General features: G+C 41.1%; 2 protein-coding genes and 2 pseudogenes across 7 annotated transcripts; 3 read left to right on the forward strand and 1 right to left on the reverse strand.

Moving 5' to 3' along the window:
- Nucleotides 1-24,327: 24,327 nt before the first annotated feature.
- Nucleotides 24,328-24,440, forward strand: LOC112437857 (U6 spliceosomal RNA; annotated as a pseudogene).
- A 2,787-nt stretch (nucleotides 24,441-27,227) lies between these two features.
- Nucleotides 27,228-98,422, forward strand: PPP4R1 (protein phosphatase 4 regulatory subunit 1). Of its 4 annotated transcripts, none has more exons than XM_034944093.2 (20): nucleotides 27,228-27,390; nucleotides 28,130-28,174; nucleotides 50,321-50,456; nucleotides 51,597-51,703; nucleotides 56,615-56,757; nucleotides 57,233-57,379; nucleotides 60,627-60,734; nucleotides 60,875-60,940; nucleotides 62,180-62,338; nucleotides 68,229-68,356; nucleotides 74,733-75,259; nucleotides 81,811-81,983; nucleotides 83,282-83,377; nucleotides 85,727-85,912; nucleotides 87,857-88,018; nucleotides 91,845-91,945; nucleotides 94,869-94,989; nucleotides 95,081-95,215; nucleotides 95,929-96,070; nucleotides 97,309-98,422. In XM_034944093.2, exons 1-20 carry the CDS (start codon nucleotides 27,228-27,230, stop codon nucleotides 97,470-97,472), a joined length of 3,009 nt encoding a protein of 1,002 aa, XP_034799984.1. In that variant the 3' UTR covers nucleotides 97,473-98,422. The 4 variants fall into 4 exon arrangements, with proteins under 4 accessions (XP_034799984.1, XP_034799985.1, XP_034799986.1 ...); XM_034944094.2 differs by having other exon boundaries at nucleotides 50,372-50,456; XM_034944095.3 differs by lacking the exon at nucleotides 27,228-27,390 and adding an exon at nucleotides 27,767-27,926.
- Nucleotides 98,423-104,175: 5,753 nt separating this feature from the next.
- On the reverse strand, nucleotides 104,176-169,854 carry RALBP1 (ralA binding protein 1). 3 transcript variants are annotated; one of them, XM_003809328.5, is made up of 10 exons: nucleotides 166,674-169,854; nucleotides 128,561-128,859; nucleotides 124,542-125,000; nucleotides 119,318-119,667; nucleotides 117,065-117,226; nucleotides 115,945-116,076; nucleotides 110,836-110,943; nucleotides 108,328-108,449; nucleotides 107,958-108,081; nucleotides 104,176-106,111 (listed from the first exon to the last, which is right to left on the reverse strand). In XM_003809328.5, the coding sequence occupies exons 2-10, from the start codon at nucleotides 128,802-128,804 to the stop codon at nucleotides 105,845-105,847; spliced, it is 1,968 nt and encodes a 655-aa protein (XP_003809376.1). In that variant the 5' UTR covers nucleotides 128,805-128,859; nucleotides 166,674-169,854; the 3' UTR covers nucleotides 104,176-105,844. The 3 variants fall into 3 exon arrangements, with proteins under 3 accessions (XP_003809376.1, XP_014197766.1, XP_034799803.1); XM_014342280.5 differs by lacking the exon at nucleotides 166,674-169,854 and adding an exon at nucleotides 166,159-166,363; XM_034943912.3 differs by lacking the exon at nucleotides 166,674-169,854 and adding an exon at nucleotides 165,564-166,166.
- Nucleotides 123,580-123,721, forward strand: LOC112437828 (U2 spliceosomal RNA; annotated as a pseudogene).
- Nucleotides 169,855-239,452: the final 69,598 nt, after the last annotated feature.

Consider the following 239,452-nt stretch of genomic DNA (forward strand, 5'->3'; position numbering starts at 1 on the left):
AACATTTAGTTGGGTTTTTTTGTTTGTTCGTTTCTTTGTTTGTTTTCGGTTTTGGATTTTTAGAGACAGGGTCTTGCTCTGTCACCCGGCTGGAGTGCAGTGGTACCATTGTAGCCCACTGCAGCTTTGAACTCCTGGGCTTAAGTGGTCCTCCCACCTCAGCCTCCCAAACAACTAGGACTACAGGCACATGCTACGCACTGGCAAAATTTTTGAAAATTTGTTTTGTACAGCCAGGGTCTTGTACATAGTTGTCCAGGCTGGTCTGCAACTCCTGGCCTCAAGGGATCCACCTAGGCCTCCCAAAGTGTTGGAATTACAAGTGTGAGCCACCATGCCTAGTCCTTTTTTTTGAACCCCCTAAATATTTCTTGCTGTTTGGAAAACTGTTACATCAAATGTTTCAGAGTAGAATCAACAGCAGGTCACTTTTGTGCAACTGCACAGGATTCTACAGAGTAAAACGCTAGATATCTCTTCAATCAATGATTATTTATGAAGCACTGTGATGGTTAATTTCATATGTCAACCTTGCTCAGCCACAGTATTTGGATCTATTTGTTCAGACATTACTCTAGCTGTTTCTGTGAAAGTATTTTTTAGATGAGATTAACATTTAAATCAGTAGACTTTGAGTAAAGCAGATCATCCTCTATAAAGTGGGTGGGCCTTATCCAACCAGTTCAAGGCCTTAATAGAAAAAGGCTGACCTGCCCTAGAGGGGAGGGAATTCTGCCAGCAGACAGCCTTCAGATTTGAGGTACAGCATCATCTCTTCCCTGGGTCTCCAGCCTGCAACCTACTCTGCTGATTTTGGACTTACCAGACTCCACACTCGCATAAACCAATTCCTTAAAATCAGTTCCTATCTATCTATCTATCTGTCTATCTATCTATCTATCTATCTTTCTTTCTTTCTATCTATCATCTATCTATCTTTCTTTCTATCTTTCTATCTATCTATCATCTATCTATCTATCTATCATCTATCTATCTATCCATCTATCTTTCTATCTATCTATCTATCTATCTATCTATCTATCTATCTATCTATTATCTCCTATAAGTTCTGTTTCCCTGAACAACCCTGAGTAATCCATGCATCATTTTGAGAGATGATGTGTGTCTTTGGAATCTAGAGTTTCTTTCAAGACTTTTTTTTTTAATGGGGTCTTACTCTGTTGCCCAGGCTAGAGTGCAGTGGTACCATCATAGCCCACTGTAGCCTCAAATTCCTGGGCTCAAGCTATCCTCCACCTCACCGTCCCAAGTAGCTTGGACTACAGAGGTACACCACCACACCTGGGTAATTCTCATATTTTTTTGTAGAGACAGAGTCTCACTATGTTGCCCATGCTGGCCAGGAAAGGCTACTAATCAAGGCAAGACAAGCAACCTCAGGGACCTTCCAGGGAATTCTTCTCCCCTTTTTGACTCAAGAGCCTACCCCACAAATTATTGATTCCATTCAGATAATGTTTCCCATTGAACCTTACCAAAAAGATCACTATCATTGTTCTTAAATTTAAAAAAAAACAACACAGATTTCTTTACTCTTTCCTGCAAGAAAAAAGAGAAGATGAGAAAAGCCATATCCTAATTGTAGCCATCCATGTCATCTATTTTGCATTCTCATTGTACTGCTATACAAGGTGTTGCTGGTTAGGGGAGGGGAAGGTCTTGGCCACAATGCCCTGGTCAAATCCTGAGGGCCTCTTTCCAGGCTAGTCTCATCCCAGCTGCCTGTTTAGCAAGGTCTGAAGGGATTCAGAACACAGACCTCCTGGTCTATTGCTTGCTTTTCTTCAATACGAAGGTGTCTTTTGGGGAAACGATCAGAGATTCTTACTATATGAAATTTTGAAAATCTCCCCAAAGGTGCCACCACTTCTATTTTTAAAACATGTTCATTGAAATTTAAAAAGAAGCAGTTATTCTTTAACGCAAATTTGTGAGATTTGTACAGGCTTTCACCACAAGCTTTATGTATGTCAGTGGTGCTCACAGTATGGTCTCCAGACCAGCAGCATCTGCAACACCTGAGAATTTGTCAGAAATGCACATTATCAGGCCCCACCTCCGACCTATGGAATTGGAAACTCTGCCAGTGAAGCCCAGCAATCTGTGCTTTCAAAAGTCCTCCAGGGAGTGGAATGATAGTTGTCAGAGGCTAGGAAAGGGAGTGGGATGGAGAGAGGCTGGTTAATGGGTAGAAGCATACGGTTAGATAGAATAAGTTCGAATGTTCTACAGTACAGCAGGGAAGCCATAGTTAACAATAATTTGGCTAGCGCGGCGGCTCACGCCTGTAATCCCAGCATTTTGGGAGGCCAAGGCAGGTGGATCAACTGAGGTCAGGAGTTCTAGACCAGCCTGGCCAACATGGTGAAACCCTGTCTGTACTAAAAATACAAAAATTAGCCAGGCTTGGTGGCACGTGCCTGTAATCCTAGCTACTTGGGGTGCTGAGGCAGGAGAATCGCTTGAATCCAGGAGGCGGAGGTTACAGTGAGCCGAGATCGTGCCATCTCACTCCAGCCTGGGGGACAAGAGGGAGATTTTGTCCCCCCCCAAAAAATAATAATAATAATAATAATAATAATTTACTGTATATTTCAAAATAGCCAGAAGAGAAGATTTGAATTGTTCCTAGCACAAAGAAACAATGTTAGAGGGACTGTATATCTTAAATACTTTGATTTGATCGCTATACCTTGTATGCATATATCAAGATATCACATGTACCCCATATAATTATTATTATTATTATTTCGAGATGGAGTCTTGCTCTTTTGCCCAGGCTGGAGTACAGTGGTGCCATCTTGGTTTACTGCAACCTCCACCTCCCAGCTTCAAGCAATTCTCCTGCCTCAGCCTCCTAAGTAGCTGGGACTACATGTGCCCACCACCAAGCTCAGCTAAACCCCATGCAATTATTATGTATCAATTTTTAAAATTTCAAGCCCTCCAGGGGATTCTAAAGCATGCTACGGTTTGAGAACCCCTTATACATGTATTATGCAACTCACTCAGCAGGCAGCTAAGCTCCCTAACCCAAGGGGGTTGATTGAATTTATGGTAAACTAAAGCATGTCAATTATATAATTTTCTCAATATGATACTTGTTCAAATATGATACTTGTCCTTGAATAAACATCATCTCTTTAGTCATCAAATACAATTTAAATAAATATGCGACAGGAAATTGTTTGCACATTCTTGTGCTAGTCCTCTAGACAAAAGCAGGCAGAATAGAGTATTAGTGACATGGTGGCCACAGGTGGAGAGCTGAACACAGGGAAAAACACACCGACGAGCTCCAATCCATGCTCATTAGTTGCAAGAACAGACCTGCAGACAAACACCAGGTGTGCCGTTTCAGCAGACTTCACAATGAGGTGTGACTGTGTGTCCATGCCCATGGATTAACTGAAATGTACTCAGAGGAAATCTGTTCATCTTGCTAGACCAGGACTCCCTACAAGCGAATCTACAGACAGGCTCTCAGTGAATTCCATGAAATAAAACCCCTTTAAATTATCTGCATGGAAATGGTTATCTAGAATAAAAGTGGGGAAAAAGACACACTAAATAGACAACTATACAAATTAGTTCATGTACATTTCACAGATTGAAAGTAAATTGGAAATGATAATTATTCACAATTCAAGGTTTATTAGGCTCACCTGTCTCCAGAAACGGTGTCTGAGCTGACCTGGGGCTTGGGCGCAGAGGGTGGGGAGCTACAGGCAAGGCCACCTGGGTGCCCACAAATGGATGGTAGTGGGGGAGGTCACTTTATCCTCGAAGCACTATGCTCACAACTCTACCCCCTGCACATGGCTAAGGTGAGCGCTGAGCCTCCCCCCAGGTCCATTTCCCTCACGAAGGAGGACACAGAAAACTGACGCCTGCTACTAGGCATGTTCAGCATTTACAAAAGACGACATGCTTCTCTTAGGATCCCTGACCAAGTATTTCTGCCCAGTCTTCTCGATCCACCCTGTGTGTTCCCAGAGCACCTTCTGCTTCCTTCTGTCAGAGCCCTTAGTGCATTTTGTTACAATTCTTTTACTTTGTTGTCTCTAGACTGTGAGCTCCTTTTTTATATTTTTAGAGACAAGGTCTCTCTGTGTTGCCCAGGCTGGCGAGCAACGACACAATCAAGGCTCACTGCAGCCTCAAATTTGTTGCCTCAAGTGATCCTCCTGCCTTAGCCTCCTAAGTAGCTGGAACTACAGGTATGCCACCAGGCCTGGCTTATTTTATTTTATTTTATTTTATTTGAGACGGAGTCTTGCACTATCACCTGGGCTGAAGTACAATGGCGTGATCTTGGCTCACTGCAACCTCCGCCTCCTAGGTTCAACCAATTCTCCTGCCTCAGCCTGCAGAGTAGATGGGATTACAGGTGCCCACCACCATGCCTGGCTAATTTTTTGTATTTTAAGTAGAGATGGGGTTTCACTATGTTGGCCAGGCTGGTCTCAAACTCCTGACCTTGTGATCCACCTGCCTTGGCCTCCCAAAGTGCTGGGATTACAGGTGTAAGCCACCACGCCCGGCCTAATTTTTTAATTTTTGTAGAGACAGAGTCTCGCTATGTTGCCCAGGCTGGTCCCAGACTCCTAGCCTCAAGTCATCCTCCTGCCTTGGCCTCCTGAACCCAAAGTGATAAGATTACAGCAGCAAACCACTACTTTCGCAAGCCGCTTCTTCTGGCCTAGACTGTGAACTCCTTGAACGCTTTTTACCCTTACAGAACACTAATACTGGAGCAAAGGCACTCCGTAAATCGTTTTCTGCGTGAATAACACTTGTGTCATAAGCCTGGTTTCTTGGGCATTTGCCTGCTTTGAGACCAGGACTTCCTGAGAGTTGAGATAAAAGTGAAAACTTATTTGCCCTTTTTTTCAAATAATATATGTTTCCCACGTGAACCTTCAGTGTCTCTAGTGAGCATTGATACTGTTTAACAAGAATGATGCTAAACCCATCCTAAAAGAATGAGTGGGGCCAGGGCTTGCTGGACAGGATTGGTTTACAGCGTTTCAGAGCTTGAGTCCAGAGGCCTGCATAGACCCCAAGGCACAGCATTCTTGAGAGCTGATCTGCAGTCATGGAGATTGACCAATGGGTCAGACACCCAGGGCTACGTCAGAGAGAAACACCCCAGGCACAGGCTACGGGGTGAAGACTAGGGTGGTCAGGTGGCAAAGAAGCTTCAAGCAGAGGATGGGAGCCTGCTCCAGGAGGAACTCAGGTATCTGGGGGTGCTGCGGCCTTAAGCTTTCATGTAACTCAGTTTTTGACCTTGGGATCCCCCTTGAAGTCTCTGGTGTGGATACATCCTTCATCCTTTTAGACGTCCTAGCCCTGGACCTAAAGGAGTGTACTTGTCTTGGATGGAACTTTTTCATCTTCCCCAACTGAAGCTCTGTACCCGTCAAACTCCCATTACTTGCTCCGCCTGACCCCCTACCCCGGGCATCCACTATTCTTTCTTTCTTTCTTTCTTTCTTTCTTTCTTTCTTTCTTTCTTTCTTTCTTTCTTTCTTTCTTTCTTTCCTTTCTTTCTTTCTTTCTTTCTTTTCTTTCTTTCTTTCTTTTCTTTTCTTTCTGTCTTTCTTTTTCTTTCTTTCTCTCTCTCTCTTCCTTCCTTCCTTCCTTCTTTCCTTCCTTCCCTTCCTTCCTTCTTTCCTTCCTTCCCTTCCTTCCTTCCTTCCTCTCTCTCTCTTTCTTCTTTCTTTCTTTATTTTTTTTTTTGAGATGGAGTCTTGCTCTGTCACCCAGGCTGGAGTGCAGTGGCATGATCTTGGCTCACTACAACCTCTGCTTCCCGTTTCAAGCAATTCTCCTGTCTCAGCCTCCTGAGTAGCTGGGATTACAGGTGTACAACACCAGTCCTGGCTAATTTTTGTATTTTTAGTAGAGATGGGGTTTCACCATGTTAGCCAGACTGATCTTGAACTCCTGACTTCATGTGATCCACCCACCTCGGCCTCCCCAAAGTGCTGGGATTATAGGTGTGAGTCACTGTGCTCGGCCCCATTCTTCCTTTCTCCATCAATTTGACTACTATAGGCACCTCATCTGAGTGGCATCATACAGTATCTGTCCTTTTGTAACTGGTTTATTTCACTTACCATTATGTCCTCAAGTTTCATCCATGATGTAGCCTGTGTGAGAATTTCCTTCCTCTTAAAAGCTGAGTCTCATTCCATTGTATAGATATGCCACATTTTGTTTATTCATTCGTCTATCAATGAACACTTGGCTGTTTCCACCTCTTGGCTGTTGTGAATAATACTGCTATGAGCATATAGGTGACATAGTCTGAATATTTGTCCCCACCCAAATCTCATGTTAAATTGTATTCCCCAGTCCTGGAGGTGGGGCCTGGTAGGAGATGTTTGGCTCGTGGGGGTGGATTCCTCATGGCTTGGTACTGTCTTGTTGACAGTGAGTGAGTTCTCAGAAGATCTGGTCATTTTATAGTGTGTGGCACCTCCCCCACAACTCTCTGTCTCTCTCTCTCGCTCACTTGCTCCTGTTTTCACCATGTGAAGTGCCTGCTCCCACTTCACCTTTCACCATGAGTAAAAGCTCCCTGAGGCCTCCCCAGAAACCAAGTAGATGCTGGCACCATACTTCCTGTACAGTCTGCAGAACCTTGAGACAATTTAACCTCTTTTCTTTTTACATCATCCAGCCTCAGGTATTTCTTTATAGCAATGCAAGAATGGCCTAATACAATGGATGTACACATATTTTTTAGGGTCCCGGCTTTTAGTTATTTTGAGTAGATACCTAGAAGTGGAATTGCTGGATCATATGGTTATTTCTATGTTGAATCTTTTGAGGAGCCACCATCCTGTCTTCCACAGCAGCTGTGCCATCTTATATTTCTACCAGCAATGCAAAAAGGTTCCAATTTTTCCACATCTTCACCAGCACTTTTTATTTTCTGTTCATTTGTTATTTATAATAGCCATTTGATATGGTTTGGCTGTGTCCCCACCCAAATCTCATCTTGTAGTTCCCATAATCCCCACATGTCATGGGAGGGACATGGTAGAAGATAATTGAATCATGGGGGTCATTTCCCCTATCCTGTCCTCGTGATAGTGAGTGAGTTCTCACAAGATGTGATGGTTTTATAAGGGGCTTTTCTCTAATTTGCTCAGCAATTATCTTTGCCACTGCCATGTGAAGAAGGACGTGTTTGCTTCCCCTTCCACCATGATTGTAAGTTTTCTGAGGCCTTCCCAGCCATGCTGAACCAAGTCAATCAAATTTCCTTCCTTTATAAATTACCCAGTCTTGGGTAATTAGCAGCATAAAAACGGACTAATACAGCATCCTAACGGGTATGAAGTGATAGCTCCTTGTGCTTTTGATTTGCATTTCCCTTATCGCAGTATTGAGCATCTTCTCATGTGCTTATTGGCCATTCATATATCCTCTTTGAAGAAATGTCTATTTGAGCCTGTTGTCCATTAAAAATATAAAATAATTTTTAGTCATTCAAGGAAACGCACTTCTTATAGTTCTTAATATAATCATAAAATATTCTAGGGTTTTCTTGTTTTTTGTTTTTTTTTTTGAGACGGAATCTCGCTCTGTCGCCCAGGCTAGAGTGCCGTGGTGTGATCTCAGCTCACTACAACCTCTGCCTCCCGGGTTCAAGTGATTCTTCTGCCTCAGCCCCCAGAGTAGCTGGGACTACAGGCGTGCTCCACAATGCCCGGCTAATTTTTATATTTTTAGTAGAGACGGGGTTTCGCCATGTTGGCCAGGCTGGTCTGGAACTACTGGCCTCAGGTGATCTGCCCACCTCAGCCTCCCAAAGTGCTGGGATTACAGGCATGAGCCACCGCACCCAGCCAATATTTCTGTCTTAATACAGACTAGATCTTTATCAACCCACATTGATTTTGCAGATGTTGAGGAAAAATGTAAAGAAACTGTAGCTAAGTTATTTAAGAAATATATAAATGCACATAAAGTACTATACATAAATATAAATCATATATTATATATTATACATATTTATATATCCAATATATTCATTTATATTGTACATAGATTGAATATATAAATGAATATATTTAATATATTGAATATATATAAATCATATATATATGATTTGAACAGTACACTGAATATATATCATGGCCAAATGCCAAATGACCAAATTTTTTTTTTCCAGACGGAGTTTTGCTCTTGTCATCCAGGCTGGAGTGCAGTGGCACAATCTCGGCTCACTGCAACCTCCACCTCCCAGGTTCAAGCGATTCTCCTGCCTCAGCCTCCTGAGAAGCTGGGATTACAGGTGTCTGCCACCACGTCCGGCTAAGTTTTTGTATTTTTAATAGAGACAGGGTTTCATCATGTTGGCTAGGCTGGTCTCGAACTCCTGACCTCAGGTGATCCGCCAGCTTCGGCCTCCCAAAGTGCACGGATTACAGGCATGAGCCACCGTGCCTGGCCCAAATTACCAAATCTTAAAAACAATATTCAGCCAAAGCTAAGAGAGATCCAGGTTCTGTCAAAGCAGAAGCAGAAGTTGAATACCACCGTCACAGATTAAGCTTCTCAAGTACAAAGATAAATGGCATGTTATCAAAAAATTTAATTAAGATTATAATTTTACCCTTACATATTTTAATAACCAATGTTTTAAAGTTTGACATTATTGTGTAGGAACAAAATTTGTCAAAGCTGTCAGCTGTGAATTCGCTTCTGTAGTCACTCAAGTGCACCTTTATGAGACAAGATTGTCACCAGCACATTGGACGATGGCACTAATCCTTCATCCACAATTGAATATAACTCAAGAAAGGGACTTCAGTGCTGTATTTTCTCAAAGGAGCTATGTACCAAGACTGGGAAAATCTCAAAAGTACTTTTTAACTTCAACTACCAAAAAATAGTTGGGAGAACACAGCAAACACTTAGGCAAGCCTTTTAATGTTTAGTTTTTATGTTTAATGTTTAGTTTGATGAACTCAAATCTATGAGAAAACATTCTTATGACATCTGTTTTTTTAAGTTTATTAGAAGGAACAAAATGTGGGCTACCTAATTTTTCTCTAACACTTCCTTTTTTCCCTATTGTTCAAGCTTTTTAGTGTATGTATCTAGAATAAAAAATGTTCATTATGGATTTAATGTATGTTGTTTTGTACTTTTTTTCTCCCTGTAAAACTGAGATGGCAAAATTGACATTATGCTTTTAATATCTCATTCTCATGATATGTAAAGAATTTTTCAAATAGAACTTAAGAAAAAAGACTTTTGGTCTAAAAGACATTTTTAAAAATTTAAAATACAGTTCTTACAGATTATTTTGTTTAATGACAAAATTGCAAGTATAGGGCCAGGCGCGGTGGCTCATGTCTGTAATCCCAGCACTTTGGGAGGCCAAGGCAGGCAGATTGCTTGAGCCCAGGAGTTAAAGACCAGCCTGGGCAACATTGGGAGAGCCTGTCTCTACAAAAGTACAAAAAATTAGCCAGGCATGGTGGTACACACCTGTAGTCCCAGCTACTCAAGAGGCTGAGGTGAGAGGATCACCTGGGCCTGGGAGGTCAAGGCCACAGTGAGCTGTAATCGTGCCACTGCACTCCAGCCTGGGCAACAGAACAAGACGTTGTCTCAAAAAAAAAAAAAAAATGCAAGTATAACAATTCTGAGAAGATTGGAATCATGATATAATCATGATTATGTTACCTTATGTGATTAATTAAATTTTTATAAATATGTATTGGCTTCACTACTATATAGCATTGATTCTAAAACTGACTACCTAAGACACTCTTTTAAATAACAGCTTTCTAAATATGTATTAATATTGCAGCAGTTTCCCACGCAATTATAAACTTATGTTGAACTTTAATTGACAGAATTTCAACATAGGAAGCACATAAGGAGATTTCACTCTGCGTTATATTTAGAATGCTTAATTATATTTTAAAGGTTATATTCAAATACTAATAACAAATCCACGCCATGGTTATTCCTATGAGATTTCACTGCGACTAAATATGATGATAACCTGCGTACTTACCTGATCACCAAGCAGCAGAATCCCACATGCTAGAAATGATGTTGAAGCAGCACAGGGCTGCTTAGCCTTCCCAAGGCTGTGAAATTAAAGCTGAGATTAAACCACTGAAGTCAGATGCCATCACTTTCCTAATATATGCATTATTTTATTTTTTAAATGGTGGAAAGATAGGAATGAGAGCTTTGTGAACCTGTGAATCCCAGCCCATCTTAAGTGCCATTAAATGTGGGGGATGGCATTTCCATTTCATAAAAGCAGTGACGGCTAAAAATAGAAAGCCATCGGTGACAAAGTTAATAGGAATTCAGCTTGATCTACTAACATTGCTGCCTACGTCACTAACTTTGGTTGCTCAGAATGAGTGATTGTTTAATAAGTTCTCTATTGGTTTACTTACTGAGTTTATACCATGTACCAGCCACTGTCTCAGCACTTTACAGGTATTACTCCCTTCAATCCTCACAATGGCCCAATGAGAAAGGCACTTTTATTATATTCATTTTACAAATGCAGAAACCAAATCAGAAAGAGGTGAAGCAATTCACCCAACTGCAGATCAAAAGTATTTGGGAAAAAAACGAAAAACCTAACTATATAATTTTAAAAACAGTTTGGGCATGGTGGCTCATGTCAGTAATCCCAGCACTTTGGGAGGCCAAGGCAGGCAGATCACTTGAGGCCAGGAGCTCAAGACCAGCCTGGCCAACACAGTGAAAACTCACCTCTGCTAAAAATACAAAAATTAGCTGGGCGTAGTGGCGCACGCCTGTAGTCCCAGCTACTCGGGGGGCTGAGACAGGAGAATCTGGGGAGCAAAGGTTGCAGTGAGCCGAGATCGCTCCAATGCACTCCAGCCCAGGCAACAGAGCGAGACTCTGTTTCAAAATAATAATAATAACGATAATTTTAAAAACAAATTTTAACTGTTTGCCTAGCATTTATATTGTATTAGTTATTATAAGTAATCTCGAGACGATTTAAAGTGTACAAGAGGATGTGCGTAGTTTACATGCAAATACGGTAACATTTCATATAACAAACGTGAGCATTGCAGGATTTTGGTATTTGATGGGGGTCCTGGCACCAATCCCCTCCAGATACCAAGGAACAACTGTACGTGTTTATCCTATTCAAAATAAATATTGTATTTTAATTACCAAGCAAAAGTTACAACTGCTAAAATGGCACAGGGAAAAAAGAGATCATGAGTTCTGTCTAGATAAGAAGTCAAAAGCCATGGCTCCCACCCCCAACCCTGCTCCTGACTCCTGTTGCTACCTTGAACAAATGGCTCTCTGCACCTTGGTTTCCTTGTCATGTAAATTAAGAGAAAGGTTGAACTAGAATTTTAAATTTCTGAGTGCAGGAATTATGTGTGGTTTGTTCATCACTTTATCCCCCAAAAGTGTTGAATGAAGGACTAATAAAAGAGTAAATGGTGGAAATAAAGAAAAGAAAGACGTGAAGTAGTTGCTCAAAGACCACACATCTGAAAGTGGCAAAGCCAGTGTCCGTGGCAGTTGCCTGGCTGCAGAGACCCCACTTACCTCCCCACACTGCCCAGGTGCGGGTCACACGGAGATGAGTGGTTGTCACACAGCTAGCATTAAGGATTTCCTTTTCTCTCAACTTTCAGGTTAGAGGACTAAGTATCTTTGATTTAATCAGGACGCTACTGTAGTCCCAGTTCACTAGTGGTATCTACCCAAGGGGCTGGAGGTGCAGGGAGAGACAGAGAATTCTAAACTCGCAGCTGAGGGAAGGTAGGTTGAAGACTTAAAGGGGATGGAAAAAGTGAAGGGCGAGAGAGAAACGGTGGATAGGAAAAAAAAGATAAGGTGCACACTTATTTCTCCCATTTGCCTGGGGAAAGGCAAAGTTTTGCAAGACTTTACTGCAAAAAGCAAAATAATTAGTATTAAATAATCATAGTAAATCAGGTAAACATTTTCTTTTTCTATTCCTCCCCTCTTCATCCTCTTATTCTTTCTCCTCTTCTTCTTCATTTTTTTTCCTAAAGATGATACAGAGAAAAACTCAGTGTTTGAAATTCTTAGGTGTTGGTGCCGGGCTATATATTGTCACACAAGTCTTTCTGGATGAGGCAATTTTTTTTGTTTCTTAACACACTTTTATAAATCAAAAGTAAAATATGCATACAGAATATCACTCTAAAAAAAGACATTACAGAAAAATGTCTCCAAATATGTTGAGTTTATCTGGGAATGAGAAAAGAGGATTATAATCTGGATGCACAAAACAGCAAGCCACAAATGCAGCCAGCTGGGGAAGGGCAAAGGGAAGTTCTATTGGCTGAAAGGGAGAAGTTTACATAAGCTGCTTAGAAACTGAGCTAATTGGTTCCAGAGGCTCAAAGTGAGTTGTCGTCAGTTCATTGGTGAAGATGGTGTTATTGAACAACTGTTCTTTTGAGAGCATCTTATCTCAATTACTGCAGTCCTAAAGAATGTCTAGTGATAAACTTTGTCATAAAAATACATGTTTAGGCTAGGCGTGGTGGTTCACGGTTGTAATCTCAGCACTTTGGGAGGCCGAGGCAGGAGGATCGCTTGAGGCCATGAGTTTGAGATCAGGCTGGGCAATACAGCCAGACCCTGTCTCTACAAAAATTTTTAAAAATTGGCAGCGTGTGGTGGTACGCGCCTGTAGTCCCAGCTACTCAGAAAGCTCAGGTGGGAGGATCCCTTGAGCCCAGAAGTTTGAGGCTGCAGTGAGCTATCATTGTGCCACTGCATTCCAGCCTGGGTGACACAGCGAGACCCTATCTCAAAAAAAAAAAGAGAAAGAAATAACATGTATATGCGCCAAATATGCAAGCCATGCAAAGCAGGAGATGCATGTAGGATGTGGAGGGATTTCTTGTGTGTTTTTAGAAAGTGCTGGGAAACAGTTCTTATTTGAGATGCAAGCCTGAGCCCCTTTGTCTTCTCAGCCCTATTTTGTCTGGGTCTGACTAAAGCAATTTCATCTTGGTATCTGCAACTTTTATAAGAAAAAGTAATCCCCAAATCATATGATACAGCATGAAAAATTATCACAGCGGTTCACACATATGCAGATTAAGAACTGGAACTTTCCTAGCTGGGCACAGTGGCTCACTCCTGTAAACCAGCACTTTGGGAGGCCGAGGCGTGCGGATCACTGAGGTCAGGAGTTGGAGACCAGCCTGGAAAATACGACCAAACCCTATCTCTATGAAAAATACAAAAATTAGCCAGGTGTGGTGGCACATGCCTGTAGTCTCAGCTACTCAGGTGGCTGAGGTGGGAGAATTGCTTGAACCCAGGAGGCGGAGGCTACAGTGAGCAAAGATTGTGCCACTGCACTCCAGCCTGGGTGACAAAATGAGACTCCGTCTAAAAAAGCAAAAAACAAACAAAAAAACAACTGGAACATCCCCAAGACCCAGAAGCCCTGCTCCAGGCCTGGAGTCATTTTCCATCCCATCGGCAAGGTCACCTCTAAACTGACTAATAACACCAAGGTTAGTTTTGCCAGTTTTAAAAATTTGAACAAATGGAATCACACAGAATGTATTCTTCAGTGTCCGGCTTCAGTTAACATTATGTTGGTGATATTTGTTCATTTCATGAAGTGTGGCAGTTGTTTATTCACTTTCATTTTTATATAGTTTCCACAATATGAATATACCACAATTTTATTCATCCATTCTAAATGTTGATGGACACTAGGATTTCTTCTAGTCTGGGTGTTTTTTTAACAAATAATGGTGATGTGCACACATTTTTTGGAGTGGAATTGTTAGATCATAGGTTCTGCATGTGTTCAGCTTTGGTAGATATTGCCAAATATTTTCTAAAACGGTTGTACCAATTTACATTCCAAAGAGGACTGTATGATAGCTGTGTTAGGCCGGGCGTGGTGGCTCACACCTGTAATCCCAGCACTCTGGGAGGCCAAGGTGGGTGGATCATCTGAAGTCAGGAGTTCGAGACCAGCCTGGCCCATATGGTGAAACCCCATCTCTACTATAAATACAAAAATTAGCTGAGCATAGTGGTGCATGCCTGTAGTCCCAGCTACTTGGGAGGCTGAGGCAGGAGAATTGCTTGAACCTGGGTGGCTGAGGTTGCAGTGAGCCAAGATTGCGCCACTGCACTCCAGCCTGGGTGACAGAGTGAGATTCTGTCTCAAAAAAAAAAAGAAAAAAGAAAAGAAAGAAAAAAAGAAAGCTGTGTTGTTCCATGTGGTAGGCAGAATAACGTCCATATTCTCAACCCAAGAACCTGTGAATATGTTACCTCCCCTGGCAAACGGGTCTTTGCAGCTGTGATTAAATTAAAGCTATTGACAAGGGGAGATGATCCTTGTTTAGACAGGTGAACCTAATGCCATCATAAATTTCTTAAGGTAAAAGAGAGAGGAAGAGAGTTAGAGGGTGACATAACTGTGGAGAAAGGGACAGAGAGATGCAACAATGCTGAAGATGAAGAAAGGAGGCCATGAGTCACAGAAAGTGGAGGTATCTAGAAGCTGGAAAAGGAAAGGAAATGCGTTCTCCCCTAGGGCTTCCAGAAAAGAATGCAGCCCTGCTGACACTCTGACTTTAACTCAGTGAGATCCGTGTCAGACTTCTGACCTACAGAACTGTAAGATAACATATTTGAGTTGTTTTAAGCCCCTAAGTTTGTGGTAGTTTGTTACAGCATCAACAGAAAACTAAAAGACTCCACATTCTCAACACATTGCCTGTGTTTTGAGTTTTTTGCTATTCTGGTGGATGTGTTATGGTATCTCATTACGGTGTTTATGTTTCCCTGATGAGAAATGAGCTTGAGCACCTTTTCATATGGTTTTTAGCCACGTAGATATTCTCTTTTATAAAGTACCTGTTCATACATACTACCAATTTGCCTACCAGGTTGTCCGTCTTTTTCTCATTGGTTTATAGGTCTTTGTATATTCTGAATATAAACCTTTTTTCAGTTATGTGTATTGTAGATATATTCCACTTTATAGCTTGTGTTTTCATTCTGTTAATAGTGTCTTTGTCTAACATAACTTCTTAATTTTAACATCATTCAACTTATCTTTTCCTTCATGGTCAGTGTTATGTGTCTGTTTAAGGAATCATTCTCTGCTGGGTGTGGTGGCTAATGCCTGTAATCCCAGCACTGTGGGAGGCTGAGGCAGGAGGATTGCTTGAGCCCAGGAGTTCGAGACCAATCTGAGAAACATAGTGAGACCCTGCCTCTAGTAATTAAAAAAAAAAAAAGAGAAAAGAAAGAAAGAAATCATTCCATACCCCAAGACCAAGAAGATATTCCCCTATGTTATCTTTTTCTTTTGTCATTTTTCTTTCTTTCTTTTCTTTTCTTTTTTTTTTTTTTTTGAGACAGAGCATCGCTTTGTTGCCCAGGCTGGAGTGCAGTGGCACGATCTCGGCTCACTGCAACCTCCGCCTCCCAGGTTCAAGTGATTCTCATGCCTCAGCTTCCCAAGTAGCTGAGATTACAGATGCCCACCACCATGCCCAGCTAATTTTTTTTGTATTTTTAGTAGAGACAGGGTTCCACCATGTTGGCCAAGCTGGTTTTGAACTCCTGACCTCAAGTGATCTGCCCACCTCGGCCTCCCAAAGTGCTGGGATTACAGGCATGAGCCACCATGCCCAGCCTATGTTATCTTGCAAACCTTTTTTTTTTACCTTATTTGTAACTAAATTCATCTGGAAATGGTTTTTGTGTATGAAGCAAGGTAGCGACCAGTTTGCTTTTTTTTTTTTTTGTCTCATATGGCACTCCAACCCTCCCAGCCTCAGCTTTCTCCCACAGCTTTATGGTGCTACTTTTGTCTTTTAGTTCTCTACATACCTACTATTGTCAAAAATCAGGTATTGATATATGTGTGAGCCTGTTTCTGTACTCTTCATTTTGCTTTATTGGTCTATTTGTTTATGTTCACTCCAACACTGCACTGTCTTAGTTATTGCAGCTTTAATGTAAGTCTAGATGTCCAGCAGGGTAAGTTTCTCCCATTGGTGGCTGTTCTTTGAAATTGGTTATTCTTGGCTTGACCCTTTGCATTTCTGCATATACCTTTAGAATCAGGTAGTCAATATCCACTATCAACTTTATGTCATCATAAAGTCCTTAAAAGTGCCAGGCGCAGTGGCTCACGCCTGTAATCCCAACACTCTGGGAGGCCAAGGCAGATGGATCACTTGAGGTCAGGAGTTTGAGACCAGCCTGGCCAACATGGTGAAATCCCATCTCTGCTGAAAATACAAAAATAAAAATTAGCCGGGTGTGGTGGCATGCGCCTGTAATTCCAGCTACTTGAGAGGCTGAGGCAGGAGAATCACTTGAACCCAGAAGGCAGAGGTTACAGTGATTGTGCCACTGCACTCCAGCCTGGGTGACAGAGTGAGACACTGTCTCATAAATAAATAAATAAATAAATAAAGTCCTTAAAAGTGGAAGAAAGAAAAAGAGACAGAGGGTGACGTGACTTTGGAGAAAGGGTCAGAGAGATGCAACGTTGCTGAAGATGAAGAAAGGAGGCCATGAGTCACTGAAAGTTGAGGTATCTAGAAGCTGGAAAAGGAAAGGAAATGCATTCTACCCTAGGGCTTCCAGAAAGGAATGCAGCCCTGCTGACACCCTGACTTTAACTCAGTGAGATCCGTGTCAGACTTCCGGCCACCCATAAAAAAAATCTAGGCCGGGCACAGTGGCTCACACCTGTAATCCCAGCACTTTGGGAGGCCAAGGTGGTGGATCACCTGAGATCAGGAGTTCAAGACCAGCCTGGCCAACATTGTGAAACCCCGTCTCTACTAAAAATACAAATATTAGATGGGTATGGTGGCACAAGCCTATAATCCCAGCTACTCGGGAGGCTGAGGTAGGAGAATTGCTTGAAGCTGGGAGGCGGGGGTTGCAGTGAGCCAAGATCGCACCACTGCATTCCAGCCTAGGAGACAGAGCAAGACTCCATCTCAAAACAACAACAACAATAACAACAACAAAATTGGCTCAGATTTTAATCAGGAATGAATTGAATCTATAAATCAGTTTGAAAGACAATTGACCTTTCATAAAATTGAGCTTTCTAATCTGTGGTCTTGACGTAGCCTATCATTTTCTTTTTTTGTTTTTTAGATGGAGTCTCGCTCTGTCGCTCAGGCTGGAGTGCAGTGGTGCAATCTCGGCTCACTGCAACCTCCGCCTCCTGGGTTCAAGAGATTCTCCTGTCTCAGCCTCCAGAGTAGCTGGGATTACAGGCACCCACCACCACGCCCAGCTAATTTTTGTATTTTTAGTAGAGACAGGGGTTTCACCATGTTGGCCAGGCTGGTCTCGAACTCCTGACCTCAGGTGATCTGCCCACCTCGGCCTCCCAAAGTGCTGGGATTACATGTGTGAGCCACCACGACCAGCCAGGCTATCATTTTCTTAAGAATTCATCAAGTTAAATTCTTTGATGATGTTTTATAGTTTTCTATGTAATGGTCCTGCACATCTTTCATTAGGATTCATTTTAAGGATTCAACCTTCTTAATGCTATTGCAAGTAACATTAAAATTTTTAATTCTATTTATAATTATTGAGTAGTTATATAATAGATATAGAACTGATCTTGTGTCTAATGACTGCTAAATTTACTTTTAAACTTTAAGTTTATTATTATTATTTTGAGATAAAGTCTTGCTCTGTCACTCAGGCTGGAGTGCAGTGGCATGATCATAGCTCACTGCAGCGTCGAACTCCTGGGCTTCAAGTAATCCTCCCACCTCAGTTTCCTGAGTAGCTAGTACTACAGGCATGTGCTGCCACACATGGCTATTTTTTACATTTTTTTAGAAATGGGTCTTGCTATATTGTTTAGGCTGGTCTTGAACTCCTGACCTCAAGTGGTTCTACTGCCTTGGCCTCCCAAAGTGCTGGGATTATAGGCGTGAGCCACCACACTCAGCCTATTTTCACTTTTTTTTTTTTTTTTTTTGGGAGACGGAGTCTCACTCTGTCGCCCAGGCTGGAGTGCAGTGGCGCGATCTCGACTCACTGCAAGCTCCGCCTCCCGGGTTCACGCCATTCTCCTGCCTCAGCCTCCTGAATAGCTGGAACCACAGGCGCCCGCCACCATGCCCGGCTAATTTTTTGTATTTTTAGTAGAGATGAGGTTTCACTGTGTTAGCCAGGATGGTCTCAATCTCCTGACCACGTGATCCGCCCGCCTCCTCATCCCAAAGTGCTAGGATACCTATTTTCACTTCTTATAGTTTATTTGTAGATTCTTGTATCTTCCACATATATAATCATGTCATTTGTGAATACTGACAGCTTAACTTTGGATGAGACACATTTTACGTAGGAAGATGTGGAGAAATTAGAACCCTCATACATTGCTAATGAAAATGCAAAATAGCGTGGATGCATTGGACAACAATTGCCAGTTCCTCAAAGTAGTAAAGACGGAGTTAACAGCCGGGCGCGGTGGCTCACACCTGTAATCCTAGCACTTTGGGAGGCCGAGGCGGGCGGATCACGAGGTCAGGAGATCGAGACCATCCTGGCTAACACGGTGAAACCGTGTATCTACTAAAACTACAAAAAATTAGCTGGGCGTGGTGGCGGGCGCCTGTAGTCCCAGCTACTTGGGAGGCTGAGGCAGGAGAATGACGTGAACCTGGGAGGTGGAGGTTGCAGTGAGCCAAGATCACGCCACTGCACTCCAGCCTGGGCGACAGTGCAAGACTCCATCTCAAAAAAAAAAAAAAAAAAGATGGAGTTAACAGATAACCCAGCCAAGGCTGCAGTGAGCCTTGATTGTGCCACTGCACTTCAACTTAGGCAACAGAGTGAGACCCTGTTTCAAACAAAACACAACAAACAAATGAAAAAAAAACACACAACCCAGCAATTCCACTTCTCGGGATATACCCAAGAGAATTGAAAGCATATATCCACACAAAAACTTGTAGATGAATGTTTATAGCAGCCTTATTCATAATAACTAAAACAAGGAAACAATCCAAATGTCCATCAGCTGGTGAAGGGATAAATAAAATGTGATATATCCATACAATGGACAATAGACATTAATAAAAAGAATTTTTTAAAAAAGAATGAAATACCGATACATGCTAAAACATAGATGAATATTAAACACATTCAGCTAAGTGAAAGAAGCCAGTCACAAAAGACCACGTATTATACAAATCCATTTATGTGAAATGTCCAGAATAGAGAAATCCATAGGGACAGAAAATACATTACTGGTTACGCAGAACCAGGGTTGTTGTAGTGGCAATCAGGAGTGACTGTTAATGACACATGTTTCTTTCTGGGGTTATGAAAATGTTCTCAAATTAGATGTGATGGTCACATAACTGAATATTCTAAAAACTAAAGAATTGTACATTTTAAATAGGTACATTTTATTTTATTTATTATTATTATTTTTTGAGGCAGGATCTTATTCTGCCACCCAGGCTGGAGTGCAGTGGCACGAGCACAACTCACTACAGCCTCCACCTCCTGGGTTCAATCCATCCTCCCACCTCAGCCTCCTGAGCAGCTGGGACTACAGGCGTGCATCACCACACCCAGCTAATTTTTGTATTTTTTGTAGAGATGGGTCCTCACCATGTTGCCTAGGCTGGTCTTGAACTCTTGGGCTCAAGCAATCCGCCTGCCTTGGTCTCCCAAAGTGTTGGGATTACAGGTATTGGCCACCTCGCCCAGCTAAATGGGTAAATTTTATAGTCTATAATTTATATCTCAATAAAGCTATTTAAAGTTTTGGGGTTTTTTGTTTTTTGTTGTTGTTGTTGTTTTAAATGGAGTTTTGCTCTTTTTGCCCAGGCTGGAGTGCAATGGCACAATCTCGGCTCACTGCAACCTCTGACTCCCAGGTTCAAGAGATTCTCCTGCCTCAGCCTCCCAAGTAGCTGAGATTACAGGCATGTGCCACCACACCTGGCTAATTTTTTATTATTATTTAGTAGAGACAGGGTTTCACCATGTTGGTCAGGATGGTCTCAAGCTCCTGACCTTAGGTGATCCACCCTCCTCAGCCTCCCAAAGCGCTGGGATTACAGGCATGAGCCACCACACCCGGCTAAACTTTTTTTTCTTTTTTCCCCCCAAGATGGAGTCTCCCACTGTCGCCCAGGCTGGAGTGCAGTGGCGCGATCTTGGCTCACTGCAAGCTTCGCCTCCCAGATTAATGCCATTCTCATGCCTCAGCCTCCCGAGTAGCTGGGACTACAGGCGCCTGCCACCACGCCCGGCTAATTTTTTGCATTTTTAGTAGAGACGGGGTTTCACCGTGTTAGCCAGGGTGGTTTCAATCTCCTGACCTCGTGATCCGCCCACCTCGGCCTCCCAAAGTGCTGGGATTACAGGAGTGAGCCACCGCGCCCGGCCTAGGCTAAACTTTTTTAAATATAGGACTTTGAAAGCTTTAAAAAATAGGTAAACATACACTGTTTGGGGGTATTATCTCTACATTTTTGGAGATTTTAATTTTTTCTTTATACTTTTCTGGGCACTCCAAGAACATGTATTTTTGTAATTGGAAAATTCAGAAAAGAATAAATGTTACAAAGATGTAGAATTCCGGCCGGCCATGGTGGTTCACACCTGTAATCCCAGCTCTTTGGGAGGCCAAAGTGGGAGGATTGCTTGAACCCAGCAGTTCAAGACTAGCCTGGGCAACAAAGTGAGACCCCATCTCAAAAAAAAAAAAAAAAGTAGAATTCCACCCCTCCCAACACCTGCCACATACCTACAAGCAGCAGCAACAACAAAACCTCCTAAAAAACCAAGAACATCGTTTGAGGGAGAAGTGAGTTGGCACCTGAGTTCAAGATTGTCTACCTGGATGACTTGTCCGAATAATGAAATGGTGGTAAACTGCAGCCATTCAAGCCAAGGGCAGCTGGTGAGAGGACACTGTTAAGGCACTTGCTTGGGAATTTCACAAAATTGTGATGAACAAAATATTATATGAGAAAGATAATTTTTGTTATCCTTGGCCAGAATAATTGAAACAGGCTAGTTAAAAAGTTATTAGTATGGTTTTGAAGTGGTTAATATCTTGGTCAGGATATTGAGTGAGAAACGGAGTGAAGAGGTGACTCCTAAAATGTTTCAGTGACAAAATCCTCAGGGAACAGTGATAACTTAGATGGAATTAGAGATTATACCAAGACCATACATGTTGAAAGACTAGAAGTTCTCTTAACGCGAAAGAAGTTGACGAAGGACCATTTTGACAGAAAAGCAATGAATGTGAGGATATGCAAACGCTATTGCCATTATTTAGAATCAGGATTCCAGTGTTTGAATCCTAATGCCCCTATTTGCTTGCTTGCTTGCTTGCTTTTTTTTTTTTTTTTTTTTTTGAGACAGTCTCACTCTGTCACCCAGGCCAGAGTGCAGCGGCGTGATCTCGGCTCACTGCAAACTCCACCTCCTGGGTTCAAGAGATTCTAGTGCCTCAGCCTCCCGAGTAGCTGGGATTACAGGCATGTGCCACCACACCCAGCTAACTTTTGTATTTTTAGTAGAGACAGGGTTTCACCATGTTGGCCAGGCTGGTCTCGAACTCCTGGCCTCAAATGATCCACCCACCTCGGCCTCCCAAAGTGCTGGGATTACAGGTGTGAGCCATTGTGCCAGGCCCCCATTTGCTTTTTGATCTTTGTCAAAATACCCAACCTTTCTGAGCTTCGATTTCCTTTATTTTTAAAATGGTAATATCAATTTCTACTTCACAGGGCTGTTTTAAATAAATCAGAAAGCACATAAAAGCGCTTAACAGGCTGGGCGCGGTGGCTCACACCTGTAATCCCACCACTTTGGGGGGCCGAGGCAGGTGGACCACTTGAGGTCAGGAGTTTGAGACCAGCCTGGCCAACATGGTGAAACCCCGTCTGTACAAAAAAATACATATATATATATATACAAAAATTAGCTGAGTATGGTGGTGGGCACCTGTAGTCCCAGCTACTCAGGAGGCTGAGACAGGAGAATCGCTTGTACCCAGGAGGCGGAGGTTGCAGCAAGCTGAGATTGCAGCAAGCTGAGATTGTGCAACTGCACTCCAGCCTGGGTGATGGAGCGAGATTCCATCTCAGAAAAAAAAAAAAAAAAGAAAGAAAAGAAAAGAAAAGAAAAAGCGCTTAACATAATGCCTGGCACACGCTCTGAAAAATGTTTCATATATACAGTAATATTACCATTGGGGGAACTGATGTGAAAGGGACATAGGACATCCTGGCACATCATTTGAAACTTCATGTAAATCTATAATTGTTTCTAAATAAAAAGTTAGAAAATGTAATAGCTATCTAGTCTGGGAATTGTATTGTGTCATTGTGCTAATATTTTTCCCACCAAAGGAAGGAACCAAGGACCAGAGACACAAGCAATTTGTTACAAACAGTTACAGAGAAGTGAAATGAGAATGGAAGTAATTTCTTCTGAATCATATTACCATAGAGCAGCCTTAGTGTGAAGGGAGCTTAGAGTCAGGGCAGTTAACCACTGAACTTATCTGGGTTTGAATATGTGGTTTGCTATGGTTTATTTCCTGGTTCAACTTGACTCATCCATTCAGATTCAGAATAATAAACATTTAAACATTTAAAATAATAAGCATCTAAAATGATAAGCATTTCCTCCACACGTACTCTGTGCCAGGCATTGTGGAAGCCTCTCCCATATTGCTTTGAATGGGATTGCAACTAAAGCTTTCTAAATTCTAAGAGAAAGGCACAAAGGAAATTTACTACTGCCACTCTAATCCATTTAGTGCTCACTGTTTAAATATCTTTGTTTTCTCTTAATGAAATTAAAATGTGTGGAACAAATTGTGTAGGACGTAGTACCTCATCAGTGGGAATTCTTTTGCCTCTACTAACCTGGAGCACTGGGAAAAGCACGGGAGTAGGGAATATAGGGCATAAGAAAAAGAGGGTTTATTTTCCTTTATACTCAGTTTACAGTAGTGATTCCAGCAGGATGCACTATTTTGTTCAGAAAAAGCTGATGCTAAGAAACTTGGAGCTGTGGCTGACGACCTTGGGACAGAGCTGAAGTTCTGTTGCATTCTCGGGGCAGTGTTCAGCTCCTGTAAATGTAGAAAGAACAGCCTGAATCAGGGTAACTCTGTATAGAGCTCAGTTCTGTAGGTATTTTTCTTCTCTTTTTTCTTTTCTTTTCTTCTCTTTTCTTTTCTTTTCCTTTCTTTCCCTCCCTCCTTCCCTCCCTCCCTCCCCTTCTTTCTTTCTCTCTTCTTTCTTAAGCACAGTGTGAGAAAATGTCTCTTTAGCTGATGTGAGTAAAGAGATCAAATATCTTTGAAAAACTATGAAAGCTCTAGGAAAGGCTAAGGCTTCACATTCAGAATGTCACCTTGACAGGGAGCTTTAAAGGGAGATAGAAGAAGCATAGAGAGGAGGACAAGTAAAATTTCACAAATATACAACTTTTTTTTTTTTGAGACAGTCTCGCTCTGTCACCCAGGCTGGAGTGCAGTGGCGCGATCTCAGCTCACTGCAAGCTCTGCCTCCTGGGTTCACGCCATTCTCCTGGCTCAGCCTCCCGAGTAGCTGGGACTACAGGTGCCCGCCACCATGCCTGGCTAATTTTTTTGTATTTTTAGTGAGACTGGGTTTCACTGTTAGCCAGGATAGTCTCGATCCCCTGACCTTGTGATCTGCCCGCCTCAGCCTCCCAAAGTGGTGGGATTACAGGCATGAGCCACTGCGTCTGTCCTTACCTTTATACAATGTATAGAAATGTATAGGAGGCTTTAGGTAAGAGACTGGCAATTAGTTTTTTTAAATTGTTCCTTTTTTTTTTTTTTTTTTTTTTGAGATAGAGTCTCACTCTGTGTCCCAGACTGGAGTGCAGTGGCATGATCTCGGCTCACTGCAACCTCTGCCTCCCAGGTTCAAGTGATTCTCCTGCCTCAGCCTCCCTAGTAGCTGGTATTACAGGCATGTGCCACCATGCCCAGCTAATTTTTTGTATTTTTAGTAGAGACAGGGTTTCGTCATGTTAGCCAGGCTGGTCTCGAACTCCCAACCCCAGGTGATCTGCCCACCTCAGCCACCCAAAGTGCTGGGATTACAGGCGTGAGCCACCACACATGGCCTAAAAATTGTTCTTCTTATTTGAAAATGAGTCTATGAGGGACATTTTGTCAATCTGGCTTCAAAAAAGATGAATGAAATGAATGGTAAAAATTTGTTTAACGTGCTCGTTTCAGCAGCACATACACTAAAATTAGACTGATACAGAGAAGATTAGCATGGCCCCTGCGCAAAGATGACACGCAAATTTCATTTTAAAAAAGCAAATAAATATTTGTTTAAAAATCATTTTTAATCATGTAAGTATTTCTCCATTTTTCAGACTGTTTCTCTTTTCATCATTTAAAACAATAAATAATAGGGCTGTCTTTATATACTTTCAGTTTCAGGAATGATAATTCTGAAGAAAAAAGTGAATGGTTCAATCACCGATACAAAAATTAACAAACATGATAGTGGCAAGCAACATCAGGTGGGTTTTGTTTATTAGCAATGTTTTCGCCATGTTTTTTTTTATGTTTGTTTGTGGTTGAAAAGCCAGACACATTAATTTCCAAGGCTCATTGGCTGCTAAGAAAAATTGTCACTGTGGCCAGGCACAGTGGCTCATGCCTATAACCCCAGCACTTTGGGAGGCCAAGGCGGGCAGATCACCTGAGCCCAGGAGTTTGAGATCAGCCTGGGCAACATGGCAAAACCCCGTCTCTACGAAAAAATACCAAAATTAGCTGGGTGTGGTGGCGCCCACCTGTAGTCCCAACTACTTAGGGGGCTAAGGTGGGAGGACTGCCAGAGCCTAGGAGGTGGAGGTTGCAGTGAGCTGAGACTGCACCACTGCACTCCAGCCTGGGTGACAGAGCAAGAGCCTGTCTCAAAAACAAACAAACAAAAACCCTTTCATTATCATTTGGAAGAGGACTTATTCTTAAAAATGCAGGCCTTAGTACTTACATAGTTGGATGATGCTTTTAGAAAAATGACTTGGGACACTCCCCCTATATTTTACACATTTCCGTGGCAGAGCAGGATAACAATTCAGACTTCCTGTGTGTCTGACCACGGACAACACACAGCTCTGCCATCCACGAGCTGCATTGTAAGTGAAGCTGGGTTAAAGGTATGTAGAATAATGATTGCTATTATTTGTTTAAATATTATTTCTTAGAAGAAGGGGACAGAGTGCAGTTTGTAAACACTGGTTTAAAAACTCCTTTCTTTCAGAAAGGAGAGTGAGAGAAAGTGAAATGTAAAAAACACATACTTGTGCTGAACCATGAATGATACCGTCACTGAAATATCTAAAAACCATATTGCTTAAAGGCACTTCTTGCAATGTGTAATTCAGCTAAGATGATAATCAAATGCATAGCTCTTGAATACAGAAAAATGATACAGATCCTCCTCCTTTGCTGCCCTTCCCACAGAATACTGAGATAAAACTTACTGAGGCCTAGCTACCAAAGGCAGAATTAGTTGTTCCATATCCTAGGCTAGCATTTGGTACATAGTCCCTATTTTATCATGATTACTGAGAACTGTTAAGTCTAACTCAACTGTGTAGATCAAGACAGTTTTGTCTTAGTGCATCCAGCGGCTGAAGCACAGTTGGCACGCTGTAGATTTTGTGTTGTTGCGGTGAGACCACCAGTTAGAATAAAGAGCTGATTTGGGCCGGGTTTGGTGGCTCACACCTGTAATCCTGGCGCTTTGGGAGACCAAGGCCAGAGGATTGCTTGAGGGCAGGAGTTCAAGACCCACCTGGGCAACACAGTAGAACCACGTCCCTAAAAAATTTTAAAAATAAATTGGCCAGGTGGAGTGGCCTGTGCCTTTAGTTCCAGTTACTTGGGAGGCTGAGATGGGAGGATCTCTTGAGGCCAGGAGTTCGAGGTTACAGTGAGTCATGATTGTGCCACTGCACTCCAGCCTGGGCTACGTAAGGCAAGACTCTGGCTCTAAAAAAAATTTGCTTTTTAATGAAAAAAAAAAAAAGAGCTGATTTGGCTCTTTCTTCCCCCATTTACCCAGAATTGCTAAAGTGGTAGATACTGACAAGGTATCTTAGCAGGGCAGAAGTCTCATGGTTTGAGTCAGTTGGGACCAATTGCTGTTGATGTGAATTTCTAACTCCTTTGTCATTCTGAGTGTGTCAGCTGAATTCACATAAGGGCATTCACCAAGGGAGGAAGAGAAAGGCCTTTAGTTTTAATTATTTTATAGTTGAGAAAATTAGACACATACTCGGGGTTACGGGGTCTATTCTGATTTTTATTACTCCTAGAAATTTCATACAGATTATAATCTGTCTATCTTGTTAGTAATATCTGACTGATTTTTTTGGAATAGCTATGTGTAGAACCCATTTTATTACACAGATTTAGGAATCTCAGAGGATCTGATTCCTTAGTCTCTTAAATCTTCAGTGGCATTAAATGCCAACACATTGTCCTTGGTCAAGACTACAACGTAGAAAGGAACAAGCTAATTAACTACTTAGAATTCCCTCTCCTAAGAGACCACATCGCCAAAGTGGCACCATGACACAGCTTGGTGTTTTGTTGGTCACTTTAGGAGACCACCATTTTGGAGGCCTTGGGTGGAGCTGGAGATAGAGCCATGGAGGTAGAACCGTGTCGGAAAACCTGGGTTTAGCCCCATTTTGTACTTGGGCGTTTGAGCTAATCGCTTAAGTCACGTAAAACAACAAGACTAATAAAGTCTGGGATACAGACTTTAACACCTCAAGTGCTGCCAAAAGTATTTAGAAGACAAAGCGAATCATAGGCACCCTTCACCGAGCACCTCCTAGACATCAAGAACCATGCTAGGTTCCCTACATTCTTCATTTAATGCCAATAACCCCACGAGGCAGTTATCACCTTCATTCTACAAATGGGCCCCACTCCTACCAATTAACTGGCTGAATCAGGATCTGACCCCGGGCCTGCCAACGCTCCCGCTGGTGGATTGCCCGCCTTGTCAGCTCGAGTTGGCAGGACGTGGGAGTAAAAACCCGGCGCCCCAGCCTTCACCGTGCTGCACGAGGAAGCTGGCTAGGCAGGCATGACTTTGTCAGTCAACCATCCCGCAGCCGGGCCCTGGGCTTTGTTAGCAGCCACTTGGCGAGGGCCCCGGGCGGGTGGGGAGGCGGCGCTTCCTCCAAGAGGAGGTGGGACCCCGGCCCCGACGACCTCGGAGCCGCCCCCGGCCCCGGATCGCCGACGACGTACGTGCAGGCCTGGGGATGGGGCGCTGGCTGCGAGCGGCGCGCCCGCTGAGATGGCTGCGGCTGGCAGGGCGGTGGGCGAGGCCGGTGACCCAATAAAGCGGCCGGGCCGCGGGAGGCCCCGCCCGGCCGGGTTCCGGCACTCGCCGCAGGGTCCCGGCCGGCGGCAGGTTGCGCGTCCCCGTCCGCAGCGCTCGGCGTGAGGGCGGCTCGGGAGGAGGGTGTGAGCGCGCGTCGCCGGGCCGGGGCCCGGCAAGGAGCGGGAAAGGCGGGAGGCGGGAGCGCCGGTCGCCCGGGAGCCGCGCGGAGGGGCAGGCGGGGCGGGGCGCGGCCGGGGGCCCGGGCGGCCGGGAGCCGCGCCGCCCGCGGCAGGCCCGGGCCCTCGGCCCGCCCCGCGCGCGCGCCCCCGCCAGCCCGGCCCTCCTCCTCCCCGCCGCCCCTCCCGCGCGCGTCCACCGGCTCCCCGGCTCGCGCCGCTCCATGTAGCCCCGGATCCCCGGGCGGCCGCGGAGGAGGGGGCGACCACAAGATGGCGGGTACGTGGCCCCCTGTTCTCCGGGCGGCGGCGGCTCCTCGAGCCCACCCGCCCTCCGCCGCAGCCCTGAGTGGCTGCCGGGCCGGGGCCGGCGTGGGGTCCCGGCGCGGGAAGGCGCCCCCGGGGCGGGGGGGGCGGGCGGGGGGGGCGTCGCGCCGGGCCCCGGGGCGCTGACCGGGCCTTTCTTCTCTCCCCTCGGCGCAGACCTCTCGCTGCTTCAGGAGGACCTGCAGGAGGACGCAGACGGATGTGAGTGGCCCGGCCTCGCGGTGGCCTGGCACTCCGCGGGGAGCGGCCGGGGAGGGCGGGCGGCGGCGAGGCCTGGGCCGGGCCCTGGCTGGCTGAGGGGACGGTGGGCGAGGGCGGCCCCAGGCGGGCTGGGGTGGCGATCTGGAGGGAAAATCTCGCGTCCGTGAGGAAACGGCGAGCCCAGGTTCCGCTGGGGGAGGGAGACGCCCGGAGTAACGCCCAAGTTCGCTTTCCGCCCTTCGCTCTCTTCTCCCGGCGCCCCCGAATCGCCTGCGGGCTCAGCAGTGGCGCGGCTGTTTTGGAAGAAGCGGTGGGGCAGGATTTGAAGTGGGGTTTGGGTGTGTTTCTGCCCCTGGTGTCCCCTTCCCCCGTCACTCTAGGAAGGAAGAGGCTCGCGCGGGAGGTGTGTTTCCTTAAGAGTCGCCCTTCCAGGAGCGCCCGGGGGGCAGCCTGGGCCCCGGCTAGCCGTCTGGGCTCCCCGACCCGGTTTTGGATTGTTTGAGGATGACATACCTGTCATTTTACTTTGGCTGGTAGCAGTTTTTAGATTGCTCCCGATTTGATTAGTGGATTACGAGAAGGTTAGAAGGTGTGGCCTCCTCAGGAATTACTAGGTTTGGAGAGCATATTTCTTTAATGCGGATGTTCAGAAATCACCCAGCCCTCCTTCAGTGTTAACAGTGCAGCTTTCCTTTGAGGTACTGAAGTTTTTAAAGAGTTGACGCTTTTATTTTTAAAAAGACAAAGTTTCTGACGTTTCCTGATGGCGACGGAATTGATATTTAGAAAGGAATTTTTCGTCTTATGTGTACTTTTCTAAGCCTCAGAAAATAATTTGGGTCACGATAGAAAAGACAAAAGAGTTAAGCAGGTTTGTATTGAAAGAAGTGACAAATTGCAGTTAACTTAAAATAGTTTCTATTCACGCTAATCTTCCAAAATAGTGACCCATCAAAAAATCAATAGGTTTTGAGATGCATTTTAAAAATGAAGAGTGTGCCAAATATATAAGCGAAGATCATGGGATACATAAGGGACCAAGAAATTGTTCTGAGTTGAGATGATAACCATAGTAGGATTGTGGTCTGTTTAGTGGAAAGCCTACTGGATGCTGAGATTGACTGTCTAATACCTGTATAAGTAATTTCAGAGATGGCTGCAGTTTGAAATTACTCTTTTAAATACTCTGTAGTTAATCCTTAGCATTGTCTAATGTGGTTCCCTTACTCAGAGTAAACTTAATTTTTAGATTCCTGGTTGTTTTGAGTAAAGTAAGGGGGATTTACTATTTAGATGGATTATCTGAAACGAGTAATTTATCTTTAAAGTAAATGAACCACATCCAAACTTTTGCTAAGTCTGTGTTTTTAGTGAGGTGGCTCAAAACAGCTCTCTTAAAGGGAGCAGTACTCATGTAGTGAAGGGCAGCTTTAACATTTTATTTAATGTTTACTTTAAGCCACTTATCTGCCTAATAGTAAGTTTGAGATATTATTTAAGGCAGCTGTTGATTTCAGATCTCTTGCCAGGTTAGGATTGGAGAAATGGCCCTGATTATGTTACCTCGAGGAGGGCTTTTTATATTTATGTTCGGCTTCGTAAATAGAAGATTCATTTATTCAGCAAGTATTTATGACTGGAGCAAAAACTTCTCACTCCTGAAGGATGAAATGCAGTGTCAGTTTCTTCCTTAGCCCCCAAGAAGCACAGTGTACAGGGGAAGGCATACCTGTGAAAAATTCAACCATGAGTTTCAACACTCTGCCAGGTACTGGGGATGGAGCTTTGAGAAAGATGGGCACAACCCATGCCCTCTAGTGGTTTACAAGCAGTTTTGAATCTAGGTGTACAGTACAGTATTACAGTTACCACTGGAGCCAGGCTGCTCTGTTCGTCTTAGCAGTGTCTTTTTGGGCAGACTTGGGCAACTCACTTAACCTCCCTATGCCTCAGTTTTGTCATTTGTAAGTAGGCATAAGAAATATTACCTACTTCATAGAGTTGTTCAAGGCTGTACCTAAGTTAGTGCCTCTGAAGCACTTGGAACAATTCCTGGTAAACAGCGATGATTATGATTATGTTTGCTGTTATGAGAAAAGAGCAAGGGAAGCTTAAAAGAAGAGCAGAGAAGGAAACACTGATGTTGAACCTTACAGAATGAAGGTACTTAAAGATGCTGCCAATGCTCGCAACTAAATTTTTTTTTTTTTTTTGAGATGGAGTTTCACTCTTGTTGCCCAGGCTGGAGTGCAATGGCGCGATCTCGGCTCACCGCAACCTCTGCCTCCCGGGTTCAAGTGATTCTCCTGCCTCAGCCTCCCGAGTAACTGGGATTACAGGCATGTGCCACCACGCCTGGCTAATTTTGTACTTTTAGTAGAGATGGGGTTTCTCCATGTTGATCAGGCTGGTCTCGAACTCCCGACCTCAGGTGATCCACCTGCCTTGGCCTCCCAAAGTGCTGGGATTACAGGCGTGAGCCACTGCGCCCGGCTGCAACTAACTTTTTAAAGATTCTGTTTCCTGTGCATTTTAATTTAGGATAAAACAGACATTGAAGGCACAATAGTTATTTGCATATTCATAATTTGGTTGAAGGCTTTGTTAGAGTAATTGCTTATTTTTCTCAGTTACTAAAGTTTTTACAGGTGATACCTTTACCCAGAATATTCAGGAACAAAGGACTTTTGGACATATGGCCAGTTGAAGGACCACTTCCCATCTTTTGTGAAGGGAGAAAGAATGAGGGGGAACACTGGGCCATGGTGCCTCCTTAGAGAGCAAGATGGTTGGTAAAGGACTGAGAAAGCTGTCACCTCCTGGAGAAGCTGGAGAAGGTAGAGGACCCAAAGGTAGAGGAACGGAGCTTGGGCTGCCCTTATAACACGGTTGTTATCTCGTGAGCCTGAGTTTCTCTGTCTATGGCAAAACTCCAGAGTATGGAGCCCAACCTCCAGAGTAGTTGTAAACAAGTCCTACTACTTCAGCCAAGCTAGGTGTAAGTTGGCCCTTGGGATGGGAAGAAATTATTTTCTGGTCAAGCTCTAGAATCTTGGTTGACCTTCCTAAATGCAGAAGCTGGACTATGAGGGAAGAGACAGTAAGTTCTGTTGTGCAGATGATCTAGGAAAGGACCTAGCTGGAGTCTAGGACTTGAAAGAGGGGCATTGCCAGACATTGCTAAGAGTCTCAGGTCTTTCGATTTGATTTGTTTTAATCCCGTCTCTGTACAGAGGCACAGAGTCGGGGAAAAGGTTGGTCAAAGACTGACTTGACTGATAACCTTTGGAGGAAAAAAAATCCTAATGAGGGAAAAATGGATGGTATTTGTGTGTGTGTGTGTGTGTGTGTGTGTGTGTGTGTGTGTGTATACACATAATTTCATTGAAGGAGTTTCATTAGAACTTACACTTTTATCAAGTAACTTATAAAGGTAAGTAAATGAAATCATTATCAGGTACTCTTAAATTTAGGAGAATAGGCTGGGTGCAGTGGCTCATGCCTGTAATCCCAGCACTTTGGGAGGCCGAGGTGGGCGGATCACGAGGTCAGGAGATCGAGACCATCCTGGCCAACATGGTGAAATGTCTACTAAAATACAAAAAAAAATTAACTGGGCCTGGTGGCGTGCACCTGTAGTCGCAGCTGCTCAGGAGGCTGAGGCAGGGGAGTTGCTTGAACCCAGGAGGTAGAGGTTGCAGTGAGCCAAGATTGTGCTACTGCACTCCAGCCTGGCGACAGAGCAAGACTCCGTCTCAAAAAAAAAAATGTTTAGGAGAATAATGCAATAAAAACCATATGTATTTAAGTTTAAAAGTGAAACTTTCAGTACTGTATCATGAAATACTTTGAATTTCAAATTGAAAGCAAACCAGTGACTCCATTTGAACATAGGTTATCTCAGCAGATTTCAGAGTTGGGTAAACCCTTTTTAACTTTTTATATTTAATTATGTTCCTTAAATAATGGGAGACAATACAAAATTGTAGATGTTTAGAAAAAATTATTTCAGATTTCTGTTTTAGTTTCCAAAGATGCAGTTTTGATTCACATTTAAGTTGGTAGATTCCTAAAATGAAATGAGACTAAGATACGGTTAAGATTTGATGAGCCAATGCTTGTAAAAATAATTTCATTGAAGGAGTTTCATTAGAACTTAAGCTTTTATCAAAGTAATATGTTGAAGAATGTTATTTTTAAAGAATGGCTATGTAACGCTTAGTTTACAGTGCCTTTCATACACAGGTTATTCTTCACAGCAGTCCTGTGATGTGTAGGCTATGGTATTCTAATACTAATAAGTAAGTTGACTAATGCCCAAAGGGACTAAAGAAACAAAACTCCTAAGTTTAGACGGAATTTTAAGCTAGGCCTTCTGATTCTAAATATCATATTTTGAATATTTTCTTAAATGGCCCAGTTTAAAATATTGATCAACCCAAACTTGTACAGGCAATTTCTTTGAATTCGTTCTTAAAGTACCCTTGAAAATTAATCTGGGATGCTGCATGTGGTTTAGTTTACACCTGGAGAGTGATAGAGAGGATGGAGCTTGGGTATAAGACAGCTTATTTAGTCGTTAACTTTTATCTCAGCTGTAACTAAGTATGACGTTGAAAAGTTTTTGAAGCTATGTTATTGAGTATGCCATACAACAAACTTTTTTCATATTGAAGTTTTGGAATCCTTTTACATTATGCTGTTTTTCGGGTTTAAGGGCTGTGTTGAAGTAGAGTGAAGGATGGGTCCAGAACTAACTGAGGGTAACCGCCTAGACCGCACTCTGCAGAATCTCCAGGCCTTCCTACCATGTTTCAAAACCAGTTCTGATAAGCTTAGAGTCCTTGCTGCTGGGGGAGGTGAGGAGCAAAATATTGGGGCTGTATCTGGTAGTGGCCAGGGAATCATTCAGAAACCTTTGGAAGGTGCCCTTGAACATGAATCATATTTAGGAGTATTGTTAAATAGGGATTTGGGAGGGTGAGTCGTGAGACCTGGTAGCCTGTTTTGACTGCTGCCAACAAGCCTGGATGGAGAAATCTTTATTTAGAGATAATATCATTGATATCTTAGAAAAGAGTGCTTTTAAAATGGTTTCAGTGGTACCCACATGTGTGTAGGATCAATTAATGATACCTCTGCTAACAACTTCCCACATAAAATTGAAAGAGAGAGAGAGACAGAGAGAAAAACCCCTTTGTAAATATGCTTGGGCCTGTAGCTACACGATCCACTGCCCTCCCCCCTCCAAAAAAATAAAAAACCAAGACACCTAAATGCATACTTTTTGTTTGTTCCTGCCTGTGAAAGATAAATAGACCTCAGGAGGTAAAGTTCAGAAGTCTGCTGCCACATTTGTTTGATCTCTGGTTTATTATTTCTGGTCCTTTTCCCTCAGTCTCCTCAAAACAATGAATGTATGTTTATTAAACTATTGTTACCTTGCTCCTATGTTTGTATTACATCTTTTTTTTATATTTTGGAGTAAAAGAATTTGAAAGTTCCTAAATTTGAATTAGAGTTTTGTTGTTGTTTTTAAATTGGAGCTGAGAATAAACCTAACTTAGTGTTTTGGGCAGAAGTCTGGATGGCACACCTATGGAATTTTGGCTGAGGAGGTATTCCCTCTAATTTCTATAAGAGGGTCTGGAACTTGCTCTGCTTTTAGCACAGATCTTTGAGCTGGTGACATCACCAATGCTTCTTCCTCCACATTCATTTCTTAACTCTCCTAACTTTTAAGTCATCTTAGCTTCTTACCTCCCTAGACTAAGGAGCAAACTTAACTTACTTTCTGGCCTTATTGATATGAATGTGGTTGGTATTTGAGCATCTATCATGCAGTCATTCTGGAAGATACCTCAGTATAGTTTTGTGTAGGGGAAAGAACACTGGGCTTGGTAAGCCTTTAGACCTGAGTTAATATTCTGGCCCTGCCATTTATTCTCTTTATAATCTGAGCAAGTTAACTTTTTCTCAGCTTTCTACCTTTAAAATGTTGATGGATTTTTGGATCATCTGCAGTTTTTTGCTGTTACAAATAAAGCTGCTATGAACATTCACACACAAGTCTGTGTGAATATATACGTTCTTTCTCTTGGGTATACATCTAGAAGTAGAATGGCTGTTTAACTTTTTAAGAAACTGCCAGCCCGGCACGGTGGCTTATGCCTGTAATCCCAGCACTTTGGGAGAACGAGGCGGGTGGATCACCCGAGATCAGGAGTTCAAGACCAGCCTGGCCAACATGGTGAAACCCCGTCTCTATTAAAAATACAAAGAATTAGCGGGGCGTGGTGGTGCACGCCTGTAATCCCAGCTACTCAGGAGGCTGAGGCAGGAGAATCACTTGAACCTGGGAGGCAGAGGTTGCAGTGAGCCGAGATTGCATCATTGCACTCCAGCCTGGGCAATGAGCGAAACTCCATCCAAAAAAAAAAAAAAAAAAAGAAAGAAAAACTGCCAAACTGTTTTCCAAAGTGGTTATATCATTTTCCATTCCCACCAAAAGTGTATGAGAGTTCCAGGTCCTCGTCATCATTGTCAACACTTAGTGTGAGCAGTCTTAATTTTAGCCACTCTATTCAATGTATAATAGTATTAATTTGTGGCTTGAATTTGCATTAATGGCTAATTATGTTACTCTTTTTATGCGCTCATTTGCCATCTAACTTATCTCCTTTGGTGAAGTGCCTTTTCACATCTTTTGCTCATCTTTTCATTGGGACATTTTCTTATTAAATTTTGAATGTTTGTTATATATTACAGATACTTAGGACATATACAAAGGCAGATGGACCATCATGTCTCTACTACTCGGTTTTGACTTTCATTTATCCATGTTTCTGTTTTTGTTTTTTTTTTTTGAGACAGGGTCTGGCTCTGTTGCCCAGGCTGGAGTGTAATGGCACTATCTTGGCTCACTGCAACGTCTGCTTCCCGGACTCAAGTAATCCTCCCACCTCAGCTTACCAAGTAGCTGGGACCACAGGCCTGCACCACCACGCCTGGCTAATTTTTTTGTATTTTTGGTAGAGATGGGGTTTTGCCATGTTGTCTAGGCTGGCCTTGAGCTCCTGAGCTCAAGCAATCCACCTGTCTTGGCCTCCCAAAGTGCTGGAATTACAGGTGTGAGCCACTGCACCCAGCCTGATGTAGATCACTTTTATATTTAAATCTATGAAATTCATTTTTGATAGAAATAACTCATTTATTAAATACTTCATTTGTTTAAGATTGGTGGCAATTTGGACCTGAGTTAGTTCAAATTTTGTATTTGGATTACCTGTGGGAAAAAAGGTTACTACCAAAGTAATTGCGTTAAGAGTGCAAAGAAAATTTTTACTCACTGAAGGGAATAAATATCTATAATATTTGGGAGATCCACAAGTGTATGTCAGAGCAAGTGCTTTGTTACACTACCTTTCTGTTAAATACTGTTTGTATACATAATCTTGGTAACTAACTTGAAACTAGATAAACATGCCACTACTGTATTATATAAATAGAAATACATTATACATATGGTGTATATATATAAATATAAATACATATATGAATATACATATAGTATACTTCAGCAAATTATTCTTGCCTTAAATTCAGTTGTGCTATAGGACAATTTTGCATTTCTAAGGATTTAGTAAGCTTTTAGTATTGATATTTGAAGGAAGGGTTTCTGATAAACATTATTTATATTATTGCAAAGTACAAAATTAAAGCTTGACATACCTGTTGCTGGAGACTATAAAGATTATGTTGTATGGTCCCTGTAAAAGGCCAAATATTAAATAGTTTAGGTTTTGTGGACCATATGATCTTTGTTGCAGCTACTCAGATCTGCTGTTGTAAGGTAAAAGCAGCCATGACAATACAGAAATGAATGAAAGTAAGTGTCATCCAATAAAATTTTATTTACGAAAACAGAAGGTGGGCCAGTTTGGCTCGCTGGCTGTAGTTGGCCAACCCCTTCACTGTGCTATAAAATCCAAGATCTGTAACATTTTTATTCTTGACTCATCACAGAGTGTTCAGCAATACATCTCATCAATGCTTAATGTAGAATAAGTATTGAATGAATCTTGATGTTTCACACCAAGCTAAATAAGACCGTAAACCTAATTTGGGGTCAAATAATGAAATATTTTTAATTAAACTTGTTATTTTGAAAACTTTCAGACCTATACAAAAGCTGCACAGATATTGTAATGAATTCCCAACTCTTCACCTGAATTAAGCTGTTAACATTTTGCCAGTTTGCTCGTTACTTCTCTATACAGTTATGTACACACACACAATGTAATGTAATTTTTTGGTGTACCTTTGAAAATAGGTTGTGGTCATTGGGACCTTTAGCCTGTGTCTCCTAAGAACAAGGGCACTTTTACAATCATAGTAATGAAATTTGGGAAATTTAACATTGCTACAATTCTGTTATATAGTATGTAGTACATATTGAAATATCCCCAGTAATGTCCTTATGGCAACTGTCTTTTGCTGTAAGGACATTACTTACAAACTTACTAGTTTGGAACAATTTCTCAGCCTTTACCATTCATGAAATTGACATTTTTGAAGAGTCCATTTGGTTTTATCTGTTTCCTCATGATTTGATTCAGGTTATTCTTTCCTTTTTTTTTTTTTTTTTTTTTTTGACAGGACTGCTACATAAGTGATAGTGTAGTTTTCTCAGTGCTTCAGATTAAGGAGCACCTGATAGCAGTGTCCATTACTGGTAGTGTGGAGGTGATGTCTATCAAATTGCTCCACTGTAAAGATTCTGTTTTTCCTATTGTAATTAGTAAGGAAATAATTTGACAATAGGGAAATACCCTGTTTCCAAACATTTACCCATTTAGTGTTAGAATGTGTTGATGATTCTTGCCTGAATTAATTGCATTTACTAGCTGACATTCTGCTTTATAGAAGAGCCTAATCTTCCTCCCTATTCATTTGTTGGTATATTTATTTGTTAAAATATAATTTTAAAGCCCCAAATCTTTATAAGGTAACTCATTCTGTGGTGTATCTCATTGTCTTTCGTTTTCTAAAATGTAAAGATGGGAAACAAAATTTGGCCGATTTATTGTGGCCTGAGCAGTATCTAGGGAAAAACTGAAGGGAAGGATAGACTATGAGCTTTTTTATGTTTTACGTAGGATTATTAGAGATTATGTAGAGAATAGAAGGGTGTTTTGATCAAATTTGATAAAAGTTTGTACGAATTAAAAAGTTCTCTTTGGTGTGATACTTCTCAAGGTATTAATATGCTAATGTGCTTGTGAATATCTTGGAGAAGGATAAAGTATAGTAAACTCTTGACTTATCAATTATCCCTATGGACTACATTTTCATTAACAAATATTAATGTGCCTCCATGAGAAGCATTGGACTCTGTTTTTTAGATAATGAAAAGTTTAGCAAGACAATCTTTAGGGAATTTATATATGTTGGGGAGGGAGAGGAGAAGGGAAGGTAGGAGAATATGAAAAAAAGGAAAAAAACTTTGCAATTATTGGTGGAGTAAAAGCAAGGGCACCCAAGACGGCAGGGAATTAAAAGGAAGAACTCTTAATTAGAAAATAGAAAATGCCTCCTGGATGGTGTTAGTAATAGGTAAATTTAAGCTGAGATGAGGTTAGAGAGGACAGAAATGGAACAGATGAAACCACATAAGACAGAAAAGTAGTGGGGCATGTTGCAGCAAATTGACTCCACATGGGCTGTGTACAGAGGAGGAAACTAGGTTGGGGCCAGATCCTGGACACCCTTGAATTACAGCATGAGAAAGAAAGTTGTACCTTAATTCAGACTGCCTGGGAGGCTTATCAGGGGGTGGAATGGTAGGGATTGGGAGGGAGGGCGTGCAAGGGCATCTATTGAACAGAGTGGGAAGATTGAAGTGGTGCTGATATATAAACTGGATTCGAATGAGGGGAGGCTGGGAGTAGATGGATCCAGGCAATTATGTTAATAACAGTCTAGGACCGTGGTCTTTAAACTTTATTACTGCATACCTACTAAAATAATTTTGAAAACTCTGTATCATGTATTTTAAAGTTGACATTCAAAATTTTCCCCATAAAATTTCCATATTTGCAAAGGATATATTTCTAATGTATTATAAATATCAGTGTTTTAAACACAGAGTTGTATCACTTTTTAAAATGGACTAAATACTATAGCACTTGGATACCCACTATTCATTTTTTAAAACTCACAAATATTCAGGCAAGACCGTGAGAGACAAATAAAACAAAAAAATTGTGAATAAATTCTTTAAATTGAGACTCTTGCATTTTTTTCTTTATCTCTTTTCATTTTCCACACAGAAATTTACCTTGATGTATTTTCATATTTTCATGCTTGAGAGTTGATTGCCCAGTCACATTTCTTTGCACCAAAAATAGGTAAAGAGAAATTTAAATTTTATGTCAGGCAAGGTGGCTCACACCTGTAATCCCAGCACTTTGGGAGGTTGAGGCAGGAGGATCACTTGAGCCTAGGAGTTTGAGACCAGCCCTGGCAACATAGACCACCAGCTCTACAAAAAATAAAGAAAATTACCTGGGCATGCTGGGTGGCACATGCACTTGTAGTCCCAACTAGGGAGGCTGAGTTGGGAGGACTGTGTGATCCTGGGAGGTCAAGGCTGCAGTGATCCATAATCACATGAGACTCTCTCTCAAAAATTAAAAAATAAAAAGAAATTAAAAATTTGAATTTCCCATTAATATAAAACTTAAAGTTTTATTGAGTTTCCATTATTAATACTTGGTTGATCAACCAGAATATATTACAGATTGAAAAAACCTAGTAAATAACATTTTATCAAAAAGGCATCTCTTAATGAAATGGATGGGAATTTTACAAAATAATTATGTATTCATGGATAAATAGAATTTATTGCTTAGAATGAGATAATACTTAACATCATTTCTACTTTTCATTTTAAGAGCTATAAGCGCTGAGAAATTTTGTTGCATAAATAAGTCAACGGGAATGGAAATGGTTTTGTTGGCAGTGCCACTCATTTTCTTGAACTGCTTCCAACTCGTGCAAAAAAATTACAAAAATTATTTTTAATGCGCTTTCAGTCTTTCAATATTTTTGAAATTTTGTTGAAATTTGTTGAAATATTTCGACAAAGGGTTGAAAACCATCTGACTTGTAAAAGTATTCATTACAGAATTTAGAGAATTGATCACTTAACATTTTCATCAATATTTCAAAAGGTTCCATTGTTTAGTGTGGAAGGTTTTTTTCTATCTTGGAGCAGTGCATCCTAGTAGCTTTGAGATAGTTAGCTTAGAGATAATGCCTTTCTCAGATTCAAGAACGTGAAGGGAAAAGGCTTGGATCCAAAACCCTCAGGCACATTTTTGGGATAGAAACCCCTGGAAGCTGGGGTCTGGAAAATCCCTTAGAGTTATCCAGTCTGATAAAGTTGTAATTATTAAGTTATAAATGTTCATGTACCTTCATGGGGTTTGAATACCCCAGTTTGCTCTAGGCAAAATATATCAGAGCCTCTGAGTTAGAGTGTTGGGAACTTAAAAGGAGGGAATAGATACAGAATACTTTATAAAAGTAGAATTTATGGCTCTTAGGAACTGATTAGATATGGGGGCAAGAAAGATAGTGTTTTAAACAATAAATGAAGACCTCATGTTTGGTATCTGAAGTTGAGTGGGGAAAATGATGGTGATTGGAAAGTCATGAGGATGAGCTGATTTTATAAGAGTAGTTTGGACAGTTTAGTTTTCAGAATAAATATGACATGGAGGTGGAGATTTTACAGTGTGCTTGCAAATATGGCTCTGGGGATCAGGACAAGATGACTTCATGGGTCATCTGCACAATATGTGATAGCTGCAAATGACTGGGTTTACCAAGGAGGGGAAGAGGGTATATGTGTAACGTATATGTATGAGGACAAAAGTATAGGGAAAACTGCTACGTAAAAGAGAAGTAAGCAAGAATAGGCCAGAAGAGTAGAAAAATACTCAGGATTGTGCACTTCCAGAGACGTAAGAGAATTTTAAGAAGACGGCGTTGGGATGGCAGGTGTCAGCATTATGAAAAGCTGTAGAGAAGTAAAACCAATTGGTCTGAGAAGGATTGCTGATCTTTGAGAAGAGTCACAGAGTGAAAGAGAAGACATTTTGTTTGTCTTGGTGAAGGCTGCCAAGGGGGGACTGTACCTTTAAGAAGTTTGATGAGAAAAAGCCATTTTAGGGAATAGCAAGCTTAGGTTCTAGATTCACCGTGAAAGGAAAAACCCCACATAGTGAGACTGATCCTTAAATACCTTTCTATGGATCATAAAGTACAGTTTCCATGGCGACATTCACTTTCACCATTGTAACATTATTGTTTCTATGGCTGAGTCCTGGGTGAGGTGGTTGGAGTTTAAGAGCCATGTTGTTGGAAAAATATGTGTCTTCAGACCATAGCAGCATGACTTTTTGAGAATCCTGTAGGGAGTGAGACAAGCTGAGGGAATAGCACTTCTCCATCTCTCTCTCACACTCTGAAGTGTGTGTATGCTCACTGAATTGGATGTATGGTGGTCAAGTGCACTATTCAGACTATTTCTTGCTTTTGTTCTCTTGGTTGCTGGCACTTCTCCCCCCTCCCCCCCCGCCCCCGCCCCAACTTGGCAGAATAGAGTAAATGCATGTGTGATGATAATAAGGTAGGAATGGAAGTTGGGTTTTTTGAAGATGGTTTCAGGGACTTTTAATAAATAGAGATTTGGGGCATCTTCCAGGGATTGTAAGATTTGATAAGAATTGTAGATTCAAAATTCTTATTGAATGACCGTGAAATTAGCTTGAATTTGTAGTATATCTGAGCATGTTTAACAAGGAATAGAAAAGAGGCGTACTTACAGTATTGATGCAGGTGGAGAATACCGTTGGTCTTCCACACTCAAGATTCCACATCTGGGGATTCAACCAACTATGAATTGAAATATTTTTAAAAATAGAAAACAGAACAATTTAAAAAATACAAATAAAATACTGTATAACCAACTATTTACATAGCATTTACATTGTTAAGTAATCTAGAGATGGTTTAAGGTACAGAGGAACCTGTGTATAGATTATAAGCAAATACTACACCATCTTATATCAGGGCTTGAGCATCCCTGGATTTTGGTATTCACTGGGGGTTGGTCCTGGAACCAATTCCCTGCAAATACCGAGAGATGACTGTATTGTACCCTTGAGAAAGTTAGGGCTTCTGTGTATTCCTTCCTTCCCCCTCTTGCTCTTTGACAACTAAGAGTGGTAGGATCATTGGAAGAGGAGTGCTAGGAAATGAAGTCTGAAGTTCCGTTAGAATGCTGTGTAAAAACAGAGGTCATCTTGCTTGGAAGTGATAACATGATCTTTGCTTCTTAATTAAAAAAAAATCTTAATAATTGATAATTTTAGTCAGATTTTATTGTAGCATAGTTGAGTAAGTATACACGTTGCCTGGAGTTGTCTGTTGTTCCGAGATAACTGTTGAAATGAGTCAAGTTGTTGCTTGGAAAAATCTCAAATGTCATTCTGAATTACAGAGTAGTAATATGATTTCTCTAGCCAGGTAAGATGATTTTGCAAAATGTATTAATGTTACTCTTTAAAAATTAGAAGGCACAGTCGATTTTGGTTGGTCGTATTTCCCTACTCCTTTTGCCTTGCTTCTGTATCAACCTTATGCCCCAGCTATACCAAATTACTTGTAATTTTGGAGACATGAAATAGTTTTCTTTGACTCCCTACCTTTGGAATTTTCTGCTTAGAATGCCTTCCTCCTCTGTCCTGCTTGGCAAATTCCAGTGTGTTTTCCAAGAATTGGCTTGACTTCGAAGCCTTCTCTTACGTATCAGGGTAGACTTAGAAGTATAATAGTTAACAGCATATTTTGTTTGTATACACTCGTATACCATGTATCTTTTCTTAGTAGAGTATGTATGTCTGTGCACACACATACATACAATGTATACCCATATACGTACATACATGCACATTTTTTTTCTAGTTTTTATAGTATATTCCTTGTTCGGTGCCTGACATTAGATAGTGTATGTGCTGTCCTATTTATATTAAGACTACTAATTGGTTGAATGAAAACTATTAAAAACACATGGTTTCCCTACTTACTGGTTGAATGAAATGAATGAAAACAAAAACAGTTGGAAACCACACACAGATATTCTGTATCTAGAAACAAACTGAAATGCAAAGTGGGAGGGAACATTTGCTTATTTGCCTAACACTGTTGCAGACATTTGCAGACATTATCACTGTGTCTTAAAAGTCTTAACCATTATTTTATAGATGAATATAATAAGTGACAAAATGGGATTTGAATCCAGATCTCTCTTACCTTAAAAATCTTCTGTTCTTTTCACGCGGTTTTGCTATGACTATGTACAATTTTATGGTGGGCCCAACTTTTTGTTTTTTTTTGTTTTTTTTTGTTTTTTGAGAGAGTGTCTCAGTACGTCGCCCAGGTTGGAGTGCAGTGGCGCGATTTCAGCTCGCTGCAACTTCCTTCTCCTGGTTTGAAGCGATTCTCCTGTTTTAGCCCAGCTAATTTTTGTATTTTTAGTAGAGATGGGATTTCACCATGTTGGCCAGGATGGTGTCAAACTTCTGACCTCAGATGATCAGCCCACCTTGGCCTCCCAAAGTGCTGGGATTAAAGGTGTGAGTCACCGCGCATGGCTAAAGGAAAGGTGCAACTTTTTTTTTTTTTGAGACAGAGTCTTGCTCTGTCGCCCAGGCTGGAGTGCAGTGGCGCAATCTCGGCTCACTGCAAGCTCCGCCTCCTGGGTTCATGCCATTCTCCTGCCTCAGCCTCCCAAGTAGCTGGGACTACAGGCACCCGCCACCACACCCGGCTAATTTTTTTTTTTTTTTTTTTTTTTTTTTTAGTAGAGATGGGGTTTCACCATGTTAACCAGGATGGTCTCAATCTCCTGACCTCATGATTCGCCCGCCTTGGCCTCCCAAAGTGTTGGGATTACAGGCGTGAGCCACCGCGCCTGGCCACAACTTTTAAACTATTACATTTTAGGCACTTTTTCTTAAATTTAAAAAAGGAAAAATTGGAATTTCTCTTCTGCTACTTTGGATTTCTATGTTAGATTCAGGGAACTGCAAGTAGTATAGAGAGAGGATACTTCTGGAGCTATGACAGTTGTTTTGTGCTGTTACATAATCTCATGTCTATACAAAAAGTCATTCAGTTCTATAGGTAACAAGGATTAATGTCATTGTTTTGTTGTTTCTTTCCCTTGTCATCTTCCTTCCTGATGTTCTCTTTATTTGTATTGTAACATATTTGATTCCTTTCATAATTTGGAACTAGAAGGTTATATTGAGCCTAGTTTATGTTTAGCAGCAGTTTTCAAAGGGTCTTAGAGATAAGATGAACTAAAGCTTTAAGTATAGGGCCTTAGTTTATATCCTAGGTTTTCTCTTCCTATTAAGAATTCTATTCTTTTGGCCAGGCACGGTGGCTCACGCCGGTAATCCCAGCACTTTGGGAGGCCAAGGCAGGCGGATCACTTGAGGTCAGGAGTTCAAGACCAACCTGGGCAACATGGTGAAACCCCGTCTCTTCTAAAAATACAAAAATTAGCCAGGTGTTGTGGCGCCTGCCTGTAATTCCAGCTGCTCAAGAGGCTGAGGCATGAGAATTGCTTGAACCTGGGAGGCGGAGGTTGCAGTGAGCTGAGATCACTTTTTTAAAAAATTATTTATTTATTTTGGAGACAGAGTCTCACTCTGTCACCCAGGCTGGAGTGCAGCAGCGCCATCTTGGCTCACTGCAACCTCTACTTCCCAGGTTCAAGTGATTCTTGTGATTCAGCCTCCCAAGTAGCTGGAATTTCAGGCACGTACCACCATGCCTGACTAATTTCTTTGTATTTTTAGTAGAGAAGGGGTTTTACCATGTTGGCCAGGCTGGTCTCGAACTCCTAACCTTTAAGTGATCTACCTGCCTCAGCCTCCCACAGTGCTGGGATTACAGGCATGAGCCACCGTGCCCGGCCAGTATACGCTTCCCCCCCCCCCCCAAAAAAAAAACCAACAGTAACAGTAACAACCTGGTTTGAACACTGTATTGCATGCTTTTTGGTCATTTAAAAAATTCAGATAACATTAAAAGATGATGTATGGTTTTTTTACTTCATCAGTGAAAGAGGCTGGATTTTAAAAGCCATGAAACAGTATAGGGCTATTGCTGCTATTACAGTGTTCAAGAATCTGTAAACTTTAGTTATGCAGAGCTACATAAGAATTCAAGAGTCTTGAAGTACTAATGTCTCCATTTCTAGTAATACTCCTCGTCTTTGATCTATTTTGTCTCATAATAATATAGCCACTCCAGCTTTTTTTCTTTTTTCTTTTTTTGAGACATTCTCACTCTGTCACCCAGGCTGGAGTGCAGTGGAGCTATATCAGCTTACTGAAACGTCTGCCTCCCTTACTCAAGTGATCCCCCCACCTCAGGCTCCCAAGTAGCAGGGATCACAGGTGTGCACCACCACCCCCAGCTAATATTTTTGTGTCTTTTATAGAGATGGGGTTTCACCATGTTGCCCAGGCTGGTCTCGTCTCAAACTTCTGAGCTCCAGCAATCCACCTACCTCAGCCTCCCAAAGTGCTGGGATTATTGGCGTGAGCCACCACACCCGGCCTCCAGCTTTCTTATGCTTACTATTTTGTGTTATATCTTTTTAAAAAACTATTTTCAACCTAATGGTTGAAATTTTGTCTTTAAAAATGTATCTCTGGTAGTCAGACTATATTTCTGATAGTCTGATAATCTTTGCCTTTTAAATGAAATATTTTAGTCCATTTATATTTAATGTAATTATTGATCTAGTTGCATTTAAGTCTGTGATTCTGCTATTTATTTTCTGTTTGACTTACGGTTTTTTCCTCTGTTACTCCTTTCCAGACTTTATTTTGGGTTAGCTGAATATTTTTAGTACTCAATTTTAGTTTCTCCATTATCTTTCTAGCTATACCTTCTAGTGTGTTTCAGAGATTACTCCTAGGATTGTAATTTTTTTTTTTTTTTTTTTTTGGGAAATAGAAGTGAACGTTTGTCACCAGTGTGGAACACTGTGTACCAGAGTGGAACACTCCCTTTGTATGGAAGTGATTATCAATCATGATAGAGTGATAGCAAAACATGTGAAGCAGAATATGATTTTGTTACCTTCTAGGAGTAGGCTTCTTAAGTATGGTTGTTTAACAGTCTGCATTTAAATTAGTGGGGTTATTCATTTAAAAATAAATGCTCCTGAGCCTTACTCCAGACTAACATAATCAGTATCTGAGTGTGGGATCTAGGTATCTGCATTTTAGGTAAGTGCCGCAAGCTTGTCTTGAACATAATTATGTTTGACAGGCACAGCTGTAGGAGTTTTTTCCCACTGCCCTTTGCTTTTTATGGGCCAGAATCAATTTTATTGTTTATCTTTAAGATTAACAAGTATGAGACTGATGAAACAGTTTGGTCATAGTCATAGAATTCTAGAGCCTTTATAAAGGTGCTTCAAGGTTATGCTAGCTTAACAGTCTTATAAAGGAGAAAACTGAGGCCAGATGAGAGTGGCTGAGTGGCTTTTACAGCTCTGATTTATAATTAATAAGGTATTTTGCTATGAATTGTAGACAGAATAAGCTGCAGTGTATAATTATGTTCATGGTTAGGTGTTGTTTGTAATCCAATTTGACAGTCTCTGCCTTTAGTTGGGCTATTTAGACCATTTGCAGTTAATGTAATTACTGATATGGTTGTGTTTAAATCTCTTTATCTTGTTTCTCATTTGTTGTCCCATCTCTTCCTTGTTCCCTTTATTCTCTTTTTCTGCCTTCTTTTAGATTACTTAGGTGGTGTACTGGCTTAGTAGTTATATGTCTTTGGTGTATGTGTGTTTCTTTTTAAATAATGATTGCTTTAGAGTTTATAATTAATATGCATTTTTACCTTTCCACAGTCTAACTTCAAGTAATATGTATCTCTTCACACACAGCGTAAGAGCTTTATAACAGTATACTTTACCCTTTTCCTGCCTTTGTGCTATTATAGTCATACATTATACTTCTACATATGTTGTGAACCCCACAATATATATTTATCCATTTATTTCTTAGTACATATTTTTATTTAAGCAGTTATCTTAAAGATTTGAAAAATAAGAAATTTTTTATTTATCCCATATTAACCTTTTTTTTTTTCTTTCTTTTTTTTTCTGGAGACAGGGTCTGGCTTTGTCCTCCAGACTGGGGTGCAGTGGTGCCATCTCAGGTCACTGCAGCTTTGGCCTCCCAGGTTCAAGCAGTCTTCCTGCCTCAGCCCCTTAAGTAGCTGGGACTGCAGGTGCACGCCACCATGCCCAGCTAATTTTTGTATTTTTTTTAGAGGCAAGGTTTTACCATATTGCCCAGGCTGATCTTGAACTCCTGAGCTCAAGTGATCCATCCGCCTCGGCCTCTCAAAGTGATAAGATTACAGGCGTGAGCCACTGTGCCCGGCCCCATATTAATTGTTTCTGATGTCCTTTATTCTTTTGTATAGATCCAGATTCTCATCTGGTGTAATTTTCCTTTTGCTTGAATGGTTTGCTTTATTATTTCCTATAGTGCATGTCTGCTGTTGATGATGTCAGTTTTTGTGTGGCTGAAAAAATCTTTATTTCAGCTTCATATTTGAAAGATTTCTTGTTTCTTAGGTATGGAGTTGTAGGTATTTTTCTTTATGTACTTGAAAGATGTTAATGTCTTCTGGCTTGTATTTTAGATGGAAAAGTCTCCTATCATTCTTTTGTTTTTCTGTATGTTACATGAGTTTTTCTCCGCCTGCCTGAAAGTTTTTATCACTAGCTTTAAGCAATTTGATTATATTGTGCCTTGGTATACTTTTCTTCATGTTTCTTGCTCATGGGTTTCATTGAACCCCTTGAATCTGTCTGTAGACTGATAGTTTTTACCAAATTTGGGGAAATTTTGTCCATTATTTCTTCAAATATATTTTATACCTCCCATTCTTCTTTGGGGACTCCATTTGCACATATATTTGGATGCTTGGAGTTTTCCTACAATTGATTGATGCTTAATTCTCTTCCCCCCCATATTTTTTCTGTTTCATTTAGGATATTTTTCTTACCCTTTTTCTTCAAGGTAACACATTTTTTCCTCTATAATGTTTAATCTGCTCTTGATCCCATCCCATGTATTTTTCATATCTTTTTTTCATCTCTAAAAGATCAATTTAGGTCTTTCGTATCATCTTCTATCTCTCTTCTTAACATGCTCTTTTTTTCTGCCTTCTTAAATGTATGGAATATAGTTAAAATAACTTTCAATGTTCTTATCTGCTAATTCTATATTTTTTGTCCTGGGTCTGTTTCTGTTGTAGAATTTTTTGCCTCATGGTTTGTATTTTCCTGCCTTTTGTGTGCCTAGTAATTTTTTATTGGATGCTAGACATTGTAGAGTTTACCTTGTTGAGTGCTAGCTATTTTTATATTCATTTACATACTCGAGTTTTGTTCTGTGACACAGTTTCTTGGAGATAGTTTGTTTCTTTTGAAGCCTGTTAAGCTTTGTTAGGCAAAACCAGGAGAATTATTTGCCACTTCTTAGGCGTTTTGCCTCATTTATTTTAGAATTTTTAAAATTTTTGTTGTTGGAGACATAAACTAGTCCTTGTCCTTTGTGATAATCGAGGATTCGTTCACTTGATCGTTTCAGGTAGTTATTTTTCCCAGAATACTGACTAGTTTCCTCACACACATAAACTGTTTCAATACTCACCTAAAGACTCAAAGGGACTTTCTGTAGCTTTCTAAAGTTCTTTCTCTGTGAAGGTCCCTCCTCTCTGATACTCTCCCTCTGCCAATTCTAGCTGCCTTGGCCTCCCTGAATTCTCAACTCTGTCTCCTAAACTCGAGGAGTCTGCTGGGATTATATTTGGACCCTCCTAGTGCTCTGGAAATTATTTCCAGGAAGTTAGCTGGAGGAATATAGGGCTCATTTCATTTGTCCTCTCTTTCTCAGAGATCACTGTCCAGTACTGTCTTTTGTCCAGTGTCTGAAACCATGGCTTCATATGTTTTACCTTTTTTGTAAGAGATGGGGGTCTCACTGTGTTTCTCAGGGGCTAGAGTGCAGTGGCTATTCACAAATGCAGTTATAGAAGAGTACAGCCTCGACCTCCCGTGCTCAAGCAGTCCTCCTGCTTCAGCCTCCTAAGTAGCTGGGACTACAGACACTATCAGCATGCCTGGCTCTGTCATTTTATTTATTTATTTACCATTTAAGGTGTGAGGGTTAAGTTGGTTCCTGTTAATCCATCCTTTGTCAAAAGTGGAAGATCATGTTTAAGTATTCTTTAAGTACAGAAGTTATTTTTATTTTAACAAAAGGAACTGTTGTGTTCTCTTTTTGATAATGTTCTGTTGGGAGTAAAAATGTTATCTGTTTAAAGTAGTCAGTTCTGTAAGATGGGCCCATGGTATATACACATTTACTTTAAAAACAAGCATTTTAAAATGCCCTAATAGCAATAACAGTTCATCAGGAAATGATGAATCTTTTCTGTGTCTCATATAGCAACATTTGGGAGGAGTTTCTTAGGTGGTTTTCTTTTTCTCTCCTAAGAAAAGAGCTAAAGGAACAACGACAAAATCTCATTGTGAGTGATGAACAGATTTATTTGTTTCAGAAATACTTAAATGCTTACTTTGTGCCTGGAAATATCCTGGAGATGAAGCAGTGTATGGGATAAAAATTTCTGTCCTCATGGAGCCAATAACTTACTCTAGAGAGACAGACTATAAGTAAAACAACTAATACGTACCAGATGTTGACAGGCACTATTGAGAAAGTAAATCAAGTAATGCAGGGGATAGAATAGGAAGTGCCAGGAAATAATAATAAAAATTTCTTGGAAAGCTCTTAGGGCTTTGGGAAAGGCCCTGATTTAGCTCTGGATCGCATCCTTTCCAACCCCATGGTGTTTCCATCAGTAATATTTTCTTATTGCTAAAACTTCAATTTATATTTATTTGTTGACTGTTTACTTTCATTATATAACCATGTGCAAATCTGTCTTCTTTTAAACATTAGGAACAGAACAAAATAAATAATCTTTATTTTGCTTGAATGCCCTGGCTAGTAATCTAATCCAGTTTACTATATCACAGCCACAGTTCTGGAAAGTATATTTTGTATTCATTGTCTTCACTTTATTATATTTTCCTTTACCTCTTCAGTCAGGTTTGGCTTCTCGGCTTTCATGCAATGGAAAATCGCCCTTGTCACACAGCATGGCACAAAAGTACCAAATTCAGTGGGCACCTTTCAGTTCTTCCTTGACTCCTTTGGTAGTAGATGCTGTTTAATCATACCTTCACTCATTGCTTGGTTCCTTTGAAATAATTACCTTTTGGTTAGTTTTTAGCCATTCTTTCTTGGTCTTCTCTTCCTTCTCCTGCAGCTTGAATGGGTGTCTGGCCTTTTAGTTTGTATTAATACATACTTTTATTACAATGATCATTTTAAAGTAGATTGTTTTCTGTAGAATATTAGCTCTTTGAAGTCAGAAACAGTATTTTCATTGTTGTTTCTCCAGCATCTACTCTAGTACTTGGCACAAGTGTATTTAATAAATATTTGTTTAATGAATATAAATATATTAATGTTTTTAGCTTTCTTCTATTAAGTGAAGTTAGATACCAGTTTCATTAGCTTTATCTTCCACATTGCAGGACTAACTATATTGGTGCTTGACTTTTTGTGTGCCTTTTCACAAGTTGTTAGTGTCTTGATTGAACATGTTCTCAAGACTGATCACTGTTTCCTGCATACTGAGTTTCTGTAGCCTCTGACCTTTGTGCTTTTAGAGCCAAGTAGAACTTTGTGCTTATAGAGCCAAGTAGAACATATCTGTAGAAAAAGGAGAGGAGGTATCTTTTAGTTATTTGTGGCTTCTGGATTGATTCTGAGAGTCTCTTGTGATTTTTTTTGGTACCATTCCAGAAACAGATTTTTACTGCTTCAGACAGGCAAGGGGTACATTTTAGTTTCAAAGTGTTATAAGGAGTATTTCTGATGTCTCTGATAGTTGGTGTGGATGACTACAGCTCAGAGTCTGATGTGATTATTATACCTTCAGCCCTGGACTTTGTCTCACAAGATGAAATGTTGACGCCCCTGGGGAGATTGGACAAGTATGCTGCAAGTGAGAACATATTTAACAGGTATGTGCATATTCTTTTTGTTAAAGTGGAAGTGGAAGGGTGGTTTTATTAACTTCAGTAGGGAAAATGAAAGTATCCACTTTAAAGGAGGTATTATTAACAGGCACAATCTGAGTCACCAAGTTTTATTCATAATCATAGCATGAGCAGTTTTGTACTTGTTTATTCTTTGATCCTAGTAAGCATACAACATGCTTTCTTTGCAAAAAAAAATTACCATTAATTACCATTGCTTTTCTGCCACTGGACATAATTTTGGTATTCATATAAATTGCTTATTGGGAAGTACATTATTCCTTCAACACATGATGTTGTATACCTGCTGTATGACGGGTGATGCTCAAGATCATTGGGTCACACAGCAGTGACCAAGAGCCAGCACTCTTCCTACTGCATTGTGTTTGTCCAGCCATGATCCCAGACCACCTATATCACACTTTTCTGGGAAATCAAAAAGTCTTGGTTCAGATTTTTTGGGTATAGCTATGCAAAACTCATACTACTAAAAATATGTAAGGGTAACATTTTGTATAATGAATGAGTGTGTTTTTTCATTGTAATAATTGAAGGACAACTGAAATGAATTTTTGGTGACTTTTTACCAAATCAGTTAGATAAAGATTAAAAAAAAATGTTGTAAATATTCAGTCTCATCTTGTTAAAATAAAATCAATATTGCCATTTGCCACTTAGGAAATTATAGACCTAATATATGTTTTAATAATGTAATAAGAAAAAATTTTCTTAAAAAATATACAGATTTTGTCTTTTAAAATTCTAGATATCGGCCAGGTGCAGTGACTCATGCCTGTAATCCCAGCACTTTGGGAGGCCAAGGCAGGTGGATTGCTTGAGCCCGGGAGTTTGAGACCAGCCTGGGCAACATGGTGAAACAGCATCTCTACTAAAGATATTTAAAAATTAGCCAGGTGTGGTGGTGCATGCCTGTAGTCTCAGCTACTCAGGAGGCTGAGGTGGGAGGATTACCTGAGCCAGGGAAGTCAATGCTGCAGTTAGCCGTGATCACACCATTACACTCCGGCCTGGGCAACAGGAATGAGGCCCTGTCTCAAAAAATTAAAATTCTGGATATTAGCTATTGATGCCATTGAACATACATAATTTTGTTTTTCTGTGTAGACAAATGGTGGCCCGGAGTTTGCTCGATACCTTGAGGGAAGTCTGCGATGATGAAAGAGATTGTATTGCTGTTTTGGAAAGAATTAGCAGATTGGCCGATGATTCAGGTATATGTGGAGAAAGTGAATTTACTCTGTTCTAGAAAGGTTTCTTTGACCAAATTTGTGTTTCTAAAAACTAATGAAGAAGTTAATGTGATATGAGATAGCTTTAAAATATTTCCTAAGTAATTATCAAACCCATCAGTGACAACAAAAGTAAAATTTGTTACTGAGACCTGGACATTTTACAGTGGGCTCATTTAGTTTAATTTTAGAAATTTCTCATCAAAACAAATCTAAAAACATTGTTTTGCATCATGTATATTAATATTTTAGGATTAATAAAAATATATAGAATAATTTTGAATACATTAAAAGAGATGGAGGAGGCTGTAAATTATTTTAGGCAACTATAGAAAGCTTGCTTTCTGTGTGGTTTCTCACTTGCAAAAAAATGTTGATTAACCATTTGTAAAACTAAAGCTGGTTTATCTCCAAAGTGAAGATAAGAAAGTCTGCTTAAGAAAGAGGTAAACTTGATTTAAGGCTTAGAAAATGGTGATGTTAAAGTTTTTATAAATATATCTTTTGTTGTAGTAAAATATACTGAATACTTAACACATAAAACTATTTTAAGGTAATATTAAACATATTTTTATACTTGATTTTAGAAACCATCCAAAAATCTTAAAACTTTTTTCCTTAAATCTATTACCTTTATTAAAGTATATTTTCTACCTCTGACAGACTTTTTGGCATCTCAGCAAGCCCTATTTTTTAATTTTTAGACAAGCTCATCTTTTGATGAACAGTTCATTTTAATGGGAATGTGTTAAATGTTTACATAAGCCTTAAATGTTTCTAATATTCTTACAGGGTGGGCAGAACATTTGTAGGCTTAACTGAGCAATAATCTACCTTTGTGTACATAATTGCTTATGTATATGCTTGTTCTAGAATGGTTTTAGGAGGGGTCTCATCAAGCATAATTTTTACTTATTTTTTTAATTTGATTTAAGTTAAATAACAATTTAACATAAATTCATGGCACTGTTATAGCCTATTATGGTTATGTTCTTTAGTAGAGACAGATACTCTTTAAGGATAGATTTGTGTTTTCCTTTACCTGTTTACCAACTCCAGAGTTTTTTTTTTTTTGTAAGTGTGTGTGTGCGTATTTTAAAATATGTTCTCACGTTGGTAAATTCATAGTAAATGTCTCTATTGACATAATTCCATTCATTCAGTATATATCAAACAGTACATACTCTATACCAGGTTCTAGATTAAATGCTAGAGCAGTTATTAAGGTGAACAAGGATTTGTGTCATCAAGTTAACAGTTTAGTGAATGCAGCCAACATATAAACAATAAATTATAATGGGAAGGATCGGGGCAGGCTTCAGAAAGTTAGTGACATTTAAGTTGGATTTGATAGATGAGGTATAGAGAGGGAAAAGGGCATACCCAGGAGGGGAAAAGATAGAGAGAGGAGTTCAAGATGGTGGCCCCTTTGGTCAACAATGAGGCCAACCTGACAATGAGACTAACCTGCTGAGTTTCCAGGTTAGAAAAATTAGGCTGTTAAGTAAGTTAGGTGAGGGCTAGATTGTAAAGGTTTATAATAAACCATGCTGATGACTTTACCTTTTTGTGATTTAGAACAGTGTAGTGTAGCAGTATGAACTGATATGGTGAAAAAGATGGGTGACAAGAAGACTTGATTGGAAGACTATACCAATTAATTGGGTGTTTTTGTTTTTGAGACAGAGTCTCGCTCTGTTGCCCAAGCTAGAGCAGAGTGGCGTGATATCCACTCATTGCAACCACCCCTGCCTCCCAGGTTCAAGCAATTCTCCTGCCTCAGCCTCTCGAATAACTGGGATTACAGGCATGCGCCACTACACCCAGTTAATTTTTGTATTTTTAGTAGAGAAGGGGTTTCACCATGTTGGCCAGGCTGGTCTGGAACTTCTGACCTCAAGTGATCCACCTGCCTCAACCTCCCAAAGTGCTGAGATTACAGGCATGAGCCACCGTGACCAGCCAGTTAATTGTTATAAGGATGAATTGTTGGATAGAAATTGAAGTACTAGGAGGGATTCCAAGGCTAACCTCTGGATAGAGTGAGGAAGAGAGAGGATTTGACCCTGAGGTTTCTAATTTTTAGGACTGGGCTTATTGTGATAGCTGGGTAAGATAAAGACTATTGAATAATAACATAGCTCTGAAGTGAATGAAATATGTATCCTTAGTTTAGACAAATAAGCAGCTGAGAACCTTTCAGTCTTCTGCCTTACCTTTCATTAGCTTTTATCTTGATTTTTTTATTCCCCAAAATTTACCATCTGCTTTTATTTTCCCCCGGAATGGGATGGATGTATAGTGGTATCTCATTGTGGTTGTAATTTGCATTTCCTCAGTAACCAGTGAAGTTCATACCTGGTTATACACTTACTGGCTATTTGGGTATCTTTTTTTTTTTTTGAGATGGAGTCTCACTCTGTCACCCAGGCTGGAGTGTGGTGGCATGACCTTGGCTCACTACAACCTTCTTCTCCTGGGTTCAAGTGATTCTTCTGCCTCAGCCTCTCGAGTGGCTGGGATTACAGGCATGCGCCACCATGCCTGCCTAATTTTTGTATTTTTAGTAGAGATGGGATTTCTCCGTGTTGGCCAGGCTGGTCTTGAACTTCTGACCTCAAGTGATCCACCTGACTCAGCCTCCCAAAGTGCTGGTATTACAGACATGAGCCACCATGCCGGGCTTCTTCTTTTTTGAAATGTCTAAGTCTCTTCCCCCTTTAAAAAATTGGTAGTCATTTTCTTACAGATTTACAGGAATTCATTCTGCATATGAGCCGTATGTCATTTATGTGTATTAAAGATATCTTTTTCACTCTGTGGCTTCTCTTTGCACTCCGTGATGCTTCTTAAAGAAGAGAAGTGTTTTTCCTTTATGGGTCATGCCGTTTGTGTCTTCTTTGAGATTTTTTCCAATCTCAAAGTCATAAATATCTTTTCCTGTATTCTCTAACACAGAGAAGCCTTATTGTTTTTTGCCTTGACATTCAGATCTGTATTCCACCTGGAATTTATTCATGTGCGTGATACAAAGTGGAGGACAAGTTTCATTTTTTTTTTTTAATGTGAGTAGCCAGTTGACACAACTGGGAAGACCATCTTTCCCAGTTCACCTTTTAATAAATCGGTTGTCTGTACATGCATGCGTCTGTTTCTGGGCTTTATTCCCCCGCCCCGCCCCATTAGTCTATTTGCCTAAGCGGGGCTTTGAAGAAAGAAAAGTTGCTGATTTCATTTTTAACTGAAACCATAACTTGTGTCCTCCTTTTGCTTCAAAAATATAAGCAATTGTCAGTGTTAACTTAGAAAATTCAGGATCCGTGAGAAAAGCAGAGGCCTGTATGTTTACTTTTTTAAAAATTAGGTTTTTCTTCAAAACAGAAACACTCTATTTTGTTCATATCTGGCCAACTTCACATGGTACAGCAGTATAATAGAAATTCCAGATATTGGTTTGTTGATAAGATTCTGAGCTTTGTAAAATACAGTATTATCTACTTAAAGGTATGTTAATTTCTCTGTTGATATCTGAAATCCTAGTAGACACATTCATACATATTTACTTTAATGTAGCTTTATTAATGCATAATAATAATGGGTACCAGAGTTCTAGTTAGGTCCGATACAATGACTTGTTACTGATAATCCATCATGTCTGTCTGTATTTCAGTCACTTGCATGTCTTCTATGAATTGCCTACTTGTATCCTTATTTTCTTTCTTATTATTTATTGAACAGTGTGTTCACTTCCTAATACTGTGTTATACATGAATTTGCTCCCAGGCTGTTTTCCCTTTTAACTGAGTATTGGTATCTGTTATCTATAATAAAGTTTTTTTGTTTGTTTGTTTTTGAGACAGAGTCTTGCTCTGTTGCCCAGGGTGGAGTGCAGTGGCGCGATCTTGGCTCACTGCAACCTCCACCTCCCGTGTTCAAGTGATTCTACTGTCTCAGCCTCTGGAGTAGCTGGGATTACAGGCATGCACCACCACACCTGGCTCATTTTTGTATTTTTAGTAGAGACAGGGTTCACCATGTTGGCCAGGCTGGTCTGGAACTCCTGACCTCAAGTGATCTGCCCGCCTTGGCCTCTCAAAGTGCTGGGATTACAGGCACACCCAGCCTATAATAAAGTTTTTATAAAGTGTAATTAGTTGGTCTTACGGTTGATTTTTGGATTTTGTCTTCCCACCTCAAGATTGAACATTTAATATTATCTTTTAGTACTTTTGATCTTTATGATGTGCAGTAGGAACTTTTGTTCCATGCTAACTAGCTGATTTTCCTACTGTTGCTTCTTAGACATTTCATCTTTTTGAAGCCCAGAAATTTGAAATGCCATATTTCTCACATTTAAATTTGCCATATGCACTTGGGTCTTTTCAGGTGTTTAAAAAATAATTGTCATCTTTAATTTTCATTTACCCATTTTTAGTCTTAGTTAAGTCTAATTATCTTTCATTTATTGACTAAGTTGAGATTAGGAACTAGTTTTTATGACTTGTCCTAGTAGGTTCTTAAATAGTGGAATTTATGGATAATACTGTGTATGTGTCAGAGTATTGATGTAAATATCACATAGGATATTTAACCCCTAGCACAGTGTGGCACAGTGTAGGTGATGAATAAATTTATTTATTGTTAAGAAATGGTTAGATACTCAGTGCATACTGTGAACAACAGAAGCTTGGATTGAAGATAAGGTCTTCCTTTCACTCATGGGATTGATCTGTGTATGATTCTGAAAAGGAATGCAGAATTAAAGGATGTTGTCTCAACTCCTTTATATTTTGAAGATGAAAGTCCATAGCCTTCCTAAGTACCCTCAAGAACAGATAAAGGTTTTGTTGCTGCAGGAGAACATGTTTGCTCACATTGCCGTTATTTCAATAGAACCAACTGTGAGAGCGGAGCTGATGGAACAGGTGCCTCACATCGCACTGTTTTGTCAAGAAAACCGGCCTTCAATACCATATGCTTTTTCAAAATTCTTACTACCTATTGTGGTTAGATACCTTGCAGATCAGAATAATCAGGTAAGAGTGCCATTTATATGTTCTTAAAAGAAATTTACGTAGTGTAATATATGGAGAATAGCCTAGCCTAAGTGTTCTCTTTGGAATGTTTTACTGTTTTTCAAAAATGAATATTTATCTTAGACAAGATGTGTTTAGAGTCTGACAAATCTAGTAGATCCCTTTAATGCCATTATGGACAATGCCTAGTAACTGCACTCTCACTTGGTAACCTCCTAGCGGTCCCTTAAAAGGTTTGTTACTTTGTGAGGCATCTTTTACCAGGATGGCTCTGTCCACTTCCTCTGTTACAACACAATCTACGAAGTTCTGTAGTCTTTGTAATAGTTGAAGAAAATAAACACAAATATTTATTTGCGGAGTTTTGCCAGTTATGGGTCCCTTTGAGATGAGAAATCTTTGTTTATAAAAATCAAGTGATAGAATTTTGTCATGTTGCATATGTACTTTCTTTGTGTTGTTATTTTTCTCCTAGGTGAGGAAAACAAGTCAGGCAGCTTTGCTGGCTCTGTTGGAGCAGGAGCTCATTGAACGATTTGATGTGGAGACCAAAGTGTGCCCTGTCCTCATAGAGCTGACAGCCCCAGATAGCAATGATGATGTGAAAACAGAAGCTGTGGCTGTAAGTCAAATGCCATTTTTCCACTTATGCAAAATGTGGCTGATAAGAGGTGCTTATTAAAAGTCAGGCCGGGGTTAGGCACGGTGGCTCATGCCTGTAATTCCAGCACTTTGGGAGGCCGAGGTGGGTGGATCACTTGAGGTCAGGAGTTGGAGACCAGCCTGGGCAATATGGTGACACCTGGCTCTGCCAAAAAAATACAAAAATTAGCCAGGCATGGTGGTGTGCGCCTGTAGTCCCTGTTACTTGGGAGGCTGAGGCAGGAGAATCACTTGAACCTGGGAGGAGGTGGAGGTTGTAGTGAGCCAAGATCAGGCCACTGCACTCCAGCCTGGGCGACAGAGCAAGACTCCGCCTCAAGGAAAAAAAAAAAAATTAGGCTGGGCTGGGTGCAGTGGCTCATGCCTGTAATCCCAGCACTTTGGGAGGCCAAGGTGGGAGGATCACTTGAGACCAGGGGTTTGAGATCAGCCTGGCCAACATGGCAAAACCCCATCTCTACTAAAAATACAAAAAAAACTAGCCAGGTGTGGTGGCACATGCCTGTAATCCCAGCTACTCTGGAGGCTGAGGCACGAGAATCATTTGAACCTGGGAGACAGAGGTTACAGTGAGCCGAGGTCATTCCACTGCATTCCAGCCTGGTTGACAGAACAAGACTCTGTCTTAAAAAAACAAAAAAAGAAAGAAAGAAAGAAAAGGCTGCTTTCTGTTAAAGTTGTCACAAATCATTAAATTTGAAATACAATCAGGGCTAGAAAGGGACATAAAGGCTTACAAAGGAAAGTGTACCTTCTGCACACAATACGAAAAAATACATAATTGTAAATTATTATGTCAAAATGGAAAACTGAAATGGTTATTTTAACAGTGCAGTTAAAATTTTAAAAACCCTGTACTGAACGAAGAAACACTTGAACCCCTTCAGTAGGTATTGAACACTTTTCTAGGCACTGTGTAAGCACAGTGGAAATAAAATAATACTTTGCTCCTGCTCTGACAGGTATGGTCTTTGTGGGAAGGATGGTCAGGCAAGTACATTTCCCAGGATATATGACATCAGTGATGGTTATCAGAAGAATATACAGATTGTTAAGTCATTACGCACATCATAAAGTCAAATGTAATAGGAAGTTTCTGGGTTTTTTTTTGACATGGTTTGCAAATATTCTGATTACTTGAAGGCCCATGATAGGGCATGAATTAGAATAGAGTAGTATCTGTTGTGATTCACATCTGGTTCCTGAGTTTGGATAGTAGTAATTCTCATGGTAAATTAGAAAAGTGATAAATTCGTCTGGAAATTTATTCATATCTATTTGGATAGTAAGAGTTCACTCCTTAAGCCTAAAATAATATGGTTCCGTCTTTGTTGATATTTTTTAATAATCACACTATATATAGTGCTTCTGGATCATCAGTAATGGGATGAATTAGATGATCTCTCTAGTCTCTTTCCCTTGAAAAATTTCTTGAATCTATTATTTTTAGATACTCAGTTACCAGTTAATAATAAATTTACTTTTTCAGTAATGTTTTTACTGAAGTGAACCTTACATGACATAAAATCATTTTAGTGTTAGTGGCATTTAATATGTTCACAAAGTTGTATAACCACCACTTCTTCCTAGTTCCAAAACATCATTATTTCTTTTTTCACTTTAGGATTTTTGCAATGAAGGAAATCAGTTTTGGTCTTGGCCTAATTTTTGGTTTATATTGAGCCGTTTAACTTGCTGTATTATAATTCTCGATGCAATGTAAAATTAGTAAAACATTACAATAAAAAATTTAAAAACTATATCCAGTGCTAGTAGGAGTCTTATGATTCTCTTACAGTTGTGTTTGTTTTTTGGTCATGTTTTATATTCCATGGCTCCCATATTTTCTCTATCTTAATAGATAGAGAAATAATAATTATTTCTTAATAAAAATTAATTTCTTAATAAAAATAATTCATTTTTAAATAAATTTAGTTATGCTACATCAGTGATATACAGCATAACTTTGGATTGTTAACTAGAGCATGGAGATGCTTATTCAAAAAACAAAACTGGTTTTGGGATTTAGGAGATGTAGGCGTTATCTCTAGTTCTGATGATGGTGGGATTTTCATGGGGATAGTGTTGAATCTGTAGATCAATTTGGAGACAATTGCCAGTTTCACAGTCTATGAACATGGTAGATCTATTTATTTAGGTCTTTGATTTATATCTTTAATCTTTTGTAGTTTTCAGCAGAAAGTTCTTGTGTGTATTTTGTTCGATTTCATATTTTTTAAAAGTACTTCTGTGAGTGATACTGTTTTTAAATGTTTCCAGTTCATTGTTCATTGCTAATTTGTAGAAATACAATAGATTTTTATATTCTAATTTATAGCCTACAACCTTCCTAAACATACTTATTCTGGTGGCTTCTTTGTAGATTCCTTCTGATTTTCTGTGTAGACAACCATGTCATATTTGAATAGAGAGAATTTTCTTTCTTTGCAATCTGTATCTCTTTTACTTCTTTATTTTGTCCTGTTTGTACAGTCTAGCAATTGATACAATTGATAAATGACGACAGGCTATCCCATTTCTTTCTGTATTAACTGTGGGAACAATGTATCTAAATAGAGGGCCAGTTTTCAAATAAAGTTAATCCTCACTTTGCCTGCTATTGTGTTAACTGAAACATGCCTGTATCAGAACTGTGTTCATGCTTTCCCTGGAACTGAAGCTTTGCAAAACCAGGACATGGTTCTGATATGTATGAGCTTTAGTTCACAGGGTGCTTTGCAAGGCGAGGACTGAATTTTTTCTTAGCAATACAGATATGCTAAATCTAGATCTTTCCTGGGGATAATTTTCCCTTTGAACAGTCACCAATTTTTTAAATTGGGAAAATGTAGGTTTTTGTTTGTTTGTTTTGCTTTTAAAATTACCAGGCAAAATGATGAAGTAGTAGTAAGATGGAAACTGTGGACAAAAATGAAATTGTTAGGATTTTCTGTGGGTTTACTGGGCATGCAGTATTTATTGGTTGTTTTTATTGATTGTGGTTAATATCTGTCTTTGTTTCCTACTTAGATAAATAAGATGAAATTAATAATTGGCTATGAATGTTTTCTGTCATGTATATAGTGTAATGATGCCATATCATATTTTATGTTTCCTCAAATTATATACTTTTATTAAGTTATTTAATTTAACTGAAAGAGGCTTACTTGATATTTTCAGTGTGTGTTTGTTCTTACTTATTTTAGATAATGTGCAAAATGGCTCCCATGGTTGGGAAGGATATTACAGAGCGTCTTATCCTCCCTAGGTTTTGTGAGATGTGCTGCGATTGCAGAATGTTTCACGTTCGAAAGGTATTTTTTTGTCGTTTTTTTTCTTCTGTTTAAGAACATAGTTCTAGTGGTTAATGTACTGATACATGATATTTAAAAGATTATCTTAGAAGAACCTTATGTGTAATATTTTGAAATGTCAATGATGCTTTTGTTGTCAGGTCTGTGCTGCCAATTTTGGAGATATTTGCAGTGTAGTTGGCCAGCAAGCTACTGAAGAAATGTTGGTAAGTATTGCAGATATAAAGGAGTAAACAGTGTGTGTTACAAAGTAGTACATAAAGTTTGAAATGCACACGTTTACTCCAAAGTTTTATTAACACAATTCCATGAATATAAACCAGAAAGATAATTTTGAATTTAGGAGTTTAAATATCTGTAATCTGGGCGTTTGAATTATCTTTTTGATATTTATTAAAAATATAGATATGTTTCAGAACCATTGATCTGTTTTTACCTCTTCCATTTCTGTTAAGCAAATCAATTCTTACTTATTCAATTGAACCTTTAATTTTATTGCAACCCTCAAGAATGTTGATGACATATTAAATCTATAGCAAGTTAGTTTTAAATAGTACACAAGATGCCTATACTTGATGTATAAGTCACCATACCTAAAGAGTTTCTGAAGCCATCTCTTATGCAAAATAATTAAGTTCAGGGGCAAGCTCTTGTATAACATTTAAGCTATGATTGTTGGGAGTGCTTTTGCATAGCCAGAAATATTGCATAAGACAATCCAGTATGCTTTTGCATAGCCAGAAATCCGACGGACCAAATTATCAGCACTTTTTATTAATTTATCAGTGATCTTTCATGTTGGGTAGGGTTTTGATTATCACTTTTGTAAAATAATACATTTGTGTCCGTTTTAAAGCAAACATAATTTTGACTCATAAGAAATAACTTAAAATTTAAGATATATTATTATATGTTATATATTTATAATTTAAGATACATTATTTTTTATACTTTTAGGAATAGACAGTAAATTAGATGTGATTTATTGAAAATTGTTGAGTATAAATACTAATAGATCCTACTTTTTAAGACAATCCAACATTTAAAACACTGAGGCTGGGCGTGGTAGCTCACACCTGTAATCCTAGCACTTTGGGAGGCCAAGGCAGGTGGATCACCTGAGGTCAGGAGTTCGAGACCAGCCTGGCCAACATGGTGAACCCTCATTTCTACTAAAAATACAAAAATTAGCTGGGCGTGGTGGCACACGTCTGTAATCCCAGCTACTTGGGAGGCTGAGGCAGGAGAATTGCTGGAACCCAGGAGGTGGAGTTTGCAGTGAGCCAAGATTGCACCACCTCACTCCAGCCTGGGCAAAAGAGTGAGACTCTGTCTCAAAACAAACAAACAAACAAAAGAAGCGTGAAAGCAGAAAATGAAAGCGAAGTAACTGATGAAATCTGCTATCTTTATCCAACTAACAAGACTCTTTCCTTTTCACATAGCTGCCCAGATTTTTCCAGCTTTGTTCTGATAATGTATGGGGAGTCCGAAAGGCTTGTGCTGAATGCTTCATGGCGGTTTCATGTGCAACATGTCAAGAAATCCGACGGACCAAATTATCAGCACTTTTTATTAATTTGATCAGTGATCCTTCACGTTGGGTAGGGTTTTGATTATCACTTTTGTAAAATAATACATTTGTGTCCGTTTTAAAGCAAACATAATTTTGACCTCATAAGAAATAACTTATAATTTAAGATATATTATTTTTTATACTTTTAGGAATAGACAGTAGAAAGACTACTATATTAATAGTTTGTGTGTTTTTTTGTAACAGGACAAAAATTTCTTTACACATTTAAGTCCTGTTGATTTTTATTTAATTGGCATGATGTATTATGTTAATTTTTAGATGTGAAACCACTTGCATCTTTGGAATAAGTCCCACTTGGTCATAGTTGTATAATTCTTTTTATGTGTCGCTGGATTCAGTTTGTCAGTATTTTGTTGAGGGTTTTTGTGTCCATATCATGAGAGATAATAGTCTGTAGTTTTCTTATGGTGCCTTTGTCTGGTTTGTTGTCAGAGTAATAATGGCCTCATAAAATGAGTTAGGAAATGTTCCCTCCTCTACTATTTTTGGGGAGAGTTTTTGAAGAATTGTTATTGATTATCTCTTAAATGTTTGGTTGAGTTCAGTGGTGAAGCCGTCTGGGCCTGGGCTTTTCTTTGTAGATAGTTGTAAAATTCCTAATTCAGTCTCTTCACTTGTTATAGGTCTGTTGTGTGTTTTTTTCTTGAGTCAGTTTTCATAGTTTGTATCTTTCTAGGAATTTGTACATTTCATCTAAGTTACTTAATTTGTTGGTATATGATTATACATAGGATTCCTTTATAATCTTTTAATTTCTGTAATGTCAGTAGTAATGCCTCTTCTTTCATTTCCTATTTGAGTAATTTGAGTCTTGTCTCTGTTTCTTGGCCAGTCTGCTAAAGGCTTGTCAGCTTCGTTGATCTTTTTACAGAACCAACTTTTGGTTTCATTGGTTTTCTCTATTTTTCTATTATTCATTAATTTCCATTTTAATCTTTATTCTCCCTTCTGCTTGCGTTTAGTTTATTTTGCTTCTTTTTCCAGTGTCTTTAGGCAGAAGGTTAGGTTGTGGATTAGAGGTCTTCCTTCCTTCTTTGAATTATCATCTGGGGTAAATGGCTTTCAACCCGAAAAACTTTATTTAGTATTTCTTGTTAATGTGGTTCTGCGAACAACAAATTCTGTTTTCATTTATCTGTGAATGTCTTTATTTCACCTTCAGTTTTGAAAGACAGCTTTACTTAATGTGAGATTGAGTGTGTTATGCCACTGCCTCGGACCTCTTCTGTTTCTGCTGCGAAGTCAGCTGTTAATCATATTGGGGTTCCCTTGTAAGTGATGTGTCATTTTTCTCTTGTTGCTTTCTAGATTTTTCTCCTTGCCTTTGACTTTCAGAATTTTTACTGTGATGTATCCGTATGTGCACCTCTTTTAGTTTATACTACTTGGAGTTGAGTTGATTGAACTTCCTAGTTATGTAAGTTACGTTTTTCAATACGTTTGAAAAGTTTTGAGCCAATGTTTCTTCAAATATTTTTCCTTCTCTCTTCTCTCCCTCTAATATTCCCATTATGTATATGTTAAATGTGCTTAATGATGGCCCACATTTCTTTGAGGCCCTTTTCATTTTTCCTCATTTTTTCCCCCTCTCTATTCTTTGGCTTGCATAATCTCTATTGATCTATCTTCAATAGAACAATTATTTGTTCTGCCAGTTCAGATCTACTGTTGAGCTCATGTACTGACTTTATTTTAGTCATTGCACTTTTCAGCTGTAGAATTTCCATCTGGTTCTTTTTTATAATTTCTCTTTATTGATGTTACACTCTAGTTGATGCAGCACCGTCCCCATAACTCCCATTACTTCTGTAATCATCATTTCCTTTGGTTCTGTGAACATGTTTATAATAGCTACTTTGAAGTCTTTTTTTAAGTCTGAAATCTGATTGCTCTCACAATCAGTTTCTGTTGCCTGTCTCTTTTATCCCCCTAATGTATGGATTTTTTTTTTTTTTTTTGCCTGCCTTGTAGTGTTTTGTTGAGAGTTGAACATTTTAGATAATATGTGTAGTTTGATACTGGTTGTCCTCGCTCCCCCATGGGGGCTTGTTACTGTTATTTGCTTGTTTAGTGACTGGCTGGAATGCTTGAGTGAAGACTATTTCCCCACTCCAGGAGGTACAGCTTTGGGTCTGCCCACAGCCACCCTGGTATGACAGGGGCTTAGTGGGTATGGAAGGGCAGCAGCCTGAGGTTCCCTTGGCTTCTTTCTCCTGGTGAGGAATCACCACCCTGTGAGGTAGACCAGTGGCTTTTGGGGCCCCAGCCTTTTCAGTGTGCCACACCCAAAGGAGGGTGGAAGAAAGGAGCCTCACCCCTCAGCTGCTCTCACTCAGGACTGGACCTCAGCATCAGGTAGCTGGAGCGATGCAGCCTGTGCCCGGGAGCTGCGGGAGAGCAGACCCCAGTGTGCTTGGCTACAGCACACTGCTGTCTCCACCTCACCTCACTGGAGGCGTTACAAGGAGGGAATGGTCAGGTGGGCGCGGTGGCTCACACCTGTAATCCTAGCACTTTGGGAGGCCGAGACGGGTGGATCACGAGGTCAGGAGATCAAGACCATCCTGGCTAACATGGTGAAACCCCGTCTCTACTAACAAATACAAAAAATTAGCCGGGTGTGGTGGCGGGCACCTGTAGTCCCAGCTACTCAGGAGGCTGAGGCAGGAGAATGGCGTGAACCTGGGAGGCGGAGCTTGCAGTGAGCCGAGATCGCGCCATTGCACTCCAGCCTGGGCAACAGAGCGAGACTCTGTCTCAAAAAAAAAAAAAAAAAAAAAAAATTAGACTCTCAGCTTTTTTATGATGTATACTACATTTTGTCAGTTTTCTTGAATTGTTATCCCTTCAATTGCTGCTTGCTCCTAGGGCCATTTCCAGGGGCTTTGAATTATTGTTTTATAATTTTCACTTACTTCACTGAGAAGTGGGTCAGCTGAGCTCCTCACACCGTCATGGCAGAGATCAATCTCAGGACTTTTGCATATTCATTCCCAAAACAAAATTGACATAGAGGGCAAGACTCTTAAGCCTTGATATTATATTAATGTTTTTGTTATATCCTGTATCAGCTTGTTAGAAAAGATTAACATAGCTTACTCAATTTTCTTTGTGAAGCTATGTATTTGGTCGTTGTTTTGGATTGGTAACATGCATTAGTTCCTGTTAATTTGAGAATATGGATATGTCAGTCATTTTAGAGATATACAGCTGTTCCTTGGTATCCATGGAGGATTGGTTCCAGGACCCCTTGTGGATACCAAAATCTGAGGATACTCAGAAGTCTCTGATACAAAATGGCATAGTATTTGCATATAACCTATGCACATCCTCCTGTACACTGTAAATCATCTCTAGATTACTTACATCTAATACAGCATAAATGCTATGTAAGTAATTGTTACTCTATTATTTAGGGAATAATGACAAGGAAAAAAGTCTGTACTTGTTCAATACAGACACAACCATCGTGGGTCTAACAATGTTTTCAATGTGTAGTTGGTTGAATCCACAGAACCTGTGGATACAGAGGGCAGGCTATATATGCTGCACCTGTCTGAGAAAAATGTGTATCTTATGCCTATTTTACATACACACACACACACACGTAAATCCTATGCCTATTTAGGTGCAAAAAAAAGACAAGATAGTCTTTTGTCTGAACAATATTAAGCCATTTGGGGAAGGTTATAATCTACTCTATTGTCCCTTCTCAAAAGTTAAAATTGAATTAAAAGTTAATTTTATTTCTGAAATTCTTTAATATTTATTCTTTGAGTGACTTGTGGGTTTTTTAGTGGTTTCCAGAACCTTTGTTTAAAATCATTAGTTGTTTATTTCTTAAAGTCATTGAAACTAGTAAAAATAATAGCTTAAAATCACTTTATTTTGAGGAATAGCTCAAAGTAGAAATATTTTTATAGTGTTGGAAAATTACTCAATTACAGGCAGTGGGATGTGTTGGAGAGTTAAAATTGGACTTCAGTCCTGATTTCATTGTAACTATAGGGTAACACTGAAGAAGTCATTTTATTTGGATTTCAGTTTCTGTTTTTGTGAAATCAAGGAGGTAGATTAATAGTAGGATTTAATTAACTTATTAGACACTGTGATCTCTCTCCTCCACATTAAACTTTTTTCATTCTAATCTAACAAGAAGCTAAACTAATGATTTAGATAAATTAAGTTTTCTATGTCCTTTATTGGGAACAAGCTCAGAGATTTAACATTATTCAGAGAAGATTAAATTCGTGCATACAGCGTTAAAAGTGACCTTTTATCCTTTTATGGAAGTAATGTTTCCATAATGTTTCGTAAGTAAGTGACTTACGAAGGGGAGAAAAACCCTTAGTTTACACACATACAAGCTATTCTTTTCCCTCTCATGCATATAATTCTAGCCTTTTTAAAAAATCAATTGAGTCATTTTTTATATATGCTTCTCCAAGAGTAGGTAAATACTAATAATAGATATCTCTACATTTATTTGCTTTTGTAAAAATCATGCTTACTGTATAATTATTATCTTAAACTTGAAAAAGGTATTATTATGCTTTTTTTTTTTTTTTTTAAAGAAAAGAAATGCTAGCCAGGAGCAGTGACTCACGCCTATAATCCTAACACTTTGGGAGGAGGAGGTGGGAGGATTGCTTGAGGCTAGGAGTTCAAGACCAGTCTGGGCAACATAGCAAGGACTTGTCTCTGCAAAAAAAATAGAAAAATTAACTGGATGTGGTGGCACATGCCTATAGACCCCAACTATTCATGAGGCTGAGGTTGGAAGATCACTTAAGCCAAGGATTTCAGCCTCCACAGCAGAGCAAGAGCTGTCTCAAAAGGAAAAGGAATGCTAAACTTCAGGGAAATTGGTGTGTGGCAAAGTCAAGGTTTTAGTAACATACCAGTTTTCCCATTGTTGTTGCCTTTGTCCAATTGTGTCCATCCTTCCATAAAACCTCTCATTTTCAAATGTTTTAAAAATTCCTGATTTTAAAAATAATACAGAAATACGACATGAAGTGGAATTCTATAACTTCTTTATCACCCCTCCTACATGAGACAGTCATCAAGAACAATAGTATATGCTTCAAGATCTTTGTGACATATTTTAAGTTAATATTATGTTTCTGGTACGTCTGTCTTGCTTCCTTCTAGTGAACAAATTAAAGTCTTTCCTACCTGAAAACATTAAATGTATTTATCACATTTTGTTGGCTTTATTGATTTTTATGTTCTTTGTGGCACTCTTGGTTTTCCTTATTCTTTTTGTTCTTGAGAACACAGCAGGACTTTCTTTAGTTTTGTTCTATGCAAATGTTTCATAGTATCTCATACTTAGATTATCATGGTTCAAACATTCAAGAGAGGATAAAAACAATTGAAAGTAAAAAAGAACAAATAGGGGTTTGTTTGGGGTTTTTTTTTTAGACAGTCTTGCTCTGTCACCCAGGCTGGAGTACAGTGGTGTGATCACGGCTCACTACAGACTTAGCCTCACGGGTTCACGCGCTTCTTCCACCTCAGGCCCTGCCGAGTAGCTGGGACCACAGGCATGCGCCACCACGCCCTGCTAACTTTGGTATTTTTTGTAGAGACTGGATTTCGCCATGTTGCCCAGGCTGGTCTCAAACTGCTGGACTCAAGCGATCTGCGCAGCTCAGCCTCCCAGAGTGCTGGGATTACAGGCATGAGCCACTGCGCCCAGCCAGAGAAAATAGCTTGTAAGAATTTTTCAATCCTAGCTAAAGTTCTGAATCTGGGCTTCCTTTAGAAAAGCTTCATTATTATCCTAAACATACTTCGGCATTTGAAAGTAGATTATTAAATATACATAATGTGTGCGTATATAATTCTTTTTCAAAATGATTCCTTTATTATTGTCCTTTTTATCTTCCTAGGTTCGCCAAGCAGCTTTTCAGTCTCTGGGACCTTTCATATCTACTTTTGCTAATCCATCTAGCTCAGGCCAGTATTTTAAAGAAGAAAGCAAAAGTTCAGAAGAGATGTCAGTAGAAAACAAAAATAGGTATAATTTTGAAACCATTTTCTAATTTTAAAACCTTGTTTTCTAATTTTACTGCTTTTAAACATTATTTCCAGTATTCTGCAACAAATGTTATTTTTTGATAGTTTGCTATTTCTCTTGAATATAAAAATTGCTGAATATTTTTATAGAGCTTTACTTTAAGTGCATTTGTTTGTTAAGTATCTCTTTGGTTGGTTACATATTGAATGAGTAGATGCATGTAACACAATTAGCTAGATGCCTCGCACATAGGAAACTCTAAATGGTAGATTATGACTTTTAAAAAATGTTTATTTAGTACATTATTTATCTAGTCAATCATTCATTGATATCTACAATATACAGGGTAATTGTTACACACTGTGTAGTATTTGGGTTTTTTTTAATTTGTTCTTAAGGAGTAAAACTTAATTTAGGAATATGTTTTATTATCCTTTTCTGTCAAATAATTTAGTTGCGCATCTTGGATTCTTTGTCAATGGTGATTGTAATCTGTCAGTTAAAGGAGAAAGCCAGTATATTAGCCAGTATATCAGTTTTAAGTATATCAGTCTGATAAGGAAACCAAAGTTTTAAATAAAGAGTCGGCTGTGATTTTTATTTTTAAATGTTTTTGCATTGAAAATTTTCTATTAAATTTAAATTTTAAAAATTTATTATAATATATATTTAGGGGAAAAACTAATTCAAGCCTAACTTACTAGTATGCGGGAAATGTACACAAACTTTTACAGTTATGCACTTCAAGTAATTTTAGTACAAATTTTTGAAACAGTCCCTGCTATAATGCTTGAGTTACCTTAGTGTCTTTTCCCTCCCTTGTCATGATGCTAATGGACATTTTCTTCTATAGGTCTTGATACTGTGCTATTTGCTTTCTTGGTGTTTTGATTTGGCAGTTCTTCTTTCTTCTCTGCTGCCTTGTTTTACCTTTTTGCCCGTTCTCCTACTGTCCTGCTGAATAGCCAAACAAACCTGAGGTACTGTTTTTTGTAAAGGAAGAAAATCACTCAAACCTGTCTTCCTAGCAAGCAAAGTCTGTCAGTTTTTTTGAAAACAGGTGCTGCAAGGACTTTGACAAAAGTGATGATGGCGGGTGGGGAATGTTATCTATTTTTCATTTTTGAAATCAGCATACTTAAAAAATTACCTGTTTATGCTGAAGACTTACATAACTTCTGTTTTAAAATCTGAAATGGGTCTAGTAAGAAACTGTAAATTTACAGAGAACTGTATAGGACGAGCTGGTAAACTTTCTTCTGTTTCACAACTACTCACTCGGCCTTTGCAGTGTATAAGCAGCCATAGACATTACATAAATGGACAAGCTTGGCTGTGTTCCAGTAAAACTTCACTGACCTCAACAGTGTGCCTATCAAGGCCATGTTTGCCGCCTACCGGTGTGTAGCATTGCTGCAGTAGCTATTTAAAGGTAGTTCAATTCCTTGATTCTTCTTCCATTGTAATGAGGTATGTCTTAATGTCCAGGCAATACTACTTGTATTGCTGATCTTCAGTAATATTAGAGCTTATTAAATTATGTTAATGATATGGTAGGGGAAAGAGAGCATTCCTGGCTAAGGAAGGAGTTATGTTAAATATTGTAAAAGCTTTTGCATAGTTTGACAAACTATAAAGAAGTAGTCCTATATATTATTAAATCTCAGAACCATTAGTTTGTTTGCCCTCCCTTAAATAGCACAGTGGCATTTGTTTTAAGCTGTCTTAAACTGTTGTGGTATTAAGATTGATTGATTGATTATGCAAAAGTTAACTGAGCACCTCCTGTGAACCAGAAACTGTAAATGGAAAGATAGAACTTAGTTCCTGTTCTCAAAGTTCTCTCAGTTTCTTAGATTCAGGTTTTTCAAACAAATGTCTTACAAAGTAAGCAAGTTTTTGGCAACATATTTCCACCACTGTTTATTGTATAGTGTTTCATCTGACCCTAGAAACATTTACTATCACTTTATTACTCTTTGAAGCATTTATTGATTCCAAACATCTGACTTACACATCAGATCTTTCACTCACCCTGGATCAGGCTGTTAATGCTTCTTTGAAAGTGCTGATAAAGCCTAGTTCTCAGAAGCAGAGTTGAAATACTCAAATCTGCATTTTAAAAGTATGTAAAATAAGCATTCGTTATCACATTGTTCTCTGAATGCACCATGTTCTCTTAATTCTCCCTGTTTTTGTACTTGCTGCTCTCTGGGAAGCTTCTTGTTCCATCCATACCCTCGTTTAACAAAGTGCTGTCTTAGATGCACTGAGTTGTCCAGGAAGTACAGAGCTTTTGTCTTCATCATCAGTAGTGCTGTAATGAGAGCACTATTTTAATCCTATCCTTTTGGCTACATATTGGCATCTATCATCCAGTAGCCTCCCGGCCATGTAGTGTGGCGTCCAGCTCCTCCCTTTGTCTCCGCTGGGCCTGGCCCGTTGGTGTACATATTAATCCTGAATGAATTATTCTAGGGAAATATGGATTTGACCTCAAAAATCTGAAGTAACTAAACCACTTTTGCTGGATTTTTCCAGTTTAGCTTAATGCTAACTATATGAAAAAAAATTATTAGCACAAATTTGGAAATATTTCATGAATGCTAAAACTTCGTTGAGTTCATTCACAGTACTTGGAAGGTATCCTGGAGCGTGTTTGCTTTTATCTCAGGATACAATGCCTCTTTAGCCAGATGTTCTACAAGTCATTTTCTCCTTGAAATACCTGTAATTAATTTTCTAGGCCCATAGTCTCTACTAAGGAACTCTGAAGATATTAATTATAAACTTATGTAGGCACAAAAAGACACTTAAGATTCCTCCTTAAGTAGGTAGTTTCTGGACTGTCCTCTGGTGCTCTTGATACCTACGTCTCTTAGGAGACAGGATAATTCCCATTATACAGAGTCACAAAGGGCCTCAATTTTCAAAAAAAAAATTTGTCTTGTACAATAGCATTTCAAAGTCTGACAATTAGGAATATCAGAATTTTAGCATTGAACAGCTTGATTTTGTATTGACTATTATATTTTACCAGGAAAAATTAGAATTTAGAGAATTTATACTTTCGACATTTTTGAAGCCGTGCATGCTGTAGTTCTATCCACAATTTAATACTGTACTAGGGAAACTTTGTCTTCTAGTTTCCTTTTAAAAAAATCATTCTAAGAGTTTTAAGTTTGGACAAACTAACAAGTTTACATTTATCAGACAAACAGTTATTTGACCAGTCATTCTCCGTTCATTTTTGCAGCTGAGAATATTAAAATTTAATTTTAACACCAAGGTGAGATAGTGATCAAGGAACTTCAAGGCCCTGTAATTCCATCACTTTAGGAGGCTGAGGCAGGAGGATCACTTCAGCCCAGGAGTTTGAGGCTGCAGTGAGCTATGATCATACCACTTTACACCAGCCTGGGCTACAGAGCGAGACCCTGTCTCTTAAAAAAACAATAAACAAAACAGAAGTTCATTATATTTATTAGATAGTACATACGAGGTCTTACAAGTTTTACCCATTTGCTCTTCTCTTCCCCCTTTCTGAACAATATCTTATTATACTTTTAAAATTTTAGTTTGAATGATTTCAGAAATTTTGCAAGGATATCACAAAGAATTTCATATGTCCATGTAGATTTTCCAAATACTGTTTTACCATATTTGCTTTATTCTTTTTTTCTGAACTCTTTGAGAATAAGTTTTAGACATGGTATTCTTTTTACCTTTTTAAAATACTATATATTTCTTTAAAACACAGATGTTAATATATAACTGTAGTCCAGTTACCAAAATTAGGAAATTAACATTGATACAATACTGTTAGCTAATCTAGCCTTTATTGAATTTTACCAGTTGGCCCACTAATGTTCTTTATAACAAGGGAAAAATATATATTTTTTAATATGGACAAAATGGGAAATACATAATTCATAAACATGTAGAAGACACATTTATTTTGCATAACAGCACTAGCTTCAGGAGCTCCTTTGGAGTGGGAAAACATCTTACAGGTTATCTAGGTCAACTCCTCATTTTTATGAATAAGGCATAAGTGAGGAATCCTAGAAGTCCTTAAAAGGTTCAGAATTTTATATTAACGTAGTGCCAGTGCAAGAGTAAGAACGTTAAAGTCTGATTTCTTCACACTTGTAAACAATTGTATTATATATGCATACTGTATATTTTGTAGTTATAAGAAGAAAAATACCAGAATTTAAAATGCAGTCACAATGCGTTATGTTTTCAGATGACTTACATATGTTTTTGTTCATCAGTATTTTAGAAAATAATCACCTGTTTGTGAAAATAATGGTTTTGAAAACAGCATTATGATGAGAGGGAACTTCGTAATTTCATGAGAATGTAGATGGTGACTGTTTAAGTGGGAGCTCACATAGGCATTAACATCACCCTTCTTTTGCACAGTCCTTTTAAGTCTCCTGTTAAACATCTTTTATTGTGTGTATTTAAAGGCACACAGATGCTTTTTCCTGTATTCATCTTACAAATTTACCTACATATTCAGCCATCCTTATTTCCCTTTCATGTTTCTTGGGAAGCAAGTCTCTTCACTGTTTAATCTGTTTTGCTGTGTTTTTGAAGCCCATATTCTTTCCTCTTCTCAGAAAGACATTGCTTTATCAGTTATTTCATCAATCTCTGTGTCTCCAGTTCTTTCATCTCTTCTAACCTATTTTCCTCAGCCTAAAAATATGCTCATTATTCTTTTATACGGGAAAAATGCCTTCACTCTTTGTTATTCTATGCAATTGTGTTATTCTTTATTAATATTTGTTGCCTCCGCATATGTCAGCCCCACACATCTTTCTGAGTTGATGACCTCCACCTCTGTCTCAGTCTTTACCTCTTTCTCATAGATAATCACCACGTAGAACCCAACGTGGATAGCTAACTCAACCTCTCTCAACCTGAACCTGTTAGCTTTCTTGTGAAACTATTTTTGTTAGCTGCAGCATGCAATAAGTGGAAAAGTCCTGTTGATTTTTGCTGCTGTTTGAATGTGTTCTTCTGTAGTCCTGGAGACACTGCCTCCATCAGAACATCATCACTTCTTACCTGCATGTCTGTAATTCCTGCCTCCTATCTTACCTCTCAACTCATTTTCTACACTTCCTCCAGAATGGTCTTTCTAAACCAACAGATCTATTAACAATTTCCTTACTACATGATTTCCTGTAGTCCAGGATGAACTCCGGAGGTCTGCTGGTCTGGAATACGGTGGTTCCTGTGATATCTTTCATCCTTGTCATCCATCATTTCCTCATTGCTGATTCCTGAATGCGTCACACCTTTTCTGCCACTCCGGCCTTTGCATGTCCTGTTTCTCCTTTAGATGCTTTTTTCTTCCCCTTAGCCCCATAAACATGTATTGGTTCTTCTAAGCACAACTCATGTCATTTCCTTGAAGGCCTTTTAATCTTCACTCCCATCTCCTCCTGTGTTCAGTGTGCTTGCATCTGTGCTTACCACCCTGTCTAGCAGCAATTTGCTGATATATCTTCACTTTTTCTGTTTGCCTGTAATTGTAATCTCAAGATCAAGAGCTGCATCTCATTCACATTTGAATCCTCAATACTGATTTCATTTCCTGGCTCTTAGTAGGTGCTCAATAAATGCCTGTTAAATTTAATTGAATCAAATAATAACACTTACAGTCATACTTCAGATAATAGATGGCAGTTATCAGTGGACTTTAATGAATTTGTACCATCTGTCCTTATCAATTAAATTATGTCCTCATTTTAGGAAAACCTTGGGGAGTAGAGATGAATATTTTAGAAGAAACAGAAGTAATATTTACACTCAAGCAGATTTTAATATATTTTGTGAGATAGCAAATAAGTATCTTTCCTACTACTATCTTAAAATTGTTTTTATTTTATTTTCCTTGTGTAATGTAAGCAAATAGGCTTTAGGTCTCAGCTTTGCAATATGTCGTATTGCAGTAGAGAGGTAATACAAATAACCCTAAAAATAAAATAATTTAAATGTTGTTATGTATCTTAAAATGATTGTAGGAATTTCTGTTTCCACTACTTTTCTTTAGTTATTTATTATTGAAATTAGCATGGTGTTATAGAATCCCAGGATTCTTAAATGTTACCTTCTCTAACTAATATATATTGCTTGACTATCTAGACTTATACTTAACAGGTATTTACATCTTTGAAGACAGAACAGCTGATGGAGAAAGAAGCATTATAAATAATATACATAAACCCAGTTTGTACAGATAATCCATAATTTTTAATGTTTAACTTGTCTAAATGCTATATGTAATATCTTTCATCAGTTTTTTTAAAGTAATTATCCTTTCATATTGTTTTTTTCCCACCAAATAAAACAATAAAAGGACCAGAGATCAAGAAGCCCCAGAGGATGTACAAGTCAGGCCAGAGGATACTCCTTCAGATCTCAGTGTTAGTAATTCCAGTGTCATACTGGAAAACACGATGGAAGACCATGCTGCTGAGGCATCCGGGAAGCCTCTAGGTGAAATTAGTGTTCCACTGGACAGCTCTTTACTTTGTACTTTGTCCTCAGAATCTCACCAGGAAGCAGCTAGTAATGAGAATGATAAAAAACCTGGTAACTACAAATCTATGTTACGACCAGAGGTTGGCACCACTTCACAAGAGTCAGCTCTCTTAGATCAGGAATTGTATAACTCCTTCCATTTCTGGAGGACTCCTCTTCCTGAAATAGATCTAGACATAGAGCTTGAACAGAACTCTGGGGGAAAACCCAGCCCAGAGGGACCAGAGGAAGAATCTGAGGGCCCTGTGCCCAGTTCTCCAAACATCACCATGGCCACCAGAAAGGAACTGGAAGAAATGATAGAAAATCTAGAGCCCCACATTGATGATCCAGATGTTAAAGGTATGGAAGTCAATCAAGTTATTTATTCTGAAATTGATTAAAAATACTAGTGTCTATCTTAAAAAAATTTCATTTCAGAAAAAATTGTCATTTAATAATGTATTATGGACTGGGCACAGTGACTCATACCTATAATACCAGCACTTTGAGAGGTTGAGACAGGAGGATCACTTGAGACCAGGAGGTTGAGACCAGTCTGGGCAACATAGTAAGACCCCATCTCTACAAAAAATAAAAAATTAGCCAGGCATGGTGGCACATGCCTGTAGTCCTAGCAACTTGGGAAACTGAGGTGGGAGATCGTTTGAGCTTAGGAGGTTGAGGCTGCACTGAGCTGTAATTGTGCCTAAGTTCAAATGGTGTCAAAGGATCATGCAGCAGCTTGCTCTGATAGTTCTCCAGCCTGGGCAACAGAGTAAGACCCTGTCTATTAAAAAAAGAAAAAGGTAGTATAACCATCATTATCATGTATTTCTAAATTCTCTTGATAAATACAATTAATCTGATTTTCAGGAAATTTTTTATTTAAAATAGGCTCATTGTTGCATTCCTTACTGTAATTTATACAGATTTGTTGATTGACAAATCACTGTCTTTGAAAGTTTCAGTCATTCAAACAATGCTTTACAGTTTTAAAGTTTGGGCTCTGCCTTAACTATTTTGCACAGAGACTCATTACCTTTTTATAAGATAGCAGTACACGCAGTCATTCTTTTATGGAAAGACTATAGAATGTTCGTCGCACTACTGCACTGCAGCCTGGGCGACAGCAAGACTCTGTCTCGGGGGTGGGGGAGGAAAAGACTATAGAATGTTCACAGCAAGCATAGTCAACTTTTGATAAATGTTTAATGTCTTTACAGCTTCCAGCTTTCTGTTTAAATTTTATTATTTACCAACTTAAGTTTATTAAGTTTATCCAACTTCAATGACTCCGATTTTCTTTTTTTTTTTTTTTTTGAGACGGAGTCTCGCTTTGTTGCCCAGGCTGGAGTTCAGTGGTGCTCAATCTTGGCTCACAACAACCTCTGGTTCAAGCAATTCTCCTGCCTCAGCTTCCTGAGTAGCTGGGATTACAGGCATGTGCCACTGCACCCAGCTACTTTTTTTTTTTTTTTTTGAGACAGTCTCACTCTGTCACCAGGCTGGAGTGTAGTAGTGCCATCTCAGCTCACTGCAACCACTGCCTCCTGGGTTCAAGCGATTCTTTGGCCTCAACCTCTCAAGTAGCTGGGACTACAGGCGTGCGCCACCATGCCCAGCTAATTTTTGTATTTTTAGTAGAGACAGGTTTCACCATATTGGCCAGGCTGATCTTGAACTCCTGACCTCAGGTGATCTGCCTGCCTTGGCCTCCCACCATGCTGGGATTACAGGTGTGAACCACTGCGCTCAGCTTATTTTATTTTTCTTAAACTATATTTTTATGAAAAAAAGATTACCAGTTGTACTTAAGCCGGTTCTGGGAGCTCTCATTGTATTATAGTACCTGCTAGTTCTCTGACATAGACTAGTCACTTAAATATTAATTGAAATATTGAAAGAACTGCTCTAAGTTTTTCTTTCAGCAAATAAATGCAAAGAAATATGCATAGATTGCTTTCTAAAAAGACTTACATGTACATACATACAAGTTTCTTGATGTGACTTTGTGTTTCAGAAGATATCTAATACTCTTTGTACTGTAAATTTACTAGCTGCAATTGAGAGACTTCAATACAAATAACAGGCATACCTTGGAGATACTGCTGGTTCAGTTCCAAACCACTGCAAAAGAGCAAATATTGCAATAGAGTCACACAAATTTGTGGTTTTCCAGTGCATAAAACCACAGGTGCAGTGGCTTGCACCTGTAATCCCAGCTACCTGGGAGGCTGAGGCAGAAGGATAGCTTAAGGCCAAGAGTTTGAGACCAGTTTGGGCAACATAGCAAGACCCCCATCTCTAAAAAGATTTTGAATAGTAGCTGGGCATGATTGCACACTCCTGTAGTCCCAGCCACTCTAAAGGCTGAGGTGGGAGAATTGAGCCTAGGAGTTTAAGGTTTCAGTAGCTATGATTGCACTACTACACTCCAGCCTGGGTGAGAGAGTAAGACCCAGTCTCAGAATTTTATAAAAGTTGTGTTTATACTATACTGTAGTAAGCATGTGATCGCATTTTGTCTAAAAAAAAATGCACATACCTTCATTGAAAAAATACTAAAAAATGCTGATGATCATCTGAGCTTTACACAAGTTGTAGTCTCATTGCTGGTGGAGGGTCTTGCTTCAATGTTGGTGGCTGCTGACTGGTCAGGGCAGTGGTTGCTGAAGGCTGGGGTGGCTGTGGCAATTTCTGAAAATAAAACAGCGTGGAAGCTTGCTGTGTCAGTTGACTCTTCCTTTCATGAAAGATGTATCCATAGCTAGCAATGGTGTTTGTTGGCATATTACCTGCAGGAGACATCTTTAAAAATTAGAGTCAGTCTTCTCAAACACCACCACTGCTTTATCAATAGGTTTATGTAATATTCTAGATCTTTTGTTGTCATTTCAACAGTGTTCACAGCATCATCACTAGGAGGAGATTCCATCTTGAGAAACCACTTTCTTTGCTCATCCTAAGAGGCATTTGTTCAAGTTTGGTCAGGAGAGCCGGATATAGTGACCATGTGCCTGTAATCCCAGCTGAGGACAGGAGGATTGCTTGAGACCAGGAGTTCAAGGCTGTAGTGGTTATGATTGTGCCTACAAATAACCACTATACTCCAGCCTGGACAACATAACAAGACCCCATCTCTAAAATTAAAACAACAGAAAACGTTTGATTATGAGATTGTAGCATTTCACTCACGTTTTCAAGCTCCACTCCTAATTTTAGTTCTCCTGCTATTTTTACCCTACCTACAGTTACTTCCTCCACTGAAGTCTTGAATCCTTCAGTCATTTATGAGGGTTGAAATTACCTTCTTCCATACTCCCTTTAATGTGGATATTTTGACCTCCTCCCATGAATCGTGAATGCTCCTAATGGCATCTAGAGTGGTGAATCCTTTCCAGAAGGTTTTCAGTTTACTTTGTCCAGATCCATCAGAGAAATCACTATTTATGGCAGCTATAACTTTACAGAATGTATTCCTGAAATAATAACACTTGAAAGTTGAAATTACCCCTTGATCCTTGGGCTGCAGAATGGGTATTGTGTTAGCAGGCATGAAAACAACATTGTCTCCTCATAACGCCTCTATCAGAGCTCTTGGGTGACCAGGTGTATTGTCAGTGAGCAGTAATAATTTGAAAGGAATATTTTTCTAAGCCATAGGTCTCAACAGTGGGCTTAAAGTACTCGGCAAACCTTGCTATAAATAGATCTGCTCTCATCCAGGCTTTACTTTTCCAGTGACAGAGCACAGGCAGAGTAGATTTAGCCTAATTCTTAAGGGCCCCAGGATTTTTGAGTAAATGAGCATTGGTTTTAACTTTTGTGTGTGTGTGTGTGTGTGTGTGTGACAGCGCCTCACTCCGTCACCCAGGCTGGAGTGCAGTGGTGCAATCTCAACTCGCTGCAACCTCTGTCTCCCAAGTTCAAGCGATTCTCCTGCCTCAGCCTCCCGAGTAGCTGGGACTACAGGCATGCACCACCATGCCTGGCTAATTTTTTTTTGTTGTTTAATGGGATTTCACCATGCTGGCCAGGCTGGTCTCGCACTCTTCACCTCAGGTAATCCACCCACCTCAGCCTCCCAAAGTGCTGGGATTACAGGCGTGAGCCACCACTCCTGGCCTGGTTTTAACTTAAAGTCACCAGCCACATTAGTCCCTAACAAGAGTCACCTTGGCCTTCGGAGCTTTGAAGCCAGGCATTGACTTCTCTTTAGCTAGGAAAGTTCTAGATGGCATCTTCTTCCAATAGAAGACTGTTTTATCTATGTTGAAAATCTGGGCCGGGCGAGGTGGCTCACGCCTGTAATCCCAGAACTTTGGGAGGCCGAGGTGGGTGGATCATCTGAGGTCAGGAGTTTGAGACCAGCCTGGCCAACATGGTGAAACCCTGTCTCTACTAATAATACAAAAATTAGCTGGGCATGGTGGTCCATGCCTGTAATTCTAGCTGCTAGGGAGGCTGAGGCAGGAGAATTGCTAGAACCCGGGAGGCAGGGGTTGCAGTGAGCCAAGATTGCACCACTGTATTCCAGCCTGGGTGACAGAGCAAGACTCCATCTCAAAAAAAAAAAAATCTGTTGTTTGGTGTAGCTACCTTAGTGGCTTAAGTAATCTTAGCTAGATCTTCTGAATAACTTGCTGCAGCTTTACCTAAGCACTGGCTGCTGCACCTTGCACTTCTATGTTATGGAGATGGCTCCATTCCTTAAACCTCATGAACCAACCTCTGCTAGCTTTCAGCTTTTCTTCTCAGATTCCTAACCTCTCTCAGCCTTTACAGAATTGAAGCCAGTTAGGGCCTTGCTCTGAGTTAGACTTCGGCTTAAGAGAACGTTGTGGCTGGTTTGATTTCTGTCCAGACCACTCAAACTTTCTGCATATCAGCAATAATGTTGTTGTTCCTTCTTCTTCTTTGTGTGTTCACTGGAGTAGCACTTTGAATGTCCTTCAAGAACTTTTCCATCTGCATTTATAACTTGGCTAACTGGCACAAGTGTCCTAGCTTTTGGGCTTTCTTGGCTTTTGACATGCCTTCCCCACTAAGCTTAATCATTTCTAGCTTTGGATTTAAAGTGAGAGACATGTTATTCTTCCTTTCACTTGAACTCTTAGGGGCTACTGTTGGGTTATTGATTGGCCCAATTTTAATATTGTTGAGTCTCAGGGAATAGGGAGACAGGAGAGAGATGGGTAAAGAAAGTCAGTAGAGCTGTAGGAACACACACATTTATCATTTAAGTTTGCCGTCTTGTATGGCTAGTTAGCAGCTCCCAAAACAATTACAATAGTAATATCAAAGATCACTGATCACAGATCACCATAGCGGATATAGCAATAATGAAAAAGATTGAACTAGTACAAGAATTACCAACATGCAATACAGAGGCACAGCGTAAACACATGCTGTTGGAAAAATAGCGCCAATAGACTTGCTAAATGTAAGCTTGCCACAGACCTTTAGTTTAGAAAAAGTACAGTTATCACAGGACTACAGTGCCTGTAGTCCCAGCCACTCAGGAGGCTGAGGCAGAAGGATTGCTTGAGCCCAGGGGTTCAGTGCTTCAGTGAGCTATGATCATGCCTTGTGAATAGCTTTCTGCAAGTAACTCCAACTTGGGCAAAATAGTGGGACCTCACCTCTTTAAAGAAAAAAAAAAAAGCCAAAGTGTAGTATCTACAAAGTGCAATAAAACAAAGTATGCCTGCACTTTCCAGGGAACAGAATGGATGGGGGATGATACACACACACACACACACACCATGCACTTTATATGGGACAAAACATTTTAACCTTTCTTTCTTGTACAGTCTATTTTGAGTACTGTTTTGGTTTGGCTTGGGAGTGATCCCAAAAGGGAGTGGCTGAAGTGATTAAAAGGGTTGGTGAAAATTGCAGCCGAAATTCTGAAGATAATGAAAATATTCCACTACAACTTTTTGTGAGTGAATATGTTCAATTTTCTTAAGTTAACAAGTAATGACCTAATAGACTAGAACCTCATCCTGTATGTTGCTTGTGTGTCTGTTGTCAGGCACTTAATATACTTAGATGAGAAATTTTATAAATGCTGCAGCATAATAGATTATCTTAAAATAGTTACTGATTGTTTTGTTTAAAATGTTTGAATTTAAAATGTTCACATTTTGAACATCCAAGTGGATTGTTACTTGGAATAAATGCTAAGCAATATTTTTTGCTAAATTTCTGATTTATTTGGGGAGCAGGAAGAATGCCTTATCTTAATTTTGAATCACCTTTGTAAGTAAGGTGCAACCCAAAACATAGGCAATGCTAGTTGCCAGATTTTTGAACCACTGCCTGGTAAGTTGTCCTTTTGGTTTGCTGCAAGCAAGACAGTGCTCATTTGGGATTGTTGTGTTTGGGAGAAGATGCAATTCTCATTTTCAAAAAGAATTAGAGAAAAATAAGCAGTAATAAGATATGAGATGTTTAAATGTAACTGTGACAAGAATCTTTGTAATTGCCATTGTTTTATGTTGGCAGGGTTTGTGTGACTGCTCTTCTGCTAAAATAGCTTAGTAAGTAAGACTTGCCAGTTTGATTCATGCACTACCAAAACATAGTTAACGTTTACTGAAATTGACTCCTTTTAATAAGCCGGAGGCAGCTCCAGCAACTAGATAGCATTTCTCTTTTCATACTAACGCAGAATAATGTACAGTAGCAGATAAACATTTTTAATCTCATGAAAGCATATTAGTTTTCTACTTTTTCTCTTGAAGGACTAATGATTCACCACAGTAGAAATTTTTTTCCAGCTTTTTGATTGCAGTGTCAGAAAAGTATATATTTCATTGATAACGTACAGTGCAAATGGAGAACAGCCTTGTAAGAATATTGCAATTGTGTTTCTCACTTTGTCCATTTCCTTATTTTGCCTGTAGCACAAGTGGAAGTGCTGTCCGCTGCACTACGTGCTTCCAGCCTGGATGCACATGAAGAGACCATCAGTATAGAAAAGAGAAGTGATTTGCAAGATGAACTGGATATAAATGAGCTACCAAATTGTAAAATAAATAAAGAAGATTCTGTGCCTTTAATCAGCGATGCTGTTGAGGTAACAAACTCAGTAAAGTGTTTACCAAATGAGAGTAGTTTGAATCAGAAGTCTTTCATTGGGGAATAGTTGTAGCTAATCACTTTTAGTTTGTATGTTCTGTTTGTTGCTGATTTTTTAGCTCTTCGTTTTGCATAAAGTAATTGTTTTCATCACATCCTGTCCTCGTGACATTAGTGTCATATGAAATGCCTGGAAAAGTAAATCCCACTTCTGTCTATATGACCATTTAGTAGACTCAATGTTAATGTAGCTCACTGCAGTGAAATAGTCTTACTGGAAACAAAGCCCTTTATCAAGAATAATTAACTCTTCCCTTTTCTTTTTGGAGAGGTGCTTTGTTTCTGATCGGACCATTTCACTGCAGCAAGCAACACAGTATTCTGAGCAGAAGATCGGGACTTGAGGCCATGTTGCGGAGGGCCAGTGACATTATCTGGACTCTGGAGTGTGAGGGTGGGTACTGATCCTAGCATCATCTTCACTGTGTACTTGTAGCTGTTCTCTATGATCCTTCCCTAATTTCCTGCTGCATCTCCATCAAGCCAGCATTATTTGGTATCCGTGCTGCTTAGCCATTGTTTATACAAATGGGGAGAAGGAATGCACCACCGATTGCCAGAATCGCATGGTCACAGATCATAGTGGCTTGAATGAGAAGCTCAGGAAAGAGTACCTGCACACACTGGGGATGGCAAGAGGGTTCTTAGAGCTTTAATGCATTTCTATTTTGATTTCTGTTAGATGGCATGTGGTATAGTTAGAAATCTGTATAATACCACTGCTTTGGATTGAAGCCCTATTTATTGGAGATTTGAATAGTATTAATATATCTGCATTTTAGAAGGTGTTTATGTTGTTGTTGTTGTTACTGTTTTTGGCTGTTAACATATATATAATTTGTGAAATTAGATATTAACAGCCAAGAATAGAAATAGAAGAAAAACTGCATATGACACTCCATGGTCTCTAAAACAATGGACCAAAAGAATCCTCTCAGTACTATTTCATAAATAAGCTAATTTGAGCTGTTTGGACCATTTCAAAATTACTTTCAAATATTGTTTTTAATTACTCTAATTTCTCTGGAATTGGTTTTCGTACACTTGACAACCTATTCAGCAAGTTAGATTTAAAGTAGGGAAGGTTCTTAGTTATGTTTATAAGCTTTTAAAAACATGAGGAATTTATATGTTTATTACTTTTGGCAGTCTTGAAAGGTAAGTAACTTAGTAAGATAGCTTAAATGAAGACGTACAGACAGGACAGCTCTTTAAGTAGTTATTTTTTCCTAACAGAATATGGACTCCAGTCTTCACTATATTCACAACGATTCAGACTTGAGCAACAATAGCAGTTTTAGCCCTGATGAGGAAAGGAGAACTAAAGTACAAGTAAGTGACCAAAAAATGTGTTCTTTTGTGGGTGTGTTCCTAATTCCTCTTTTAGAGCCCATTTCTGACCTAATTTGCCCCTTCTTTATAATGAGTGTTCTAAAAATTGACTAGTGTGTCATATTTTCCATAAGGAAATCGAAGTAGTAGAGAGAGGAACATGGAAGCACAAATCTTCCCTTTTCTACCTCTGTGATCCCATTCTTCATTCAGAGTGACCACGATCACACACCTTGTTATCTTCCTTCATGTATTTTCATGGGCACATAAACATACACATGTGCCTCTTTTTATCATTGAAGACAGCTGTGGTCATCCCATCCTACCTAGGTATTTCCTCTTGTTCACATTGCCAATAATTATAAAATACAGCTCGATTTCAGAGATGAAAATATGAAAAAATACGAAAATTTGAAAGTGCCATCAGTAACAAGCTGCAGGGAAACTGTGCTCACGGAATCATTGAAATGTGGTAGCTGTGCCTTGCCTTGCTCTTTTCTTTTCTCTTCTAACAATCTGACCTGGTGACCTCTCCTGTGAGCACACCAGGACTCCTTCACCTTCACAGCAGCACAGCACAGTGTCCATGCCACACCCGTGGTCTCCATCGTAAGAAGGCACTGTGGGAGATGCTACTCGTTGTAGTTTCACTTTGATGCTATAAGCAGTGCTGCATTCACCGTGACTGTCTGTACGTGTTGTTTGCTTCTATGACTTTATTATTATTATTATTATTATTAGAGATGGAGTCTCACTCTGTCACCCAGGCTAGAGTGCAGTGGCACCATCTCAGCTTACTGCAGCCTCCGCCTCCTGGGTTCAAGCAGTTCTCCTGCCTCAGCCTCCCAAGTAGCTGGGACTACAGTTGAGAGCCACCATGCCCAGCTAATTTTTTGTGTTTTTAGTAGAGACAGTGTTTCGCCGTGTTGTCCAGGCTGATCATGAACTCCTGACCTCAAGTGATCCGCCCACCTCGGCCTCCCAAAATGCTGTAATTACAGGCATGAGCCACCGTGCCCAGACTTAGGATTATATTATTATTGTTAGAAGTAGATTTCCCAGATCAAATGGTATATTTATTTTGTTGTTGTTGTTAGAGATGGGGTCTCCGCTCTGTCACCCAGGCTGGAGTGCAGTGGCGAGATCACAGCTCACTGCAGCCTCGAACTCCTGGGCTCAAGCAATCGATCCTTCTGCCTCAGCCCCCCCAAGTAGCTGGGACTACAGATGCGCACCGCCACATCTAGCCAATTTTTATTTTATTTATTAAAAATGAAATCAGTATTCAAAACAATAGTGTTTTGAAACATGCTTTTCCCCACTTACAGACATTTTCAGTATTTCAAATCTCATTTTAATGAGTTTATTTCCATTTTCATTTTGTGTATATGGATAATTCGTTTATGTAGCTCAAAATTCAAGATACTCAAAAGGCATTCAGTGACGTTCCCTTCTCAGTTTTTCTTCTCCACTCATCCATTTTGCTTCCTGAGATACAACCAGTTTTACCTTTCTTTTATATCCTTCCACAGCTATATTATACACACCTAAGCAAGATTGCAAATATGTTCTTCTTTTCCTCACATATATACTAATAGACATGTGCACTTCAATTTTGTAGAAATAATTGCTTAAATTTTCATCTAAAGAAGACAAGTTTTTATTTTTGTTTTGAGACAGAGTCTCACTCTATCGCCCAGGCTGGAGTACAGTGGTGCTATCCCGGCTCACTGCAGCTTCCACCTCCCTGGGCTCAAGTGATCATCCCACCTCAGCCTCCCGAGTATCTGGAACTACACGTGTGAGCCACCATACCTGGCTGATTTTTTAATTTTTTGTAGAGACGGGGTTTCACCATGTTGCCCAGGCTGGGCTCAAGTGATCCACCCTCCTTGGCTTCTCAAAGTGCTGGGACTACAGGTGTGAGCCACTGTGCCTGGCTGGTTTTTGTTTTTTTAATGAACATGTTGCAAATCACGCAGAGCACCTGTTATTCTGCATTTGCTGGGTTATAACAAACATTGTCATCTCTGCCTACATTTAAAAGGTGCTGGTGTTATTTTAATATATCTTTTCAATTTAGTAATTAATTCTAATTTTCCTTTGAGCTGAGATGTTATTCATTGTTCTCCTAGAGTTGCTTTTATTTGTTCATATATGTTTCCCTTAGCATGTTTTTCGTATCTCTTAGTTATTAGATACCTGAAAATTTGACATTGGTTTTTCTCAACTATTTGAGATGCTATGTTAAAATCTATATATTTAAAAATAATTTTGCCCAATTTATGTCTAAACTGCTCAAAATGCATCTCAGCTGCTCAGTCACTGTGGTTTCTCTTTCTCCATTAGGATGTTGTACCTCAGGCGTTGTTAGATCAGTATTTATCTATGACTGACCCTTCTCGTGCACAGACGGTTGACACTGAAATTGCTAAGCACTGTGCATATAGCCTCCCTGGTGTGGCCTTGACACTCGGAAGACAGAATTGGCACTGCCTGAGAGAGACGTATGAGACTCTGGCCTCAGACATGCAGGTGAGTAAAGCAGTTAAAGAATTAGCAGAACGTGCATGTGGAAGGCACAGTGCTTTGCTTTTTGTAACCTAAAGAATTTCTGTTCATGTTCTAGCATGTTCTTAGTGTTATAGGAAATTATGTATGGAAGAGCTTAAGAGTAATAACAGAGCATGTTCTTTTTGCAGTGTCAGAGTCCCACAATTTGGCTTCTTCATTTTTATCTAAAGCATTAGAAATTGTTATCACATTCAACATGCCTACATTCCTAACTTAAAATGTATTATTATCTAGAGTTTATATGTAAATTAATTGTTCCGAATATAGGATTTAATTTTTCACCTAGAAATAGTATTATAAATGCTTATTTGATTTGCACAGTAGATCTGAAAATATTTGTTTAAACCGTAGTAGAACTCCAGTATTACTAGCACATGTGAAGTTCTGGGCCCTGCATGCCTTGAGCATTGCAGTACAGACAGGAGAAGTTCCGTGGTTCTTGCTCTCTCCTCATCCCCACACACCACCCCCAACCCCTTTCAACAGAACACACAAGGTAAACCCTTGCTTCACGTCATTTTGTCTGGACATCTGTGACTTTTGTGTGACCTCTTCCCAGGCTTGATGACCTGACCTCCCCTGCCAGGGCTGATTTCTGTATAAACAAAGTTTGCCCCTCTTTGAACACACCTGTTCTTTCAGTGAAGTTGATCTCTCAGTTATTTAAAAAAAAAAAAAAGCAGTCTGATTAGGCTAATTTGTACTGAAATGTGATGACTTTTCCTTAAACTTCTTAGTAATTGTATTTTTCAAGGAATCAGTGCTGTTGACTCAGCAAGTTATAAGTTGGAAGTAATCTTGATAGGTCAAGTTCCTCCTTTGACCTATGAGGTTAGGAAAGCCGGGCCCAGGAGAAGTGAATTTATCCTTAACCAGGACCCAGAAGAAATGAATTTATCTGTGTTCATATACTTCTTAAGTGCTGCATCTGGTCATGGAACCACAAAGTCCCAATTTCCATAGAGTGCTTTGTCCTGTGTATTCGTGTTTTCAGTCTTTATTCTACAGAACTGTAGGGTTCCCGTGGGATGTATCTTTCGGGGCACCTGGGTGACTCTGATGGCTCAGAATCTGGATGGGCAGTTTCTTCTCTCTGCTGCCCCCCTCTTCCATCAGAACATCTCTGCCTTCATCTGTTTTATGTGTTGAACTTGGGCGTAAAATTTTATTTCAAGAGTGGATTCTGGGGGGAAGGGAAAGGAAATACAATGTTTGCTCTAAACTGTTTCTCTTTAGGTAAAATTTTAAGTTACTATGTAAAAATTTTATGATTAAGGCAACATGGAGAAAAGGATGTTTTTAACTTAAAATTATTATAAATGCAACACATTTCTGTTGAAGGTTTCTTTTCCAAGGCTGTATGCAGATTTCCCTAGTCTTATATTTCTTAAATTGCCAATTCCTTAAAAACAAATTTTATTGTTCTGTTTTGTTTTTCTTAATCCAAGGTTTGGCTGTACAGGAATCTGAAGGGGAACAGTAAACCAGGGAGGGTGCTAGAGAGCCTTTGGTCCATGTGCAGCCTCAGTACATCAGCATGTTCTAGCATGTACTTAGTGTTATAGGAAATTATGTATGGAAGAGCTTAAGAGTAATAACAGAGCATGTTCTTTTTCACTGTCAGAGTCAGGGTCCGATGTTCAGAGAGCTACGAAAACTTAATGATTTCTAAGCATTTTTTCTTCATAAATGAAAGGAAGATAATACGTACTAGGCAGGGATTTAAAATTTTTCTGTCATACTTTTCGATGCATAATTTAGGCATTTAAAGTTAGTATCTGTTATTCTGATTTAATTTTTTGAGGTTGGTAACATTCATATATAAATTAGCCTTTGTATATTGCCTAATGGTTAAAGTACTGCGTACTTTGTGGTTAGCTTACTAATGTGTTTTCATTTCTGCAGTGGAAAGTTCGACGAACTCTAGCATTCTCCATCCACGAGCTTGCAGTTATTCTTGGAGATCAGTTGACAGCTGCAGATCTGGTTCCAATTTTTAATGGATTTTTAAAAGACCTCGATGAAGTCAGGATAGGTGTTCTTAAACACTTGCATGATTTTCTGAAGGTAACTTTTAAATTCTTTTGCATAAAAACACAACAAAATTCTGCTGTAATCTAAATCTTTATCTTCTGCTATCACCAAGAGAGGTTTCTTTGTGTTTCTATGTAAGAAAACACAGCCATAAGTTGATGTTAAGATGCAACTTAAAAAAGAAATGGTCCCATAATTATACTCTCACTTTTAAAACAGTATTAGATGATAGTTTACAGACATTTGTATCTTTTTCTTTTTCAAAATTATTGAATGAAATGTATGTTAAAAAAAATCATTAGCTGCAGTCATCCCTCAGTACATGCAGGAGGATTGGTTCCAGGTCCCCCATGCACACCCAAATCCATGGAGTACTCCAGTCCTGTGGAACCTGCGTATAGGAAAAGTCTGCCCTCCGTGTACTCCGGTTTCACATCCAGGAATACTGTATTTTCAATCCTCATTTGGTTGGGACAAACAATTCAAGTATAAGTGGACCCATGCAGTTCAAACCCCTGTTGTTGAAAGTCAACTGTGTATTAAGTTTGGAGGCTTTGTGTGGTATTTCAGGTGTCTTGAGAATTTACGTTTAGCCCTCACTACTTTGATAGAGGAGCTGTGGTCTCCAAAGTGAATAGCCCTGATTTTTTACAAATTGTTTACTCCTGGAGTACTGTTGTTGTTTTTAGACTTTAGCCTTGAAATTGACTCTGATAATTCTAAGGCTTGAGTGATAGAAGTAATTGTAGTCCTCCCTTTTAAAAAACATTGAGGCTGGGCACAGTGGCTCACGCCTGTAATCCCAGCACTTTGGGAGGCTGAGGCGGGCAGATCACTTGAGGTCAGGAGGTCGAGACCAGCCTGGCCAACATGGTGAAACCTTGTCTTTACTAAAATACAAAAAATTAGCTGGGCGTGGTGGTAGGCACCTGTAGTCTCAGCCACTCAGGAGGCTGAGGCAGGAGAATCGCTTGAGCCCAGGAGGTGGAGGTTGCAGTGAGCCAAGATCATGCCAGTGCACTCCAGCTGGGGGACAGAGCAAGACTCCATCTCAAAAAAGTAAAAAACAAAAACATTGAGACCATTTTATATTTTATGTAGATCATATTCGGAGTCTCGCTCTGTCACAAGGCTGGAGTGCAGTGGCAGGATCTTGGCTCACTGCAACCTCCGCCTCCCAGGTTCAAGCAATTCTCCTGCCTCAGCCTCCTGAGTAGCTGGGACTACAGGTGCGTGCCACTACGCCCGGCTGATTTTTTTTGTGTTTTTTTTGTTTGTTTGTTTGTTTGTTTGTTTGTTTTAGTAGAGATGGGGTTTCACCGTGTTAGCCAGGATGGTCTTGATCTCCTGATCTTGTGATCCGCCCACCTCGGCCTCCCAAAGTGCTGGGATTACAGGCGTGAGCCACCACGCCTGGCCTAAAATTTTTCTGATTGTCCCAGTATTGTCCTTTATAGTTTTTCTCCGCTCAATTTTGAATCCCTTAAAGTGCATATTAAATTTAAATGTTATCTTTCTTTAGTCCTCTTAAAATCTAGGTGTCACTGGCATTTTTGAGGAGTCTTAAACCAGTTGTTTTACAGAATTACCCTCAATTTGAATTTACACAATTTGATTCTGGGTAAGCGGGGTTTTTTTGCAGACATGTTAACCTGTGTAGGTTGTCATGTATTTTTCTGAATGTGCCGCATCAGGGCTAATGTGTTGTTGGCTCTTCCCATCATTGGTGACGAGAAGGCTGACAACTCCATTGTAAAATGACCTTTTACCTTTTGTAGTTAATAGAGAATTGGTGAGGTGATACTTTAGAATTCTGAATATCTTTTTCTCTAGAGTCCTTCACCAGTGCTCTCATATCCAGGCATCTATACATGGTTCTTACCTGAATCAGTTAACTGTGTTGGTTGTGAAAGAGTGATTTTCTATTTTCATAATTCTTTCTGTTTTTTTTTAATTAATTAACTTACTTATTTTGAGACAGGGTCTCACTCTGTTGTCCAGGCTGGAGTGTAATGATGCAATCATGGCTCACTGCAGCCTCCACCTCTCCCAGCTCAGATGATCCTCCCACCTCTGCCTCCTGAGTAGCTGGGGCCACAGGCGCACCACCACGCCCAACTGAGTTTTGTATTCTTTGTAGGGATAGGGTTTCACTATGTTGCCCACGGTGGTCTTGAACTCCTGGGCTCAAGTGATCTGCCCCGCCTTAGCCTCCCAAAGTTCTGGGATTACAGATGTGAGCCACTACGCTGGGCCATTCCTTCTGTTTTTATTAAGTAACATTCCCATGTAAAAATAACCTGTGCCTTCTCTCCTTCCCCGGTTTCGAAAGTTATTTTAGTATTAGTGTGGACTCTAGGATTTTAAAAATTCAACATAATGGAATCCATTTCTGTCATTTGTTTTGAGCATCAAATTTGACTAGTGGAGACCCCTTAAAGCTGCCTCTTGTGTTCTTTGATTTGTCCTTTGATTTTTAAGTGCATCAATACTTTCAGTTTCAACTTTCCCTTTCCCTGTCCCAGCCTGGAGTCAGCTATTTCTCCAAGGAACTGTGGTCCTTTTTAGTGGAGAATGGTCCTTAGAAACTGAGATCCAGGCACTGGAAGTGCTCATTGCTCCTGGCCTGTCATTTCTTTTAGGTCTTTTCAGGAGATAGTAGCTAGGAGGTGTAGATAGTAGCTAGGAGGTGTGATGCTTTTTTTTTTAAATTAAATTACTAACTTCATATTGTTATGAACTGCTTCCAATTCAATACCGTTTTCTCTCTTCACTTTATATATTTTTTTCTTTTTACTCCTGGTAAAAAGTCTGTTCTTAGTAACATTAATGTGTAATATTTAGTTGTGGCTGCGCACAGTGGCTCACACGTGTAATCCCAGCACTTTGGGAGGCCAAGGCGAGCGGATCACCTGAGGTCAGGAGATCGAGACCATCCTGGCTAACACGGTGAATCCCCGTCTCTACTAAAGATACAAAAAATTAGCCGGGCGTGGTGGCGGGCGCCTGTAGTCCCAGCTACTCGGGAGGCTGAGGCAGGAGAATCGCTTGAACCTGGGAGGCGGAGGTTGCAGTGAGCCGAGATCCCGCCACTGCACTCCCGCCTGGACCACAGAGTGAGACACTGTCTCAAAAAAAAAAAAAAAAAAAAAATTAGTTGTTTGCTGAGTTCCACAACATAAATGAAATAGTTTCAGAATTACTCCACCAATAATAATTCCCACATCAAATCAACTACATAATATTCAGGACTTCCTAGCACATTCTGTCCTTAGAACGTCCCTTGAAGATGTATGGTCAAAGTAGTCAGTTCACACTTTGGCTTTTTTCCCTGTGTGATTGTTTTCCATCTGATGCACAGTTAGGTTGGTTTGCTTCCGTTTATAAACTTACCTTTAAATATTTATAGAGCAGCTATTGGGATACTTTTATTTTTTTTTCTCTCAACAAATACTGAATGCCTACTCTGTGCTGTCACAGCGCCACATGCAGGGCTTACACGCGTGGTTAAGAGCATAATTACTGCCTTAAGCGGGGCCATGGCAACAAGGATGTCATATGAATAAAGGGGGCAAGCCCTGTAATCAGGCTGCGCCCGGGGTACTGTGGGGTTTAGTGTGGCTCATTGATAGGCACAAGGAACAAAGATTTCCAGACAAGATGGTGATTCCTGAATGCAAATGGAATTATTCAGGGAAAAATAAACTTAATACCAAATTTTAAAACACTTAAATACAGCTACTACATTTCCTCTTCAGAAGAATTAACCATATTGCTTACAGTCTGTTTTTAAGCACTCTAGTAAAAGAAATACTGTCTGTACCTTGTCCTGGTAAATATTTTTATTTTGTTACTTTAGCTTCTTCATATTGACAAAAGAAGAGAATATCTTTATCAACTTCAGGAGTTTTTGGTGACAGATAATAGTAGAAATTGGCGGTTTCGAGCTGAACTGGCTGAGTAAGTTCTAACAGTTTATTAGATTATGTTTTGGAGGGGTATATATTTACTTCATTTTTACATTTTCTCAGTTTCTTCATTACTTTGTGTAGATCCAAGTTTCTATGTGGTATTCTAGCCCTTTAACGCTTCCTGTAATATGTGTCTTACTGTCAGTGAATTTCCTCAGCTTTTTTATTTTTTCTTGAAAATGTCTTTAGTTCATCTTTATATTATTTTTATCATGGTTAAATACACATAGCCAAATTTGCTGTTGATGACATTTAGTACATTCACAGTGTTGTGGAACCATTCTCTCTATCTAGTTCTGAAATGTTAACCTCCCGAAAAGAAAAACCCATGCCCAATAAGCATCTACTATCTATGGATTTGCCTGTTGTGGACATTTCATGCAAGTGGAGTCATATAACACATGGCCTTTTGTGCTTGGTTTCTTCATTTAACAATGTTTTCAGTTGTCCTCCATATTGTATCCTCTAGCTGAACCTGCCTTCCTTTTTGTGGTTGAGTAATATTCCGTTGTATGGATATACCACATTCGTTTAGTGCATTCATCTGTTGAGGAACATTTGGGTTGGGGATGTGGTCTTTTGTGAATAGTGCTGCTAGGAACGTTTATGTACAAGATTTAATATTTGAAATCTGTTTTCAGTTCTTTTGAGGTGAATTTGCAAGGCCGTATGGTAATTCTGTGTTTAATTTCTTGAGGAACTGCCAAAACTTTTCCACAACAGCTATACCATTTTACATTCCCATCAGCAATGTATGGGAGTTCCAGTTTCTCTGTGTCCTCACTAACACCTATTTTTCTACTAAATTTTAAAAATATTTCTAAATTGGCCAAATAATAATTGTGCATATTTACGAGGTATGTAATGATGTTGCAATACATATCGGATAGTGGTCAGATAAGGGCAGTTAACATATCCATCACTCGCTTATCATTTACAGCTGTTCTGATGGGCTTGGAACAGCACTTCATTGTGGTATGATTTGCATTTCCCTAATGACTAATGATGTTGAACACTTTTCCATAAGCCTGTCAACCATTTATATATATTTTGTGGAGAAATGTCTATCCAAGTCTGTTGCACATTTTTAAATTGGGTTGTTTATCTTAAGTTGTGTTGTTGAGTTGTAAGAGTTCTTTATATATTCTGGATTATAGACCTCACCTGCATTTTCAAATGATGTCTTTGCTGAGTATGGAATGTGGGGCTGACAGTTTGTCTTTCAGTATATTAAAGATGCCACTCCAATGAGTTCTGGCTTGCCCACTTCTGACTCAAAACACACACCTCCTCTTCTGCCATGTAGTGCCGGGGTGTGAGTCCATCTAGTCAGGGTCAAGCTGGGTTTGCGTTTTGTCATTGCTGTGGTTACCTTCAGTGTACTTGGGGCTTCAGTTTTTCTCGCTGTGGGCTGCCACTACCATTGCCGTTTGCTGAGGGAGCTGGGGTACCAGTGGTCTTCTAGTGTGAGTATTCCACCCGGCGTTTAGCGGTACCTGCGCCCCTGTGTAATGGGTGGGACCTCCTATCTGTGCTTGGTCTCGGGCAGGACTTCCTACATCTCCTCCTGGAATAAGGAGCATTAGTTCTCCTCTCCCACAGTTGCAGTCTTTTTGCTGGGCCCACAGGGTGGACAGGCTTTGGGGCCCCTCCACCAGCAGGTTAAGCCTTTTGCTTTGCACGAGAAAAGGGCCCAGCAGAGTGCTTGATGATTCATGGCTGTCCGTCAGTTGCTTCTGCCTGCTATGAGACATCTCTCCTGTTTTTCCTGACCATCTTTCTTGAAGCACCCATGGGAGGCAGGTACCTTGTGGAAGTCAGAAGGTTGTCTGGGAATGTGAGCTCCCTGTGTCGGGCACATCTGGCTTTGTTTGAGCCACCCCATGCTCGTGCCAGCCACCATCTGGCCCTGGGCAGCTGACTGCAATTCGAGCTGATTTCTCCCTGCCCTGTTATGTGCTAGCAGGTGTCCTGTCCATCCGGGCTCTCCTGAGGGGCAGTTCTCTTTCCCATCTTGGGAAGTTAGGTTATTTGTGTGCTTTGCAACCCCAGCTCTCTGATGGGCTCAAGAAAAGATCTTGAAGTTTATGTAGCTTTTTCTACTGTAGGGTCAGTGACGTTCTTTGCAGTTTTCTGTATTCTAAGCAGAAACTGGTCCTATTTGGAATTTTTATTTTGAATTTTGTCAGAAAATAAGTGTGTCTCTTTGAGGATGCATATTTGTATACACAGGTGCATTTATCATTGCTGCATAATCTATATTCATGTTACAGTTGACTTCCTGCTTATTAGAAATGTAAATCCTCTTGAACATAAAATCTGAAAGGCAAAAGTCTCACATCCAAGGTATTTCTTCAAGGCCATCATTGAAGCTTTCAGGTTAGCTTGGTAGATGTCATGAAAGTCTCAGGGCCCCTCAGATGTGATGGGAAGGTTACTGGAGGACACCCTCCCTCTGTTATCCCTAGCAAATCCCTTCCAGGAAGGCTCCTCAGAGCCTCGACAGGTACACAGTGGACTCCCTCCGTCTGCGGGGACTTCTTACTGAGAAACTTGATTGTAGATGGAAGCTTCTCAGCACATTCCAAACTGTGACCATGGATCAGTGTGGGCCATGTTCCAGTTGAACATACTAGGAAGTGCTTTGCTCTGTCTCAGTCCCCATGGATGCAGAACTCTACAGCTTTTGTTTTCATTACACTCTAAGGAACTTGAATAGCATGTAAGTGCATTTCCAGATACACAGAGACTGGAGGTAACTGTACAGGAGAGGTCTGCTTAATCGCTCCTCTTTGCATATGTTTGAGACGGGTGCTCAGTAATCCAGTATTACGGATGATTTAAATGGGTAACCTGTTTTCATTTGTCTCGCTGATTTTTAAACATTGTCTTTTTGTAATTCCTTTTTGTAGACAGCTGATTTTACTTCTAGAGTTATATAGTCCCAGAGATGTTTATGACTATTTACGTCCCATTGCTCTGAATCTGTGTGCAGACAAAGTTTCTTCTGTTCGTTGGATTTCCTACAAGTTGGTATGTATTGAACTTTTAAAATTTTAGATCAGCAAACTCTAAGATCCTAGAATGGAAGCTGTTCCTCACTTCTCCATGCTCACCCTCCCAGGTCAGCGAGATGGTGAAGAAGCTGCACGCGGCAACACCACCAACGTTCGGAGTGGACCTCATCAATGAGCTTGTGGAGAACTTTGGCAGATGTCCCAAGTGGTCTGGTCGGCAAGCCTTTGTCTTTGTCTGCCAGGTAAGCGAGGCCCTGGGCTTACCTGTTTGTGAGTTTTTCTCCTAGAAGAATGTCTTCTTTAACTTCCTACCTCTCTCTCACCCACTTCCTTATTCTTAAGGAACAGAACCTTATAGTAGCCTGGCTGTTTATAGGATCATCTGCCCCCGTTGTTGGGCATCTGGTGGCCCCTCTCTCCCAGCTAGCCAAGCCCCTCCTTACACTGGCATGCACCACACACACCCCACGTGCCTGCTGTATGTGCTTGTTCCACACCACATGCCTGGTATGTGCGTGTTCTGCTCTGCACACATTCAGACGTGTGTATATGTACATTTCACAGTGCACATACATGCATGTTCCTCACTGTTCCTCACTGCGTATTATACAGGCATACATACATGTACCACACCACACACATACTGTGCACACATATACCATACCATGGTTCCCACTAGAGGGTGCTCATGTCTGGGACCCAGAGTGCAGGTGTGAAAATGAAACACCTGTGAATGAACACTCTGGGTCTCCGTAGAGCAGTTTAAAAACTGTGTCTGTCCATGTGGGCAGTTAATTATGTAATTTTTGATTTGAGTTCCCAAGTACGTGGAATTTTGGTTAAAAAGCAATAACTAAAATTTGTACCTGTGGTCACTCAGAGATTTTGTTAGCCAGTAGTTGAGTTTTTGGCTACATTGACAGAGAAGCCTAGAGCAGCTGTTTCTCTTCCCCAGACTGTCATCGAGGACGACTGCCTTCCCATGGACCAGTTTGCTGTGCATCTCATGCCGCATCTGCTAACCTTAGCAAACGACAGGGTTCCTAACGTGCGAGTGCTGCTTGCAAAGACATTAAGACAAACTCTACTAGAAAAAGGTAGGTAGTGACTCTACTAGAAGAAGCGTGTGAGTAGAGAAGGAGGTCTGTGGACTGCGCTGGATCAACAGATATCAAAGCAGAAGTATTGTCTGCTCAGAGAAAATAATCTGGTGGAAGGAAATACTTTAGTTGTTCCGGTGATTCTCCCAAGAGGGCATGGAAGATGAAAGGGATTTTTTAATTAGCCCTCTACTGTTCTAGTTGGAGTTTATTTATCGTAAGCATGTATCATTTTTATCATTTAAAACTTAGGTTTTTTGTTTGCTTGATATTTTGAGACGGAGTCTCGCCCTGTCACCCAGGCTGGAGTGCAATGGTGCGATCTCAGCTCACTGTAACCTCTGCCTCCCGGGTTCAAGCAACTCTTCTGCCTCAGCCTCCCCAGTAGCTGGGATTATAGGTGCCTGCCACCATGCCCGGCTAATTTTTTGTATTTTTAGTAGAGACAGGGTTTCACCATGTTGGCCAGGCCGGTCTCGAACTCCTGACCTCATGTGATCTGCCTGCCTCAGCCTCCCAAAGTGCTGGGATTACAGGCATGACCCACCGTGCCTGACCTAAAACTTAGTTTTTAAACTTGGGTGTTGTTTTTATGTGCAAACCATTGCCTGGCAGCGTGCCACTTGCAATCTGCAGTATGGGGGCTGGTACCTATGTTTGCTCTCCCTCCTGCTTTCTCTTCATTAGGCAAGAGACAGATGCCCCATAGTATTTGTTTTGTTGGAAATTATAATCTCTTCAAGATTAAAGTTGGTTTATTTATTTTAATCGACCCCCCCGCCGCCTGCCGCCCAAAACGCCTCATAAATATAGCTGCACGGATGAATGAAGCACAGAAAGAAGTTTGTAGTAGATGTCAAAGAATAAGGATAAATGAATTTTTTTTTCTCCTTTTTTTTTTTTTTGTAGTTGGTGTTTGGAAGTGTTTTTCTTTCACTGCTACTTAATAGCTAAGAAGTGTGATGTTTTCATCTATTTATTAATTTAATATTCCTTAGCTGTCATTGAATATCATGAGATTTAGTCTTATAAAAACAAGATAAATCTCATAACTCTTTTTATTCTGGCACTTTTTCTTCCTATAACAAATCAGTTTGGATTGCTGTTTATGTTTCAGTGTGGCTTGTTTGTACTTGTAGAAATACCCAGTTTAACTGTTTACACTCGTACTTGACGGAACTCTGAAATGTTCCGTTGGACTGGTTTCATCTGTCCTATGCACGTGTCATTTCCAGACTATTTCTTGGCCTCTGCCAGCTGCCACCAGGAGGCTGTGGAGCAGACCATCATGGCTCTTCAGATGGACCGTGACAGCGATGTCAAGTATTTTGCAAGCATCCACCCTGCCAGTACCAAAATCTCTGAAGATGCCATGAGCACAGCGTCCTCAACCTACTAGAAGGCTTGAATCTCGGTGTCTTTCCTGCTTCCATGAGAGCTGAGGTTCAGTGGGCATTCCCCACGCATGTGACCTGGGATAGCTTTCGGGGGAGGAGAGACCTTCCTCTCCTGCGGACATCATTGCAGGTGCAAGTTGCCTACACCCAATACCAGGGATTTTAAGAGTCAAGAGAAAGTACAGTAAACACTATTATCTTATCTTGACTTTAAGGGGAAATAATTTCTCAGAGGATTATAATTGTCACCGAAGCCTTAAATCCTTCTGTCTTCCTGACTGAATGAAACTTGAATTGGCAGAGCATTTTCCTTATGGAAGGGATGAGATTCCCAGAGACCTGCATTGCTTTCTCCTGGTTTTATTTAACAATCGACAAATGAAATTCTTACAGCCTGAAGGCAGACGTGTGCCCAGATGTGAAAGAGACCTTCATTCAGTATCAGCCCTAACTCTTCTCTCCCAGGAAGGACTTGCTGGGCTCTGTGGCCAGCTATCCAGCCCAGCCCTGTGTGTGAATCGTTTGTGACGTGTGCAAATGGGAAAGGAGGGGTTTTTTACATCTCCTAAAGGGCCTGATGCTAACACAAGTAGGATTGACTTTAACTCTTAAGCGCAGCATATTGCTGTACACATTTACAGAATGGTTGCTGAGTGTCTTTGTCTGATTTTTTCATGCTGGTCATGACCTGAAGGAAATTTATTAGACGTATAATGTATGTCTGGTGTTTTTAACTTGATCATGATCAGCTCTGAGGTGCAACTTCTTCACATACTGTACATACCTGTGACCACTCTTGGGAGTGCTGCAGTCTTTAATCATGCTGTTTAAACTGTTGTGGCACAAGTTCTCTTGTCCAAATAAAATTTATTAATAAGATCTATAGAGAGAGATATATACACTTTTGATTGTTTTCTAGATGTCTACCAATAAATGCAATTTGTGACCTGTATTAATGATTTAGTTTAAAGTGGGGAAACTAGATTAAAATATTTGTCTTTTAACTAGTTAATTAGTTTCTCTGGAATCTGCCTGTGTCCCCGGGTTTGGGTTTTGCTCTTGGCAGCAGCAGGTGCCTCTTGGGTGCTCCTCCTGCTCCTGCCTGCAGCCCTAAGAGCAGGTGGGTGCCGAGTGTCTGGCACAGCTTGGATGCCCCCCACTGAAGACAGCAGAGGGGGGTTGTCTTGAAGCTCCTGAGACACAGTCAAGCATCTCTGAGCCTCGATTTCTTCGTCAGTAAAATGGGAATTAGTAAAACCTGCGCTGTTTCTCACAGGGTTGTTTTGCAGGCAAATGAGTTCCTGTATGAAGGTGCTTTTGTAAAGTGCTGCGTGTATAAATGTTTGATGTTCCTGTAAGCCTGGTTTGAAAACCTTGGCCTATCGGAGTCCCTTGGTGCTTCTGTGAGTTTTGGTTTTATTTAGTTAGCCAGCAGGGACTCCTCAGTAAGTCAAAATAAGTTCCTTTGAACTTCAGTGTGGGATTTGAGAATATGTGGGCTGCTTCCTGTCTACACTATTACAAATAATCCTTTGGCTGCTGCTTCTCGTATTATAACCCAGATATTTACACACTGCAAATATAAGTGTAAACGGATTCCACTGGGAAGGATGTTCAAATGAATAGATAAATGCATAGGTAATATGTGAAGTGGGTAATGGGAGTAGGGCTGGGGAGTAGCCGTGGAGGGTGTGGGGTGGTCTCCGAAGGCCTCTGAAAGCAGCATCAGAGCAGAGATCGGAGGAGGACCTGGCCGCTTGATTTAGCCTCGTGTGTGAGCTGCAGATTGTCTGCTATTATCATATATTTTTGGCCCCCAGTATTTCAGTTCTGAAAATTGCATTAGAATCATACACTAGTAGCATTTTTTTAAAGCAGTGGCTATGCTAACATGGTATATTTGGGGGTAAAGAACTTGAATTTGGCTGGGCGCAGTGGCTCACGCCTGTAATCCCAGCACTTTGGGAGGCCGAGGCGGGTGGATCACGAGGTCAGGAGATTGAGATCATCCTGGCTAACACGGTGAAACCCCGTCTCTACTAAAAAATACAAAAACAATTAGCCGGGCGTGGTGGCAGGCACCTGTAGTCCCAGCTACGCAGGAGGCTGTGGCAGGAGAATGGCATGAACACGGGAGGCGGAGCTTGCAGTGAGCTGAGATCGCGCCACTGCACTCCAGCCTGGGCGACAGAGTGAGACTCCGTCTCAAAAAAATAATTCTTTAGTTCTTTTCCTAGAAAACTTGACAAATGATCAATAATCCACTTTCAGTCCATGTGATGTTTTGCAGCATGGCTATGAGTTTAATTTCTACCATGTCTTTCTTTTAGGGCAAATTTTGCTGATTTAGAGTTGACAAGATTACTTGCAGTTTTTAGTAATTTTACCATGATTATTTCACCCCATCTGCTTTTTAGTGTTAATATTACCAATAATTGTTGCTAGTTGGATACAAGACAGCTACTGAGTAGTATATTCAGTAGTTCCATGGGAAGAGCCACCACCTCGCCAGAGGCTCCTGAGCCGCGTTTGGGTGCGGGCCCACATTGTCCTGCTGTTCCCAATCCCCAGGAGATGCCCGGCCGTGGACAGGAGAGCGCAAGCTGGTCCTCCAGCACCGAGGAATTCAGCGTGGACAAGAGGAAGTTCCGCAGGGAACATCCCACAGGCAGATGCTGAGGGGAGGGAGAGGGAGCCAGGAGGGCATCCACAAGGAAAGGGGAGCCCTAGCAAGCTCATGCTAGAATAGGGGCTTGTCCCACTGGCTGGGCAAAAGGCCAAGGGATAACGGGTGGACACTGTAAGACTGCTGGCCGACTTTCCTGGATGGTCATTTACTGAGATTTTCCTGGTTTTTCTGTTGTAGCTTTTAAGTATCTAGTGAAATGTTGGACATTTAGAAAGTTTCCTTTTTTTTTTTTTTTTTTTGAGATGGAGTCTCACTCTGTTGCCCAGGTGGGAGTGCAGAGGCACAATCTCGGCTCACTGCAACCTCTGCCTCCCGGGTTCAAGCAATTCTCCTGCCTCAGCCTCCTGAGTAGCTAGGATTAGAGGTGCACAGTGCCACGCCTGGCTAATTTTTGTACTTTCAGTAGAGACAGGGTTTCACCATGTTGGCCAGGTTGGTCTCAATCTCTGGACCTCGTGATCCACCCGCCTCAGCCTCCCATAAGTGCTGGGATTACAGGCATGAGCCACCGCACCCGGCCTGGTGCCTGTTTTCCAAAAGTTAACATGCGGCTAAGTCACCTGGGGACTTTGTTCAAATGCAGATTCAGATTCCATAGGTCTGGGGTGGGGCCAAGAGACCTGGCCTTCCTGAGACTGAAGCCATAATGCAATCTGTTGGTGTAGGATTTTATCTTTGCCACGTTAAACTCTTTGCATAATTTGGTATCTTAACCCACAATGATCAGAGATTTTAAACATTTAATATTTATATTTTACTTCCTTGGCTGCAAATCAGCACTTTCAAACTCTACATGTCAAAGCCCACATGACCACTAGTGGTCGTCATGGCTTGTGGTCACGGCTTGTGGTGGTCACGGCTTGTGGGGGTCACAGCTTGTGGCTGTAGTGGCTGCTGCGGCATCACTGCCACCCTGGGGGCAGCCAGGGTCAGTCATGGACAGGGCACAGCTGCCCCAGACCCATCCGCTTGGCTCAGTCTTTTACTAGCAAGCTGTGTCCCTTTGCGAGTGGTAGGCGGCCTGCAGGGGTCAGTATCAGGCTGTACACTTGCTTGGTGAATCTCCCCACAATTTTAATTTGAGGCAAAGAGCCAAACTTTGTCAATGCTGAGTCCTTCCTTCCCCTCCCCAGCTGGACCTACTCGATCCCTTCAGTTTCTTGGATTCTGCCCGACATTCACCTGCTTTGGGTGTTCTGTTTCCCTCAAATAACAAGGACTCCTTATCTGTGCAGCACTCAAGATCACAGTCACCTTTCACAGCGTGGACAGAGTTCGCGAGTCAAAATACAGGACACTCAATTCAACTGCAGCTGCGTGGGACATACTTAACAGTTACACTAAGAAAACATCCATCGTTGATCTGAAATTCTGATGTAAGGGAGAGTCCTGTACCTTCCGTGGCCTCCCTACAGCAAGGTCAGCCTAAGTGGGCAGGTGTGAGCCTGCCGAGCTCTCCACCATGGCTCCCTCTTCAGGGAGTTCCTTCCTGGCCTCGCCAGCCTGTGGTGCAGTATGTGTGAGGCAGAACTCAACCCTCCTCGAGAGAACTTCCCATTCCTTCTCTCCGACTGCTCTCTGTCATTGGAACAGTCTTAACAGTAGTAATGAGATATGAGGGTTTTTATCCCCACATGAGAAACTCAAGAACTGCTGGTGTGACCCTTTTCAGAAGGCTAGAGCTGCCCTTCCAAAGGGGAGCTTCTTGCTCTAATTGTAGCTGCAGCGTTCAGCATCGCCTTCTGGTACCCAGGCTCTGGCCCCACAGGCAGGGGCCCCGCTGGTACCTCCATATCACACACAGATCACACCTGCTTTCCCTCCCAGATGCAGCAATTTTGATCCTGCAGGAACCTCTGAGCCCAGGGTACCCCCACAAACGCTTCATTCCCTCAGGCTCAGGGATGTGCGCGACAGTGGGGGCAATAGTGACCCATGCAGGCCATGTCACTGCTCTGAGCCTCAGTCTCCCGTCTGTAAAATGGTAGGCAGGCAGTCGAGCCACAGCTTATTCTGTAGCTGAGCCTTGAGGCTGAGAAATGAAACCTGCAGCTTAAAGAACGCTATGTTCTTTCTTCCCCGACTCATCTCTGCACTATAAAGTTTAATGTTAATAACATGATGACTAAGTCACAGATCATGTCCTGTAGGGAAAATGAATTGGAGTATGACGCCAAAAGCCCTATGCCAGGTACTTACTAGCCATTATTTATCTAAGCAGCCTTTGGAAATCAAGATTATCTCCACCATTTTGCCAATGAAAAAACTGAAGTTTAACAAGACTGCTTTTGAAGGTTATGAAGAAAACCCAGACTTAAGACTTTCCTGCCTACACTGGGTGCAGTGGCTCACGCCTATAATCCCAGCACTTTGGGAGGCCGAGGTGGGTGGATTGCCTGAGCTCAGGAGTTCAAGACCAGCCTGAGCAATATGGTAAAACCCCGTCTCTACTAAAATACAAAAAATTAGCCAGGCATGGTTGGTAGTGGTGTGCACCTGTAGTCCCAGCTACTTGGGAGGCTGAGGCAGGAGAACTGCTTGAACTGGGAGGCAGAGGTTGCAGTGAGCCGAGATCAAACCACTGCACTCCAACCTGGGCAACAGAGTGAGACTCTGTCTCCAAAAACAAACAAATAAAAAAAGCCTTTCCTGCCTAAAGTCCACGTTGCTTCCAGTACCCGCACTGTTTGTCTAGAAGCCAGTTTCTAGCATGAGACCTGGGAACAGCTCAGCACGATGTCCGGTCACAGCACTCCAGACACTTGAGCTAGGCGGTGGGAGCAGAGGTCGGATGTCCGAGATCTGCTGGGGCTGAACTGAACACCTGTTGAATCATGCTTGTCTAGTAACAGCAAAGTCACCAGAATGCAGAGAATGAGCATCCATCACTTTGCAGATTCGGAGGACCCGGCATGTGACAGGCAGCAGTACTCTTCCTGCTCTGCAAAAGAGCCCCTACATGTGGCATTTAAGGGCTTTCTGCCCCCTCCTCTGCCCAGGCTTGCTATCACGTCTTCTGGGTCTCCTGGGATCTAGTCTAGAACATTCCAGGGGCACTGCCCACCTTCCCTAAAAGCTGTGGGATCTTACGCTGAAGCCTCTGCCTGCTAATTGACTCCGGCTTTTCCTTCTATCCCTCGTGAGAACCATGGGCCAGGGCTGAGGCTGAAAACATGGAATTGGGCACGCGTCCCCGTGGAGAGCTCCAGAAAGCCCAGGCTGCATCTTGCTCAGCCTGGCTGGACCCAGAAGGTGTGTTTGTTCTTAAGATATCCTAATACATAACAAGCAATGTGCTCTTCACAGAAACAGCTGCAGTGAAAAAAAAAAAGATCACACAGCACTAGAGCCCATCTTGGGAGGTGACCTCAGGTCTCACACCTCAATATCTCCAGATCCCCAATGCTAAATGTACCCCATCAGGGCGTTTGAGACTTTCCATCAAGGAGAATTTAGCTATATAAATTTAACATTATAGATTTAACTACACAAAACAGAGAAGTCAGCTGTTTGTCTAAGCTTTCAATGACAGATATTTTAATTGTGGAATTTTTAAAGCAAAAAAAGCAATGGAAACTTCATTTTTATTCTAGACCAGTCTATCCCAGACATGCTAATTATGGTTGGCTGTGCTGAGTCCTCATTTACCGTATGAAATGCAAATGTCTGTAAATTGCAATGCCTGGGGCCAAGCCAGGCCAGTGGACTTGTGTGCAGTTCCCACCGGAGCCAGGAGCTGCTCAGACAGCAGACCCCAGCCCAGTCCACTGGGTTTTGCAAACACAGGCTCCCTCTGCAGCAGCATGGGCTTGTGGAAGGGAGGCATGCCACTGCCAGCATGCATGCCAGGGGTCCGGGGTTCTCCCCGTGTCTGCAGAGGTGAGGGATACAAAGTGAGCTGGAAACAAAACACTGTGTTCCCCCTTGGCCTTGAAGAAGTGCCTCAACCAACTCCTCGCCAGCTGCAGAGTACTCAATCTCCTCACAGAAAGAATGTGTACAAAAAAACTAGAAGCTTTTCTTTTTCCCAAATGGCTGTTGAATTTATTTGCTTGATCAATAATGGTCCTGGCAAAAATTAGTTAACCAATGCTGAGACATTTGTAATGAAATACTAATTTTAAAAATCCATGACACCTTGATAGAAATTAGAGTTTACACAAACAAAAAAGGAACCTTCGATATTGCCAGCAGCTATAAAGTGAATGTACTGAGACCGACAGGACAGCAAGAAGGCATTTGCACATTTATATCTGACACCCGACCATACTTTCAGTCACCAGAATATCTTCTCTCCAGATTTAAAAAAATAGTATGCTGATTTCTATAACAAAGCTTTTTTTCGTACAAAAATCAAATAATGGCCAACGAGTCACAACAGTGCAATAGGTAGAGGATTAAAAACTGCATCAAACAGGTGCTGAAAATAAATACTACCTAGGAGAAGGAGGTGAGAGCCCTCGTGTGGGGTTTGTTTTCGACCCCTTGAGTGTGTGTGGGGTTTGTCTTCCGAGCCACGAGCCTGGCCTGTCTTGCGGTGCTGTTCACTCTGACAGAGTGCGCCTGCAGCACGTTGCCTCCAGGGCCCAGCCTCCCAGAAGCCTCAGAGCATCAGAGCATCCGTCTCATTGGATGGACCAGAAACAAGAAAATGGGGTGGGGTGAATCACAGCTATCATTCAAAGGAAAGGAATTTTTTTCTATTGCTCAATCTTGTCAATTGGGAGTCCACCAGTAGGTTCACTGAGATGATATGGATAATTTCAAACTTTTGTTTAAGAGCATATATATGGCTTATTCAGGCAAGGAGACGTGTACATTCTAGCCCAAGCAAGCAACCGGAGTCATTCTGTTTTTAAGGAAGGTCAGTCGTTTAAAAGATTTCTGGTTTGAACAACATCCTCTGTGGATGCACCAGGCCAAGGTGACTACCTTTGACCAACCCAGTGAGAAGGCCTTTGCTGGTCCCCGCAGTGAGGAACTGGCAGGAACGGGCAGCCTCCTCCCCGCTGGCCTGCACTGCCGGGGGCCGGTGGGCAGGCTCCACAGGCAGCCCGTCTGTGGCCAGATAGGCCGTCCTGGTGACTCGGGCTTATGGACTGTGGTTTAGAACTGCAGAAGGAGAGAGGAGAGTGGGCCAGGGAACACCCACCAGGCGCTGCTCTGACCAGTCAGAGAACGTGAGGCAGCTCCCCCATAGGGATCTGCACCGAGAAGGTGTGGAAGGCACAAGCAAGAGTGACGGTACCAGAGATCCCAGAGGGCGTGGCTCGCGGCGGCCACAGCAGGCGCAGCGCTGACCTGGTGTGGTTCCCCCCTTGAATGAGAAAGAGATCCTGATTCTGCTGTGATAAAAAAGCAAAGAAAGACGATTTTTGGTTTAAAAAGAAGCCACTCAAGGGTTAAAATAGTTATTTTAAGTTAACAAAGAAAATTAATCTTCAAATAAGCTGACACTATCTGGAAAACTCATCTGTCCCTAAAGCCCACAATGCATCCACTGCTTCGTTCTCTTATGGAACCTGAGCCTGACGCGAAAGAGTCAGACGTGTGACAGAGGAAGAGTCTGAGAAGAGAAGACACCTTTACAGAATGTACAGCGAGAGAGCCGGCCTGGCCCCCGGGTTACAGTAAGATGCACGGGTCCTTTCAGTCTCACGGACTCCAGACGGCCACGCAGGCTGCTCAGATGGACGTCTCCTTCCTATCCCTGCTGGGCGATGGCTTTGCCGGCTCCTTGCCTGCCTTTGGCTGCTCTTTAGCTGCTTTTGGCTCAAGGACGCCATCTCTGGGCGGCTGGACGGCACCCCCGCGCCACTCAGGCTCCTCGTCCTCCTGCGCCTGCTGCTCGGCCTTGGCTCGCTGCATCTGGAGCAGCCGCAGCTGCACGCGCAGCTCGATGATGGCCTCGCGCTCCTCATGAATTGCTTGATTCAAATGATTGTTCTTTATCTTGGGGAATGACAGAAAGGGCAGTTATCACTTAAGGAAGTCAGAGGACGATTTCTCAGGAGCAGAGCGCGGTTAGCAAGGGCATCCTACAGAGGAATCTGGTTTTGTTTAAGTCAATGGGTTGTGAAACAGAAGACAAACCCAGCAGGAATGCACAGTGCACAGTGAGCCACGTGACTCCTGAGAATGTGAGGCTGGAAACCCTGCTCCTGGTTACTAGAGAGAAACACATCCATGTGCCAACAGAAAACCGTTATTTTAATAATTCAGTATCCTAGTGTTTAAAATAGACAACTTATAACTTTGAACTGGCTTCTCAACAGCCCTTAAACAAGGAGAAAATAAAAGTAATTTTAGCAGCAATTAGAAAGGGGAGTTAGAGATCAGATAAAAAACTAGATTTGTTTCAAAGGTGAATATCCTTTGTCTTTTGTGAATAGTATTACGGTAATTCTGAAATGTCCTACTCAATCAAACTTCAGAAAATTACTATCAATTCTAAATCATCTGGACGTACTCGGCAAAGTTTAGGTCCTGAGGAATAGCAGCGGCCCTGCTGCCGTGGCCTCCGCTCTGTGGCAGGTGCCAGCCTCCCCTGCATGGGTGTGGCATGGACTAGGCTCTGCGAAGGGGGCATAGGTGTAAGCGCAAGCGCCGAGTGCCACGCATGCACCCTGCCCTTGGCGACTGGGCATGCCTTGATCCCTTCCCTGCTGACTTAGTCCTGCTAAGAGTGGCAAGACAGAGCAGCCACATTGGACCCTACATGGAAAAAAGTGGTGTGGAGGATGATGGGCTGGACCGCCTGCCACACAAGAGACACCATCTTGTTTAAACCACTATGTTATTCTCTTTATTACAGCAATTCAGCCTACACCCCAAGTACAATACTTCTGGATTCTGTTTTCCTACTCCGAGTTTTAATACGATCTTAAAATGTTAAGAAAAGAACATCAGGTGCCAATGTGAGGCCTTTCTGAACAGGAGCTCCAGCAACCCTGGTCCCAGCACCTGCAGGGCTTCCTCCCACAGCACATTCCTGCTGCAGCAAGGGTCTCTGCCTTGAACCTTTGTGGTTGCCTCTGAGCTCTGCCCGCAGGCTCGGCAGAGAGGACTCCTGAGCAGGGTGGCTGTGTGTGGCATTCTGCTTTTCTATGCAGGGTGTAGTTCTGGTTCGCACCAGCCACTGAGCGAACCCAAATGAGGGATGCAGAGCTGTCCCTCTATCCTTAGATTCCTTTCTGTGAAGAGGGTATGTTCTCTCACTCAATCCTTAGGCAAAATATCTGGACACAGTATTTTATTTGGGGTAAGAAGGGAAACTGTGATCTAGACCTTTATCTCTGCCGCCTTCTCTTCACTGTGCAGCCTCTCCTAGTTTCTTAGCGCCGATTCCCTCTCACCTGCTGCTTCTCGGGCTGAGGCCAAGAGAAACTCTGTCTCTTGCTTCACCCACAGGGAGACTCGGGAGACTGTTCTTCCATCACTAGCGCTGATTTTTCTGTTCACCTTCTCTGGGAACAGAGACTAGGTCATTCAAAGCTGCTCAAGCTGACACAGTCAGGTGAGGCTTGCCTTTACATCGGGTGGAGAAAGGTCTACGTGTCACACTAAAGTCACAGAACGCCAGTTCACAGCCTGAGGAAGACACACAGGTGCCATCTGCTTGGCCCGCACTTAGCTCAAGTCCCACAGACTCTCGGTGAGATGTCCCCCTAAATTCCTCTCTACTCAGCCTCCCAGCTGGTGACCAAGAAAAAGAAGGACAATTCTGAGGGGAAATATGTGGTCTCTACAACTTTCTAAAAGTTAGTATGCGTTTTGGCTATTTCCCCCCAAAACTCACTTCCAGCTCTTCGTTCTGTCTCTGTAAGTCTTCCAGAATGATCTGCAGCTCCTCCTCATCCTCACTCTCGCTCTCGCTCTCAGAGGAGTACTCCTCAGTCTCACTTCGGCCGTGCTGCTGGCGACTGCAAGATGAGAGACAAAGGAAGATGGTACTGGATGTGCTTGTCTGTGACCTCCTTTTATATTTACCATGTTTTCAGGACTCTACTCAATATAACACCATTCTTAGGACCTGATAAATAAGAAACTTAAAGATGATGAATTTCACATGCCTAATTCTTTTGTAGGAAAGTCTGAGAGCTAAAACAATTATGGTTATATTTAAAGAAACATTCTCAGAAGCTTCAAAACCCTCGGCTTTCCTTTACCTCTGAATTTCAGCAATCTCAGCTCTGAGGCGTTCAATCTCTTCTTTTTCTGAGGCAATCTGCCGGCGCAGAAACTGCTCCATGGCCAGGAGCTCCTCCTGTTCAGTCAGGATCTCATTCTCCTGAAATAATGATCACTGGTGAACAGCTCTGAGAGTTTTAGTCCAGGAAATGTCACTTGTTTGGGGTCTCCCATGTTGCCCTGAATTCTTGAGCCCCATTGAGTGCTGAACACGAGTTATGTACTGCACAACCAAAAACATCCTATTTCATTAGGGTCAAGAAAAGGCTTCTTTGAGAAAAGGTAAAGTTATTTTGGGGGAATGACTAGATTTTTCTCAATAACAAAATGCCACACAGGAACCCCATATCCTCCTACTGCAAAGGCCCCTGTGAGGCCCCCACAGGGAAAAGCCAGGACTTGAGGGATGAAACTGGCTTCGGCTTCCCACTCTTAATGCCTCCCCATCTCTCAGGAAAGTAGGCATATACAGGGCCATGGTGACCTTTGATGGGGTCACTAGGAAAAGAAGGATCCAAGAGATGTCTGGCTGGTGTCAGCGTCACCTTTAAGGCAGATCAGTGGGAAGGAAAGATATTACAGAAATTTTTTCACCTTTCCATAAGCCACCATCCTCTTTAAAGTCCTCAGGGTTGTTTTTTTTTTTTTTTGAGACAGAGTCTCACTCTGTCACCCAGGCTGGAGTGCAGTGGCACAATCTCGCTCACTCCAACTTCCGCCTCCCGGGTGCAAGTGATTCTCCTGCCTCAGCCGCTGAGTAGCTGGGAGTACAGGCGCCTGCCATCATGCCTGGCTAATTTTTGTATTTTTAGTAGAGACAGGGTTTCACTATGTTGGCCAGGCTGGTCTCAAACTCTTGACCTCAGGTGATCCGCCCGCCTCAGCCTCCCAAAGTGCTGGGATTACAGACGTGAGCCACCATGCCTGGCCCAAAGGTATTTAAATAGTCAATATTCTGCTTTACCACAATATGCATTTCTAAGATTGATAAGATCATCAGTCTTATTAAAAGAATGGGGAAAAAATCCCTATCTGCCCAAGATCTAGAGAGCCCCTCTGACTTAGAGAAAAGAAGCAAGGCAGACAAAGCTTAAGAGAGTAATAGAAGGTGGCTGTGGGGATGAGGAGCTGGGTGCAGACGTTCTTTCCAAATGAGCAGGTACTGAGAAGGTAATTATTTACCATGGTCACATGCCAAAATGAACTACCCACAAACACCAACAGCGCTGAGAACGTCTCTCCAGGAGATGAAGGACACAGTACTGCCCAAATGTTTTTGAACACAGATGTCTTTCCTGTACCTCTGCATACCTACTAAAGCTGACATTCCAACAAACACCAGACTGAAAAACCCTGAAACAAAGATATAATCTGGGACTCATCCTCTCAAGGAAAACTATGTGCTCCTGAGAGGCAAAACAACGCATGTTTCAGAGGCGACACAGAAGGACTGAAACCTATTGGGCTTCAGGGAAACCACACGAGTTTCTGGAACCCTAGACACACTGTGGTCAGAGCCTAGAACTTCATTCCTTTCTGGTTAAACTCTGGCAATTTCCAGAACAAAGTGAGGCTGACTTGAGAACTTCAGAAAGAAATGAGCTCATCTTCAGCTCTATGCCTGGAATACAGTAGGCACGAAAGGGATATCTGTTAAATCAATGAAGGACTAATAAGACAATTTGCCTCCAACAATTGACTTTCACCTGTAAAGAATAAAATCAAAATATCTAAAAGGTGTTATTAGCAACAACTATTAGATAAAATCTGTATCTTACATTTCAAGGATTCCAGACTTTGTAATGCCAGGTACAACGGTTTTTAAAATATTTTTAAAAGTCTGATCTCATTAATATGGAACAAGTACCACTAATCTGTAAATTAGGGAAAAGACCTATAATTCGGACCTGTGTGCACACTAAATGAGATTAAACGTCTAGAACAATGCCCAGTAAAGAGTCATTACTGAATATAAGGTAGTTTCTTTCGCCATAACTGAACATTTTAACAAACACAACATAAAGGAAGGGACAAATAAAACAGACACAGGCCCTCAAAATCACTTTATAATTTTGGTTAAAATATTCACATCTGTAGTAGAGCTTCTCAAGTTACTATTTTTAAATGACCATTAAGAGCCTTGCAGGCCGGGTGCAGTGGCTCACGCCTGTTAATCCCAGCACTTTGGGAGGCTGAGGCAGGCGGATCACCTGAGGTCAGGAGTTCTAGACCAGCCTGGCCAACATGGTGAAACCCCGTCTCTATTAAAAACACAAAAATTAGCTGGGCGTGGTGGCAGGTGCCTGTAATCCCAGCTACTCGGGGGGCCGAGGCAGGAGAATTGCTTGAGCCTGGGAGGCGGAGGTTGCAGGTTGCAGTGAGCTGAGATCGCTTCGACGCACTCCAGCCTGGGGGACAAGAGCGAGACTTTGTCTCAAAAACAAAAAAAAGAGTCTTGCAAAAGAGAGAAAAAGATTTTAGGTTACCTGAGCAAGGAGAATATTTATAACTTCTTCATTTTCATTCATCTCTTCTTTGGAAACATCCTCTTTTGAAAGACTGGCTATCTCTTGTGCAATCTTGGTTTCACACTCCTGTCAAATAAGACAAATAAAAAAGAACTAGTCAGCCTATATGTAACACATATTCAACATATCACACCACCACCAATCTACACGTTTCCTTCTCATTTCCTAGAATTGAAACAATAACAGTCAGATGAACCATCTAGCTGGATGGGCATTTGGTAACTGGGCTTGGAATATAACATGGAGATCTGAGTCTGTGCCTGCACTGTGAAAAATACTCAATTCTGGTGAATGTACTTGCCATTTCTGGTACCCTTCCACAGAAATTACCTATTGTAATACTTAGGGAGGGTGTGGTCAGGAGTGTAAATCTTGAGCACAGAATTTAGTGTTCACAAACATAAAGTCAAGTAACCGGCACCACCATCATGCTCTAGAATGTTTCCATTGCCACACAAAGTGCCCTTGGGGTCCTCCACCATCTGCCGGCATCTAGCAACCCCTGTCCTGGTCTCCATCGCTGCAGTTTTTCCTTTCCTTGAGTTTCATAACTAAATCAATCAGTAAGTAGTGTGATTATCTGGCTTCTTCCACTTAGCACAATGCTTTTAAGATTCATCTACTTGGTTGTCTGTATCAGTAGTTGCTGAGCAACATGCCATGGAATAAATGTACCCCAATTTGTTTATCCATTCACCAACTGATGGACATTGGGGTTCCTTCTAGTTGTAAGCTATTATAACTAGAGCTGTTAGGAACATTTCGCACATGCTTTGTGAGGGCAAATGCTTTCTTCTCTTAGATAAATACCTAGGAGTGGGAAGGCTGGGTGCTATGGTAAGTAACCGCATGTTTAGCTTTATAAGAAACTGCCAAGCTGTTTTTCAAAATGGCTACACCATTTTGCATTACCAAGAGCAACCTATTCTAGTTGATGTATACTGTTATCTCAGAGTACTTTTAATCTGTATTTCCTTAATGACTAATGATGGTGAGAGTCTTTGCATGTGCTTGTCATCTATATATGATCTTTGGTAAAGTATTTGTTCAAATTTTTGCCTTTTAAAAATTGGTTGTTTTCTTATTAAACTGTAAACTTTAAAAAAAAAAATCAAGTCCTTTATCAGATACAAGCTTTTGCAAATATTTTGTCGCAGCTTCTGGTTTGGATATTTATTTTCTTAATATCTGTTGAAGAGCATATTTTTAAATTTTTGATGAAATTCAATTTATCAAATTTTTCTTTTATAGTTTATAAAAGGTTTTGTATCCTATTTAGGAAATTACTGCCTAAGCCAAGGTCAGTAAGATATTTTCCTGTTTTTTTTTTCTTCTGGAAGCTTTTTTAGTCTTAGCTTATGATTCATTTCAAGCTATTTTTTGCATATGTTGTACAGATAGAGTCAAGTTTTTTTTCTTTGCATCTGTTCCAGCGCTATTTGTTGAAAAGAATATCCCTTCCCCACTGAATTATTTTAGTATCTTCATTAAAAAGTAATTGCCCCCTGGGCGCAGTGGCTCACGCCTGTAATCCCAGCACTTTGGGAGGCCGAGGCGGGTGGATCATGAGGTCAGGAGATCGAGACCATCCTGGCTAACACGGTGAAACCCCGTCTCTACTAAATATACAAAAAATTACCCAGGCGTAGTGGCAGACACCTGTATTCCCAGCTACTCGGGAGGCTGAGGCAGGAGAATGGTGTGAACCCAGCGGGCGGAGCTTGCAGTGAGCTGAGATTGCGCCACTGCACTCCAGCCTAGGCAACAGGGTGAGACTCCATCTCAAAAAAAAAAAAAAAGTAATTGCCCAGATATGTGTAGGTCAACTTCTGAACTTTCTATTCTGTATGTTATCCCTATCCAATACATACTGTCTTGATGAACTGCAGCTTTGTAGTAAGTCTTGAAATCGGGTAGTAAGAGTCCTCCAATCTTCCGGCTATGTTCTTTTTCAAAACTGTTTACCTATTCTAGGTCATTTGTATTTCCACATAAATTTTAGAAGAGCTTATTCATTTTCACAAATACCATCTGTCTGGATTTTGATTGGGGTTGGACCCACAGATCAATCTGGGAAAATCTAACATCTTAACAATATTGAGTCTTCTGTTCCACATGCATGATTTCTCTCTCCATTTATTTAGGTCTCTATTTTTTTTTTTTAGGTTCAATATCCAATTGTGCATTGCTAATATAAAGAAATACACTAGACATTTGTATATCTGGTCTTGTATCCTACAACCTTGCTAAACTCACTGATTAGCTCTTTTTTTGTAGATTCCTTAGGATTTTATATGTAGATAACTGTTGGGAATAGGCCCCCCAGAATCTGGCCATAAACTGGCCCCAGAACTGGCCATAAACAAAATCTCTGCAGCACTGTGACATGTTCGTGATGGCCATGATGCCCACGCTGGAAGGTTGTGGGTTTACCGAATGAGAGCAAGGAACATGTGGCCCACCCAGGGTGGAAAACTGCTTAAAGGCGTTCCTAAGCCACAAACAATAGCAAGAGCGATCTGTGCCTTAAGGACATGCTCCTGCTGCAGATAACTAGCCAGAACACATCCCTTTACTTCGGCTCATCCCTTTATTTCCCATAAGGAATACTTTTAGTTAATCTATAATCTATGGGAACAATGCTTATCACTGGCTTGCTATCAATAAGCGGCTCTCAGCTCTGAAGGCTGAGACTCCACACCTCTATATTTCTGTGTGTGGCTCTCAGCTCTGAAGGCTGTGAGAACCCTGATTTCCCACTCCACACCTCTATATTTCTGTATGTGTGTCTTTTAATTCCTCTAGTGCCACTGGGCTAGGGTCTCCCCGAGCAAGCTGGTCTCAGCAGATAATCATGTTATCCAAGAATAAAAACTTATTTCTCTCCAATATGCGTGTCTTTTTTCTTGCTTTATTGCACTGGCTAGAACGTCCAGTACAATGCTGAATAGAGGTGGTAACAGCAGAAATCCCTGCAGTGTACACCAATCTTAGGGTAAGCATTTAGTCTTTCACTATTAAGTATGATAATTGTAGATTCTTTGTAGATGTCCTTTATCAGGCTGAGAAAGTTATCTGCTGGGAGTTTTATCATGAATAAGTATTGAATTCTACTAAATCTTTTTCTGCATCTACTGATATGATGTTGTGGGTTTTTCTTATTTTTAGTCTGTTAATATGATAAGTTACATTACTTCTGTCTTTAAAAGTCATTTATTCCTCAAAGTTGAAATTTGTGACAATCTAACATCTTAACAATATTGAATCTTCTGTACCACATGCATGATTTATCTCTCCATTTACTTAGGTCTCTTTTTTTTTTTAGGTTCAATATCCAATTGTGCATTGCTAATACATAAAAATACATTAGACTTTTGTAGAATCTTCTGTGCATTTTGTGAATTAATGAGCTGGCGTGAAAACATAGCATCGGGAAAATCGGTAAAGCAAAGTTAATCCATCCCTTCTTATATTGGTTCTGGCTGCTATACCATGATTCCTTTATTTAGGCAAGATGTAGAAGCAAGAGAAACAAAAGCCAAACCTCCATCAGCCCTGTCCTAGGTCAGTCAGGGGACTCTTCATTTAAAGGCTGACTGGCAATGCCATATGATTAACAATTACAATTTGCCCCTGAAGCCTGAGTGGTCCATCTGTAATACCTGATTCTAGGCTGAGACATGAAGGGAAAATTTTAACAGCAACACCAACACCAACAACAAAAAACACATAAAGGAAGCAAGACATAGATAACCTAGTGAGCTAGGAAAAAGAAGGAAGAAAAATACGCAGAGGGCTTCTGCTAGATTACGTATCCTGGAGCGCACATGTAAAAGTCCCATGAATGTGCCCCGTGTGACAAAGCTATCCTCCACATTAATACAAATCTCTAACCTCAAAGAAACAGAAGTATTCAGGTTGTCTTTGTCTCTTTAACACAACCACAACAGAGACCTACTATCATGTTCCCCAATTCAGGCAAGGGCTAACTAATGTTCCTTGGATGTGCTGTTTAGATGCTGCAGTTGATCTGCAATGTGGATTTTAAGGTGATCCAGAGATCTGGGATTTTACCGTTGCTGTGGCTGGTACACTCACAGTCCCAGAACCAAGCAACACACACTAAACAAGAGGGAACTCAAAAGTCTGACTGGCATACCCTAAACTCATCAGGTATTGCAGGCCACTCTTATTATTATTACATAAATAGAATCTCTCCTGATCTTCAGGGCCTTCCAGGTGACCCTCATCACTACATTTCCAAAGAGCTGACTAATTCTAAATGCCTTAAATTCCCCAGCAGTCCCCAAAGGTGTGTCACCATCCAGCCTGCTTTTCATCCGTAGAAAGCCCTGTTTACAGGTATAACCAAGCAGGAAATGACAAATTTTTTAGTAAAATCATTTTTAATTAAAACAAAACTTTCTAGGCCAGGCATGGTGGCTTATGCCTATAATCCTAGCACTTTGGGAGGTGGGAGGACTGCTTGAGCCCAGAAGTTTGAGACCAGTCTGGGCAGCATAACAAGACCCTATTTCTACAAACAATAAAAAATGAGCCGAGCATGGTGGCGCACACCTGTAGTCCCAGCTACTCAGGAGGCTGAGGTAGGAGGATCCCTTGAGCCCAGGAGGTCGAGGCTACAGTGAGCCATTATCGTGCCACTGCACTCCAGCCTGGGTGACAGAGCAAGATCCTGTCTCAAAAAAAAAAAAAAACAACTTTCTAGATTGCACTGAAACATGTGACTGACACCAGGCTGCAATATCAATAATATAGGACTAGAAACATTTTAGTGAATAAATGTCCCACCAGAGAAGTTCACTTCAAGTGACATTATAATATTCTTAACAGAAAGAACTTGGGCTGGGGGTGGTGGCTCATGTCTGTAATCCCAGCACTCTGGGGGAGGCCGAGGTGGGAGGATTACTTGAGGCCAAGAGTTTGAGACCACCCTGGTCAACATCAAAAGAAAAAAGAAAGAAAGAAAAAAAAAGAGTACATAAAGTACATAAAAGACTCAAACACATTCTATTATAAACATTAGGTATCAAAATAATAACTCACCTGTCTTTTAGCTTCTCTCAGTTTTCTTTTGAGGGCTGTCAAAATTCTTTGTACTTCCCATAATCTTTCTTCTTTAGACAAATCCTTTATCCCACCCTGCAGATCTCGATGTAAACAATTCAAAAGAAACTCCTAGAAAGCAAATGCCACACACCTAGTTGCATTTCATATCCTCTTATCTTAAACTAACAACACGTGCAATTTCTAAAGATGAAGAATCAACTATTTTTCAATTATCCTTTATTTCATTAGAGTAGAATAATGGCACTAATTATTTTTTTGAAGATATGATTGAAAAATCATTCTTATTGTTTTGCCTATTAATTATTCACTAATTTGTATTGGTTCAATAATACTTAATCCACATCCCCATCTCCAACGTCATCATCATTAACTAGTAAGCATTGGGAGCTCAGGGCAGATACAAGGGAAGAAAAGCAAGCAGGGGTTTGATAAATTGCATGCAAATAAATAATCAAATGTAATTAACTTTCTTATTTAGTCTTGAATTTATTACATACACACACACACACACACACACACACACACACACACACACACACGGCATTGTTACTTCCATCAAAATAGCATAGTAAAAAATCCCAGGATTTGGGCTCAAATCTTGGGTCTGTAATTAGTAATCATGTCACACAGGGTAAGTTACTTAACTTCCCTGAATTTTAATATTCTTATCTATAAAATATGGCTGATGACAGCAACCTTGTCCAGAAAAAGCAAACATCTTTAGACTATTTACAACGTGCCTGGCATGTTTCATGTATTATCTCATTTGGGGTAATCTTCACATCAATCCTATAAGAGGGTCCATTTTAAAGCAAGAACACCAGTGCTTAAGGTGGTTAAGAATTCGCCTAAAATCAGTTAATTAGATCAGAGCAAGAATTTAAAGCCAGGTGTTTTGATTCCAAAAACTATGCTCTTTCCACCATGGTATTCCGACTTATTTGGCATGAAACAGTACCAGATGGGAATTTCTGACTTCAGTGTGCCTAACATAGCTCCAGACACACAGAAAGTGTTCAGGAAACAAGAGCCCATCACCACTGGACTCCACAACGGCCAATGCGGAGGCAGGCTGTGGCTGGCAGGGTGCACACACCTGTCTCCTGATCTCCTCCTTGATGCCTGCCTGGGTCTCTGGCAGCGTGGGCATCGTGGCCATGTTAGACCATCGCAGAGGTTTCATCACTTGCTTTAGTACCACATTTCCAAAGAGTTCTTGCACATGTGTGAAAAACACATACAGGACTCGATTGCTGATCTAAGAAAAAAAGATTTACAAGAAAACCATTAAAACTATCATTCTATTTCACTTATTTGTGTCTATTACATAATACATCCTTTAATCCTGGACACATAAAGAAAATTCTACCCAGTAATGACAACACAGTCTTTGCTAGTTAATAGCCAATTTAAGAAGAAAATGGTAAAATATGAGTTAAATCATGTATTCAAGCACCAGAAAGATCTGAAGGGAAAAAAAGTCAAGAAAAGGATAGAGAAGTTGATGCCATCCATTTGTTTATTTTTTCTATCACTACAATATTAACTGATTAAAACATCTTATTTTTTGTGTGTTTTTTGTTGTTGGTGGTGGTGGTTGTGGTTTTTTGAGATGGAGCCTCGCTCTGTAGCCCAGGCTAGAGTGCAGTGGCACAATCTCAGCTCACTGCAACCTCCACCTCACGGGTTCAAGCAATTTTCCTGCCTCAGCCTCCCTGGTAAGCTGGGATTACAGGCGTGTGCCACCACGCCTGGCTGATTTTTTTGTATTTTCAGTAGAGACAGAGTTTCACCATGTTGGCCAGGCTGGTCTCGAACTGCTGACCTCAAATGATCTACCCACCTCAGCCTCCCAAAGTACTGCGATTACAGGCGTGAGCCACCATGCCTGGCTAAAACATCTCATATTCTTTATTTTCAACTTACTTTGACATATTTTAACAGACGCAATGGACTGAATGAGGACCATGAGGGAAGTGGGAGCGCCACAGTAGTAAAGCTGGGTTGAGGTTGAAAGCCCTCACTCCAGAAACAAATACCTGGACACAGCCAGCATTTAAGTATGGATGTTCATATGCTAGGAGGCCAGGGCATTAGGTTGGCTGAAAAGCTACTACAAGAAATTATTTCCTACCTAAAACTTGCTCTTACAACACACTTGACTCTTCTATGATACAACCATCTCTATTATATTATAGTAATATTAAGTATCAATGTAATATTTACCAGATCCTGAAATCCTAATGATCAAACTAAAATCTGAGAAACATTTTGCTTTCAAAGTGTAATCAATGAGTAACAGAAGAATCTTTATTTTTTAGAGATAAAATCTTGCTCTGTCACCCAGAGAGGAGTACAGTGGCATGATCATAGCTCACTGCTGGGCTCAAGCAATCCTCCTACCTCAGCCTCCCAAGTAACTGGGACTACACATACATGCTACCACACCCAGCTAATTTTTAATTTTTTTGTAGAGACAGGGTCTTGCTATGTTGCCTAGGCTGAACTCCTGGCCTCTAGCTATCCTCCTGCCACAGCCTCCTAAAGTGCTCGCATTAAAGGTGTGAGCCACTGCGCCTGACTGAAACGCTCTTTAGTAAATGAAAACGCTCTCTAATAACAGTGACAGTGATTTATGGTGACTCAGAATACTGGCCAAAAAGAGGGCTTAAGATAATAAATATAACCTATCATCTCCCTTTTTATTGGCCTGAGTAAAATATCATTAACTGTAATTAAAAGAAAACATATACTCTATGACAGCACCAACTGAGCAGCAATAAAGGAAAGCCAAGTATGTATGTTGTAAAAAGATACCAATTAACACACTACCCAATTCCCTGAAGTTCCTTCTCAGATTCAGAGCCTATAACATGTCTCTCTAGGATCCATCCTTATGAATGAAATCCTCAGGCTAAATTTTTGACCAAACAATTAATGACAGGTCCCTTTGTGCCTGAGTTTGATGTGTGTCTGTGATCTAATGAAGCAATAATGCTATTGATTAAATAACTGGCATCTCTAAAATTCTACACACGAACTCTGTAACTGTAGATGCCATGGGCTCCTCCTCCCCTAATGAAGGATGCTTGTCATCAGGTCTTGTTTATAAACCCACATCAAAGACTGTACCGCATTCAAATTACATCACTACAAGCTAAAGGGCAAGTATGTTCATTATCTTATACATCGACACTGTCCAAATTATGAAAGGAAAAGACCCGTATTCAAGCAAATCCATTACCTATCTTCTCAAGTTCACTGCTTTACATGTGACTCAGCAATAGAAAATTACATCAGTTCCCCAATGTCAGTACCAGAGAGTATATGTGTAGAGAAGACCATGTACCTGCACAGTTGGGCTGAGCACTATAGAAATGTTCTGTATATTCATTTTTGTTTCCAGTTCCTTTGCAATGACATGGTCCATGTGCACAATGAGCCAAGAAATCAGAAGATAGTTACATTCTGGCAGTTCTTTGAGTAAACGCTGGAATTCCTGCACTTTCTCAATCTCCGTGGTCCTCCCACAAGCCTCTTCAAATCTGGGCATAAGCTCTTTGGTAAGCAAATTCTCTGGAAGGTCTCGCAAATACTGCTTCAGCAAACTGGCTACAGTGTTAGGCTCATAGTCTTCCAAGTTTGTAGACTCCTCCCGGTCATAGGCTGCTTTTAGCTCATCCACCTTTGATTTAATTCCTTAAAACATTCAAATTCAGAAGAGAGAAGATACTGAGAAAAAATCAAACACACAAGTTTTCTTTACCATTATCCCCACCCTTGCTAAGGAGATGAGAACAACAACCTGACCAACAACAAACCTCTTGTTATGAAATATTTATCTGCACAAAGGTCGTACAGTTCCTCTGTAAACACTAACATGTAAGACTACACTTGGCTGGGCGCAGTGGCTCACACCCGTAATCCCAGCACTTTGGAAGGCTGAGGCAGGCAGATAGCTTGAGCCCAGGAATTCGAGACTAGCTGGACAACATGGTCAAAACCTATCTCTACAAAAAATACAAAAATTAGCTGGGCATGGTGGCGTGCGCCTGTCATCCAAGTTCTTTGGGAGGCTGAGTTGGGAGGATCACTTGATCCTGGGAGGTTGAGTCTGCAGTGAGCCATAATTGCACTACTGTACTCCAGCCTGGGCAACAGAGTAAGACACTGTCTCAAAAAATAAAAAAAAAATAATTAAAAACAGGCCAGGCACCATGGATCACACCTGTAATCCCAGCACTTTGGGAGGCCAAGGCAGGAGGATTATTTGAAGTCAGGAGTCCAACACCAGCCTGGCTAACATGGCGAAAACCTGTCTCTACTAAAAATACAAAAATTAGCCAGGCGTGGTGGTGTGTGCCTGTAATCCCAGCTACTTGGGAGGCTGAGGCAAGAGAATCACTTGAACCTGGGAGGCAGAGGTTGCAGTGAGCCGAGATCACACCACTGCACTCCAGCTGGGGTGACAGAGCAAGACTCCATCTAAAAACAAAAAACAAAAAAAACCCCAAAAAACTAACTTCAAAAGTGAATTTAACCAAAAGTTAAATGATACTTGAAAAGCTCAACAGTCAGAACAGAAGTCAAAGCAACCATGGATATATTAAGCAAATATGCCCATTAATTCAGGAATTTGTTTTTAATGTAAAAACATTAAACGGTGGCGCACACCTGTAATCCCAGTACTTTGGGAGGCCGAGGTAGGTGGATCACCTGAGGTAGGGAGTTCAAGACCAGCCTGGCCAACATGGTGAAACCCTGTCTCTACTAAAAATACAAAAATTAGCCGGGCATTGTGGCGGGTGCCTGTACTCCCAGCTACTCAGGAGGCTGAGGCAGGAGAATCACTTGAACCCAGGAGGTGGAGGTTGCAGTGAGCCGAGGTCACACTACTGTATTCCAGCCTGGGTGAAAAGTGAGACTCTATCTCAAAAAAATTTTAAAAAAGGTAAAAAGACAAAAATTAAACTACAATCCAAGTGTAAGTCTGGCTCTACACAGGCAGCCAGCTGCTTTTTCTAACAAGTCACAAGACTGACCACAAAAAAATGTGGCTTGGTGTACCTAAGTATGTTCCAAAAAGTTGTGGGTAAATTACTTTTTTATGTGTAAATATTATACTGTAATTGCAAACGGTGAATTAGCTACCCAAACACTTTGAAAATTATTCTCCATTAAATCATCCCCATCTAATTTCTATTTTAAAGTTTGGATTCTTTTAAGTATAACCTTAATCTGAACAGAGCTGGAACAAAAAAAATAAAGTCTGGGTTTCTAAAATCAAATTGTTTTGCTTATTGAACAAAAGGAAACTAAAGCAAATGATTTTCAAACATTACATAAGATTTTAAGTCTTTAGTACAATCTGCATTAAGTGACGTAATTTAGTGATGATTGCTCAGAAGAACACAAAGTAGTTTTTTGCTGTTTTTAATACTTAACACTTTCAGCCAATTATGTGAAACAAGCTACAAATTAACGCTGATAGTTTCTGCGGGTAAATGCAGTCTAAGCTGAACAGCACTTGACAGTGGTTCCTTACATCTGGACTTTGGCATTCCTTATCCTTTGTGAAAATCTTTTAATGGCATTATGATAAATCTGTAACTTATCCAGTATTGACAAAATAAAATCAATAACAAAACACAAAAATAACACTATTATTTTTATATAATCTTTATTTTGTGACAGAAAATTAGAAAATAATTCCCATTTTCTTACTTCTATGACAATATGGGTAAACCATAAGTGATAATAACTGAAATTCTTGGCAAAGATTTTTCTCTTCCTCATGTATATTTAATTCTTCCCCCTACAGTACCTACCCAACAAATTGTACAAGTAGACAATTAGAATGTGTGTTTGGTTTGTCATTACTCTGAAACTGTTATCAAAATGTTTTCTTTTTAAAAATTGGACACTACAAATGAAGTGTTCCACAGAAAGAGAGAAAGAGCATACAGGTACACTTTAATCCAAAAAATACAAGAAAATGTAGATGAGTAAATTAAAATGTACAAAATCACTTAAATTGTCTTTCATGTTCGTTTAAAATTAGATAAGCAAGAACTAACACTTCCAGCAAAAGGTCTTAAAATGAATAAGTCAGAACTAACATCTCCAGCAAAAGGCAGTATTATTATTAGCACTGTCCATGACAGTAGCATAAGTCGGGCTGACTACAGCACACTGCCACAGGTTAGAGAATAAACCCAAAACTCAGCAGAGCAGGAGCTCAGCCCCTAGCTGTTGCAAGGATGGGCAGCAGCTCTGTCTGAATGTTTTTACACACAGAGAAGAGTTCTATGACTCTGAATTTCCAAAAAAAATGCAGACATTAAAAGTAGGTCAGAGACAAAAAGAATCCTTTGAACAAAGCTGTGGAAATTTTTCAGAAAAACTTTTACCTAAAACAAAACTAATTCATGGCTATTAAGACCATGTGAGAGAAGCAACTTATGTTATTAATGTTTAAATGTTTAAAAATCAATTCAGTATATTATTATTATTCTTATTATTTATTTATTTATTTATTTTTGAGACAGAATCTTGCTCTGTTGCCAGGCTGGAGTGCAGTGGTGCGATCTTTGCTCACTGCAACCCCCGCCTCCCGGGTTCAAGCTGTTCTCCTGCCTCAGCCTCCTAAGCAGCTGGAACTACAGGCGTGCGCCACCACTCCTGGCTAATTTTTTGTATTTTAGTACAGACAGGGTTTCCCCATGTTGGCCAGGATGGTCTCAGTCTCCTGACCTCGTGATCTGCCCACCTCAGCTTCCCAAAGTGCTGGGATTACAGGCGTGAGCTACTATGCCTAGCCAATTATTCATAAAAATCAAATATTTGTTTAAATATATTTATATAATACTAAGGAGTTATAAACTCAAATTCAATGCCTAATTTAATTTTCTATAAAAAAGTAACATTTTAGCAAAAATACTCTTAAATAATGGCATGTAATCTAGTGGATTATGTAACGGTTTTCCCAATTATCAAAAATATCTGCCCTTTCTCAGCAAAACTTAAGTATCAAATCTACCTTCTAGAATTGCGTATGAACCAATTAAATGAAAAAACTAAGTCTATCTCTCTGTATATTCCACATGTGTATGACTTAACAACTCGTCATGAAAATACTTGTGACCAACAAGTATTATTATTATTATTTTTGAGACAAGGTCTCAATCTTGCCCTGGCTGGAGTGCAGTGGTACGATCATGGCTCACTGCAGCCTCAAACTCCTGGGTTCAAGTGATCCTCCTGCCTCAGCCAACAATTAACTTTATAAAACAAATCTCTAAACAGAAACTGATGAGGTACCAAGACACTGAATAATGGGAATGTAATAATTTGGAACACAGATGCTGCTACAGGTCAGGGCTTTCATCCTATCCTGGTATAAAAGTCATACCACTTTCTAAGAAATCTTTTTACTTTTAAATAATATACATATTGCTTGATTTAGATACCCAATCAGAACACATTCTTGCCAAGTATGAAATTTAATTTGTATACATATGGGATAAAGATAAATAGAAAATCCATTTTGCTAATATATGTAATAGTTGCATGTAGCTGACCAAAGCATTCACATGTGGGGCCTAAACATTTACTGCTTCTTGGTCTTTTGGCTAAAGTCGGGTATAGTATCTGTTCTAGGATTTCTGGAGCAGGGAGATGGAACAGAAGCTTGCTTGGACCACTCCATGTACTGAGCGGGTATTGCACTAACTCTAAGAACCGTGCACCAAGAAAACAAAAACCAAAAGCATGTCATGCCTCTTAGCTGAGCTAAGGAAATGCATTATATGACTGTGTCCATAAACGTGTCTCTTGGCCAAGAAGCTTCCTTCACACAGTTAACCTTTCTTTTCTTGCTGATGGCCCTCATACCACTGAGCCTCTGCTTAGAGGGGAAAGGAAAAAAAAAAAAAAAAAAAAAAGCAGGCGCCTGGGAGTGGTGGCTCACTCCTGTAATCCCAGCACTTTGGGAGGCCGAGGAGGGCAGATCATCTGAGGTCAGGGGTTCGAGACCAGCCTGACCAACATGGTGAAACCCTGCCTCTACTAAAAATACAAAAGTTAGCTGGGTGTGGCGGCAGGCGCCTGTAATCCCAGCTACTCAGGAGCCTGAGGCAGGAGAATCGCTTGAACCCAGGAGGCAGAGGTTGCAGTAAGCCGAGATCACGCCACTGCACTCCAGCCTGGGCAACAGAGCGAGACTCTGTCTCAAAAAAACAAACAAACAAAAGAAAAAAAAAAGCAGGGTCTGAATGCAGCCCTGTTAAGCAATGCTGCCAGTATACTTCACTTTGTTTTAGTCCTGGCTGCTGCAAGCTATGAACAACTAACGTGAAATCCTCCTAATGGAAGGAAATATAAAAAAAACAAATGCCAGAACACCAAAGAAAGGCTGGGGAGAGAGGTGGATTTTTGTGCAACTGGGAGGATCAAGGAAATGAATAAGGCTTAGGATCCAGGCCAAATTTTCCTCACAATATTTTTTCTTCCTTCGAAAAATGAAAGTGAAGTTATTATTAAAAACCATCAAGTGAAGTGCACATTCCCAGTACCTGATACTCTGTAGATGCCTTCACACTTCATGCCATACTTCTCTACGTAATCTATACATTCACGGAAAACGGCTGGCAGCCGAATGCCATCATACATCATGGTCCTCTCTACTGCATCAGCCAAAGGAATTCCAAAAATGGGTTTGAGATTTGGAACATCAATCTGAGGCACCTCTGGCTCCTGAATTGGCTTTTTCTTTTTCTTCTTTTCCTTCCACTGTTTAACAACATCAGCTGCTGTCAAGTCTTTCGACTTCTTCTCTTTATGTTTTTCTTCTTTGTGCTTTTCTTCTTTATGCTTTTCTTCTTTGGGTTTCTCTTTTATTTTAAAATCCTTTTCCTTCTTTTTAGAAAAGCTGGGCTTCTTGAAAACATGGATTCCCTTGGACCTCTTCATTTTAGAAGGACTTTCTGCCTCATCTCCAGAGCTATCTTCCTGAAAGGCTGCATAGCCTTCAGCTGCCAAAGAAACAGAGACAGTATAAGTTATATGTTTGTTTAATGTCAAACTGTCCATATGCTTTCTAAAAACAGAACCAAAAAACCGTGCCCCCTGGCACCAGCTAATCTAGCTTTTCACTTCTTGGCCAATTCCTCCTGGGCACTCCCAGCAAAGAAATGGGTTTCTTCTCAAAAAGAGATGTTGCAGTGACATCTCTTGACCACAAGAGGGGGACAAATAGATAGCAGTTACCATCCTTACAGTATTAGGAGGGGAAACAGGGTTTATATTACATATGTGTGTAAGTGGAATTCAGGCAAACCAAACATTATACACACACCTGAAAGGCTCTACATAGAGGGCTAATGGAATGAATCCTTTTCTAAAGTAGACCGAGCATCCTTTCATCATGTGAGTCATGTCCTCTAACATACTACGGGTTGAGTATCCCTTATCTGAAATACTTGAGACCAGAAGTGTTTCAAATTTCAGATTTTTCTGGATATTTGCATTATACCAGTTCAACATCTCTACCCCAAAAAATCTGAAATCCAAAATGCTCCAATGAGCATTTCCTCCGAGTGTCATGCCAGTGCTCAAAAAGATTCAGATTTTGTAGCATTTTGGATTTTCGGAATAGGGATACTCAACCTGTGTTCACTTTACCTACCCTAGCTTCTCCAGCTAAGTGCTGCCTAGCCTATAACTTTAGGCAATCTCAGAGCATGACGAACTGCACTACTGTTTATGTGTTTCAGTTATTCTCCTATGACAGTTCACTCTCCTGTCACCAGCTGCTAAGTTCTTTATGGAGACTGCAGCAGGAACTGCAGACTCTTTTAAGTAGAGGATTGAACTGGGAAATTCCCTCATCTTTAGATGGTGGCCAAATCCACTGGGCCCACTTCCCTGCATCAGAAACCTCTGGTTTTTCACACACTGACAAATGTGCCCAATTGCTTTACCAACCATGTCAGAGTTGTCATCGTTTGATTTTGTTGTTGTTGTTTTTAATATCTGTAACTCTCCTAATTCTTTTCCTTAGCTAGCTACCTTGCAAGCTATTATATAAAAGATAACAGTTATTTCCTAAGTTACCCTCTAACTAAAATACCATGTACCCCACACCAACCAGAATGGCAAGAATCTTAAGGACAAAATACCATGATGCTTTAGCAAGTGGAATATTCATACATTGCTGGTGAGAAGGTAAACTGGTACAAGCATTCTGGAAGACTGTTTTGCAGGGATCTACTGAAGCCAAAATACACATGGCCTACAAATGAGCAATTCCACTCCCAGGCATAAACATAACAGAAATACAAAAACATGTACACCACAGAAGCACTATTCATAACAGTCAAAAACTGAAAACCACCCAAACAAGCAACAAAAGTAGAACAGATTAATAAACTCTAACATATAATGCAATGAAACAATATCTAGTGCAAAGATGAACAAATTACTGCCACATGGAATAACATGAATGAATCTAACAAACATGTTAAGTTAAAGCTGCCTCCTCATGTATTTTAAGTTTGGCCTAAAGGTTTCTCCGAACATAGGGAACTGTAACCTAACTGGATGTGTACACAGACTGTAATCTACTCTTGTACCAATTACAGAGTTTCGGCCAATCACAGGGGGGCAACTGTTCAAACTGCTCAAATAAGGCTAATGCCATGCTATAACCAATCCAGCTGTTTATGTACCTCACTTCTGTTTTCTGTGTGTCACTTTACATTTTCCGTCCATAAATATTATGTGACCATGTGACAGCCCCAGAGTCACTCTAAATCTATTCCGGTTTAGGGGCTTCTGGATTCCCTAATCGTTCTTTGCTCAATTAAACTCTGTTAAACTGGCAAGGCAGGGTGGCTCACGCCGCCTGTAATCCCAGCACTTTGGGAGGCTGAGGTGGGCGGATCACTTGAGGTCAAGAGTTTGAGACCAGCCTCACCAACATGGTGAAACCCTGTCTCTACTAAAAATACAAAAATTAGCCAGGCATGGTGGCGGGTGCCTGTAATCCCATCTACTTGGGAGGCTGAGGCAGGAGAATCACTTGAACCTGGGAGGCAGAGGTTGCAGTGACCCGTGATCGCACTATTGCACTACAGCCTGAGCAACAGAGCAAGCCTCTGTCTCAAAATAAAAACACAAAAGAAAAAAAATCCCATTAAATTTAGTTTGTCTAAAAGTTTTACTTTTAACATATAATATTGGGTAAAAGAAACTAGACACAAATAGAAGTATGCATAAGTTTAAAATCAGGCAGCATCAATCAACAATAAAAGAAGTTTACTTATGGGAGGGGTAAGTGATTCCCTTTAAAGAGGCACCAAAAGAAAACTGATAATGCTCTATTTCCAGATCCTTGTAGTGGTTACACAGGCATATCCACTCATCAAGTTGTATACAATTTGTGTACTCTGCGTAATTCTTCAAAAACAAATCAATTTAAAATATCATGAAGTTCAAAATAAGCAATACTTAACATAACTCACTTTATTTGCTTTTAACATACTAAAAAGCCACGCTCAAATGATTCATCTTCCCTACTGAATAGGACCTCAAATGGAATGTATCATGGTATTTGCTTAAGATAAATAACTACTTTATTGAAGGTTCCAAAAAAGTGTACCCCAAATAGCGAACACGACCTACCCAAGAAAAGTAAGACGCTTTAAGGGGAAAATTCCAGTATCCACCTTTTTTTGGGTGGGGCGTCAGCGGAGGAGAGGACAGAGTCTCACTCTGTCACCCAGGCTGGACTACAGTGGAGCAAGCATAGCTCACTGCAGCCTCAATCTCCTAGCCTCCTAAGCAGCTGTGACTACAGGCACACATCACCATGCTCAGCTAATGGTTTAAATTTTTGTTTCTCAGGCTCTTGAACTTCTGACTTCAAGCAATCCTCCCATCTCAGCTTCCCAAAGTGCTGGGATTATAGGCGTAAGCCACTGTGGCCAGCTTAATATCTTTCTAGACATTATTTTGAATTATTACTTCAGGAAATATCCATTAGAAAACTTTTCCATTTCTGGAAACTCAGTATTTTTATTTGTGAGATTAAGATCCCAAAATACAACTCTAATATACAAAAACTGAGACCCTGAAAAATAAAGAACAGAAAAACCAAACAAGAGTCTCTGCCTTGACATGTTTCCAGAAGACAGCTGGTACATGTAATTAGAGTGGAAGTTTATTTAAAATATATCTAGGACAGGCATAGTGGCTCACGCCTGTAATCCCAGCACTGTGGGAGGCTGAGGTGGGTAGATCACTTAAGGTCAGGAGTTCAAGACCAGCCTGGCCAACATGGCAAAACCCTGTCTCTACTAAAAACACAAAAATTAGCTGGGCATGGTGGCGCACGCCTGTAGTCCCAGCTATTCGGGAGACTAAGACATGAGAATTGCTTGAACCTTGAGGTGGAGGTTGCAGTGAGCTGAGATTGTGCTACTGCACTCCAACCTGGGCAACAGAGCAAGACTCTGTCCCAAAAAATAATAATAAAATAAAGTAAAACAAAATAAAATAAAAATATCTAGGCATAGGAAAAAATGGCACTTACTCCTCTTTTCCTTTTTCTTAAATTTCCCTTTTTTCTTCCCATGATCTTTCTCATCATCAGACACTATATCAGGAGGCTCATGGAGGATGTCATGGGGAGGTGAGGGCTCGCCAGTGCGGTACAATCCAGGAAACTTTGTAGGGCTGATCTCTTCAGAGCTGGGGGTCCGGGTAAGCCCACTGCCATGCTCCACCCTGCGGTGTTCACTGGGGCTGCTGGTGGGGGGCAGGAAGCACTCAGTCATGCTGATGCCCTGACTAGGAAGGGACGAGGTCTTCTCTGTTACCTATCCATTACACCTGCACCAAGAGAAAAAACATTAGCAGTCACCTAACACCAAGGAACAAAAACACCACAGCATTTACAAATCAAAAATATTTTCTCCACAATCCCCTTGTAAAAAACTCTTTCATTTTATTGTCTCAACATACATTCCATGCATCTCACATTTCGATTCTCAAGGTTGAAAGCACTGGGATCTTTGAGTACTCAAAAAATAAATCAAATGAAAATCAGAGGTAGAGTTCTCAAAGTAGAATATGGAATTCCTTAAAAAAAAAAAAACCACTCATCATTCTAAAGTGCTTCATTTTGACTGCTCCCCAACATAAAATCTTACTATTTTGCTTTATGACTAAACAACTATAAATAAGTTACAAAGACGACTTTATAACTACACATGAACAGTTCACATCGTAATTAAATTTTATAATTAAAATGATATATTTAATGATTCATATAATTACAGACCACTGATTCTACGATGCATGCAATTTTATATACAGCTCATGTATTGATAATAACTATATTTTTGTACTGCAGTTATGCTAAAAGAAATGAAGGAACCCTCATTTAATCAATCCTAAAATACACGCAAAATAGTTTTACTACAACAGATGCTACAAAGGACAAATGTAAGAGGAGTTCAAAATTTGTTTGCATTTTTTCCCTTCTTTAGGATGGTAGGTACACAGTCAAAGTACTGCGTTTGAAAGTTACTTGGATTAATTCTTATTCCTCTTTAATGTCATTATGATATTCATTGGAAATACTATCAGAATCACTTTTTCTCTTTGCGCTCATTTATTTTTTTTATTTTTTTTGAGATGGAATTTCGCTCTTGTTGCCCAGGCTGGAATGCAATGGCGCAATCTCGGCTCACTGCAACCTCCACCTCCCAGGTTCAAGTGATTCTCCCGCCTCAGCCTCCTGAGTAGCTGGGATTACAGGTGCCTGCCACCACACCCGGCTAATTTTTTGTATTTTCAGTAGAGACAGGGTTTCACCATATTGGTTAGGCTGGTCTCGAACTCCTGGCCTCGGGTGAGTCACCTGCCTCGGCCTCCCAAAGTGCTGGGATTACAGGTGTGAGCCATCGTGCCCGGCCTCTCTTTGCACTCACTTTAAATGTTAACTTTACAATTTAAAAAATCCACAAGCCATAAGTGACAATTCTGAGACCATAAACAAAGTCAAAAGACAAGCAAATGTGGGGGAAAAAAAAGTTGCAAATTGGGAGAGGTAATTTCTTTAAAAAGCAAAGGGTTATTAACAAATTAATGAAAACAGCAACAAATTAAGAGAACCAGACAAAGGATGTGAACAGGCAGTTCACAGAAAAGTGAACTAAAAAATGAGTGGAAACAATGTTCAACTTCAATTATAATTTTTTAAACAATGAGCTATCACTTTTCTAATATAAGAGTGGCAAAGTACAAAATGGCACATATAAGATCCATTATGATGGTAAGGATAGAGGAAACAAGACTCACGAGAACACCTACTAATGGTAGAAGTATAACATGATCCTTTGTGAAAAGCAATCTTATCGTAGCTATTAAAATTTTAAATCTATTCTCTTTGATCCAGGAATTCTGCTTTTAGGAAATTATTCTTCAGATATACTTTCACAAAAATGCAAAGATATATGCAAGAAAATATTCACTGCAGTACTGTAAAAACAAAAAACAAGATAATCTAAAATTCTATCAATAGAATACTGATTAAATTATGGTTTATCCAAATAATAGGCTATAAAGTCACACACACACACACAGTTTCTGAAAACATGTAAGAAACGGTTAATTACTGTTAACTCTTGGAAGCGTCAGAAGGGTAGACTTTATTCTAACACTTAAAAAAATGAAAAGGGGCCTGGCACGGTGGCTCATGCCTTTAATCCCAGCGCTCTGGAAGGCCAAGGTGGGTGGATCACTCAAGCCTAGGAGTTTGAGACCAGCCTGGGCAACACGGCGAAACTTTGTCTCTAAAAAAACAATACAAAAAATTAGCTGGGCGCATGCATGTTCTCACTCATAGGTGGGAACTGAACAATGAGAACACTTGGACACAGGATGGGGAACACCACACACTGGGACCTGTGGTGGGGTGGGGTAGGAGGTAGGGATAGCATTAGGAGATATACCTAATGTAAATGATGAGTTAATGGATGCAGCACACCAACATGGCACATGTATACATATGTAACAAACCTGCACGTTATGCACATGTACCCTAGAACTTAAAGTATAATAAAAAAAAATTAGCTGGGTGTAGTGATACATGCCTATAGTCCTAGCCACTTGGGAGGCTGAGGTGGGAGGATCACTTGAGTTCAGGAGACGGAGGTTACAGTGAGCTGAGATCGCACCACTGCACTCCAGCCTGGGTGGCAGAGTGAGAGCCTGTCTCAAATTAAAAAAAAAAAAAAAAAGAACAAGCTATTTTTTGATCCTGTAAAAATTATGCAACATTAAAAATCATGTTGACAATATTTAATGATGTGAGGAAAAAGCAATTTTATTTACAGCATATCAATTTAAATATATAAATATAGGCATAAAATAACAGGATATTAATAACAATTATCTCTGAATTTAAGATTATGACTGATCTAAACTTTCTTTTTGTTTTTCTGCATTTTATAAATTTTCTACCCAATATGCACTATTGCTTACATAACCAGAAAAAAAATATTAAAAACAAAAAAGTTTTCACTGAAGGATCAATAAGCATCAGTATAATTCTGTTTTGCTTAATGGGCCCTGACTTTCAGCTATCATTTGGTTTTTTGTTTTTGTTTTTTTGAGATGGAGTCTCGTTCTTGTTGCCCAGGCAGGAGTGCAGTGGCGTGCTCTTGGTTACTAAACCTCTGCCTCCTGGGTTCATGTGATTCTCCTGCCTCAGCCTCCCGAGTAGCTGGGATTACAGGTGCACACCACCACACCTGGCTAATTTTTGTATTTTTAGTAGAGATGGTGTTTCACCATGTTGGCCAGACTGGTCTCAAACTCCTGACCTCGGGTGATCCACCAGTCTTGGTCTCCCAAAGTGCTGGGCTTACAGGTGTGAGCCACCATGCCCGGCCTTGGCTATCGTTGTTTTTTTTTTTTTTTTTGAGACTCACTCTGTCGCCCAGGCTAGAGTGCAGCGGCGCGATCTCGGCTCACTGCAAGCTCCGTCTCCTGGGTTCAAGCCATTCTCCTGCCTCACCTCCCGACTAGCTGGGACTATAGGCATCCGCCACCACACCAGGCTAATTTTTTTTTTTTTTTTTTTTTGTATTTTTAGTAGAGACAGGATTTCACCATGTTAGCCAGGATGGTCTGGATCTCCTGACCTTGTGATCTGCCCACCCGGCCTCCCAAAGTGCTAGGATTACAGGCGTGAGCCACCAGGCCCGGCCTTGGCTATAGTTTTTTAAAGTGCATTCTCTTTTCCTATTAATTGAAGTTTTGACAATCTAAGAGTTGAGAGTTTAAAAGGACCTAGAGTTCAACAAGGTAACAGGAATTATACATTAGAGATGAGGAAACTGAGCTCAAGTCCATGGAAGCTAAAACACAACTTGTGGGGCAGGCGCACAGGTTTACACTCCAGAAAAAAAAAAATTGCTTATAGACATATCACCCACACGGATACCATGTTATTGTATGCTTCTCTGTCTTTGTTCATTCTCTCCCAGGAATCCAGCCTTCCTCTCAACATTTTTGCGTGGCTAATTCGTACTCATCCTTTAACAGTAGGCCTACAATTGGGCATGATTTTGTAGATGATGGAAACATTCTAAATTTGGATTATGGTGATGGTTGCAGAAACCCATAAACTGGCTAAAAATCATTAAATTATACACTTCAAGTGAGTGGATCTTATATGAGTTCTACCTCAATAAACCTGTTTAAAAAAATCAAGCACTAGCAACACTTCTCCAAGAATCCTCCCTGGTGACCCACCCCATCCGGTATAAGCCACAAATACTCCTTTTCTGTGTCCTAGAACATCCTGAACATACCTCTTCACAGCACTTACCATACTGTATTTCAATTACATATGCATGTGTTCACCTTGCTAATGGTGAGCTCCAAAATTTAACACTACCTATGGCACACAGTAAGTAGTCAAATGTTTATTTAATAAACTAATTGGTATCTTTTCTGTTCTCAACATATTTACTGTTGATGAGACAAATATTAGAAGAAATGAATCTTGCCCTAAGCCTTAAGTTCTAATTCAGGAAATAAAGGGAATCAACAATTTATTTGAGTTCCTGTGGCTTCTGGAACTTTCACATACATTAATTTAGCTAACCCTGTGAGAAAAGCAGTATTTTTCTATGTTTATAAACAGAGAAAGTAAGGCTCAGAGAGCTTAAATAACTTTCCCTAAATCACATAGCAAGTAAGAGATAAAACTGGGATCTGTTTGACTCAAAACACTTTTTTTTCACTGAACCACCCTTCAAGTATACACACAAAGAAAGGGAATAAATACATTTATGCCAGGAGGAACAGTGTGGTTAAAATCACACAGGAACATTTGGGACTTATTATGAGAATGGGGTGAAGACCAGCCTGACCTGGGCAGTTCTTGCTAAGAAGTAATGGAAAAGACATTAAAAGATAAGGTGGGCTCAGACAACTAAATGCCACGTTGAGTTCAGACCTGGTGTGGGAGTCATTATCAATTCCAAAGCCAGAAAGTGACAAAACTGGGGCTAAGAGAGGAGTAAGGGCAGGAATACCAGCAGCAAAATGCCAGGTGGCTTTTGATCATTCACCCCTACAACATTTGTAAGTTATACTATACTACGTTTCCATGTTCTCCTGGTACACAATTATTTTTGTTTCCATACTAGACTGATAAAGACAATTAGATAGTTTTGTCCATAAAGTATTTAATAGATTATCTCACAAAAGCTACTCTAAAGAAATATTTATTGACTTGTGCTACGGAGTGAATGTGTCCCCTCAAAATTCATATATTGAAACTTAATCCCCAAGGTGATGGTATTAGGAGGGGGGGCCTTTGGGAGGTGACTAGGTCGTGAGGGTGGAGTTCTCATTAATGGGATTAGTGTCCTTTTATGAGGACACTCCCTCCTCCTCTTATGAATTCACCACCTCCACCCACCACGTGAGAACACAGCAAGAAGGCCAGGTCTATGAACCAGAAAGTGGGCCCTCAGCAGACACCAAATCTGTCAGCATCTTGATCTTGGACATTCCAGTCTGCAATGAAAAGCAATAAATTTCTGTTGTTTATAAGCTACCCATGTTATGGTATTTTGTTATAGAAGTCTAAACAGACTAAGACAAGTTAATTCATCTAGAGCTGAAGACAAGTGGAGCCACTAAAGGCAGACATGAAGGAGTGGGAGTCTGAGTGCATGACGGTTTAGTAAGAAAGGAAGAACATGTTTGCATTAGGACACATTGTTTGACCACTGGGGAGCTATAGCAAGCCTAAACTTCACTGAAGAAAAGGGCAGAAGAGAGAGGCTTCAAATGGTCCATAATAAAATTTAAGTATAAATATTCAAAGGCAAGAAAACAAACAACAAAAATCAGAAATTCTTATTTCTGAGGCAAGAGGATACCTGGTGTAAATTATTGAAAATTTGAATAAAGATTATTTATCCCTATTCTTCCTGGTACGTACAACTAAAATTCCCAGATCAGATTAAAAAAAGAAGAAGAAGAAGAAGAAACAAAAAAAGACTCTGAACGGTAGACAGAAGGAGGCAGACCGGTTCAGTACCTCAGGATAGGAGGAATATGGTGGTGAGTTCTCAGAGTTTTCTTCTATCTCACACCATAGACTTGGAATGATAGAAGCTGGGAAACCCAGAAACACCAACAAGCATAGACAAAAACAGAAGGAAAACAGCTACAGTAATCAGGACAGTAAGGTGTTGCAGTAAGAACAGATAATAGATTGGAGGAACAAACAGAAATTCCAAAAAGAAATGCACATGTGTATAGTTAATTGATTTTCAACAAAGGTTCCAGAGGAATACAATGAGGGGACAATCTTTTTCAACAAATAGTGCTAGATAAGCATATGAAAAAAAAAATGAAGCTCAACTCTCCATGTCATATCATGTACAAAATATAATTCATGATAAATTACAGACCTAAAACTTAATAGCTAAAAACTATACAACTTCTAAAAACATATTTTTGAGGGCTTTGAGAGGGTAAAAACTTCCCAGACATTACCAGAAAGCACTAACTATAAAATTAAAAACTGACAAATTGGACTTCTGCTCATCAAAAGACACTATTAAGAAAATAAACAGGCCAACCACAGTCACTCATGCCAGCACTTTGGGAGGCCAAGGCAAAAGGATCACTTGAGCCTGGGAGGTAAGCTGCAGTGAGCCATGACCACAGGGCACTTCAGCCTGGGTGACAGTGGGAGGCCTTGTCTTGTAGGGAAAGAGAAAGAAAAAAAGAGAAAATGAACAGTCAAGCCAAAGACTTGAAGACTACATTTGTGTGTGTGTGTGTGTGTGTGTTGTGTGTGTGTGTATCTGACAAAGGATTTTATTTAGAATAATAAAAAGATAAAAAACCCATAAAAAAATGGGCAGAGTTGAACAAACAGTTTACAAAGGAAAATATAATATGAAAATTGATCATATGAATTGGGTCACTTGTCATACCCAAATAAAACGGAGTCAAGAAGCCAAGAGGAAAAAGCACTCTGGGCACACACCATTGCTCCAAGAATGTAATTTTCTGCCAGCCTGGCCGCTGAAACTGCCTGCTGTAACCCGAAACTAGTTTTATCTAATCACTGCCGAAACAACCTGCTGCCACTCTAAGACTGGCTTTACCCATCCGGTCACTCACCACTCACAGACTGTCAGTCCCCCAAACCTTACTAGTGCGATGAACTTTCTCACAGAGCAATATATAACATCTCTCTTTTTAAAAATAAAACCCCTAACCTTCTCTTTGTTCTTGGGACACAGCAAAGACCATCAGGTCTGTGTGAATATGCCCTGAATTGCAATTCTTGCTTCCCAAATAAAATGTTTTAAACTTAGATATTTATCTCTATATTTTATTTCATTTTCACATACTGATGGTTAGTAAGCCCAAGGAAAAAAATCAAATAAATGCAAATTAAAATTAAAATGAGCTATCAATAGACATCATCTAGAATGGCTAAAATTTAAAAAGAACAACAATCCCTAACACTGGCAAGGATATGGAGCACCCAGAAGTCTCACACATTGAAACTTGGAAAACTGGCAGTATCTTCACTTAAGCATATCCTTCTATATGACCTAGCAATTCCACTCCTTATTTACCCAAGAGAAATGAAAACAAATATTCACAAAAAAAAAAAACCCCACTTACCATCAGAGTAACTTTATTTGTAATAGCTAAAACTAGAAACTAGAAGCACCCACATTGCCAACAAACAGAAGATTGGATTCATATAAGGGAGTACTATTCAGCATTTTAATAAGAAACAAATAACCCATATATACAACAAAACATAATTTCATAAAACAGCATAAGAACACAAGAGAGTACATAATATATGACTGTATTTATAGTAAGTTCTAGAACAGGTAGTCACCTAGGTGTCAAAAGAATTTAGAACTGTGGTTACTAGGGTGTGGAGAAGAGGCAGGGGTTGAATATGAAGTAGTAAGAGAGTACATTCTGTGTTGATGGCCATGTTCCTATCTACATCGTAACAGGCATGCGGGCTATAAGTATGTATACATTTGTTAAGACTTATCAAAGTGTACATTTCACTAAATATAAATTATATTTCAATAAAAACTCTGAGAAGGAAAATAAAGGGCCATGAATGCCTTACAGAGATGGGATCATAAGCCATTAAAAAATATGGATGTTGGCCAGACACAGTGGCTCACACCTGTAATCCTAGTGCTTTGGAAAGCAAAGGCAGGCGGACTGCTTGAGGCCAGGAGTTCAAGACCAGCCTGGACAACATGGTGAAACTGCTTCTCTACTAAAAACACAAAAATTAGCCAGGCGTGGTGATGCATGCCTGTAATCCCAGCTTCTTGGAAGGCCGAGGCACAAGAATCACTTGAACCCGGGAGGCGGAGGTTGCAGCGAGCCAAGATGGTGCCATTGCACTCCAGGCTGGGTGACAGACAGAGAGAGACCGTGTCTCAAAAAACAAACAAAAAAGAAAAAGGACTTTCCTTTTCAAATATGGACCTGACCTCATGAAATTTCAGAGCACAGGGGATAAAAAGATGACACCAAAAGTGTCCCATGGGTGAGGGAGCTGGGGAATCAGCTTACATTCACACCCAATATCACTATTTCCAATCATTCCAAAATGAAAGCATGTGGCTGGTTCCTGTGTAAAAGAACAATATCTCTCTAGAGAGAACTGAAGATTAAAAAAATTACTTCTGCAATAGCAAAAAGTATTAAAAGTATAAAGCAAAAACCACATATCCAGAATTTTACTTTAGAACCCAAAACAATCGTACATTTGAAAATGAATATTTCAAGTAAGAAGTACAGTTATGACAGTTACAACTGAGATGAAACAGACAAAAAGTTCACAAAACTAGACTCAAACTTAACTAAACAATAGTTTAAAAACATTCACTTCTCTGAAGGACTAGGTTATACATTGTTCTTAAAGTAGTATTTTCTGCTCCTATGCCAATATTAATCAGCACACACAGTAAGAATCAGTCACGCATGCAAGAGGACAAAGCAATATAAATAGAGAAGAAAGAAATTAAGTAAATTAATGTCTCCTGAAATTAGCTTTCAAGAATAAACCTACTAGTTTATTAAACTTGATACTATCTAAACATAAAAAGGCCTATTCCAGAAAAACAATAACTTGCTTAACTAGTTTACGAGTTAAACAGATTCAATATTTTGTAAATGTTCTTTATCAATATCAGGCTTAAGTTCACTAAAAGCAACCTTTCCTCACTTTTATAGTTTTAAAAAATAATCTGTAAATTAAAATTCTCTAATCTAGAATTGTATAAGGGAATCCAAATATTGACTTATCAATACCTTATACACTGAACACTAACCAGTATTAACAGATTATTTGGAAATGTTATATTTTGTAAGCATTGTTTGCAGGCACAATACATTCTTGTTCTTCCCACAATAAGGAAATAAATTTGTCCCAGAATTTAAGGACAAGAGTGTCCTTTGAGAGGACCACTGAGCACCCCTCATGATAAATGAAGAGAACTGCGACAATGCATCTCATGAAATTTCAGAGCACTGGGGGTAAAAAGTTGATACCAAAAAGTGTCCTGTGGGTGAGGGAGCTGGGGAAGCAGCTTATATTCACAGGATCAGGACCAATATGCCAACAGAAACACTGGAAGCTTAAAGACATTAAAGTATCTTCAAACACTGAAAGAAAATTAGTTCCAACAATCATTCAAGTGTATAGTTAACTTAAGTATCGGGGGAACCCGCCCCCAATATTTCAACGTAGGTTCTATTTTCCATAAGTGTTGGCTGGCCACAAAATAAAGAGAAAGAGTACAAAGAGAGGAATTTTACAGCTGGGCCGCCAGGGGTGACATCACACATCAGTAGGACCGTGATGCCCACCTGAGCCTCCAAAACAGCAAGTTTTTATTAAGGATTTCAAAAGGGGAGGGAGTGTACAAACAGGGAGTAGGTCACAAAGATCACATGCTTCAAAGGGCATAAGGCAGAACAAAGATCACATGCTTCTGAGGAAACAGGACAAGGGCAAAATCAGAACTCCTGATAAGGGTCTGTGTTCAGTGGTGCACATATTGTCTTGATAAACATCTTAACAGAAAACAGGGTTCGAGAGCAGAGAACTGGTCTGACCAAAAATTTACCAGGATGGAGTTTCCCAATCCTAGTAAGCCTGCGTGTACTGCAGGAGACCAGGGCGTATGTCAGTCCCTATCTCAACCACATAGGACAGACATTCCCAGAGCAGCTGTTTATAGACCTCCCCCCAGGAATGAATTCCTTTCCCAGAGTATTAATGTCAATATTCCTTGCTAGGAAATGAATTTAGTGATATCTTCCCTACTTGCACGTCCGTTTATAGGCTCTCTGCAAGAAGAAAAATATGGCTCTTTTTGCCCAACCCCACAGGCAGTCAGACCTTATGGTTGTCTTCCCTTGTTCCCTAAAAAGCACTGTTACTGTTTTTTTTGGTTTGTTTGGTTGTTTTCTGAGACAGAGTCTCGCTCTGTCACCCAGGCTGGAGTGCAGTGGCGCGATCTCAGCTCACTGCAAGCTCCGTCCCCCGGGGTTCATGCCATTCTCCTGCCTCAGCCTCCTGAGTAGTTGGGACTACAGGCGCCCGCCACCACGCCCTGCTAGTTTTTTGTATTTTTTTTAGTAGAGGTGGGGTTTCACCATGTTGGCCACGATGGTCTCGATCTCCTGACCTCGTGATCCGCCCGCCTCGGCCTTCCAAAGTGCTGGGATTACAGGCGTGAGCCACCGTGTCTGGCCTATTCTGTTCTTTTTCAAGGTGCACTGATTTCATATTGTTCAAATACACATTTTACAATCAATTTGTACAGTTAACACAATTATCACAGTGGTCCTGAGGTGACATACATCCTCAGCTTACAAAGATAACAGGATTAAGAGAGTAAAGTAAGACAGGCATAAGAAATTATAAAAGTATTATTGGGGAACTAACAAATGTCCATGAAATCTTCACAATTTATGTTCCTCTGTCATGGCTCCAGGTGGTCCCTCTGTTCAGGGTCCCTGACTTCCCGCAACAAATAAGGCCATTTTCAGACTAATAGTCTCAAGAAATTTACTTTCCCAATAATTTACAATCCCAATAATATACTTTCTCAATAATTCCTACAAAAACAAGGCAGTAAACAAACAGGAAGACTTGATTGAGATTCAACCCTAGAGTGCAGCAAAGGGAAGTCCCCATAAAAGCAAATCTGTGACCAACTAATCCACAGTGAAGCATGAGGAAGAAGAGCTCCAAGGAATGATGGAAATTAGATACATCTGACCACGTGGAAAACAACAATAAGACATGTTAAAGAGCCACTGGAGCTTTGGGGATAAATTTTTCATATAGGCTGGGACGGTGGCTCACACTGCTAATCCCAGCACTTTGGGAGGCTGAAGAGAACGGATTGCTTGAGCCCAGGAGTTTGAGACCAGCCTGAGCAACATAGCAAGACCCCTATCTCTACAAAAAATTTAATTAGCTGGGCATGGTGGCACCTGCCTGTGGTCCCAGCAACTTGGGAGGCTGAGGTGGGAGGACTGCTTGAATCCAGGAGATCGAGGCTGCAGTGAGCCATGACCTCACCACTATGCTCCATCCTGGGCAACAGAGCAAGACCCTATCTGAAAACAAACAAACAAAACAGTAAAAATAAGAAACAACTATCAACTCTAGGACAAAGAAAAGTTAGATGGGAAAAAGAATCTGTAGTCCCCTGTTCAGTATTATACAATATTTATCTAGTTATCATAATGATAACACGAATACTGACTTAAACACTGTGAAATGGTCATATTGGAGGACTGAACACAGGGAACTAGGGCAAGGGTATAAGAAACTTAAACCCTCATCTATCGTAATACCTAGTTAATAGATAATGTCAAAAACTGGTATCTCAAGAAATAGCAGTTTATTATTAGAAAAAAGGAAACAAATAGCAAAAGAAACACCTAAAAGAAAAAAAAAACCTAAGACTGAGAGAGGTGCAAGGATGAGGCAGGGAATAGTGTTTTCCTTTTTAAGTCATTTATTACTGTGTTGGGGGCTGTACCCCCCAGGACTGGTGATTTGCTAGAAGGATTCACATAACTCAGCATATAGTTTGTACTCACAGCTAAGATCTACCATAGAGAAAGAATACAAAACAAAAAAAGCAAAGGAAGAGGCACATAGGGTGAAGTCCAGAGGAAATCAGACACCAGCTTCCTAGGTCCTCTCCAGCTTCCTAGGGTCCTCTCCCAGTGTGTAACACTGGACAGGTTCAATCTCTCCATCAACAGTTAACATGTGTGAGGTGTGGTCTACCAGCAGCTCATTAGATATGAGGAGCACATTCTCTTTTTTTATATTTATAAGCTGAAATGGGACAGAAATAATCCTTCAGACTGAGCAGATAAAGTTTAAAAGATTTCATATCAACAGTGAAATTCTTCTCATGATAATATGTTTAAGGTTTATGACCAGGACCCATTAAATGCAAACTACTCACATATACAGGCTCAAAAATAATTTCTCATATACATTCCACAGAGCAATTATTATCCAATTTAGTAGCTGTATAATTAATCCTTTCATATCTGTTAACTTTGTTTAGGCTTGTACTCTAATCAAGATTTTACCCTTTATTTGGGTTATTTTCTGTACCCTTCTTCTATACCGTGAGACTTAATCTTTATTTTAGCTTCTGCCCTACTCACATGCTTCAGACAAGATATGCCGGTATAATCAGTTTAGAAAATGTGAAATTCTCAAATTCATTATAATGAATATGAATGTATGAATGCCCTTTTCATGCTGACGACAACTATTAAAGGATTAATCGACCGGGTGGAGTGGCTAGTGCCTATAATCCTAACACTTTGGGAGGCCAAGGTGGAAGAACTGCTTGAGCCCAGGAATTCAAGATCAGCCTTGGCAACATCATAAGACCCTGTCTCTACAGAAAATAAAAAATTAGCCAAACGTGGGCCAGGCATGGTGGTAATCCCATCACTTTGGAAGGCCGAGACGGGCAGATCACAAGGTCAAGAGATCGAGACCATCTTGGCCAACATGGTGAAACCCCATCTCTACTAAAAATACAAAAATTAGCCAGGCGTGGTGGTGGGCTCCCGCAGTCCCAGACACCCGGGAGGCTGAGGCAGGAGAATCACTTGAACCTGGGAGGCAGAGGTTGCGGTGAGATGAGATCACGCCACTGCAATCCAGCCTGGTGACAGAGCGAGACTCCATTTCAAAAAAAAAAAATTAGCTGAGTGTGGTGGCATGTGTCTATAGTCCCAGCTACTCGGGAGGCTGAGGCAGAAGAATTACTTGAGCCCAGGAGGTCGAGGCCATAGTGAGTTATGATGGCACCAGCCTGGGCAACAGCACAAGACCCTGTCTAAAAAAAAAAAAAAAAAAAAAAAAAAAATTTAAAAAGGATTAATGACAAGAAAGTAGGAAAATTAATAAATTATTTTCACCTGGATGGTAGAGCCTACTATACACCTAGGCTATATGGTATGGCCTATTGCTCCTAGGCTACAAACCTGTACAGCATGTTACTGTACTGAATACTGTCAGCAACTGTAACACATTGGTATCTAAACATACCTCCACATAGAAAAAAGTACAGTTATGGTATTATAATCTTATGCAACCACCTCTGTATATGCAGTCTATCCCTGACTGAAACATTATGTGACACATAACTATACATATATTAAGTATCAGAAGGAAAAATCCACTTTGGACTCTTGCCTTTATTATTATTATTTTTTGAGACGGAGTCTCACTATGTCAGCCAGGCTGGAGAGCAGTGGCGTGGTATCAGCTCAGGGCAATCTCCGCCTCCCGGGTTCAAGCGATTCTCCTGCCTCAGCCTCCCGAGTAGCTGGGATTACAGGTGCCCACCACCATACCTGGCTAATGGTTGTATTTTTAGTAGAGATGGGGTTTCACCATGTTGGCCAGGCTGGTCTCAAACTCCTGACCTCAGGTGATCCGCCCACCTCAGCCTCCCAAATTGCTGGGATTATAGGCATGAGCCACCATGCCTGGCCTCAAGTAAATCTTAAATTAGAACTTAACTGAGGTGATGGGGGGACCAACACATTTATTTAATAAAAATAAAATTCACACATTGGTTATAATAAGACCTGGATAATAGTATTTAGTCAAGATTCCCAAAGAGTGCACTGAAACACCCAGGGGCACCGCAAGCAAACTCAGAGGGGAGTTTTGGGACATCTTAAATTTGAGGCAAACAGCAATACTGGACATCTTTCAGAAACAGCACAAAATACTAGCTAAAAGTAGTTCAGTTTCAACATTAGATAGCACTGCATTCCTCTTGACAATATATCTTGTGAAGCTGAGTTTTCTGGGGTCATGTGACAAAAAAAGAAAAGTGCCATGTAAAAATCAACATGGAACAAGAAATGAGGGTAGTGATGTCCAATCTGACTGCAAGGTATTACAAGCTGTACACTGTCCTACAGGCACACACAAACCATTAGTAATTTTAGTTATGTAGGAGTGAAATAAAAATATTATTTCCTCTTTCAACTTACGTGTATTATTTTTTCAAATAGCTATTAACTTCTTGTGATACTGTGATATAATAAGAAATACGGGCACGCTAGCTCACGCCTGTTATCCCGTATGGGCGGATTGCTTGAGGCCAGGAGTTTTGAGGCCAGCCTGGGCAACACAGCAAAACCGTGTCTCTATTTATTTAAAAAAATCTTAAAAATTAAAAAATTAAAAAATGCTTTGTAATAAACCAGTAATAGTAAGTAAAGTGTTTACATGGTTCTGTGAGCCATTTATGCAAGTTCTCAAACCTGAAGAGGGGGTCTTGGGAATGTCCAATTTGGAGCCAAATGGGATAGGGTTGTGGGTAACCTGGGGACCCCACTACTTGTGATTGATATCTAAAGTGGGGGACAGTCTTGTAAGACTGAGCCCTTAACCTGTGGGGTCTGCATTAACTTCAGGTTAGTGCACTGCCAGCATTAGGTTAAGTTGTAGAACACCTAGTACCTGCCAAGAATTGGATCATTGTTTGATATGGGAAATCCCTACACACTTCTGGTGTCAAAAGTGCTGTGAGAGAGTACAGAAAAACTGTTTTTCCCTTTTTAGTTGTTGAGATGTAAATACATATTAAGCTGTGTGAACCTAACAACATAATAAAGGGAACTTTTAAGTGTTCCTGTTAAGTAGATTTCAGGTCTAAGAGCAGAATATGTACAAGATAAGGCAGAAACATCAGTCACAAAAGAAAGTAGTAAGTCATGAATGATGCTTGGAATTAAAAGGACTCAGAAGTCAAGTTGAATAAACTCCCACTGGCCAAAGATGGGACAATATGAGTATCGATAAAATTAAACAACTGCAATAAGCTAAAATGCATCAATTATATTTAAATCCATGAGTGCATAATTATACTAAAAAATAAAAATTCATTGGTCACCTTTGGAGGATCTAGAGGAACACCTCAGTTTTTGAATAGCTGATTAATAAAGTTGGGGAGAAATCGAGCATTTATCCTAAATTTCCTAAGTGATGTATTAATGCTGCCAAGTTTATCTTTATCAAAATCTTACGGCAAGTAAGTAAAGAAGAAATGAAAGAATATCGGAGGCCAAGCGCAGTGGCTCACGCCTATAATCCCAACACTTTGGGAGGTCAAAGCAGGCGGACTGCTTGAGCCCAGGAGTTCGGGACCAGTCTGGGCAACATGGCAAAGCCCTGTCTCGATCAAAAATGCAAAAAATTAACCGGACATGGTGGTGTGAACCTGTGATCCCAGCTACTCGGGAGGCTGAGGTGGGCAGATCACTTGAGCCCAGAAGGTCAAGACTGCAGTGAACTGAGATCATACCACTGTATTCCAGCCTGCGCGACAGACCCTGTCTCAAAAAAAAAAAAAAAAAGAATATTATGAATATCAACAAGGAATTAAACTCTATAAAATACTTTAAGAGATTTATTCTGAGCCAGATGTGAGGACCACTGCTACTCGAAAGGGGTCCCAAACCAGATCCCAAGAGAAGTTTCTTGGATCTCGCACAAAAATGAATTCAGGGTGAGTCCATAGTGCAAAATGAAAGCAAGTTTATTAAGAAAGAAAAGGAATAGGCCGGGTGCAGCGGCTCACGCCTGTAATCCCAGCACTTTGGGAGGCTGAGGCGGGCAGATCACCTGAGGTCGGGAGTTCGAGACCAGCCTGACCAACATGGAGAAACCCCGTCTCTACTAAAAATACAAAATTAGCCAGGCGTGGTGGCGCATGCCTGTGGTCTCAGCTACTTGGGAGGCTGAGGCAGGAGAATCGCTTGAACCCGGGAGACTGAGGTTGCAGTGAGCCGAGATCGCGCCATTGCACTCCAGCCTGGGCAACAAGAGCGAAACTCAGTCTCAAAAAAAAAGAAAGTAAAGCAATAAAGAATGGCTACTCCACAGGCAGAGCAGCAGCCTGGACTGCTATACTAAGGATACTTATTTCTTGATTATATGCTAAATAAGGGTGGATTATTTATGAGTTTTCCAGGAAAGAGGTGGGCATTTCCCAGAACTGAGGATTCCTCCCCCTTTTAGACCATATGGGGTAACTTCCTGACATTGGCATGGCATTTGTAAACTGTCATAGCACTGGTGGGAGTGTCTTTTAGCATGCTAATGTATCATAATTAGCATATAATGAGTAGCCAGGACGACCAGGGGTTACTTCCGTTGCCATCTTGGTTTTGGTGTGATACGGCCGACTTCTTTACCACGACCAGTTTTTATAACCTGTATCTTGTGCCGACCTCCTATCTCATCCCGTGACTTAGAATGCCTAACCTCCTGGGAATGTAACCCAGTAGGTCTCAGCCTCATTTTACCTAGCCCCTATTCAAGACAGAGATGTTCTGGTTCAAACACCTCTGACACTGACTCATGACATAGCCCCAGGAGGTCCTGAGAAATGTGTCCAAGGTGGTTGTTTTACAGCTTGATTTTATGTATTTCAGGGGGACAGAAGTTAAAGGCAGACATCAATCAATACATGTAAAGTGTATCCTGGTTCGGCTGGAAATAAAGCACAACTTGAAGCCAGGGCTTCCAGGTCACAGGTGGATTCAGAGATTATCTGATTGGCAACTGGTTGAAAGAGTTGTTATTATCTAAAGATCTGGACTCAATAGAAAGGAGCATCTGGGTTCAGATAAGGGGTTGTGGAGACCAAGATTTTTATCATGCAGATGAAACCTCCAGGTAGCCGATTTCAGAGCTCTTATCAGACATAAAAAGATGCCAGACTCTAGTTAATTTGCTCCTGGATCAGGAAAAAGATCTGGAAAGGGAAGTGGATTCTCTAGAGAATGCAGATTTTCCCCACAAGAGACAGGTTTGCAGGGCTATTTCAAAATATGTCCAATAAATATATTTTGAGGTGAAATACCTTGATTTATTTCAGGGCCTGCCATCTGTCATGTGATTTTATACTAGAGTCAGATTGGAATTTGCTATCTTATTGCTACAAAGTCTGTTTTGTCAGTCTTAAGATCTCTGTTTTAATGTTAATGCTGGTCAGTTATGTCTGAATTCCAAGGGGAGGAAGGTATAATGATGCATGCCCAACCTCCCATTCCCTTCATGGCCTGAGCTAGTTTTTCAGGTTTAGTTTGGAACTCCCTTAACCTAGAGGGGGGTCCATCAGTCAGTTGGGGGACTTAGAATTTTATTTTTTGTTTACACCACTTTATAGATAAATAAAAATGGATACTGGCAATGATCATCAACGGCTGCTATAACACCAAAAGAAGAGAGCAAGAGATAGAAAGAGAAGAGCTCCTTGATGGATGCACACACTATCCCTGAAAAATAAACAAATAAAACAATCTGATTATGTAGAAAATCAGTTTTTTCTCTGCTCTTATACCACGATATATAGGGGTTTACTCCACCAGGCAAGCAATCAACTTTGCAGTGGACACCAGCTGGGTGTTCTCCAATTTAATTCTGACACCATCCGTAGCATCAGATTCCACAGGTTGACGGCTCAGTACCCAAGGCTGCCCGCCTCCAACTTCTGACGCCAATTGCAAGCCCTAGGCTGTTTTACCTGTGCTTCCGTCAGAGGTATTTGAACCACAGCAACTCCATCTTGAATAGGGGCTGGGTAAAATAAGGCTGAGATTGACTGGGCTGCATTCTCAGGAGGTTAGGCATCCTTAATCACAGGATGAGATTGGAGGTCAACACAAGATATGGGTCACAAAGACCTTGCTGATAAAACAGGATGTGATTAAGAAGCCGGCCAGATCCCACCGAAACTAAGATGGTTATGAAAGTGACCTCTGCTCATCCTCACTGCTCACTATAGGCTAACTGTAATGCATTAGCATGCTAAAAGACACTCCCACCAGCACCATGACAGTTTACAAATGCCATGGCAACATCAGGAAGTTACCCTATATGGTCGAAAAAGGGGATGAACCCTCAGTTCCAGGAATTACCCATCCCTTTTCTGGAAAATTCATGAATAATCTAACCCTTCTTTAGCACATAATCAGGAAATAACTATAAGTATATTCAGTCGAGCAGCCCATGCTGCTGCTCTGCCTATGGAGTAGCGATTCATTTCTTTCTTTACTTTCTCAATAAACTAATGCTTTCACTTTAAGGACTCTCCTCAAATTCCTTCTTGTGTGAGGTCTAAGAACCCTATCCTGGGTTCTGATCAGGACATCTTTCCAGTAACACTTCTGATGGGACCAGCTATAAATCACGGTTCCCATGACCCCTGCCTTGGGTTTGATTAATTTCCTAGAGCAGCTCACAGAACCTAGGGAAACACTTAGGTTTACACTTATGTTCAGTTTATTATAAAGGACACACAAAGGGTATAGATGAAGAGATGCACAGGGCAAGGCATGTAGGAAGGAGTGTAGAGCTTCCGTGCCCTCTCTGGCTACACTAACCTCCAGGAACTTCTACCTGTTCTGCAATCAAAAAGCTCTCGGAACCCCATCTTCTTAAATTTTTGATGGAGACTTCATTGGATAGGCATGTTGAAGTATGGACAAACATGCGGAAATGCGACTGAACAAAAAGGGTATAATCTAATACTAATAGATTGAGTGGGGAAACCCAGTAAGGCCTGTCTTGTTCAGATTCTTCTTGGCCTCTCTGTGCAGCATTGCTTCCTCCATGGTATGGGACAAGATCCATTCTGAAATGGGGGTCTTATGACCTAAAATCAGACAATGTAAGTCAGAGAATTTCTTTATGGCCAGCTTGTGGACAGAAAGCCGGGGGAAGATTAGAGCATGTTTTTAGTTTCTATGGCCTGCCTTGGGGAGAAAAATGAGCAAGTGAGCAAAGACCAGGAGAAGGCCAGAGAGACAGAGATCTGTCTTCTGAGGCCTACTTCTGAGATCTAAAGTACTACAACATTATAACAAAAGACTGTCTTTCACCTTTATTGCTCAGAAGCTGTTTCAAAGCTTCTTCAGGAACCAAAGACAAAAGGCAAAATACTTTAACAAAAGATATGCTTATTGTTTAAGTCACTTAAGAAATAACGTGGGCTATGGGAGTTATGAGCCAGGAATTCTGGATGAAAACATATATGGACAGATAGATAAATAGATAGACCTATATATCTCATATCACACAGATCAAGCTGCAAAATCTATAGGATATACAATTTAGTTTCTTTAGTTAATGCTCTGGAAAAAAAAAGAGAGGGAGGGTGAACATAAAAATTAAGAGTCTTAAGACTGAAAGAATGAAAAGACAAGCCACATTGAAATAAAATACTTAAAGAAAATATATCCAATAAAGTACTATTACCCAAAAATATACACAGAACTCTTTAGGCCAGGTGCGGTGGCTCATGCCTGTAATCCCAGCACTTTGGGAGGCCAAGGCAGGCGGATCACCTGAAGTCAGGAGTTCGAGACCAGCCTGGCCAACATGAAAATCCCGTCTCTACTAAAAATACAAAAATTAGCCGAGAATGGTGGCAGGCGCCTGTAATCCCAGCTACTCGGGAGGCTGAGGCAGGAGAATCGCTTGAACCTGGGAGGCAGAGGTTGCAGTGAGCCAAGATAGTGCCATTGCACTCCAGCCTGGGGGACTTTTGTCTCAAAAAAAAAAAAAAAAAAAAAAAAAAAAACTCTTTAAACTAAACAGTAAGAAAACAATTAATTTTTTTTAAATGGGCAAAAGACCTGAACAGACACCTCACCAAAGATATGTAAATGGAAAATAAGCACATGAGAAGATGCTCAGCATGCTATATCATTGGAGAACTACAAATTAAAACAATGTGATACTACCACATACCATTATTATGGCAAAATCCAAAATGCTACCACTACCAAATGCTGGCAAGGATATACAGCAACAGGAACTCTTATCCATGGCTGATAGGAATGCAATATGGCACAGCCACTATGTAAGAAAGCTTGGCAGTTTCTTATAAAACTAAACATACTCTTCCTATATGATCCATCAATCGCACTCCTTGGTATTTACCCAAATGAATTGAGAACTTATGTACATGCAAAAACCTGCACATAGATGTTTATAGCAGGTATATTTATAAATCCCCCCAAAAAAGGCAGCAATGGATAAACTGTGGTACATCCAGATAATGGAATATTATTTAGTGCTAAAAAGAGATGAGCTATCAAGTCATGAAAAGATACAGAGGAAATGTAAACGCATATTACTAAGTAAAAGAAGTTGAGCACAGTGGCTGACAACTGCGATCCCAGCACTTTTGGAGACCAAGGTGGGTGGACTGCTTAAGCACAGCAGTCAGAGAACAGCCTGGGCAACATGGCAAAACCTCATCTCTACCCAAAAAAAAAAAGAAAAAATTAGCTGGGTGTGGTGGTGCACACCTGTAGTCCCAGCTACTTGGGAGGCTGAGATGGGAGGATCACCTGAGCCTAGCAGGTAGAGGCTCAGCAGTGAGCTGAGATCCCAGTGCTTCACCCCAACCTGCACGACAAAGCAAGACCTTGTCTCAAAAAAAAAGATGTTAATTAAAAAGGCCATATGACATTCTGCAAAAAGCAAAACTACAGAGACAGTAGAAGGATTAGTAGTAGCCAGGGTTTAGGGAGGAGGAAGAAATGAATAGGTGGAACACAGAGGATTGCTGGGGCAGTGAAGCTATTCTGTATTGGTACTTTAGTGGTGGACACATGTTCATTATTCATTTATCTAAACACACGGAATGTACAGCATACCAGGAGTGAACTCTAACACAAATGCAACTCTAAAAAAATAAAGTCTATTTTTGTAAAAGGTTAAGAAACACAAAAATACTACAAAAAAATGACACATTACCTAGAAAAAAAAGAAAGACTTAAAAGACATCAACCAATTGCCATGTATAGAGCTTATTTGGATTTTGATTTGAAAAAATTGTTAGGGGCCGGTCATGGTGGCTCACACCTGTAATCCCACCACTTTGGAAGGCCAAAGCAGGCAGATTACCTGAGGTCAGGAGTTTGAGACCAGCCTGGCCAACATAGCAAAACCTCATCTCTACTAAAAATACAAAAACTAGCTGGGCATGATGGCGTGCACCTGTAATCCCAGCTACTCAGGAGGCTGAGGCAGGAGAATCGCCTGAGCCCAGGAGGCAGAGGCTGCAGTGAGCCAAGATCGTACCACTGCACTCCAGCCTGGGTGACAGAGACAAACTCTGTCTCAAAAAAGAAAAGAAGTGAAAAAATTGTTAGGAAAAAAGTTATGAAAATCAGAGAAATCTGAATATTAATTCAATATTTTATATTAAGAAACAATTGTTAATTTTTTTTAGTGTGATCACTGTGTTGTGGTTAGAGATACACACTAAAATATACCTGGATGAAATGATATGACATCTGGGTTAATGTATGGGATGTGGTATCAGAGGACTTGGGGGGACAAAGGGCTCCATTTGGGTCCTACTTAAATTTTTGAAAACAAATATATATATTAATTTTTATAATTTTCTTCAAAAAAATTTCCTAAAAATGAGATTGAGGGAAAAATTACCTTCAATTATTAACTACTGATATAGAATAACAAGTAGGTCTAATATCACCCACGATAGTTAGAGAAAATCCTCAGCTGACAATTCTAAGTAGAAGTTTCCTTAATAGGTGATCTCTAAACATTTAAATGTAGAGAGCTGCTCAAAAGTTATAAAGTGGTCAATTATCTTGGTTGGGTAAGTAAGAACCACCACCCCATGAAGATTTCAGTTAAGGTGTATTGGTTCGTTTTTATGCTGCTGATAAAGACATACCAGAAGTTGGGAACAAAAAAAGGTTTAATTGAACTTATGGCTCCACATGGCTGGGGAAGCCTCAGAGTTATGGCGAGAGGCTAAAGGCTCTTTTTACATGGTAGTGGCAAGAGAAAATGAGGAAGAAGCCAAAGTGGAAATCCCTGATAAACCCATCAGATCTCATGAGACTTATTCACTATCACGAGAATAGCATGGGAAAGACCGGCTCCCATGATTCAGTTACCTCCCTCTGGGTCACTCCCAAAACATGGAATTCTGGGAGACACAATTCAAGTTGAGATTTGGGTGGGGACACAGCCAAGCCATATCACAAGGTAACATTTTAGAGGAAAGAAATGGAAAATTGGAATAAAATTACTGTCTAGGATATAAAGGTACTGCGTAAGAATTAACAGCAGCTCACATCTGTAATCCCAGCACTTTGGGAGGCCGGGGTGGGAGGATCACTTGAGGCCAGAAGTTGGAGACCAGCCTAGCCAACACGGTGAAACCCCATCTCTACTAAAAATAGAAAAAATTTGCTGGGCATGATGGTGCACACCTGTAATTGCAGCGACTCAAGAGGCTGGGGCATGAGAATCACTTGAACCCAGGAGGCTGAGGTTGCAGTAAGCCAAGATCATGCCGATGCATTCCAGCCTGGGTGACAGAGTGAGACTCTGCCTAAAAAAATAAATAAATAAATAAATAACAACAGCTGCTGCATTACTTCCTGGAATTAAATAAAATCTGGAGACAGAAGTAAAAATACTAATCTTACACAGGCAAAATAGGCCAAAAGTCAAGATTTGGAATTAAAATGTTACATAGTAACTAAACTCTTTACCTACATAGTGAATTATTTTGATTAAAGAAAAGCAGAAAGTAAAAGCACTATTTACTAAACTATGATAATAAAAGTTCAAATTAAGTTGTTAAAAGTAACAATCATTATTTGTTTAAAAAAACTTGTTACACACACATACACACAGACACCACACACACACATTAGCAGATTGTTCCTGTCTTGTAACTTATATTCTATAACTCGTTATCATCATGTAAAACTATTCCATCATTTAGACCTAAAGGAAGGAAATGATGCTTTTATGGCTTCAGTTGACTACAAAAAAATTTTATACAATCATAACGCTTTTAAGACATTAATTTGAAAAGTAACCTGAGGAATATCTGAAGAAGCAAACTCTAATGTTGTAATACGGTTTTTTTTTCCTTAAAATGCTAAGCTTTGTTGAAAAACTTAGAATTTTACCCACTGCTTTTCAATTGTTTGTTACCTCAGTAGTGGTAAGAAAATGGACTTAAGTAAGCTTTTCTTCAGCTTTATATCTGCAATTTCTTTTCTCATAATTTTCTCAAGCAGAAAGTCTAAGTTCTTGATTCATATTCCTATTTTGAAGCCAGGCACAGTGGCTCACGCCTGTAATCCCAGCACTTTGGGAGGCCAAGGCAGGCAGATTGCCTGAGGTCGGGAGTTCAAGACCAGCCTGGCTAACATGGTGAAACCCTGTCTCTGCTAAAAATACAAAAATTAGCCAGGTGTGGTGGTGCATGCCTGTAGTCCCAGCTACTCGGGAGGCTGAGGCAGGAGAATTGCTTCAATCCGGGAGGCAGAGGTTGCAGTGAGCCACGATCACACCACTGCATTCCAGCCTGCACGACAGAGCAAGACTCCAGCTCAAACAAAACAAAACAAAAAAACAAAAACAAAACAAATCATATTTCTACTTTGGAAGGAAACATTGAAAATTGCCAATGTCCTACTTCAATTTTTGCATTTTCCTTAAAAATCTTTCTTCTCTCATCTCCCCCTCAATCCTCCTTATTTCTCAATAATAGTTCCTTATTATGTATTTATCTGATGGCACCTATCAATGGCAGATTGTGAAAAGTCAATACATATAAAAAAGCTTACAAAGAAAGTTCTAGTCACACAATAACAGTTTTATAAATGACAAGTATACCTCATTTTTAAACATCAGCAATGGTATAAAGTTTTATTTTCAACCTATCACAATACCTGGTTCTCAATTTTTAGTGCTTCTGAACTAACTTAACCTTCACTTGTTGAGGGACTGCCATGCTTCAATACATGGTGCCAGCTCTAGAAGCAATTCCAAATGACTTCTGCCAGTATTTTTGTTTTCAATAACATTTTATATAAAAGCTTCATAAAATAATTGTATAAACGTTCAAGGCGATCAGTTTGAAACACTTCCCTCAAATATAAAGAAACAGGCTCAGTGCCTGTTACACAGTAGGTGTCAACAAATACTGATTCCCTTCCTGTACATATTACTTCCTCATGACTGTTTAGAATAGAGTATTTACATGTTCACACATACTACTTGCATGTATATAAAACATCTCTGGAAGAATATACAAGGAAATATTAAGTTTTTATCCCTTCAAAGAGATCTCGGCTGAGAAAAGGGTAAAGGGGGAAAGACAGTTTAACCTTTATGTGCCATGGGTATTATCTTTTTCAAAATAAACTAAATTTTACATGTTTTTAACTAAAAAGACAATCATATTATTTATATCTCATCCAGCCACCTATCCATCTGTAAAGAAACTAGGAAATATAGCGATGGAGTCAAAACGTCCAATGTCATCAAAAAGTTACACATATGCAAAGAAACAAGAAGGAATGATCCATTAAAAAAAAAAAAAGCAATCACAGAAACTGTTCCAGGCCAGGCACGGTGGCTCACGCCTGTAATCCCAGTACTTTGGGAGGCCAAGATGGGAAAGAAAATTGCTTGAACCCGGGAGGCGGAGGTTGCAGTGAGCCAAGACTGCGCCACTGGATTCAAGCCTGGGCTACAGAGCGAGACTCTGCCTCACAAAAAAAGAAAAAAGAAACTGTCCCTAAGGATGCCCAGACACTGACTGGACTGACTACATAAGAACTTTAAATCAGCTATTTTAAGTATGTTCTAAAGCTAAAGGAAACCATGTCTTAAAAACTGAAGGAAAGCAAGAGAACTCTGTTTCACCAAAAATAGAGTATTGATAAAGAGAATTTTTTTTTAAATCTAATAGAAATTATAGAATTGAAAAGTATAATAACTTAGATGAAAAGTTCACTAGAAGGGCTCAACAGCTTATTTGGGCAGGCAGAACAAAGAAACAGTGAACATGAAGATAGGTTAATTGAAATAGGTCAGTCTGAGGATCAGGAAAAAAAAAAAAAGAAAGAATACAGAATCCCTTAAAACAGAACGTAAGAGATATACGGTAGGCTGAGGCAGGCAGATCACTTGAGCCCAGAAGTTCGAGACCAGCCTCAGCAACATGGCAAAATCCCATCTCTACAAAAAAAGAAAAAAAAAAATTAGCTGGGTGTGGTGGTGCACACCTGTGGTCCCAGCTACTCAGAAGGATGAAGTGGGAAGATCACTTAAGCCCATGAAGTGGAGGTTGCAGTGAACTGAGATCACGCCACTGCACTCCAGCCTGGGCAACAGAGCGATGAGACTCTGTCTAAAAAAAAGAAAAAGAAAAAGAAAAATTAAGATATTCCTAGATTAAGAAAAACTAAGAGAACTCACTGCTAGTAGACCTATCCTGTTAAAAAAAATATGCTAAAGGGAGTCAGTCCATCATGCTGATATGAAAAAACACTAACTAGACAATACTCAAATCCACATGAATAAAGAACACTGGTAAAGGTAATTACAGTCGGGCATGATGGCTCATGCCTATAATCCCAACAGTTTCGGGGGCCAAGGTGGATCACTTGAGCCCAGAAGGTCAAGGCTGCAGTGAGCCATGATCATTCCACTGCACTCCGGTGTGGGCAACAGAGCAAGACCTTGTCTCAGAGAAAAAAAAAAGTATGTAGGTAAATATTAAAAAGAGTATAAATGTATTTTTGTTTGTATTTCTTCTTTCTCCTATCTGAGTTAAATAACTGCATAAAGCAATCATTGTAAATCAGTGTTGATGAGCATACAATGTATAAAGATGTAATTGTGACAATAACAGCATAAAGGGGGTAGGACTACATAGGAGTAAAGTTTTCTACACTATTAAAATTAAGTTGATATTAATCTGAACTAGATTGTTACAAATTAAGATGTTAATTGTAATCCCAGGTCAACTACTACGACAATATATAACAAATGAAACATAAAGGAATTAAAATGGTACAATGAAAAGTATGTATTTAACACAAAAGGAGGCAGCAATGGAAGAACTGAGGAACAAAAAAGATGTATCAAAAACAAATAGCAATATGGCAGAAGTTCTTTCTTATCAGTAATATGTAAATAAATCAAACTCCTCAATTAAAAGATAGTTATTGGCGGACAGATTTAAAAAACAACAAGATGCAATTGTAGCCTGTCTATAGAGACTCACTTTAGATTCAAAGACAGAAATAAGCTGAAAGTAAAAAGATAGAAAAAGATATTCCAGGCTGGGCACAGTAGCTCACACCTGTAATCCCAGCACTTTGGGAGGCCGAGGTGGGTGGATTACAAGGTCAAGGGATGGAGACCATCCTGGCCAACATGGTGAAACCCTGTCTCTACTAAAAATCCAAAAATTAGCCAGGTGTGGTGGCGTGAGCCTGTAGTCCCAGCTATTCAGGAGACTGAGGCAGGAAAATTGCTTGCACCCGGGAGGTGGAGATTGCAGTGAGCCAAGATCGTGCTACTACTGCACTCCAGCCTGGCGACAGAGCAAGACGAGGAAGGGAGGAAGGGAGAGAGAGAGAGAGAGAGAGAGAGAGGGAGGGAGGGAGGGAAAGAAAGAAAAAGAGATTTCATGCAAACAGTAACCAAAAGGGAACTAGAAAGTCTATGTTAGGCCGGGTGCGGTGGCTCATGTCTGTAATCCCAGCACTTTGGGAGACTGAGGCAGGTGGATCACCTGAGTTCAGGAGTTGGAGACCAGCCTGGCCAACACGGCAAAACTCTGTCTCTACTAAAAATACAAAAATCAGCCGGGCATGGTGGTGCATGCCTGTAGTCCCAGCTACTACGGGGGCTGAAGCTGGAGGATCGCTTGAACCTGGGAGACAGAGGTTGCAGTGAGCCGAGATCGTGTCACTGCACTCCAGCCTGGGCAACAGAGCAAGACTCTGTCTCAAAAAAAATAAAAATAAAAGAAACTCTATGCTAATACCAAACAATGTAGACTATCTCTTAAATATTATACAATGATAAATGGGTAAATCCATCAACAAGATATAACAATTGTAAACATACACTGCACATAACAACAGAGCCTCCAAAAGATACAAAACAAAAACTGACAGAAGTGAGAGGCGAAGAGGCAGTTCAATGATAAACGGAGACTCCCAATACTTCCCTTTCAATAATGGATAGACTAGAGAAAAGATCAACAATGAGAAAGAAGACTTGAACAACGCTATAAAGCAACTAGATCTATCAGACATCTATAGAACACCCCACCCAAAGACAATGTAATACGAATCCATCTCAAGTGCACATGGAACAGTCTCAGGACAGATCATATGTTAGGCAATAAAACATGCTTCAATAAACTTTAAAAGACTAAAATCATACAAAGTATGTTCTCTGATCACAATGAAATGAAACTGAAAATCAATAACAGACAAAATGTTGAAAACTTCAAAAATATGTAGATAATTAAGCAACACACTTGACAAACACTCAACAAAGTACTCAACAAACTGGGAACATATGGAACATCCTTAAACTGATACAGTGTATCAATGAAAAACCCACAGTTGCCAGGCATGGTGGCTCATGCCTATAATCCCAGCATTTTGAGAGGCTGAAGCAGAAGCTTGAGCCCAGGAGCTCCAGACCAGCCTGGGCAACATAGGGAGACCCTGTCTCTACAAAGTATACAAAAATTAGCCAGGCATAGTGGCTCATGCCTGTAGACCCAGCTACTCAGGAGGCTGAAGTGGGAGTATCACATGAGCCTGGGAGGTCAAGGCTGCAGTGAGCCATGATTGCACCACTGTACTCCAGCCTGGGTGACAGAACGAGACTGTGTCTCAAAAAAAAAAAAAAGAAAAGAAAGAAAAACCCACAGTTAACATTATACTAAATGGTAAAAGACTGGAAGCTTTCCTCCTAAGATAAGGAACAAGACAGGGAAGTCTGTTACTGCCACTTTCATTTAGCATTGTATGGGAAGTTCTAGCCTGGGCAATTAGGAATGAAAAATAAATAAATAAAAGATACCCATACAGGAAAAGAAGAGGTAAAACTATCTCTGTTTACAGACAGCATGATCTTATATACAAAACTCAAAAGAATACACTAGAAAACTATGGGAACTAATAAGGAGTTCAGCAAAGTCACACAATATAAGGCGACAGAAAATAAGTTGTATATCTAAACACTAGGCAATGAACATTGTGAAAAACAAATTTAAAAAACAATTTCATTTGCAACAGCACCTAAAAAAATAAATAGAAATAAATTTAACCAGGGAAGTGAAAGACTTGACACTGATAACTACAAATATTGTGCAAGAAATTAAAGACAAACTAAATAAGTGAAAAGACATCCTATTGTTAATGGATTGGAAGACTTAATATTTTTAAAACAGAAATACTACCCAAAATGTTTTACAAATTCAATGCAATCTCTATTAAAATTCCAATGGCCTTTTTTACAGAAATGGATCCTCAGTTTCATATGGAATTGCAAGGGACCCTGAAGAGACAACAAATACTGGAAACAGCAAAGCTGAAGAATTCACACATCTCAATTTCAAAATGTACTACAAAGCTACAGTAATCAAAACAGCACATGGTACCTGGCATAAGGATAGCTATATCAACCATGAGAATCAAACAAAGAGTCCAGGGGAAAAAACCCAGACATTTGCGGTCAACTGATTTTTCAACAAGGATATCAGGACCACTCAATCAGGAAATAATGGTCTCTTCAACACATGAGGATGGGACAACTAGATTACCACATGCAAAAAAGTGGACCCCCTCTGGCAGGGCGCAGTGGCTCATGCCTGTAATCCCAGCACTTTGGGAGGCCAAGGTGGGTGGATCACTTGAGGCCAGGAGTTCGAGACCAGCCTGGCCAATGTGGTGAAACCCCATCTCTAGTAAAAATGCAAAAATTGCCTGGGTGTGGTAGTGCTCGCCTGTAATCCCAGCTACTCGGGAGGCCAAAGCATGAGAATCGCTTGAACCTGGGAGGCAGAGATTGCAGTAACCTGAGATTGTGCCACTGCATTCCAGCCTGAGCGACAGAGTGAGACTCTGTCTCAAAAACAAAACAAAACAAAACAAAACAAAACAAAACAAAAAAACGTGGACCCCTATCTCACACCATATAAAAATGTGGACCAACAACTGAATATAAGAACTAAAACCACAGAACTCTTAGAAGAAAGTATGGAATAAATCTTCATTCCTTGGATTTGGCAATGTAGACATGACACCAAAAGCCTGTGTAACAAACAAACAAACAAAAAAACGGATAAATTATACTGTAAAATTTAAACTTTTAATGCATCAAAAGTATATTATCAAGAAAGTGAAAAGACAACCCAGAAAATAGAAGTATTTGTAGATCATATATCTGATAAACATTTAGTAACCAAACATACAAAGAACTCTTTCAATAACCAACAATACAATTCAAAAATGGACAAAGGATTTCAGTAGATATTTCCACAAAGAGAATATACAAATGGTCAATGAGCACATGAAAAGATGTTCAACATCTTAGCCACCAGGGAAATGAAAATCTAACCCTCAACATGATACCACTTCACACCAAGATAGCTAAAATTTAAAAAAGCAAATGGCAAGTATTGGCAAAAGATGTAGAGAAATTGAAGAATTGGATTATAAAATGGTGCAGTTGCTTTGGGAAACAATTTGGCAGTTCCTCAAACTGTTCAACAAGAGTTACCACATGAGCTGTTTTCTAACAACACTTCTGACACCACATGTGGAAGTGTTTTTCCATACCAATACAGTTCTCCAACTTTCCAGACACCAACTGAGTGCCCTATAATTCAATTCTGACACTAACTGTCCAGAGTTTATGTCAGACTCCACAGGCTTAGTTCCACAAGACTACCCTCACTTCAGTTACCAGCCACAAGCTGCACATTGCCACCTGTACTTCTGACCAAATAGCTGTAAATAGGGGTTCCCACAACCCCCTCCTCATGTTCAATAATTTGCAAGAATGGCTCACCGAAACTCAGGGAAACACTTTACTTATGCCTATCAGTTTATTATAAAGGATATAAATAAGCCACCAAATCAAAAGGCACAAGGGTGAGGCCGAGATGGGTTCCAAGTATAGGAGTTTCTGTCCCATGAAGTTGAAGCAACACCTTCCCAGCATAAGGATGCATTCACTAACCCAGAATCTCTCTGAAAACCACTGTTTAGAAGATTTTATGGAGGTCCCATTTCACAGGCATGATTGATTACATCACTGGCCACTGATAACTGATCTCAATATCCAGTCCTCACCACCACCACCTCACCCATCCAGGGGTGGGGCTGCAAGTTCCAACTCTCTAATCAACACAGTTGGTTCTTCTGGCAACCAGCTTCCATCCTGAAGTTGTCTAGGGGCCTACCAATAATCACTTTATTAGCATAAATTCAGATGTGACTGAAAGAGACTTATTATGAATACCAAAATATGCTGTATTACCTCTATTACTCAGGGAGTTCCAAGGATCTTTGAAGTTCTAGGCTAGGAACCAGAGACAAAGACCAAATATATATTTCTTATTGTATAACATCACACCCAGCAATTCTACTCCTAGGTATATACACGAGAAATGAAAACATATGCCCACACAAAAACTTGTGCTTGAATATTCACACCAGCATTATTCACAATAGTCAAGAAGGAGAAACGACTTAGATGTTCAACTAATAAATGGATAAATGAAATGTGGTATAACCAGATAAGAGAGTACTGTTTTGCAATAAAAAATATGAAGTGCTAATATATCCTACAATATGGATGAACCTTGAAAACATTAAGTGAAGGAAAGCAGTTGCAAAAGATGATATATATGGTTTCATTTATATGAAATATCCAGAATATCTGAAATATCAAGAGATACAGAAGTAGATTAATGAGGGCAGGGGAAATAGTGAGTGACTACTGCTAATGGGGAGCAGGTTTTTTGGGGGGAGTAATGAAAATGTTCTAAAATTGACTGTGGTGATGGCTGTACAACTCTGTATATACAGACTGTCCCCAACATACAATGTTTCAACTTGGGATTTTTCAACTTTACATGGTATCCATAAAATCATTCTGTTTTTCACTTTCAGTATTCAATAAATTACATGAGATATTCCACACTTTATTATAAAATAAACTTTGTGTTAGAGGATTTTGTAGGCTAATTTAAGTGTTCTGAGCATGTTTACAGTAGGCGAGGCTAAGCTATGATGTTAGGTGCATTAAATGCATTTTCCACTTACAATATTTTCGAATTGCTGTAGGTTTGTCAGGATGTAACTGTGTCGTAAGTAGAGACAAGTAGAGAAGCATCTGTACTAAAAACCAATGAGGCTGCACATGGTGGCTCATTGAGCCCAGCACTTTGGGAAGCCGAGAGAGGTGGATCACTTGAGCCCAGGAGTTTGAGACCAGCCTGGGCAATATGGCAAAACCCCGTCTCCACAAAAAAAATACAAAAAATTAGCCAGGCATAGTGGCACACACCCGTAGTCCCAGCTACTCAGGAGGCTGAAGTTGGAGGATCATCTATCTGAGCCTGGGAAGTCAAGCTGCAATGAGCTGTGGCTGCACCACTGCACTCCAGCATGGGTGACAGAGTGTGACTCTGTCTCAAAAAAAAAAAAAAAAATTAAGTCACACGGACCAATGAATAAATACATGCTACATACCAATGAACTGTACAATTTAAAGGGGTGAATTTTATGGATACGTGAATTATATTTCAATAAAGCTGTTTTAAAAAAGAAAAGCAGGTTCAAGTCTTTGCCATGTTAAAAATCTCTGTTAACCCTTTATCACCCTCTGCTACCACCTCTTTCTATTCTCCCCTTCATGGCTAAAATTGATTTATTTATTACAATCTACATATGTTTTTCCACTCTCTAACCTCAACTCCTCAACTCAATGAAACCTACCTCCTCCCCCAACCATTCTATCAAAACTGTTCTCACACAGTTATCAAATTGAATAACCTCCTCAATACCAAATCAATAGACTCTTAATAACTTCTTTCGCTCAACTTTTCAAAGCATTTAAAGTATGGCTTTCCTTTTTTTTAGGCCAGGGTCCCACTCTGTCACCCATGCTGCAATGCAGTGGCACAATCACAGCTCACTGCAGCCACAACCTCCCAGGATCAAGCAATCATCCCACCTCAGCCTCCTGAGTGGCTGGGACCACAGGTGTGCACCACCACAGCCAGCTAATTGTTTTTTGTTTTTGTTTTTTTTTGCAGAGACGCCAGTCTCCCTATGTTGCCCAGGCTGGTCTCAAACTCTTTGGCTCAAGCAATCCTCCCACCTCAGCTTCCCAAAGTGCTGGGAGGACAGGTGTGAGCCACTGTGCCTGAGGCTTTCCTTTTTTAAAAAAAAAATTAATTTATATTTTTTCTTGAGAGTTGACTGTGAAGTATAACTTCCTTTAAAAATGATCCCAGCCCAATGCAGTGGCTCACACCTGTAATCCTAGCACTTGAGAGGCCAAGGCAGGCAGATCGCTTGAGCCCAGGAGTTCAAGACCAGCCTGGGCAACATGGCAAAACCCCATCCCTACCAAAAATACAAAAATTAGCCAGGTGTGGTGGTATGTGTCTGCAGTCCCAGCTACTTGAGTGGCTGAGGTAGGAGGATGGCTTGAGCCCAGGAGGTGGAGGTTGTAGTGAGCTGTGATGGTGCCAGATCCCACTTTGGCTTCTATGACATTTTCTCATGATTTCTCTACATCTCCAAACACTTAGGAATTTCCTTTCCCAGCTCTTCTTCTATCTGGCTTTAAATGTTCTCCACGGCCTATTTCCAGAACTATTTTATGTTAACAAACTCTTCTTATTTGGTGTTATCTAAATCAAAGAATTCAGATACCACTCATAATATAGCCTGTTATATTGTACTCCAAATCCACATTCACAGTTCCATAGCAGATGATCCCACCTGGATGTTTCACAGATAACTTCCACTCAATATGTTCAGAAGCTAAAATACTGTTTCTCCTCAAATGTGCTTCTCTTCCTGAATTCCCCATCTCAGTATATTTTACCATTGTCTCTTCAATCACCCAAGTTAAAATCCAAGTCATCTTATTCTATTATTTTTCCCTCACTCCCCATATCCAATTGTTGCTGAATCCTATGAATTCTACTTTCTAAATATTTCTATTACCCTCCTCCTCCATAACCCCTCTAACATTGCCTTAGTTTGGACCCTTATTTCTCACTTCGATTAGTGCAAAAACCTCCTAAACAGTCTTTCTACATCCATTCTTACCTTCTCTCCATCCCTTCTGAAATCCTTACTCTACAATTCCAGAATGATCTTTCTAAAATAAAAATCTTGGCCGGACATGGTGGCTTACACCTGTAATCCCAGCACTTTAGGAGGCCGGGGGGGGTGGACTGCCTGAGCTCAAAGTTTAAGACCAGCCTGGGCAACATAGCAAAACTCCATCTCTACAAAAAAAAAAAAAATACAAAAAAATTAGCCAGGTGTGGTGGCGTTCACCTGTGGTCCCAGCTACTCGTGAGGCTGAGGTGGGAGGATTGCTGGAGCCTGGGAAGTCGAGGCTGCAGTGAGCCATGATGGAGTGCGGTGAGTGCCACTTCATTTCAGCCTGGGTGACACAGTGAGACCTTATCTCAAAAAAGTAAAAAAAAAAATAAAAAGAAAAATCATATCATGTCTCTCTGTTCATTAAAATACATAAACCCTATTGTTATCTACAGGAAAAAATGGTAAGGTCCTTGGAATGGCACGCAATACTTTTGAGGATACCTGCAACCTCATCTTCTGCTACTTATCACCACAACTAATGCTACAGCTACAGAAAACAACTTCCCATTCTCTTCCATATTCTGTGCTGACTGCACCCCTGGCCCGCGCGTGCCTTTCCGCCTGCCGCGCCCCAGGACACCCCAGCTCTGGGCGCCACCAGGGAGCTGCTCGCCCTGACCAAGGCCGGCGGCAAACCCTTCTGCGCCTGAGGCAGGCTGGGCTCTAGCTCAGTAGGAAACCCGCGCTCAGGCGGACAGCGCCGACTCTTTTTACTGAGTTTCCAGAGGAAGACTAGCCCAGCTACCGCGAAGCTGCCAACCCACCGGAGAGGGGGCTTCTGAACCCGGACTCCTGGGAACATCGACAAGCACGGCACTACCACACCGAGGCCTCCACCGCCTGGGCCTGAGCACGGCCGGGCCATTCCCAAACTCGGGACGCAGAAGGAGAGGCTCTCGGAGCAGAAGAGACCACCCTGAGACACACAGTTTACGTCAAAAGTTTACATGGAGAAGGCGGTTCCGTTCTGAAGCGTGGTCTGCTGTCCTTTTGGGCGTGAGGCATGTGGTGTTCGCTGTGAAGCCTCCTGGGCCTGTTGGTCTTCCGATTTCATTCTCAGGACATAATGCTTACCAACAGTACTTGCACTGAGTTGACACTCGTGCACTCTTGACTCCAGATGTTTTTTAAAATGTATGTTCACACCAATAATTGCCTACTTCAGAGGCTAATACGACAAAACCAGTAAAACTGAGTGATGGTGTCTGCATTGGAAAAAAAAAAAAGTGTTCCATGTTCTTTCTCACCTACGTTTCTGCCCACCCTTCCCTCTAAAAGTTCCTTCCCCACCCCTGCCCCAGCCCCCCAATTTCTGCATTAGTCATGACTAAGCCTTCTTTAAGCTTAAGGACATAAAATATACAGTACCTAATATAGTGCCTGACCTATAGCAGAGGGTTAAAAATGGGCTGAGCTGGCTTAGGTCTCTTCTTTGTCCTCTCAATGACTCCTATTTGCTTATAAAATAAAATTGTAATTATTCTGATGGTCTGCAAGATCCATAATTTGGTCTCTGCCTATCTCCCCAGTTTCAGGTCTTGCCACCACCCTGTATTATACTTGCTATTTTTGCAGATGCTACTCTGTAATTTTAGACTCCCATGCTTTTTCTCACACTGCTCCTTCTACCTAAATGCCCATTCTTTCTATGCCTGTACACTCCTGATTTTCATCACCTTCTACATAGTTTTTCCTTACAGTTTCCCTCTTCTTCAGCTCTTTTCTTCACTTTAAGAAATTGACCACTATCTCCTTTGTACATCCACTGTACCCGCATATGTTCTTCAATCAAAACAATCTTGTACTTGTTGACAGTTAAAGTAAGAGATAAGGTTCAACTACCCTGAAGGCAGGAACATTGCCTTCTGTATCTTTAAGTCCTCTTCACCTGGTCACAGTACTTTCTACATAGTAATTCCTGTATTCTAAATAATCTGCATTTTTCCTTGTACCCTCTTATACAAACTAACATAAGTTTCTATCAGGGATCTTTCAAAACAGAAACAATATTCTTTTGGGTTACATGCTGGGCCCGATCTCTTCTTGCCAAGCAAACAACTATGCAAATATAACTGTACAAATTAAAGTTATTATGCACTTTCTGATACCACTTTCCTATTCTAAATTAGGGGAGAAATAGTCCGGATAAGATCCATAATTAGAAACAATATTTTGAAGAGAAAGCAAACTAAGTTGTATTACATTGTTTCGAGATACCTTGTTTAAACAGTCACTTCTCAAAAGCTACTACTGTTGGCAGGGCGCGGTGGCGCACGCCTGTAATCCCAGCGCTTTGGGAGGCCTAGGCGGGCAGATCACCTGAGGTCGGGAGTTCAAGACCAGCCTGACCAACATGGAGAAAATGTCTCTACTAAAAATATAAAATTAGCCGGGCGTGATGGCGCATGCCTGTAATCCCCTCAGGAGGCTGAGGCAGCAGAATCGTTTGAACCCAGGAGGCAGAGGCTGTGGTGAGCTGAGATCATGCCATTGCACTCCAACCTGGGCAACAAGAGCGAAACTCTGTCTCAAAAAATAAAAAATTAAAAAAAAAAAAGCTACTGTTAACTAACCTACCCCACTTGGATCTACCAGATACTTTGAGGTGGGAACCACTCTATTGACCTCCTTCCTACCCCTACTACCGCCACTCCAGCTTACAGTAATTATTTTCACAAAGACAGAAAGGAGTTATCAAATGACCACAATAACTCTAAAAACAGAAAGTGAGGTGATCTTTCTTATTCACAGTCCCACTTAATCATTTAGAAATGCTGAGCACCAAAACAAAACCTTATCACAAGTTCAGTATTTCGTTAATAACTGCCAAGTATAATGGAATACTCCCCAAAGTACTGCAGCATTAGAACACGACCACTCCACTAAATAAAAAATTCAGCGAAAGCTTTTCTAACAAGGCTGGATGGAGCACTAACTCAACGGCCAAACGGCTGCACTTCCTGTACATGCACGTTCAAAACACCTCGAATTAACATGCTAGGGACCTTGAAGAACTGTACTAGGCCTTGCTCAAGAGGAAGGCTTTGTAATACTGAATCCCAAAACTTGAAACAGCAGAATTACTTCAGGGAAGACGGAGGTGTTAAATATTCTGTAAAACCTGTTTCACTCTCACAACCATCAGTTTTTAAAAAAAGAGGGAGAACACTGACCTCATTAAGAGAATTCTGACAACACACATAGTTGAACATGAGTTGTGAAAAGAATTTTCAACTTCAGATCTGTCCGTCCATTCCCACTGAAACCTGAAGGAAGGATCGCAGCACCCAAAGGCGCCCACTGCTCAGTGCCAGCGGTGGGCGACACCAGGAGCCTGTCCTGGTCCCCTGGGTAAGCCCCGGAGCCTTGCCACTATGCCGGGCACGATCCACCAACCGTGAGGGCTGGGTCCCCTAGCCTCTGTCCAGGCGCCCCCCAAGAGCTTCCCCGAGGCCTGGGGACTCCTAACTCTCCACCCTCGGCCCCCGAGAGCACCACAAACGAGGACGCCACGAAGGGAGGCCCGTCGGCCAGTGGGAGGGACGCACGGCCAAGGGGGGCGAAAACTGGGGCGAAGCTTTCCGGGGAGGAACCCACGCCGGGGGCAGCCACGCCCCCCACCCCCAACTTCAAACCCGAGCGCTGCGAGCACCGAGCCCCACACGCTGCCTGACAGACGCGGGCGCGAGGCCGGCGCGGGAGAGGGTTCCTCGGGCACTCCAGGGGTATCTCCGCGACCCTAGCACGCGACCGCTCCCTGAGACTGACCTGTGCCTGCCGCCGCGCGACCGTCCGCCCCGCCGCAGCCTCCGCCTCCTCGCGCTCACGCTGCCGCCGCAGCCACCGGAGCCGCCTCCTGCGCTGCGCCCCAGGCCGGCCTCGGGCGCCCCATTCCCACCCCGCCCAGCCTCCGCCTGTTTACAATGATTGGGACGGAACGGGACGAGGCGGTCCAGCGCGCACGCGCATTCCCTCCTCCCGCCGCAGCCGGCTTCCCGGATCCTCCTCTCCGCTCAGACGGCTGAAGCCGTCAAGGGCAGGCGACCTGGGCTCTCGCGCGGGGCGCGCCGGGAGGCGTAGTTCCCAAGGCCCCGGCGTCCAGCCAGCCCGAAGGCCTCTCGCCAAGGAAGTAAACTACAACACCCAGGAGGCACCGCGCCTCCTTCGTCCCCAGGCTCGCTGAGGAGACTGAAGAAGAGCGCGAGAGAACGCGCCGAGCGCCAGTGCTCTGCAGGCGCCTGCGCAGTCGGTGGCCTTGCGGGTTTCGGGGACGGACGGCTTACCTCGGTGTGGTGCTGGCGAAGGTGGCTCGCGGGCGTCTCCTGCAACGGCCTTGAGGATGGAAAGGGCTTTCCTCTCCACGCTCTGGCCAGCCTGCGCCTCAGCTTCCGAAGTTGAGAGCTTTCCTTGCGCCAGCGTGCTTTAGTGGTTCCAACCAGTTAAACCAGACTGGGGGCCGCCTGGCTTGCCGCTGGGTGGGGCGGCTGCCCCGCCTTCGACTGGGTGTGGGATTGGAGGAAGGAGCGCCGTGGGCCTGTAGGGATAGGCGGGAATAAACCTCTGTCGGGAACATCCACGGAATTCCTGAAGCGGGTGTGGGCTTCTGCAGGGCTTCAGCGCGCCCCCGGCTCAGCAGTTACCGAGCAGCCCCCGAGGAAATCTGCCCAGTCCGTGTTTGGCTGGCAGTAGAGATAACTGAATTTCTTCGAGAAGCCTTTCACCCAGGCTTGTTGAGTTGCTCTGCTAATGCGTAGCGAAGGCTGGAAACGGCTTCAGCAGTCTTCGTGTTTTCTGAAATGTGGCAGTTTATTAGGGGAGAGGAGGGACTTGGAATAGACGACCCTCCCTGTCACTCGCATTCCTACGTGCAGCACTCTGTGGCACCTCGTTGCCCGTTTAGATTGGCCGCTGCGATCCATCTTGCTCTCTGCTCCCACATCAGCTTTCCTCAAAGCGGGCGGTAAATTTGTCCCTAGTACTCTGCGCTCCCTACTCAGTAAAGTTCAACCCCTGGGGCCTTAGATTCATTCAGGGGCCTCCCACGAGTGGATATGGGATGGTCTGAGGTAGCCATTGGTCTTTGACTTTCGGAACAGCCTTCTCATGGCTCCTCTCGCAGTAGAACAGTCTCCTCTGACCACTGGGTTGGGCAGGTGAGCATGGCAGTGACAATTCTCTGCCTGTGACAGCACTGATTCGGCCAAGGGGCAGGCACTGATCCACGCTGGGCCTTATGGAGGCCTTGCCTGAAGCTGCTATGTGGATGCAGGAGGGGAGCAGAGGGAGTTTTCTACTGAGGCAATTGCTGATGGACGTGTTTCTTGCAACATCGAGTGGCCTAGCCAAAGGTGAGGGTATGAAAGAGAAGAAAGGAGAAATGGAAAGGGAGAAAGAGCTGGCAGAATGTAGACCGTGGTTTCATTTGGAGGGCATGGTTTGTGGAGCTCTTTAAGTGCTGTGAGCATGTGAGCCTAAGTGGGTGAGCCCACTCATTCATTGATTTATTATTTGGAGCCAATATGTGTGGATATAGAATGTATTTGTTGGCTGCCACTTGAGCATTTTTTCCTTCCATTTAAGCCAGGCAACATAACCATTCCCTCTAGCAGCAGAGATGGTCACAAACCCAGTCAGAAACAATGAACCCACAAAGACTGGGGCTGAGGCTTCCAGTAAACTGTAGCTTCCTTGCTCCTCTAGCATGGTGTAAGTATATGATGGCTGGAAATGTGGCAACCGTTTTCCTCCTATAAGGGGAAACCCTAGAGGGATGGGAGTTTAGAGGGAGGGCAACAAGTAGAGCCTGGGGTTGAAGTCAGTACTGTCAAATGAATGCGGGAAAGATGGAGAAGAACCTTGTGTTTGGTGGCATGATTTGAGCTGCAGTATCAAACCTCACCTGTTTGATTCTATGGACTATCCTATAGACTATTCGGGATTGTGAGCAAGGCCATCTTACAGACTATCCAGAATTGTGAACCACAAATTTCCTGTATTGTTTAAGCCAGTTCGTATTAAAATTCTAAAAGTCCTAACTAATTCAGTTGGATTTCTTTTACATGACTCTGAAAGGTCCTAACTAATACAGGTTCCTACGTAAAAAACTGTGGAAGGGACTTTTAGCTATGGCTGTTTGGCATAGTCAGCAATTCTCTGCACACAAAACCAGTATAAAATTGGATAAATTGGCAAAAACAACCATTTCGGAGCACTGGAAATCAAACCAATACAGAAAACAATTTGAGAAACATCTATTCTTCAAAAACAGCTAGCAGGGACAGTAGATGTCTGTGGCCTTCTGGCCTGAGGCTGCTTCTCTCCCACCCTGTTGCACCAGAACTGCAGTTTTGCCAGTGTAGGTAGGAATAGCCAAGAAAACTAGCAGCTTTGCTGCCAAAGGGATGGACTCAATTTGGGGCGGGTGGTCAAAAACCCAAGGCTTTGCCAACTAAAAGTGACAAACTCATATGGAAATGAACAGGGCAAACCCACAGCTGTGCTTACCTGAGGTTACAGTCCCAGGTGGGGCAAATGGCAAGCCAGTCAAAAATATAACAGGGAGATTTTAGAAATAAGAGTCATTGAAGAGTTATGGTCACACCACCGCACTCCAGCCTGTGCTTTTCAACTCTAGAAATATCATCCTTTTTTATAGAGTCTACTTCCCCACAGAAATACTCTATTTGTTAATTACATCTCCACACATCTCTGACTGATTGGGAAACTATGCATCTGCCTGGGGTTGACCCAAGAGACCTGTTAAGTAAAAGCCAAGGGAGACTTGAGAATTGGTGGCAACTGTGAATGTATTCCTTAATCCACACACAGATCCATTAGCAGAGGGAAGAAGACTCCCAAATCAAGGTGTTTGAGTGCAACCACTGCCAAATCACTGACTAGCCACAGCTATGCAAACACAGGGACAAAGCCCAGAAAGTCAGGGTAAATATAAAAATGTGAATTGACAAACAGAGCAAAGATAGCAGCAGCCACAGGCCATATAGAGACAGATTTTAAATCTGTGTAAATCCAGGAAGATAAAACAACAACAACAACAACAAAACTAAGAAAAATAAAACATCTAGAATTGCTGCAATATATGAAATATCTGCTTTTCAACCAACAATCATGGTTTATGCAAAGAAACAGTAAAGTGTCACCCACTCTGAGGAAGAAAATAGCAACCAATAGAAACAGACCCATTGGGCTCAAATACTGGATTCAGAAGCAAACTCTTGAAAGTAGGTCTTATAATTATGTTTTAAAAATTAAACATTTTTCAAAGAAAGGAAAATATAATGATAATTCTTTAACATATAAAGGATATCAATAGGGAAATGATTCTATAAAAATGAAATTTCTAGAGTTGAAAAATATAGAAGAGAAATATAAATTGTATTACATAATCTCAGTGAAAGATTTGAGATGGCAAAAAATGTGTACTTGAAGATAGAGAAATTATCGTATTCAAAAAACAGAAAAATGAAGTAAAAGAAGAGATATAATGACACATCCATAAAAAAGAGGATATTTTTAGCAATAAGCCAGACTCAAGGACATAGACTGTAGCTTTAAATAGAAAAAGAAAAAACAGGGAATGTAAACTAGTACAACCACTATGGAAAACAGTATGGAGTTTCCTTAAACAACTAAAAGTAGAACAACCATTTGATCCAGCAATCCCACTACTGGGTATCTATGCAAATGATAAGAAGTCATTATATGAAAAACATATGCACACACATGTTTATAGCAGCACAATTTGCAATTCAAAAGATATAGAACCAACCTGGGTGTCCATCAACCAATGAGTGGGTAAAGAAAATGTGATATATATCTATATCTATATCTATATATCTATATATATCTATATATCTATATATCTATATATATCTATATATATCTATATATCTATATATATCTATATATATCTATATATCTATATATCTATATATCTATATATCTATATATAATCTATATATCTCTATATATCTCTATATATCTATATATCTATATATCTATATGTATATCTATATATCTATATATATCTATATATCTATATATATCTACATATATCTATATATCTATATATCTACATATATCTATATATATATCTATATATCTACATATATCTATATATCTATATATCTATATATCTATATGTATCTATATATCTATATATATCTATATATCTATATGTATCTATATATCTATATATATCTATATATCTATATGTATCTATATATCTATATATCTATATATATCTATATCTATATATCTATATATATCTATATATCTATATATATTGATATATATAGATATATATATACACCATGAAATACTACACAGCCATAAAAAGGAATGAAATAGTCTTTTGCAGCAACTTGGGTGAAGCTGGAGGCCATTATTCTAAATGAAGCAACTCAGGAATGGAAAACCAAATACCGTGTGTTCTCACTTATACATGGGAGCTAAGCTATGAGAATGCAAAGGCATAAGAATGATATAGTGGACTTTGGGGACTTGGGGCGGGGCAGGGAAAAAGGATAGGAGGAGGGTGAGGGATAAAAGACTACGTATTGGGTACAGTGTACACTGCTCAGGATACAGGTGCACGAAAATGTCAGAAATTACCACTAGAGAACTTACCCATGTAACTAAAAACCACCTGTACCCCCAAAACTATTGAAATAAAGTAAAAATTATTTTAAAAAATACCTACATAAAGAAAACATGCAAACAAACAAAAATCTTAAAATTTTACCTGCTTATAGATAACCATTAATAATAGCTTGGTATATCTGTCAGCCTTTGGGGTGTGTATGTATATTTTTGAGCATAACATTTTATTTTACTTCATTTGCTAAAACTAATGAAACCTGAACTTGGATTATTGAGACAAAAATCATGCCGCAGAAAAGCACTAATTTTATTAAATTAAATATTGGAAGGGTTGGGTTGTTTTTTTTTTTTTTTAGTGTTTTAGGTTTTTTGTTTGTTTTGTCTTGCTATATGATGTTCAGGAACTACCATTCAATGAATTTGACAGATAAAGTTTGAACATATTGGTAGGGAAATAAGCCAATGATTTGAATTACTTATCTATACAGAAGAAATAGTTTTAAGATTTAAGACCATATGAAATAAACTGGGTTAAACTAGGAAAAAAATGGTATTAATGAGAGAAAGAGCATGGTAGCACTTTTTATATTAGAGATCATAGGTAAATATCAGCTGTTATAATTTTTATTAAATATCAAACATCAACCGGGCATGGGCGGCTCACGCCTGTAATCCCAGCACTTTGGGAGGCCAAGGTGGACAGATCACCTGGGGTCAGGAGTTCAAGACCAGCCTGACCAACATGGAGAAACCGCGTCTCTAACCCCGTCTCTGTATTTGTATTCTCTAAAAAATACAAAATTAGCCGGGCATGGTGGTGCATGCCTGTATTCCAGCTACTCAGGAGGCTGAGGCAGGAGAATTGCTTGAACCCAGGAGGTGGAAGTTGCGGTGAGCTGAGATCGTGCCATTGCACTCCAGCATGGGCAACAAGAGCAAAACTCCACCTCAAAAAAAAAAAAAATCAAACATCATTTTACCGGAGAATGAAACAAATTATTACTTAATAGAGAATCATGAACCAAAATCAACAGTATTTACCTAATAAAGCTCTGGTTGACAGTTAAAATAATAATAAGAGAAAGAAAGAAGAGCCTCACAGACCTGTAAAATTATGTCAGATATCCCAACAAACATGAAATGAGAGTTCCAGAAAGATAGGAGAGGGAGAAAAGAGGGCTAGAATTTTTTGAAATAATAATGCTAAAAAGTCCCCAAATTTGATTTAAAAAAAAAAAACCCTGCAAATACAAGAAGTTCTAATGAACACAAAGTAAGATAAACACAAAGAAAACTGCACCTAGATACAGCATAGTCAAACTGCTGAAAGCCAAGAACAAAAGAAAATCCTGAAAGTGGCAAAAGAAAAATGAGTCATTAGGGGAAAAACAATGTGACATAGAGCTGACTTCTCATCAGCAACACAAGAGCTCATAAGGCATTGGAATGATATATTTAAGGTGTTAAGTGAGGGGGAAACTGTCAACCAAGAATTCTGTATCTAGTGAAACTATCCTTCAAAAAGGAAAGTAAAATAAAGACATTCCCAGAAAAACAAACCTGAGAGAATTTGTTAGTAGCAAACCTGCCCTCCAAGAAATATTAAAGGAAGTTCTTCAGAGTGAAAAGAAATTGCAGGAGAGTATAACTCTGATATATAGAAAGGAATGAAGATGAGAAATTTTTAAAATATGTTAAAAAATATAAAAAGCCTATACACACAATTTTCTTAATTTCTTTTAAAAATATGATTAAAGCAATAATTTTATACTATATTGTTGATATTATATAAATGGAATATGTATGACAGTGATAGCACAAAATAAGGAGGAGGAAATGGTACTATATCAGAGCAAATTGACTGTAGTTTACTGAAATTAAGTTAGTATTAGCCTGAAAGAGATTGTGTTAAGTTAAAGATACATGTCTCGGTTCATTTGGTGCAACTATAACAAAATTGTACAGATTGGATAATTTATAATAAGTGGAAATTATTCTCACAGTTCTGGCATCTGGGAAGTCCAAGATCAAGGTGCCAGCATCAGTCAAGGGCTTTCTAATTGCATCATCACATGACAGATGGCAGAAGAGCAAGATAGAAGAGAGACCTTGCCCTGCGACTTCTAGCTCTTTTATAAGGGTCCTGAAACCACTTTTGCAAAAAATTATAGCAGTGAGAAAATTATGACTGCGAAAGAGATCTGACCTAACCAATTCCATCTTGCCTTTAACCTCCAAACTGCCCCTGATTATTCCTGGGCATGAGCTAAGCTAACTGTGGGAGAAATTTAGTTTACAGTTTAAATGATAATAGCCCCTTCCAAAACTAAATTGCCTTTGTAAAACTAATAAAAATCCACCAGGTTAGGAGGATGAGAGGAGCCTAAATTCTGCTAATATATACACATAGTTAAATGATTACCAGCCATTATTCTGGAGATCACAAGACTTACAGCTTCCCCAATTACTAGAACCTAAGATCGGCCTTTTGAGATGTCTTTTCAGGCTTTTGCATTTCTGATGACTGGATGGCCTCATCTGAACCAGTGGCTCTTCTAAGGCCTCCACCCAAAACTGGACTCAGCACTTGAGGACCATTTTCCACATCCCTACAATTGCATCCCCAACCAATTAGCAACACCCATTCTCTAGCCACTGCCTGTCAAACTATCCTTGAAAAACCCTGGACTCTGAATTTTGGAGGGGGGTGGGGCAGATTTGAGTAATGATAAAACTCTGGTCTCCTGTTTAGCCAAATCGATGTACATTAAATTCTGCACTGCAATTGCCCTATCTTGTTAAATAGGCTCTATCTTGGCAGTGGGCACAATGAATCCTTTCAACAGTTATAGCCCTCATCTTATCCATGAGGGGCTCCACCTTCTTGACTTAATTACCTTTTTTTTTTTTTTTTTTTTTTTTTGAGACAGAGTCTCATTCTGTCACCCAGGCTGGTGTGCAGTGGCTGCTCATTGCAGCCTCTGCCTCCCAGGTTCAAGCAATTCTCATGCCTCAGCCTGCCGAGTAGCTGGGATTACAGGTGCACACCACCACGTCCAGCTAATTTTTGTGGGTTTTTTTTTTGGTTTTTTTTTTAGTAGAGACAGGGTTTTACCATGTTGGCCAGGCTGGTCTTGAACTCCTTACCTCAAGTGATCTGCCTGCCTCGGCCTCCCAAAGTCCTGGGATTACAGACATGCGCCACCACACCCAGACTCTTAATTACCTCTTAATACTATCACCTTGGGAACTAGGTTTTAACTACAAATTTTGGAGGAGACACAAACATTCAAACCATAGTATACATTGTATTCCTTAGAATAACCAATAAAAAAGTAATTTAAAATAATTTAGGTGAAATAAATAAGTGTAAAACTGTATTAAGTAAAATTAAGTAATTTTTTAATGAGATGATGTCTTATTCTGCCACCCAGGCTGGAGTACAGGGGCACAAACATAGCTCATTGTAACGTCGAACTTCTGGGCTCAAGCAATCCTCCCACCTCAACATTATGAGTAGCTAGGACCACAAGTATGCACCACCATATCCAGCTAATTTTTAAATTATTTCAGAGATTGGGTCTCACTATGTTACCCAGGCTGGTCTTGAACTCTTGGCCTCAAGTGATCCTTCCACCTCAGCCTTGTGAGTAGCTGGGATTACAGGCAAATTAAGTAAAACTAAAATGTTAAAAATATAGCTAAGAAATCAACAAAGGAATTAAAATTGTACACTAATCTGGGCACAGTGGTGTGTGGCTGTAGTCGTAGCTACTCGGGAGGCTGAGGCAGGAGGATCACTTGAGCCTAGGTGTTTGAGGCCAGCCTGGGCAATCTGGGCAATATACAAAATCCCAACTCCAAACAAACAAACAAACAAACCAGAAAAGGAGGAACAGAGGAACTCAACAACAACAAAAAACAAGCAATTCAATTAAAAAACAGACAAAGGACATGAATAGACATTTCTCCAAAGAATATATACAAATGATAAATAAACATATGAAAAGATGCTCAACATTATTAGTCATTAGGGAAATGCAATTCAAAACCACAATGACATACCACCGTATACTCATTAGGATGGCTACTATTTAAAAACAAAACAAAACAAAACAAAAAACAGAAAACACAAGTGTTGCCAAGGATGTGGAAAAATTGGAAACTCTGTGCACTTCTGGAGAGAATCTGAAATGGTGCAGCTGCTATAGAAGACAGTATAATGGTTCCTTTAAAAATTAAAAATAGAATTAGCATGTGATCCAGGCGTTCCATTTCTGGGCTTATGCCCAAAATAATTTAAATGAGGAACTTGAAGAAATATTTGTACACCCATGTTCATAGCAATATTATTTGCAATGGTCAAAATATGGAAGTAACCCATGTCCATTAGTGAATAAATGGGTAAGTAGAATGTGGTCCATAGATACAAAAGAATATTATTCAGTCTTAAAAAGAAGGAAATTCTGACACATGCTACAGTATGGATGGGCTTTGAGGGCATTATGTTTACTGAAATAAGCCAGTCACAAAATGACAAATACTTTATGATTACACTTATATAAGGCTCCTAGAGAAGTCAAATTCATAGAGATGGAAAGTAGAATGGTGGTTACCTGGGGCTGTGCACAGGAGAGAATTGGAAATTATTATTTAATGTGTATAAAGTTTCCATTTTGCAAGAAAAGAGAGATGAATGGTTGCACAACAATGTGAATGTTCTTTATGACTCTGAACTGTACACTTTAAAATGGTTAAGATGGTAAATTTTATGTTGTGTGTATTATGCCACAATCAAAAACAATAATAATAAAAAGGAGGAACAAAGAAACAAGAAAGATAAGGCATACAGAAAACAAACTTCAAATAGCAAGCGTAAATCAAACTATGTCAGTAATTACATTAAATGTAAATGGACTAAACTCTGCAATCAAAAGGAAAAGACTGCCAAGCTGGATTCAAAACCAAAAGCAAGTCCCACTATAGATTGTCTGAAAGAGACATACTCTAGATTTAAAGACACTTATCATTTGAAAGAAATAAGATGGAAACAGATATACCATGCAAGTAGTGATCACAAGAAAGTTGAATCAGCTGTTAACACCACACAAAATATACTTCAAGACAAGGAATATTACAAGAGAGAAAGAGGGGCATTTCATAATGATAAAAGGGTAAATACATCAGGAAGAGATAAAAATTGTAAATATACATGCATCTAATGTCATATGTGGCATAAGAATTTTATTTGAATAATGTTGTTATCTAAAAAACAGATATAAGAGTTGACTAAAATATTTTAAGATATCCCCATCCTTAAAAGAATAAAGTATAAGATTCCGTAAGGCCTATTACCTATATCCTTAGTACTGGTACCTGAGGCCTCTTCCCTAAACAGTCTATTGGGTCAAAACACTGTTACATAATTGAAATTTTCTATTTTGTATATTTAAAAGATATGATATTTAGAACTCATTACAAAAACAATGTCAGAACTGTATGAGTTTGCCTTTGCTCTTTGTAATAATTCACCTCACAACATATTAGCCTTAAACAACTGTTCTGCTGCTGGTCTTGCCTTTGATCACTCAGTTGTAGCCAGTTGGTGGTTTCAGTGGGGGCTATGCTTAGCTGAGGCACCTAGGATGGCTGATCCACTCTCAGCAATGGTCTCTCAATAGCCCACATTTCAACTGGATTTCCATCATTTTCTTCTGAAAGAGTCACACAAGCACTTTTCAAGCTCCTGTTTGCATGTTATTTACTAATATCTTACTGACCAAAACAAGTTACATGCCAAGCCCTCAGATTCAAGGGATGGAGAAATAGACTCTGTCTCTAGGTGGAAGATGCTGAAAATAATTAGTGGCCATTTATTTGGAGTCTATGACAAGAACTCTTCAATATCCTTGGCTTCTCAAGGAATTATATTATATCTTCCAAGGATCCATAAATTACTATGAATTGACAGCTTTGGCTGAACCAGCTGTCTTTTAGGGTAGTTGGCTAGGACTGTGGAAGTGCAAGAACAAAAATCAGAAGTGTGTTCACCATTCTATCTCTGATGACTGGTAGAATGCCTGGCACGTAATAGATGCTTAATAAATTTTTGTGTAATAAAGCTGTTAGACATCTTTCAGAATAAAGTGGAAATCTGTGTTAGCCCATTTTGCGTTGCTGTAAAGGAAGGCCCAAGACTAGGTAATTTATAAATAAAAAGGGATTTATTTAGTTCACAGTTCTGCAGGCTGTACAAGGAACATGCCACCAGCATCTGCTTCTGGTGAGGACCTCAGGAAGCTTTTACTCCTGGTAGAAGATGAAGGCGGAGTAGTCATGTCACATGGCAAGAGAGGGAGCAAGAGAAAGGGGAGGAGGTGCAGGCTCTTTTAAACAAACAGCTCTCCTGTGAACTCAGAGCAAGATCTCTCATCCCCAAGGGGAGGGCACCAAGCTATTCATGAAGGATCCACCTCTATGACCCAAACACCTCCCACTAGGTTCACCTCCAACACTGGGGATCACATTTCAACATGCAATTTTGAGGGGGCAAACATTGAAACTATATCAAAATCAAATTCAAACTCATTTTTTAAAATAAGGAGAATTTACTGGTACACCTAACCAGGAAGTGTAAGATACTGACTCCAGTTGCTTCTAGGGTTTCAAATGCCATCACCAGGACTCTCCCTTATTAACTTTAGATTCCTCTTTCTTTGGGTTGGATTCATTTTCTGGTAGACTTTCTCAATGTAGTGACAAAGATATCACCAAGTTTATTCTTGGGTGTTGTACCCTGTAACTGTATATATCTTCTTTCTCTGTTTAAAATAATAACATCTACTATTTCTGAAATGACTATTCTGTGTCAAGCACTGTACATTTAACTTAAATATATATTTATTTTTTGTTAAATATTTATATGACATAGTGGCTGAAGTCATGGACCCTGGAGCCAGTCTGTCTGGGTTTAACCCTATATCCATACAAATTCCAGATTATACCAAATAATTTTAGCTAACACTGTAGAATAGTTTATCCTTATATTTGAATTATGGCTATGTTTGAATGTTCCTTGCAATCCTTCAAATTAACAACAAAGCTATACTAAACGATCTGACTCAAAATTTGGCAGTGAGGGATTGCGTGGTGGTGGTGCTGTTGGAAAGCTATTTTGTGCCTCCACACTTCTGCTAAATTCATTTTTCTTTCTCATTCCCTCCTGAGGTTGAGATAGTATTACTTCTAAATTCCCCCCTTTCTTCTGATTTTTTGATATAACTTATCTACGCCATCCTCAAAAGAAAGCATGCTAAGTCCTTTTGGTAGCTGAGCTTGCTCTTTCTTGGGTTTTTTTGGAGATAGGTTCTTGCTCTGTCCCCCAGGCTGGAGTGCAGTGGCACAATCATAGCTCACTTTAACCTCAAACTCCTGGGCCCAACGAATCTTCCTGCCTCAACTTCCCAAGCAGCTGGGACTACAGGTGTGTGCTACCATGCCCAGCTAATTTTTTAATGTTTTGTAGAGACGGGGGTCTTACTATGTTGCTCAGGCTGGTCTCAAACTCCTGGCCTCAAGCAATTCTCCTGCCTAGGACTCTCAAAGTGCTGGGATTACAGGTGTGAGCCACTGTGCTCAGCTGACTTTTTTTTTTCTACCTCCATTATAGACTAAATATAGAAGAAAATATAGAAACGTTATCATGTTGACTGATTTGTTGAAAGTGGATGAATACTTCCCTCCCTCCAGTCCCATCCAAATCCTAAATGCTTTCCAGGAGTAAATAAACCATAAAGCTTATTCAGATAAGAAATTTTACCTTATAAGCATCTATCCAGTATAGCAAAGTTATTTGAATTTTCCATCATATGTTGTGAAGGCAATGCCTTGTTCAATCATTTCTTGGGGGGTAAATGGTAAAATTTATGTCACAAATTTGAATTATAGCATTTGCTTTTTAAGCATTATCAATGATAACCGTGAGGCTATTTAGAATATTAATAATTTGGAGTTTGACCTTGTAGATAGTTTCAGTCTTAGATAAATCTCAACATCTAAAAGTATATAATGCTTTCTATGAAATTTTAAAATTTTTATTTTCATTTTTATCAGTTATCTATGCACATAGTTTAAAGAGTCATATAGTACTTCAAGAGCTGTGGTGTAAACAGTGGTCAACTGTCTAACTCCCCTTCCCAATGCCAACATCCACTCTCCAGAGGCAATGACTTTCAACTCTTTTAACTAATTATTTTTATATTTACCTCTCTATTGCTAAATACAGATGCTCCTCAACTTATGATGGGGTAGTGTCCTAATAAACATACCACAAAATTGAAAATATCCTAAGTTGAAACTACATGTAATAAACCTAACCTACCGAACATCGTAGCTTAGCCTCGCCTACCTTAAACATGCTCAGAACACTTACAGTAGCCTACAGCTGGGCAAAATTCTGTAACACAAAGTATATTTTATAATAAAGTATTGAAAAGATCAAAATTCAAAGTATGATTTCTACTGAATGCATATCACTTTCACACCATTATAGAGTTGAAAAATGGTAAGTTGAACTATTGTAGGTTGGGGACTGTCTGTAGTGTGCTTACATTGTTATTTCTTGATGTTGAGAGGCAATTCTCCATGAATTTCTTGCATTTTTGAATGTCTCACAAGCAGAGGCACTTACAGCTTTTTTTCCAAGCTATCTTTTTTGGATGTATGTATAGCAAAGCATTAGAAGAGATAGTCTCTCCGGAGTAGAGATCAGGTTTGCTCACTGTGCAGTATAATAAAGATGATGTCTCTTTCTGGGGCAAAGGCTGGACAGGTTTGTTTGCAGCCCATTATAAAAGATCGAATTTTCTATTTAAAGATTCCTCAGCTGTGATGCAAACCTTTTGCATGTGTAGTATCCACCTGTGCTGCCACACATCGCCCTCATGGGACTGAGTGAGTGTAAAAGGAATGATTGTGAATGTGAAGCTCATACCATTTGCTGTGCCACAACTAACAAAGTACTTTGCTTCTGACCCCAGAGTTTTGTATCTTCTGTTAGCATGCATGAACTGTGGCAGGCTAACTTGATAGCTTAAAGTATGGTAAAATCTCAGATTCTTCACAGTTCTTGACACTTGATTTTTCCACTTCTGGTACTACCAACTGATTAATCAGTATGGAATATGTGAGAAACTTCCTTTCCCTGCCTCCCATGGTCCCCATCTCTGTCACACACCTACATACACAGACTTCCTGTCTCCCTCAGTATAGTTAATATGACAATTTGGGTCAGATCAGTATTCAGTATTTACATGATCGATGCTATGCAAATACTGTTCACAGGTACATCATGTAATGTGCCATGATTACCTTTCTGTTCCTGCACAACTTTTTGTCTTCTGAAGATTTGATCAGCCTTCAGTGTTTACATGATTGACACTATGTTCACAGATATATCATGTGTCATAACTGCCCTTTCGTTCCTTCACAACTTTTCATTTTCTAAAGAGTTGATAATTGCCTTCTATTTATTTTATTGTGTTCTTAGTTTTCTATTTACTTATTGGTAATTTGTTCCCAAATTCTGCCTCAATTGTGTGTTCAATATATTTAAACACATAAGATGTTCTACTAGTTTCATCTTCTTGGAGACATCTCTCCCAGAGGTTCCCAACTTGCTCAAATTGCATTACTTGCTCTCTAGGCATGCCTTCACTGTCATTTGGGGTATTCCTTTACCATCATCCTGGGCAGTCCCTTCATCATTTTATACTGGGTCCTGTCTCATTTGCTAGGGTTGTCATAATAAAGTATCATAGACTGAGTGGCTTAAACAACAGAAATTTATTTTCTCACAGTTCTAGAGGCTGGAAGTCTGAGATCAAGGTGTTGACAGGGTTAATTTCTTTTAAGGCCTCTCTCCTTGCCTTGTAGATGGCTGTCTTCTCTCTCTGTGTTCACAGTCTTTCCTCTGTGTGTGTCTGTGCCCTAATCTCCTCTTCTTACAAGTGCACTGCTCATATTGAATTAGGGTCCACCCATGTGACCTCATTTTACCTTAATTACCTCTTTAAAGGCCCTATCTCCAAAATACAGTCACATTCTGAGGTACTGGGGTTAGGACTTCAGCGTATGAATTTTGGGGCCACAGTTTGGCCCATAACAGATTGCTTCTTTCCTGGGTATGTCTTCTTCTTCCTTGGTTTACCCTTTCATTTTGGCAAAGCACATGTTCTAGTAGCTCTTTGAGAATTGATGTGTAGAGAATCATTTTCTGAGACCTTGCATATCTTAAAATGTCTTTTTTCTATGCGGACAATTAGTTGACTTGGTTTGACCAGCTATATTGATTGGCAATAATTCTTTCTCAGAATATTAAAGGCCTTGCTACAGTTTTCCTAGCTTCCAGTACTGCTGTTGAAAAATCCAATGTCACTCTGATTCCTAATCCTCTGTGAAAAATGCTTGAATTTTCCCACTCTCTGAGGGGAAAAAATGGTTTAAGATTCTTTATTTTGTCCCTAGTTTTATGAAATTTCATAATCATATATCTAGAGTTTGGATTAATTTTATTATTTGGGGGAGTTAGGCACTTTATGGATGCTCTCAATCAAGGAACTCATGCACTTCAGTTCTGAGGATATTTTCATAAATTATTTCATTGATGCTTCCCTCCCCACTTCTCTGTTGTCTATTTCTGTAACTGTTATCATTTGGCATTGAATCTTTATACTGATCTTCTACTTTTATTGCCTTTTCTCTCCTATTTTTTTTCGATTTTTTTTTTTTTTTTGAGAGATGGAGTCTCTCTGTATTGCCCAGTCTGTTCTTGAACTCCTGAGCTCAAGTGATCCTCCCATCTCAGCCTCCCAAAGGGCTGGAATTGCAGGCTTGAGCCACCATACCTGGCCTCCTTCCTATTTTCTAATTCTTTGTCTTTTTGCTGAAATTTCTGGGAAATTTCTTCATTTTCAATGTATTTACTGAGTTTTTCATTTCTGTTTTCATAATTTCTAAGAAATTTTTGTTGTTATTGGTCTCTAAATTTTTTTACGTAAAAATTCTGTTTTCTACTTGCATGAGTTAACCTATCTTATTTTCCTGAGGCTAACAGAAAACAAATATATATCTTCTTGAATAATCTCTAATTCTCTCAGGTTGTGAGTTTGCCATTTTTGTGGTTGTTTGTATTTGTTTTGACCTCTGAATTTCTTTTTTATTTTTTTCTTTTTTATTTATTTATTTTTTTTTAGACAAAGTCTCACTCTGTCACCAGGCTAGAGTGCAGTGGAATGATCTTGGCTCACTGCAACCTCTGCCTCCCAGGTTCAGGTGATTCTCCTGCCTCAGCCTCCTGAATAGCTGGGACTACAGGCGCATGCCACAATGCCCAGCTAATTTTTGTATTTTTAGTAGAGACGGAGGTTCATCATGTTGGCCAGTATGGTCTCGATCTCTTGACCTTGTGACCCACCCGCCTCAGCCTCCCAAAGTGCTGGGATTACAGGGATGAGCCACCATGCCTGGCCTGATCTCTGAATTTCTTATTACAAACTTTCCTTAAATGTTCAGTAATCCTTGACTGTCCAAGTTTATTTAAAAGGGTAGAACTTTAAAAAAAAAAAAAAAGCTGTATCACTCAGGCTGAAGTGCAATGGTACAATTGTAGCTCACTGCAGCCTCAACCTCCTGGGCTTAAGCAATCCTCCCACCTCAGCCTCCCAAGTAGCCGGGACTATAAACATGGGCCACTAGGCCCAGCTAATTTTTTCTTTTTTTTTAAGAGATGGGGTCTCACTATGTCACCCAGGCTGGTCTCACACTCCTGGACACAAGTGATTCTCCCACCATTGCCTTCCAATGTGCTGGGATTTATAGACATAAGCCACCATCCCTGGCCAGTCTGCAAGCTTTGTACATGTGGGTAGGGCTTGGGACTTGTGGGCCTCATTCATTGTCAGGTGGTCAGGCTGGGCCATTTTGTTGCATGTGTCAGATACCTGAATTCCTGCAAAAGATGGTTCCTCCTTTCCCTTGGGCATATAAAGTGTGGCAGCCATGAAGAATATAGCTCTTGGGTCTCTGACTGAAGGCATCACAACTGATTGATTGCTCCAGATACTCTGTTCTGAATGCATCACTGCATTCTTGCCAAGACCACTCTTCCCATTGGCTTAGTCAATGACTAAGAGTTGCAGGAATACTAAAGCAGGACCATTCCTACAAGAAGCAGGATTCATCTCATGGGAGTCTTTGGCTTGAAGGCTCCTCATGGGCTTATCAAAACTTTCTTAGAACTGCACTGTAGTTTATGAATTCTATTCCTTCCTTGCTTCGCTCTTCCCTTCCTTTCTTCCTTCCGTCTAACCTTTCTTCTTCCCTTTCTTCCTTCCTTCTTCCTTCTTTCCTTTCTCTCCTCTCCCTTCCTCCTCTCCCACCCTTTTGTCTTTCCTTTCTTCCTCCCTCTATTTACAAGGTTCACACATGTGTCATGACTGTTATCTCTCCCAGTTTCCACCAGTATCTTCCCAATTTTCTCTCAAGGCTGTTTTTCCTAATTTATATCTCTTGGATGTCTTCTTGTCCCATCTTGGCATTTGCCTCTCAGCAGACTCCTACTAATAGAAATAGTACAGAAATTGGAGTCTTAGAAAACAGACGAAAATATGGGGAGTTAGGATTTATTGACTCACGACTTGGCAGGTGTTAAGGATGCCATCTTGAAGGGTAAGGGGACACAGATAGTCCTGGCACATGGTCGTAGCCCAGTTGCTAAAGATTTTACCAGTGGTGAACTGGGAAAATGTCTAGGTGGAGGGGAACACTCTTGCAGATAAAATGATTCAGGAATTTGAGAGCTATGAGGAGAACAATGCCTTCTATGACAGCTGAATTGGATAGTTGCTGATAAATTGTATTAATAACTTACAGATGGATAATTAGGAACTGAGCATTATTAATAAGCAGTTAATGGCCAAGAGCCATAAGGCCTTTTTGGGAGTACACAAGGAGGCCCTTATCTCCTGCAATAGAGAGCAGATACAGTTGAGCTCCAGGATGTTTGAAGTCTCAGCCAATAGCAGGTCTGTTATGCTAAGGGCAGAGTCCTGGTTGAGAAAACCTGGGACTCTGAAATATGGAATGGAGACAACTGGATGTTCACCTTTAAAGATGTTGACACTGTACCCACCCCCCACACTTTCAAAGGTGCCAACCTTCCCTAGTAAGAGCTGACAGTTCTTCCATGATGGAAATCATTGCATAGGCCTCTCCCTGACAATATAAGAGGGGTATCCCTCAGTAGCTACCGCCGCTAGCTGTCCTGAGTTCCAAGCCAATAACTAGAATTGAATCCCAGCATAGCCTGGCAGGGACATGCTGGGCCTGATAGTGGGGGAAAGAGATGCTACTAAAGGAGTTGCTGGAATTGGCTAGCATGTACTATTAGGAGTCAAGGGAGTACTACTGGAATTGGATTTTGAGCGTTCCTGTTCAAGAGATCAGAATGAAAGACTGGATAAGCAAGAATTCATTATTCTGGAACATTTTCTCAAGACATAAGATTTAACATGGTAAAAATCCCAAGGAACAGGGCAAACTTTTTTAGTTCAAAAGCCTAGAAAGGCTAGGAAAAGCAATAATTTAGAAGCCTAGAAAAAGCAATGACTAACACTCGGTGAAGCAGAAATGTCTGAGTTTCCCTGAGAGATGGTAGAGGAAAGAATGAAGAGGTTGAGGGAAGTTGGAATGGGTATAATATGTGAGGCTGTGTTGGAATGGGTATAATACGTGAGGCCAGAAGACCCCCCAGAGGGCCATGTTCCCCAGGAGGGCCCCAGGATGTGCCATCCACCAAGGCCAGTAGACATGTGCTTGCTAGAGGGGCACCAGCATTACTAAGATGTTCAGTGATCTCCTCCTTTGCAAGTCAGGAATGATGGTAGGAGAGACAGGTACAGAGCTGGACTTGTCAATATTCATGGGGAAAATGGGGCCTTGACATAATATAGGTTAGGCAGCAGCACTTAACATCTAGAGGCCAAGAGGCTTCATTTAACATAGTGATCAGTAAGGTCAAAGGGACAGCCATGGGGCTCAGCCAACAGGGAATTATAAAGGTGGTTAATAGCACATGCTATCCCTTAGGGAAAAATAAGCAGGCAGCTAACGAGCTGCTACTTGATATCTATACCCAAAAAAGGAAGCAAAAATGAACCATTAAGAGTCCAAAGAAAGTCATCCCCCATAGAGTCATAATTTCCTGCCCATTTCCCATGCCCAAGCCAATTGCCTGGCTGTCTGCTCAGGGATCTGAAAAGAAAAAGCCTGGAACATTGGCGATAAGGAGGCCTGGAGTGGAGGTATGTGGATGAACACATGGAATAGGGATAAAACGTGGGGACTGATTATTTCTTAAAAAGACTTTCACCCAATCCTCCTGGTTTTAGCTCTTGAACCTTTTGCCTACTGTTTCTAATTTCTGAGCTTTCTGGGGGAATTTCACAGTAAATTGACTTGCTTCGTGGCTGGGTTGGCCAAAGTGGTTAGCATATCAATCGCTTTGTAGCTTCCAAATGTCATTATTTTTGTCTCCTCTCTCCCATTCTCTTTGTCATTGTGGGCTTGTGGTTTTTATTTTATTTAATGCTTCATTGTCATTTTGTTAGTGATATGGTTTGGCTGTGTCATCAACCAAATCTCATCTTGAATTGTAGTTCCCATAATTCCCACATGTCATGGGAGGGACCTGGTGAGAGGTAATTGAATCATGAGGGTAGTTACCCCCATGCTGTTCTCATGATAGTGAGTGAGTTCTCACAAGATCTGATGGTTTTATAAGAGGCTTTTTCCCCTTTGCTCACCACTTCTCTCTCTCCTGCTGCCTTGTGAAGAAGGACATGTTGGCTTCCCCTTTTGCCATGATTGTAAGTTTCCTGAGACTTTCCCAGCCATTCTGAACTGTGAGGCAATTAAACCTCTTTCCTTCATAAATTACTCAGTCTTGATTATTTCTTCATAACAGCATGAGAACAGAGGGTTGGCTTCTAGGAGGGATTAGAGACTATTGCCTTTAGGTGGAAGTTGGCAAATTCTTTACCACAGAGAATCCTATTCAAGCTTTCCCTGTTTCAGTCTATAACCAGACATCTTAAGTTGTATTGCTTTCATGGAAGGGTTGAGCTTGGCTAGCTTTTGATGGACAATCAACAAAGAATTCCCTTCAAGTTTTCTACCAGTCATTAAAGAAACCTCTCCTCAACTCCAAGATGATTCACCAAAATATCGTATATATAACCCAGATGTGATTTGACCAGGCAGTCTCAGTTAGGATGATGCTGGGAGAACCTCTACTCATAGACACTGAATTAGCAAGTAACTGTACTCATCCAGGCCACATTACTTTAACTTATCCACAATGATACAAAAAATACTGTCAAACACTTTGCAAAAATCTGTATACACAATGAGCAGGCATACTTAGACTAGATAACGTGGCACAGAATTTTTGGTATTTGACAGAACTGAGTTTGAATGTCGGCTCTAATTCCTGCTTTATGTTAGGGTCAGCAAACTTTTTCTTAAAGGGACAGATACTAAGCACTTTAGGTTTTGCAGTCCATATGGTCTCTGTTGCACTACTCAACTCTGCTGTTTATAGTGAAAAAGCAACCATAGACCATATGTAAGCAAATGAATATGGCTGTGTTCCAAAATAACTTTATTTAGAAAAACAAGTGAAAGACTGAATTTGGCCCATGAGCCATACTTTGCTGATCTATGCTTTATGATTTTTTTTTTTTTTTGAGATGAAGTCTCGCCCTGTCAGCCAGGTTGGAGTGCAGTGGTGCAGTCTCATCTCACTGCAAATTCTGCCTCCCAGGTTCAAGCGATTCTCCTGCCTCAGCCTCAGGAGTAGCTGGGATTACAGGTGTGTAACACCACATCCAGCTAATCTTTGTATTTTTAGTAGAGATGGGGTTTCGCCATGTCGGCCAGGTTGGTCTCAAACTCCTGACCTCAGATGATCTGCCTGCCTTGGCCTCCCAAAGTGCTGGGATTATGGGCATGAGCCACTGCGCCCAGCCGATCATATTTTGTGTTTTTTTTGAGACGGAGTTTTGCTCTTGTTGCCCAGGCTGGTGTGCAATGGCTCAATCTTGGCTCACCACAACCTGCCTCCCAGGTTGAAGTGATTCTCCTGCCTCAGCCTCCTGAGTAGCTGGGATTACAGGCATGTACCACCATGCCTGGCAAATTTTGTGTTTTTAGTAGAGACGGGGTTTCTCCATGTTGATCAGGCTGGTCTTGAACTCCCAACCTCAGGTGATCCGCCCACCTTGGCCTCCCAAAGTGCTGGGATTACAGGTATGAGCCACCACTCCTGGCCAATCATATTTTTTTAACCTTTGTTAGGTCATTTGCAAAATGGTGTTAATGCTAACTACTTTTTAAGGTTGTTCGGATACTTACGTGAAATAATATGGACCAAGGCAATGAAGTGGAGTCTCACAATCAAATAGACTTTGGGTTGGGTCTGGAATTTGCCACTTACTGGTTACAGGTGACCTAGAGTAAGTTTTTAAACCTCTCTAAAGTCTGTGGCCTGGCTGGATTGAACAAGGCCTATGACAGTATGATTTGCAGAGGGTTGTTTAATGGAGCATAGACATTCTGATTCACTGCTCTATCTGTGGTTCTGCCTCTGGCTGCAACATGTTGATATGCTATTTGTGACTCAGCCAGAAACATTCACTTCAGCTCCCAATCTTTCCGAAGCACTTAATAGTTTTATTTAGTAATTTTTTCAAACAGATATTAGGTCACTGGCCCTCTCTCCCTTCCCATTTTCTCCTTCTTTTCCATTCATACCTAGCACAGAGCTTTCCAAACAGGAGAAGAGATGTCAGTCTTTATTTAAGGAATGCAGTGTTTCAGTCCTGTTGGATTCAGCTGTGCTTGTGGAGACATGCCTTTAATGACTAAATTTTTAGTCTTCAAGTAAAGCAATCAGGTATTTCATCTTTTTCCTGAAGTTGAAACACAAAGAAAAGAGCCTTAACCAAAACAGGGCTTTGAAGTTTGCCATCAAAAGGATTTCCTTATAGTGGCTGTTGCAGGCTTTCAAAATGATAGGCTTTTAAAACTAGAGTGGGTTACCACTCCTTAGGAAGTTTATGTGTGAGTCTAATTACAAGAAGAGATGATCAATTGAAATATCCTTCAATATTTTTGAAGTCTTTGATTTAAATGGCAGTATCTGGTAAACAAAGGATGTGAAATGTCCTACTAGTGAATATCTCAGAGTTCCTTTGTTAAGCAGTTTAAGTTGTGAAGTAAGCTGCAGGGTTCTAGAAGCTGAAGCAGTAACTAAAACCTAACATGGTTGGTGGAACTGTAAATTGGTGTAGGCTCCCTAGAGAGAAATTTAGGATAGCTAACAAAATTTTAAATATACATAGACTGTGATCCAAAAACGCAGTCTAAGGTTATAATAGGACAAGTGTGGCATGCACAAGAATATTTAGACTATTGTTATTTTTAATAATGAAAGCTCCATCAACACAGGCTTGAATAAGTCAATTAAAATATATATATTGCAGTAGAATACTGTGTATAGTTTTTAAAAGACAGATTTTAAATTTTTGGCATGAATCATATTTATGACATACAGCAAACAGCAAAGTGTTCGTTATCTGGATGGAATATGCATGAGAACATGTTCTGTCTCTGTATTGTTTGAACTATTTATGAAAGTGATGCAATATAGGGGAAGAAAACAATGATGGTTTCTGTTTGGAAGGAAAAAATCAGCTGTGATTTTTATTTTCTGCTCAGGAAACAGAAAAAAGAATAGAATATTGGGCTAAAAAGATCTATGATCATCCAATCCAATTTCCTCACATAGAATATAAATAGTAAGACACTTATCCTAATATAATTCTGTATCTCAAATATAAGTAGTAACTTATTTTCACAAAACGGTTGCTGAGAACTGTGATATGAAGTAAATTATATTTTTCCCCAATGAAATAATATAATAATTTATTTCATCATTAAAAACATTACAGATATAACCAAAATGATTTTTATAAATTAAAAAATACATACAACATGCAAAAAAATGTAATACAATAGTGTCATAAATTGAAGTATCTAGCCTTGCACAATAATAATATATAATACATGTTCATAATGTAATAAAATTTTCATTGATTTCTCAGAATTTCGGTGGTGTTAGGGGATGATTTGTATGAATCATGTTACTTATAAACTGGTCCAGGATAATTTTAAAAGATACTTTCTTTTTTATTAGTAAAGTTTTATGTAGCAAATGGACACACTTGAAATATTCCTTTTATACCAAGCTAGAAATCTTGCCATCCTCTTTCATTTCTCTCCCTTCTCTGTCTCTTTCTTGTCTGGCAGACATCTCTGAATTGATAGCTTATTGATAATAATTGAAAAGACTGGGAAACTTAGCTTTGAGGGCTATTTCCCAACCTTATTTTCATTAACAAACTCCTTTCACAGTACAATCTCTCTAACCCCATTAGAATTTTTATATGCCTTTTTCTCCAATATTTTATTATGAAAATTTTCACATATATAGAAAAGTTGAAAGAGTTGCACAGTGATATACCCAATCATTAAATTCTACAATTGTCAATATGCTGTTCTATTTGTTTCATCACCTTTCTCTCCATTCTCTATCCATGTACCCATCCATCCATCAATTCATCTTATTTTATTTATTATTATTATTATTTTTGAGACAGAGTCTCACTCTTATCACCCAGGCTGGAGTGCAGTGGCACCATCTTGGCTCACTGCAATCTCTGCCTCCAGGGTTTAAGCGATTCTCCTGCCTCAGCCTCCTTAGTAGCTGGGATTAAGGTGCCTGCCACCACGCCCGGCTAATTTTTGTATTTTTTAGTAGAAACGGGGTTTCACCATGTTGGCCAGGATGGTCTCAAACTCCTGACCTCAGGTGATCTATCCTCCTCAGCCTCCCAATTTATCTTATTTTTAAATGCATTTCAAAGCAAGTTGCAAAACTGGCTCACACCTGTAATCCCAGCTACTCATAAGGCTGAGGTGGGAGAATCCCTTGAAGTCAGGAGTTATCAGCACCTGGGCAACATAGTGAGACTATCTCTACCAAAAAAAAAAAAAAAAAAAAAGACAAGGTGGCATGTGCCTGGAGTCCCAGGTACTCGAGAGGCTGAGGTGGGAGGATCACTTGAACCCAGGAGTTCAAAACTGCAGTGAACTATGGTCATGCCACTGCACTCCAGCCTGGGTGAAAAAGCAAGATCCCATCTCTAAAAATATAAAAAATAAAAGCAAGAAAGTTGCAGACCTGAGTACAGTATATCCCTAAACACTTCAGCTTGCAAATACTTATCTAGATCATTGCATTTTTATAGTGTTGTTTTTATTTCAAGGTAAAATTCACATATAGTGACATAGACAGATATTAACTGTACCATTCATTCTATGCGTCTTTAAAAATGCAAAACTGCACCGAACCCCTATCTAGAAAACATTTCATTACCCAAGAAGGTTCCTTTGTGCACCTTCCTAATCAGTCCCCAGCTTTGCCCATATGTAGAAATAACTACTGTCCTAATTTTCATACCATAGATTAGTTGTGCCTATTCTAGAACTTCACGTAAGTGCAATCACACAGCACTATTTTATGTAAGGCTTCTTTTGCTCAGCCTGTTTTTGAGATTCATTCATGTTGTGTGTTTCAGCAGTTCAAATCTGTTTTCATTTTATTTATTATTTAAAATTTTTTTAACTTAATTTTTTTTTTTTTTTTTTTTTTTTTTAGTATAAGATCTTGCTGTCATCCAGGCTGGAGGGCAGTGGCACAATCACAGCTCACTGCAGCCTCAATCTTCCGGGCTCAAGTGATCCTCCTGCTTCAGCATCCTGAGTAGCTGGGACTATAGTTGCATACCGCCATGCCCAACTAATTAAAATATTTTTTTGTTGCTGTTGAGACGGGGTCTCACTGTGTTACCCAGGCTTGTCTCAAACTCCTGACCTCAAGCGATCCTCCCTCCTCAGCCTCCCAAAGCACTGAGATTACAGGTGTGTGCCACTGTGTCTGGCCAGTTCATTCCTTTGTTTGTTTTTGAGACAGGGTTTCACTCTGCTGCCCAGGCTGGAGTGCCGTGGCATGATCACGGCTTACTGCAGCCTCGACCTCCCCAGGCTCAGGTGATCCTCCAACCTCAGCCTCCTGAGTGACTGGGACTACAGGCATGTGCCACCATGCCTGGCTAATTTTTGTTTATTTTTAGAAACAAGGTTTCACCATGTTGCCCAGGTTGGTCTCCATAGTTCATTCCTTTTTATGGCTGAGAGGTATTACATCATTTAAGTATAGCACAACTCATTTGATCTCTTCTCCAGTTGATGGACATTTGTGTTGTTTCCACTTTAGGGCTGTCAGAAGACAAAATTACAATAACTTAGTTTAAAGATTGAATTGGCTTTTATTTGCCATCATGGAATCAGGCAGCACCTCATTCTATAAAGTGGAAGGAGTGTTTCAATGAGCTGAGTGGAGGCACTGGCTTTATAGGCAGGAAAGGGCTAAAGAAGGCAGAAGCAAAGAAAAAAAGCAGATGGGTCTTTTCAGTTACTTTCCTTGTAGTACTAAACAGAGGTAAATTCCTTATTATACTGACTCAAGTTGACTGGAATCTCCTGATTTTTAGGAAAATTCGCCCATGTCAATGTTCAGTTTGATTATGTGGCAGTTAGTACAAGTGACTACATTCTGGTTTGATCTAGTCTTCTGGGGCCCAGTGCAGGAGACTAGTCCAAAACAACGGCCTCCCATAAACCTTGTTTAACAGGACAATTAGGAAAGAAGCTGCTACAAACATGCCAAGAACTATGCAGGGTCTGAATGTTATCCTATTTGCAAGATTACAAATTAGCCTGCTGCAATTTCATGGATGCTGGCAGATAACACAAGACTCCTGAGTGAGTGACAGTTTTCCTGCTCATAGCAATAGCAGTGGCCACAGTTATCGGAATTTGTGAGAGTTCCCTCTAAGCTCCAGTTTCCACAGGGTGACACGGAGAGAGCCAAGTGACATCTGCATACAGTTATGCAGGTGTTACAAGAGAGAAACCCTGAGCTTAAGGATTCCTAATCTTTTATAATTGCCCTGGAGGGCGACATTATTGTTATCTTCCAAGGCTGTTCTCTGTGCAAACATACAGATACCTCAGAAAAAGGCAGCCAGTAATTCTGCTCACAAGATGTGTAAAATACCAGAGACCTACGGAGAATTGTCTCCTGACAGAACATTCTTGTACAAATCTTTTTGTGAATATCTGTTTTTATTCCTCTTGGGTAAGAACCTAAGAGTAGTCCTAGCTACTCGGAATGCTGGGGTGAGAGGATTGCTTAAGCCAGGAATTCGAGCTTACAGTGAGCCTTGAGCTACGATCACACCACTGCACTCTAGCCTGGGCTACAAGTGAGAATCTGTCTCAGGCATAGATAATCCCTCATAGAGATGTTTATTGGACCTTTCCAGTGGTCATAGGTTTCACAAAAAGTCTGAGGCGTGACTAGCTACACGTTTTACCGAGCTTGTGGCAGTGGCTCACACCTGTTGTCTATTAATAGCAACCTGGGAGGCTGAGGTGGGAGGATCTACTTGAGCCCAGGAGATCAAGACTTCAGTGAGGCATGATCATGTCACTGCACTCCAGCCTGGGAGATAGAGCGAAACTCTATCTTAAAATATATATTCAAAAATATATTAAATATATATTAAATATATATTTAAAAATATATAAAATATATAATATATTATATAATGTATTGTTTTCACTTTAGAGCTCTCAGAAGACAAAATTACAATAACTTAGTTTAAAGATTGAATTGGCTTCTATTTGCCATATATAATATAGATACAAAATTTGTATATATATACAAATTTATATATACAATATATATTTGTATATATAAATATATAAATATATTTATATACAAGTATATAAATATATTTATACATATAGTATATACATATTTGTGTGTATATATATAAATTTGTGTATATATATACAAAATTTTTTCCTGGAGGGCTGTTGCAGGGTTCCACCATCTTGCAGCTGCCTGAGACATGGATTCTGTTTGTAAGTCCCTATTAAATGTTTCTTTCTGAGAAACTGGAATTGTCAGCCTCTTTCTTTGGCCTTTCAGCTCCCTCAATCTTTGGGAGCAGGTTTGCACAGCCCGGCTTACTGCAGAACATTTGGTGAACTAGCCAGGAACTGAGACCAAGAAATGGATAAAGGCACTGAAGCATCCTTGGGGAAGACCCCAGGGTGGTGCCACAACTGTGTGGAACGGTGTGGCTCACGTTTTAGATGCTTGTGGACCATGGTGTAAGTACAGGGATGCTCCCCAAATGCTGGCAGGCTTAGAATGACCTTTATCCGAGAGCCACCTACCCCACTGCGGCAAGGGAGGGCAGAAAGGGGCAAACAGCCCTGCAAGGGGGCGGCCACCTCCGTGAACAGAATGTGAACAGAACGGAAGCCCAGCTAGCAGCAGAAGCAAAAGTAAAAGAACTTGAAGAGGAGGCCAGGCATGGTGGCTCTCACCTGTAATCCCAGCACTCTAGGAGGCCAAGGAGTGAGGATTGCTTGAGCCCAGGAGTTTGGGGCTGCAGTGAGCTGTGATTATGCCACTGCACTCCAGCCTGGGCAACAGAGCAAGACCCTGTCTCTAAAACAAGAAATTTTAAAAATTAATCAATTAATGAACTCTGTGGTCAGAACTCAGCTTAATTAAAAGCTGGTATTATGGTTGTGTTGTGTGTGGGGGAAAAAAAGCTGATTTTTCTTATTTCTTATTTTTTTGAGACAGAGTCTTACTCTGTTGCCCAGGCTGGAGTAGAGTGTCACTATCGTGGTTCTCTGAAGCCCTGAACTCTGGGCTCAGGAAATCCTCCCACCTCAGCCTCCCATTGTATTTGGCACTACAGGCGCATACCACCACACCTGGCTAATTTTTAAAACTTTTTGTAAAGACGAAGTCTCACTATGTTGCTCAGGCTGGTCTCGAACTCCCAGGCTCAAGCAGTGGTACCTCTGCCTCAGCCTTCCAAAGTGTTGGGATTACAGGTGTGAGCCACCACACCACACCCAGCTTTCTTCTCTTTTTGCATCCTGTATCTGAGAATTTGTTTTCAGTTAACTGAGCATCCCCCCTTGCAAAAAATTTATATGTTTGGTCCCTCTGTGTGGTGCGTTTCTTGTTGGTATGATTTTTGCGTTTTGGAAAGCTTGAAATTGCCCCAGTTTGGCTCCTCTAAGACTTAGTTTTCAATTTCCTTCCACTCCTGCTCCTCCTTCATTTGCTATCTTCAAGACCATGTGAAGAATCTAGAGGAGACTTCTAGCAACACTGAGACCCCTTAAGAACATAGAAAAAGGTGTCACACACCCCCTTTTGGGGGTCTTCTGCCTTCCATATGGAGTCCCAAGAGTCAAGGGGAGGTTTCTTTTGGGTCTAGAGCTCTGTTCTCTTTTGTAGTGATGTTGGATATAAAATACTCCAGGAATAAATGCTTGGTGCTACAAAGTAAAACCAGCACTCAGGCAAAAGTTTAATCCTCTCAGCAAGGCAATTTACTTCTGCAGAAGGGTGTCACTCACGTCAATCGAGATCACAAGTACACACAGAACAAAGGACACTGGGGGATTTTTATCCTTAACGCAGTCCCTATCCCTGTGCCACTCCCACATGGGCTGGGGTCGGACCGCACAATCTGAGCTGACCCGATTGGCTACTTGTACATATTTTCCTAAATATAGCAGGGGAGGGGGACGTGAGGTACAGAGGTGGATCGTGTGAGACGTGCAGTTGTGGGGGAACAATGGGTACAGGTAACCAAGGGAACAGATGTGAGTTATTGATTAGAGCTGATGTGAAGGGGAAGGCTGTTTATGGTAAGTAGGGGCAAGGAAGAACAAGCAAGTTGAGTTTGAGAACAAAGGATAAGGAAGTTAACAGGCTAAACACTTTGAAGAGAAACTCAGAAAGATTTATTGTTTCTTACAAGTGAGTTCTCTGGTCTCTCTAGCTTTGGGAGTACCAGGGATGCCTTCGTGCTATGAGAGAACATGACCTTTGGGTGTGCAGTGGCTGAAAAGTCACCAGTGAGGGCTGTGGTTTTGGAGGTTTATAATGAGTGGTTATGACTGCAGGGAGCTACTCGTTTCTTTGCATGTTTAGATAAGAAAAGCATGCCTTGGGCAGCTAGAGGCTATGTATCTTAGTCCATTTTGCATTGCAATAAAATAATCACCTGAGGCTGGGTAATTTATACAGAAAATAGGTTTATTTGGCTTACAGTTTTGCAGGCTGTCCAAGAAGCATTATGCTGGCATCTGCTTCTGGTGAGGGCCCCAGAAAGCTTCCACTCATGGCAGAAAGTGAAGGGGAGCAGGAGAGAGAAAGGAAAAGAGAGGGAGGGAGGTGCCGGGCTCTTTCACAGTCAGTTCTCTCTGGAACTAAGAGTGAGAACTCACTTTTCAGAGAATGGCACCAAGCCATTCATGAGGGATCTGCCTCTGGATTTCAAACGCCTCCTACCAGGCCTCACCTCCAACCTGGGGGATCAAATTTCAACATGAGATTTCAAGGGGACAACTATCCATTCTGTAGTAGTATGGAAACACTTGCCACCAAGGGACAAGACTCCCATGGGGAGTGGGCTGATCACAGAGTGGGTTGCTTGGTGCTGGCTTGCCCACCAGCCTCAGGGGAACGTCCATGCAATGAGGTGCATTATGGAAGCATTGCACTGCCCAGTCCTGTGCTGTTTCCCTCTTTAGGGGAATGTGAAAAAAGACACAAAGTGAGCACATGCTGTTGGAAAAATGGCGCCGATACACTTCCTCCATGCAGGGTTTCCACAAACCTTCAATTTGCAAAAGATGGCAGTATCTGTGAAGCACAGATAAACAACAAAAGTTGAAGGTTTGTTCAAAGCGAAGTGAAGCAAAATAAAATGAGGCCTGCTCGTATAAGATTCATAAAAGAAAACCCAGAGAGCTCTGCTCCAGTCACTATTGCTACTAACAACCTACCCCAAAACACAGTGGTCTCATTAGCTCGCAGATCTGTTTGGGGCTGAGTTTTATTGGGGCAGCTCCTTTTGGATCCACGTGGTGTCAACGGAAACAGGTTGAAGGCTGAGACTGATTAAACTCTTCTCAACTCTCCTCATCATAGCAAAATTCCGTTTTCTCTACTCACTGTCTCTGACTTTCTCCTGCCATGTTCTCCTTTTAAAATTATTTTTAATGATTCATTTTGAAATAATTCCAAGCATAGAGAAAATTTGCCAGAAAGGTAAAAAGACTCCCATCTTCCCCAGTTATTAGTACAATTAATAATAACAGATTCCCCAGTTATTAGGGCAGCCACTATGGAGAACAGTATGGAACTTCCTCAGAAAACTACAAATAGAACTACCCATACCCACCGATCCCACTGCTACCCATTTACCCAAAGGAAAGGAAGTCAGTATATCAAAGAGACATCTGTGCACCTGTGTTTATTGCAGCAGTAGTCATAATAACCTGGATGTGGAATCAAACTAGGTGTTCAACAACAGATGAATGCATGAAGAATATGTAGTATATTTACACAATGGAATGCTATTCAGCCATAAAAGAGCGTGAAATCCTGTCATTCATGGCAACATGGATGGAACTGGAGGACATTATGTTAAGTGAAATAAGCCAGGAACAGAAGGTTAAACACCACATGTTCTCACTCATATGTGGGAGCTAGAAAAAGTTGATCTTGGTTGGGCACAGTGGCTCATGCCTGTAATACCAGCACTTTGGGACCCTGAGGCAAGAGGATCCTTTGAGTCCAGGAGTTCAAGACCAGCCTGGGTAACGTAGCAAGAATCCTGTCTCTATCAAAAAAAAGTTTTTTTATTTCACAGAAGTAAAAAATAGAACAGAGGATACTAGAGGCTGAGAATGGTATGGGGAAAGGGGGATAGGGAGAGATTTGTTGAAGTATACAAAATTACAGCGAGATAGGAGGAATGAGTTTTAGTGTTCCATACCATTGTAGTATAACTGTAGTTACAAATAATACATAGTTTCAAATAGCTAGAAGGAGGATATTGAAGGTTCCCAACACAAAAAAATGATAAATGTTTGAGGTGATGGATCTTCTAATTACCCTAATCTGAGCACTACATATTATATGTATCAACACATCACTATGTATCCCATAAATACGTACAATTATTATTCAATTGAAAAAATAAAGTTAACCTAAAAAAACCTTTTAAAACTTATGTTTACACTACACTGTAGTCTACTAAGTGTGTGATAACATCATGTCTAAAAAATGTACATACCTTAATTTTAAAATATTGCTAAAAAATGCTGACACAGATGAGAAGTGAGCATATGTTGTTGGAAAAATGGTGCTGATAGATTTGATTTATGCAGGGTTGCCACAAACCTCTAATTTGTAAAAAATGCAGTACCTGTGAAGGGTAATAAAGTAAAACACAATAAAATGAGGTATGCCTGTATAAGAGAGAAATTAAGTATAATGACACAAAAAACATTTTAATGGCTATTTTATAATTTCAGTTATTTTATATTTCATAAACCCATTATTATGAGCCCAAATTTGACTTTTAATATTTAACAACTGATATATGCCATGTTCTTTGGTTAAAATTAATTAGGCAAGAAAAACATAACAATGTGATGTTATCTAGCTGTGTTTGTTATGTTTTGATCCTTTAGAATAAGATATTTTAATTAGTCTGATTAGACTGATTAGTGTAGGCTGATTTGAATAGTCATGCTCTAGGAAGACTAAGAATGAAAAAAAGCTTAATTAAGAACAAATTAAGTAGTCATTACTTTGTTGATTCTTGTCTAATTATAATATATAATTGAATCTCTCACCTAAACTAGCATTTCTTTCCTTCTTTCTCTCTCTCTCTTTCTTTCTTCTTCTTCTTCTTTTTTTTTGGGGGGGGGGAGATATAGGGTCTCACTCTGCCACCCAGGCTGAAGTGCAATGGCTCAATCAACAGCTTACTTCAGCCTCAACCTCCTGAGCTCAAGCAATCCTCCTGCTTCAGCCTCCGAGTAGCTAAGGCTATAAGGCACATGCCACCATGTCTGGCTTAAACTAGCATTTCTAACTAAAGAATTTGTTCATTTGTAAACAACATTAGAAACAAAAAAGATATGCAAAAAATTGAAGAATCATTAGGAGTTAACATGTACTTTTGAAAGTTTGACATTGGAAATATTAAAATCATGAAATATTTAATAGGCTAATATTTAAAAATCTATACTTTAATAAATATCAGGTATACAGACAAATTTGCTTATCCAGAAGTTGATCTAGATACAAAAGATAGAAGATACAATGCCAATATAAAGTTCTTCTGTCATTTTATACTGCTTTCCTGTTTATTTTTTAAAAGTTGCTTAATATACATTTTCTCATTTGTCCCTTTAAAACCTGTATCTTGAAAACAGTAATTCATTTGTCGTTTTGAAATAGCAGGCTTCTCAGCTATTATATTTATCTTATTATTATTATTACTTTTTTTTTGAGACAGTCGCCCAGGCTGGAGTGCAGTGGTGCGGTCTCAGCTCACTGCAACCTCCGCCTCCCGGATTCAAACAATTCTCCTGCCTTAGCCTCCCAAGTAGCTGGGACTACAGGCACCTGCCACCACGCCTGGCTAATTTTTGTATTTTTAGTAGAGACGGGGTTTTGCCATGTTGGTCAGGCTGGTCTTGAACTCCTGACCTCAGGTGATCCACCTGCCTCGGCCTCTGAAAGTGCTGGGATTACAGGTGTGAGCCAGCACACCTGGCCATTTATCTTATTATTGAATGAAATTTACATCCTCATGAAATACTGTTTTAGTTATCTTAGCAATTTCTGGGACTTTTGATGCATTAATGAGTTTGTTACTTTACTAGCTACAGAATGTTGCGGCATGCAGTGGTAAAAAGTCAGGGGTAAGGTCCCTGATTGCGAAGCTACTAGTATACTAGATATAAGATAATCTTTTCTGTCAGAGAACCTTATCAATGGAAAAACGACTTGACCACCAAAACGTCTCTGCTACCAACATAGCAACCCTTAATGAAGGACAGCCTTGAGGCATAGTAGTTGGCTAGACAGTAAATATGAGCAATTAAGGATCCCCAGATTTACAAGCAAATAAACTGCAAAAAGGAAAATGCTAAGGTAGACAAATAGACAAACTGATTTTGTAGGAAAAACTGATAAGTCAGGGCTTTCTAACATATCAATTTGAAATTATTTTCAATTTAAAATGCCATATATGGCCAACCTGTCAATTCAATGAGAAAGCAAAATTAGGATATTTGTACACATCCAAGAACTTAGAAAGTATAGCTCCCACACATTCCTTTTTAGGAAGATTTTGAGGATATATATTTTAGTGAAATATGTGGACAGCCAAGAGAAAGGAAGATATGGGATACAACGAAGATTTAAACTGACCTAGAAGCCTATTAAGAAGAAGACATGCTTCTTTTTCAGATTAGATAAAAGAAAGGCACTTAGAGGCCAGGTGTGGAGGCTCACGCCTGTAATCCCAGCACTTTGGGAAGCTGAGGCCAACGGATCACTTGAGGTCGGGAGTTTTGAGACCAGCCTGACCAACATGGTGAGAACCCCTCCTCCCATCTTTACTAAAAATACAAAAATACTCAGGTGTGGTGGTGCATGCCTGTAGTCTCAGCTACTCGAGAGGCTGAGGCAGGAGAATTGCTTGAACCCGGGAGGCAAAGGCTGTAGTTAGCCGAGATCGTGCCACTGTACTCCATCCTGGGTACTAGAGTGAGACTCCATCTCCATCTCAAAAACAAAAACAAAACAAACAACAACAACAAAAAAGCAAAAGGCACTTAGAAATGCCAAGAAAAAACAGAAGGTTGTACAGGATAGTCTTGATTCAAACATGAAACATGCTAAAATGTAATTGTAACATTTTGAGCAAGTGATAGTGTTTTAGAAGAGAATAATTTTTGCCCATGATTCTAGAACTTCTTTCAGTTGACACTGGAGTTCTGACATTGACCATATAGAGGAGGAAACAGAATCTTAGCATATTTTTTAAAAGCTCTGTGATTAATAATACCTACATATTATAATAATGTGCATGCTACTTAATGGTTTTCAACTTTAAAAAGTCAACCAATAGACAATTCACGGAAGACTTAATACCGGAACCTAAGTTGAGAGGTGATAGTTGCAGAAGAATCTTATATCCTGGAGAGGCAAGGAATGTTGTATAAAGTTAATGGATCATGAAATAGAAGCTTAAGTGTTTTATTTCAAGTTTCAAAGGTTAAAAAAAAGAAAAAGACATAAGTAAAATAACAATAAAAATTGAGAGGAGAAAGGCAATAGTATGGGTTAAATCCTCATCTTTTAGAGCAGGGACTTGTTAGATGTTATCCATCTAATCTGAAAATAGTGGTATGGAAATATAATATTTAGAATCCCGAAGGTAATGATCAAGAGAACAAAGTATAGAAAAATGATTGCCTATGAGGGTCGGCCTAGAGTGGGAAGGACTTTTCATCACAAACCCTGCTATACTCTGATTTTTTTAGTTTTTATTTTTTTCATTGCTCGTCAGCTGACTTTAAGCTGTACTCTTTTTTTAAGTAATTTACATATATCGTGCTGATAAAAATTTGTTTAAATGAGAAAAAATTTAGATGGAAATCTATTTGCATGACGGCATCAAAAATAGACCAAAGCAGCTATTTCAAATGCTTGCAATTTTTGGTTTTAAAAAACCTGGTTGGCTTATTTTTGTAATTTTTCAGTTTTGTTTCTAAATGAGGAGCTAGAGAAGATCTCAAACTGCTATTGGTGCTCTTGGTTGTCATTTGTTCAGAAATCATACATTGTGAGTACAGATCTTCTTTTCTTTGTGAGTAAAAAGCCAAATTGAATTTTTTTTTTACTATATAGTATTTTCTCTTTTAACATCGATGTTTGAAGAACCAGAGATAGTTTGATATGCTATATAAGAATTGTGACCAGATAACTATATGGTATAGATCTAGTGGAAAACATCTTGACAGGAACTTGAAAAATTATCATTTTTGTGTTCCTTGTTAAATTGTTTGTGATTGAACAAAGCATTCCTTATGCTTCCCCACTTTTTAAAAATAGTGGTCAAATATACGTAACATAAAATTTGCCATTTTAGCCATTTTTAAGCATACAGATAGTGGCATTAAGTACATTCACATTGTTGTGCTACCATCACCACCAGACATTGCCAGAACTTTTTTATCTTCCCCAGCTGAAACTCTGCACCCATTAAATAACTTCCACTGCCCCTGCCTTACTCCCATGACCACACCTCTACTTTCTGTCTCTACAAATTTGACTACTGTAGGTATCCAATGTAAGTGGAATCATACAATATTGTTTTTTGTATCTGGCTTATTTCACCTAGCATAATTCATGTTTCATTTACGTTGTAACATGTCAGAATTTCATTCCTTTTAAAGACTATTTCATGATATGTACATACTACTTTTTATTTATCCATTCATCTATGAACGTTTGGGTTATTTCCACCTTTTGGCTATTGTGAATAATTCTGCTGTGAACATTGGTGCATAAATATCTGTTTGAGTTCCTGCCTTAAATTCTTTTGGATATATACCCAGAAGTGGAACTGCTGGATCATATGGTAATTCTATGTTTGACTTTCTTTTTTGAGACGGAATTTCACCCTTGTCACCCAGACTGGAGTGCAGTGGAGCGATCTTGGCTCATTGCAACCTCTGCCTCCCAGTTCAGGTGATTCTCCCGCCTCAGCCTTCTGAGTAGCTGGGACTACAGGCATGCACCACCATGCCCGGCTAATTTTGTATTTTTAGTAGAGATGTGGTTTTGCCTTGTTGGCCAGGCTGCTCTCAAACTCCTGACCTCAGGTGATCTGCCCGCCTCAGCCTCCCAAAGTCCTGGGATTACAGGTGTGAGCCACTGCGTCTCGACTGTTTGACTTTTTTGAGCAACCAACATCTTGTCTCCCATAGTGGCTGCACCACTTTACATTCCTACCAACAGTGCACAAGGGTTCCAACTCTCCACATCCTCACCAACACTTGTTATTTTCTGTATTTTTTAAAAAGAATAGTCATCCTAATGAGTGTGGAGCAGTATCTAATTTGGTTTCGCTGTGCATTTCCCTAATGATAAGTCCTGTGCTTATTGGCCATTTGTTGTTTTGTTTTGTTTTGTTTTTGAGAGTCTCACTCTGTTGCCCAGGCTAGAGTATAGTGGCATGATCTCGGCTCACTGCAACCTCCACCTCCTGGGTTCCAGCCATTCTCGTGCCTCAGCCTCCCGAGTAGCTGGGATTACAGGTGTCCACCACCACTCCCAGCTAATTTTTGTATTTCTAGCAGAGATGGGGTTTCATCATGTTGGCACCCCTGACCTCGAGTAATCCACCCACCTCAGCCTCCCAAAGTGCTGGAATTATAAGTGTGAGCCACCATGCCTGGCGTTTATTGGCCATTTGTATATCTTCTTTGGAGAAAGGTCTATTCAAGTCCTTTGACCATTTTTAAATTGGGTTGTTTGGGGCTTTTGTCTTTGTCATTGAGTTGTAGGAGTTCTTTATATATTCTAGATGTTCATTCTATAGCAGATACATGACTTGAAAATATATTTTCCTATTTGGTGGGTTGCCTTCTCACTCTGCTTCCCACTTTGAGCAGTAGGGTTTTGCTGTTGTTTTTTTGTTTATTTTGTTTGGGTGACAGGGTCTTACTCTGTCACCCAGCCTGGAGTGCAATGGTGTGATCATGACTCATTGCAGCCTCCACCTCCCTGGGCTCAGATGATCCTCTACCTCAGCCTCCCAAGTAGCTGGGACTACAGGTGTGCACCACCATGCCCAGCTAATTTCTCTATTTTTTGTAGAGATGGGATTTCACCATGTTCCCCAGGCTGGGAGCAGTAGTTTTATATAAATTAAACCTTATAAAATTAAGGGTAAAACAATGAAGAACTATATAATAGTCCACCCACCAAATAAGCCCACTAATAGGAGTAATTAATATTTGAGCTGCTTCATCTGATCCAATTATTGGATAAGCATTTGGTGGCTCTCAAACTTTCTGTTTTAAGGCTGAATTTTTTTTTTTTTTTTTTTGAGATGGAGTCTAGTCGCACTGTTGCCCAGGCTGGAGTGCAATAGCATGATCTCGGCGCACTGGAACCTCTGTCTCATGGGTTCAAGCGATTCTCCTGCCTCAGCCTTCCGAGTAGCTGGGATTATGGGCGCCCGCCACCATGGCTGCCTAATTTTTTTTTTGTTGTTGTATTTTTTAGTAGAGACGGGGTTTCACTATGTTGGCCAGGCTAGTCTCGAACTCCTGACCTTGTGATTCTCCCGCCTGGGCCTCCTAAAGTGCTGGGAAATTTTTTTTAACATAATTACTGCATTATTTTTAAAAGTTGGGGCTGGGTGCAATGGCTCATGCCTGTAAACCCAGTGCTTTGGGAGGCTAATGTGGGAGGACCAGTTGAGGCCAGGAGTTTGAGGCCAGCCTGGGCAACATAGCAAAACCCTGTCTCTATAAAAAAAAAAAAAGTTTTTTAATTAGCCAGGCATAGCAGCGTACACCTATAGTCTCAGCCAGTAGGGAGGCTGAGGTGGGAGGATTGCTTAATGCCAGGAGTTTGGGGCTGCAGTGAGCTATGATTGTGCACTCCAGCCTAGGGGAGAGAGTGAGACTTTGTCTTTAAAAAATTGGAATAGAAACAATGACCATTCTATTCTCTATCAAAGTGTACCCCCTTTACCCCTCAGTTGGCGTAAATAAAACCCTGCTCCAATAAACCTGATTGCCAAAATCACTGCTTTGAAATCATCCCAGGACTCACCAGGAGCCCCCTCTTCAGGACTGGGAAATCCTGCTCTAGAATTCTCAGGCTTCCCCTTTCCCCCGGATGAGCCATTCCCCTGGATAGCTCTATCACCCTATGATGGGGAGGAGAATTTGAAATTCAGTTTTACAATAGTCATTCTTAAATAATGAAATTCAGAAAATAGGATTAAAGTGTAGAGTTTACTCTGGTGCAAAGCTTGAGGATAGCCACCCGGCAAATGCAGACTCCAGATGAATAGGGTCAGCATTTTAAAGCAGAGACGTTGGCTGGGCATGGTGGCTCATGTCTGTAATCCCAAGGCTTTGGGAGGCCAAGGCAGGAGGATCACTCGAGGCGAAGGGTTTGAGACCAGCCTGGGCAACATAGTGAGACCCCATTACTAAAAAAAGCAAAAAAATTTAGCCAGGCATGGTGGCATGTGCCTGTGGTCTCAGCAGCTACTCAGGGGGCTGAACCAGGAGGCTCACTTGAGCCCATGTGTTCAAGGTTATAGTGAGTTATGATGGCACCACTGCACTCCAGCCTGGGTGACAGAGCAAGACCTTGTATCTAAAACAAATAAATAAATAAAGTGGAGAAGTTAATGTCTCCCTTATATAGGCAGAGACAGAGAAGTTTTAGCAGGATTATAACATTTTTTATACAAGACCAGAGCATATATTACAGCAATGTGATTGATTACAGATTGCTACATTCCAAGGAAGATGATTTCTTTGTGAGGAGGGGTAACGGTCTGAGGGGCCCTTACTCTGGTGCTGCCTGGTCTTCCTAATTACTTACGGGAAAAAAATGCAGAAGTTGCAGCTGCATGGCACATAACTTAGGCCTCATAGCCACATTCCTCTCAAGGCTCAGAATAATTTAAGGTTCTAATAGCTTTAAGTTAGCATGATTTAATTTCACACAATTTAAAAATGACATCAGCCCTTTTTCCAAGAGAATTACACTTTGTGAAATCCCCTCTGTGCTAACTTTAGAAAGATTCAAATCTTGACTCAGTCTCTGGCTCACAGGGTCTCCCATCCATGAGGCAAGCCAAGGCACTGGTATGGCCAGGAAAACGGAGCCGGGACCACAAAACACACGTCTGCTGGGCTTCCTGCCTTTGACCCTGCTCCAACATTCATGGCGTTGTCACACTTTATTAACTTATAAAAGCTAACTAACTACTAAGGAAATTCAATGCCACCCTAAGAAAAGCAAATTGCCAGTTATTTTGACATCAGAAGTTGTTTGAAAGTTCTGTGAAAGGAAAGCCCAACTGTGATCTTAGGGAAATTAATTTTAAGAAACATAATTTTCAAAGGTGATAATTATTTTTCAAGAATATTGCTGACCATTGACATCTGAAATAGGCTTTTGGGTTTTTTTTTTCGTGTTTTGTCTTTCACAAAGATTATTTTGACATTTTTGCTTCTGGGAATTTCTTTCTTGGCAACACATATAAAAGTATTAAACTGGATGAAGTTGACATTCTCAGCATTTGAAGTTTGTCTTTGATTCCTTCAAAAAAGAGAGCAAATGACATAAAAGGGAAGAGGAAGGCCATTTAACATCATTAAAACTTCTTTGAAAGTTTAATAGGCTTGTGCTATGGAAAACTAAAATGAAACAAAAGCATTTTTCAAAATGATGGAATTTGGGGGTCTCCACTCAACTTTCCCTAATCTCTCCTTTGCAGAGATGTAGGGGCTGAGGACATGCAGGTTGCTCCCCCAGGACACGGGCTGGTTAGTAGCAAAGGGGGTTTTAGAGGCAGGCTCCACCAGGTCACCACATGTCTGGGCAAGTGGCCTCACCCAAGGCCTCACTTTCCCTAGCCCTCTCCCCAGCCTTTACGCAGACTGCTTCTTAATCCTAAATCAGCCACAGAAAACAAAGGAGCACCACCAACAGCCTTTTTTTTCTTTTTTTTTTTTTTTTTTTTTTTTTGAGATGGAGGCTCACTCTGTCACCCAGGCTGGAGTGCAGTGGTGAGATCTTCGCTCACTGCAACCTCCACCCCCCAGGTTCAAGTGATTCTCCTGCCTCAGCCTCCCCAGTAGCTGGGAAACGCCACCACACCAGGCTAATTTTTGTATTTTTAGTAGAGACAGGATTTCACCATGTTGACCAGGCTGGTCTCAAACTCTGACTTCATGTGATGTGCTGGCCTTGGCCTCTCAAAGTGTTGGGATTACAGGCGTGAGCCACCGTCCCCGGCCCACCAACAGCCTTCTTTTTTTTTTTTAGACAGGGTCTCACTCTGCCGCCCAGGCTGGAATGCAGTGGAGCAATCCTGGCTCACTGCAACCTCCGCCTCCCGGGTTCAAGCGATTCTCCTGCCTTAGCCTCCCGAGTAGCTGGGATTATAGGTGCACACCATCACGCCCAACTAATTTTTGTATTTTTAGCAGAGATGGGTTTCACCATGTTAGCCAGGCTGGTCTCCAATTCCTGGCCTCAAGTGATCCACCCGCCTGGGCCTCCCAAAGTGCTGGGATTACAGGCGTGAGCCACCGCGCCCAGCCGAGCCTTCTAATTGTAAAAGGCAGCTTTCCTTTAAAAAAATCCAAGATGGCTCTACACCTAGAGATGTGAAATGCTGTAGTCTATTAAGGGAAAAAGCAAGTCACAGAAAAATAACAGGATTCCATTTACAATTTTTAAAAATTATATATCTGTGTGTATACATGGTTTAAAAAAAATAAATGAAATCATACCATCAACCTAAAGAGGAAACTCAGAGAGACAGACTCGAAAACAAATGAGCTCATTTGGGACTATGCAAGGGATTGCAATCCGTGGAAGCGTGTGCTATGATGGCTCATAAGGTTTAAAAGACAAAGAGAAGTCCATGCACGCTGCTTTGAAACAAGGCTGGCAGGTCACAGAAGCTCACTGCAGGAGCTGGCGTCTGTTTGCTGGTGGAGGCGGCTGTTGCCAGGTCACTATCCCGTGCTGGTGGCGGATCTGGAATACCACAGCCTCGAGAAGTCCTTGCAACAAGTCCTGATGCGGGTCTACGTGCAGGAACGTCTAGAGATGGGTCCCGTGGCCAGCATGTGGGCGTGAGGGCCTCTTCATAGCCTCCCCCAACTCCATTTTGCTAGAGTTTAGAGTTTGACCTGGGTGACTCCGTTTCGGTACCAGCAACTTTCATAATACACCCCGCCCCATATACATGTAACCCTCCCATCATTTATTTTTTATTTATTTATTTTTTTGACAGAGTCTCACTCCGTCGCCCAGGCTGGAGTCCAGTGGCGCAATCTCGGCTCCCTGCAACCTCTGCCTCTGGGGTTCAAGCGAGCCTCCGGCCTCAGCCTCCCGAGTAGCTGGGATTACAGATTCCTGACACGACTCCTGGCTAATTTTTGTATTTTTCGTAGAGACGGGGGTTTCACCATGTTGGCCAGGCTGGTCTCGAACTCCTGACCTCAATGATCCGCCTGCCTCAGCCTCCCAAAGTGCTGTGATTACAGGTGTGGGCCACCGCGCCCGGCCTGTAACCCCTTTTTAAGGGCAGCTTCTTCCCACCCCAGGGGCAGGCCCGGGCCCATCTCACTGTGCTCTGCTGGGGAACGCTGCTCTGCGCTAGGCCCTCCCTGTTTCCGGAGAGTGGGGCTGCCCCTCCGCCGTGCAGGCCGGGCTGAGGCTGGGCCCGCTTCCTCCTGACCGCTGCAGCCCCCGGGGCTCCCCAGACAAAGGCAGTTACACAAAGAAACAAAGGAAGGCTTAGAAGGGTAGACGTCCTTGCTAACTCAGAACGGCTCCTGAGCTGCAAAAGATGGGTCCTAAAGCTGGAGCTGTTCCCTGGGAGGGAGGCCTCTGTGTGCCCCTGCCTCTGTCTGAGCAACTCACAGCCTCCTCACTGTCCCCAAAGCTGACTGCCTGCAGCCTCTCTGCTTGCCCGCCGGCCGTCTGTCGCTAGGCTGCCCCCAGGCTGCCCCCTCCCCCTCTACAGACTCGTGCTTGGCTTTCCCTCTCTTCCTGAGGTATCTATGGGACCCCTTTAGTTTGTAAAACTGGGCCTCCTTTTCCACTCCAGAAATTCTCCAGCATAAAATCTGTGCTCTTGGGGAGTGAGGAGGGGAGGTCTTCCTAGGAGTGCAGAGGTGGGGTGGAGCCGGGGTGGGGTGGAGCCGAGCTGGGGCGGGAGGTCTTCCATCTGTTGAATCTATAAATACTCTGAGAGACGTCTGGGAGGGGAAGCAGATGGAAAGAAGGTGTGATGAAGGGGCTTTCACTTTTTGCTCCATGTATTTCTGCCTTGCTGCATTTTTTTTACAATCAGCATGAATTCATGCTTTACTTGTGTAATGATAAAAGGGAAAGAGATGCCTGGCTGGCTGAAATGATTCGTGGGTTTACGTATACATTTTCATTTGCCTTCTGCTTTTCACGGACCAGGGGTAGTCTCTGAAGTGAGGCCACCGGAGGAAGTAATGCAAGACGATGTCAAGGGAGCTGCAGCAGGCCAAGGGCGTTCTCCAGCTTGCTGATGTTTGTGCCCCAGATAGTGAAGTTTAGAGGCAGTTCGTCTTCAGAAGCACTTCAAATAAATACATTGTATTAGTCCGTTCTTGCACTGTTACTGGAGACTGGGTAATTTATAGAAAAAAGAGGTTTAACTGGCTCATGGTTCTGCAGGCTGTACAGGAGGCATGTATGGGGAAGCCTCAGGAAACTTACAATCACGGTGGAAGGTGAAGGGGAATCAAGCATGCATTACATGGCTGGAGCAAGAGGAAGAGAGAGAAGGGGGAGGTGCTACACACTTTCAACCAACCAGATCTCGAGAGAACTCCCTCACTAGCAAAGGGGAAGTCCGCTCCCGTGATCCAATCACTTCCCACCAGGCCCCTCCTCCAACATTGGGTATTAGAATTAGGCGGCAGTGGCTCACGCCTGTAATCCCAGCGCTCTGGAGGGCCGAGGCCGGTGGATAACTTGAGGTCAGGAGTTCAAGACCAGCCTGGCCAACACGGTGAAACCCCGTCTCCACTAAAAATACAGAACTTAGCCAGGCATGGTGGCACGTGCCTGTAATCCCAGCTGCTTGGGAGGCTGAGGCAGGAGAATTGCTTGAACCGGGGAGGCAGAGGTTGCAGTGAGCTGAGATTGCCCCACTGCACTCCAGCTTGGGTGACAGAGCAAGACTCCATCTCAAAAAAAAAAAAAAAAAAGAATTAGACATGAGATTTAGGCAGGGACACAAATCCAAACCATATCGTACATATATAAGGAAAGCACCCAGATCAACTTAGTCTTACTGGCTGTGAAATTCTATAAAGCTCAACAGTGGTAAAAAGTATCTGCTCACAGTTGAAATCTGGCTAACAGAGGCAAAGGAGTTTATAACTGATATGAGACCTACTGATATCACAAATGACAACATCTTTGTAGACCAAGTTTACTTTTTAGAATATGGAATTTTTTTTTTTTTTTTTTGAGACGGAGTCTCGCACTGTTGCCAGGCTGGAGTGCAATGGCGTGATCTTGGCTCACTGCAACCTCTGCCTCCCGGGTTCAAGCAATTCTCCTGCCTCAGCCTCCCGAGTAGCTGGGATTACAGGTGCCCTCTCACCACACCTGGCTAATTTTTTGTATTTTTAGTAGAGAGGGGGTTTCGCTATGTTGGCCAGGCTGGTCTCAAACTCCTGACTGCCCTTGTGATCCACCCACCTCAGCCTCCCAAAGTGCTGGGATTACAGGTGTGAACCACCGCACCAGGCCAGAATTTTGTTTTAATTTTAAAAAAAAGGCTCAGTGCAGTGGCTCATGCATGTAATCTCAGCACTGTGGGAGGCTGAGGCAGGAGGATTGCTTAAGGCCAGGAATTCGAGATTAGCCTGGGCAACGCAGCAAGACCTAATCTCTTCAAGAAAATTGAGAATTAGCCAGGCATGGTAGCACATGCCTGTAGTCCCAGCTACTCAGGAGGCTGAGGCAGGAGGCTGACTTGAGCCCAGGAGTTTGAAACTAAAGTGAGCTATGATAGTGTCACTGCACTCCAGCCCAGGTGACAGAATGAGACCGTATCTCAAAAAAAAAAAAAAAAAAAAAAAAAAAAAAAGCCAGGCGCCGTGGCTCACACTTGTAATCCTAGCACTTTGGGAGGCCAAGGCAGGCAGATCACTTGAGGTCAGGAGTTCAAAACCAGCCTGGCCAACATGATGAAACCTGGTCTCTACTAAAAATACAAAAAAAATAGCTGGGTGTGGTGGCCGGCACCTGTAATCCCAGCTACTTGGGAGGCTGAGGCACAGAATCATTTGAACCCAGGAGGCAGAGGTTGCAGTGAGCTATTTTGCCATTGCACTCCAGCCTGGGCGACAGAGAGAGACTCCATCTCAGAAAAAAAAAAAAAAAAGAAAAGATCAGGAAAAAGAGCAAACAAAAATACTTTCACTATAAGACTGGAATGTTGAAAGAGAATCAGTTTTCTAAATAAATAATTCACTGGGAGGCCATTAGACTGAGGAGGCTTCAGCACCCTGGCTTCCTAGTAAGCAAACGAAACCCACCTCAGTGTCAACGGTCATATTGTAGGCCAGTCGGAACTAACTTCTAACTAGGGACTTTTGCTGGATGCATTTCTTTGCCTTGCTTCTGTATTCACGTTGTAAAAACCCCAGTGTCCCTTCAGTGGTGCCCCAAGCTACTTAAGGTCTGGTGCTGCCCAATTCATGAATCTGTCTACTCAAGAAACTCTTTAAAATTTTAATGTGCCTTAGTTTATATTGTAACAGGGTGATATGGGTTAAGGAAAAGAAACCTTATAAAATAGGTGATTAGTGAAATGTTGGATATGAAGCAGAGGTGATCACCCTTGCTGCTAAAACCATTAGCTATGTAAAAGTATTCTGCACAGCACATTTTAAAATTAATTACTGCTTGTTAATACAGGTTGAGTATCACTTATCCAAAATGCTAGAGACCAGAAGTGTATGGAATTTTGGAAATTTTTGGATTTTGAAATGTTTGCACGTACATAATGAGATATCTTGGGGATGGAATATCTAAACACAAACCTTATTTATGCTTCACATACAGCTTATACACATAGACTGAAGATAATTTTACATGATACGTTAAAATGATTTTGTGCATGAAATGAAATTTTATTTTATTACCCTTTGTGGACATGCTTGCCTGGGGGAATCTGGGAATGAGTGGAACATATCTATTGCAGCTAAGGGGCTGGGAAGGTCTTTTTTCCCTTGGGGCCACTGGATAAACCATGCGTTGTGTGCCTGTGTTTTCATTGAGACCCTTTGCATGAGGTCAGGTGTGGAGTTTTCCATTTGTGGCGTTAGGTTGGCACTCTAAAAGTTTCCGATTTTGGAGCATTTCCAATTTCAGATTTTCAGATTAGGGAGGCTCAACCTGGAGAGCAGCATTTGAAAAAAATAATAAAAAGTGTTCCTTAAGGAGTATGAATCTAGAAAGTAAATATTGTCCCTGCACTTGATAATTTAGTGAAATCAAATGCAGAGAAAATAACTGACCTCCTTGTAAATAAAACCAGTTTAGTTTTTTAAAAAGTGCCTACTGGGAAATGGGGAGCGCCTCTGCCCGGCCGCCCCGTCTGGGAGGTGGGGGGCGCCTCTGCCCGGCCGCCCCATCTGGGAAGTGTACCCAACAGCTCCGAAGAGACAGCAACCTTTGAGAACGGGCCATGATGACGATGGCGGTTTTGTCAAAAAGAAAAGGGAGAAATGTGGGGAAAAGAAAGAGAGATCAGATTGTTACTGTGTCTGTGTAGAAAGAAGTAGACATAGGAGACTCCATTTTGTTCTGTACTAAGAAAAATTCTTCTGCCTTGAAAAAAATAAAATAAAATAAAATAAAAAATAAAAAAGTCCCTAAAGTTGTGATTTGCAAATATGGACACTTTCACTATTGTATCAGACTTTGCCCAAAAAAGTGAGTATCTGTTTTATATGGTACTTACATGGACAGAGTTAAGACAACCGAGATCTGACTCGGTTTGCCTTTTTAAAAATGTCCTAGTCATTATAGCTTCATACCTTTATACAAGTGACCTTTCTAATAGTGGCTCATGAGCAATTACAATAGAAACAGTCAAATTCCCAAGGCTAGGAATGTAAAATGAATCCAACTGTTTAGAGGTGGAAGCTTCTAAAAAAGAGCAATCTGCTATCTTTGAGTTGTTTGCCATCTTGCCATTTGTCCTCGTTTGCTCTAAGTACCCGCATTGTTCTGCATTCCTGAGTTTTTGGATGTCCCAGGGACTGGTCCTTGTTTAGAGCAATGTTCTAGTGTTCGTCATGCAAATGTGGTTTTGCTTTAAACATGAATTCAATGTGTTTGCTGATTTGCAGATGCCTTGATTGTTCATCATACAAACCTAGCTCTGAGGACCTCATGAATTGTGAAATGGGTAATGCTTTAAAACAAAGGAGCTTGTTATTTTGTTCTCCTACTTTGAGCATTATTTTTTTGGCATTTGCCAATGTCCAAGTAATTTCCCAGCTGTTGAATAGAGTTCTATTTCTTAACCCATAAATTTGCAACTTGAAAGGATGCTTGACTCAAGGGCTTCTGAAACTAACACAGTTTGAGATTGGCATTGCATAATAATAATTTGCCCTACATATTTGGTACCAGGTTTTGGATATTTTTGGCTACCTCTGACAACCAGAGTAATTGTTCTGTGTATGTCTTTCATTTGGCACATGAAAAGGTACAGATCCTGCCTGGAGACATGTGTACTCTTTTTGAGGGAATGAAATATTCCCAGAGCACTAACAGTCAGAGACTTACTGAATTCAAGCCATGGCATTTCAACCCATGCAACAGTGCATGGGCCAAGAGTCTGGCCCCGCACACTGAGCTTTGACTGCCCGCCTAGATGGAAACAGCTCTCCACTGCTCCATTCTCTGGTGCACGTAGTTCATCGCCTCAAACACAATTCTCTGGTGTTCACAACACACTGGTGCTAGTGATGTTAGACTCAAAAATAACTAGCAGACAATTAATGTGTCCAGGCAATCTTGCATCATGGGGAGTGGTAGGACTGGCTGAGATTTGTATCGATGTGATTCATGCTGTCATGGTACGATCTGTATTTTTGCATATTTCTCTTCAAAATAAAAAGTCTGACATACCCCATTCCAAAAAGAAACTCTTACTCCCCTGGCTGAGGATCACTGCTTTAGGAAGCAACAGGGAAAATCTAGAAGTATCTGAAGAGGAGAGAAGAAAGGAGGAGGAGGCCCCAAATGTGAGTTTCCTGCTTTCTCAAGTGAGTCAAATTCTGACGGACATGGTCTTCCAACAGAAAATCATTAGGTTCAAACCCACTGTTTTACAATAAACATTACTAACTGCTTTGCCATATAAATGCCTGTAAACACATAAATATCTCATTAGAATCCTGCTAAACTTCCTTCAAGGGAAACAGAATCAATATTTAGCAGCTGGGCAAATTGCCAAAAATTCATATTCATTTCCCCTTGAGAGAACATGCCTTTCAGAGCCCTTATCCCACCATCAGAGAAGCCTCTGATACAGGCGGTGCCTAGGACACCACCAGATAGGCCGGTGACGCAGCCCTCTGTGAGGAAACACATCAGTCAGTCCACCTGGTTGCTCTTTCCATCCCTCTCAAGCCTTCTGTCCTCTGTCTCAACCATGTGAGCAGGGCGTTCTGGAGTAAACACACAGCAAACCACCACAAGCCGGGGAGGCCACACACCCACCCTCATCTGCCTCTTTGTGATTTTAAGAGGTTGTTGTCTGTCGGGCCTCCGTCTCCTCGTCTGTTAAGTGAGGAGTTGATGAGCAGTGCCTCTCAGTCTCATACACTGAGGAACTCCAGTGGCAGAAGTGAGTTTCACCCAACCCAAGGGTCTAGGGATGAGGCCCAAATAACCTTGCCAATAGTGGGAATGTTTCTTTCAAGACTTACATTTTTATTTTTAGAATTTATGAGAGTCTAACATTCTATTCTGTAATATACCTGTGTTTATTTAAATATTAAAATAATGTCTTGCCAAGTGGGGTGGCTTACACCTGTAATCCCAACACTTTGGGAGGCTGAAGTGGGAGGATCGCTTGTGTCCAGGAGTTCAAGACCAGCTTGAGGCACATAGTGAGATCTCAGCTCTGCAAAAAGTTTTAAAAAATTAGTAGAGTGTGGTGGCACACACAGTCTACTAATTTTTTAGTAGCCTTAGCTACTCGGGAGTCTAAGGTGGGAGGATCACGTGAACCCAGGAGTCTGAGGTTGCAATGAGCTCTGATTACATCACTGTACTCCAGCCTGGATGACAGAGTGAGACCCTGTCTCAAAAATATAAAATAAAATAAAATAGTCTTAAATCACTTCCCATGAAATAAAGGTAATACGCTACATTCTTCTTGTGCCTTTGAGAACTGCCTGGCTTCTCCCCATGAGCCTGGGTACATGTGCCTCAGTTTAAGTGGCATGACTTGGGTGTGGGCCATCAGCAAGTTGCTTCCCGTAGTGTCACGCTGTGACAGGTGTGCTGGGTTGAATGCTGGCCCCACAAAGTTGTCCAGATCCTAATCTCCTATGAATATGACCTTGTGTAGAAAAGGGACTTGGCAGATGTCATTAAATTCAGTGTCTTGAGATGGGGAGATCAGCCTGGATTAGCTGCATGGACCCTATGTAATCACCAAGGCCCTTCTAAGAGGGACACAGAGGAGTCATGGTTGGAGGAGAAGGAAGCAGAGACCGGAGTGATGCCCTTTGAAGGCCAAGGAAGGGGCCATGGGCCAAGGAACGTGACAGCTGTTGGAAGCAGGAAAAGGCAGAAAACGGATTCTCCCTTCAGCACCTCCAGGAAGAACCTGCCCTACTGACACCTTGACCTTAGTCCAGTGAAACTGACTTCAGACTTCTGGGCCTCCAGGACTGTTAGATTATAAGCTTGTGTTTTTTTAAGCCATCACGTTTGTGGTGCTGATTTGCTACAGCAGAAACAGGAAATGAATATAAAATGATATAAAAACCCAGCTTATTTCAGTAGTTTTTCTCAGTGCCAGAAATCCTTGTTCATAGATTCATTTTTTTTTACGCATTGCTAAGTAAATCAGAACGGTAGCTGCTTTTGTTCGGGCATGCAGGTATACAAGACCATTTTCTCCTTCAGAGGACACATTGCTGGGTGCTCGTTTGAAGCCGACTCTCCTGTTAATGGCCTGACAGCTTACACTTTTTCTCTAAAGGAGGAGTCCATGAGACAAAACAGTACATAAACAATTGTCCCTGCCCAGTCAATACACCCAGGCAGCCCTGGCCCGGAGGGCCTGTCTTAGCTCAGACTTGGTCAAGGAAGAGCAAGAAGATCCCCACGTGACATCTGCCAGAAGTCCCTCTCAGCCTTAACTGGCTTTGTCACTCTGCAGGAGTTAAGGGGCCAACTTCCGACTCCAGTCTCACCTCCAGTTTCTCACACTAATTTCTCTTGCAAAAATTTAACTGATTCATCCTAGGGAAATTTTCATTTTCATTATCGTGACACAATTTTCCTTCCTTCCTTCCTTCCTTCCTTCCTTCCTTCCTTCCTTCCTTCCTTCCTTCCTTCCTTCCTTCCTTCCTTCCTTCTTTCTTTCTTTCTTTCTTTCTTTCTTTCTTTCTTTCTTTTTCTTTCTTTCTCTTTCTTTTTTGTTTTGAGACGGAGTCTCGCTCTGTCGCCCAGGCTGGAGTGCAGTGGCATGATCTCGGCTCACTTCAATCTCCATCTCCTGGGTTCAGTGATTCTCCTGCCTCAGCCTCCTGAGGAGCTGGGACTACAGGCGCCCACCACCATGCCCAGCTAATTTTTTGGTACTTTTAGAAGAGACAGGGCTTCATCGTGTTAGCCAGGATGGTCTCTACCTCCTGACCTTGTGATTCGCCTGCCTCAACCTCCCAAAGTGCTGGGATTACAGGCATGAGCCACTGTGCCTAGCCTATGGTGACACAATTTTCAAGCAAAAGGTGAAATCAAGCAAATGTTTGCAGTTTATGACTAATCATTTTAACTGTACTTTTAAACAAATTAAATGTTTATTATTTAAATTTTTCATTATGAAACATTTCAAACATATTCCATAGTCCTGGACTACAGCCACATCTCATTGCCACCCTTCTCCCCAACCCAAAGCCTCCTTTGCGTCTTCCTCTTGTATCCCCCGACTTTAACCAAAAAGTATGGGACACCTCTCCTCCCTCCCTGGCAACCAATCACACACCCATTACTATCCCATTAAAACCTAATCACCCTTACCCCACTTAATGCCAGTATCCCATCCCACAGCAGGCTTTAAGGGGACTGAAACCTGTTATCAGTTGCCTGCTACAGCACGGGCTTCTAAAGCCTATAAACTCTCCTTACAATACCCCCATTTTACCTGTCCCAAAACTGGACAAGTCTTACAGGTTAGTTCAGGATCTGCACCTTATCAACCAAATTGTTTTGCCTATCCACCCTGTGGTGCCCAACCCGTACACTATTTTGTCCTCAATACCTTCCTCCACAACTCACTATTCCATTCTTGATCTTAAAGATGCTTTTTTCACTATTCCCCTGCACCCCTCGTCCCAGCCTCTCTTTGCTTTTACCTGGACTGACCCTGATACCCATCAGTCCCAGCAGCTTACCTGGGTGGTACTGCCACAAAGCTTCAGGGACAGCCCTCATTACTTCAGCCAAGCTATTTCTTATGATTTACTTTCTTTCCACCCCTCTGCTTCTCACCTTATTCAATATATTGATGGCCTTCTACTTCGTAGCCCCTCCCTTGAATCTTCTCAACAAGATACCCTTCTGCTCCTTCAACATTTATTCTCCAAGGAATATCAGGTATCCCCCTCCAAAGCTTAAATTTCTTCTCCATCCATTACCTACCTTGGCATAACTCTTCATGAAAACACACATACTCCCCCTGCCGATTGTGTCTGGCTGATCTCTCAAACCCCAACCCCTTCTACAAAGCAACAACTCCTTTCCTCCCTGGGCATGGTTGGATACTTTCGCCTTTGGATACCTGGTTTTGCCATCCTAACAAAACCATTATATAAACTCACAAAGGAAAACCTATCTGACCCCATAGATCCTAAATCCTTTCTGCACTCCTCTTTCCATTCCTTAAAAGCAGCTCTAGAGACTGCTCCCATATTAGCTCTCCCTGACTCATCCCAACTTTTTCATTACACACAGCCAAAGTGCAGGGCTGTGCAGTCAGAATTCTTACACAAGGATCAGGACTGTGCCCTGTAGCCTTTTTGTCCAACTTGACCTTACCGTTTTAGGCTGGCCCTCATGTCTGCATGAGGTGGCTGCTGCTGCTGTAATACTTTTAGAGGCCCTCAAAATCACGAACTATGCTCAACTCACTCTCTACTTTTCTCATAACTTTCAAAATCTATTTTCTTCCTCACGCCTGATGGATATACTTCCTGCTCCCCTCTCCCCACCCTCGGCTCCTTCAGCTGTACTCACTCTTTGTTGAGTCTCTCACAATTACCATTTTTCCTGGCCCGGACTTCAATCTGGCCTCCCACATTATTCCTGATACCACACCCGACCCCCATGACTGTATCTCTCTGATCCACCTGACATTTACTCCATTTCCCCATATTTCCTTCTTTCCTGTTCCTCACCCTGATCACACTTGGTTTATTGATGGCAGTTCCACCAGGCCTAATCGCCACTCACCAGCAGACAGGCTATGCTATAGTATCTTCCACATCTATCATTGAGGCTACCACTCTGCCCCACTCCATCACCTCTCAGCAAGCCAAACTCATTGCCTTAACTCGAGCCTCACTCTTGCAAAAGGAATACGTGTCAATATTTATACTGACTCTAAATATGCCTTCCATATCCTGCACCATCATGCTGTTAAATGGGCTGAAAGAGGTTTCCTCACTATGCAAATGTCCTCCATCATTAATGCCTCTTTAATAAAAACTCTTCTCTAGGCCGCTTTACTTTCAAATGAAGCTGGAGTCATTCACTGCAAAGGCCATCAAAGGGCCTCAGACCCCACTGCTCAAGGCAACAATTATGCTGATAAGACAGCTAAAGAAGCAGCCATTATTCCTACTTCTGTCCTCACGGCCAGTTTTTCTCCTTCTCATCAGTCACTTCTACTTACTCTCCCGCTGAAGTTTCCACCTATCAATCCATCCCCACTCAAGGCAAATAGTTCTTGGACCAAGGAAAATTCCTCCTTCCAGCCTCACAGGCTCATTCCATTCTATTGTCCTTTCATAACCTGTTCCATGTGGGTTACAAGCCACTAGCCCGCCTCTTAGAACCTCTCATTTCCTTTAAGACATTTGTCCTGCATTTCACTCCATCCTTGGCTACCTTCCCCTTGTTCTTCGGACTCTCCTCCCAGCCGCCCTTCTTGTTTACTTATACCCAACCCCTGAATAACAATGGAAGGTTGCTTGTAGACACTATGTTCTCATAACTTTCTCTATATACTATAAAAATTGAACCTTCTCCTCTGCCCAGTTGCCCCATCAATCCCCATTACAACCTCTAACTGCTGCTGCCCTCACTGGATCCCTAGGAGTCTGGGTGCAAGACACCTTTTTTGGTGCTCCCTCTCATCTTTTCACTTTACATTTCCAGTTTTGCCTTACACAAGGTCTCTTCCTCTGTGGATCCTCCACCTATGTGTGTCCACCTGCTAGTTGGACAGGCACACGTACATTAGTTTTCCTTACCCCCAAAAATCAATTTGCAAATGGGACTGAACAGCTTCCTGTTCCCCTCATGTCACCAACACTTCACTACTATTTTGTTTTGTTTTGTTTATTGTTAATATAAGAAGACAGGAATAGGCCTTGACTTACTGCTGAAAAAGGAGGACTCTGCATATTTCTAAATGAAGAGTGTTGTTTTTACCTAAATCAATCTGGCCTGGTATATGACAACATAAAAAACTCAAGGATAGAGCCCAAAAGCTCGCCAACCAAGCAAATAATTACACTGAACTCCCTTGGGCACTCTCTAATTGGATGTCCTGGGCCCTCCCAATTCTTAGTCCTTTATACCTGTTTTTCTCCATCTTGTTAGATATGAGTTCTAAATTTCTTTTCAAAGAATTAATATGTCAGTAAGTTCAATTCTTTGCCTTCTACTTTTAAACTTAACTTCCTTGTCAAGCAACCTTTTTTGATTGCTTACTCCACCCTGACTCATTCCGATCACCTGCTCCACCCTGACTCATTCAGATTACCTGCTACCTGCTCTGCCCTGACTCCCGCCAAAGCACTCACCCCATCACTCTCTTTAAATTAGCCAATCGGAATTAGTTTAGCCTGTGCAGTCTAACCCCAGCCAATAGGGAAACAACACAGCAGCAGGGGCCAGGTGCGTCAGGGATAAGAATCCCTTCCCCTCCCTTGTCCAAGTGTGTGCTCACCATCGCTTCATCTGTAAGGGCTCACCCTTCTATAGAAGTAACTTGCCTTGCTGAGAATTAAAAAGAAAATTTTATATTTGAGTGCTATTCCTTTTGCGGCACCAAAACTTTATATACAACATTCTCTTATTTGGACCTTGTGTCTTCCATTTAGTTTCTCAATTCATTCAAAACCACATCCAGGCCATCACCAATCATTCTATATCACAAATCCTCCTTCTAATAACCCCACAATATCACTCCTTACCACAAAATCTTTCTTCAGTTTAATCTTTCCCACTCTAGGTTCCCACGCCGCCCCTAATCCCGCTCGAAGTGGCCCTGAGAAACATCGCCCATTATCTCTCCATACCACCCCCCAAAATTTTCACTGCCCCAACACTTCACCACTATTTTGCTTTGTTTTTCTTATTAATATAAGAAGACAGGAATGTCAGGCCTCTGAACCCAAGATAAGCCATCATAACCCCTATGACCTGCATGTATACATCCAGATGGCCTGGAGCAACTGAGGAACCACAAAAGATGACATTCCACCATTGTGATTTGTTCCTGCCTGACCCCAACTAATCAATCGACCCTGTGACATTTCCCTCCCCACCCCCCACCCGCCCCAATGAGTCTCATGATCTCCCCACTCTGTACCTTGTGACCTCCACCCCCGCCAGCAAGAGATAACCACCTTTAACTGTAATTTTCTGTTACCTACCCAAATCCCATAAAACTGCTACACCCTTATCTCCCTTTGCTGACTCTCTTTTCGGACTCAGTCCATTTGCACCCAACTGAAATAAACAGCCTTGTTGCTCTTACAAAGCCTCTTGGTGGACTCTCTTCACATGGACGCGTGTGACAGGGCTCTGCTCTGAGCTGCTCACTGGGGGCAGGTTGCCTTCTGCTCAGGAGGCATTTGTGCAGCTCTGCAGTTTATAAGGTGCCTTCATATCCAACATTTCACTGTTCCTCCTCCTTTAGGGTGAATATTTATAACCCTCATTTTGCATAAAATAAATGAGATTCAGGCATCCCAAGTGACCAGCCCAAGGATCTGCAGTCATTAAGGAGCAGAGCTAGGACTAAATGACGGTCTGGCCCCGAGCCCAGAGCTCCTCCTCACAGAATAACTGGCCAAGTATAAACCGGGTAAATATCCCTATTTAATGTGAATATTTAAAATTGGACCACTCTTTTGGAAGCTCATAAGCACAGTATGTGTTTGTCCTGATACCAATTTTAATTTAGTAATTTTGGAAAGGGCATTTCAGGCAGAGGGGATAAGCCGGGTGTGTGTGGAGTTACAAGCAGTTTACGTATCTGGAGCATGAAATGGGAGTCAGGCAGGGGTGGGAGAGGAAGCCCGAGGGTGGGCGGTAGCCAAGGGTTTACATATCCTGAGAAGAGCTTGGATTTTACACCCTTGGGAGGAGATGAGAGGTGACTGAGTATTACTTTTAAGCAAGGAATAATATGACATAGCTGCATTTTACAAAGGTCACTGGGGTAGCCGTGAGGACAATGGATGGAAAGTGCCAAGCACAGAGGCAGAAGGACCCGCTAGGTGGCTGTGCATGGGTCAGGGAGCCATGGGGAGAAAGTGGGGTTCGAGGGAAGGGAGGGAAGGAACCCTGGCTCAAGGTCCCTGCCTACCAGAGAGACCACGGGAAAGACAGGTTTATGTACATGTACATCTACACCTAATCTTACAGTGCTAATTAGCAGATGAAGCATTCCTTTCTAGTTTAATTTTTTTATTGAAAAAAATGTTGAGATAATGAACATACAACAAAATGCATAGGTATTAAGTGTGCAGCCCAATGGGTTTTGACAATTGTGTAACCTGTGTAGCCACCAGGACGTGATACATTAAAGTGCTTTTGGCTGACAGCTAACTCCAGGTAGGGACACTATGAAAAGGGAACAACTTTTTCTCTCTCTTTTTCTGCCATGTACCTAAGGACCGTTGCTATGCAACAATGCCAGCATTACACCTTCTGATATCTTCATCTTCTCCAATCTCTGGCGTGACCCTGGAGAAATTATGAAAGAAGAAAGGGCAGGAATAAAGATGGACTGAGCACCAGTGTGAAACTGTACGCCAGTGATTATGAGTACCAAGGCCATAACCTCCCAGCCTCATAGCCAGACAATGACATGGGAACAAATGGCTTCATTTTGTGGGCGGAGAACTTGAGCCTCAGAGGTCATATGTGTTGTCAGGCAAAGCCAAAAAAGTGACTTACTGACCACCAAGAATGAACAGCTAGAGCTCAAACTACAATGGACGTTTCTTAGAAACTCCTAATTCCAAATGTGTTCACTCCAGGCAAGGATCTTGGACATAGTGACAAAGTAGCATTGGCCACATCCAATGAGAACAGCCATCAGGACAGAGGCCAGCCTTGTAGCTGGAGCTTGGTGAGGTCAACATAGGTCAGAGGGAGAGGCCAGCACACAGCTCTCTCAGGAACACCACTGGGCTATGGGAGGGTCGAGAGACAGATGGTGCCTCCACAAGAGGCCTGGGGCTCCCCAAGTGAGGGTCCTTGGATGCAAGACTGGGGTAACACTGATGCACCTCTCGGCTGCAGCCACCACTGAAACATGCTTTGGGAGCAGATGTTTGAAGCCACAGGAATGTGATCTGTGCCATTGTAGGCATGATGTGTCAAAAATGTGGTTTGAAAGGCCCATATTTCTTGAAAGCCCTGTGAGATGGTTCAGTAGAGATGCAGGGTCATCTTCACTTGAGTTATACCAAAGTGCTCAGAGTTTCTGTTTGTTTTTTTTATTTTGATGACAAATTTGCTGTTTTAAAAATGCCACAGAATGGCCGGGCACAGTGGCTCATGCCTGTAATCCATGCACTTTGGGAGGCCAAGGCAGGCAGATCACAAGGTCAGGAGTTCAAGACCAGCCTGGCCAACATGGCAAAATCCTGTCTCTACTAAAAATACAAAAATTAGCTGGGCATGGTGGCAGACATCTGTAGTCCCAGCTACTGGGGAGGCTGAGGCAGGAGTATTGCTTGAACTCGGGAGGTGGAGGTTGCAGTGAGCTGAGATTGCGCCACTGCACTCCAGCCTGAGCAACAGAGTGAGACTCCATATCAAAAAAAAAAAAAGCCACAGAACAAATAAAACTGTGTTATGCTTCATGCTTTTTGGTGGCTCACTTCATGTTGACAGTTCCAGTATGTTTCTATTGAAAAATTGTGTTTGGCTCACTGCTGGAACTCACCAAGGGCCTGCTGGATGGGCAAGAAAAACCCAGGGCAGGGGCCAGGTGGGCTCCCGGGAAGGCGGTGGACCTGAAGGTTTCATTTGACTCTGCAGTGGGTTTCTGTGCCGGATGACATTCTTTCAGTAAGGCTGGCAGCAAATTGGACTTCACTATGGTGATGATAGCTGTTCAGAGGTTTGGGTACCTTGCAAGGAAATCCTATAAAGTTCTAATAATATTATGAGAATGCTCACAATATATTGTCAAGTTAAAAAAAAAAGTAAGTTACAATACAGCATTGCAGTTAGATCCACTATTGGAAGAAAGAGTATATAGTCACCTTTGTATACAGAAAAAAAAGGCTAAGGAAGGCCAGATGTGGTGGCTCACGCCTGTAATCCCAGCACATTGGAAAGCCGAGGTGGGCAGATCACTTGAGTCCAGGAGCTCGAGACCAGCCTGGGCAACACAGCCAAATCCTGTCTCTACAAAAAATATAAAAAATCACCTGTAGTTGCAGCTGCTCATGAGGCTGAGGTGGGAGGATCATTTGAGTTCAGGGGGTGGAGGTTACAATGAGTCAAGACTGTGCCACTGCATTTCAGCCTGGGTGACAGCGAGACCCTGTCTCAAAAAAAAAAAAAAGGCTAGAGAAACATGATATTACTTAGGTTTTAAGGCTGTCATGAACTAACAGAGACTCACTGAAATTCCTCAAGAGTGGAGAAGCTCATTGAGGGGAAACACCTGCAGAATGATAAGGAAAAGCCACGAATAGTCAGGACTGAGGATTACTCTGGTATCAAGGCAGGTCTAGAGGCCTCAGAAGGAGCCTGTGTGATGGCTTTGCTCTGCTCTGTGGCTGACCAGCTTCCTCACCTTTCTGGATTGTTTCTCTTGCTCACAGCTTCTACTTAGATTTTCTTCCCTTCACAATTTTGGCCTGCACAGGACCTGGCAGGGCCACCCTGGCCCTCCTAGTACAACTGGAATCTTTCAGCTGAGGTCCTGCTTCTGGTCTCGTCATTCTCCCAGGGGCTTCTGGTTCCAACACCCACAAGGGAATATCCATGGCCCACCTGTGTTTGTGCCCAGCCTCATGAACAGCCCAGGCTATGGGGCTGTCTTGGGATACCTGTGCTCCCAGCCCAATTAGCCAGGCAGTGTGGGTTACTTGGTGTTAGCCTGGCAGTGCCGGTGGCCTGGACATGGGGGTGGGGCACCTTAAAAGAAAGAGCTGGCAGTGTCCCCACCATAAGTAATAAAGATAAGAAACACAACGAAAACCTGAATGGTAGAAGAGGATGCAGTTCCACGCTGGTGAACAGGGGCGCCCCACCTTGTGCAGCCCGAGGCTGTCTGTGCCTGGCCCAGAGCAGAGCCTGCCCTGCCTGCCAGGCCTGCCTGTTCACTGCTCCTGGTTCCCAGCAGAAATATCTGGATTTGCCAAATGATTAAATCATGGGTGGTTGTTTTTCAGTCCATCATACAGACCCTTATCATGGGGAGAATCAAGCATTAAATGAAAATAGTTTTTTCCTTTCCCCACCTTCAGTAGAAGTTTTTCTTTTTATTTGGAAATCAAAGAGAGGGCCGGGTACAGTGGCTTTTGCCTGTAATCCTAGCACTTTGGGAGGCCAAAGCGGGTGGATTGCCTGAGCTCAGGAGTTCAAGACCAGCCTAGGCAATAATGCAAACCCTGTCTCTAATAAAAATATTTAAAAATCAGCCAGGCATGGTGGCAGACGCCAGTAATCCCAGCTATTTGGGAGGTTGAGGCATCTGAATTGCTTGAACCTGGGAGGCGGAGGTTGCAGTGAGTCGAGATCAGGCCAGGGCAGTCCAGCTGCTTGGACGACAGAGCGAGACTCTGTCTCTTAAAAAAAGAAAAAAAGGAAAAAAAAAAAAGAGCAATCAAAGAGAGGACGAGGAGAGTCTCTGATAAATGCACGGACATCAGGAGCTCCATGGGGTGCGAGGGGCCTCCTTCACGGACACTCCTCCATCTGCCAGAGAAGGCAGCAGCTCTGCTGTCTGAATTTTGTCTTCAGAATTGCTGAACACCTGCACTGCTTGAATTTCATTCAAGATTCCTAGTCAGTAGGAATGTGTTCTTTCAAGAGGTCAGATTAATTTCTGGAGCCTCAGAGCGTGAACACGCCTGGCACCCTGCCACTGGCCCCAGGGGTGGCCGGCGTGGCGGTGCTCTGGGCGCTGTTGGAATGAGCTCTTTTGTCCTACAGTCTGTGCTTGTGTAGAACGGGTCCTCAGAGGCAATCTGGTATGTCTGTTCAGAATAGTCACAAAACGGAGAGTTGTAAACACTCTGATAGACAAGTTCGCTTTAATAAATTAACAGTCACCTTTAGATGATTACATGGCTAAGGCTCCCTCCTCCTCATCCGGGAGTGCTGGCCCTGCCAAACCTATCGGACTCTGTATAGCTGGCAACTGCAAGGAAATTCCAAGTCGGGAATGTAATGGAGGCCCTGTGATGGGGGCAGGAGGCATGGGGGACAGAGGAAAGCCGTGCAGAGAAGCCGTTTCACACATTAGAAACGTGGCAACAGATGAGAGCCGTTTGTTAGTGTGTTTTATGTGATTAAAATACACTCTTCAAAACTATTCTCATGTAATTTAAAAACCAAGGCTTGGAGTTCCTTGCTGGTATTCTTATTGGTTCTGATTAGTTTAAGGGAGCTGGAATGCAGCTGTTTGAATGCTATGAACTGAATTTGCACTCTTGAACTCCTCTATAAGGAAAAAGAAGGAAATTCCATGGTAGGAGAAGGCACAAACTATAGGATTATCTGTCCTGAAATTTTCCTGCTCCAACCTAAGCCCCTCTGTGGAAACTATTTGGTAGAGTTTGAGAACAGAATCTGTCGTTGTCCATCCAAAACATGATAGATCAGCAGCAGTGGGAGTTTCCAGTTAGGGCAACAGCGTTTTGTTCCCACAGCGTGCTAACATTTTCATCAGAAACTGAGTATCTACACCTTCATATGAACCCATTTTCTGGGCACTGATAACCAAAGTGCTGCAAAATTGTGAGGACCTTTCTTTCAGAAGTCTCCTCCTCTTTTTTTTTTTTTTTTTCTATTTTTTTTTCTGAGACAGTCTCACTCTTTTGCCCAGGCTGGAGTGCAGTGACGTGATCTTGACTCACTGCACCCTCCACCTCCCAGGTTCAAGTGATTCTCAAGCCTCAGCCTCCCGAGTAGCTGGGACTACAGGTCCCAGAGCCACCACGCCCCACTAATTTTTGTATTTTTAGTAAAGACGGGGTTTTGCCATGTTGGCCAGGCTGGGCTCAAACTCCTGGCCTCAAGTGATCCATCCGCCTCAGCCTCCCAAAGTGCTGGCATTACAGGTGTGAGCCACTGCGCCCGGCCAAGAAGTCTCTTCCTCTTTGAAGGGCCTCCCCAGCAGCATTAGGGGCCTCTCCTTCCAGCTCCCATGGAACCCCTATCCTGGCCCTTCACACAGCTGTCCTGGTTTTTAATGTCATTCTCTCCCATTTAACCTGATATTTTTAGGAAAAAAGTTTTAAGATAAAAGTGTCTTTTTAGTTTAAATGTTTACTTTTTGAAAAGGCAGTACATTCTCATGGCTCAAAACTCAAAGCTACAGTCCTGGTGCAGTGGCTCACACCTGTAATCCCAGCACTTTGGGAGGCCGAGGCGGGAAGATCGCTTTAGGTCAGGGGTTTGAGAACAGCTTGGCCAACATGGTGAAACCCCGTCTCTACTAAAAATACAAAAATTAGCTGGGTGTAGTGGCATGTGCCTGTAATCCCAGCTACCGGGGAGGCTGAGGCAGGAGAATCACGTGAATCCAGGAGGCGGAGGCTGCAGTGAGCCAAGATTGCGCCACTGCACTCCAGCCTAGGTGACAAAATGAGACTCCATCTCAAAAAAATAAAAATCAAAGCTACAAAAGGGTGCACTGTGCAAAGTCTCCTCCTACGCATGCCTGTTTCTCAGCTCCCGTTTTCCCTCCCTGGAGGCAGCCAATGTTTTTATTTTCTTGTGAATTCTTCCAGGTATCTTATTTGCATACAAGCAAATATGCACACAATTTTTTCTCTTTTTCTTGTTTTAAACAAATGCCAGACTATATGTGTACATACTTCTGTACCTTGTTTTTTCCTGTTAACAATATTTCTTAAGAGATAATTTCTATCCATCCATCATATTCCATTATAAGAACGTATATAATTTTATTAGCTACCATGGTTGGACATTTAGGTCCAAAATTTTGCCATGGCCGGACATGGTGCCTCATGCCTGTAATCCTAGTACTTCGGGAGGCCAATGCAGGTGGATCACCTGAGGTCAGGCATTTGAGACCAGTATGGCCAACATGGTGAAACCCCATCTCTGCTAAAAACACAAAAAAAATTTAGCCAGGCATGGTGGCACGTGCTTGTAATCCCAGCTACTCAGGAGGCTGAGGCAGGAGAATCGCTTGAACCCAGGAGGTGGAGGTTGCAGTGAGCCAAGATCACGCCACTGCACTCTAGCATAAGTGACAAGAGTGAAACTCTGTCTCAAAAATAAAGAAAGAAAGAAAAAAGAAACAACAACAATGAAATTTTGCCATGACGATGCCGCAATGGATCATTTCTCACAGTGTAAGATGATTCTACAGGATCAGCTCCTAGACTTGAAACCGCTGGGTCAACGCGTATGTGCCAAGGCACCCCTCTCCCCACAGAGGCTGTGGAAAGTTACATTCCCATGAACAGTAGGACCGCTTCCCACAACCTCCCCTAGGTTAGGCGTTATTTGATGATTGTCAATTTGACAGATGAGAAATGTTGATCACTGTCAATTTGATAGATGAAAAATGGCATCTCCATCTTTTTATTCTGTGTCCCTGTTCTAATTTACAGTTCTCACATTTTGAGAAAGGTGGAGAATCTTATGTGTTTGATGGCCATTGGCATTTCCTGGTCTGTGACTAGTCTATCTATTTTTATAAATCAGGTTGTTCTTTATCTTACTGACTTATCAAGAATATATTGTATAATTTCTCATTTGTCATTTTCATTGTTTAGGGTGTGTTTTTCATTCCCAAATTAAAATTTTAGTTTTATAGTAAAATGTATCAATCCTCTCTAAAAGCCAATAAATGCTTTTAGATTTTTTAAAATTGTAATTCAAAAGGCCTTTCCCACATAGAGACTAAAAAAGTTTTCTCTTTTTTGGGTATTTTGTGGTTTAGTTTTTTGCACTGAAATGTTTGATTGATATTGAGATTTATGTTGGTACAAGGTGTGAGGTATGATTCCAGCTTTATTCTCTTTCAGGTGGTTACCCAGTCATTCCCACATTTATTTAATTACAGTTCCCACTGGTGTGCAGGACCACTTTATCTTATACCTCATGCTTTATGCATTTGGAACTATTTCTATACTTATCTCTACCATAAAAATATCTGTTCATATTAATTACTATAGCATTTATAACATGTTTTAATATCCCTCACCTGATTTTAAATGCATTTTGTAAGCAATTTATTATTGGTGTTCTTTTGGATGCAACAACAGAAATAGATTCTTAAGCAAGAAAGCACATTTAATTGGAAGATTTTTGTGGGAAGTCTAAGAATCAAACTGGGGAGGACAAAGAGAAGATCAGCTCCAGAGAATCTGTTGGTAGAACTCTTCTCCAGAATGGTGTCATTAAGTGACTGGCCTCCTGGGTAACTGTCTTCAAGTTACACATTCTCGAGACAGAGATGAGCTGTCTTGGCTTAGGTCAAGCGAATGTCTTGATCCCAGCTGTGCTGGGATGCAGGGTTGTTACAGCATAGAAGAGGCCACTGAGAGGTCATAGTGAGAAGGAAGTTACTCCAGCTAATGTCTACTACACACTTGGAATCTTGCCACCCTTCTTCTCTGAATTCCTGACATTGCTAATATATAATGTATTTATATTGAAAAGTAAATGTTCAGATGTCCCTAGTATTTCAGCAGACTAGATTGCCTGGGAAAGTTCCAGATAAAAAAATAATAAGAAATGCCGACAAAATATAACCAAATATATATATATTTTTGAGATAGGGTCTTGCTCTATTGCCCAGGATGGAGTGCAGTGGCATCATCATAGCTCACTACAGCCTCAAATACCTGGAATCAAGCAATCCTCCCACCTTAACCTCCTGAATAGCTAGGACTACAAGGCATGTGCAACCACACCTGGCTAATTTTATTTTTTCTAGAGATGATGTCTCACTATGTTGCCCAGACTGGTCTTAAACTCATGGACTCAATTGATTCTCATGCCTCACTCTCCCAAAGGGCTGGGACTACAGGCATGGCATGAGCCATCTCACCCAGCCCCAAACCTTTTTTTTTTTCTTTTAATATGCAGTTGGGCTTGTAAATAATTAAGGAAATTCCCCAGATTAAGAAAAGAAAGAAGTCTGACGCTGAAGCTGAAAGTCAGAATGACACTGTTACGAGGCGTTGGCCTGTAGAAGGTAGAGATTGTTGTTTAGAGGCCTTCTCTCACCTCCCGTGGAGCTGAGATTCTTGATAAAAGAGTGGACTGGAGAAAATTCTCTTTCTGACAATAGTAGAACAAATGACAAACAACTGTGTTGGTATGGCTCTGGATAGGGCAAATGTCTCCCTGAAAGTTCACGATCATGAAAGTTCATGCCTTCATGCTATTCTGGAGTTCAAAAATGTATCCTACCAATTTATACTGACTCCAGTAAACTGAGAAATTAACATCAAGGGTTTCTGGGCTGGTAACCCCCTGAAACAGCTGTAGAAGCAAATAAAAATCCTCCTAAAAACTATATATCCACAGCTCAAGTCTCCTAGAAATTACCCAGACAAAGCCCCACTGAGCACAAGCTTACACTCCAAAAGTATAAAACACGTGGAAAGAGGCCACCATACGTACACTAGAAATTAAAACTTTAGCCATTGGAGTCAAAGACATCAGAATGCTACTCTGCCAAAGTCTTTAGCTACTATAAAATCATCTCTGGGTATCATTACTGCCTTAGTGACTGCCGATTTCATTTGACCAGCAACTCATAAACACACATTTATCGTGCTGAGAGAGCCTCAGAATAAAATTGTCCCACTGATAAAACATTTAGAAATGCCCACAGTTTCCTGTCAGTAATTGTCTGTACCCCACAACCAATTTAGGCACAGTCTACCAATTTATGCTTTACCCCTCAAATACCAATAGGCACGGATTTTAAAAGTTTAATTATCAACACCCTAATTGATTCTCTCAAAAACAACAACAACAACAAAAACCCAAACTGGAAGAATCTACTAGCAGTATCCAGAAGAAAATCTCTGCAAAAATCCAGTAGAAAAATCCACTTAAATAAGGGGCAAATTCAAAATAGTTAAGAAAACACAGAACATAATCTTGGACTCTATCCAAAGGCAGTGAATACATGATTAGACTCACATCAAGTAGAAGGAACATTAAACACAATTTCTTGTATTCTATGCTGAGAACTTAAAAATCAGTAATCCTTTTTCATAGGTTCCCTGAATCTCAAGTATTGGACCTGATAGAGTTCTTACATTTTTTGCTTGCCCATTTTTAGTACCTAGTATGTATCTGGATAAAGGAAATAAAAAACTGGCCAGGCACGGTGGCTCACGCCTGTAATTCCAGCACTTTGGGAGGCCAAGGCAGGCGGAGCACCTGAGGTCAGGAGATCGAGACCAGCCTGGCCAACATGGCAAAACCCCATCTCTACTAAAAATAGAAAATTAGCTGGGCACGGTGGCGCATGCCTGTAATCCCAGCTACTCAGGAGGCTGAGGCTCGAGAATCACTTGAACCTGGGAGTCGGAAGTTGTGGTGAGCCGAGATCGCGCCTTTGTACTCCAGCCTGGGCAACAAGAGTGAAACTCTGTCACAAACAAACAAACAAAACTATAGAAAATTATTATTGCATTACTCATTTATGAATTATGAATAGCTTGGAATAATAGTACAACATGTAGCAATTGAGGAATAAATAAATCATTGTTTATGGATGATATTTATCATGCCCTTTATTAAAACTCAAAATACATTTTTTATCCTAAGAAAATATGTTACATACTTGAGATTCGAACTGGCCTTCATAGATGTTCCTTTCATATTTTAGCTAAAAGAATACTTCTTCTTTTTTTGTCTTTTTTTTTTGAGACATGGTCTAACTCTGTCCCCCAGGCTGGTGTGCAGTGACATGATCACTGCTCACTGCAGCCTCAACTGCCCAGGCTCAAGTGATCCTCCTGCCTCAGCCTCCTAAGTAACTGGGACTACAGATGTGCACCACCACATCCAGTTAATCTTTTACTTTTTGTAGAGGCGTAGTCCCACTATGTTGCCCAGGCTGGTCATAAACTCTTGGGCTCAAGTGATCCTCCTGCCTCGACCTCCCAAAGTGCTGGGATTATAAGCATGAGCCACTAAACCTGACCAGGACTACATCTTGACTGATTTACCAGATTACATTAGGAAGAATTTTTAACATGTCAGACCAGAAAAAAATTGTGAGGCCTCAAATAAAGAATATTTAAATATTTCTAACACGTGGATTTCCAGTTGTTCTAGTTTGTGTAGAAGTGGGTTTCTAAAGAGAACACTTAATAAAGCTGAAACTTCATCTGAAGCATATCTAGTGAAGACCTTTAGCTTTTACCTGTGCTTTATCCTAATCCCTTTTTCTGCTAATCTCTGTATTTCTTTTGGGGATCCACTGCTCCCCCACTCTGTCCCCGTGACTTGGGAGGATTGACTTCCAGTCTGGGCCAGTGGGAGTCTTATCTGGGACTTCCAGCTATCTGAATAGTGATGATCTCTTCCTGCTGAGATTGACATGTGAGCCTGGTGTAGTGGAGGGCTCCCTGAGATTGTGGCCGTGCAAAGTACCAAAGAGCTGCAAGCAAGAGACCATTTCCTGCACTTGGACTTGCCTAAAGCCATGGTATCCCAAGGCTTTCAGGTATCTGAGCCTTCTCCCCAGATTTTCCTTTTTTTTTTTTTCACCTGAGCTAGTTTAAATTTGATTTCTGTCATTTGTAACCAAACCTCCCCTATGAGAATACTAAAGGGAGTTCTTTAGGCTGAAATAAAAGGACACTAGATGGTAACCCAAATCCACATGAATAAGTAAAGAGCACTCATAAAGGTAGCTAACGAGATAAACATAAAAGACAGTATCAATATATTTTTTGTTTGTAACTCTTTTTTCCCCACCTATCTGATTTGAAAGACAACTGCATAAAGCAGTAATTATAAGTCTATGTGATGGGAACACAAAGCATAAAGATGTAACTTGTAAGACAATAACATCCCAAAGGAGGAGAAAGGAAATGGAGATACATAGAAACAAAGTTCTTGCATACAACTGAAATTAAATGGTATTAATGAAAACTAGATTGTTATAACTTAAGATGTTAATCGTAATCCCCAGGGCAACTGCTCAGAAAATAACTTATAAGAACACATAGTAAAAGAAATGACAAGAGAATTAAAATGGTACATGACAAAATGTCTTTAATGTAAAGAAGAAAGGGGCAGTAAAGGAGAAATAGAAAAAAAAGACAAAAGACAAATAGCAAACACAAAGCAAAATAGCAGATATAAATCCTTCCTTATCAATAATTACATTAAAAGTAATGGATTAAAATTTCTGTAATTAAAAGGCAGAGATTGGTAGCATGGATTAGAAAACATGATCCAACCATATGGTGCCCACAAGAGATACACTTTAGAGTCAAAGATATAAATAGGTTAAAAGTAAGAAGATATAAAAAGACATACCATGCAAAGAGTAAACAAAAGAGAGCTGAAGTGGTTATACTAATATCAAACAAAATAGTTTTTAAGGTACTAATTGCTACTACAGACAAAGATATTTTATAATTATAAAAGGGTCATTCATCAAGAAGATTTAAGAATTATATACATATATGCACCTAACAAGAGCTCCAGAATATATTAAGCAAAAACTGACATAATTGAAGAGAGAAATGGACAATACAACAATAATAGTTGGAAACTGCAATACCCAATTGTCAATAATGTGTAGAACGACTACATAGGAGATCAATAAGATAATAAGTGACCAAATGTGTTAACATGGTATAAGTCCTCTTATACCAAGTTACCAGATCTGTGCTGTCTACTAGCCACACGTGGCTACTGAGCACTTGAAATGTAGCTAGTCCACATTTGGATGTGCTATTAAACATACACTAGATTTCAAATAATACCAAAACAAGAGAATGCAAAATGTTCCATTGGTAATTTTTATATAAGTTATATGTTAAACTGCTAATTCGGATATATTGGGTTAAAGAAAATATGTTATTCAAATTAATTCTACATGTTTCTTTTTACTTTTTTAATGTGGCTACCAGAAAATTTTAAATTACATGTATGATTCACATCTTGCTGTCCTGCAAGACTACTTCAGAAACCAGAGAGAAGAGTCGGTGGTCTATGATTTTAATATGGAAAAATCTCAAGGCTGAGCCTCTTGTTCAGGGATGAGAGTCACTGCAGACTAATCAACGAAGTTTCAACAAACTGGTCCAGTTATGGATTGTATATGGTTTTTGGCTTAAAAGAAATAATTTATTCCACCTTCAAATAGCACAGAGAAACTACAGAATATTGATCTTTTCTAGAGAAATTCAGCCAAAGAGAAAAATGTAACTGCATTAAATGAGAAATTCTATTACACACATAAAAAGACCACTATTAACATGTGAAGTTACCCAACTCATATATACATCTTCAAAACCAAGAACCTCAGAAATCGCAATTAGCTAACTTCATCTAGATCATTTTAAGTCATGCCCCTTTTGATAATCACAAAACCTCATCCTTCTTTACCTGCCACTCTGTCTAGAATCAGTGCTTTTCTAGCTGTGCCAGGGACTGCCTCTGCACTTTCAAGCTGGACATACAATGTCATTCTGGTGTGGGTATATACAGCCAAGTAAACAGGCAATTACAACACAGAGTGATAAACACCATGAATGGCAAGTGTTTAGGATGCTATAGGCACCCACGCATAGTGGAGATGACTTGGGCCAATCATTCTCCCCTTCTTCATTCTCTCCCTACTTACTAACAATCCTGAATTTTATTCAGTTGCTAATTCCTTGTCACTCTTGCAAACAGTGGTAGCCAATGAGACATAAACAATTGTTGGATGGGCTTCCTGAAGGCTGACTTGACTTGGAGGTATATAATTTTTACACTAATCTCCTTCTTCCTTCTTGGAAAGCAAATATGATGGTTGGGGCTCCAGAAGGCATCTTGAGACCATGAGACAAATTTTAGGACAGCAGAGCAAAAGGAAAGCCTACTTCCTGGTGACAATGTAGAGCCCCCATTCCAGATCTGGTCTATGTATTTTCAGAATTCAAGTTATGTGAGAACAAACAATCTCTAGTTGTTCAAGCTACAATTACTTCAGGTCTCTATTATTAGCCATTAAAAAATGAAGGGACCAAATAGGGGTGGAAGGGGAGACTAGGAAAGCTGGGCCTGTGGTCTGCCATGACAAACTCCTGAGAATAAAGGCCCCTGGAAATCCTCAATGGAAACAGGCTTCCATAGAAAGACCTCAAAGTTGTGGCCACTAGTTAGGCAAAGCCGTCTGAGATAACTCAAATTCTGCATGGTATTATTTTAGAACAGTTGTATGATTCTTAGAACATGAAAAAAATACAAGGGTCAATTCAATTAGATTCAAAGTTCTTGAACCTGATATTCAAAACAGACTTATTTCCATATTCGAGAATTTCACCAAAGGGTACTTAGAGAAAAAGACAAAAATATATCTTTTTTTTTTAGACGGAGTCTCACTCTATTGCCCAGGCTGGAGTGCAGTGGCACGTCTCGACTCAGTGCAACCTCTGCCTCTCGGGTTCAAGTGATTCTCTTGCCTCAGTCTCCCGAGTAGCTGGGATTACAGGCACCTGCCATCATGCCTGGCTAATTTTTGTATTTTTGTAGAGATGGGGTTTCACCATGTTGGCCAGGCTGGTCTTGAACTCCTGACCTCAAGTGATCTGCCCGCCTCGGCCTCCCAAAGTGCTGGGATTACAGGCGTGAGCCACCGTGCCCGGCTGAAAAAGACAAAAACATATCTTAAGAATCAAAGATATGCAAAATCCAATCCACTCATTGACCTGGGTGGAAAGGGCAGACTTCTCTGAAAAGTTGGGCAGACGTAGGTAATGTGTATCACTTGGAACGGAGAACAACGTCTCCCTAAACCTGATGCTCCTTCCTGGGTAGGAAATCATTTAGTGTACCATGGGTCTTTCTCTGCCTTTATATTCATTCTGCCTCTGAGAAGAGAAACAACATGACTGGCAAATTTGGGAAGAAAACTGGGCATACTCTTCGTCTTGGTAGTAAATTATCTGTAAAGAGCACGTATTTTGCCCTGCTTGTCCAGGGGCAGACCCTTCTTGACTTATGTTTTGGGGTGTGTCTGGCTAAATGTTGGCTAAGTCTTGTCCTCTAATCTGGTCTTCCTCTGTTTCCAAGTTCTCTGGCACCTATTTTACTGAGGCCATAGAAACCTCTGTGACCTGTTTTGCTTAACCAGAACCTGTTTTTCAACCATGGAATGATTTGGAGGATCTGGGATAAAAGACTCAAAACTATATCATTAGTACTATTGTGTTAAGAATGGGCATATTTGAGTATTTTAGAGGATTTGGCTTATTAGAACACAACCTCACAACTCCAATTTAAAATTGGTAAGTGTGAAATTGAATGAGAGTTGATTCTGAGTTGAAATCTTCCTGTTTATGTGCAGTATTGGAAATTTCAACAGGCTCACCTCAATAGTGAGTTTATTAGCTATTGAAGTACTCAGCAAATACTGAATGAGGGCCCTGTAAAAACGATTATTAGATATATAGTTAGGCTGCTAGAAGAAATATTTGTAAACTGTTTTTAAAAACTTATGGAAGAACTAAGTTTGATTTTGTAAATTAAATACATTAAACATTAATTTTAAAAATGAACATTAGTTTCTGTGTAGTGTCTTCTGCAAATAAAATTTGCCCTCAAGGACACCAAAAAAATTCATATCATCATGCACGGTCTTCTTGCTAGGTTGCTAAAGAAGTCCCTTAGTCTCCCACAAAGCCTGCATGGGTCAGCAGTCTAAAAACGGCCTCAGCCACGTGGCTAAAGGTGTATCTGCAATACTGCAAATAGCCCAGTAGAAACCTGGACACCAGGTTGAAGTGTGGCAAGCGGAAGTGTAGGGTAATGATGAAGTTAGGATGCTGCTGAGGAATGTCCTGGGGTCAAAGGCTACACCATTGTGAGCCGCTCAGTGAAAGGCGTGAGGAACGGACGCAGAGGGACAAGTGTCTCAGATTGATGAAACCATACTTACAGGGGGAGTGACAGAGGCTCCAGGGGATGTCCACCTGGACTGCTGAGATGGGCCTAGTGGTGAGCAGGGACATGCTGCCTGGATCTGAGAAGTCTGCTGCACAGTTGACACTTACTTGTCTGAGGGCACTGAGGAGCCACTGTTTAAGGCCTATGTAGGTTAAGACTCGCCATCACTCATCCACAGAAGAGCTGGTGCCCACTGAGTGTGAGACATTAGGTGCTGAGGAGCTGTGTTTAGGGCAGTGACAAACCAAAGAAACAAGGTCCCTGCCCCTCAAGGGCCCCACAGTCTAAGAGGAGAATGCATGATAAACAAGTAACCGATGAATACTTTTGGAGAGGTGTCTGCTGTTAAAGAAAGCAGACTAATGGGATGGGGGAGTGGGGAGGGGCTGCTCCTTTAGAAGTGGTCAGAGGGCCAGGCACAGTGGCTCATGCCTGTAATCCCAGCATTTTGGGAGGTTGAGGCGGGTGGATCACTTGAACTCAGGAGTTTGAGACCAGCCTGGCCAACATGGCAAAACCCCATCTCTGTCAAAAATAACAAAAAATTCGCCAGGCATTGTGGTGTGCACCTGTGATCCCAGCTACTTGTGAGGCTGAGGTGAGGAGGATCGCTGAGCCAGGGAGGCGAAGGCTGCAGTGAGCCAAAATGGTGCCACTGCACTCCAGCCTGGGTGACAGACGGAGACCCCATCTCAAAAAAAAAAAAAAAAAAAAAAAAAAAAAGGGGAGGTCAGAGCAAGGAGCCACAATCTGCACAGAAAGCAGGTCCAGCAGGGGAAACGACTCCTGCGACAGCCTGAGGGTGAGAGAGACGGCAGCACGAGCTTGACCTGCTGAGGCGGGAGTCAGCAGTGATGGGAGTGGGGATAAGACATGAGACAGGAAGAGGAGATGCCGGCCGAGGCTGTGAGACAAGGAGTCTTGGGACACAAATGCAGTCCACAAACCCAGGGCTGCAACGCATTCTGTCTCATTGTTTTCTTGGAATCAAGTAAAATCCGACTCTGAGCCTCATCCCATCCAACACTGACCAGGAGAGAGGCTCTGGTCACCCATCTTGGGACTCACAGAACCCTGGTGGCAAGTCTGGGGGGCTTTGGACAATGAGGGCTGGGCTGCTAATATTTCTAAGTAGAAACCCCTGGAAAGAAGCAACTGCAGGCTCGGGTTCTCCGTGAGTCACGGGCCGAGAGCACTGGTCTCCACGGTCAAGAGACCTGGGCCTCTGGGACCTACCTTCCTGGCCCCTCTCTCAGGCCCTCAAAGGCCTCATTCTCTCCCTTCCCCTAGCAGAACACTCCAGAGCCAGGGAGGCTTCAGGAAAACAAGAGATAGGTTCTCTGCCCTTGCTCGACTTCCTAGTGGGTAACTCATACCTTTCCGAGGCAGACGAGCGCAACGGCCTTGCTCTTTGCCTAGAACTGGGGGTGGAAGCAGTAATTACCGGTACACGTGTTTTAGAAAGATCACGCTGGCTGCAGAGGGAAGTACGTAAGTTAGATGGGCAGGAAACACATTTCTGCCATAAAGATATTTCGCCGGTGACCGTGCCTAACTTCAGGGGCTATCTTCAGCCCAGTGAGGGAAGTCCTGTCTCCCTGACTGGCGGGGTGCCTGCACTCTCCAGGCGTCATTTGGTGAGTCACAGCGCGGACTCCAGGTTTCCCAGCACTACTGGGAGGGGGCAGAATTCTTTTCCTCTTTGCATCTGCACGGAGAATTCTCATCTCAAAAGCCAAACCTTGGAGTTGTTGCTGACTCCACACTTCAAGCAGGCTTTAAAATAAAAGGAGGTAGAACATACTTTTTTTTTTTTTTTTTTTTTAATTGAGACGGAGTTTCACTCTTGTCGCCCAGGCTGGAGGGCAGGGGCGCATTCTCGGCTCACTGCAACCTCCGCTTCCCGGCTTCAAGCGAGTCTCCTGCCTCAGCCTCCTGAGTAGCTGGGATTACAGGCACGTGCCACCACACCTGGCTAATTTTTGTATTTTTTAGTAGAGACAGGGTTTCACCACGTTGGCCAGGCTGGTCTCGAACTCCTAACCTCAGGTGATCTGCCCGCCTCCGCCTCCCAAAGTGTTGGGATTACAGGCGTGAGCCACTGCGCCTGGCCCACATTTACTTTTTACTGGTTAGTTAAAGCTCAAAGGTCAAAGAGCTGTAATGGCTAACACCCACCAGCTAATGGCGCTAATGGCATGTCTGCCTGGCTTACTGAGCTCAGTGCCTGCCAGGTCTGGAGCAGCCCCATGGGGCCGGATGCGCCATGTTGTCTGCAATGTCTCCTGGAGCCTTGGGCTTGGATGCCTCCCCTTCCAGCTCAGCTTCACTCTCTCTGACTGTCCACATGACTAGCTGCTGTGTGGACACCTTCAGCAAAAGTACAGCTTTCCTGGTCAAACGTTGTATCTGTCCTTGAAACTCATCCTACCTTCCGAATGCCCCAGCTCCTTTCTTAGGTCACTCAGGCTGTCCTCTTGAGTTCTTCCCCTCTCTAGATCCCCCAGGCACGAGGCTGCCAAAACATGGACTCTGAAATAAGGTGGATTTTGCCATGGCAGCACAGTTTATGGCTCTCAATTCTAACAGTATCCTGTGGGAGAGCTGAGAAAGGTTTTTCCCTACCTTGATCCTTCTGCAACTCCTTGCAACCTTTAGATCATTCTTATAAAGCTGGTTGGCATCTGAAGGCCCACAGAGCAAGCAGAATAGTAAAGTATTCATTTAAAAGGTTCCCCCATATTGGAATAAAGCATATGAAAAAGCAGACAGCAAAATGTTCTAAGATCTGTTCTGAGAGAATCTGTAGAGACATCCTGAGAAAAGAACATTCTTTGCTGATTGTTTTTTTGTTTGTTTGTTTTTTAAGACAGGGTCTTGCTCTGTCACCCAGGCAGAGGTGCAGTGGCACAATCAGGGCTCACTGCAGCTTCCGCCTCCCTGGGCTCAAGTGATCCTCCCACCTCAGCCTCTAGAATAGGTGGGACTACAGGCACATAATTACTGTGTCTGGAGTTGGCTCCTGCTGGTGGGTTCGTGGTCTTGCTGACTTCAAGAATGGAGCCGCAGACCTTCTCAGTGAGTGTTACAGCTCTTAAAGATGGCACGGACCCAAAGAGAGAGCAATAGCAGGGTTTATTGTGAAGAGCAAAAGGACAAAGCTTCCACAGGGTGGAAGGGGACCCGAGCTGGTTGCCGCTGTTGGCTGGGGTGGCCAGCTTTTATTCCCTTATTGGCCCCTCCCCACCATGTTCTGTTTCTGTCCTATCAGAGTGCCCTTTTTTCAATCCTCTCTGCGATTGGCTACTTTTAGGATCCTGCTGATTGGTGTGTTTTACAGAGCACTGATTAGTGCATTTTACAACCCTCTTGCTAGCT

This window comes from Pan paniscus, chromosome 17 (assembly GCF_029289425.2).
Source record: "Pan paniscus chromosome 17, NHGRI_mPanPan1-v2.0_pri, whole genome shotgun sequence".
Lineage (NCBI taxonomy): Eukaryota > Metazoa > Chordata > Mammalia > Primates > Hominidae > Pan > Pan paniscus.

What these genes read in the sequence shown, in the direction of transcription:
- RALBP1 (XM_003809328.5), bottom strand. Translation starts at nt 128,804, where the DNA reads ATGACTGAGTGCTTCCTGCCCCCCACCAGCAGCCCCAGTGAACACCGC. An exon ending in AGGCATCTACAGAGTATCAG is followed by an intron (nt 119,668 to 124,541) that starts GTACTGGGAATG and finishes GAATGTTTTAAG; the next exon opens with GAATTAAATCAAAGGTGGAT. An exon ending in TGCTCAGCCCAACTGTGCAG is followed by an intron (nt 117,227 to 119,317) that starts GTACATGGTCTT and finishes TTTTTTTCTTAG; the next exon opens with ATCAGCAATCGAGTCCTGTA.
- PPP4R1 (XM_034944093.2), top strand. Translation starts at nt 27,228, where the DNA reads ATGACTTTGTCAGTCAACCATCCCGCAGCCGGGCCCTGGGCTTTGTTA. An exon ending in AAGCTACTGAAGAAATGTTG is followed by an intron (nt 60,941 to 62,179) that starts GTAAGTATTGCA and finishes CTTTTCACATAG; the next exon opens with CTGCCCAGATTTTTCCAGCT. An exon ending in TGATGATCCAGATGTTAAAG is followed by an intron (nt 75,260 to 81,810) that starts GTATGGAAGTCA and finishes TTTTGCCTGTAG; the next exon opens with CACAAGTGGAAGTGCTGTCC.